This window comes from Dysidea avara, chromosome 2 (assembly GCF_963678975.1).
Source record: "Dysidea avara chromosome 2, odDysAvar1.4, whole genome shotgun sequence".
Lineage (NCBI taxonomy): Eukaryota > Metazoa > Porifera > Demospongiae > Dictyoceratida > Dysideidae > Dysidea > Dysidea avara.
Genome location: NC_089273.1, coordinates 16,126,743 through 16,395,714, shown reverse-complemented (window position 1 = coordinate 16,395,714; position 268,972 = coordinate 16,126,743). Strand labels below are relative to the sequence as shown.

At 37.5% G+C, this 268,972-nt stretch overlaps 5 protein-coding genes and 5 long non-coding RNA genes across 20 annotated transcripts; 4 read left to right on the top strand and 6 right to left on the bottom strand.

Annotated features, from left to right (window-relative positions):
* Positions 1–10,173: 10,173 nt before the first annotated feature.
* On the bottom strand, positions 10,174–18,715 carry LOC136246710 (uncharacterized). The gene is made up of 3 exons (XR_010696766.1): positions 18,589–18,715; positions 10,727–10,775; positions 10,174–10,276 (listed from the first exon to the last, which is right to left on the bottom strand). It is a non-coding gene; the product is annotated as an uncharacterized lncRNA (long non-coding RNA).
* A 272-nt stretch (positions 18,716–18,987) lies between these two features.
* Positions 18,988–20,911, top strand: LOC136246708 (uncharacterized). The gene is made up of 2 exons (XR_010696765.1): positions 18,988–19,342; positions 19,750–20,911. It is a non-coding gene; the product is annotated as an uncharacterized lncRNA (long non-coding RNA).
* Positions 20,805–22,443, bottom strand: LOC136246707 (uncharacterized). Its single transcript, XR_010696764.1, has 2 exons — positions 22,135–22,443; positions 20,805–22,083 (listed from the first exon to the last, which is right to left on the bottom strand). It is a non-coding gene; the product is annotated as an uncharacterized lncRNA (long non-coding RNA).
* Positions 22,444–35,349: 12,906 nt separating this feature from the next.
* Positions 35,350–36,481, bottom strand: LOC136246706 (uncharacterized). Of its 2 annotated transcripts, XR_010696763.1 has the most exons (5): positions 36,327–36,481; positions 35,957–36,283; positions 35,768–35,895; positions 35,630–35,717; positions 35,350–35,571 (listed from the first exon to the last, which is right to left on the bottom strand). It is a non-coding gene; the product is annotated as an uncharacterized lncRNA (long non-coding RNA). The 2 variants fall into 2 exon arrangements; XR_010696762.1 differs by having other exon boundaries at positions 35,957–36,481.
* A 20,878-nt stretch (positions 36,482–57,359) lies between these two features.
* On the top strand, positions 57,360–99,682 carry LOC136246705 (uncharacterized). 8 transcript variants are annotated; one of them, XM_066038254.1, is made up of 10 exons: positions 58,619–59,009; positions 68,860–69,029; positions 70,415–70,549; positions 70,604–70,707; positions 74,751–74,817; positions 98,118–98,246; positions 98,293–98,328; positions 99,322–99,388; positions 99,444–99,486; positions 99,536–99,682. In XM_066038254.1, the coding sequence occupies exons 1-3, from the start codon at positions 58,807–58,809 to the stop codon at positions 70,540–70,542; spliced, it is 501 nt and encodes a 166-aa protein (XP_065894326.1). In that variant the 5' UTR covers positions 58,619–58,806; the 3' UTR covers positions 70,543–70,549; positions 70,604–70,707; positions 74,751–74,817; positions 98,118–98,246; positions 98,293–98,328; positions 99,322–99,388; positions 99,444–99,486; positions 99,536–99,682. The 8 variants fall into 8 exon arrangements, with proteins under 8 accessions (XP_065894329.1, XP_065894326.1, XP_065894328.1 ...); XM_066038256.1 differs by having other exon boundaries at positions 58,754–59,009; positions 68,863–69,029; XM_066038257.1 differs by lacking the exons at positions 68,860–69,029; positions 70,604–70,707 and adding an exon at positions 57,360–57,449 and having other exon boundaries at positions 58,754–59,009.
* A 2,024-nt stretch (positions 99,683–101,706) lies between these two features.
* Positions 101,707–164,693, bottom strand: LOC136246702 (uncharacterized). 2 transcript variants are annotated; one of them, XM_066038252.1, is made up of 9 exons: positions 164,604–164,693; positions 143,294–143,395; positions 133,729–133,795; positions 123,763–125,437; positions 123,038–123,390; positions 119,149–119,205; positions 118,934–118,969; positions 114,532–114,635; positions 101,707–102,080 (listed from the first exon to the last, which is right to left on the bottom strand). In XM_066038252.1, the coding sequence occupies exons 1-9, from the start codon at positions 164,652–164,654 to the stop codon at positions 101,901–101,903; spliced, it is 2,625 nt and encodes an 874-aa protein (XP_065894324.1). In that variant the 5' UTR covers positions 164,655–164,693; the 3' UTR covers positions 101,707–101,900. The 2 variants fall into 2 exon arrangements, with proteins under 2 accessions (XP_065894324.1, XP_065894325.1); XM_066038253.1 differs by having other exon boundaries at positions 119,149–119,202.
* On the bottom strand, positions 153,970–155,669 carry LOC136246704 (uncharacterized). 2 transcript variants are annotated; one of them, XR_010696761.1, is made up of 5 exons: positions 154,611–155,669; positions 154,490–154,566; positions 154,357–154,445; positions 154,210–154,304; positions 153,970–154,156 (listed from the first exon to the last, which is right to left on the bottom strand). It is a non-coding gene; the product is annotated as an uncharacterized lncRNA (long non-coding RNA). The 2 variants fall into 2 exon arrangements; XR_010696760.1 differs by lacking the exon at positions 154,611–155,669 and having other exon boundaries at positions 154,490–154,607.
* A 12,865-nt stretch (positions 164,694–177,558) lies between the features above and the next one.
* LOC136247860 (uncharacterized) lies at positions 177,559–178,989 on the top strand. Its single transcript, XM_066039681.1, has 2 exons — positions 177,559–178,066; positions 178,520–178,989. Exons 1-2 carry the CDS (start codon positions 177,559–177,561, stop codon positions 178,987–178,989), a joined length of 978 nt encoding a protein of 325 aa, XP_065895753.1.
* A 176-nt stretch (positions 178,990–179,165) lies between these two features.
* LOC136247859 (uncharacterized) lies at positions 179,166–180,349 on the top strand. Its single transcript, XM_066039680.1, has 2 exons — positions 179,166–179,350; positions 179,872–180,349. The coding sequence occupies exons 1-2, from the start codon at positions 179,166–179,168 to the stop codon at positions 180,347–180,349; spliced, it is 663 nt and encodes a 220-aa protein (XP_065895752.1).
* An 18,593-nt stretch (positions 180,350–198,942) lies between these two features.
* On the bottom strand, positions 198,943–200,223 carry LOC136247858 (zinc finger BED domain-containing protein 4-like). The gene has a single exon (XM_066039679.1). It carries the CDS (start codon positions 200,221–200,223, stop codon positions 198,943–198,945), a length of 1,281 nt encoding a protein of 426 aa, XP_065895751.1.
* Positions 200,224–268,972: the final 68,749 nt, after the last annotated feature.

The following is a 268,972-nucleotide window of genomic DNA, read 5'->3' as shown; positions in this document are numbered from 1 at the left end:
ATGAAGAGTTTGAGTCAAGATTTGTTCTCACCCCATCACATTTCTTAGAGGGTAATTACAACAATGCAATTCCCTTTGACACTGAGGATAATTTTGAAGATATTGATTATGTTCCCAATTTGGATTTGACACAAAATTTATTGCAGTACTAGAAAAAGAACCAAAATAACTTCAATTGTTCTGGAATGGATGGTCCAAAGGCTATTTACTCAGTTTAAGAGAAAGCTTACCACTATATAGTACATATGGGTCCACAATTACAAGTACATAGACAGCCAGAAGTTGGTGAAATTGTAATTTTAAGAGATAATGGATTACCACGCGGGGAGTGGAAGTTAGCTAAGGTAGTGGAACTGATAAAAGGCAAGGACTCTTGGATTCGTTCAGTGAAGATACAATTGTTTAATAAAACAATCTTGGAAGAGCAGTAAACTATTTACATCTTCTAGAAATCAAGTCAGTGATTGGTAATGAGGATGAACCAGCTAAATGCAGTACCGCAAGTACCTCAACACATGAAGGAATCAAGAAATTAGTCCACAACTAAGTTTTCCACCATTTTAGATAGTTTTTAAACCATGGTTGACTGTATTAGGTGAGCTCCAAAAGGGAAGGAAGGCAGGGGCCCAAAAGGAGGGACAGAGGCTGTTCAACAAAATTTAAAAGGAAAGTGTAGGGATTAATTAGGCCAAGTTGCAAGCCATTCAGGTATCAAAACTGGCTAAAATGAAAGGAAACTCACAGAAGAGGTACTTATTCAACACCACGGAGCTGTACAGCCACATACAGCCATCCTCAGGCTGACCAGAGCTTCACTAAGGCCCCACATCGCATGTACAGATCACCACTGGGCTTAGGAAAAGCAGCCAGCAAAACCAGACCTCTCAAGTCTAGCTGATTTTAATTGTGAAATTAGGTAGTCTATTCATGTAGCTTTGTGGTCTGGGTGAAAAATTCAATCTGCTGATTTGGGCGACAAGACCGGTTTTCCCAGACTGGGTCACAAACATGCTAACATATGGGGTTCATGCAGATTCAGTCACCTAATCCTTTATTGTGTAATAAATGACATGTCATGGTAAAAAGATTGACATACTCTAATAGAACTGTCAAGGACTAACATGATTGTTTTATTAGAGTACGTTAACAATTTTTTAAGGATCATACATTAAATTCAGTGCTATCGCAATATCAAAAACACTATATCATATATCACCAAAGTTTGATATGTACTAGTAATAGCATGGGTAGCAGTGAAATTTGGGATAAGTACCATGAGTGTTGTATTGGAAATTTACCATTTCCAATACAACAAGAGTGGTAATTTCACTGCTATACCCATGCTATTCCCAGTTAATACCATCTAATCCAAAACAGCCAAGCTGTAAAAAAAGTGTGCGGCCCTCAGAAAGGCTATGGTGAAAAAAGATGTGAAATCCAAGGTGGCGGCCAAGAAATGGCTGTGATGGTAGGTTAATGGTAAAAATTTTAATAATGACAATTCAGGTAAATTTTGTGAAGCGGCACAAAAATTCACCTGAATTGTCGTTATTAAAATTTTTACCATTAACCTACCATCACAGCCATTTCTTGGCCGCCACCTTGGATTTCACATCTTTTTTCACCATAGCCTTTCTGAGGGCCGCACACTTTTTTTACAGCTTGGCTGTTTTGGATTAGATTTCATTTCTTTTTGTATTTGTATACCCCAAAGCCGGCCTATGGCCAGCTTTGGGACTTTTTTAACCTATGTTTTTTTTTCTTTACTACAGGAAGAAGTAAAGATGAAGTAGATATACTTTAAATATTTTATCAGTAAATGTACAAATTATATATATATAATACATATGTGACCGGATTTGCAAAAAGGGGCCTTCCACACACATCCAATTTGCCAACTTTGACAATTGATAACTTCAGATTGGAAAGAGCTATTGCCTTGAAATTTGGGCAGTGGTGATTTCTTTGCAGCTGAACTCTCCACATGATGGTTTCTTTGTAGCTGAACTCTCTACAAGGCAATTTCTTCTAGCTGATCTCTCTACAGGGAGATTTGTTTGTAGCTGAACTATCTACAAGGTAACTTCTTCTAGCTGATCTCTCTACAGGGTGATTTGTTCGTAGCTGAATTCTGTACAGGTGATGTGTTTGCAGCTGAGCTCTTTACAAAATGGTTTCTTTGTAGCTGAACTCTCTACAAAGTAACTTCTTCTAACTGATCTTTCTACAGGGTGATTTGTTTGTAGCTGAACTATCTACAAGGTAATTTCTTCTAGCTGATCTCTCTACAGGGTGATTTGTTTGTAGCTGAATTCTGTACAGGTGATTTGTTTGCAGCTGAGCTCTTTACGAAATGGTTTCTTTGTAGCTGAACTCTCTAAAAGGTAACTTCTTCTAACTGATCTTTCTACAGGGTGATTTGTTTGTAGCTGAACTATCTACAAGGTAATATCTTCTAGCTGATCTCTCTACAGGGTGATTTGTTTGTAGCTGAATTCTGTACAGGTGATTTGTTTGCAGCTGAGCTCTTTACAGAATAGTTTCTTTGTAGCTGAACTCTCTACAAGGTAATTTCTTCCAGCTGATCTCTCTACAGGGAGATTTGTTTGTAGCTGAACTATCTACAAGGTAATTTCTTCTAGCTGATCTCTCTACAGGGTGATTTGTTTGTAGCTGAATTCTGTACAGGTGATTTGTTTGCAGCTGAGCTCTTTACGAAATGGTTTCTTTGTAGCTGAACTCTCTAAAAGGTAACTTCTTCTAACTGATCTTTCTACAGGGTGATTTGTTTGTAGCTGAACTATCTACAAGGTAATATCTTCTAGCTGATCTCTCTACAGGGTGATTTGTTTGTAGCTGAATTCTGTACAGGTGATTTGTTTGCAGCTGAGCTCTTTACAGAATGGTTTCTTTGTAGCTGAACTCTCTACAAGGTAATTTCTTCTAGCTGATCTCTCTACAGGGAGATTTGTTTGTAGCTGAACTATCTACAAGGTAATTTCTTCTAGCTGATCTCTCTACAGGGTGATTTGTTTGTAGCTGAATTCTGTACAGGTGATTTGTTTGCAGCTGAGCTCTTTACAGAATGGTTTCTTTGTAGCTGAAATCTCTACAAGGTAACTTTTCTAGCTGATGTCTCTACAAGGTGGCTAGTTTGTAGCTGAACTCTCTACATGGTGGTTTCTTTGTAACTGAACTTTCTACAAGTTGACTTCTTCTAGCTGATCTTTCAATAGGGTGATTTGTTTGTAGCTTCACTCTCTACAAGATAACTTCTTCTAGTTGATCTCTTTACAGGGAGATTTGTTTGTAACTGAACTCTCTACAGGTGATTTGTTTGAAGCTGAACTTTCTAAATGATGGTTTCTTTGTAGCTGAACTCTCTACAAGTTAACTTCTTCTAGCTGATCTCTCTACAGGGTGATTTGTTTGTAGATGAATTCTGTACAGGTGATTTGTTTGCAGCTGAGCTCTTTACAGAATGGTTTCTTTGTAGCTGAACTCTCTGAAAGGTAACTTCTTCTAACTGATCTTTCTACAGGGCAATTTGTTTTTGGCAGAATTTTCTACAGGGTGATTTCTTTGCAGCTGAACTCTCTACATGGTGGTTTCTTTGTAGCTGAACTCTCTACAAGGTAACTTCTTCTAGCTGATCTCTCTACAGGGTGGTTTCTTTGTAGCTGAACTCTCTGAAAGGTAACTTCTTCTAACTGATCTTTCTACAGGGCAATTTGTTTTTGGCAGAATTTTCTACAGGGTGATTTCTTTGCAGCTGAACTCTCTACATGGTGGTTTCTTTGTAGCTGAACTCTCTACAAGGTAACTTCTTCTAGCTGATCTCTCTACAGGGTGATTTGTTTGTAGCTGAACGATCTACAAGGTAACTTCTTCTAGCTGATCTCTCTACAGGGTGGTTTCTTTGTAGCTGAACTCTCTAAAAGGTAACTTCTTCTAACTGATCTTTCTACAGGGCAATTTGTTTGTGGCTGTATTTTCTACAGGGTGATTTGTTTGCAGCTGAACTCTCTACATGGTGGTTTCTTTGTAGCTGAACTCTCTACAAAGTAATTTCTTCTAGCTGATCTCTCTACAGGGTGATTTGTTTGTAGCTAAATTCTGTACAGGTGATTTGTTTGCAGCTGAGCTCTTTACAGAATGGTTTCTTTGTAGCTGAACTCTCTACAAGGTAACTTCTTCTAACTGATCTTTCTACAGGGCAATTTATTCGTGGCAGAATTTTATACAGGGTGATTTCTTTGCAGCTGAACTCTCTACATGGTGGTTTCTTTGTAGCTGAACTCTCTACAAGGTAACTTCTTCTAGCTGATCTCTCTACAGGGTGATTTGTTTGTAGCTGAACGATCTACAAGGTAACTTCTTCTAGCTGATCTCTCTACAGGGAGATTTGTTTGTAGCTGAACTCTCTACAGGTGATTTGTTTGAAGCTGAACTCTCTAAATGATGGTTTCTTTGTAGCTGAACTCTCTACAAGTTAACTTCTTCTAGCTGATCTCTCTACATGGTGATTTGTTTGTAGCTGAATTCTGTATAGGTGATTTGTTTGCAGCTGAGCTCTTTAAATAATGATTTCTTTGTAGCTGAACTCTCTCAAGGTAACTTCTTCTAGCTGATGTCTTTACAGGGTCACTAGTTTGTAGCTGAATTCTCTACATGGTGGTTTCTTTGTAACTGAACTCTCTACAAGGTAACTTTTTCTAGCTCATCTTTCTACAGGGTGATTTATTTGTAGCTGAATTCTTTACAGGTGATTTGTTTGCAGCTGAGCTCTTTAAAGAATGGTTTCTTTGTAGCTGAACTCTCTACAAGGTACCTTCTTCTAGCTGATGTCTCTACAAGGTCACTATTTTGTAGCTGAGCTCTCTACATGGTGTTTTTTTTGTAACTGAACTCTCTACAAGGTGACCTCTTCTAGCTGATCTTTCTACAGTGTGATTTGTTTGAAACCGAACTCTCTACAAGGTAACTTCTTCTAGCTGATCTCTCTACAGGGAGATTTGTTTGTAGCTGAACTCTCTACATGATGGTTTCTTTGTAGCTGAACTCTCTACAAGGTAACTTCTTCTAGCTAATCTCTCTACAGGGAGATTTGTTTGTAGCTGAACTCTCTACATGATGGTTTCTTTGTAGCTGAACTCTTTGCAAGGTAACTTCTTCTATTGATCTCTCCACAGGGCGATTTGTTTGTAGCTGAACTCTCTACATGGTGGTTTCTTTGTAGCTGAACTCTACAAGGTGATTTTTTCTAGCTGAACTATCTCTTTCCATAGTTGCATGAACTCCCTACAAGGTAACTTCTTCTAGCTGATCTCTCTACAGGGTGACTTGTGTGTAGCTGATCTCTATACAGGTTTCTTATTTCTAGCTGATCTCTTGAATTCTCTTCAGGGTGACTGTTCTATTAGGATGACTGCTCTATTAGAGTATCTCGATCTCGCACTTGCCGCACCAAGTTGGATTTCGTGTTATAACTCCGTGGCTTTAAGTCTGATTCTTCTACACCATTGATGAGCCTTTCTAAGATGATTACTCCATCTGTACAACGATTTTCAAAGCATTACTTTAAGCGGTTTATCTGGTAGGCGTGGCAAGCAGTCGTTTTTTATTAGCTGATCTCGATTGCATAATTGTTACACACTGTTGGTTTTTTCGTTGTATCTTCCTGGTTTTTAGCTCGATTTCTTTCAAACCACAAAAGGTTTGAGGTTCAATAGTTAACCTATTCACCCACCAATTTTCAGCTTCTTTCCATACGCGGTTTACCCTGTAGGCGTGACAACATATTGGTGTTATTTTTCGTTAATAATCGCTCATAACTCTTTGCCTGTTTATCGTATTCCAGCCAAAGTTGGTACCGATATGCGCCTTTATATCCCCCTTCTGTGTGCCAAATTTCAAGGCAATCGGATAATGCGTTCGCGTTTTATAGTAGTTTTTGTAAGTGTGCGACAAGAAAAAGAAAAATAAGAAGAAAAAAAAAACGAAGAAACTGAGTCAATTTTTGAAGTCGCATATCTCGGGAACGCGCGAAGCGATTTCGCTCAAATTTGGAATGTGGAGTGCTGCAGTTGGAGGGAATGTCCACAGCAAAAATCGTCTTGTTTCATCAAAGAAGCACAGAGCTACGGAGGTGCGAAAATTGCGTTTTCTTTCTTCCTGTCAATATACTCACGGGTGTTATGCGCCGGCTTCTTGGGCCGCACGACACACTACCGTGTGTCTTGATACTCGCTGCATATATGCATGCTATGTATGCAATTTGTCACTATGTACTAAACACGCAGTAAACACTAATTGGCGGTACATTGTTAACATAAATTCTAGGCAATGAAATTGCAATTACAACTTTTTCACTGCTACCAGTGAAATACGGGATAAATTTCCTGCTACTATTCAGACTTTTGTATGGACAGTAAAACAGGTATGGTATTAAGAACATAACGTTAGTAACTGTAAAATGGTACTATATTTTATTATTGTTATGTGACCATCTTTTTCTTAATTAATTAATTAATTAGCCCTTTCATGGCTGAATTTCCCGGCACACTTTACAAGGCATGCTGTATAAGCCTCACTGTACACTACACCACTTGTTTATTATACCTCTACGTCAACGCTGTGGACTAACAATCTCGACTGGGTTGTTTTTGTTTACGTAAAGAAAACCACAAAGTAATTATAAGACAACAAAACTACAAAATACACTAAATGCAGCTTCGAAAAATAGGAGGCCACTAATAAACTACCTACAAATAAGTGTTCCAGTATCTTATATTGTTTCCTTATTGAGTCATTGTCTTCATGGCTGGATTCTTCAAGTTTTATCACAAATCCAGTGTCACACATGTGTGTATGCACACGATTGAATCACGCCACATGTCTAAAAACCATCCACAGCTACTTGCCAGTTGTCTTAGCCTATCTATAACAATATATCTTTGTTCAAAACGTTACTATCAACTAAAATATAAATGAAATAGCCCTATTTTCCTTTCAAGAGTAAAGTTTTATCAAGTAACATAATAAACCCGCAATAGTGCATGAACTATCTGGTTATCCCAGAAACGGGACCTCTGTGGGTATGCCAACTTGAGGGTTAGCGCATTGTACTATGAAATGCACAATAGGAGAGCTAGTGTGTTGGAATTGTACTCAGCGTGTGTTTTAGACTGTCGTGCCGGAAAAATCCAGTTACAGCCATGAAAGGGTTAACTATAGAGAGCTTAGCTATTAATGCAAGGATACCTTAGGTAAAATTGAACCATCAACACACAACTACTAAATACAGTGTACCAGACACTATGCTACTAGGGTTGAGACAAATAGTTTGAAGCTTCGGAGCTTCGTTCGGTCTCATAACATTCAGATGCTGTTTTACCCTTTGTTACCATGGATACCAACATGTTAAACCAGTTGCACAAGTATTATCACTCCTTGTAGAAGCAGCCATTTACATATTTTTTATGTAATTGTAGTTTAAACAATGGTTATACCGGAGCTATAACAAAGTGTAGGAGTTTGTGCTACAGTGTACACCCTAAGAACCATCAATTGTGGTCATTAATAGTTGATATGACATTTGCAACAAAGCTTTGAAGCTTCAGTAACATTTTGAGAAGAAGCTTTGGAGGAAGTATTTGTACATTCATTCCAACCCTATATGTTACATATTGCCACAATCATACAGTACAATAGTACATAATAGGGACCACAAAGGTGTGGGCATGACCCATGAAACAAATCACCCAAAACCAGCTTCATTTTTCCATGATGACGATGAGGCAGCATTGGTTAGGCAGAACTAAGCCCAAACAAGCCTTCAGATCAACTCGAAATGTTTTCAACAAGTCGCTACGATTTTTAAAAGAAAACACTATTGGATTTTCTAGTGACTGCCTGATTGACTGAGTAACTGACTGATTCCTTCAGACAAGCATAACTTGGTAGTGGTTAAGGCTACGGGCTTGATTTTTCCACTGTTCGATATTGCTTCAGCTGGATACTATTGTTACAAAACAAGACGAAAAACAAAGCTACCTCATAATCTATTTTTAAAAAGAGTTGATTCAAGAGATAGTTACTGGGAACCTGGTTTGTAGAAGTAGCACAGCATTAACTTGTTCCCTCACTTTTTTGTAACATCATAATGTCCACACATACTGCAGTAGAAAGAAGAATAGGACCAGGTTTATTGTTTGTGTCTGAATGAGTGTCCCAACTATTAATTACTGAAATAGTGAAGTGATCATTAACCTTCATTTTCAGCTATGTTTAGCCTGTTACACAGCAAGAACATTATGAGGAGGACTTCTGCAATCAATCCAGTTAAAAAGGAAAACTCAGACAAGTTCCAATACAAATGTAGGGAAGCCATCACATAGTGCTACTGCAAATTGACACATTGTGCTGTCAGCAAAGATAAATGGTATATACACAAAGGAGGACACAGTTACGTAAGTCAATGAAACATGCATTGTACATGTGGAATGCCATAAGACACTGTAGGGCTGAAGCAATTTGAACAGCATAAAAATCATTCATATAGCCTCAGCTGTTATCAAGTTCTCATATCAAGCAGTTGGTCAGTCAGTCACTTGGTAAGTCAGTCAGTCAGTCAGTCAGATAGTAGAAAATTCCACTTACACCCTGAATACACTGCTGGACTCTGACCAATACTGCCAAGGCACCTGTGAGGTTGGTGTATTATTGGCCAGGAAAACCCATTTAATTATATTATGTTCAATATTATTTTGCTATAACTATAATTCAAGATTGTGATGTTCATACCGTATATCAGTGATCATGAAGGTTTGAAAATAGACAAATTGTTTAGTACAACAACATAATCATAACAGGTAATATTAAAATCATAACAGGTTGGGATTGTTAACACTGGAAATAACTAGTGATTATAATTGAATAACATCATGTGATATATCATGTGATCACATCACTACTAATCCATACCATATTTTACCAGTTAATAGTCATGTAAACTAAGGATAGTAACTACATCACAGAATTATAGTCATAAAAGCTGCCTTTAAATAAGAGCCACTATTTGTATCTGAATATTCTGATAAAAGTGTTGTTAGTATTACATGTAACACTTTCACACCTCAGATCAAAGGAGCTGACCGGGCTACATTTCGTATGTAGCACAGCTAGCCAGGCTACATACGAAATGTAGACCGGGCTACAACTGGGCAGTGATTATATAGATGTTGATGCCAAAACCAATTGTGGGGATCGATTAACACTCACATGATCAGGATATACGACTTGAATTTTGCTATAAAACCACTCAAATGGTGAGCGTTTTGTTATCCTCGCCATTCTACAAGTTGAAAAACGTTGGGTTAAGGTAAAATTAGTGCTATAGCTTATTCATCAATCGTTTCAACACATTTTGAAATACGGACATACCCCCATCATGAATTATGCATGGAGTAACCACTCTACAAGAAAGCTTACCTGTCTAGGCCTTTAGTGAACTGTGTAGTTTTTCCATAAACGATTCAGTAGCACTGATTAAAACATTAAACTCACGTAACGGAAATTCTCAGTTATATGTCTAGGATATGTCTGTTTATCATAACCAAATGTAACCAGAACGTTCTAGCTGCTGACCCATAATCGAAAATATTAGGTATGCAAATAAATTAAGTGGGTGCACTCGTATTGGCTTGGGTGATTGATCGCCCTGTACAGGCTATCAGCCTAATAAGTGTTACATATTAGCTGTAACATGGGGCATTAGGGCTTTGCCTGCTATGTATGCCCTCTGCCCTCAGGCAGTTAGGCATACATATCAGGCCTCATGCCCATGTTATAATTATCACATGTAGCTTGAAGTAGAAACCATACAAATGAGTCACTTTAAGCCAGTTGTGTTCTTGAAGTAGTTTATTAGGAACCAAACGGAAAGATGGTTAAATGAGGTCAATCATTAAAATGATTCATATACACACAACTAGCTTACTACTACACAAGCTCATAGTAACTATCCTCAGATAGTAACCACATTCACATAGTAGCTGTATACTATTGTGTTGAATGGTATAGAAGTCACAACTATTAACTGGGAACATACAGGTATGGTTTTTGTATTACACTACCATACCATTATACTGGATTAGTATGTAACAATACTCACTGATATGACAGCATCGATATCAATGTTGTTGTCCACTATAAGACTTCTGAGTGTGGTCTGGTCACTTCTCCCAATAGCATTTATCAGTCTGTCCTTCTCCTCCTACAACAAATATGTGCCATTGCTCACACATGTATCACATGACCTTCACCACACCCACTAATTTCACAAACAATAAACTAGTTTCACAACACCTCTATACCAACCCTACATGTACTTGTATAGTACAATAGGAAATGTATATGGTGTACATGTTGTGATCATTTGTAATTTTGAAACTGGGAAGAGTCCTACACAGGACTACAAGTACATATTGAAGCCTATGATATGTAGGAGTATTAGTAGTGGAATAGTGGAAACGAAGAATTTGGTAGTTGCTACAGTAAATCATTCTTAACTGACACTACAGTAGGTTGTGTCATAACAATTCTGTACTAGTGTATATTACTGTGACAACTGGACTGTCTGTGGATAATAAAATTTCTTCAAAAATTTTCTTCAAACTATTAGACTATCTACAGACATGTACACACAATAAATTATATTACTCACATCAGTTGGTTTCCTTCCTCTCCCACGTTGAGCCATTCCACCACTACTACTATAGTAGTAATAAAACATCTCATAATGTGTGCTCTATACAACATTATAATGTACACACATGTTCAGACCACAACACAATCATTAACAACACAAACTGAATTACTCATACTCAATCATTATTATGACACACATACATACACATCTAATGGTAGGTGTGTGTACACCAGTGGTTCAGGTCACCTGGGTCACATTCAAGTCATCCAGGTCTCACCCACTTTATAGAATATTCAGGTCTGACTCAGATTGGATCACATGTGAAATGTGTTAATTAGTTTGATGATGTGTTAACCCTTTAAGGATCACTGCCGTTATATTACATCCAAGTGTATAGGATGTAAACAAAAGGCTGTAACTCGACAGTAATTAAAGCTATGAGCTTGAAATAAAAGTCATTATTTTCGCCACCAATTCTGTCGTTCATTTCCATTTTCTCAGTGTTTCTGGTTCCATGTATTGTTTCCAATTGCCCCATTCAAGGTCTTCAGGACACACCAGACACTGTCTGTCTGTCTGTCCAGCCAAAGCAAACTAAAATCAATAAACAAACAAATGTGTCAACATAACAAGGGAGTGTCACATATGCTGTAGGTAAGTCTGTTATTGTGGTCAAAGATTGACTGGCCAAAGTATCACTTAGACTTGTGCCTATACCCTGAGTATTACCTGTTACTTGATGACAACTATTAAGTTTTATGTACTTATCAATCATGAGTCAAACTTGTATCTTTGATCACTGACTTGGTATAAATCTAGCAGGATTGACTTGCAAATTTTATAACATTCACAGATCAATCTACATGAATCATACCAACTGGCTTATACCCAGCTTTTAATAAATATACAGTACACATGAGTAATAGGCCTGGCCATAGTTACAGTGTTATTTTGATCGTGGAAACTATGATCAACCAATGATTTGGTAGAGTTTAAACTGCTACCCAGGGATTGGAGACCGGTTGTTGATGACACCTCTAGGTACCATCACAATCCAGTTTGTTTCCATATAGGGAAAGTTATTTGAAGCTGTATACAGAATCGCATGTAGCGACATTACAAGATGGTGGTAGTGTTCCCACTTGAGGGCTGAGCTTTGTACAGAGTACAAGGAGATGTACAATGAGTGAGCCAGCACCAAAGTGTGCACAGTTAGACAATGAAGGGACCCTAAGGCACCATAGAACAAGCCAAGGAAGGAGACTGGCAGTGACGCATGGTGATGGTGAAGTTGGCTGAGTCTTCATTGTGGTCCTTCTCTTCTTTGATGGTGGTGAACTTGTCTCTACCTTGACCTCAATTAGTGTAGCTGGAGCTGTTACATGTTGAATCACACTTGTCAATTACATAACCATTATTTTGTATGACGTTCAGCAGATTTTTGTAATCTTGCCATTTCAAATATGCATGTGTGGATTTTAAAACAGCCATGCGAGCTGTTTGAACAAAGTGATGTATTTCTGGTGAGATGTAAAGTTCTGTTATGATGGTTTTACAATGAAAATCTTCAGCTCTGGATGGCATGAACTCAACCGTGATATTTTAAAAGTACATGTACATATTGAAAATAGCCATTGGGATTGCACACCTAATAAAATTTACTGGTTTTAGCAGAATTCTGCATATCTACCAACATGGTAAGGCCAAAAATGCATGAGAAACCCACTAAACGTTGGATTAGCAAACATGATGTCTGTTTATATAGGCCTACAGAAACTAGAACAAAGTCATTATAAACTAAGTTACTAATGCAGCACTATTCTCGAAGCAGCTCTCCTTAACTTTACTGAATGGCCCGCTCTAGGGCAACAACTCTTCATACAATTCCCTCGAATTACTGAAGTAATATTTAATGTACACAATGTTCCAGACCATTTTTTGTATTTAGACTAATTAGTTTTAAGGTGAATTCCTCTAGTCTTTGTAATGGGTGAATCCCACAATACATTACGCATTGAGAAAAAAGACAAGCCAGGGTCAGAAAATGTGCCGGGCCCACGTATCTCCAACCATGAAAATGAGGTGGAGTGTTCCTTAGAGGTATGTGAGTAATTAGCAGACGTTTTTGGGGGTACCACTATTAATGTTGTGGGCGCTTCAAAAATACATAAAAATCACAGTGTTTTTTATATCATTTTAAGCATTTAACATAATTTTGGGGCGTGTCCCATTTGATATTAATGTATTGATAATCAACCAAATAAATTCAATGTGAAGATTACAAAAAATCACTGAAAAACCACTGTAAAGCTATTTATTTCAAATGCTGTTATGTAATTATGGACTGTCACAGAACTCAGTTCCATGCTCCATCAGCGGCTAATAAGCTCCTGACTAGAGCTACAGAAAAAAAGAAAATCCTAGGTAGAGCACCAGGCCTTAAATTAATGTGCGGTCAGGACAAAATCCACACAAATAGCACAATGTCTGCACATAATGAGATTTGGGCGGACACACATGTCCTTGCTAAACCAATAGTGGTACCATAAAGCTGATGTGTACATGTTTTTTGTAGTGCTAACAATAACTGTCACTTGGTTACTAGGAAATACTACATTTTCCCAACCCAAGGATTTACAGGTAGGCATAAACAGTGGACCAGGGGACCAAGGACCCGGGACCAGGGGAGCCGGGGGACCCACTAAGATCCACCTTTTTTTGGAATTTTATACACTTCACAATATTCTATACTTGTACTAGGTACCTCTGCAAGTAGTCTTGCATGGCCAATCCACTTTTTCCCCATCACAGTGTCTCACATGATGTTTATACCAATTAGAAATTATAAGCACCTCTGATAAAGTGTCTGAAGCTGACTGCATTTATAGGCCACTTGTGAAACTACTTGCCTACTGCACAATAAACATACTAGTCTATTATGTTGTCTAGCAACTAAAGTTTAGAAACATTGTGAAAATGCACTATGCACTATTTTGTATGAGGTCCCGTTGTAGAGTTCACTCCAGGGATGAAACTTGCCAGCTACAAGGCTTTGTTGGAGCATGCATTAAAATGTTTGTCAGAAAAAAATGGGCAATCTTACAGCAAGATCCTGTACTGGTTAAGATGTAAACTGAGATTTTCCCTACTCTCAGCAGCCATCACTTGTTTGAAAGAATCTAGATCTTCCTACCACCCCTTTGGCATCAAAGAGTCTGCAGCTATTGACCTTCTGTGCACAGAGAGTAGGATCAGTTCATTTCATTGAATGTTTATCTTTAAGTATTAGTCTCTTTGTGTGTAATTGTTATTTGTAATTTTTCTTGTTTATTCAGTGGAAAAAACAACAACATTAAAATGTTTGTGGTAGCTAATTGTCTGGGTAGTGTAATAGGGGTCACACTACTACAGGTATCCAGGCAGAGATGTACTTTGTAACAGCACTTTTGTTTTCTCCATACTAAAAATCATATCAGAACACAATAACTAATTGTCACATCACTATAATACACCTGTAGTTTATCGACATTCACTGTGTATACAAATTAATTTGTATACACAGTGAATGTAGAATTGGTACCAACCCTTTAAGGTACAGATAAATAAGATATCGTTACTGTTATGTTGGCTAGTACCAGTCACAGGGGCGGTGGAGCAGGTCAAAGAGTGAGGGGGCCAGGCCAGCTGTAAGTTGAAGACAAAAAAAAAAAGTCACCTGCTGACAATAGGTTCTCTCCACCAATCATATCTCCTTATACATACGTAGCTAAGTAATTTGCTACACTGCTTCTCTGAATGCTGTGACTACTCTATCCAGATCCTGACTGTTCTATTAGAGTATCTCAATCTTTTCTTGCAAACAGTGTCCCAAAAGGTGGGGGGGCTATGGCCCCCCCGTCTCCACCACCTATGACTAGTCATAACATTATAGTATTGTGATACAGTATTGTATACTTCAGTTTGGACCATTCAACAGAGGAGACTTTGTTCTCCTTCAGACCTAAGTTTTAATTAACCCTTTCTTACCAAAGCCATTTCGTAAAACTGCAGAAAAACCTCAGGAAATGAACTTTTATGGCTTGTGTGATCTTTGCCTGATACGTGAGGATCCCAGCCATTAATTAACACGGAACACAATGTACCATATGAAAGCCATCTTTCCCTTCTACACAAGCATCTAAAAATCTTACAAGAAAACACATAACTCACGCGCTTTGAAGTGAAGAAAGGCGTGTTGTTATTCTTCACCATAGCAGTGAAAGATGGGCACCACCACCTTGTTATAACCCCAGATTACATTATACTGTATATTTTTAGAATGTGAGGAACAATTTTATTCTTAGTAGAACAAACCATGATGCTCAGAGCAAAAGTTATCGAAATTTAAACAGGTACAATTGTTTTTTTTATGCATTTTTGTGCATTTATAAGTGTTGGTAGCTCCCCATACTCATTCTTATTGCTTCGCGTTGAACTTTATTAGAAATGCCAGGGCCTACTCAACAAATTAGTGGTTATTTCAACTTTGTAGCCCTCAGGATGAAGGAGTTATGGGTCCATTTATACAGGGCACTCGTAACACATGTTTTTGGCAATATATTACCCATTCGGTAATAAAGGGTTAAACTGGATGAGTAGGCCTCCAGTTATAGTAAAACAGTACCACCTATAACAACCACAGTTTCAGTCTAACTCTTGTGAATGGCGTATTGTCTGTAATTCTCTCACAAGTTATTGTTCAGTAGTTGGACATCATCTCATAGAAACCTCATAGTAACAGGATAATTCACTAGTAAGTTATTCATTGGAATGTGTGAACTGTTTGAACATTGATGACTAAGTGAAATATTACTGTTAGAAAATACGTACCAGTGTTTGAGGAGTGGTAAACCATAGGCTCTACTGTTTCACACACAATTTGCAATGTGCTAGCTGGTATTAGCTATTTCAGTACTCCATATCTCTCAACTGTCAAGTCTCTGGCGTGATTCTCACAATTTGAGGTGCAATCTCAAGCTCAAGGTATTGAATCTCATGTCTACAAACAATGTAGCTTAACTTCCACAAATATATACAGTACATTAAGAACTCCTTGGATATTTATACAGTTTGTGTCACATGATCCTTCTCTGGTGTTTAAATGAGGAAACGATGCTGGATCAGAGTACTGGATTAAGACATGGCTGGCAATGGGGTCAACATGAGATGTAAAATAAAAGTAGCAGAATGTTTCAACTGTCTAGCACCTACAAGTGTTATTTGAGTTATATTATAAGCTGTGCCATGTGTCATAAAATGATCACGTGATACCATGGATACACTGCAAGATGAAATTTGGAGAACAAGTGGTTATGTGTAGCTGAACATTAAGATACATTCCAGTACCTCTTTAAAGTAATATATATAAAAGTGCACTACCAGAATTCAATGAATACGTCAGTATGGACAATTTATTCTATTTAGAAAAATTTATGTAATATTTCCTTTGATATCTGAGGTTATTAAATCCAATAGAAACCTGTGGCGGGGTAAATAAACAGTTAGTAACCTGTGGCCTCACTAGTGGTTGTTTACCACATTGATCAAACAAAAATTGGCAAAGCCGGAAACAAAATGTCCTTACTGATAGCCTACTTTCTGAACAAGACAGGCATCATTAGTGTTCAATACCAATGTCCAGCATGGTGTGGTGCTGACACACCAAACTTGAAGGATAAATCTTTATGCTAGCACTCACAATTTGCTTCTTAATAGCTTACTTTCTGGACAAGACAAGCATCTTTCTAGCCCAGAATTGTAACTATTTGATGTTAATGTCATGCCAGAATTTGAGGGTAGCCTCAGACACATCGTCCTCGGGTTTCTAAATAGTGTAGACACCTTGACATCCCATTCTAACTAATACATAGTGTGTGGCCATAGATATGGTGTGGCAGAATGTATGTACAAATACAATTAATACTCAAATTAATAGCACCTTAGCCTGCATAAACAGGTGGATATAATATTATCAGTCTAAGGGCACATTTTATGTATGTTATGTTTGTTCTCTCCATCAGTAGGTTGCACGGGATGGATGGCAGAACTTGTTGATCTCACTCCTAGCAAAGGCTACAGGTTGAGAGCTATGGTTATCCTTAAAACTTGGTACCCAGAGAGACTGAAGGCTGCTCTGTTGAATAGTCCATGTGTTGCTTAATGAAATGTGTTTTAAAAAGCCAGTTAATGGTGACTTGATTACGCTACATTCGTATGTCATCATTACATTCCTTTATTCGCTGACATTGTCCCAGGGTTAGGGGGCATCTCCAAATTGATATTGGCACGCTTAATGTCATAATGACATTAAAGGGGGAAGGGAGTTCAGCTCATAACATTAATTTTTTAAACCAGGCACATTTCCGAAAAGTGTGTGTGTGTGTGTTTGTATGTATGTATGTATGTATGTATGTATGTATGTATGTATGTATGTATGTATGTATGTATGTATGTATGTATGTATGTATGTATGTATGTATCGATGCATGCATGTTTGTTTCTATATTTGATTGTCTTTCCGCACCCACGTGAGCAAAACCTTGTTCATTAAAAACAGAAATAAAGACCATATAGAGCCTGTATTAAACTTCTGGACAGGTTAGCTTTGGGTTGAGATGGTTAATGCTTGCTGGTTTGAAATACGGGTGAAACGAGTCTATGAGGATGCGGTGAAGGTCTTTCCCAATGGGCTCTACAGATGTCAAACAGCAGAAAAATAACACAGCTGGCCTCCTAGGTTACCGGGTATAATGAATTCATTTGAGTTGAAAAGGGGCGTGCCTATACATACACGAATGAAAATATACAGCAGTTTTGAGACTGCCTTGAGATATTAGAGGAATTATTAAACAGTTAAGAAGATACTTCTGTGCATTTTGTTCAAGGTATGCCTCCTTAGCAGTGCTTAGCAACGTAATTACAGAATTACAAAATATTTCATCAATTACAAAATTATTTATGTAGCAAAACCCAATATCACTATTAGTTTAGTACACTGTTAATTAATTCCAGTTAGGCTTGTTTGCTGCATGGCACCTGGTTTTTAGAAGTAGCACATCAACTTGTTATTAAAGCAGTTATAGCGTAGCTAAACAGCTAGGAATAGAGATTAAGCAGCTATACTGTTTGTAGACTATGTTTTCGGGTAAAGAATATAACGTTTTGTGCTTCTATTGCCAATGTATTGTTTTCATAGTGTGACGTTAAGGACAGGATGGGACGAAGGGGGAGGGGTCTGAAGTTACTCGGTGTCATTATGACGTTATGCACCTATCAATGTATTGCCCCACCACCCCCCTCGGGCATATATGGGGCTACAGTAGGGATTTGACACAGCTGAATGTCAAATGCCCCATAGTAGGGTAAACCTATTGTGCCAAATCCCCACTGTTGGCCCAGTTGTAAAAAGGGGATTTGACATAGTGTAGAAAGTTACAACAAATAAATACTTGAGTGCTTTAATGAACGATCGTCAAATGCCCATAGTGGGGCATCAGTTTCGTGTCAATTCCCCCTGTAAAGCCCCACTTACTCCCGAGGAGGGTGGTGGGGCAACACATTGATAGGTGCATTAAGCGCCGGTAAAAAAATCAGTTTGGAGATGACCCCATACTGATATCCTGTTGCTTTGTTCTACTTCATTAGTTTATCGTTATCAGTTGTTATCGATCAACCTAAAAGCTGTAGCTCGTGTTGCCATAAAGTTCTCGCTCGCCAGACTAACCGATTCAGAAGTCAACTAGCTACCGGTAGTTTATCAGTGTGGCCGGGTCGTCTCGCTACTGATACCATAGCTTAGTTACACACTATGGCGTACATACAGTAATACACTCATGTACCTGTTATGTTCAATCAATCGGCAATCTCCACTGAAGACTCAAACTATATAGTAGTGGGAAGGTACTGCAGAGTACGCCAGTGACTCAGAAGTAATGTGCATTAGTACACTCACAAAAAAATTTAATTTAGGCTCGTTTAATTAGAACTAACTACCGCCTAAATAATTATTTCGAGGAGGAAAATTTTCGCTGATTTCGCGGTTTTGGAGTTTATCAGTGAAAATTTTAGGTTTGAAATATTTGTGCCTCCATATAGCTAGTCTAATCAGGGGAGGATCTAAGGGGTGGGCCTTGGGGGCTGAAGCTCCCCCTCACCCCACCTTCACATTTAGCCTTTACTTGATCAATAGAGCGTTTTCATTTCCATGGTAACGAATGATGACGTATATGGCACACCCACGGTCGCCATATTGTTGAACCGGAACTGGATCGTGATTACGGATATGGCGGCTGATGAATTGCCATTAAGTGACTATGCTCGGGAGTTGTCTATCAGTAATAAGAGGAGGTACCTCGAGAAGCTATTTGGAATTCAAGACCCGTATTTATTCCACCCTCTGAATTGATGAAAGGCGTTTTTCCACCTGTCACGAACACAGATATCTTCAACTACTTGGTTCTGGGACACAGCTTTTGTACTTCACAACGGTTTAAAGCTCATAAAACTCTTGATGCGTACAAGTACTTCCTTTGCGGATTCTTGAACTACCTGGGTTCAAAACGATTTGACAAAAAGTTTGATGCAGTAGCAAAGGTAAATTTTAGCTACACATGCAATGGCGGATCCAGGATGGGGCATTTGGGGCAAATGCCCCCCCCCCCCCCCTCCCCCTCCCCCCTTCAAGAAATTGCATTCAAGATCGAGATACTCTAATAGAGCAGTCAATTACTCTAATAAAGCAGTCACCATGTTCATGAGGCAGTGTAGCTTACCTATGAAGCTATAAATAGGATTTTATTTTACATAACAGACGTGATATAGTTGGTAAGGATAACTAGATATTATTGTCGTGACCTTTTTTTTTTTTTTTTTTTTGGTATTCAACTGGTTTTCAGCAAGTTTTTTTTGGTCTTCAACTGTTTTTCAGAAAGGTGCCCCCCCTCTTTCCAAACTCTGGATCCGCCCCTGACATGCAATCACTTCACTTATATGTACTGTAGTTGAGACACTCCCAGCGTGCTAATGATCCACCAGTGAACACTTAGGTGACATGTCAGCATGATGGCACAGTTGAGGCAGGTCACTGCACCTGCATGGCAGGCCTTGGTGAAGTTTGTTCCCATGTTGCAGCTATTTTATTTTATCTTGAATCGGCATCACGGGTTTCCACAACTTGTACACAGATAGGTTGTGTGTGGAAGGAGCCGCGCTTAGTGGAAACGATACCTTATACTCGAATAATGGACATAACATTTACGAAGCCTAAAGGTTCTATTAGCTGCAATAGGAAAAGGAGAGCACATTTATACAATGACTCATTGCCTGATTTGACAAATTTGTTATCCAGAGATAAATAATTTCTCCTCTAAGGCTACTAAGTGGGGGTGTGAACACGAGACTTCAGCAAGGTCAGCATATGTAGACATCATGAAAGATGTTCACTCTGGCTTTGTTTGCAAGGAAAGTGGGCTTATTATTAGCATCACATATCCCTTCATTGGGGCTAGTCCGGATGGTAATATCCAGTGTGAATGCTGCACTGGAATAGGGATACTGGAAGTCAAGTGCCCTTATTGCGTTCGTGATGTTGAACCATCATCAGCTCCCTACATTCAAGATGATGGTAACATTTTGAAAACACACATGTACTACTATCAAGTACAGACTCAGCTCTTTGTGTGTTCTACTGATTTTGTAGTTGCAACTTTTCGTGATGGTAATGCAAGCATCTCAATCCAGAGAATATTTCAAGATGAACACCTGATCAAAGACATAGTTGACAAAAGTTCTAATTTTTTTGAATTATGTATTCTTCCAGAACCGCTGGCAAAATGGCATTCTCGAGAACAAGTTATGCCAGCACAGACTGCAGCAGCTTCAGCTTTTAGTGATACTTACACTTACTGCTACTGCAAGGAAGACAAGAGCAGAGAGATGGTTGGATGTGACAATGATGATTGAAAATGGTCAATGGTTCCACCTCTCGTGCCTTAATCTGAAGAATCCTCCACGTGCCAACAAGTGGTATTGTGCAAACTGTCGTAAGTTGCTTCAATTTACACGGAAGAAGCAAAAGAAATAATGTTATTATATTAATGTACAGTTACAGTATTTGTCATGTAATGATATTAATTATTAGGAACTACAGATTTACTACATAAATTATTTAATGCTGAACAAATAATTATAATTTTGTCTATAGTAGCTTTTTCTCCATCTTCCTTAGGTTTCACAAAGTCTATGGGGATACAACTCAGAGTATCTCTGCCTCGTAGCACCTATCACCCTCTCAATGTGTATACGGACATTTGCCAGTTGGCGAGTTTTCTCAAGATATTGTGGAGACAACTGCACACATCCATGTGTGAATGCGGGTATTTGTAAAGTTGCCTGCATTCTGGCAACATCCTCATCAATGTCAAAACCACGGTCAGCAAGGACAATATCTCCCGGCAATAATTTTGAAAGAAAGCCACAGTTGACAGTCAAGTGTTTATCACTTATTCTTCCTCCCCAAGCACATGAAACAAAGGTAGTTACTCCTTGTGGACACATTGAGATGAACACTTTAGCAGTGTTAGCATGTTTATATTGCAACCATGTTGCTGACTTAGCTACTAAATGAGATGGTGTTTCAATCTTTATCTCATAACAGTCAACAATTGCCACTACCTTAGTTCCATAGCAGGCAGTTTGGCATAGTTTTCCACAGCTGCTCCTTCTCTGGCCACTTTATAAGCCACAGCAAACGTACCATCATAACATCTAGTGTTGCATGGAATGAACGTGACACAGTAGCTAGTGATACATTCAATCTATATGCGAGGTCTTGCAGTCCCAGATTATGCCTCAACTTTAAACTTTAAAAGAACTATGAGGAATGAACACCAGTAGAATGTTCGTTTCTCTCCATTACAAAAGGGCTTCATCACAAACTCAAATGTTGACAGCAGCAGTGCGCACTTGGTGAGCCCAGTGTAGTAATGTACCTTGGAATCATCTGACAAAAAAACCTTCTCATTGAAAAAATTCCAGTCATCCGTCTGAACCCCAACATCACAAGTCTAAGGTGGAGTTGTTTGCACCGTTTTACTGTGACACAACACTCCTTGATCAGTTTGAGTACCCTCATTAACAAACACACAGCCAGTATCTTCCTCTGATACTTGTGCAACAACACTGGAAGAGGCAACAGAAGATGAGGTTGCAGCTTCCTCCATTCTTTGCCTTCTCTGTTCAGTTCGTATTGCCCTATCACTAGCTGCTTGAAAAGTACTCACATTGACCTTGTCATGCCCTAGGTTAATACGTTTTCATAACATATGCTGGTTTACCTAAATAAAATGAATTAGTACAGCACAACACACCTAGTTTGTAGCACTTACCGCTTTCAAAATGATTACTGCAAACATAAACATTTTCTAAACATTGCAAATCGTCTCTATAACCAAACTCTTCTCCTTTCCGTCGTTATTTCCACCATTTGAGGTCCTTGATTATGGTTGGTAACTTGTGAAACGAGCAATTGTTCCTTCCAGGCTTGCTACTGTCACTAGAACAGCCTACAATAGCACAGTTAACCATTGCATTCACAATACAAACGCTGTAAAAACAACAATCACTACCGCAACGTGGTTCAACAATATGGCGACCGTAGGTGTGCCCTTTACGTCATTATTCGTTACCATGGAAATGAAAACGCTCTATATGTTGAGGATTATAACGAAATTTTGTCTTAGCATAATTATATAATCACTAATAATACAAAAACTCATAAACCCACCTTATATACATCTTTCCAAGGCACACTGATGATTATTAGTGGATTTATGCTAAAGGTTATGCAACAAGGACTCGGATCAGCAGTCACCTAACTACTCTAATAGAACATTTAGTGTGAACATAAAACTTATGGAATTATTCCAAATCTGCCTGCGCCTATACATACAATGAAGTGCATTGATCTGTTTCAGTACACAAAAAGACTTGTTCATCTACATGTGTAGTTATCATTACCAGTACTGGTATACTTAATTCAGGTAGCTAAACAATTTCCATTGAAAATGCTCTCAGATTCAATCTTGTATCATTAAAATTTCTAAATTTTCCAGTTTCAACATAATTATTCCATCATGCATGCAATTGTGGGAGGGTGCATCGTGTATTTTGTTGTCTGAACCTACCCAAACCTTTCTAGCTATTAGCAATGCTGCAGAGAGCCATATATATCTAAAGGCAGTATATAAAATATCTACAGGCAGAAATATGCATTTTATGTGGAAATGTCTCCAAATTGCAGTATTTTAGCATCTATATTTTTGACAAATTTCCTGGAGGGTCATGCCCCCAGACCCCCCTAGTTCCAGCATGCTTCACATGCTGGGAGGTGTGCTTTGCACACCTTCACCCAAGAGATTAGTACCTTGAGTTAGTCCCCCCTTTTATAAATCCTAGATCCACCCCTGCTAATACATTTTGGGAGTGTTTGCAAATCCACAAAAAAATTATTTTTAATATTGCTCAACCTCGAAACATTTGCCCCTCGAAATATATACGGTAGCTCCTCCTCATAAGGCAGTTGTACAAGTAATTTTAGCCGTAACACTGGTAAAAAAGGAAATATGGAGTATTGGGTTGTTGGATAACACTACCCAGGGTTAATCCAATAGAACACACAAGGAAACACCACCTGAATCGTTTTATCCTGCCACAAGCCACCCTTAACACTTATAAGTACAGTTTCTATCCTAGAACAATTAAAGCAAATAGTTAGTGGAATACTTTTGGCAATGTTTTATTGCCCGAATGAAAAATTTGCCTTTTTGTCAGTGGCAGAACTTAGTTGGGATATACTGTACATTTTTTCAGGTATTTCATGCTAATGGGGCGTCTATGTTTTTTTGTGTGTGTTTATTTGCATATGGGGAAAGGTCTTTATTATGGTGGGTATAGAAAGATAGAGGTATGATATGTGGGTATAGTGATATATGTAATTATGGTAGTAACGGCATTTTTTGGAACAATTTATCAATTAATGTGAGTGAATCAATAGACATAGATGAATTTACTTACTTAATTAATTATTATAATATTAGCTAGTTTAATTAGCTAGTTTAATTAGCTATAGGGTTGTAAGCCTTTAAAAAAGACCTTTTGTGCGCTTTTGGATAAAAGTATGAAACTTGGCAATAAGTTTGTGTATATGACAAAGATTATTTTTTCGATAGGGAACCACCTCAGATTTGACCTTTGGTGACCTTTACAAGCAATTTAATGTTCAAAAATTGCCAGTTTTGTTTCTATATTTCATGTTTGCATGATCCAAAATCCACAAACTTCCCCGGGTGTTAAATTGAAGCATTTGCCCTAAAAAATAAGTTGGTTTTTACAGAAAGTCTATAGCTTATTCTGTTCTAAAGTTACAATGATTTTTGTGTTAAAATATGCCACTATTGTCTCCCTCCCACACACAGTTTTGAAATATGTACAGAAAGAATGTTTACTTTTTCATTTTTTTTTATTAAGGCTTTACAGCAAAAGTGCTGAAGGTCTGTAGGACACCTGGTCCTACAGAATGTTGAAATTTGTTGTGTTTGAAAGGAGAAAAAATCCATTACTGGAATGACCTAGGCAGCCTCAAACCTGCAGCCATCCGATTAAAGCTCACACGCTTACAGGAATCTGCCAGGCAGCCAGGATGTTCACTTTCATACATGTATGTATATATGTATATGTATCCATAGGAACTCTAGAGAGTGACTTATTATCTCAAAGTATATATACCCCAGGTGGAACCAAATGAACATTTGTATATTTATTAAGGCACAAGTACTGAAGGTCTGTTGGACACCTAGTCCTACATCCTGTTTAAAGTTGTTACATAAAGTGTACTTATTCTGTATAACAGTTCGACTCCTGGGGTTGGAGGGATTTTTTTTCCTTACTTTGGCCCCTTTTCTGTTACACCTTTTCATCTATAAGTCACTAAGTCTAAGTCCTTGAAATTAGGTTAGGTAATCCTAAGGCTGCAGCACATGTTGCTGCAGACCTTCAGTGCTGGTCACTGTAAAGCATTAATACAATACAATACAATACAATACAATACAATTTGACATGTTAAATAGGCATGATACTTAGGGATAGATCAATTGATTGCCATGGGTTACATGCCCATACAGGTCATTATTCTGAATGGTGAGTTTATGTATGAGGTACCATTTGTGTAAGTTTTGCAAACTCTTGATCCACTAAAGTTTAGCTGCATGTTTTTGTATGAATTCACACATTTCAGCTAAGCTTTCTGGATTCTACTTTTATTGAATTGTCATAGTGAAGACAATTGCTTGTGTTTTGTAGACTAAAGTTTGCAGAAATTTCTGCTGTGGCTTATTTAGATTTATATGAACTCTCAAATATATAGTATTACTCAGGGGGCCAAAGAATGAGGGGGCCAGGTCAGGCCAGCTGTAAGTGAAGACCAAAAGAAAAAAAGGTAATTACCTGCTGACAATATAGTTGCCCTCTACCAACTACATCTTCTTACAAATACGTAGCTAAGTAGCTTGCTTCTCTGAATACTGCGAACTGCTCTATATTATAGAGTATCTAGATCCTGACTGTTCTATCAGTAGAGTATCTTGATCTTTTCTTGCAAATATTATCCCATAACAGTGGGGGGCCGGGGGCATAGCCCCTGGCTTCCCTGTCTCCACCGCCAATGGTATATATCATTAATTTTTAATATCTATCATAGAAGAATATTTGAAACCACCCTATACAATAGCAACTCAGTATATTAGTGCATATCATACTATATAAACATTGTTCTTATTATATTTGTTACAGCTATTACTGTGAAACCTCTCTAATTCAACACCTGTATCTAATCCAGAATATCTCTGTAATCTGACACCGTTTGCTGCACCAATGAAATAAGACTCTGGCTGTTTGATATTTCTTGATAATTCAACATCCCCACACAGGTTTTTGAGCAAAATAATGGGTGATATGGTAACTGATATATAAGAAAATTCTACACAGGCAACTAAACTTAGTAAAATTTATTTATTGCTAATACATACCTTATATAGGTAGGTACTGGTCATGGTGCAGGTTTTAAAATAAAAACATTTGTCCAAAATTAAAGTAGAGTAACTATTTATGCTGTACATTTTAAAATAAATTGTCTGGAATGTGGTAACTTGGTAGTTTTCTTAATTCTTATTTGTACAGTTTACTGTGTAATGTCAATAGGAGTGATCAATACATGTGCAGATATTATAATGCTGTTTGGCTAGTGGTGTTTATGCTGCTATTGTAAATAAACTACCAATTCCTTTACTATCTTATTGCACCCGGATAGTAAGCACTGCTTAATGCTAGTTCCTTGTACTACCAATCACAACACACCAATCACAACACACCAACATATTGCTTGGTATACTGTGTATACAGCTTAAGGATACACATATATATATATATAAAGGGGTATTGTTACAGGGTGACAACTAAACACATACTGCATGCATAAGTGTAGCTACTGGCTATTTTATATTCCATAGGCATTAGTACCATTTTAGCCAAGTGTTCACTGTTAATACGGGGGTGGTCATAGCACACCAGCACAGGTGTGATATCGCTGTCCAAACTGGCACATCTTTTCAAGGGTAGTATGCACACCACATCAATCACACTAATAATAGTGTGACCATAAATTTACAACTGATAAAAAGCACTTATTGCATTTAGGAGTACTTAATGCATTTAGGGGTGGGAGGCATTTCATGACATGCTATTATCAAAGTCAACCACTAATCTCAGTATTATTTGTGAAATGCTGCATCATCTACAGTTTCGCAATTGGTGTTACAATCCTGGAATGTCAGCAATCTACAAACAGTACACAACACTATGCATCAGTCAGCAACTGTCAGCAACTTACCTACTTTAACATCTCTACTTTAACATTGTTTTCAAAATGTATTTAAAACCTATATCACCAAGCCTGGCATTTGATTGTGGGTTTTCATTCAACCAAGGCTTTCATGCTCTACAGTATGATATGTACTGGCCCCACTGATGATTAGTGCACAGTATTGTCTGTTGTTTACATTCTGATGTCTGATGACATAATTGAGTGTATTTTATTTAGCTATGAGCTAATGGAAATTAATTTTGTTGATGCAAACATATATACCAGCTTTGTGCATTGATCTGAACTGTCTGTGTGTAATGGCTTAGCAGAAAATGAATTTATTGTCATAGTTATATTTTAATAACACATATAAATGCAATGAAATTGATACTTTATGATCCTTCTTACAACCCCTCAATGATAAAGGATGCCACAAAATACCACTTTTAAATACTAGAATCATCTATAATGGCAGAGAATAGCTTTTCATGTATAAATATTGGTGTTATACACACCAATGTACAGTCACACTGCTTGTCTTATGTGCTTTACACACCATATCCTGAAAGTGTGACTGCACCCCAAGGGTGTGCTGCTGGTTAAGTGTGCTATGACCACCTGAATTTTAGCAGTGTTCTATCTTATGTAGAAAAGTATGCAGTGCATTTTATTGTACAATGTGCATTCTATGTCTTGGAAGTTAACTTTTATAAAAATGTGGTCTCTTAACACAAGTGGTCACTTTATGACACGTTCCACTTTACAATTGTAAATATGTGACCGGATCTTGGAAAACCTACCTTTTGGGCACAAGCTAACTTTTTGGGAAAACTCAAATGAAAATTTCAACAATACTTTTTAAATTAATTTTTTTGCACATTTGGATAAAGCAACTATTAAACCTTCTTGCTGTGACGTTTCACACCCATACCTTCTTTCTCCTAGGAGATATGGATGATTATATCAGACCATGTAGTAATTTCACATGCATGGGACAACAACAACAACTGTCAACAAGTAACTTACAAATTGGGTGATTTGTTCAGGTGCTGGAATGGCTAAAACTTAGTCTTAGACAATAATGTAAAATTAAGGCATTTAATTGCAGAAAAGTACCAAGAATATTTCATTAAACTATCAGAAATGTCTATTAAAGTATTTTAGATGGTGAGAATGGAATTAATAGTAAACAAAGTGATTTGTCACCATTTGTCACCATTAATCACTCACAAGACTCAATACATTACCATAAAAGTTAGTTTGTAATGTACAGGACAGAAAATTGGCCATATCTCAGGAATGCTTAAAGATATTAAGCTGAAATTTTAACACAAGATAGATGAAAACCCAGTACCTCATTTAAGCTATAAAACAGAAAATTGACCAATGTGCCAAAAAGGTAAGTTTTCCAAGATCAGGTCACATATCACATATCTAACTCTGCATCTAATGATTATGTTGTAAATACAAATCTGCACTATGTATAAGTACCATATCATACTGCATGATGTGTGTGGGTGGGAGAAAATAGGGCTACTTTTTGCTCTTATAAATAAATGGCTATAACTTTGCAATAGTAAAAGCTATGGACTTTTTAAAAATGTTAGTGTGCTTTTCAGAGCAAGAGCATTAATTTAACATGAAGTGTGTGAATTTTGAACCATTTATAGGTGAGATAGATGAAAAACTGACCATTTTTAAGTATTAAATTGGGTGTAAAGGTCTCCAAAGGTCAAATCTGAGGTGACTCCCTATCACAAAATAACCTTTATGATACATACAAACTATGTGGAAAGTTTCATGCTTTTATCCAAAAGTGCACAAAAAAGGTCTTAGCACACTAGCTAAATAGAATGTATGCATGCACTCTAAATACAGTAGTGGTCACAACACACTAACACAGGTGTGATATTGTTGTCCAAACTGGCACATCCTTACAAGAGTAGTATGCACACCATATTAGTCACACTAATAATAGTGTGACCATACATGTACAGCTGCAAAAAAGCACTTGTGCATTCAGGAGTGGAAGGGTAGAATGTGATGGCTTTATTATCAAAGTCAATCACTCATCTTAGTATTGTGAAATATTACATCATCTGCAGTTTCACAATTGGTATAACATTCCTGGAATATCAACGATATACAAACAGTACACAACACTATTAGTCAGTCAGCAACTTACTGCTTTCAAATCTCTACTTACACATTGTTTCAAAATGTATATAAAACCTATATCACCAAGCCTGGAGTTTGATTGTGGGCTTAATTTCACTCAACTGAGACTACCTTAAGATGTGTATGGGCCCCCACTGATCATCAGTATACAAATTTTTCATTTGACTGGATTGATCTAATGGAAATTCTATGATTTAATGTTAATCAAGAGAAATTTACTCTTCGTTAATGCAAATTGGTTACTTTAATGCAAATTGGTTACTTTATTGATGCAAACATACCAGCTTTGTTCATTGATTCGAACTGTCACTATAATAAAATGTGTATTTGTGCATACCACACACACATCACATACTTCGGTGGAGTATGTGATGTGTAGGAGATGATGGTTCACATTTGTTAACTAATGGACAAATGTGAACTATCATCTCCTACACACATCACATACACCACAAGAGTGCATGCTATGTATACAACACATTTAGAGCATACCACATAATTATGCACAAATACACATTTTATTGTAATGTGTCTGCGTAATGGCTTAGCACAAAATGAGTTTATTTATAGCACAGGATTCAATAAAATTGATGCTTTTTTTATACATCCTACTACCTCTAAATGATAAAGGATGCCAAAGAACACCTAATTTTTAACGCTAGCATCATCTATAATAGCAGAAAATAGTTTTTCATTTACAAACCTTAGTGTCATGTATACCAATATACAGTCACACTGCTTGTCCTGTGTGCTTCACACGCTATATCCTAAAAGTGTGCCTGCACCCAAAGGGTGTGCTGCTAGTTAAGTGTGCTATGACCACCTCAGTTTTAACAGTGTGTGATTGTAGCTACCTTTTGGGTTTTTCACCCCTTGGGAAAATGCCCAGTATCTAATCTTAAATTTTAGAGCACATCTGAATTCAGGCTGGGTGAAGGTACCTGCTGAGTGGTAGGTAGAATCTACTCATGATGAAAGTAGACAAGTTTCCTATCTGCATTTCAGAGATGTTTGCACCACAGAAGTTGACACCCACTTTAGTAGTGGAGCGTCAGCATTTCAACCAAGAATAGCTTCTTACTGAACTTTAGCATCCTCAACCATCTCATTACCCATCAGGGGCATCAGAGTAAAGGTGAAAGTGGTAAGGCTAAGTATGGAGGCATGCCCCCAGAAAAATTCTAAATTTGAGCATTTAGAGATGGACTGTAGTAGTACTCTTTGGGCTGTAGTACTGTGTGCAAGGTGCTAGTTAGCTAGCTAGCTACCTGACAGATGCTCAATGATAAAACTGGAGACTGACCAAAAGGCGCATCTGTAATAATTAACCTTTTATCATTCGAGTCTATTAATAAACTGTTTCCAAAACAGCTACAAATTAAGAGAAAACAAAGCCAAAGCTAGTATAACGCTAACTATTTTTAGAGGCGCAAGTTGACATGAAGCTGTTTTGAAACAGAAGCAGGTTAGATAAATTGTTGTTTCTGTCTATTGTTGCCATTAAACTTATGTCAAGTATTGCATGTTAACTACTTTTAGTTTTGGATTCATCAAGTTAACTTTTTTATTTTAGCCCAAAAAGTGGTGAGGCTCTGGCCTCACTGGTCACACCTACTCTGATACTCTTGGTACTCATACAAGTATACAGGGCATTAAAGCAATGAGCTAGTTAGAGACTGTACATTCATGTAACCACATTATTATTGCATGGACTATAGCTAGTATTTAATGACAGCCATACAACAAGTACAAGCTCATACTTGGTCCTAAAGGAATACAGATAACTACAAATTTAATCAACCAGTCTATACTACCACTGGAGACAGATGGACACAATTAGTGAAGCCAGCTGCAGGTAGTGAACAATCTAAGCTACTGCTAGTCTTACAGTTTGTAGGCAGAATCCTTAAGACCTAACATAATTAATGCAGCTTCCCTCATAAAAGTCTTGAGCAAATATAGCTACTGGTCTTCCCCTAGGCCTGAGTCAGATATGTTCAAATTTTGCTTTCAGGAATTTTCCAGCATTTTCACCTGTAATGCTGTTCAATGTTCCAATTATGCATGCATTATGTTCCTAGGTTAGCAACATTTCTTATAAATAATCATTTTGCAACGTTAAATTAGTGACTGGCCCCTATATAGTGGGATAGAACTCATTCACAGAATATATCACGATAAAGTGACTGTTCTATTAGGAGTACCAATTTTTGGAGCCATGTACAATACATTTGAGTGCTCTATTACAGTTTGCACTTCCACTGACTGCTCTATTAGGGAGTGTTGATATATTAAAGCACTAATACAATATACAATATAATACAATTTCCATGTATATTTAAGCTCCATAAATTGATATATCAATGATATAATTAGTGTTGTTTTAGTAACTAAAACTAAAACTAATAGTAGTTTTAGTTAAGGTTTTTACTTTTAGTTATCTGAAACTAAAACTAAAACTTTAGTTTTTTTCTGATTTGTCAGAAGACTAAAACTAAAAGTGCCTCAATCTTTATGTAGAAACTTATACTAAAACTAAATTATCATTTAATGTTTACAAATAACGGAAACTAAAACTAAAAGTACTTGCCAAGTATACAAATAATTAAAACTAAAACTAAAAGCACTTACTACCAACAATTATAAAAGTTGTTAATTGTTTAAAACTAGAACTAAAAGTACCTTGCTATATTGTAGTAACTAATTATCATTATGCACATACTATCTGCCAGTATATATAAAAGTAACTAACAGTGTTTTGCTATAAAGATATTTCATAATCATCACAAGGGTTTAATGCTAAAAAAGCTACTACCGCAATGTTGTCAAGCAGGACATAGCTAACTTAAACTACGTATCACAGAATTTAATAATAAAAGCTCTTTTAAAATTAGTGAAATCATGTGCACTGTATTATACTTGTTCTTTGAAAAAAATCATGCAGGTGAGCTGCTGCATTCATTATTGCATAAAACAAACATGGTGGGTTGCATCAAATAAGGGTGGTATGCACTGACTGCCAAATTGGTCTTCATATTTACTTGTGTAATTTATATCACTCAATAGTCAATAATAACACAAACACTGTTTGCTATGTGGCACTTGTCCACCACTGTCTAGTGATGGTGGTTGTTTTGGTAAACTGTGCAGGGTTCCACAATTCTCCTATAGTTGACACCTCAGGAATTTCTAATGTCATCCTACCAATCCTAATGAAACCTTGCACTATCACGCCTCAAGCTAACCTTTTAGTTGGAGGCAACTCATGAAATGGGGCAAAAGTCTACCCCATGAGACTGCATATCCTCTGCCAGCCTGACATGTATATTTTATTTATTTATTATTTATTTAGCTTATGAATTTTGTTTGCTTTTAAAGTTTATTATTATATATATTTACAATAATATACACACATTTTGAATTTATAGTCTCCAAGATCTAGGGGTGTGCATTGAGTGGGGACAAACTTTTTCCACCTTTCCATGTGGCCATCTGTACATTCTTTTTTGTTGCATGCTTTTGAGAGTTATCCTGATTACAATGCTCATCATTTCCCATCTACTTTGCATTGTGGAACTCATTTACCCTATTGCATCTACCTGACCATCAACTACAAGCTGTCACTAAGCAATATTATTGCATACCTACCAACATTAACCTTGTTTAAACTCCATTTAAATACATCATTGCAACAAACATTTAAACTAACTTACATATTTGCATCTAAATCCAAGTCATGTGGGCATACATGCAGCAGTGATATTTTTGGCCAGGAAAGACTAAATGATCATATTTAGTACCATGGTATTTGTTTCAAATGCTATACCATCCGTGTGGATAGCTGAAACTAAAACTCTTGAAATCTAAGATCTCAAACTACAACTAAATTACTAAAATGTATTGAAGATGGTAAAACTTTAACTAAAACTATAGCATTTAAACTAAAGCTACAACTAAAATGTATTGAAGATGGTAACTATAACTAAAACTTTAACTAAAACTATATAAATCTAACATCTTAAACTAAAACTGTAACTAAAATATATTAATGATGGTAACTAAAACTAAAACTTTAACTAAAACTTTTTCTATCTACAGCTATAACTAAAACTAAAAGTCAAATGCATGCCTTACTAAAACAACACTAGATTCAATGTAATTATTCTTAGCATAGCACTCCAGCCTATTATGCTTTATTCTGCTGGTATATTATGTGATGTAGGCCTACACAACTATTATATGCCACATCATGCTCTATGAGACTTTGCTAGTGGTGACTCTCTCTTCCCATAATATAAGTAGTCTGGCCTTTGTTTCCCTCCTGGCTCGATCTGATTTGCAGATAGATTGGATCCTTAAAAATGGTATATCATTGCAGAAGAAGGTGAAGGCAGGATAGAGTAAAACAGGGTGATAGTTATAGGGCACTTACTGATGACCAGTCTCTATTGGGAGTCCATACATACTGTATATGACTCCTCTTTAGACTCAGCCAAGGCCTTCACTAAAGGTAATTCCAGCTGTGAGTTTATATACTGGGGAAGAGAAGTCTCCATTTCTCTGATTTACCTTCCTTTACTTTCACAATGGTGCCCACTGGGCAAATAGACTACCTATTAGTCAAATCAAGGATTGGTGATGTCCAGGGGACATACAGGATATATTTTCTAAACCACAATTTGGTCTCCTAACAAATTTGCATGAATGAAGTAATACCCAATCTTGCTTATCAACTACAGAACTACTAATTTTAAAGAAAATAGAATAAGTGTGATATTTTCAAAACACTATCATAATAAAGCATTAATACAATACAATACAATACAATTTGACATGTTAAATAGGCATGATACTTAGGGATAGATCAATTGATTGCCATGGGTTACATGCCCATGCAGGTCATTATTCTGAATGGTGAGTTTATGTATGAGGTACAATTTGTGTAAGTTTTGCAAACTCTTGATCCACTAAAGTTTAGCTGCATGTTTTTGTATGAATTCACACATTTCGACTAAGCTTTCTGGATTCTACTTTTATTGAATTGTCATAGTGAAGACAATTGCTTGTGTTTTGTAGACTAAAGTTTGCAGAAATTTCTGCTGTGGCTTATTTAGATTTATATGAACTCTCAAATATATAGTATCACTCAGGGGGCCAAAGAATGAGGGGGCCAGGTCAAGCCAGCTGTAAGTGAAGACCAAAAGAAAAAAAAAAGGTAATTACCTGCTGACAATATAGTTGCCCTCTACCAACTACATCTTCTTACAAATACGTAGCTAAGTAGCTTGCTTCTCTGAATACTGTGAACTGCTCTATATTATAGAGTATCTAGATCCTGACTGTTCTATCAGTAGAGTATCTTGATCTTTTCTTGCAAAGATTATCCCATAACAGTGGGGGGCCGGGGGCATAGCCCCTGGCTCCCCTGTCTCCACCGCCAATGGTATATATCATTAATTTTTAATATCTATCATTGAAGAATATTTGAAACCACCCTATACAATAGCAACTCAGTATATTAGTGCATATCATACTATATAAGCATTATTCTTATTATATTTGTTACAGCTATTACTGTGAAACCTCTCTAATTCAACACCTGCATCTAATCCAGAATATCTCTGTAATCTGACACCGTTTGCTGCACCAATGAAATAAGACTCTGGCTGTTTGATATTTCTTGATAATTCAACATCCCCACACAGGTTTTTGAGCAAAATAATGGGTGATATGGTAACTGATATATAAGAAAATTCTACACAGGCAACTAAACTAAGTAAAATTGATTTATTGCTAATACATACCTTATATACGTAGGTACTGGTCATGGTGCAGGTTTTAAAATCAAAACATTTGTCCAAAATTAAAGTAGTGTAACTATTTATGCCGTACATTTTAAAATAAATTGTCTGGAATGTAGTAACTTGGTAGTTTTCTTAATTCTTATTTGTACAGTTTACTGTGTAATGTCAATAGGAGTGATCAATACATGTGCAGATATTATAATGCTGTTTGGCTAGTGGTGTTTATGCTGCTATTGTAAATAAACTACCAATTCCTTTACTATCTTATTGCACCCGAATAGTAAGCACTGCTTAATGTTAGTTCCTTGTACTACCAATCACAACACACCAACATAATGCTTGGTATACTGTGTATACAGCTTAAGGATACACATATACACAGGGCAAAAAGTTCCATGTCCGCTTGTAGGTAATGAGTATAAAATGTGCATGAAATTTGTCATTTCAGCCACATTTCATACTTAGAACATTAGTAGATTTCAGTAAAGTTTCATACAGAGGATAGAGAAAGATTTACTGCATCTAGAATGGTGCTGGAAATGAGGCAGTGAAGAAATGTACATTTTAACACTATGAAATGCATACAGGATGTAAAAAATCCTGTAGCTGAAATCAACATTTTCTGTATTGTGCATCTGCTTTATACTGCGCTAGTAATATAGCTAGCAATGTGTCGCTCCTGTGTTGTATTTACTACAGACAATATGTATTTCATTAATAAGTAAAAAAGCACATCATTTGTACAGCAACTATAATTTTCAGTTCACAGAATTGAAGTTCTTGACACCTTCAGGATTCTTTTTTCTGAGGGATGTTACATCACTAAAATTAATGTAGATTTGCTCTATTACTTCTGTCCATTGAGTGCAGCTTTCTTCTCATAATCTGTTTCATCACTAGTTATATATAGTTCTTATAGGTAGCATCTATAAAAATGTTGTTACAATAAAAATATTGCTATGGCAATTTTTTTCTGTGACAAACCTTGAATTAATGTATACTATTCCTTGTACAGTGTCATTCATAGCTTTCACAAGATCCAGCCATGATCACAGGTTTCTCCACTGCCTAACTTCAATAGACCACAAAATACTCATTTCGAAGAACTATAGCAGAACTTACTATGTGATTTCATCTACAGTACTACCACAAGACATCATCAGCAGTCCAAGTTTTGAAAGCATCAGTATCTACTTTGTAACTTCCTTTGACAACTTTACGTAGCTAGGTGATGTTGATGACAAATCCCACTGCCATGCAATGATAGGTAACAAATTAATAACGAATCATGTATTAGCCACATCTTCTTACCTCACAATTGCTACAAATGCAGCTCTTCCTATATGTCTTTCTGCAAAGTTCCCTATGTCAGGGTAGCTTGCACTTGCAGCCATCTATAAAGTAGACTTAACCAATTCACTGTGAGGTAGTTGTACTAGAGATGATGAGTGCTTGTGAAATGCACCCAGTTGTCTCTCGACCCAGGGGGTGTTATCCTCTACTCCTTTTTCCAGCAAGCAACATGGGATTTTGTAGCTGCCAAATGTGTGTAGCACTGTACATAGCTAGCTACTGTAGCAAAGGTATACAATTGTGGCGTCGCTAGAAACTGGCGGAAAAGGATGGAAGAGGCAATATCTATGAACGATCATAAATGCTGTGACAGTCTTTATAGCTATACCTTGCAGGTAAGTCTGCCATGGAGCACAAGCACAGTTCTAGTTCTGGATGACAACAAGCTGCATCATTGCTAGAGCCTCGTTATTAACTGCGACTAGAACAATCGGAAGAAACATGCAGCAAAGGTGATTGTGCGCAATCTGTGCATGCATGCATGCTGTTGGTATATCAAGACACACGATAGTGTGTCGTGCGGCCCAAGAAGCCGGCGCGCCACACCGTGAGTATATTAACAGGAAGAAAGACAACGCAATTTTCACACCTATGTAGCTCTGTGATCCCTTATCCGATTGGAACCAAATTTGCTGGAGACGTGCCGCCCAGTTAGGGTAGTCTACATACCAAATGTGAAGAAAATCGCTCTAGCCATTTCCGAGATACGAGCGAACAAAATTTCGTTTTAATTTCTTCGTTTTTTTTCTTCTTCTTCATCTTCTTCATTTCGCACACTTCGCAAAATTCGCCATAAAACACGAATGCGTGCTCGGATTTGGCTGAAATTTGGCACACTTAAAGGGCTCATTAAGGTGGATCTCCGTACCAACTTTGGTAGGAATTCGATGAACATTCACGGAGTTATGACCGATTATTTGCGTAAAATAAGGTCGAAGGTCTGTCACGCCTACAGGGTAAACGCCTTGGAGGAATCAGTTGAAAATTGATATGTAGATGAAGCAACCATCGTAGGAGTGCCTTTTTGTGGTTTGAAAGGAATCGGGATAAAGACCATGGAGATATGACACGAAATCCAACCTGTGTCAAAATTACGCGATCGATTTTTATGAATAAAAAAACTATTAGTTTTCGTATCTACCAGGCAAACCGCTTAGAGCAACGAGCTGAAAATCAGTATGTAGCTGGAATAATCATCATAGAAAGTCCTTGCAGTAGTACAGAAGAATCGGATTACAAATCACTGAGTTATGATTCGAAAGGCAACTAGGTGCAAGTTGGTGCAGCAAATGCGAGATCGAGATACTCTAATAGAACAGTCACCCTAATAAAGCATTCAGCTGCATTTATAATTTACTCTGTTATATTACATTGTAAGTTATTCTGTAGGGAATTCAGCTACAAACAAGTCACCCTGTAGTCAGATCAGCTAGAAGAAGGTACCTAATAGAGAGTTCAGCTACAAATAAGCCATCATGTAGAGAGTTCAGCTCAAATAAATCACCCTGTAGAGAATTCAGCTACAAACAAATTGCCCTGTAGAGAGATCAGCTAGAAGAAGTTACCTTGTAGAGAATTCAGATACAAAGAAACAATCATGAAAAGAGTTTAGCTACAAACAAATCACCCAGTAAAAAGTTCTGCTATGATCAGATCACAATGTAGAGAGTTCAGTTAGAAACAAGTCATCCTGTAGAGAGATCAGCTAGAAGAAGTCACCTTGTAGAGAGTTCAATTACAAAGAAACAATCATGCAAAGAGTTTAGCTGCAAATAAATCACCCAGTAGAAAGTTCCGCTATTAACAGATCACACTGTAGAGAGTTCAGTTAGAAACAAGTCATCCTGTAGATAGATCAGCTAGAAGAAGTCACTTTGTAGAGAGTTCAGCTACAAAGAAACCACCATGTAAAAGAGTTCAGCTGCAAACAAATCACCTGTAGAGAATTCAACTACAAACAAATCACCCTGTAGAAAGATCAGCTAGAAGAAGTTACCTTGTAGAGAGTTCAGCTACAAACAAATCACCCTGTAGAAAGTTCAGTTACAAACAAGTCACCCTGTAGAGAGATCAGCTAGAAACAAGTCATCCTGTAGAGAGTTCAGCTAGAAGAAGTTACGTTGTACAGAGTTCAGCTACAAAGAAACTACCATGTAGAGAGTTCAGCTGCAAATAAATCGCCCTGTAGAGAGTTCAGCTACAAACAAATCACCCTGTAGGAAGATCAGCTAGAAGAAGTTACCTTGTAGAGAGTTCAGCTACAAACAAATCACCCTGTAGAAAGGTCAGCTAGAAGAAGTTACCTTGTAGAGAGTTCAGCTACAAACAAATCACCCTGTAGAGAGTTCAGCTAGAAACAAGTCACCCTGTAGAGAGATCAGCCAGAAACAAGCCACCCATAGAGAGTTCAGCTAGAAGAAGTTACATTGTAGAGAGAAACAAGTCACCATGTAGAGAGTTCAGCTAGAAGAAGTTACCTTGTAGAGAGTTCAGCTACAAACAAATCACCCTGTAGAGAGTTCAGCTACAAACAAGTCACCCTGTAGAGAAATCAGCTAGAAAAAAGTCATCCTGTAGAGAGTTCAGCTAGAAGAAGTTACCTTGTAGAGAGTTCAGCTACAAACAAGTCACCCTGTAGAGAGATCAGCTAGAAACTAGTCATCCTGTAGAGAGTTCAGCTAGAAGAAGTTACATTGTAGAGAGTTCAGCTACAAAGAAACTACCATGTAGAAAATTCAGCTACAAACAAATCACCCTGTAGAAAGGTCAGCTAGAAGAAGTTACCTTGTAGAGAGTTCAGCTACAAACAAATCACCCTGTAGAGAGTTCAGCTAGAAACAAGTCACCCTGTAGAGAGATCAGCTAGAAACAAGCCACCCGTAGAGAGTTCAGCTAGAAGAAGTTACATTGTAGAGAGTTCAGCTACAAAGAAGCTACCTTGTAGAGAGTTCAGCAGCAAACAAATCGCCCTGTAGAGAATTTAGTTACAAACAAATCACCCTGTAGAAAGGTCAGCTAGAAGAAGTTACCTTGTAGAGAGTTCAGCTACAAACAAATCACCCTGTAGAGAGTTCAGCTACAAACAAGTCACCATGTAGAGAGTTCAGCTAGAAGAAGTTACATTGTAGAGAGTTCAGCTACAAAGAAACTACCATGTAGAGAGTTTAGCAGCAAACAAATCGCCCTGTAGAGAATTCAGCTACAAACAAATCACCCTGTATAAAGACCAGCTAGAATAAGTTACCTTGTAGAGAGTTCAGCTACAAACAAATCACCTTGTAGAGAGTTCAGCTACAAACAAGTCACCCTGTAGAGAGATCAGCTAGAAACAAGCCACCCGTAGAGAGTTTAGCTAGAAGAAGTTACATTGTAGAGAGTTCAGCAGTTTAGCTGCAAACAAATCGCCCTGTAGAAAATTTAGCTACAAACAAATCACCCTGTAGAAAGATCAGTTAGAAGAAGTTACCTTGTAGAGAGTTCAGCTACAAACAAATCACCTTGTAGAGAGTTCAGCTACAAACAAGTCACCCTGTAGAGAGATCAGCTAGAAACAAGCCACCCGTAGAGAGTTTAGCTAGAAGAAGTTACATTGTAGAGAGTTCAGCAGTTTAGCTGCAAACAAATTGCCCTGTAGAGAATTCAGCTACAAACAAATCACCCTGTAGAAAGATCAGCTAGAAGAAGCTACCTTGTAGAGAGTTCAGCTACAAACAAATCACCCTGTAGAGAGTTCAGCTACAAACAAGTTATCCAGTAGAGGGATCAGCTAGAAGGATCACCTTGCAGAGAGGTCAGCTACAAAGAAATCACCCTGCTTCATCTTTTCTTCTTCCTGTAGTAAAGAAAAAAATGACAGGTTAAAAGCCCTAAAGCCGGCCATAGGCCGGCTTTGGGGTATACAAATGCGAAAAGAAGTGAAATCTAATCCAAAACAGCCAAGCTGTAAAAAAAGAGTGCGGCCCTGAGAAAGGCTATGTTGAAAAAAGATGTGAAATCCAAGGTGGCGGCCAAGAAATGGCTGTGATGGTAGGTTAATGGTAAAAATTTTAATAACAACAATTCAGTGAATTTGGTGCCGCTTGGTCTTGGCACAAAATTCACTTGAATTGTCGTTATTAAAATTTTTACCATTAACCTACCATCACAGCCATTTCTTGGCCGCCACCTTGGATTTCACATCTTTTTTCAACATAGCCTTTCTCAGGGCCGCACTCTTTTTTTACAGCTTGGCTGTTTTAGATTAGATATATATATGAGCATGATAGAGCAGTGACCTCATACATGCGCAGCCATATAGCTAGTGTGGTGGATGCACTGTGGCTAATTAGATTGTCCACACTGATTAGTAAAAATATTCATGTACTTGGATGCATTCCTGTCAACTTCTTAGTCAGCCTTAGCCTACACTAACAGAGCAAAGCCCAACACACACACACACACACACACACACACACACACACACACACACACACACACATACAAACACACACACAAAAGACAATACCTTCAGCTACCACTTGCCATGTAGGCTGGTGCTAAGAGTCATCGTAAGCATAATCCTTCGAGGGCAGGACTAGTATTATACGTAACTCACAGAAAGGTGTACCATACAGTATCTCATGTGAATGTGTGGGCATGGCAGCCCAATTAAGTATCACCTGTACCTTCACCCACTACATATGTTATATCAGAGCTATGGATGGTCTGCCTCCCCAGTTGTCACCAGGTTGCCACTTAACACCTGGGTAACTGGATGGGGCATCAAACCTGGCTGAAACCTTTCAATTACCAAACTCAGACCACTTATCTTAACTGCCTCATTTACTCTCTCTCTCAAACACACACACACACACACACACACACACACACACACACACACACACACACACACACACACACACACACAAACACACACACACACACAAACACACACACACAGACACACACACACTAGCTACTACACAACATTAAATTTTTCCATGTATCAAAGCACTGATTGTGCCTACCAAAGGTAATGGATTTGATAGTGACAGACTGTTAGCAGCTACAGAATTTTTTGTGATTTATAATGCATGCATGCATGAGTCAAAAGCAATAGCAAAATATAAGTCCTTTCAAACTATTGGCACACAGACTAACAGCTGTTCCTTCAAGCCACTAAAATGAATATAACCATTAACACTAATGAAATAATGCGCTGTGGTGGATTCCCAGTATGCAAGCAAATTCATAGAATTTTTTGCACTACACATCACTGCCTGCTTCGAAGAGCTTTTGCTCAATATGCTTCACACATCACTGTGGCGATTATTGTGAACACTTGGCACTTTTAAGTTAGTTTTAATATAGAAAAAGCTAACTACCACCATTAGCAGGACACATGTGCATAGATGGATTGCATTCCATCTTAAGAGCCTCTGTGATTGAAACTTACTTTGCTACATGCTTAATGCATGTTCCTGACATGTAGATATGTATTATAGTGCACACAATAGTTGCTAACAGGTGACTAGAAATTCATTTACAACAGAACAAAGTAATGTTATAGTTTAATATGTATTCAACTAAAAGCATTTAAAAGTAGGGCTACCAAAAAAGTCACCATTTAAGAAAGGTCCCTATTTAACAACTGGGTAAACCGGAGCAATGTGAGTAACCTTTCTTGTTCAAGGAAGCAACAACAGCAACTGAGCATCAACCCTGGCTGAAACCTTACAATTACCAAACTTTGATTGTGCCTACTATAATTCATGCATTTGATAGTGACAGACCGTTAGCAGCTATAGAAGTTTTTTTGTGATTCAAAATGTCTATAGGCCATGCTTACATGAATGAATAGCAAAGTATATAAGTCCCTTCCAAGCATTGGTGACACAAAGACACAACAGCTGGTACTTCAAGCCACTAAATGGATATAACCACTAATGAAATAACGTTACGTGCTGTGGTGGATGCCCAGTATGGAAATAGATAGAGTAGATTACTAAGCTACACTTCACTGCCTGCTTTGAAGAGCAATGTGTTTCACATATTGCTGTGAAAAAATTGTGAACACTTGACACTTTATAATCTATGCTTTAAACACATAAAGCTGCAGCTACCACCATGCAGGATCAAGTAACACAGTTAAGCAGGACACATGTACATAGATGGATTGCATTCCATCTTACAAGCCTCTGAGATTAAACTCTTACTTGCTGATATGATATAATTTTGTTCACACATTGCTGCTAAGAGGTGACCAGAAACTCATTTACAACAGAACAAAGAAATGGGCAGGTAGCTATAGTTTATGTATTTAACCAAAAGGTCTACCAAAACATTTGAATATAGTTATGTGTAATTCTTCAACTCTATGAATATGACCAATTAGCTGCCACCACCCTTCTCACTCATGCAGTTTCTTAGCAAATAAGCTAATTTTAGGAGAACTTAATTCCTCATGCAAGTCCTTGCACATTACTAGCTACTAGTTACATGTGAATGATGATCACATCTAGTTGGTCTCATAATGTGTTTAAGGCATACAGGTCTCCAAATCTGTATAGTAAATCTGTGAACTAAAAAAATGTAATGTGATACTAGCTATAGACCACCATATGAGAGAGCTGTAATCCAAACATTTTGTTTTCTTACAACATCATAATTCTTGCATGGATAGAAGCCATTTAACTGTAAACCAACATTACAATTAATAAACCATCTAAGTGTCATTAGTGTTTTTTCCTGCAATAAAGTTCTACCAATAACCTCTTGTACCAAGAGTCCATACTATAAGACCTCTTATTATGAACTATTGATAGTACACATATACAATCAAAAATCAGTAATTTATTGTTATACATTACATACACTTGTCAGAAAGTGCCCAGTGGCAGTGACACAAAGACTAACATCTGTTGGTTTGACAACCATCCACTATAGGATTGTGGGAGAGACTATACCACAGTTGGCTGTGGTGCCTCAACAGAGACTAGGGGAGGTCACAACATTACAGTATACTGTGTTAACGTCATCCATGACTGACCAAAGAGTTGAGATTAGCCATATTGTATATTGTCAATGCAGACTTGCGTGCATCATGTATCAGGTAATGTAGACAGTATGATGCAGCTAATGCACACAGAAACTAGCTATACGTAAAATGATGTGATATCATCATAGCTAAGTTGATAGCTTGCTTCAGTTATAAAATTAAGATAAAGCAACATTACAATAATATGTCACCCGAGCGATAACCGGGAATGCTAGGATGGCATCAACTTAGTCACTGCACTGTAGCTATGTTACACATAATCACCCACATAACTGTAAAGGCATAATATATTCCCATTCCTTATATATACACTAGGGGAAATTTTTATGGTGTACATGTATAATATTCATAGCCACTTACATTTCCTTTATTATTTTTATTCACGAAATGCACTATTTCTTTTTTATCTCCTGGCAACCAAGTGCAGGTTATTTTATCGTAGTAATCAGTACCTTTCCACGAATCCAGGTATATCATTGTAGCATACATTAAAGTACATAGCATGAAGATGGTGAACCGCTGAAACAGTAAGTAAAGCCATCGCTAGATATTTACTAAAATAAACACTTTGTCACAACGCCATACTCCCCAGCTGTCTGTCACTATTCATGACAAATTCTAACATCCATATTGTACAAAGAAACAAAGTGTAACACACAATTAAGGCCATAAATTCATGTAATATTTACCTTGGCATACAGTACATAACTATCTAGCTCCATGTGTTGACTGTTTACATTGTCATGTTGAAAGCCCTAAATGGTTGAGTATCATCACTGTATGCCATAGCTTCTTTTTTCTGTAGCACAGTAAGTCACTGAGAAATATGGTGTAGTTAATTTAGATACAATTCTGGCATAACGTAAAGTTAATTTTAAAAATAAAATAGAGCTTCCTTAGTATAACAATTCATATACCACTAAAATGTTATTGCAGCAGCATAATATGGGTTACAGTGTTACACATTGTTGTAGAGACACTCTGTTATATGATGTTGAAAGCCTATGTTGTGTTGAGAACCAAGTTTTGGCTCAGCATTACACTGAGCTAAGCATAAGAAACCTGCAGTATCCATTTGATCAGTTTACAGCTGCATTTGCACTAGTCATGAATGTGGTGAAAATCTTAATACTGATTTTATCTACATTTCTTGTAAATGTTAAAACAATTTACTGCAATGTGACAATAACAGGAAATTGTACAGAAAATGTTCAAAAACATTTCCTGCATGATAACTCAAATAGGAAATTCTAAAGGAAATCATTAAAAAAATTTCCTACATGCTGACACAAGCAGGACATCTTACTTTTTGTGCAGTGATATATAAAGGGGTATTGTTACAGGGTGACAACTAAACACATACTGCATGCATAAGTGTAGCTACTGGCTATTTTATATTCCATAGGCATTAGTACCATTTTATCCAAGTGTTCACTGTTAATACAGAGGTGGTCATAACACACCAGCACAGGTGTGATATCGCTGTCCAAACTGGCACATCTTTTCAAGGGTAGTATGCACACCACATCAATCACACTAATAATAGTGTGACCATAAATTTACAACTGATAAAAAGCACTTATTGTATTTAGGAGTACTTAATGCATTTAGGAGTGGGAGGCATTTCATGACATGCTATTATCAAAGTCAACCACTAATCTCAGTATTAGAATGCTGCATCATCTACAGTTTCGCAATTGGTGTTACAATCCTGGAATGTCAGCAATCTACAAACAGTACACAACACTATGCATCAGTCAGCAACTATCAGCAACTTACCTACTTTAACATCTCTACTTTAACATTGTTTTCAAAATGTATTTAAAACCTATATCACCAAGCCTGGCATTTGATTGTGGGTTTTCACTCCACCAAGGCTTTCATGCTCTACAGTATGATATGTACTGGCCCCACTGATGATTAGTGCACAGTATTGTTATCCCTTTTCTGTTGTTTACATTCTGATGTCTGATGACATAATTGAGTGTATTTTATTTAGCTATGAGCTAATGGAAATTAATTTTGTTGATACAAACATATATACCAGCTTTGTGCATTGATCTGAACTGTCTGTGTGTAATGGCTTAGCAGAAAATGAATTTATTGTCATAGTTATATTTTAATAACACATATAAATGCAATGAAATTGATACTTGTGATCCTTCTTACAACCCCTCAATGATAAAGGATGCCACAAAATACCACTTTTAAATACTAGAATCATCTATAATGGCAGAGAATAGCTTTTCATGTATAAATATTGGTGTTATACACACCAATGTACAGTCACACTGCTTGTCTTATGTGCTTTACACACCATATCCTGAAAGTGTGACTGCACCCCAAGGGTGTGCTGCTGGTTAAGTGTGCTATGACTACCTGAATTTTAACAGTGTTCTATCTTATGTAGAAAAGTATGCAGTGCATTTTATTGTACAATGTGCATTCTATGTCTTGGAAGTTAACTTTTATAGAAATGTGGTCTCTTAACACAGGTGGTCACTATATGACACGTTCCACTTTACAATTGTAAATATCACATATCTAACTCAGCATCTAATGATTATGTTGTAAATACAAATCTGCACTATGTATAAGTACCATATCACACTGCATGATGTGTGTGGGTAGGAGAAAATAGGGCTACTTTTTGCTCTTATAAATAAATGGCTATAACTTTGCAATAGTAAAAGCTATGGACTTTTTAAAAATGTTAGTGTGCTTTTCACAGCAAGAGCATTAATTTGACATGAAGTTTGTGAATTTTGAACCATTTATAGGTGAGATAGATAAAAAACTGAGTATTAAATTGGGTGTAAAGGTCACCAAAGGTCAAATCTGAGGTGGCTCCCTATCACAAAAAACCTTTATGATACATACAAACTATGTGGAAAGTTTCATGCTTTTATGCAAAAGTGCACAAAAAAGGTCTTAGCACACTAGCTAAATAGAATGTATGCATGCATTGTAAATACAGTAGTGATCACAACACACTAACACAGATGTGATATTGTTGTCCAAACTGGCACATCCTTACAAGAGTAGTATGCACACCATATTACTGCAGTGTTGGGAGTAACGCGCTACTTATGTAACGCGTTACGTAATATTATTACTTTTGTGGTAACAAAGTAATATAACGAAATACGCTATAAAAACAGGTAATATAACGCAAGCTACTTTACTTACAAATGTAACGCGTTACTTAAGTAATATAGTTACTGTAACGAATATAATATTACATAATATTATTACTACAAGTAACGAAGTTACTAATCTCGTTAGTTATCCTCTGAGTAATGCCTAGCCACAGCGAAGTAACGAGGCCTACTGAATGAAGCTTATTCACCAGCTTCTTACTTATAACCAAAATTTGCATATTGTCCAACAGCCCAATCATGTCATGTGATAAGGTGGTAGTTTCACACGTGACAGCTTAAGGCTGTGGACACGAAGTAATATAATATGTAATATTATTACAGTTACTTTATTTTATGGGTAATATGTAACTGTAACTAAATAGTTCAGTTGCAAGTAATATGTAATATGTAACTAGTTACTTTTACAAAGTAACTTGCCCAACACTGCATATTAGTCACACTAATAATAGTGTGACCATACATGTACAGCTGCAAAAAAAAGCACTTGTGCATTCAGGAGTGGAAGGGTAGAATGTGATGGCTTTATTATCAAAGTCATTCACTCATCTTAGTATTGTGAAATATTACATCATCTGCAGTTTCACAATTGGTATAACATTCCTGGAATATCAACAATATACAAACAGTACACAACACTATTAGTCAGTCAGCAACTTACTGCTTTCAAATCTCTGCTTAAACATTGTTTCAAAATGTATATAAAACCTATATCACCAAGCCTGGAGTTTGATTGTGGGCTTAATTTCACTAAACTGAGACTACCTTAAGATGTGTATGGGCCCCCACTGATCATCAGTATACAAATTTTTCATCTCTCTACTGTTGACTGGATTGATCTAATGGAAATTCTATTAATCAAGAGTAAATTTACTCTTCGTTAATGCAAATTGGTTACTTTAATGCAAATTGGTTACTTTAATGCAAATTGGTTACTTTATTGATGCAAACATACCAGCTTTGTTCATTGACTCGAACTGTCACTATAATAAAATGTGTATTTGTGCATACCACACACACATCACATACTTCGGTGGAGTATGTGATGTGTAGGAGATGATGGTTCACATTTGTTAACTAATGGACAAATGTGAACTATCATCTCCTACACACATCACATACACCACAGGAGTGCATGCTATTTATACAACACATTTAGAACATACCACATAATTATGCACAAATACACATTTTATTGTAATGTGTCTGCGTAATGGCTTAGCACAAAATGAGTTTATTTATAGCACAGGATTCAATAAAATTGATGCTTTTTTATACATCCTACTACCTCTAAATGATAAAGGATGCCAAAGAACACCTAATTTTTAATGCTAGCATCATCTATAATAGCAGAAAATAGTTTTTCATTTACAAACCTTAGTGTCATGTATACCAATATACAGTCACACTGCTTGTCTTGTGCGCTTCACACGCTATATCCTAAAAGTGTGCCTACACCCAAAGGGTGTGCTGCTAGTTAAGTGTGCTATGACAAAATCAGTTTTAACAGTGTGTGATTGTAGCTACCTTTTGGGGTTTTTCACCCCTCGGGAAAATGCCCAGTATCTAATCTTAAATTTTAGAGCACATCTGAATTCAGGCTAGATGAAGGTACCTGCTGAGTGGTGGGTAGAATCTACTCATGATGAAAGTAGACAAGTTTCCTGTCTGCATTTCAGAGATGTTTGCACCACAGAAGTTGACACCCACTTTAGTAGTGGAGCGTCAGCATTTCAACCAAGAATAGCTTCTTACTGAACTTTAGCCACCTCAACCATCTCATTACCCATCAGGGGCGTCAGAGTAAAAGTGAAAGTGGTAAGGCTAAGTATGGAGGTATGCCCCCAGAAAAATTCTAAATTTGAGCATTTTTCGCGTATTCCACTGTTCATCTTCAGCATTTAGAAGTGGGCTGCAGGTGCCCTAAGGGTGCTTACTAGCAAGACTCCGTAAATCCAACCATATAGAATGTGCAAAAACCAAAAATATGTCAGTCCAGTAGTCCAGTCCAGTGTTCCAGTCCAGTAGTCCAGTCCACTGAATAGTAACCCCCACTATAAATGGAGGTCTAAATATTTTAAGAGGATTTGTCTTCACTAAAGAAATTCACTCAGGTAGCAAAAGCGTATACTTCAGTTTATGAAGGAGTGTCTTGGGTGCTACTACATTCATACTAGACTAACTCATCGCTAGACCAGTGCCACACGACCTTACGAATCCTCTCCTAGCCCTAGTATTCCCGGGGTTTGCAAGTCAAGACCTGGTCGTGGTTAGCACTGCCAGTACATCCCCAATAAATGGAGAAATGTAATTTTCAGTGATGCATATCCCCACCTGAGGTAGTTGGGGATTACATTAATAGGTGCATTTAACATTGGCTAATCAGTTTACTTTAATTTGTCAAACATCTGTAAATGCCCCTAAAAATATTTGTTTAGATGATTGTTGATTTTTTGTCTATCTTTAATTTGTCAATATCGATGAAGTGCAGTCTTCACATAGCCAGACCCTATTTCTTCACACAGTGCTTACCTGCTCATTTCGGAGCAGGCGCTTATAATTTGCAATTGATAAGCGCTGTGCGGAGAAATAGGGTCTGGCTACGTGAGACTAGGTGAATAAAGTGTGGATTCATCATATTTTCCTTCTGCCAAAATTTCCTGTTGTACAGTACTGCATTGAAAACTTCTAAGTGCCACCTAATCCATCCCCACTTTGAACCCTTTATAGTCGTTTGCATTCACTTGAGCCTCATTTCTTGTTAATAACTCTTGTTACTTGGGCCAGCTGTGGACCAACTTTACAACATGAAAACATATAGTGTTCCAGTACAAAGCCATTGGGAATGAGCACAAGCTCATCTCTTTGATATTACTATATTTGGCAGGGGCTCAGGTGAACACATACTCTCTGTAGTACAGTACCAGTAGTAGATTGAATAAACACAAGTGTAGAGTACAGAGGCTTTTAGGTTGGTTATCCCACTACAGGAAAATGTTCTAATTGTGCATAGAGAATATGAGAAATAGCAGCAGAAAGGCAAGTTGATATAAACATCAAAAAGTGTCAAATGGACAAGGATGTATTATTGTTACTCCGTTATCGTCCACCCTTACTCATTTACCTGTCAATTCTATGACTACTAGTGGAAGCACAGTACCTCAACTGAGCACTCAGGTTGTGATTAATTGCATATTGTTGAAAGCAGTGCCAAAAGGAGTAGGAAAAGAAGACATTCACTCTACACAACGTTGACATGAGTACGATATGTGGCTGTGAAGAATTGAAAGGTTTAATTAAGGGTTGGTTCAGTACGGATATTACAACAGAGGATATATTGATGTAAGGTATTTGGATGTTGTATATATATTTTTTAATTCAAACTAAAAATGATTTGTTTGAGATGACTACATTTTTGATATTACCTGACCCTCGATATTTGCAATACGAAACTGAATAACAATGGTGTTTACATGAGATCAACGTATTACTCTTCTCAATAAAATGAATTTTGCATAATTTGTTTTAGTGGCACTCACTTGGCCCAGATACTTTAGAGTTGGTTAGTGCTGTGAACCTGCAGAGTTTACTAAAACCAGTTATTGGAAGGTAAATAATTGGATAATGACCGGTTATTGTCTGATTGTAAATTTGCAGACATTATGGCGGGTAGTGCTAAAGGCCGGAACGGAATGAAACCGATTGGGGCGCGCGCCAAGTAGAAGAATCATTTGAGACAGATTTTGCATGGTTTCCAACTGCCACACAGTGACTAGAATTGCGTTAGAGTTCATTTCCTTCTACTTACATGCAAGCTAGAAATCGCACTCTCGAAGTTTCTATTTAATGCCCGCCACGTAGCATGCTGTGCTCTTACCAATCCATCAAATTCTGTTTAATCCTGATGTAGAATTGCTTCCTTAACATTCTAAAAGGTAAACTACTGTAGTATTTTCATGTTATAGTCGTGTCCAACTCTTCAGTAACAGCGAGGATGGTTTTCTGAAGTCTGCGAGCATGGGCAATAATTTACGAGAGTTAACCACAGTGCATGTTAGTGGCTGTGAATCATATACTTACAGTGCTTACAAAATAATAGTTTAGCAGGTTAAATGATAGTTTTTCAGCGTAGGTAATTGCAAAACGCTTTCGTGCAGTGGACATTAAATAGAAACTCCGAGCGAGCGATTTCTAGCATGCCTACAAGTAGAAGAAAACTAACTTCAGCACAATTCTAGTCACTATGTAATGGTAAGAAACGGCGTACAATGTGCAAAAACGATTTATTAACTTGGTGCGCGCCCCGTTCCGTTCCATTCCGTTCCGGCTTTTAGCACTACCCCATTATGGCACTAATCATGCCTTTTGGAAGCCTTAAGGTGGTACCAAAGTGACCGTCAACATCCTGCCTTACAATAACAGCACCCTCACCATACTATTACCCTTACCACCCACAACACACTAACACTGGGTTGTGTGCCACCAAACGTGGGCTACTGTTTTTCAAACTGTTAACCAACTCTAGAACGGTTGTGCGCCACCAAACGTGGGCTACTGTTTTTCAAACTGTTAACTGCACACTTACAACTGCATACAACAACTACCTATGCATGTACAACTGGAGAGTGGGGGCTTAGTAACAACTAATGATAAGAGAGAAATAATAAATTTGAGACTGCCCACCCCAAAACAGCCTCAGGAAAAATCCTGGCAGGCATTTTTTTTTTTTTTGCCTACCAGGAAAAACCCTAAATTTGCTCTACTCTCATGTATGTGTATGCACCAACAAATCAGTTTAAAATTCCAGCATGTCTCTTGTCCATTATCATCAGCAAATCTATCTAAAGATAGTCAAAGAAAATATATAAAAATCTTTTCATTTTAAACACCATCACACTAGGGAGGGTGGGTGGGTGTACCCCACTAGCCTTAACACGTGGCGTAGAATGAATAATCACACCTAACTTAGCCTTATAAACCTTTACGTCACGTGAGAGAGGCTCACGTGACCACCAATAGTATTCATGCCGGAGCTTATTTTCTGTCTAATTCATTACATTCAACTGACAGAAAATACACTTATTACAAGCACATATTTACACATGCTTTGAGGTTATGTTGTGATGTTAACACTTGTCAGCAGGGTTTACCAAGTGGGTTGGCAAAACCAGTTTAAAGGCTTCTTAGCCAATAATTGGCTTGACCTAGAGAATAACCGGTTTTTCCATACCCGTTCACAACACTAGAGTTGGTACTTATAATCTCTAATTGATAAGTGTTGTGGTAGAGAAACTACATGAGAGTAGTGTAACATGGAACACAATGAGGTGTCACTACAATATCTATTGTACTATGATCTGTGACTGTGGTCAAAACAAAGGTCAACAAACTAGACTGATTTAGCTGTTTCCCAGCATGTTCAAAGCTGTGTGAGTAACTAGTGCATAGAAGTATAGCACAGGAAACAAGTTGATGTTATGTTACTTCTATAAAAACCAGGCACACATGCAATTAAATACTATCCCATTAGGCAACCATGTAGACTATATTAAGTTTATAGTATTATGGATAATTAATTTTGTAAATACTGTGATTTAGTGTATTTCGTAATTCATGAATTATTTTGTAATTGGGGCGAGCCTGAGCGAGCGCCACACTAGCGAGTCAACGGTGTAATGGACCCGTTTACAAAAAATTACGATAAGAAACGGAGTCAATGTGTAATGGACCCGTAATACGACAATAAATTACGATATAAAGTGGATACCTTACACTTGCTCCAGCGTAATGATTCATATCACGATAAATCAACGGCGTAGATTACTACCTTCCCATATTTGGCGATGTGTAATGGACCACATCACGAGAATTACCGGCCTAGATTACTGCTTTCCCATATTTGGCGATGTGTAATGGACCATATAACGGGATTTACTGGCGTAGATTACTGCTTTCCCATATTTGGTGATGTGTAATGGACCATATCACGGGATTTACCGGCCTAGATTACTGCTTTCCCATATTTGGCGATGTGTAATGGACCATATCACGGGATTTACCAGCCTAGATTACTGCTTTCCCATATTTGGCGATGTGTAATGGACCATATCACGGCATTTACCGGCGTAGATCACTGCCCTCGTTACTGCCCTCGTTACTGCCCAGCCACGTGCAATGGATGCAGATGAACGCTTTCGACGCAGGAGAGAGCAGTACAGGTGCAGAAGAGATAGAGAAACCCCTGAAGATGAACTATTCATACAACTCGTAGGGTCTATAGTAGTTTGCACTGCCATCAATACTTCAAAGTCATCAGGCTCGCCCCACGATGCTGTTTGCATCTGTCTAGTTATGTTGCTATGCACTGCTAACTGTAACAAACCACTTTAAACCACAAATTACACATAGAAGTATTTCTCAACTGTTTTATAGTGTGTCTACCATGTTTCATCATGCAAATTATATAGAGAAAGCCTCGAGGCTGCCCTTCATTTTCGTTCATGTAAGTGTGGCTAATGCCTCCCCTTTTAACTTGAAGGATACGCTATCTCTGGTAGTCTAAGAGGCCTTCAGCATTGTTTTAAAGTTTTAAATGTCTATAAAACTGAAAGGAAGAGTGTTCAAGAAGTATGAAGAGTTTCCATACCCGTATTTCTGACCGCCGAGAAGAAACCACCTCTGAGCAAAGTTTATATGTGAGAAAGTTTAATGCAAACTTTTAATTCTTACATCCTGGCTGCTTTACCATATTTAATGCTTTCGCTGACGTGAGTGCGTACCGGACAAATAAACATAGGTAGGTAGGTACACACACATGCATTCTTAAAAAATATAATTTCAGTAAACCAGATGCAAGCTCACAGTCAGCCCTTGGCCAGCTGTCTGGTTTAAAAACCTATAGTCAAAACAAATTCTTTAGTCAATCTATAGTCAAAACAATATCTACGGAATTTTTAAAATAATTTATTTAACAGAATTTTCTACTGACTGAGTAAGTGACTGACTGACTGACTGATGCCTTCAGACAAGAGTAACTCGATAACGGCTAAGGCTACTGCTTTGATTTTTTCACTGTTCGACGTTGCTTCGGCCCGACAGGTGCCTTTTGGCATACCGCAGTACGTACAATGCATTCTTCATGGACTTACCAGTGTCCTCCCATTCATATTTGCTGACAGTGAAAAGTGTCGATTTGGCGATAGCACATGATGGCTTCCCTTTGTAACGGAAATCGTCTGTATTTGTCATTGTGGCTATTTTGATAGCAGAGGTGCTTTTCAAACGGTTCTTGATCCGTACTGCTGTGTAACGGGTTGAACATAGCCGACAACGAAGCATAATGGATACTCCACTTTTCAGATGATAATTGATATAGCCGGCACCATTTCTTTCAGTATGCGTAGATTGCAGAGGTGCTTTTCGAACAGTTCTTGATTCGAAATGCTGCCTAACTGGTTGAACAAAGCTGACAATGAAGCGTATTGGATATTTCACTTTTCAGATGATAATTGGGGTGCACAGTGCCTTTTCAGATGCGTGGGTTCACCAGTCCATAATAATTATTTACAAAAAAAAGTTAACAAACAAGTACACAGAAAAATTTGGAATTTTCAACTAGAGTAGGGACCATATACACTTCTTATTGTTTTACTGTGATTTAATATCGTGCACTACTCCAACTTGTTTCAGTACTTTTTATTGATGTGCTATGGTCCCTATCTACCTATCTAAGTTTGTCTGTACGCACCCACGTGAGCAAAATCGTTAAATAATGGTAAAAGCAGCTTTTATGTAAAAAGTAAAAACAAAATGAAGTGTGTATTAAACTTCTGCATAGGTGAACTAACTTTGCTCTGAGGTGATTTTTTTTCAGTGGACTGAAATACGGGCGTGGCGACTTTCCTCAGACTTTGTAAACTACCTTTCCTTTAAGGTTTTCAGGTGTTTAACAACTGAAAAACAATGGTGCAGGCCTCGTACACTACCAGGAATAGCCTATCACTTCGAGTTGAAAGAGGGCGTATCCCTTATGTACACGAACAAAAATGAAGAGCAGCTTTGAGGCTTTGTCAAGAGAATTTGTGAGAAAATAACATGATAGTCAAACTATAAAACAATTTAGAAAATACTTCTGTGTGTAATATGTTGGTAAAAGTGGTTTGTTTAACAAGCGCTTCCTTAGCAGTGCATAGCAACATAATTGAACAAATTACGAAAATTTCATGAATTACAAAATACGAGAATTAGTTAATATTATTGCACAACCCAAAACTACCCTATTGTAAATTACATAGTTGGTTAATTCATAGTAGCATATACTATCTGTGGTTAATTCCAGTTGAGTTAGCTAGCTGCATGGCGCCGGGTTTTTAGAAGTAGCACAACATCAACTTGTTCTGTGTACCTGTTACCCTTAATTGCATTGTTTTATTTTGTATAACAGCACAACAATGTATAGTAACATAACACTTGCATTCATTTCTCAGGGTACTGTAGGATCCACAGGCCCTCTTGAAAATTTGTAAAAAGATACTCTAATAGAGCAGTGCCTGCTGGTTGCTGCATTCTTGCAGAATTTCTACAAGTTGTTGATTAAATGAATTGATTGGTTTGAAATAACTACTCGGCCAAACTACCACAGTTATATTCAATCAGAGTGAGATTGAACCAAAACTTCGTAATATGCTTTGTTCTGTATTGAGATTGTGTACACTGTTGTCACAGTGACAAACTACAACATTTCTTCAAGAGCTCGTATGTCGAATTGTAACAGTGGTTAAACTTAAATAGTCTTACTGTATATATAGGTCAAGGTCACTATATTTGTGTCAAGTGGTTGTAATTGGAAACCCACAATTGAAATTGTTGGGGTGTCACAGCTCAATAACTGGCAAGACTTTATAGTGGTTGAGTCATACAGTGCAAGTTCTTGAATTAGGAGCTTGTCTGTTATTGTATTAAAGTAACCCTATTACACTGTATGTTTGTATATATACACTGTACACTACTTAGTTTGTTAGTTGGCAGGGGTGTACGTAGGAATTTTGAAAAGGGGTTTCCACTACAGCTAAGTGACCGTTATATTAGAGTAGTTTATATTACCTGACTGTTCTATTAGAGTATATCGATCTCCTCTGTGACATGCAATTTGACAAGCAAGGATTTAGAGCTGTGCTTCAGCAACTTACTGTTTTCCCATAAGGTACTAGAAAAACATGGTAACTGAGGTGTAAATATTGAGCATAATTTGAGCATAATAGGTAAATATTGAGCATTAATTTAAGCATAATAGGCAAAATTTTGAGCAGTGCAGCATAGCATAATAGGTAAAATAATGAGCATAATCGGCGGGTCCCTATGTAGGATCCACAGGCCCTCTTGAAAATTTGTAAAAAGATACTCTAATAGAGCAGTGCCTGCTGGTTGCTGCATTTCTTGCAGAATTTCTACAAGTTGTTGATTAAATGAATTGATTGGTTTGAAATAACTACTCGGCCAAACTACCACAGTTATATTCAGTTGGAGTGAGATTGAACCAAAACTTCGTAATATGCTTTGTTCTGTATTGAGATTGTATACACTGTTGTCACAGTGACAAACTACAACATTTCTTCAAGAGCTCGTATGTCGAATTGTAACAGTGGTTAAACTTAAATAGTCTTACTGTATATATAGGTCAAGGTCACTATATTTGTGTCAAGTGGTTGTAATTGGAAACCCACAATTGAAATTGTTGGGGTGTCACAGCTCAATAACTGGCAAGACTTTATAGTGGTTGAGTCATACAGTGCAAGTTCTTGAATTAGGAGCTTGTGTGTTATTGTATTAAAGTAACCCTATTACACTGTATGTTTGTATATATACACTGTACACTACTCAGTTTGTTAGTTGGCAGGGGAGTACGTAGGAATTTTGAAAAGGGGTTTCCACTACAGCTAAGTGACCGTTATATTAGAGTAGTTTATATTACCTGACTGTTCTATTAGAGTATCTCGATCTTTTCACCAAAATCATAATTCAGAACAATTGCTATAAGCGTTGCTATCATTTTAGAAACTTATTTAACTAAGATGAAAGTTTAAAATGTGTCCTGTTCCATGATAGATTTCAGATTCTGGAAACCTGAAGTTTCAATTTCTTAATGTTTCAAGTAGTGTGTAAAATCCAAAGGGGTTTCCTGAAACCCCTGTAAACCCCCCTCGGTACGCTCCTGAGTTGGTTAAGTCCACGAAATACATTACACCAGACTTACATGCCAGATAATCATTTTTCACCTGTTACAAAAAACCCTGTACCTTTTGGTAATTGATGTGTACAGGTAGTTTAACACATTTGTTGATAGCAATCATAATACAAAAAAAAAGAAGCAAAACAAGTACTTTAAATTAAAAAATTATGTAGGGATCAATGCAACAGAAAGTAGTGAAACAAGAGATGAATGATGGTATTACAGCATAGCTCAGTGGGAAAGTCCCCACTTTGGCACATTAGCTATAACAATTATTTCGTTCAATGCCAAAGTAGGGACTTTCCAGCCACCTGTAAGTGTTTTGTTATATTTAATGCTGTTTTATTATATGGACTAGTACTATTCTGTAAAGGTGGTTTTCATGGTGTAAAATACCCCTAGGATGATTTCAAAGGCAGAAATTTGGGTGTTGTGCAAAATTTTCACTTTGATCACTACTTAAATGGTACTACCATACCATTTGATAAATCATTCTAACATCACTGAGTATGTGCTATAGCGTAAGTGATCGATTGTTGACCACTATTCATTTATACTCCACGAAGCCAATATCATTCAACCCATGGCAAAGCTTATTAGTTCAACATCACTGCAAGTGTAAGAAGAATCTGTGCCTATACTTAACTAACCTTTAATGCATAGCAAAAAGTAGTCGAGACGGTTTTGGTTTCATTCCCTCTGTATCAAAAGTTGACCACGCGTATTTTAACTCGACCATAATAGATTATTCAATATCTTTAAGTCGACCACGCTCGGTTTTTCCCTTTCCCATAGTAACTGCATTTACGGAGTAGATGAGTAATGGATACTATCAGACTCCACATTTCTCAAGATCAATATCCATATATGGTATTCCCTGTAACAACCACATGGTAACGAAGTATTCTATAGTTTTCGTAAAATGAAACACGAAGAAGACCTTGTCTAGTGTTGTAACATGGTTCAAACGGGCGACAGTGCCATTACTGGCTACAATTCATTGTTTATGCATCCAGAGCGTGATTTCAGGTTTGTTCCATAATGTTGTAGCATCTCAATTGCCATTTTCTTTATTTGGATATGATAGAGTTCCTTAGGGCCTGTTTCACTTCTTGGGATTCTTTCTAGAGCTCTTGTCACCAACTATCCTTACCGTAGTGAATATTCAGGCAGCTCCTCATAATTTCAGTATTCGACTTTTAATACACCTGTGGTCGACATAAGATACCAGTCGACATTCGATCGCTTACGGTAATTGTACCTAATTTTCTACTCAAGTAAGTCCTAAAATGTTAATCCCTGCCAGTTGTCACGGTCAGTTGTTCCAAGTGACTGAATGTAAGCAAAAGATGAGAATATTTCAGTCCATTTGCATTGCTTTCATCCCATACTGTACTGTGGCTCAGGCGTTAATACAGAGAGTATGCAACGTACGAGTTACATAGCATACAGTGTTACCCAAGTTACTTTTTAAAAATAATACGTATTACTTGCAACTGAACTATTTAGTTACAGTTACATATTGCCCATAAAATAAAGTAACTATAATATTACTTTGTGTACGTAGCCTTAAGCTGTCACGTGTGAAACTACCACTTTATCACGTGACACGATTGCATTGTTGGACAATGTGCAAATCTTGGTTATAAGCAAGAAGATGGTGAATAAGCTTCATTCAGTTGGCTTCATTACTTTGTTGTGGCTAGACGTTACTCAGTGGATTACTAACGAGATTAGTAACTTCATTACTTGTAGTAATAATATTATGTAATATTAGATTTGTTACAGTGACTATATTACTTAGGTAACGCATTACATTTGTAAGTAAAGTAACTGGAGTTATATTACCTGTTTTTATAGCATATTTCGGTATATTACTTAGTTACCACAAAAGTAATAATATTACGTAACACATTACATAAGTAACACGTTACTCCCAACACTGATAGTATATGACTTTTCTTATATGGTATGACAATCATTAATCCACACTAGTGTAATACTCATCAGCACTGATGAATTAAGTGTTGACCAACAATCACAGATCTATTAACACATATTTTAAGGGCTCTATTATGGGTGTTTGACAAATTAAGATGAATTTACTGATTCATAAACAATTTTTTTGTTATAATTTCCTGTCGCAGCTGTGCCACAGTAATCTCTATTCTATTAAGTGATTTCTACTGTATTTGCTGTTCTGGCCACTGTCTGTTGTTTAGGAGAGTATTTATTTGTCACTGGATGGCGTAATTAAAACTTGCTATAGTTACAAGTGTATGTAGTAGAAGTTATATTCTTTTAGTGATATGTTGTGCTTTTCTTTTGTGTAGAACACGATAGTGAAAGCTCAAGTGTTGATCCAAGCCTAGTACATCACTGATAAATGGCTAGTCAGGAGTCTACCACTCAAATCGGAATTGATGTCAATCTAACCAAGATATTTCTAAGAAAAAGTTTGGAGTCTCTGAGCCTGGTAGAGGTTGAAGCTGACCGATATTTCATCTGTCGCCTCCTCTTGAGACAACCATCTCAGCCTTCATGCTGTGGACACCAATCGTGCCACTCTTGCATTGATGGTAAATACAGGTTAGTGATGATGGTATAATAAATAAATAATTTTGATTCCACACTAGTATTTGTATCCATGTTTCTGCCATATGTGAAGTTATTGCATTACGAGTGAAAATTGGAGAACTTTCAATAAAAGACAATTGGGAGACCTCCCCTTTCCTGTGTTGTAATAACTAACCCAACTGGTTAGCATGTGGTTATTAGCAGGTATAGATTATTGTACATGACTTGTGTAGAGAGTTATGAACAGGTCTTTATGTGGTGATTAACAACTGAGAAACACTAACTAGCCTCATAGACTACATGTCTGGAATAGCACATCATCTCTTTGAGATGAAAGGTCACTGGGACTATACTGTTTTTCATTTTTGAAGTAAATATTTGTTGGACAACTGGCTGTACCTATTCATACCTGTGAATACAGAAAGGTTACCCTTTTATCCCTGTGCTACCTTTCTTCTGTTTAGTCTGGTTGCTTATGGGAATGATCGTTACATGGTGGATCAAAGCACCAAATTTGGTACAGTGATTCCTTAGCATGTACTAAGTGATTTCAGAGAGGGGTGCCACAATGAAATGATCTGGCACCCCCTCTAAAATCAATTAAATGTAATAAACTACGAAAATTAAAATTGTTATATTTTTATATACTATCGACCACTTGTCTTTACTTGTTGTGCTAGTATTACTATTAAATATGTCCATCACATTATAAAGTATAGTACAATGATACATTTTACATTGTTGTTATCCTGATTATAGATTAGCAAAAATAAAACTCGCTAAATTAAAAATCCTATATTCATTAATATTACTTATTATACCAGCTTGTTATTTCTATTATAAAATGTTATGTGCATATTCCACCACACTGGCATAATGCAGTGCAAGGAAGGCCTGCCTCTTGGCACTTACATCTCCTAGAACAAAGAGGCTCAGCCTTGCAGCCACACTTAATCAAATCTTGGCTAGCTTTAACCACCTCAGGGAGTAGCGTCCACATTGGTTCCCAGGAAAGCTCATCGGCTTGTTTCTAGCCATATCCTTGTTTCCAGCCATATCCTTCTGGTGGTGGCTTATCTGCTTGGACTTGCAGGGATGTTGCCCAACCATTTGCTTGATAGAGAGCTCTTAGAAAGCGTTGAAGAAGAGCACACTATTCAGGGCTCGAAATAAGGTTCGACAATCTGCCAATTTGTATTGGCAGGTTAATTTTATTGTTGTCCAGACATTGTGGCTGGATGACTACACAACTGGTGGAGAGCAGCCTTACAAAGGCAGTAGTATTTAATTAACTTGTTTGTTTATGGTTTGTGGCCACAAGCTTTACCTCCAGCTAACTTTGAGATGTGAACACCAGCCCTACTTGTACTTGTCACTATGAAAGGGACATGACTAAAACACGGAACGGACTGGGAAAACGGACTCACAAACGGACTGGAAGGAACTCCCCTGAAAACGTTTTTTTGCCATAGAAACTCCCTAAATCACTGCTACAAAGAATATAACACGTAACAACAGCCTTAAAAAAACCTCTAAACGTGTGCTCGAGCCACCATTACTACCCTGAGATAATTTACAAAGCGACAGTCTGCCAGTTTGAGCGCCTGTGACAGCGAAGTTGTCGGTTAACTACAGTTTAAGCAAACAAAATAACACAGACTGTACTTGTAGTAGCCAGTTTCTTGCCAGCTGATTAAGCCACGAAGCCTACCTGTCACGAGCTGTCACCTGTAAAACTGAAGATCAGCCGTCAAACTAATTGCAGCAATTAACTAGACCATGAATTCCAAGTAACATAGGTCTTAACAAGCTTAAAGCTTGTGTCTTGTCTTGTTTACACATGCGAAACGAAAGTGCGCTTTTAATTAAACACAAAATGAATTTAATTTCAGACTATCTTTAAGCGCAGGGCTTAATATCGGCTTGTGTAAACTTCGACATCGTGTTCAGAGCAGTTCAGAGGTTTGTTTCAGGTCGTTGTTGCGTGTTATATTCTTTCTAGCACCTATACAGTGAATTTCTATGGCCAAAAAACGTTTTCAGGCAAGTTCTTTCCAGTCCATTTGCTAGTCCGTTTTCCCAGTCCGTTCCGTGTTTTAGTCATGTCCCTATGAAAGTGCAAAATGCATTGAAAACCTTGTTACCAGTGTTACCAGTGACTTGTGGGATGCATGAAACTTCATTTTAATAGCTTAAAGCACTGGTTTCCTGTTGCACTTGACTAGAAACAGTGTACATTGTTATACTACTTTTGGCATGACTACATTTTGAGTATTGATAAACTCAAAACTGGTACCAGGACATTTTAAAGTTTTGACAGGACAACATAGAAGTATTGTACTGGCAGTTTGACAGTACACTAAATAAAATTAGTGGGAGCCCTGCTATTGCAAAAAAAATTGATGTGAAGTAAAGAATTTATTAGCTAAAGGAATACCTGTGTTGGTGGAATGGTTTCCATCGTCTTTGATCGCTTGCAAAACAATTCCTTTCATAGCTCATTGATGGAGTAGAGTGAAGTTGTTTTATCATATAAGACACACACACATATCGCTCAATCAGCTTCATTTCAGTAGATCTCAACTGTAGGATGTGAAATGGATGCTCTAGGGGGAAAGAGGAAGGCCTCTGAAACATCTGGATATGCCTTCCATGCTTCCCAGGCTGACTTTTACCCTCTTTTCAGAAACTGCGATGTGGTATCACAGCCTGAAAAAGCATGGAAGAAAGGCAGGCCTTTGGATTTTACTTCTCCAAGATGTTCACAGATAGAATTAATATCATAAAATTTCATATGGTTGCCAGTTCCAAACCTGACCCAAACATTGAATTCTGAGAATTTATCGTTGAGTTGGAAGTAAACGCTGATTAGCAAGACAATGACATCTGTATCAACTGTGCTGACCAGGATATTGCAAGCTCCTCTTTCAAGAGCATTCATTATGCAGATGAGTACATATCCTTGTGTCAGCCTCTTCATGATCACAGTCCTGCATAGGCTGATCACTTCCTTTATAAATGACTGATTTTCCTACAGGACAGCAGGACCAAATGAATACTCTAAATGTGAACAAAATGAATAATTTTAAAGGAACAAATATGTGCATTTAGACTCTATTTAGGCTGTTTTGGGTGGGTAATAAATCTCATATACTCCACCTTGTTTTCTAATATACTCCACGCCTTCAAGCACAATATAACATATGCTCAAAATTGGGTATGTCCAATCGCTATGCGTTGTTCGAACAACATGCAGTGATTTAACAAGCGCGATTATTTAGTCACGTGAGGACGCATAGTTGCCATGGCGCTATTGTTATCGTAAGAAAACCAGCCGCTTTAGCCGAGCCTACAGCAGAAACAGCCGTGGATGAGGTAAGTAATCTGAGTGTAACGTGAAATAGAGTCTAAAACAGTTATACGGGCACAATGTGGAGTCTATGAAATTTATAAACCCTCAGGCCCTTAGTAGCGCCCTCGCTTCGCTCGTGCGCTACAGCCCGGGCCTTCAGGTTTATAAATTTCATAGACTCCACATTGTGCCCGTATAACCATTATTTAAAATATGCTAACAAACTATTCAGCAAAAAATTTTACTAGAACAGGGCTAAAACAAACCATTCAATCAGTAACACATCAGCACAAATACTAGTATGTTCACGTTGAGCTGAATCCTGAAAAACAGCTAAAAATTAAAAGTTGATATTTCTCAACAGAGTTAACATTTCAGCCAACCAGATGATTAATGGTAACAGCAAAAGTGTCAACAACAGACACGTACGGTTTGGCTCCATTACAAGTTTGGGAAAGGGCTGTAATTGACACTGTACTTACATGGCTTCCCCATAGGAAATTTATTTGAAGATTTTGATTGGCCATAAATATTATGGCAAACATTTGAACAAAAAGATTTTGAAATATTTTTAGTGGGTCAAGTAGTACTACAAATGAGCCAAATTTCAATGTAATTGTATCCATGAGTTATTAAATGTTTTTGAGGATTCAACTCAACGTGAACATACTATAGCATGAAAAAGTATAATTTTAAGTGTATGTAAAACCATATAATACATGTAAATTTACTAACCTGAAGTAATGTAAACCTGGGTTATTCATGCGTTGACACCTTTTGTGTTAGAAATTCAAACAATTCTGCTTTGTTTGTGTTGTCTCGAAGAAAGTCAGAAAAATTTGATGGTATCTTAGTCTGGGCTTGTACCTTTCGTCTAATGCCTCTGCCTCTCTTCTCTCTGGTAGAGTCTTTCAGACTGCCAGATACATACTGATCCCACATAATGTCGATCCTGTCACAGAGACAGAGTTGTTGACTAGTCCATGGCAAGAACACTTCATTGGCATATTCCTCAAATGTGCTGACCTTAGTAGGAAGACAGTGGACAACAGCAGGGCCATCAAATATTTTAGCATGGAATGTGATAGGAGCTTCCACAAATGATCCACCAAACAACTCAATAATTCTGCTTTTCTATTGGGCAAGCGAAGCTTTCCATGCTCTGAAATAGAAGGAAGCCAAGGGTGATTTTCATGCGAAAAGAAGTCATCTAAGTTACCATCTCGAAACTTGCTTGCTATGAACAAATGGCCGAACAGATTACAATCTCTTCTAAGGCTTGTTATCTTTTGTACACTTTTGGTAGCAGGCTTGGAGGATTGTCTCTTTAGTAAAGGTAATGAGTTTTTCTTGATGGGCTTATGGATTGAAACAGTTCTAGTTTTAATCACAACATTCACATAATTTTGGTACTCAGTTTCTCCATTGCTTTTGATATTCCTAACTGTTTCAACTACACTCTCTGTAGCACAATTACGGGAATCCAAAGCTAAAAGCTCTAAACAATTGTCTTTGAAAGGATTGCCCATACCTGTCATGGTTTGATACATGCTGTTTGCATGCTTCTGGAATAGGTCTTGAGCAGAAAGACCTTGTTCATGTTGCTTGCACCAACTATTCTCCTCTTCCATAAACTGGCTCCCAAATTCAGTCAGTAATCTAGCCTGCTCTGGTCCTGCAACCATCCATCTTCTAAAAGCTATTGGATTTCTGTAAGTCCAACTGCTCCACCAGACCCCTTTACCAGTTCATTGTTCTGCTCATGACCCTGATCAATTGGAATGCACGAGAATTTGCTATGGGTTTTTCTCAGCACCCAGCACTTTTCAAACTCATTTTTGAAGTTGTCTGAATGTGATTCCATATCTCGAATATGAATTGGAATCCAGCGTGCATAGTTGATATGGTCTAAGGCACGAAACCATGGAGTGAGAGCTTTCAGAGATTCTAGATACAAGTTGAAATCATTTATGCGATGAGCACGGATGAATATCAAAGCAAGAATTTCAAACTCTGAAAAGTGGGACAATTCTTTATCATTGTTTGCTTCCATTCTTCAAACGAAACCTCTTCATTTTCAGCTCTCACACTCTCCCAAGCTTCCTGCTGAAGCTTGCTTAACATCAACGCTGTGATCTGATGGCTACGTCTGGTTCTAGTGAGATGTGACACCTTCAAGAAGGAATCTGCTACTCCAGCAGTAGCTATACCGGCTTCACACAAAGCTGCTGTCCAACCAGAGCAATCTAGAAAATCACCAATAGTATTCCACAGAGCCATTTTGATATGAAGACCTCCAAACACTATAAAACCATCTTCTCCAAGAGATTGTGGCCATGACCACTGAACATATTTTGCTAGAGCAAACAATGGTTGATCGAAAGCCATTACTGGAGTCTGACCTGGTTTGAGGTAAGCTGTAATCTTTCACAGAACATCCATGCCATGTTTGACCATGGCAATGGTCAAACATTTCGAGATTTCATTGACTCCTTTAAAACTTTTGTTAAACCTCCATTGAAACAAGCAAAGAATTTTTTCCATCTGATTGCTCTTGACACTCACCACAAAAATGATCTAGTATCTGTTTCTTCAACCTGGTTTTGTTAACACTCTTGCTGATACCCAAGCATTGCAAACGTTCCACATAAAGACTGTGCAATTGAGTTAACTTAAAAATACACTCATCATTCTCTACACTGTTTTCAATGTAACATACAAGCTCAACAAATGCTCTCGCCAATATTGTCATGTGACTGTTGCAACCACATAATACTTCTGTGCTGATTCCGGTAAGCTATATGACATTTGTTGTGGTATTTGCCTTCAGTTGCTATCAGATCTCCACCCGAAAGCTTTGCAATCAATGTTGTGTCTTGAAGATCTTCTGCCATTTTTTGCAGATCAGAATCAATCTCCATTGTTGCACACTCATGAAGCTTACCAGATGGCAGTGAACAAAATATACAGCACTCTTCATTTACAGTATTTGCCATCGAATGGCGCTTTGACCGCCTTTTGATCATTAATAGAGGCACACTCCTTCTCTCTTTCTCTTTGTGCTCTAATTCTAAGCAATTTAGAAGCAGAGAATTTTAAAGCAATTTAGAAGCAGAGAATTTAAATGACAAGATTTGTGCTATTTAGCTTTGTTTTGATAAAGCACTTCTGCCAAGTTGTCAACTTCAAATTTGACATCAACTGGGGGTGCATCTACCAGGGTTTTCAAGTCCGTTGTCCTATTATAATTGCGCATGCGCTAAAAACCTACTATCCGAAGGGCCATTCACTGGTGATAAAGGAGTCACAACAATACAGTGAGTAATAGTTTTACCACATTTACAATCATCCATCATAATAGGGCACACACAGTTACCTGATTCACTTGAATCTGCCATTTCTTTTGCACTGCTAAGCGCATGCGCCAAAATACATAGGACAACGGACTTGAAAACCCCGGTAAACTGTGAAACTCTTCCACAATTCCCAGAAAATTTCTGTAAACTTCCAAACCATTATACTCATAACTGTCTACTGGACATTTCAAATTTCCAGTGTGTTTACTGCATACAATGCATGAGTCCCAGTCTATGGCTTCCATAGGTGTTAAGTAAGACCTACATAAAGCTATGTGCAGCTAGTTTCAGAAGGCAGCTATAAAAATAGAACATAATTATTGTAAATTATGGTGATCGTTAATTGGAGTGTGATACTTCTTGCTATGCTACAATGTTAAACAATTAATGAATGTTTACCTTACAAACACTGTAAAAGGGCTAAAGTGCTCCTTTTCTTGAACTTCTTGAGCTTCATTCACCACAGAAACCAGAGAAATGAAAAGCACGCTGTGTACAAAGCAGCTGCAACAAGCTTAATAACATGGTTTAGTGATTTGTTTTCATGTAAATGAACAAATTGTCTTGTCTGCACTAGAGATTAAATATGAGGGTATAACTAGGGGTACAGAGGGGTTGGGTGATGGCACCCTCTCTGAAATTTGGTTATACGTGCTGAGGAATAACTGTACCAAGTTTGGTACCAAGTTTGGTGCCTTGATCCGCCATGTAATGATTTTGCCAAAATTTTGACATAAGGGACCAGACTAGTTGTGCTATTCAAATTTGTTTCCATAGCTTTGTTTGAGTTATGCTAATAACATGACAATGTTACTTGAGTACGTGTATAATATCCCAATAAGGAATTTTATAAAATTACTTTTTATAGCACACGGCAGCCATTTTATAAAATTTTGCTTTTTACAGAGTTAGTTGCATGCTTCCTTGCCTATAGGATTTGACGTGCTCCTGGATAGGATGCCACTGTGCAGAATTCCTGTTTACTCAACACATGTACACATGGTAACATTAAAGTTACTTCTTTAGCCTAACACTACAAAATGATCAAAAGTCTATTCACTAGGCTGCTTGGAGAAGTTTAAATATGCAGTGGCGTGCTCGTTCTAAAGCAATGAGCAAGGTGACTCACACTTACCATGTTTCAAACTTCTCACCACGTGTTTCACTTCAGTTATGGGCTTAATCACGTGAGTCTCTCGTATGTGTCCTGATTGGAAATTAAATGGCAAATCTCCGTGGATAGGAACAACTGTTATTGAGTTATGGATCATCTTTAATAGTGTGTAAATGTTTTGTATACTTGTTAAATGTTAACCCAGCATTGGTTTGTGCTATAATGTGAGGGTAAAAACTCTAGGTATTATGTTCAAGTATGCTTTGAAAGCTATAACATTTTGTTACATTCTTAATTTGTAACTTAAAATGATTTGTTTGTGTTTGTATTGTATTATTGATTAATTTGTTATGGGATGGTGTTAAGGATGTACCTGGTTTTTAGAAGTAGCAAATGTAACAGTTATTGTAATTTAAAGTATTTCATAATTCATTAGTAGTTTTGTAATTTATCAAAATATGTTGCTATGCACGTCTAAGGAAGTGTAATCATTTTAAACCACATGTAATGACTGAAATTTTCTGAACTGTTTTATACTGTAGTTGCTCTATCTTTTGTTTTGCAAACATTTTGCAGATTTTTATTTTGTTATGCATAACAACAGAAAAGAATATGCCTCCTTTCCACTCTAATACATTGCTTTTTCAGTCATTCTATTCCCTTAGAGTCTATTCATGAAGGCGGTGAGGTGGAGGATAAATAGTAATTTTCATTTTTACACTTTTCACCATAAAATTTATGTCACCAGTTCTTCAAAGCTCCAAGTCATCGCTGTAACTAGCTACCTTCCACTAAAATAAAAGCAAATTTGGTTAACATGACAAAGTAAGCAATAAATTCATTTCCACTTAACATTATACATACAACTCCATACGTTCTTTTCTGCATCCTTGTCAGTGGCGTAGCCAGGAAAATTTTTTACCGAGGCAAAGTTTATACACTGACCTAATTGAGAGGATGTGCTTCTGACTTGACTGATTCACAAATACCTTCAAGCATGGGTGGTACAGCATTTGCAGGTTGACTCTGGTTGGATGGAAGAAACTGTTTCAGAAGACTCTGAGTGCTTTTCTACATGTCATAAGTAATGATGCAGCTTAGTTAATACTACAGTATACCGTACTCAACACCAAAAACTGACTTGCTCTTGAGTGGTCAGGCCATCCATGGACTGCAGTGGAAGTCACTGACAGTCATGCACACCACTTTTTATTGGTCTGTGGTGTTGAGGGGGCATGTTCCCAGACTCCCTAGCTTGACGTGCTTGGCACATGCAGTTGAGCATCACATGAAAGAGATAATCTCTGACTTACGTATCAAGGAAAATTTTGAAAATATGTTTTAAAATGGCATGTGGAGGCTATTTTTTATTGTAACTGCTAATGTATGATATGCATGATCAATTAACTCAACACAATGCCATGCAGTTGACGCATTGTAACTTTTGATAAAGACAGTTAACATTCAGTGTAATAAAAATAGTGGCTATAATCTATATTGAATGCTCTATTAGAGTATATTACGATGACTGCTCTATTAGAGTATCTCGATCTTTATCAAATTCAAGTGGCTGAAAAGTGTTCCCGTCGATGCCATACCGTGTCACCTTCCATGGGCTCTGGCCCTGCTTAGTATATACACTACAGCCATAGATTCTATTATATGTAGTACAATAATGCTGTCCAGAAACGTTTGAGTATAGAAAATTTAAGATGCCAAAACTCAGGCCTGCTCAGCCTGAATTATTGAGTATTATTTTACCGAGGCAGCTGCCTCGGTTGCCTCAATGGTAGCTATTCCACTGCTTGTGACCTGAGAATGTGTCAATGCATTGCGACTATAGTATTAAGTTCTTAGTTACCTGACTGTTGACAATACTATTGTCAGAGTCTCCTGGAATTCTGAACAATGTCACAGGGTCCATCTACCTTCTTCTCCCTCACCATCTACCTCTAAACACACATCATAATAGTTACCACTAGTTACTACAGTATTTAAATTAAACATTTTATTATTTACATTTTTTCTCTACCACATAAGTAGCATTAATGATGATATGGATAGTAGTCTCCTGGATGTTTCTGCTGATATGATCGGTGAGACCCCCAAAAAGAAGCCAACATCTCAACGGTCATTTGCTAAGGACGTTGTAAAACGCCTTGCCATAGTAACACCTACCTCAGGTAGAGTCATTGCCACAGAATCCTTACGTAAGTTCTAATAATATTATGGTAAGTACTGTATGTATATGTAGTGTGTGGGCAAGTTTGGGTGATTCCACACCAGCAAGTTGGTGTGAGGTAGTATAGGCAAATTCTCCTGTCACATTGCTAGCAACCTGTAGGCATTGCTTAACAACACACACTAGTCTGGGAAGGATTTGGTTATCCAAGAAATGGGACATCTATGGACGTGTCCACTTCAGTTCTAGCACATCTTGGTATGAAACATATTTTACAACTTGTAATGAGCTACTATAGGCTAAAGTTTTTTCTATGAGTGAGTGGTGATGTCATGTTGCCATATGCCGTGGCCATTAATGGGTTAAGGTCCCAAAGTATCTAAACTGACCTTGATAATCAGAACACTAATGGTTGGTCCCAAGGTGTCCATACTCCTGTATTATACTGGTTCCACTCATACATGTACTGTAGTAGTCTTGTGTACAATGTATGAAGTTCACCTCCAACTGGCATATGAGGTGTACACAGTAATTTACAGCCTCAACTGTGTAATGGTAACCGACTGGTATCGATATCAGCCAGTTGTTTTGGTGGGAAAGTCTTAATATTCAAAAGGCAATGCAGCACCCAATAAGTCTTATAAGTGCTGTTTGTGCCTTGTGGCGCTTATGAGCTCCTGGTCTTATTAATGTCACAAGGGAATTAGGCACAACCTTTTATTAAAAATACCAGTATAGACCTGTCTGCCAAAAGAAAATCAGTATGTCTTGTACGTAGATGCAGTACCATAGTGGGATATTTTCAAGGAGGAAATATTTTGCAGATCACTATATTTCTCCCCTCGAAATATTCAGTTTGGTCAAAATGGCATTGTTTAATGTGTTACAGACCCTGAAGAAGTAAAAATTTCCCTTAAAAATTTTGCATAGACTAGAGTCAATCTGTGAAAAGCATGAAAATATTCCCCTTAGAAATTTTCTGCTATGCAGCTAATATTATGATGAAGGTATTTTATCTAGTAAGACATTCTTCTCTGGTGTTTTTTATAAATTTGAAATGTTTGTGGTAAAAGATAATCCGTTAGTTAGCAAGCACTGTGAAAAATTTGGTTAAGTAATGGAATAGTCGGGAATGTTACAAGAGTATTGTTAGCTTACACTAGTCCTCCTAATAATGAACTAAATGTATTTGTTGAAATATGTTGGGTTGCTTGGGTATTGAATTACATGTCCGTAAAAGATTTGGGTTAGTGGCTTCCTATTTATAAACTTGCAATTTCACACATTCACCTCAACCCATAATGTCTGCTAACTCTGTGTTTGTGTGTGTCTTTTTCCATTCTCCAATTGAAAGAGGTTTTGTCACAATTGCCTTTTCAAAACAGTAGTTACACTGTTTCTTATGATACACAGGCTGGGAGTGTGGGTCATTATCTTCTGCAAAGTTACAAGAGGAAGATCAGTTGATAACAGAGTGGCAGCCAGAGCCGTCATACCCAAGGGTTACCCAGGTGATCACAGTGTGGATGATGCCCCCATAGTAACAGGGTGAGTAGTGTAGTGGTCACTGGTGATATGGTGTACTATAGTGCTACCATACAGGGCACCTGGTACTGATATTGTAGTGAATGGAAAGAAATGTCTCAACCTGGAAACATTTAACTTCCTTGGATTTGCTCATTTTGCTGGCAACCAATAATATGAAGGTCAGTAATGTATTGTGCGTATAGTGTGTGTGTAGTGTGTTTGTCAGTGTGTGTGTGTAGTGTGTTTGTCAGTGTGTGTGTGTGTGTGTGTGTCAGTGTCAGGTGTTAACTGAGAAATCAAATGTTGAGTGGTACTTACTTATCTCATACAAGTTAAAGGAAAAATTAAGTTTGATAAGGGATTATAGAAAAAAAAGTAGGGAAACAAGGGAGGTTGCCTACACCTCCAGATATACTAGTGAACATTTAATCCATAATCCAGTCTATACCCAAGACCAAGACTAAATTAGGGATTAAATGTTCACTAGTATATCTGGAGGTGTAGGCAACCTCCCTTGTTTCCCTACTTTTTTCTATGATCCCTAATCGGACTTAAAATTTCCTTTAACTTGTTTGTTTACTTTTTGTTGTAACATTATTATGACTGGTGAACCCATGCATACCGCATCAAAAGAAAGGATGGCGCCAGTATTAATGTTTTCGTCTGAACGTGTGCCCCAGCTATCACAAACTGCTTTGAAAGTACAGTGGCCATTACGCTTCGATTTCAGCTATGTTCAGCCTGTTACACAGCACTACAGACGATCAACAGTAAAAGAAGTGCCTCTGCAACAATCCAGTCACCATGAAAATATAACGATTCGTGTGCCCTCAACTATCAATTACTGCCTCGTATGTGCAGCAGCTATTACGCTTCGCTTTCAGCTATATTCATCCCATTACACAGTGTTACAAACGAAGAACAGTGTTAGAATAATCTCTGCAATCAGTCCAGTCACCATGGAAGATACGGATGACTCCCGTTTACAAACGTACTGTAGGGAAGCCATGCATCGCGCTACCGTGAATTGACACTTTAGGCTGTCAGCAAAAAGAATTGGGGCACTAAGGATGACAAAGGTAAGTCCATGATGCGTGTTGCAGTATGCAAAAAGACACGTCTCAGGACGAAGTAATGCCGAACAGTGAATAAATCAAGTCCGTAGCCTTAGCCGTACTTGCCTGAAAGCATTAGGCAGGCAGGCAGACAGTTAGGCAGTAGAAGATTCCAATTGAATATGTTTTTTTAAATTTCGTAACAATTTATTGGAAGCCTTTAGGATCACACTGAAGGAACTTTTGGGCTTTGTTGTACCTGCCAAGGTGCCAGGATGGAGTTGTGAAGCTGGTTTTTGGATGAATTTTTTGGCTAGGAAAACCGAAATCTATGTACAGTACTACCATACTGTATGATAGTAGCTGTAGTCTAGTGTTTCCTGACGCCCAGAAAATTTAACTAACGCATAAAGGAATACTAGAATTGAGAATTCAAATATTTAATTGCAAATAATTCAAATCTTTATAAATCATTATTTAATTTATTGTATTTAAGGAGTGCAGGTCTACAGGTTGTGTTGTGAGAATTCTACTCACTTACTTGATACACTGCTTGTAACAGACAGTTATGTACGTGAGTGTGAAGTAGAGTTTCATCCTAAACAGCTTAACATCTGACGTGTGCTGTGTCTTGTAGCACTTCCATCTGCGTTTGACAGTGACCTACTTGTAGACATCAGGTGAACCGTAAACTTGAAATAAAATGTTTTGATTTACATCTAAATGCTCTTAAAGTATTGACCTTTGAATTTTGGTACATTCATTTATGCTCTAATTTTAACACAAGACACTGTATGTACATATGAGGCCCTAGAAGACAGATCACCATCAGGAGGTAATGTTGTGTGGAACTCTAAGGCTTCAGTTATTTTCCTTTGCTTTGTGTGTTGTATGTGTAGTGTCTAGTGTACATGTTTGTGTGTTGTATGTGTAGTGTCTAGTGTACATGTTTGTGTGTTGTATGTGTAGTGTCTAGTGTCTAGTGTACATGTGTGTGTGTTGTATGTGTAGTGTCTGGTGTACATGTTTGTGTGTTGTATGTATAGTGTCTAGTGTACATGTTTGTGTGTTGTATGTGTAGTGTCTAGTGTACATGTTTGTGTGTTGTATGTGTAGTGTCTAGTGTACATGTTTGTGTGTTGTATGTGTAGTGTCTTGTGTACATGTTTGTGTGTTGTATGTGTAGTGTCTAGTGTACATGTTTGTGTGTTGTATGTGTAGTGTCTAGTGTACATGTTTGTGTGTTGTATGTGTAGTGTCTAGTGTACATGTTTGTGTGTTGTATGTGTAGTGTCTGGTGTACATGTTTGTGTTTGTATGTGTAGTGTCTAGTGTACATGTTTGTGTGTTGTATGTGTAGTGTCTGGTGTACATGTTTGTGTGTTGTATGTGTAGTGTCTAGTGTACATGTTTGTGTGTTGTATGTGTAGTGTCTAGTGTACATGTTTGTGTGTTGTATGTGTAGTGTCTTGTGTACATGTTTGTGTGTTGTATGTGTAGTGTCTAGTGTACATGTTTGTGTGTTGTATGTGTAGTGTCTTGTGTACATGTTTGTGTGTTGTATGTGTAGTGTCTAGTGTACATGTTTGTGTGTTGTATGTGTAGTGTCTAGTGTACATGTTTGTGTGTTGTATGTGTAGTGTCTAGTGTACATGTGTGTGTGTTGTATGTGTAGTGTATGGTGTACATGTTTGTGTGTTGTATGTGTAGTGTCTAGTGTACATGTTTGTGTGTTGTATGTCTAGTGTCTAGTGTACATGTTTGTATGTTGTATGTGTAGTGTCTTGTGTACATGTTTGTGTGTTGTATGTGTAGTGTCTTGTGTACATGTTTGTGTGTTGTATGTGTAGTGTCTAGTGTACATGTTTGTGTGTTGTATGTGTAGTGTCTAGTGTACATGTTTATGTGTTGTATGTGTAGTGTCTAGTGTACATGTTTGTGTGTTGTATGTGTGGTGTCTAGTGTACATGTTTGTGTCTTGTATGTATAGTGTCTAGTGTACATGTTTGTGTGTTGTATGTCTAGTGTCTAGTGTACATGTTTGTGTCTTGTATGTGTAGTGTCTTGTGTACATGTTTGTGTGTTGTATGTATAGTATCTAGTGTACATGTTTGTGTCTTGTATGTGTAGTGTCTTGTGTACATGTTTGTGTCTTGTATGTGTAGTGTCTAGTGTACATGTTTGTGTGTTGTATGTATAGTGTCTAGTGTACATGTTTGTGTGTTGTATGTGTAGTGTCTAGTGTACATGTTTGTGTGTTGTATGTGTAGTGTCTGGTGTACATGTTTGTGTGTTGTATGTGTAGTGTCTAGTGTACATGTTTGTGTGTTGTATGTGTAGTGTCTAGTGTACATGTTTGTGTGTTGTATGTGTAGTGTCTTGTGTACATGTTTGTGTGTTGTATGTGTAGTGTCTTGTGTACATGTTTGTGTGTTGTATGTGTAGTGTCTAGTGTACATGTGTGTGTGTTGTATGTGTAGTGTCTGGTGTACATGTTTGTGTGTTGTATGTGTAGTGTCTAGTGTACATGTTTGTGTATTGTATGTGTAGTGTCTAGTGTACATGTTTGTGTGTTGTATGTGTAGTGTCTAGTGTACATGTTTGTGTGTTGTATGTGTAGTGTCTAGTGTACATGTTTGTGTGTTGTATGTGTAGTGTCTAGAGTACATGTTTGTGTGTTGTATGTGTAGTGTCTAGTGTACATGTTTGTGTGTTGTATGTATAGTGTCTAGTGTACATGTTTGTGTGTTGTATGTATAGTGTCTAGTGTACATGTTTGTGTGTTGTATGTGTAGTGTCTAGTGTACATGTGTGTGTTAATGGATACCTGGTGCTAACTGGGAAAACAGATGCCAAACTTTCCTTGTTTCACTTAGCGGTGATGGGGGTTGTTGTGGAACTTGGGATTTCCATGGCCTCTCTCTGTGAGACCTGGGCCTCCTGTGGGTTAATAGTCCTTCACCAGGAAGATTTGCCTGCACAAGACATGAGTGCCTAAGTGGGAATCCCAGCGCTCACTGCTGGCACTAGTTTGCTGAATGGTTGTGTTTTGCACAGCTGCCAGAGGCTTTGTTGTTACTTACATGTCTGTGTGTGCGTGTGCTCTAATTGTGTTGTAATCATTCCTTACGTGTTAACATCTTAGTAAATTTTCACATTTCATTTAGGATGCAGCAACCAAGAGTGTCAGGAAATATGGTGTTGGTACTTGTGGTCCCAGATGGTTCACCATTGGTGAGTATAGTATGTGTAGTACACTAGACCATGTGAACACCAATGATGTCAGGTAATGATAAAAGTGTTCAGATAAGTGGATAGCCATTCAGAGGTCCAATAAAATACTCTAATAGAACACACGCTTATCCTACACTGAACAAGTCATGTACAATTTCAAGGGTCTAGTATACTATGACTTATTAGTGAGGATGATACACTCACAGATATTCACTTGGACCTTGAGAAGAAGCTTGCAAGGTCCTCTTGCTTTAACACCTGTATCACTAGGCTGCTTGTGACATGTGCATTCTTATTGAATCTTTATTGTAAATAAGATTGATGTAGCTGGCTATTGTTTGAGATGTTTCTTTAGTTAAACATGTAGCCAAGGTCCTGTCATGGATTTTTCTCCACCTTTTCAACATACTTGTAACGACCTTAAACAGGCTGTAGGATCAGTTGTCTCACAGACTTTCATCACTTGTGCTGTAAAACCTTAATAAAAAAGTGTTGTCAAGTAATGCTGTACATCTAAAAGAATTTTGTCACTGATTAATTGCCTACCAATAATTGGCAATAACTGGTTAATTGGTTGTGTGTAGTAAAGTGATATTTTCAGACATAATATGTACTGAACAAACCTGCTGGAAGGTTTAGGGTGGTACCAAAGTGACCATCAACATCCTGTCTAGCAATAACAGTTATTACAATCACATATTTACACATGCTTTGAGGTTATGTTAATCCTTGTCAGCAGGGGTTATTTATGGTTTACCAAGTGGGTGGACAATAAACCAGTTTAAAGGTTTCTTCACCAGTTATTGGCTGACCTATACAACACTGGTTAACAACTGGTTATTTCCACACAGTGCACAGCACTATTGTCAAGGCAATTGTTGGGATTCAAACTGTACTACCTTCCTACTGAATGACAGAAAGTTATTTTAGGACTGGCCATGAAGGCCATGCAAGATGATAGCCATAGGTGTAGCAACCTGGGGGGGGTGGCAAACCAGAGCCCCTATCTACAAATATCTTGCTACACCTATGATAGCTAAGACTGAGTGTTTATCCAGTGGATTATATACTAGTAACAACATTACATGTTAATTGGGTCAGTGATAGTTAATTTTATCTAAATCATTCAGTAGGCTGTACCATATCTCACAGATAAAGGTGTGGTACCCGAAGTCCTACTTTTACTTGTCATGTGAGTAGGGACGTGTCTATTATGCCAGAATAAATTTGAGAATCCTAGATAGTGGAAGAGAATTGGGGAATATTCTGGAATAATCAAATGAGTTCTAGGAGTGATTACTTAATTTTTCTTCTAGTGTGATGCAAATGTAAATCTGGATACAAGACTGGAACAATGCAAGCATAAAAACAGTTGAAAAGATTGAGATACTCTAATAGAGCAGTCACTTATACTCTAATAGAGCAGTTAACTTCGAGTTCATAATTCTAGTATAGTAGTCACTTATTTAGACCACAGCAAGGTGAAATATTCAAATTTCGTTAGCTACTTACAGGTATCTAAATCCTGTAGATCCCTTGTTCATGTCTCTATCTCTGGGATATACAAAACACGAGCAATTACTCATGGCTGTTAAACTGGATAGCAGTTACAAGTGGACAGGGCTTGTTCTACTCAAGAATGCTACATTTATCATGCCACCAGCAGCTGTGAAGTAGCAGCAAATTTTACTCGTGCACCACAGCATAGGGCCTTTTGGGTTTCTGTAGAACCTGTGTTTGTTTTGATGTCTTAACTATTATGTAAAACTAACTAGTATGCTTGTTTTTTGCACAAATTCCAGGAATAATTTTGTTTGGTAAATTTAAAAAGAACTGCCAGAAAGAATAATTGGAAGATTAAAAAGCATAATACACTCTTGCCTAACTAGGATCTAACTTGCCTGCTGTAGTGATGGAAAGCCAAACAGGATCACTTACAGCAGATACAACATGACCCATCGTAATAGTTCTGCTTGCTAACTTGGGTGCTGTATGTCTCAACAAAACCTCAAAGCTAAGGTAACTTAGCTTGAAGATGAGAGGTTACATCATAAGCTATACTAGATAGAATCAGTGGCTTGTGGGCACATCTGCCAAACATCAGCCCAAATAGTGAGACCCCTGTTGAATATGGACAGCAGTGTGATATGCATAAAGCACAAAAGGAAGATATTTTTCTTAATCATTGTTGACATCAGCAGACAGCATTTGCTGTTAAAGCATTCATCTACGTACTCTTATCACCAACAGGGTGGTAGGCTGCGGTTCGTGATTTGGTACTCCAAAAGCATCAAAAGTCTGACATAAGATGAAAATTTCTGCCCTGATCTGGATGTAAAATATCTGAAACACCATATTAGCAAACCGCTCTGTAAGCTCTTTGGTGAAGGTTGCTGCAGTTTGATGTCATGCAACATTCCAACCCAGTACCCAATTAGACGTTCTCTGGCCATTGTTTTCTCTAGCCCTAACTGAGTAGCAGCTGATATAGCAGAGTGAAGTGGTATGCCTCTGGGATGAGAAAAACCAATACTGTATTGAGGCTAGGTCATGGTGTGTACTGTCCACATACTAACCCATCATCATGCAAGCACAACTGTGACCAAAGTTGCATCAGCTTTGTTAAATTGGCGAATGACCATAAATTTACCCCATCCAAATATTTTACTGGTGAAGAAAATAGCAAACCAAGCCTTGAACTAACCAATTTTCTACTCGACCAAGGGCTACTGGGCCAGGCATCACGCTAGAGCCAAGCCTGCCTCAACTACCTCACTAGGTAGCTAGCTACTGTACACGTGGTATCCTCAAACCTCACCTCGAAATGGGTGTGGCAAGTAGTGAGTCCTACCATATTAAATACAATATTCACTATTCCAGGGGGTGTAGATCTACTGTTAGTTGATAGCTGATTCCGGGCGCCAAAAAGACATGGCACTCACAGTTCTCACTTCAGACACAGCAATTAGTAATCTAATTAATTAAATAGGACGTGCACTTTGCTAACAATTCACCAAATTTTATTTCGCCAACTGATATTTTGCTTGATTCGCCAAATTTTTCCTCCTCCAAGGTTTCCCTCCATATGGTAGCTGCTGAGCAGCTGTTGTCATCATCAACTTAGCTCACTACATCAACTACCCCCAATTATTAATTTCTCTAGCTGCATGCAATAGCTTGCTTACTTGTCCCATATTACCAGCTGTTGACGTGTTGACGCATCAGCTGCTGACATAGTTTGATCTATTGTCCTCTACAGTTTATAGCAAAATACAGAGAGACAACTACCTGCAATGAAAGTTATCCATCAACACACACTACTCTGGCTTCATTCTCTATGAGATGTATTTCATCCCCTGCTCATAAATTCCTTGCTGTTTCATGGTCAACTTTAGCCAGGCCAGGTCAGGTCAATAGCTTTTTAGCTTTCATCTCATTGTTCTAGTCATTCTGCTGCAGCAGATTTCATATCGCTTGAACCATTCAGTCAGGTCATCCTATGAGAAGATGCTTCGAACTTGTTGCAGGTGTACTTGGGTTAGAAATGGCCAATTTTAGAATCCTCTGCTATCAGTGTAGTAATCGGTATAATGACACTCAAGAAATACTTTAACAGACTGAGTGATGTACAACATGGTAGGACTTGTATTGTATGTATTAAGAATTATATATTTAAAAATGAAGTAGGAATCCAAGCGATCAAAAGTAGTGAAACAAGTGATGAACAATGGTAACTATTACAGTATAGCTCAGTGGGAAATCCCTACTTTGGCATGGTATAACAATTATTTTGTATTCAATGCCAAAGTAGGATTTCCCACTGAGCTATACTGTAATAGCTACCATTGTTCATCTCTTGTTTCACTACTTTTTATCGCTTGGATTCCTACTTCATTTTTAAATTTATGCTTTTTAATATACTAGTTTGTTTAGTTTTTTGATAAAACAGCTATAAACATGTGACTGTTCTATTAGGGTGAATGCTGTATTAAAGCATCTTGAGTCAGCCTGCAAAGATGTGTGCTTGCCCAAAAAGGGGTGTGGTCATTGTGGTTTCGATCGATTCATATAGTATGAGATAAGAGAATCTCGAATCTGAGCCTACCAACTTGAAGGTGTGTGGTCACAAATACAGCTAGCGTAAAATAGGCGTGGTAATCGTGGTCTCGATGAATAGATCGATAATATGTAGAATAAAGAATGGGCGTGATGTTGTGACCTATCGTGGAGTACCGGGTGCCTCCGTACAGTAGCGTAGCCTAAGCACCTTAAATAATTTAGTGTGGTGTTTATTATGCTGCTTGAAGAAAGTGTTGATATGGAAAATTAACGCCTTGATATGGTTTTGTTGGATGAAGAAGAAGACAAGCAGCCTGGTTGAAGATAAAAGAAAAGATACCCGCATGGAATTTGATTATTGGTAATTCAGATCGAAATACTCTAATAGAGCAGTCACTTTTACTCTAATAGAGCAATCAGCTATACTCTTGGAAAAATCACTTGTTTAGGAGTAACAGAATTAGCTGAATATTTTTATATGGATTAGTATTAACGTACTTTAGCTATGTAATGCAAGAGTGATCAATGTAGATCTCACAGTTTTTTTTTTGGCAGAACTCTTCATGTTGTGTGTGCTTTTGGAAAATAATGAATAATAACCACCCGCATTAAATTTTCAAAATTCTGAACGAAAAACTGGTAATCACGTTTCATTGGCCTAAGTGTATGTGTTCAAAAATAGCTTTCTCAATATCACCTGAGATCTCAAATTGATGAAGACTGAAATGAATGAGGATGGCACACAAATCATTACTGCATGGTACACTGATCTCTATCTAGTCAGTCATTAAGTGAGGGCTGGCTAGCTGACTGTCGCAGCAGCTACAATTCTAATGGGTTGTAGTTAGTGAGTCTTTCTCTACTGCATGGTGTGGAATGTAATGAGTCTCAGTATACTCACTTGATGTGTCGACTTGCTCAATGAACCCCCCTGGCTTCTTGGTCAGTAATGATTTGGTGGTACAATAGCAATAGCTTAGGATTAGTGGTTAGTGGTTAGTCTCCTTGCTAATTGTCATGTTCTACATTCTGCCACAGTGTAATTACTAGGAAGGGGAGGATGGTGTGTTCTCCAAGGAAATCTAGCTACGTATGTCCCATCAGTGGGTCTTGTGACACATGAGGTGAGGTAATTCTCTGTCATGTTGACTTCAACATCACTTTGTGAAATTCCAATTGATTCCAAAAGTCCAGAAACATTTTAAGTCGAAATCACTTTTGTGTTGAGGTGATAATCATTGAAACATTGGTCGTCATGGAATAAGTGTCCCCTGTTGGGTTGGGCCTGAGATGAGGTATCCTAACTTCGACTTACTGCAGTTGGTCCACTGCCACAAGCAACTTTTATCTTCAACTATGTCCCAGTAGTAATCTGCTCCTACTAAAAGTGAAATTGTAAACTCACTGTCTGAACTAAGGGGATGAGCCAGTTGAAATACTTTGAAGGAATAAAAGTTTTGAAAAATCAAGGCTTGTGCAGTTCTGAAGTGGCACTACAAGGACAGATAATTGTAATTCTTCTCCACTCCTAGTGAGCAATGTGACCCTGCTAACATTAAGATGGTGGCTTGTTGGGTGCTTGGTCCTAAATGATGAAATAGTTATGAGTTCCTTAGAGTAAGGTCAGAGATCTAGAATACTGGCTAGTTCTTTGGTTACTAATGACCTCTTGGACCCTTCATCCAGTAGTATATTGGCTTCAACACATCTTTTTCGACTTGTCACTCTTGCTACAACCATTTTGAGAAGGCAAACATTGTTGTGTTTGGGATGAAGGGTCACAAGAGTGTACACCAGTAGGTTGAACAGAAGGTTAAGAGTTGAACAGAGCTTATAGGATGTACTCCAGTAGATTGAGAGGTCACGGAATGTACACCAGCAGATTGAAGTTTAACAAGGGGTGGAGGGAGAGCTGTGGTATTGCTCTGCTATTTGTACAGTGTGGTGTCCAAGGGCACAAAGGTTCGTATGATGTTTATGGCAGCAGTGGTGACAATGGTGCTTCAAATTACAAGAGGAAATCTTGTGGTATCCTAAACAGTTGAAGCACAATCTGTCCTGACGTTCAATATCGGTACATTGCTTAGAGTCGGTGACAGTACTGCATAATGAGAGAGAATGAGGTCCTTTACAGAAGGGGGCATTGTGCTTTCAATTTAACAATTTGCTTGCCAGCACCAGCAACAAATGCAGCTGTTGGTGACAGTGTGTCTTCTACTTGGGATCAAGGATGATTGAGACAAGCAAGCTGCCATAGGAGTCTTCTTTCTTCCCTAGTGATGCAAGACTACAAATGTGACTTTCTATATCTCACATAAACTAGATTATGATTGACTGATGGTGGGAAAATTAATGAGAGCTTGCATATGTGCATCAATTTGCCTGTACAGCTGTCTGAAGCATTCTTGTAGTAAAGCTACTGAATGAGTATAATTAGCATTGGTGAGTTGATATATAGCAATGATTTTGGATGCTTCCCCCTTGAGTTGAGCGCACAAGTAACTCAGTTTCTAGACTCCTGTTATTGTGTATAGCTACTTTGAAACTGTCCCAAAATGTTTGCCAAAGGAATGAATTACCAGAGAACTGGCAAGTCCAATTTTGAGAAACAGGTGAGAGAGACAGGTTGTTTAGTGTGACGCTCTGGAGATACAGAAGGAGGTGGGATGGTGGGGATATGTCTTGTGTCGAGTTTATAATACTTCAGAAGCAGTAGGAGTAAGGCGATGTGTAATCTTGACCTTAGAAATAGATGTTGATGAAGCAATCTCTTCTGTTTGTAATATTTTAGTCTCTGTGTCTTCATCATTGTCCAGCACTTCAAGAATCTTTATCTCCAGTGAGGTTATAAGACTGTTCTTATGGCTAAATTGCTTGTGCAGGTCCCTCAGAGTAGCTATTTGATCTATAGTGAGAAGTGTGGTAATAGTGAGGCACTCATCTACACTCTGTAGTAGTTTTGTCAGATGTGCGTGATATCCTCTTTGAGAACTTATGGCTTATTTGACTTCTGCCGTGATCCTTTAGTCAAAGCTCACAGCACAAAAGCGGTTGTGATGATATAGTGAAGTTGGCATACCTGTGGTCACAGCACCATAAGTGATGCATGAATTTGTGTAGTAGTTCCAGGTTCCTCTCTGGATCAGCTAGCGAAAGAGAGGTATAAGAAGCTAGAGTAGGGATTAAATGTCCACTAGTATATCTGCAGGTGTAGGTGACCTTCCTTGTTTTCCTACTTTTTTTTCTATGATCCCTTAAAATTTTTAATTTATCCTTATACTGGTAGAGCAGTTACATTACTCTGAACTCTGATAGAACGATCATGCTTCCTTAATTATTTGGCTTAAAGTTACGGTATAGTCACGGGAAATCATTCAAATTTTTGAATACCTATCAATGCTTTTTGAGAAGGCCATAAAACCAGTCTACTGGGTCTAGCATGAAAGGTTTGCAGTGAACACAAAGCCCTTCATATATTAATGTTTTTATGTCACTACAGTGTAGTTTGGGGCAGGTGGAACACTACTATTTGTTGTAGCAAGACAGGTTAGCCAGCCTGCATATCTCAGTTCCAGCTGTCACTACCATGTTTTTCTGCCACCAAATGCAGCAAAAACTATATAGGCTCTATGGGCAGTTGTGGGGCATGGTGATACTGTACGTTAACTTTATTAAGTCCTGTGGAAGCATTTTTGGTGTATTTCTTCGCAGTGACAGAGATACAAGCCTTCAAAGAGCTTGTTTTACTCGAAGAAACTATTGTCTTCACAAACAGTAACTTAAAATATCGCTTCCACAGGACCTAGATATTTTGGTTGCTTAGTTGTGTCAAAATTATAGGGATTCAGATATCTGCTAGTCTGGTTGTTGGCGGCACATTTTTGAAAGACATTGCTCTATCGTGGACCACACACCCAAGAACAGTTGTTGTTCTGCAGTATAAACAAACAAGTACAAATATTTGTATTACTTCCACAACACAGTTGGTAAAATTATTTATCCCTTGCTTGGTTTAGAGCAGGTTCTGCAATTTGTTCCACCCGCACATTTTATAATATACCGTAACCTTAAAGAGGCGCAGCATTGTCTACTGTTGTGCAGCCAATATATCATGTTGGTTCACCTGACATAACCATCAATGTACTAGCCTGGATCTTGCTGTTTCTGATGGACTTCCCATAAAGGTGCATATAATTATGGGTATGACTTCACAGGCTGAATGATTGAATGGCTTGATGCAGTACCCCTTTATACCATATGAGAAGGAATCTGGAAAAGTGAGCAACTTTTTCACTGGTAGCACAGAGCTTGTTGACCATCCAGGGTGTGCTTGGTGCTTGAGATCACTTGTATACAATCAATATTAAATGCGACACACTTGCACAGCATTGGGCTTGGCTGGCTTAAAGTATTGAGGTGTACCTGTATGTCTTGTAGTCATTGTGCAACATGAGCCCGATCACAAAATAATTATGAAAAACTGCAATAACTTGGGGTAAAAATAAATCCTACTGTGGACTATTTCTAGCAGTGTTATGTCATGTCTTGTAGTAGTTGGATGATCACAGCTAAGTATTGTGCACAAGTGTTCTAAATAATGCCTTGCACTATATAAATGTAGCATTACGTGACAATGTGAACAACATTTAGAATGTGGAATTGTAGTCAAAGAGGCAGTGTGCCAAGCCATACAAGTGCAAAATTTATGCATTACGTGATTTGTAAACACACATGCGGGACAAAGTAGGTGGTCTTTACATAGCAACAACAGAAATGGATGTTTCGTCAGAGGAAAGCGACAAGGTCAATAATATTCGGCTGTCGTTATCAGTCGTGCGTATATTTACTTATATAATACGTTTATGTAGGAGGACGAAACTGTGATCGTGACAGACCAAGAACAATGTACTTATTGCAACTGCAAGTCGACTTGCCAACGTAAACAGTTTCCCTACAAAGAAGCAAACTTGCTTTGTGGTACCAATTATCACTGTGGCACTAAGAAAAATCCATGCAAAAACAAAGTAATGTATAAATTTCTTGCTATAATATATTATTATAGTGACTTGTATTTCATATTACAGCAAAATGCCAGCTATGTAAGCATTAGTAGTGCTGGGCGGTATTGAAAAATAGCAAACGGTATACCTTCCATAAAAAGTACCACGGTATTACTAAATATCGCGGTGTTAATGTAAAAGCCATTAGTATTAAAGTAACTGCCATTTACTTCAACAAAAGCACCAAATAAATACCCATGGTAGGTCAGCAAACCTCAGGTACAAATTACCACAAACAAACTTGTATACATAGTTTGGTTAGCTGACTACATCAGCTGTCACATGTCTGGTTGCCTTCTAAATATGGGATGAAACAAGCCCACAGGGAGCCCATAGTGTCCAGACGGTATGGCAGTATTAAAAAAAAAAAAACAGGCGGTATCAAAACCGGTATGACTTAAATATCACAGATTACTGACAATACCGGTATATCGCCCAGCTCTAAGCATTAGTGTTTAGGGGTGTACGGAGAGGGATTTTCAGGGTATTCAGGAAACCCCTTTGGATTTTACACACTACTTGAAACATTAAGAAATTGAAACTTCAGGTTTGGAATCTGTCATGGAACAGGACACATTTAAGACTTTTATCTTAGTTAAATAATGGTTTCTCACATGATAGCAACACTTATTGCATTGATTTTGGTAAAAAGATTGAGATATTCTAATAAAGCAGTCAGGCAATATAACTCTAATATAACAGTCACTTAGCTGTAGTGGAAACCCCTTTTCAAGATTCCTGCATACGCCTCTGGTGTTAATGAGGAGCCAATAGCCATTTCTATAAGAGACTCCAGGATTCGTTCACTAGAGGTGAGTACTATGTATATATACGGTGTATACTGAAGAGATGAACTCAATTCTATACATGTTGGCTTTTGTTTCTACATTGGCACCTGCTCAGTGCAAGCAACTCATTATGCAGGCTTATGGAAATATTGGAGGCATTGAGTTGGCTAAGTCTGTTCTAAACATGGATATTCAGATTCCTATGGCCAATCCACAAATTAAACCAACCTGGTGTATTTGTACCAAGTGCCGTAGTATGGACCAAATGGTCGAGAATATCTGTTGCAGACAGAAGCCTTGTGTAACTACAGCAGAAATTTTTAGCAACATAGTGCTCGACAGAGATGTTTTATCTGTTGCAATTGTTGATCGCCACGATGTGTTGGTTGAAGCTGCTACTTATATCTAATCAAAAACAGCCAAGCTGTAAAAAAAGGTGCGGCTCCCAAAAAGGCCATGGTGAAAAAAGATGTGAAATCCAAGGTGGCGGCCAAGAAATGGCTGTGATGGTAGGTTAATGGTTAAATTTTAATAACGACAATTCAGGTGAATTTGGTGCCAAGACCACCACCTTGGATTTCACATCTTTTTTCACCATGGCCTTTTTGGGGGCCGCACCTTTTTTTACAGCTTGGCTGTTTTTGATTAGATATCACTTCTTTTTGTATTTGTATACTGCAAAGCCGGCCTATGGCTGGCTTTGGGGCTTTTTTAACCCATGTGTTTTTTTCTTTACCACAGGAAGAAGAAAAGAACTTAAAAAAGATTTTTAATACTTCAATTATTTTTGATTTTATTAGTAATTATACAAATTATATACATATATTTATTACATGCCCATTATTCCCCACAGGATATTTTTTTGCAGCTGATCTCTCTACTGGGTGACTTGAAATGTAGCTGAACTATATACAGGATGGTTTCTTTGTAGCTGAACTCTCTACAAAGTGACCTCTTCTAGCTGGTTTATCTACAGGGTGATTTGTTTGCAGCTAAACTCTCTACATGGTGGTTTGTTTGTAGCTGAACTCTCTATAAGGTGACTTCGTCTAGCTGAACTCTCTACAGGGTGATTTGTTTGCAGCTAAACTCTCTACATGGTGGTTTGTTTGTAGCTAAACTCTCTATAAGGTGACTTCGTCTAGCTGAACTCTCTACAGGGTGATTTGTTTCTAGCTGAACTCTCTACAGGGTGATTTGTTTGCAGCTGAACTCTCTACATGATGGTTTCTTTGTAGCTGAACTCTCTACAAGGTGACTTCGTCCAGCTGATCTCTCTACGTGGTGATTTGTTTCTAGCTGAACTCTCTACAGGTGATTTGTTTGCAGCTAAACTCTCTACATGGTGGTTTCTTTGTAGCTGAACTCTCTACAAGGTAACTTCTTCTCTACAGGGTGATTTATTGTAGTTGAATTCTCTACAAGGTGGTTTGTTTGAGGCTGAACTCTCTACATGGCGGTTTCTTTGTAGCTGAACTCTCTACAGAGTGATTTGTTTGCAGCTGAACTCTCTACATGATGGTTTCTTTGTAACTGAACACTCTACAAGGTGACTTCTTCTAGCTGAACTATCTACAAGTTGATTTGTGTGTAGCTGATCTCTCTGCAGGTTGATTAGTTTTAGCTGAACTCTCTACAGGGTGATTTGCTTGTAGCTGAACTCCTTACATTGTGTCTAGTTTCTAGCTGATCTCTCTACAGGGTAATTTGTTTGTAGCTGAACTCTCTATAAGGTGATTTGTTTGTAGCTGATCTCTCTGCAGGTTGATTTGTTTTAGCTTAACTCTCTACAAGGTGATTGCTTGTGGCTGAACTCCTTACATTGTGTCTAGTTTCTGGCTGATGTCTCTACAGGGTGATTTTTTTATAGCTGATCTCTCTACAAGTTGATTTGTGTGTAGCTGATCTCTCTGCAGGTTGATTTGTTTGTAGCCGATCTCTCTACATGGTAATTTGTTTGTAGCTGAACTCTCTATAAGGTGATTTGTTTGTAGCTGATCTCTCTGCAGGTTGATTTGTTTTAGCTGAACTCTCTACAGGGTGTTTTAGCTGAACTCTCTACCTTTTCGTTCTTCTTGTCAATATACTCACGGGTGTGGCACGCCGGCTTCTTGGGCCGCACAACACACTACCGTGTGTCTTGATACCACAAGCATACAGAAAATCAGCATACCATCAATGGATAATGTGGAGGATTCGTTACTTGGGAACTGTGATCGCCTGCGAACCATACTCTTTTCATTTTCCTGAGAATGGAGGGAGTAATGGGTAGACAAGAGTGTGTAGGTTTTCCTGATTTTCTGGCTTCAACCTTCACACTTATTAAGATTTGTAGGCATGTGGTCAATGTGGGATCAGGGAAGTAATATGTAATTTATAATTACCTCACTCCAGATAAGTATGTTTTGATTGTACTATGAGAGAGACCTTGTTGACCTAGACATGCTGTATAATAGCAGAGTATGTTCTCTGATGTTGGTAACGGAGTGATAGCTAGAGAAACTCTTACGAAAGTCTAAATACTATTCTGCAGCCTTGTAAGTTTTCTTTGTAGAAGGAGCTAGGACTGCTGAATAATAATAACGTTGAACTGCTTTGTCCAATCTGTGGATGTTCATGTTAGGTTTTGCGATAGTAGGGATATTAAAGTTGTTGGTATTTTGGACTGGTTTGGTGATACCCTGGGGATCTGTGAGTGGAAGAAATGTAGGTTATTTTGTAATAGAGCATCTGCTAATGAATTATTTTTTCCGTGTATGGAAGAGAACCAGAAGTTGTGATGTGATGCCAGGAATACTAGTAAGCGTATCAGATACATTAGGTGGTTATTGCTGCTGTAAGTACTGTTGAGGACTTGAACTACAGCCAAGTTATCCACTACAAACTGCACAATCTTTCCTCTCCACTGTGGACCATACAATGCTACTACGACCACTACTAGGAAAAGCTCCTTCACTATGATTGACCACTCTTTGAGATGGTCTGGCCATTGGAAGTTAAACCAGTGGAGGTTCCACAAGGCACCACAACCCCAGGAGCCTGAAGCATCTGAGTACACTGTTATATCCACTGAGTATTTCTTCAGATCCCACAACATGGAGATACCATTCCATCTATCAGCAAACAGATGTCATCACAAAAGATCTGCCCGTGCTGGTGCATTCAGCCTTATGTGATGAGAAGGAAGAGATCCCTCATCCTTCAGGGCATACAATCCTCTCAAAAATGGCCTTCCTGGCCGGACAACTTTTGTGGAAAATTACAGCAGACCTTGAGGGATTTAAGTGCCTTCTTTGTTATTGCCCCACATTTAGACACTACCTGTGAGGCTTTTGATAGTTCCTGTTTAAGATTTTCCAGTTTACTTCTGGGTAGGCGTATCTACATGGCCACTGTGTTCACCTCAATTCCTAAAAGGGTTAGGCAGGTGGATGGGCCTTTCAGTTTTGAAAGTTCTAGAGGCACCTCTAATCTTGCACTAGTGGAGACTAGGACCTGTTTTTGGTCCTCTGCCTGCTATTTGCTGTCTGCTACCAAGATGAAGTCATCGAGGTAGTGGAGCAGTCTAGGAATCCCATTATTGATAAGGACCCATTGAAGGGCATCTGCTACTGCTGAGAACATAATGGGTGCAGAACGTAATCCAATTGGCAACATCTTGTCAATGTACACTGTTTTGTCCCATAGAATGCCTAAAAATAGCTGGTCATCTGGGTGTACAGGGACATTCCTATATGCCTCCTGAATGTCTGCCTTTACCAAGTAAGAACTTCTGTCGGCCTCTAACACAAGCAATGACAGGTGATCTATAGAGGGATATTTAAGAGATGAGTACTCTGTGGATATTGCATCATTAACAATCCTTTTCTCAGGTGCTGACAAGTCTGTGATTAGCCTCCATTTTCCTGGCTTATTCTTTTTGGGGATTACCCCTATGGGGCTAATTTGCATCCTTTCTGGTTGGTCCCTCAACTGAAACTGAGCATTCTTCCTAGGTGTACCTCTCTGAGAAGGTACTCGTGGATGATCTGTGGTTGCTGTGAATGTAAGTTGGTTATAGCTGGGCTACAATACAATGACATTGACGATTAATACCCACCCTGAAACCTTGCTCCATGCCATTAGTTATTTCAGTGTTTATTCTAGGATTTCACCTTTGGAGGGGAAATAGAATTTTGGGGGGTTAAAGAAAATACAGGGTGATACAATCAGCTTGTTAATTTTACAAATAGGAACCAATTCTGTATGTTTAATCAGTAAGCACTGATATTTTAAGTACTTAGGTTGTACATATAACTAGCTATATAGTTCATGTGTTTATAAATATTAGAAGAACCAATCACATAGACACAATGCACTGAGTTATTGCTGGTAGTCAGTACACTATTAAACTTGAATCCGACGATGTGGAAATTGGGCATGCCACTTTTTAACTATATCAATGGCTTGTTCATCAGTTAGTACTGTCGGTCCTTCTATTGATACTCTTAAACAGTGGGATAAGTTTTCAGGCAATAATCTTTGTCTTATTCTGTTGCATATTCGTGCCATTGTACTGAAACTGCGTTCCACAGATGCTGTTCCCAGAGGACAGACCAGAATTATTTTAGATACAGTAGACAGCTGTGGAAAGGCATCACCCAGATCACCACTATTAGCTGCTAGCTTTTGCAAAATTTCATTACCGCTTGGACAATTATCTTTACTAGACTGCAACTTGAGGTAGTTATAGAATGTTTTCCATTCATCTTTCAGGTCGGATAAACATAAGCTGTGATGAAGAGATGAAAGAGCTGTCAATTCAGATGTATATGATTTTGAATCAGAAACCTTTTTGGGCTCATAAAGAGATGCCGTGGTACAAGTATTCATGACTTTCCCACTAAATCGAACTTTCATGTTTTCAGAAAGTTGTGTAAGATATGGTGATACTAACTTGCTGTGCATTTGATCATTACTCATTTGTGAATTGTCCAGAAATAACATGCCACTATCTGTGAAAAATTCAGATGCTGCAGTTAAATACTCCTGTTTAGTTTTTACTTCTTATAGTCGTGCTAGAGCTGCCTCAAGCAAGTCTGGAAAATCATATAATGTTGCACTCTGATTTTGTAACTTTGCAGATAATCTACAAATTGGTTCAAGAATATCTTTAACCCCAAATAATAATGTGATAGACTGTTTGTCTTGAAACGTAAGTAAAAGGCCACCTGCTTCACTGGATAAATTACCTGAATCTTGATGGAGATGTTGCAAGGTAGTAATAATACTTCTTAAGCACTTGACAACAGCTTTTACAGAGCGATAATGTGATGTCCATTTTGTATCACCTGCATGCACTAATGACAAACTAGGATCTTGCAGGGCTTCCTGAACTTCCTTAAGAGCATGGGCTCTCTTAGGACTCATTGAAAACAAACGATAAAGGCTATTAATAGCAGAAAAAAGTGACTTGATTAGCTTAAGTTTTTCACAAGCATTTACACAGGCTAGTTGCAATAAATGGCTACGGCAATGCACATATTCTGATTCAGGACATTTTTCTGCTTTCAAACAAGCAAACACACCTGTTTTGTGGCCACACATGTTGTTAGCACCATCAAATGCTATCCACATGATTTTGGAGAAATCTACATGGTGGGATTCTAGAATAGATACAATTTTATCTAATTGTTTCTGCTTTAGCATCACTTATAGGAGCAATTTCTACAAAACTTTCTATTGTGGTACCAGCATCAGTCAAATACGAACACACACTGACAATTCTGTGCGATTTCTTAAATCTGTTGATTCATCACATATCAGTGACAAGGCTGGACTAGACCGAAATTTTTCCGTGTTTTTCTCATCAAAATATTGACCAACAGCTTTTATCATTTCTGCTGATGTTGCTGCAGATGTATAGGTAGCATTGTCAGGTCTTTGCTGTTGCCACCTTGCAAGATTACCACTTTCATTACATTCTGTACATAATTCAATCAAACTTTGATAATAATTATTAGTGGTTTGTGCAATTTCATGTTTTAGTAGCCAATAGACAATTTTTATGTATTTACATAACATCATTAAATTCAACACCTGTCAGAATCTGACGCACCACGACTATATAGTAGAGTATACACTGAGCCTCTGTGTGTCATGTTTTCACACAATTCAGCCTGTGATATGGCTAATTTGTGTGTCTGTGATTCCTGGTGTTTCAAAAGTCTATTGTTTTTCTTAGTAGAACCAGTAGCTTTGAACCATTTTGTAAATGGCTTAGTTATAAACACACCATCTGATCCTTTAGGAAGGCCACGTTCACCACTATAAAATTTTTGACAAAATTTGCAATAATAAGCTCCCTTCTTCTGGGAATCAAAACTCAACCATGGATGCTTAGTTTTGAAGTCTATCGGTGTCTTACTCTTTCGTAGTGGACAACTCTTTCCAAACACAACACTTTTGTTAACTATTGATCTTTTACTCACTTTCGATTTTGGAGGTCTTTCTTCACTGGATGTGTTATCAGCTTCAGCCTCTGTCTCACATAAACTATCACTGCTAGTTTCAGGCTCGGTTTGCCTATCAGAAGTAGTAACACTGGCTGTGCCAGTATTACTGAAAGGATAGCAATCCGAAGATGTAGAAACTACACTTAGTCTACGAAAAACTGTTCTCACTAAGCTCCGTGTTGTTTCCTCCTCACTATGAATAATATCTTCATGTGAACTACACGTAGCCATTGGTTGCTCCACTGCTGTGGCGGCTGTGGTGCCCGCCATGGCTGAAGGAGTGCAGCTACTCGATGTAGTTGAATCTTTTGCTGACTCCAGTAACCCACCTTTACGTTTACTAGTACTGTCATAAAATGAAGTTAATGTTTTCTGCATAACTCATACGAAAATTCAGCTATATTATAAGTTCTATTATAAACACGTGTCCACTGAATTGAGTGCTCAATATTTGGAATCATGATTGTTGCCTGTGTGCGACTAAGTAGCAGGGGAATACAATTCTTCTTTCCAATTGGGAATCTCATAATGGAAAGGTATTAAGTAGTGTATATAGCTTACCAGCCCAAGTTGGGAATCTCATAATGGAAAGGTATTAAGTAGTGTATATAGCTTACCAGTCCAAGTTGGGAATCTCATAATGGAAAGGTATTAAGTAGTGTATATAGCTTACCAGCCAGTTGTCTTGTTTGTGTAGCAATTACTTAGGATTAGGAACTACAGTGGTCCAGGATGCTAGCTACTGTATTCTAATACTTTAGAGCATCTAGGTTTCTCATATCAATGTTTAAGTCCAATATGGCTGATCACAGATGCACAATGGTAAAATTACAGTGTTAATTACTCCTTTGGGGTGGGTGGCTGGGCGAAAGTCTATGATACTGAGCTAGCTACACTTCACAACCTTATAAAACCAGTTGAAATAGTTAGTTGCCAGACTAGCTAGACAAGGCTGTAACATAACATTGTTGTGATTGTGTTATTGTATAGTTGGTAGAGATTGATGCATTACTAGCTTGATTGTTTGGTAGTTGTATATGTATATACGTATATCCCAAGAAATATTTAAGCTTGTGTCATATGTAATTTTTTAACCTGGAAAAAAAATTACATATTGGACTGTATGAGATTGAATCTGAGAGCAATTATTTTAGACAGTTTTGTGTGCCATTTTAAATTAGTATACAGTGTAGTTGTCATTCACAATTTAGGGGGGAGTCTGAAATTTTAGGGGGGAAAGTCCCCCCCCCCTAAAGGATCTAGAATAAACACTGAGTTATTTATTGTGCAAACTGTTTATCAGGGTAGCAACACAATGCCTGATTCCACTCATCTATCTTGAGAGGGCTTCCTGTATATCTCCTGACTTGATGTAGTCTCTGTGTGGGCCTGCAGCTATCCAGAGCCACTAGTTTGTCCATGTATGTGTATTTCCCTCTTTAATCATCCCAGTGCTATGGAGTGTTAAATATAGATCTATGGGAGAGAGAGGTCTATCAATCATGAATCACACCAACTGTGGTGGAGATGACAGAACCTCTGAGGCCTAGTGTACAAAATTGGATTAACCTCTGCTTGTGACCTATGGATATGTGGTCTACCTGTTATGGAGGTGTGGGACGCTCTATACATGTGTTGTGTGTGTGTGCGTGTGTGTGTGCGTGTGGTATGAATAGGGATGAACATATCACATCATATATATATATATGGGTAAATATTAGAGCCTAGTAATAATGTTCCCATATTTTTTTTCAATTACAAATACCTCCAAAAAAAAACAGGAAGAGAATCATATACAAATCATAAAGGCTGCATACAGCCAAATCAAAGTTGAGTAGTCATGTCACTTTGCTATCTTCACCAGCGGGCACTCTGTTGCTCTTTGTCTTTTTCCACAATGCACACAGCAATGACTGAAGAGGCAAGAAGCCTTGTTGCAGTGACCATCAAAGTTCCATTTATAGCAACGTAGGTCTCTTGCTGGTCTTTTTCTTTTTGACCCTTGGTCCACTCCTTGACATGTCTGCTTGATGACAGGAGTTGCAGAAGGTAATCAGCGACCATAAATGGGTAAGTTCAGCTCCCCCATTTTTTGAAACTCCTTGCTGCAGCCCATTCTCTGTACTCCTGGTCATATCATAACCACTAACAGCCTGCCAAGTCATGGTGTAGTTGAAGGATTAGGTGCAGGGGGACTGCAAAGCCAACTGGTTCCTCCTTGGTGGTTGATGAAGCTGACACCAGAGCAGCCATCATTCTGGAGTAGGCCTGCAACCAAGTGCAGAGGTAGGAAATGACTTTTTCGTTTTGTTTGAATACGATCAGTAGGTCCCATGATCAGCAGTTTACCATCGTGTGATACAGAAAAATTTGTCTGCTCCTGCAGGGCTCCATCCAGAAGTATTGGGAGATCAATGTATTCCCAAGGTTGAATTTTTTTCAAGGAGCTTGGTTGGAATGGATGGTAGCCTGTCCATTACGATTGATGTTGGCATTGGTCTTGGTGTAGTTGCAATGGTGTGATCTGGAGTGTCTTCAAGGGTAGGAATCAGTCTGAGTAGATCGGGTCTGAGATTAGGATCCACTGGTAGGACAGGAATTATCGGTGGTAACTGGTGAATCAGTGGCAGAGCCTGAATAGAGCAACACTTGTAACACACTGCACATGAAGTATATAACAAAACATGGTTCGGGTGACTGACTGCCAAGACCACCCATCTATGGCCACACCTGATTGTATAATACACAGCAGCAGTATGCCTGCTACCACTGGACACTGGCCATGACCACCCATCCATGGCTGCCCATGCTTAACGTTAGCCTTTCTACACTCTGTACTCCTGGCCTGCTATCAGGATAGCTGAAATTGCACTTTTTCTTTATACATATTTTAGAGCACATTGGGACCTTAATAACACAAAGAGCAGGTAAACTTTACGCTTCCACTTAGTTCATTAAGCCCAGTAAACAGGTCATTTGACCTTCCTAGTTGTCGCCTGATAAATGCAGTCACCCACCGCTAAATATTGCTTCTTAAAAAAATTATTTTTTTCTATCTATCTGTGGTGACCAGCATGTATGAAACTATGAAAAAAGAACATGCCTGTTCTTGCTTCTACTGTCAAAGGAACTCCAGGGTCAGTAAGAGGGTTGCGGAGTATGTTGGCAACAGCTCCAGCAATCAGATTAATGTCTTAGGGTGCCAGGTGTGTATAGGAATGGCTCGACACTCTCACTAGTACTTGGTCTGCTACCTTCGTCACTGGCCATTCATGTTAGAAACTCAGATGCAACTGAAACTTGGTCAATCTAGTTTGACATTCACAATACTAGAAGAAAATTCTGCTGCAAGCTTGCTGCTCTGCTCAACAAAGACTGTGGTGGCTGTTTTGCTCTGTGATATTTATAGGCCAGCCCTGGAATGCATACTAGAATGTGTTTTTTTGACAAGCTGTCTCTTTGTTAACAAACCTGTATGCTAATTGACATTGCATTGTTGCCCCTGCTAAGATTATGCAGACCTCAACCTGTTAGTTAACCCTGTTTAACCTGTCTTTAAACTTGTGTTATGGCTTCAATGAATCTTAATTCGTGGCTTACTGCTGTTTACACTGTACTATTAATGCTAGTAACTGGATTCTTTCAAAGAATTCATGGCTTGTATCATCTCTTGCTCAACTCCATTTGATGCGCTATGTATGTGGCCATCTTGAAATGAAATTAAATGGCATTGTTTAAAGTATCGGATAATATCGGGCATTTATAGCTTTACTGATTAAAGTCTGATACCGCCAAACTATAGTATGTTCACGTTGAGCTGAATCCTGAAAAACAGTTAAAATTAAAAGGTGGATTTTTTCTCAACAGACTTAACATTCAGCTAACCAGATGATTATATTGATACCAGTAAAGGTGTCAACAACAGACACGTACGGTTTGGCTCCTTTACAAGTTCGGGAAAGGGCTTTAATGGACGCACTCTGTGCTTATATGGCTTCCCCATAGGAAATGTATTGTGTAAATTTTGATTGGCCGTAAATGTTATGTCAAACATTTGAACAACAATTTTGAAAAATTTTTAGCGGGTCAAACAGTACTACAAATGAGCCAAATTTCAAGATCATGTGTAATTGCATCCATGAGTTATTGAATGATTTTAAGGATTCAGCTCAACGTGAACATACTATAGTATTGGTATTGGTGCATCACTACTTGTTTGTCTACTTTTTGTAACATAATCAATTATCAACACCTAGCACTATCCTTGGTTCCCACAACTGCACATTAGAAGGTAATGATGATGCTTGACCAACCTTCTCTGGTTATATAGAAATGGTTTAGAGTTTAATTAAGTATATACACAACATGTATCCTGGGCACTTCTACAAGAGATATTAGGGGTACATAATGCACTCATGTGTGTGAAAGCATCAAGGAGAGTACAATACTGAGTTGATTTGTGAATGCTGGTCACATGATGTGAATGCCAGTCTCATATAGTTGCTAGTCTCATATAGTAACAGATGTATGTAAAACGTTGCAACTGCCCCGGCCATAATTCAAGACAATACAGTATGTGGATATATATAATAGTGTACACACTGACATATGTAGCAACTGAACGTAAAAGCCATATTAAAATGACTTTACCTCCTCTACTTTACTGTTGTAATGCTTTTGCTTCAACTTCTTTGCTACAGTTTGTGTTTGCTGTGTGACACTCTGAAGTGTTGTCTGTAACTACTGCAATACAGCTCTCAACAACTACAGCAACATCATAAATAACACATTTAAATAACTAGTAGCTCACAATGGTACACACAGCACACATGGACACATATTCAGCATGTGGTATGTTCCTCTCAGGAAAGCCACGAAAGCTTTTATTTACAAGTAAACAACTTTAAATTGCTGCGAAACTTGTCTGCTATTCTGGTAGCCTTTGGGCCATAACTGTAATACTATTAAACATGACACACACACACACACACACACACACACACACACACACACACACACACACACACACACACACACACACACACACACACACACACACACACACACACACACACACACACACACACACACACACACAGAAAAGCAGCAGGCCCTTCACATTTAGGCAACATGACTGAAATGGAATTTTAATAGTGAAAGTTTTATTCAGCCAAATACTGGATGGAAGATTAGTTATACTATCACAAAAAGTTTGCTACATACAGTTTGTACCTGGTCAATGTGTAACACCAGTGATGGTGTAGAATCTGTATTGACTACATGTGACCAGATTTTACAAAACCAATCCAAATTGCACATCAGGCAAAATCAAACTAACATCACCTCTGGATGGTGCAGAAAGCTCGAATGGCGATTTATGGTCTTGTGAAGGGTCTGGCTTAAGTGGTTTACTGGTGAATGGCCTGAAAATGTTGGCCAGAGATTTTTCTGTTGATTTTGCTACATATCAGTCACTAAGAAGCCAGCACAGCCCTGTAATCTTGTGTCTGGACTCCAATTGTGGTTTACCTTCATTTTGAAATCTATCCCTTTCCTAGCCTGCCACCCCTACCCTCCACCCTTTGTGAGCACTCGTGATACTAGTTTGCTTGTCCAACTTCTTAGATTTTCTATATTATTTGTAGGAACCTCTACAAGCAGCTACAGGTACTGGAAGTGATCTAAAAGGTAATAATAGATTGATGCATCTTTTCTGTAAATTTCATACCCGTGCAGCCATTGTTAAATATATTAGCATCAACATCCTTTCAATTACAGGCATTTTGTTTCCGCTACCTTTTTATTTCACAACTTTTTCACCCAAGCTATTTGAAGGCTACATGTGCTTGCTATCCTTGGCAAGTTATGCTGACCTGAATTGTTTAAAACCATTTTCTTGAAGCTTCCAATGTGCGATTTGGATCATTTTTCCGAAATCCAGTCACAAATAGGTCTACATCTGAATGACACAAATCCAATATTTGAGTAATATGATTAGCTATAAGAGATGTGTTAGTGCCACAACGTGTCATTGTCACACTCATACAATCTATCATAAACTCTACGTGTTAATGGGGTCAAGCAAAGTACTGTAAAATATACACACATTGTACTATTTGAGGTGAGGCACTGAATTTTGTAAAGGAGTTAGGGGCGTGGCACCTAAAAGTTGTAGCAATAATATCGAAATGCTTTAGCCGCGCACTCTAGTAGATCATACTAACATGTACTTCAAACACCACTGTATAACTTTTACCCTGATCTACGTATGTACCTCCTACTCTCTTTGCTAAATCCTGAAAATGTCCCTACACCAAAAGTGACTTTCCTAATATAGCCACTTGTTTAACAAAAGGACAGGACACACTGAACCTTACGAAGGTAACAGCAGGCAGTATTGTACAAGTACAGTTGCCACTTTTGTACACACTGTAGTTGTACACTACCACTAAAGTGTTGAGAGCTATGTTATGTACACTTGGACAGCATTCTGTGGGGTAGGCAGACTACCATTCCATTATTCTATTATTCTACAATTATTCCACTATTCCATTCCACCATGACCAAAATGATCAGAGTATTTTGTCAATAGGTGTATATATCAAACTGTACAATAGTACTGCTTGGTAGGGTTTTTCTCTAAAACGAATGACGCCTGCCAAAATGTTGCCATTAAAATTACCTACCCTGGGAGTCCATTCATTCATCTGGCCTAAATAAATCATTGGCTATGAAGTGTGCGTGCATTTGTACATGCGTGTGTGCATGGTACATAGTTGAAAATTGCAAAAAAAATTAATTGTGTTAACAGCATACCAGTGGAAGTACATGCTTTTAGGCTTGGATAACTAGTGTGTGTCATTGTGTATCCATGGTAACATTGTTTTCTTCTCCTTCAGACTTTACCCCTGATGAAGACATGACAGCTAATGGGTTCACAAGGAACACTAGAATTACTTACCCCTCAGTTCACCCATCCTATGGTCAAGAAACATGCCATCTGTCAACTGCACCAAGCTAACAATGAGGTATGTAACATTTTTTGTAATTAAGAATTCTATCAATATATTTCAGGGGTTGCTGCTGTATCTACAACAACTGGTGTAAACAGTAAGTGTAGCATTCACCACTGTGTATATCATACCTGTGGTTGACCATCACTGTGTTTTATGTTGACCATCATTATGTATGACTTCATGTGTTATGTATACCATCCATCATGTATATAATGTTTTCTATAACTGTTGTGCACAGAAAACTTAAATGCTTTTGTAAAACAAAGGAAATCATTTGAATCCTTACATGAAGCGTAATAGAAAAAGCTAATGTTCCCCAGTGATTTCCACCATTCACTGGTTATATACTGTGACTATTAGTGTTCATGTGATATTCCAAGCGAAACTATGCATTAATGTAATATTTTCAAGTAGCACCTAAAATGCTTCTGCCTTCCTCTGGTGATAGTGGACAACACACACGCAGTAACAGTGACACAACACAGTGGGCATAACACGTACAAGGACACATAACACACACAGTGACAGTGGACATAACACATACAAGGACATAGTGACATTTGACGTCTCACACATAGTGATGTATAGTCAAACATAACATACAGTGATGGTCCACGTAATACACAGTGATAGTCAGCAACAAAAAAGTTTAGTCCATCCCAAACCAAGGGTTTTTCATAATTAATCTTAAACCGCTTCCACCCTCCTCTGGTCACTGTGTGTTATGTTGACTCACTGATCACTGTGTGTCACTATGTCTACCATGACTGTGTTACATTGACTATATATGGTGATTACCATTAATTTTGTGTATTATGATAACTGTTACTGAATTATCTTGGCTGTCACCTATGTATGTTGATTGTCATTGTGTGTGTTGTGTAAACTGTTACTGTGTTGACCATCACTGTCTGTGACTGTGTTATGTCTACCATGACCATGTTGATTGTCATTGTGTGTATTGTGTAAACTGTTACTGTGTTGTGTTTACCATGACCATGTTGACTGTCACTGTCTGTGTTATGTACGTCTGTGTGTATTATGGTGAATGTCACTGTTATATCAATTATATGACTGTCTCGTGTAGGTCAACTGTCTCGTGTATGTCTAATATTACTATAATGTCAACCATCGTTGTGTGTGTTAGCTATCTGGTAAGTCATTCAGGTGTTGTATAGGTTGTATATTGACCTTTGTTTATCTGACTAGAATCTGGCAGCCACTCAAGCTACTATATTAGATATTCACACAGGTCATTCATTGTACTTATAACTTTAACTTATGTACACTATTTACTGCAGGTTTTTATGGGAGTTTTTCAACAGTTGTATTGAAGATGCTTCACATCAAAAGGGCTAGATCACACTTACCGTAAAACTTATTTGATTGTTAAAATTGCAAAAAAGAATAATGAAATACAATAAAAATATTTTAATGCATAGTTTAAACCCAACCACATTCAATCGGAAATTCATCCTCCAGTTGGCACAGAGTGCAGCAGCAGTGGCTTGTACGTCACCATGGAGAAGCACTGCTAGTAGATCTATTTCCTGTTCACCAAAGTGTCCCATTAACATAGGAGAAACGGACTAAGAGCCACCGCTCAAACATAATGGCGTCCAGTATAATGGGTCACTCTGATATACTGATAATAATCCATGCTGTACCACAGATCTAGTTTTCCTGTAATACATCATCATATTCCTAATTCTGTAAAGGAACAATATTCTCCAGGAACAGGTGGATCTCGGATAAATCATTTAAAACACCTATACCGGTATTTTGCACAGGTTGCAACAAATTTAGCTAAATGACAGACTTTAGCTTAACAGATGCAACAGTATTTCAAATCCTTTAAATATTAAGCTATGCATACCATGAGGTATAGCTAGTGTAGACTTGACTTTGACATAGGCTACTAATCCTACTGATGAACTCAAGTGTATCCATAACAGTACAAGCCATCTAAAACAGTATCTATATAGCTGTGTGTATTATGTATATTGCTGGTTAATTCAGTTATTTGTAGTGCTACATGCATTAAATGTACTTGTACTTCTTCTGAACAGTAAGGGACACTTAGTACTCACCATTAAGTAGAATATTCACCGAACAATGGCATAAATCAGAGAAAGCCAAAAGCTGATGTCCAGAAACAGGATTACCACTTGGATTAGCCTGGAACATTTATTTATAAGGGTTGTACAGCACAATTGCTGAAGGTCTGTATAGAACACCTGGCATGTACAGTCTGTAATAATAATCATTAGTCCAGTATGTACCCTTCGTCACTCTGCTCAGCCTACCTGTTTTAAGTTGTTCCATTGCACTTAATCAAGGAGGATAGCTATTTCAAAAAGGATTTAGCTACCACGTGCACCTTGTTATGAGTTTTATGCTGTTCTTCCTGGCTACCAGCTGTGTTAGTCCCTCAAGTACTATTCCACCTTGTATCACATCTAAGCAGACCTGATCTCGTACTAGTTTCCACAGATTACATCATGCTATTAGAACTCACCGTGGTTACTATTACTCAGCATCACTTTTTGGCAGCAAAGAACCGTAAAGAAGATGGCTGTGGCTCATTACTGCTGGACCTTCAACATGCTGAATTTTTGGCTGATTTTTTGACAGTTAAAATAGACCATTTCATGCCAGTAACCATTACAAAACTTAGCAATGTATGCCATCTACCAAAGAGCACAATACATTGCATACTTCAGTAGGTAGCTTGTGTGCCATTTTCCATTTGTACAGGATATTTTACCCACGGGTTTAGGCATCATCTATTAAGTGCTATTCCACTAGAGACCTGTGAGAAGACTACACCTGTAAAATCATGGAATGTAGTCAATCTGTTGCAGAGATGCCAACCTCTAAACAGTTTTAGGAGTGAGGCCTCAAACACTACCAGCAATGTGGACCAGAACTCAAGTGCAGCTCCAGGATTTTTGGTAGTGAAGACCAAAAAAAAGGTTACTGCACATGCTGCATGCTTAAAAATAAGCACAGGGCTGTCCAATTTTAAGCACAGGAATAATTATGAAGCAAATCAGGCATGAGAACTAAGCTGAAAGAGTGAGAAACAGAGGATTAGGTGTGAAAGTGTGAGATTATTGATCATGTTCTATAGCAAATTTAGCAGTTGGGTTTGGACTAAACTGTGTGCTAGTGTTAGCTTACATCCAGTAAAAAGTACCAAACATTTGCTAAAACAATTTGTAAGTTATAGAACATTAAATTTCATGGGAAGCCATATAAACAAACTGCACAGAGCACGTGCACCCTTAAATGCAAAAACATTTGCTTTATCCTTTTATTTCTGCTAGCACATTGTTGTTTCTGCTACACTATTATTATTGTTTAAATTGTTTATTTTTGTAAAACTATAATTACATAATTTTCACTGTTTAAATGATGAACATATCTAACAACCAAATTTTGCATGACAATTAAATATTATTTGTTTTGTAGTTTTCATTAATGGGGTATTATCACATTATCATATGAAAATTTAATGTCAATTCTGCATTCCACCATAAAGTTCTAAAATACTACTTTTGCAGGAAACAACATAGTCAAAAACCTACTGTAAATTTTATGTCTAGCTAGATAATGTATGCATAAACAGCAGCAGTTGCAGTTACTAAATAGAGCTAACTAGTTTTACTGTCCAAAATCCTTTAGTAGGTTAGCCTTAACCACACCAGCTAAATTGGAATTATTAGATCCTTCCAGAGCATCCAGCACTTTCTGCCATGTTCTCTCTCCACATTCTAAAAACTTCCGAAATAGTGCTAACTTGCAATTATCAATCTGATCTCTCCCATTTTCAATCTTGATTTTCTAAAAAAAGTATAAACATGTCAGACCTTCAGTGCTGGTTATTGTAAAGTGCTAATAACAATAACATTAAAGTATTGAATACAATAAAATGTACAGTTGCTCAGTAGAAACATTACACTGGTAAAAAACAATTTGTATAGGAGTACCATGAAATTCCAGATTTGAAGTACAGTGGAATCCCTCTAAGATGGACACCTTTAGGGAAATGAAATAATTAGGTCCTTTATGGAGGTGTCCTTATTTAAGGGTTTTCTAAAATTTTAAAATAATCAGTTTGAGTGCATGAGGCTAGACTGAGTGGCGGGGCAAGATGGGTTATGGTACCATGTGAACCAGACATGATTAGTTTAATAGCAGCAGAAGTGATGTTATTGAACATGGGTTACCTAATGTGTGTGGCCTCTACTACACTACCAAGACAGTCAGGCACCACAAAAGTTTTATACATGTTCCATAAAGACTTGTCCGGATTACTCTGTATTTGATTAGTTATCAAGATGGTTGGCTATACAGATTATGTAGTTTATCCTGTAGTGCAGCTTATTCTTAAAGTACACCAGCTACTATTTTCAGAAGATCTGGGTAAGAAAATTAACAGCAGTATTTGTATACGTATTCATATGGCTTCTCGTAGCTTCATAGCTTTATCTCACACTAGCTAAGTTTGATTGATTGTTGTAACTGGCAATGAACCTTTGTTACTTGTGTCTGCAATTAGCGAGGTGTTGTACTGTAGTGCTTGCCATGTTTGGGAATTGTGCACTGTCTGGTTTACAGAGTAGAGAGGTGTCCACTATTGAGGGGGCATTAATACACACAAGTATTGGAAGTTGCATTTGGGACTTTATTAATTGTCTGTTATAAAGAGGCTGTCCACCATTCAGGGGTGTCAGTTAAGAGGGGTTCCACTGTACTTGTGAATAGAAATTTAAAATAACAGTTGGTTTTTTCAAGTTAAATGTATTTATGCAAAAGCAGCCCAATAGTATAATAATGTACTAAATAGTTAGCATTAAATTAGTGTACACTTCATGTGGTGGTTAATTATAGTAAAGTATGCATGTTTTAGAACACATACAAGTGTTTTGCCTGTACAGTGGATCCTCGCTTATCCGAACCTCAGTTATCCGAACACCAAATGTGACTGTTCTATTAGAGTATCTTGTCATAAGTGTGCATTCTATTAGAGTAAATGACTGTTCTATTAGAGTAGTTCAATGAAGCTCTGTACATAACTCAATGGGCTTCAGTTATTCGAACAAACAAATTCATTTATCTGAACACCTTTGGCTAACTATAAGAACAAAGTCGTTCAGACAACTGAGGATCCACTGTACTGCCACCCGTAGTAAACAAAATTAATGTTTTGCCTGGTGCATGCCATCTGTAAACAGGGCTAATTCACAGTTTGCTTTATTCATTTATTTACATTGAAAAGAGCTAGGGCTAATAGTGGCTTGTTTTCAAAGTTATTGACAAAACTCTGTGGTTGCTAAGGGTTTCATGCTACACAAAATTGTCTTAATGTTTTACTAAATTCATAGCTGTAATGTCCAATAAAGTAAAGATAATCAAATCTGATTTACAAGGATGTCTGCATTTAAGCCAAGCAGTATAAAATTGGCAACTGTGTTTTCTTTTCCAGGAAGAAACAGCAGAGCCTGAAATTACAGTCAGACATTGGACAATTTCCCATTTTTAGCAAATGTCTGACCAAGTATGACTTTGTGTGGACAGTGTCCGAGCCATTAAAAATGCTAGTTATCCATTGCCAAACAACTTACCATAAGTAATGCTACTGTAATTTTGTGTAAAAATATATGTCAATATACTCACGGGTGTGGAGCGCCGGCTCCTTGGGCCGCACAACACACTACCGTGTGTCTTGATTTACATTAATGATTAGTAGTTTTATCTCATATAAACATTTTCGTGTAAGAAATTTTTGTACAAATTCTGCATGAGAAACTTATTTTACAATAAAAAAAGCAAATTACAGTACTATTTGTTTAAAAAAATTTCCCTGTGGTACCAAAATTGTTTTTGTGCACTGTGTTTCTCTTGCATTATTTTCCTACTTCTTTGTGGAATGAAAGTTGTTTGCATACTATTCTTTGTCTTACTCATTGCATTATTTGTTGAAAACTGGGAAAGTTTGTAAGTTAATGTTAATTCTAGCTTTGTATGCTCACAATACAGGTGTGCGGCTAAGGCTGGATTGCTTAGAGAGCAAGACTAGCTGGTTCACATCTTGTGTACCACTTTAACTATAATCTCTTGTAGGTTAGAAGTCTGCTCTGCAATGTTTTGGTTGGTGGAGCATGCTACATGAATATCCAAGAGAAGTTATAGCAGAAAAGTATGTCAGAATGTGATGTGGTAGAGCCTGATGGTTATGAAAGAAATATGATGCTGGTGATGAAGATGTTGATCAGGAGGATGAGGAACTAGACAAGTTTATACTAGATGACTAGGATGATTGAGTTTTGTGATTTTGTTTTGTATTTTATTAGTTTCATTGTTTGCCACTTGTCTGTCACTTTATAGTTATACTTATTCCAGTACTACAATGAACTTGGCTATGTCAGACCAAAAAGTTGTTATGTCTGAACCCTTTGGCATTATGTTCAGATATATTGTCAGAACAGTTTGAAATTGAAATTGTAATTTTTGGCCCTGAAACAGGTGGTCACCTTCAATGTCCATTTGATGTCAAAGGATTAAAGTATGGACTAATTACCTAGCCACCAATCTATTACAATTTCAAAAATTAAATTCTCTTACATCAAATTTAAACCTTAAGCTGTTGAATGAAGGACCAGGTATAGCTGAAACATTGGTCTCACATTCAGCAATGTACCACAGGTCTTGCTACTTGAAATATAGTAATAGTAAAGCCCAGAGGCTACAGAAAAGAACTGTTTCCACCACACTGGAATGTGATGCTCCTAAAAAGACAAGAAGCCAGTTGGATATTTCATTTTTCCAGCACGTACCTAAGTGGTGTTTTTGTGATGAGTCAAGTGGACAATTGCATAAAGCTAGTAGCTTAGAAATTGACTCCCATGTAAGAGAATGTGTAATTATACTCAATGACAGTGGACTACTAGCAAAGCTAGGAATACCATATATACATGTATTGGATGCACAATTTCACTGAAGATGTTGGTGGCTCTTTAAAATCACGTACAGGACTGCATTAAGAGCAGTAGCACTACAATTAGTGACGATAGTTCTATGACTACACATGCTGTAGCTCTAGTGGAACTGGGTTTATACATTGAGGAATCAGTGCATATAGTGATGCTATGACATCAGTGTTTAAATTGTCTATTTTGACAAAATAATATTGTACACAGAACATTTGAATCAACCTCATCTTAACATTAGCAAAGTCAACTCAACAAGGTTAAAGGAAAGATTTCTTACTGTACTACCAGAATTGAGACCATGTCATCATGGAAGGGATATTTTTTTGCATATGAAAAGGATAGTGATACCTTAATCAATGCTACATGTTAGAAAGGTCATGATTCTGAAATTCTGGTGCTATCATACTGGCAAAAACAGCCAATGTAATTTGTGTACAAATTTTTCATCAGCAACAAAATAAGTTTAATGGATCCCTCATTGACCCTCAATAATAAATGTCAGTACCAGATGAATTGTTAACATTAATAAGAATGAGGCACCAACATAGCAGAACAGCCAAATAACAGTGGTGACTATAGAAACAATGCAGCTAGTGTTATCTTACAACTGATATTATTCAGCATAAGTCCTACAAAGAGTCTACTGCAGCTCAGTCAGTGGTGCGACATAGTAAACACAAAGAAACCCTCATAGCATTGCAATTTCATTAATAGTTGCCCAGGAGTAAAACATGATACCATCAAACTTGATATTACTGCTCAGAGGAAAGCTGTTCCTGAAATTATTACAAACTGTTCAGTTGTTTCACCAGCTTCATTTCATAATCAACACCTGTGTGGTCCAATAACTCCCAGTTGTTACATGCCTACATTAAATTCAGGTTCTCAAGATGCCAACCAAGAAGTACAGCAATGGTTAGCTATAGTAAAATAATTAATAGGGCAGCAGTACTAGCAGCTTTGAGAAGGATATTTATATATCCTGGGAAGCATATCGTGATCCACTTCTATGTGGTCAAAAGCAATTATTGCTTTGTTACCTTTATTTTATGAAAATGCTAATTCTGTAGCTATGACAAAGCATGCCATGACCTGCATTACTAAAGAAGCAATAGAATCCTGGCCAAATTCTGGTTATTACAATAGATTGTTAAGTTTAACACAGCAGATATGGTGGATATGGCCACATTTGAATGAGGATGCTTTGTCATGATGCTAGGTGGTCATAGAATGGCCATACTAAACATGTTAGGAAAATGTTCAATGGAAGTGGTTGATGTAGTGCACTAGTTCAGGAAAGAACTACTACACATCTCAATGTGCAGAAACACTTCTTTCTGCTTTGCATGCGAAGCACTATTGTTATGCTCATGAAGTTAGTGACTGTTTCTTCTTTATATGTGCTTCAGAATACTGCATATCACAGTTATTGCAGTGAAGTAGTAGCATGTAAAGAGCAGCTGTCACTGGAGGTATGCATTAAATCCAAAGTAAATAGCATCCCCAATTTTACTATTAGAAAACTGTGATAGATTTGAAAATACTAACGTTAGAATTCATTATAGGTCATTGTGAGAAAGAAATTTTGACTAGTACATGTATGTAGCTACTTTAAATCTACTTTTTCTATGGCTTTTCTTGTTTTGAACCATGTAAATTATGCATGTTAGCTTCCAGTGCACATACGAGACATGAGCATGCTCAACAGTACTCATCCATCAGTTTACAGTGAATTTCAGAAAGGTAATCTTGTAGTATGATGATCACTTCACCAGTCTTCCTGCATGGCAATGGATCAATCTCTTGAACAATTGAAAAAGAGGATCAAAAGAGATGGTAGTGCTGTTGGACTCGTGGATGATCCTGATGCACTTGATCGATAATAGCTGGTAACCAGGATTTGAGGAAACATTTTGTGACATGAATGCCACTTGTAATAACACCATGAACAAGTATCACACATTCAGATGAATTTTGCTAAAGATGTCAACTCCCTTGTAGCCACATTAATAGGGATGAGCCTATTTTGCTTTTTTTCCCACCTATTTTTCTTTCCAGCAATTCTTATATTTTTCACCTATTTTGCTCAATATATTGCTCGGGCTTTTTCTATTTTGCTGAGCATCAGTAAAAATTAATTGCCGTATCTCAAGTTTGCAAGCATGTGTGACTGCTTTATTAGAATATTTTGTACATAGTGACTGCTCTATTAGAGTATCTCGATCTTTTGTCACCATTAAAATGGGCTAATCTGCCATTCCTTGGTGCCCATTTTTCCAATTTTCCACCTATTTTTCCAGCATTTTGCTCTTTGCTTTTACCAACGTATTTTCCCAAAAAGTTTGCCGGCAAAATTGGTGCTGCATCCCTACACATTAACTTGAAGAACTGAAAACTTCATTTCTTGAGAATACTAAGAACTTGGTGTTCTTAACACAAAAATCGTTATGAATGACAAGGTTACAGAATCTATGATGTCAGCTAACAGCTAGGAATTATACAATATGGGACATTTGTAGCTGGTAGAAGTACTAGCAATAGTGGAGCTATAACTGATAGACAATCAAGGAATAACTTTCCAGACTGGAAGGTTATTTCCTCTCAAGTTATCTCTAAGATAACTGCATTGAAAAAAGATGGTCAGCTATTCTCTGGGCTATACACAGCATGCCAATCAAGGAAAGCAGATTTAGAACAGTTTTTTTTTACACATGAGAACCAACTAGAGCTACCTTCCTTATCCTATAAAGGAAATATTTGACCTGGAACAAAATGTGACATTCTCCAGTGTCTTGAAAAATTGACCCTTAGTGTATCAGGTGAAGTGCACCTTAATGTGACTGCTCATATTATAGATGGTGCAGTTGTAATCAATATGAGAAAGCCTAAAGTTACCAAAACATTTGGATAGTTATGTAGATTTAAATTTAATGTCATATTTTTTAGAACATATAAGCAGATAGGACATTGTTTGGGACATATAAGCAGATTGCGCATTGTTTGGTTTCATTACTGCAAAGATATCTGGTCTCAGTATAAGACCAGAGTTTACAAAACCATTCCAAATCGCACATCAGACAAAATTAAACTAACACCACCAGTGGATAGCTACACTATCATACTACTAGTTTAACCCTCAGTACTACTCAAACTGCTTGAGGCTGGTTTTAACAGACATCTTTTGTTGTGTGGAGAGCTCGAATGGTGTTTATGGCCTTGTGAATGGGCTGGCTTGGCAAGAATCAGTGGATGGCCAGATAATGCTGGCCAGATGATGTTGGCCAAATAATTTTTCTGCTGATTCTGCTACCACTAAGTAGCCAGCGCAGCCCTGTAATCTCATGTCTAGACTTCATGTGGACTGCCTCCATGTTGAAGTCTATCTCTTGCCCACTCTGCCACCCCCTCCCCCTTTTGAGCACTCATGATACTACTTCACTTTCCCATCTGCTAAGGTTTTATATCTTATTTTTCGGGAACTCTACAGGCAGTTACAAGTACTCTGAAAAGTAATAGATTGATGTATCTTTTGTGTAACTTTTATATGCATGCTTGCTATCCTTGGCAAGTTATGGTGAGATGAATTCTTTAAAATCATAATCCAATCACATATAGTATGCAAGGAAATATACACATCCCATCTTGATGTTTTGACAGTCCATGAACCTGATAACAGCATCAATGAAATCAAACCATGCAATCACAAAGAAGCAAACACTCATATGATCCTTCGTACTGTACAAGCAGCTATGTGTGGCCAGAAAGTTGCCATTAGGTCAGTAGATACAGATGTTGTTGTCTTGGCTGTTGCTGATTTTCAGTTCTTACAGTTAACAGAATTGTGGATTGAATTTGGTGTTGGGAAGCATTACTATTTTATACCAGCACACTCAAGTATTGGACCTGAAAAAGCTAATGTTTTGCCATTTTTTCATGCACTCACTGGGTGTGATACAACCTCTGCTTTTTGTGGTGTTGAAAAAATGGCTTTGAGTGTCTGGGAATTGTCTAATAATTTGTCTGAAATCAGTGACACATTTCTTGATAAGCTTGAGAATTTTGCTACTTTGATGTACTGCTTTCCAAACCAGTTAAACCGAAAGAGTCAATTAGCACAACAAGAATTGTTTGCTAAAGGTAGATTAGTTGAAAACATCCCACCTACACAGGGAGCACTGATACAGCACATATTATACAGAGCAACTTTTCAAGCAGGCTATACATATTTGGGGCCAATTACTAGTGCTTCAACAACAGCTTTTTTTCTCCTTCTAACAGGGACTGGGACAGAGTTGAAACTGGGTCGGGCCACCCAGGTCACATTTTGTCCGGGTCATCTGGATCTGACCCACTTTACAAATTATCTTGGTCTGAACAGGATTGGATCACATACGAAGCAACTTAACGGACCTTATCCACAATGACATCATAATTGACAAAATGGTTGTGTTTAGTGTGGCACTTCGTATGTAATCACTAAAATGAGCTTTGTTTGCAGATTTCACGACATGAAACTATTGGATAATAAAGGTAAAAGGCTAGTTAGCATGATTTTGCGATGCAAAATAGTCCCACCAGACGAAACCAGACTTAAGTTTTACTATCAACACAAAACCACACGCATTTGTCTTATGTATGCCTCACCATTCCCTTTGCTGCAGTATGCAAACGTTAACATAGCGAACTGCCATCTCTCCCAATACCCTCTGTACAAAAGTGCCCACACTATCGACCTCCATTTTGTGGTTTGATGTCATTGCAGAATAAGGTCCATTAGTTGGATGATACAGAAGTGTACAAACAATCCCTGATGCAACCCAGCTTATTTTGTGAGCCATACCCACTTATAGTAGGCATTCCAGCCCAATTTTTAAATTTTGGAAAAATGGGCTTTTTATATGCTCAATAGATAGAGTATTGATTGCCGATCTCACAAATATATAGTTTGTTGGGTTGGAATTAGCTACTTTGGCATGCACAGTGCTTAAAAACTGAAAAAAAGTACATTTTTCTCCAGGGCTCCCCATACATTTTAAGGGAAAAATGGCACAATTGAATCAGGAAGCCATCTAGCAATCTGGACTATCTTGAAACTGCAGTTGCTTCTAGCAGCAAGTTCGTACATGTAATGAGAGTAACTTCAGATCATATCGGATCTCAGTGATCTTTGTATGCTTTGTGGTGAGCAATCACTTACTGCACACTTCTCAATACAGTGGTGTATAGCCATAGGCAAGTGGCTATCTCAAGTAAGTAAAAACATCAAGTTAACAACTTGTAAAGGTAAACAACTAAAGTGAAGGTGCCACAATAATGCAATAATACCTAAGGTGGAGTTGTGGTTTCAATTATGGCATTGTTATGCCGACTTTGAAGTGGTTTATACTTTTGAGCTGATGACACAGTCATCAGAAAATTGCTCTGGAGCTGAAAATCGCTAACTCGAGCGAAGTAACTACGCACTTTAAAGTAAGTACCAGTGACTACCTTACACCCAACAGTACGTTTTTAAAAGTTTTCAAGTATTCTACATACATTGCATGGCTTGAAAAGATTATAAAACAACACAAAACTCACTTATATGTAATGCGCACGGTAAAACTAAGATTTTCATGATGATCAGCGTGTGAACAAACCCCACAGCGATTTTCATCCTCATTGAAGCTTGGACGACGGAGTTAAACACGAGTTGTTATTTTGTGCCAGGGTTCTATTGGGGAATATATGGAGAATTTTTTAAGTAAAAAATCTCGGATACTGGAATGCCTACTTATAGGGATGACAGTCTGCACATTTATCGGTTGTATTGCAGACTGTAGGTGTGCATGAATCTGCTGCCTGTAGAGCCACGCCCACTAATCGTATGAGACATGGTCTAGTCTTGCAATAGGCCAGCTTTTTCATGAACCACACCCACTTTGACATAGGAAATGTGTCATACTGTAATTATGATGTGTTAGGTATGCGCAAAACCACCATTTGCAGGAAATGTGTTTTGCTATCCGCAAACTTACGTGGGACCACGCTGTATAATATCTGCTTAGTTTTCATACAGTATAGCTACCTTTGTACATACATAACGTGCTGGTCGAGCACTGCTCTTGGTGCACACTTCAGTTTTGATTAATCTGAGTCACATCCGGGTCAAATCTGGGTCTGACCGAGATTGCTACCTGGGTAAGCGGGTCTTCCGGTTCAGCAGTAGTGACCCGGTTTCAGTGCTGGACAAGGAAGAAACTTGCATTGGGTAGATGCCTCATTGGACTGCACTACCTGAAGCAAGTGCAGTTTGTAATGAACTACTGCACTGTGGTAGCAAAAATCATATCAAGGATTGTTCAAAAGCTTTAAATCATGACTGTAGTATACCATTTTTGTGCTGGTACAGTACATTACAGCAGACAAGACTCTGAATTGTAAATCCAAGGAGTATATTAACTATTATGTAACTAAATGCTGTTAAATAGTGACTGTCTCAGCAAAAACCTGATCTGTTTTCACAAGTATACATATTGAAGTGGTTACAGAATCGAAAGGTTTTTATTTTCACATCTGGTAGTTTCCCCAAGCATTCAACTTTAGGGGACGCAAACAGTAGCATTAGTATTAGGGTTAGAATCGGGTTCAGCTTTGGTTTCTTCTTCACCTTTATTTTTACTACACGTACTGAGACAACTACATGAGTAACATTTATAAGATAGAAAAGTAGGGGTAGTGGGTAACTAGCAGCGGTAGCATAGTGGTTAGCACACTTGCCTAGCCCCCCAGTAGTCCAGGGTTTGAACCTCGGATGAGTTTTGTGATTTTTTTCATTTAGTGACCCTTTTTTGTCTAAGTTTTACTGTTGGCTCAATAGCCAGTACAGCGCATTGAACCGACTTTCAGTTCAGTATCCACTGCTAATTCAAAAATAATTCATAAAATTATGCATGCTACAACAAAAACACTCAGGTTTTTATTGGGGCAGCACTTGAAGAAGAAAAACTTAAATCAATTAAAAATATATACCATCTTATTCACCTGCTCATGGAGAGTTTGAAAATCTTTGTTTTGTTTCTGTAGCTCCAATGGTGTATGTGACATGTGCATTTGTTTACAATGTGGTGAACGTAAATGAGATCATTATCATTTCTGCTACTAAACTGCCTTCATGTCCATACACACAAGTGACTACTGGAATAATGCTATACCTTGGCTGATTTGCTAAACCTTGGCTGATTTGCTAAACCATGGTTAACATTTTAGGCAAAATTGCAAGATTGTAGACTAATCCAAATGGAAGTTATGGCTGCGAATGTAAGCACCTGTAGTTTATTTTCAGTATAGTTGCTGATCATCTTGCTCTTCCTACTGTCTAGCACTATAGTTCCAAAACTACTCACCAAAGAAGGCTGAAACTTTGGTGATTCATTTCTTGGACACTACAGAAAATACAGAGAAAATAAAAAATTCCAAAATTGTGAAAACAAGTCGGGTTTTTGCTGAGACGGTCACAATTATGTATTAACTAATTGACAATTATTGGTCATTGGGATGGTACATTTCTGTTCTGTATGTTGTGTTTATCATTGTATTGACAGGCAATTACAGTTCCTCATGGTAATTAGCATGTATTTGTATGGCATCTAACCTGTAGCATTAATATCCATACAGTATCTAGTAGAGCGGTATAGCACAAAAAAACATTTTAATGCACACTCAGCTCTGAAACTTTCCACACAAATTGCACTCATTATGACGTTTATTTATTTTTGGTGACCATTACAGGAATTGTTGTAATACAATTAGCCATGCAATTAGCTATTTTTGTCTTTATCTCCCTGGGGCATTATTTTACATGGTTAAAACACAGTTTCAAATTAAAGGTCTTATTAAAAGAAACAACTTGGTTTTTATTTGAAGTAAATAGGTTATTCCAAAGTTATTATCATTTCTATTAGTCATAAAAATGAATTTATCTGCCCTTGGGGCGTATATTACAAATAGTCAGGTAACTATATAATTTCATGGCTAATGAAAATGACCATAACTTTGGAATAAAAACACCTATTAACTTCAAATAAAACCAAGTTGTTTATTTTATCAAGACCTTTAATTTAAAATCATGTTTGGACAGTGTAAAAGAATGCCTCAGAAGATAAAGACAAAAATGGTAAATTTTCAGTGCAAAAATGTCTGTAAATGTCATCAAAGGTCAAATATGCAATGGCACTATATCACAAAATAAATGTCATAAGAAGTGCAATTGATGTGCTAAGTTACATGCTTTGTACTATGCCACTCTGCCATCCACAAAGTTCACCTGAGGTGATTATGTGCCATTCTGAAGGTCTCTAATGTAGTGAAGATATATTGTATTATTAATTGTAAACCTCATAAATGAGTATCGTGGATTTGTTCAATAACTGATTTAGACTATGGCTCGTGTGGCTCTGTTAATGGTGGCTTCCTGATCGAATTAGTGCTAAAAAAACTCACTGGTAAGCTTCCTATATGAATACAATCATCTTTATTATTCAGCGATGCTTTTTTATACTCTAGCGATTATTTCTGATGGCTGTTGTGACTGGATCCAGCAAAACATGTGGCACATATAGCTGAGAAAAAGAATCATTCACTTTTTGATAAAACTGAGCACCAAATTTGGTACAATATTTACTTGATTCATATTATTTCATTTTAGATATGGTGCCAATAAAATTACCAATCATCATATTACACTTTACGAGCCTTTTAAGTATGTAAAACAAATAGAAAATGTATTGGAAAGCTATAAAAGTATTTAATAGAGACAAGTAAGACATGGTCTCATCCAAAACTGATCAACGGAGGTGTCCATCCAGGTAATTAGCTTGTAATGTCAATAAGCACAGAAGTTTGAAGTATATGAAGCCATAGATGTGTAATATAGTTGAATTGTGTCTGCACTTTTACACTGAAATATTGGCACCATTAAAAGTTAAAAAAATTGTTCATTTACCACAGTTCAAAAGATTTTCTGATTGCACTTGTAAATTTGAAATTCACTTGCATGGTTTCCTGACAAGTGATCAATTGGCTTATAACCTAGTTTAGAAGTTTCCAAATATGCCCTACAGCAATGATTTTGATGTGGCACCATATCTCAAATGATTTAGTATACCTTACTCAACTTCCACAGAAAATCTGGTGCTTTCATTACAAAGTGAATGATTTCATCAAAATTTGTTTCTTAGCCACTCTACTAACCAATTTTTGAACAGTAGGTCAGGAAAGTCATCCAGACAAATCTAAAGAATTATTAAAAATTATTTACGTACCTCCACCAAATAATTTGCATCATCTTCTGGTAGTAGTAATAAGCCAAACTCTTCCCACTTGTTCAATTTCATCAGATAACGTACCATTTTTGGTATAATAGGTGCTATGAAAAAATAAACAAACAATGGTACTATTACAGTATAGACATTATGTTATAATATATGTATGATGAGGTCAGATATACATGTATAATCAGTATAATGGGTGCACTAGCAAGGCTGAATTCTCAATAAAAATAAAGTAATCAAATAGGAACTGTAGCCAGTTTTTAATTTTTTTGTTGTAAAAATTGATTTTATATGAGAAGTACTATGTGGTTATCAATGTTTATAGCTGTGCTACATTTCTTTATATATAGAGATATTGCTGTAAGCTTCTTTGTAGCCATTGCTATAATATACATTGCTCTGTAGACAGCCTGGCATGCTGGCATAGGCTCATGGCTACTGCTATTATCACACATCTGTGAAGCCTCAAATACATATTTGTCAAGTTTACAAACCAGTACTACGCTATCACACCCCATGGCTTGTCACGACCTGTTGGAAAGCACTTACTGAAATACCTCTCAATAGGAACTCTTAGACTAGGTCACTGCTTTTGCACCATTGTTTAAAACACTGAGAAACTTGTGATGGCATCTTTGAGCATTCAAAACCATTAGTGATGGGTAAATAGAATTTGAGGAAAACGACCAAAAACAGTGGAATGGAATGGCCCACAGAAAATTCCTGATAAAACAATATACAGGCTAGATTTTACAGCACAGTGCTTCTTTGTAACATTGCATCTTTCCGCTATAACAAATGAAACACTCTGATAGAACAGTCACCTGTATTAAATTACTCTAATAGAGCATTCAGAGTCAAGGAAGGTTTACTAACTAGCTATCCCACCATGCAACTAGAGACCTGCATTAGAATCCTGTGAATTGATGGACTATAGTTGTCATAGATTAGGTACAGAGACTAGCTAGTTCTTGGCTAACTCAGTTATACTTCAGTGTCATCCATGACTCATGTATACTACATATAGCTAGCTATGTAGTTGTAACTAGAAAGTATTTGACATGTCTGCAGACTGTGCAGTAGCTACAAATATTTTATTTTACTTACATGTGTATACACATTTAAGATAAACATGACTGAAATTAGCTAGCTATTTCTTTTTTTTTTGCTTACCAACCAACCAACCCAATATGTTGTAAAATCAATCCAAGCAACAACTTTTCAAATAGGTATGGTCTTAGGGATCATAGGAAAAATAGGGAGCAAGGGACGTTACACCAGCAGATATACTAGTGAATATTCAATCTTTAATTCAGTCATGGTTACAGATTGGAGTATAGGTTAAATGTTCATGACAAAATTCTCAGAAATTAGCTATAACTATACCAGGATTTACAACTTTAGCTGTTTTTACATTTTCATACCTACATAGTAACTGGTAATATTGCTCAGGCTTAATGTAGATTGCCCTGCCAGGTAGGAAACGTTGCATGAGATGTACTTCATTAAGGTAAGGGTGTACAAAAAACTCATTAGTTAGTGTGATGCATTAGCTGGCTCCCTCAGTCGCATGACACCATACTGTGTGTCATATGGAGTGTAGTTTTGACCTCGATAATCAAAATGTCAATACCAGCAATAATTCATCCCTGTATCTAATCTATCATATATATATGACCGGATCTGCAAGTAACCCATATGTTCGCACATTATTCGAGTTCCCTTTTATTACATTTTCTTTATCCAGGAAGCTAGCTTCAGCTCTAGAAGCCCAGAACTTTCAAAACTACAGCACTACTAAGTGGTAGCAGCAGCAGAAACATCAATTTGTACAGTGATTATCTGGAAATAAACTACAGATGCTTAAATAAATAGTCATAACTTTTGCATGCAGTCCTGTATCAAGATGCAACTTACACCATTGGATTCTCCAGTAAGAGGTGAATCCATTGCTGGGTAAGCTTTGTCTTCTAGGCCTTTCCTAAAAAAGTGCAAAGGCAAAAACCTGAGAAACAAGTTAATGTTGTGCTATGTACTTTTAAAAACCAGGCGCTAGCTGGAAATATATTTCAACTGAAGCTCCTGTTTTGTAATAGTTCAATTATGCATACAGTTATTGTAATTTTGGATTTTGTAATTGGTGTGTTATTTGTAATTCTCTAATTATATTGCTATATATGCATTTTTAAGGAAATGCATTTCAAACAAACTGCTTTCAACAACTTATTACACACACAACTATCTACTCAACTGTATCATAGTTTGTCTATAGTGTTTTTCCACAGTTCTCTCTACAGACCTCAAGGCTACCTTTCATTTTTTGTTTGCTTGTGTAGGGGCATGCCCCCTTTTGAGTCAAAGATATCAAATTTCCTAGTAGCTTAAGAAGCCTGCTATGTTGTTTATCAGTAGTTAAATTCATGATGCATGAGGTTTGTAGAGAGTCACTACACCCATATTTCATTGAAACCACCTCAGTGCAAACCTTGCCTATGCTGAAGTTTAATACGGGCTTCATTATTAGTGATTAATTTTCATAGGCTGACTGCTTTTACCACTAATAGGATTTTCCCACGTGGATGCATGCGGATAGACATAGGTAGACAGATACAATCTATTTCAGGTTGGTTACCCACATAGGCCAAATGCGAAAATATCACGTGAATAGAAATAACCTATGAAATTTCACACCAGGTGGTCGGTTTATTCGTGCCAGCTTGAAAGATGTGCAAAGCGAATCCCTGAAGACATTATGAATGGCTTCCACAACAGGCTATATGATTAATTCCCTATTTAGTTAGAATGGAATAGTATAAACTGCATGGACTCCTGATTATTAGAAGTTGCATAACATCAAATTGTTATGAAACCAATTTCAGTAAACCAGGTTCAACTGGCTGTGGGTGTGAACCTGGTTTACAAAATGATAACGAACTGTCCATCCAACATAAGCCACTAATGATCATATATATATATATCTTCTTTCTCCTTTAATTGGGAGTATTGACACGAAACAAAGATTTTCAAACTTCTCTTGCTTTGGGGATCATGATGCTATCATAGTTTTTGTTACATTAAATTTGTTGCAGCTCACTTGAACGTTTTCTGCTGAACTGTGCAAGGACCTTGGAAGGCAGATCTTGCTAGTCTTGCACAAGTGGTTTCTCTGGGGCACAACCTCAAAAGATCTAAGGAGATTTGAATTAAGTAATAGATAATGCTACACTTTTACAGAATTTGCTCTCATTATACCTCACTAGACCTACCAGTTAACAGCTTCCAAATCATCAAGTTTTATGGCAGCTTTACTACTGTATGTAGACAAAGAAGAAACAAAGGAAAAATTAAACCAATTGTTGAAAGCTTGCATGTCTGGAATAAGTGAACTAATCATGTTCAAATTAACTATTTGGACTAGTAAAGGTAGAGGATATTTCAAAGCAAAATCCATGTAATTTTGTAAAGGCAAGGCAAGGCATTGCTATGTTTTTATTACAATATTGTTCTTTCTGTTTAACAAACTGATGTGACACACTGCATCACAACACACTAACGTGTGTTTTGATTTTTTGAAAATTCCATAGAAACTTTTAGAAAATGTTTGTGGTTACTCTGTACTGTACATACTTAGCATGGGAGGATCAAAGTGCTGCCGCATATTGTATTTTCCATACAACACTGATCAGCTACATAGCTGTACAGTTTGAGTAATATGGTATAGTTTTGCACATATAGTTTTGCACCCCACAGTGACTCTTCTATCAGAGTATTTTGACTTCACGACTCACAGGTTTGCCTTGTAACTCTGTAGCTGTCAATGCAATTTTTCAACCACTAAAGGTTTGAGCTATGATGGTTAACCTATATGCATTCCTATTTTTAAGTTATTCCCATAAGTGGTTGATCATGTAGGTGTGACAACAAATCGGGATTCTTTAACACAAATAGTAATCGTCCATAGTTCTACGAATATTTGCATAAAACTTGGTATGTGATTGAGCTACAATACATTCTTAAAGTGTACTAAAGCTCAAGACAATTAAGCTACACATTTGTCCCCCTGAGGCCCCTAAAATGAAGAAAAAGAATGAAGAAATTAAGCCAAATTTTGAAGGCTTATATTTCATGATTATGTTAGGCAATCTTGCTCAAATTTGGTATGTGGGGTCCTGAAGGTGGAGAGCATTTGCAGTATAAAAACAATTTCAATTTGAGAAGAGAGCATGGAGCTATGTATGCATGAAAATTGCATTTTGTTTCTTCCTGTAAACATACTCACAGTGTGGCGGACCAGCTTTCTTGGCCACACGGCACACTACCACGTGTCATGATACAATGCAAACACAGCATTTGAACTATCATGTATTAAATATTATGCTTGGTTGCTCTATACCTTTGTTTAGCAAACTTGGTGGCAAGCTTCTATCACCTACAGAAAATGTGTATACAATTTTATAAGCATTATACAAAATACAAAGTTTGATGTGTCAATGCACAACTACATAATAGCACTACAGTAAATAGGTGACCATAGTATAAGCTTGTTTAACAATAACCCAAAGTTTGTAATGCTTAAGTTAAAGCTACAGTGTGTGTATAGGGTCTTACCACAGTCACTTGCTGCAGAACTGGTGCTGAGATCAAGCTTAATTCCTGACTGAGCTAATATGATGAAAATGTAGCATTGTTAGTTTATTTACTTCATAGACAAATGAAATTATTACACCCACAATTGAATAATTGAGTCATCAGCTACACAAGGTATGTAAATAAATATGTATAAACGATAAAGCCAATTCAAACAACAGTGACCAGCTGAGCAAAAATTGGTCGTTGTTTATAGATTCTTTGAATTCCATTTTATTGCTTCTCTGTTATCTACAGTAACAAAGGAGTTGACAACCAAAGTTTCAGCTTTTTGCGATCAATAGTCTTGGAGTTATAGCACTAAACAGTTGGAACAGGAATATACTTGATTTATATAGCAACAGTATGGCAAATAAAACACAGGAGCTTAATTAATCAATGATAACTCATGACTAAAACACATCATGAAGACAGGGCTTGGCTCAATCTGTTCACCGTGAACTGGCACATTGATCAAGGTTTTTGTTCAGTGTACATCTCTGTGTGTAAAAAGAAGGCCATTTCAACAATTAAATGACGACGGTAAACTATTTCTACCGCATCATAAATAAGTACCCATAACTCATGTACTGCAAGCTGTATGAACATGAAATAAAGATTATCATACTCCCAATGAACAGGAGGATCTGGTGGTGTATAGGGTTTAACGATTTGAGCTTTTTTCATTTCATACCAAATCGGTAAAACATACATAAAATTCTTACATAGCATGTGTATTTTTACCTAGGTTATTTCAACGGAGTAAGCCACCGTTTGGCCACAAGGAATTTTTGGATGCTTGTATGCGGAAACCATAAAACAAATTCCCTTGAATTTCTGTATCATTGTTAGCTTAGACCCTCACCAACTAGCACACCAAGTTTTGTAAGATTTCCTCTAGGACTTTGTGTGGCAAGGCATTAAACCTAAGTCCAAACCGCATGCTGTTTTGGCAAAAAGTACCTATTTTCACACCTCACAAAGTACGGCAAATGCAAAGATATAGTTCATGTAGCTAGGGTAGTGCATGTACTCAATCTCTAGCCCACAATGGTGGATGCAGGATGGGGCATTTGGGGCAAATTACCCCCCTCCCCTAGTGGTGGAGCCAGCCATTCTTCTGATTAAAATAGTTAGCTACTAAACTTTATGTCAGTCCAAGATCAGTTTATAAACTCATGAAAATATGCACATTTTGATAGCATTTATTACAAATCCACTTGAAATCAAAGACCAAAGCCAAAATAGCTTTGAAATTGTTACCCAGCACCTTCGTGCGTACTAAGCACCACTAAAAATAATTATCATGTTAAGACATTCAGGGCCTTTAAACAGATTTTAAGACTTCATAACCACCTGAAAAAATCAAAATGGCAAAATTAACAGTGAGACATATACTAAGAGGTGATTATTTGCTGCTTCAAAAATGCAGCAACTAATAAGAGAATCTAGCTCTCCCCAACCATCTACAACTTGGCCTGTTTGTGCCCCTCCCCTGGCCCACCAAGTATCAGCTTATAAATCAATGTTAATCTTCATATATTATTAATTAGAAAATGGTATGCATAAAACCCTTTGAACTTTGGGAGATAATGAGGTCTTTACAAAATCCTCTAAGAGACCTGCTAGCAGGCTCTAAAATGGTTAGTAACCTGCTAGCAGAAAAAACCTCAAGCACCTCAAATCTCACTTTTGATCATTGATTTGCAATGCTCCCTCCAAGCATAATCAGGCTGATAGCCTGCAGTGGGTGACCAGTCACCCAGGCCAACATGTGGTTAACTTCTCTATTCATTTTATAGGCATACCTAAAATAATTTGATTATGGGAGGTACAATCTAATGTTGTATGTATGTTTGTCACGATGAACGGAGAAGTCCAAAATATCACGGAAAATTCTGTTTAGCACCCATCTGTTTCTAGAATGTTTTGTTGTTTTCATCGTCTATTAAACTATGGATGGACATTACCAAGACCTAACTAGGTAAGCTTCTAGAACATTACTTTTTGCTATGTGTAATGTGGGTGTGGTCCATATTAGAAACCGTGCTTGTTCTTCGTGCTACTGTAGCTCCACTGAAGGCACAACTTGTGACAACTCGTTCCCATCATGTAAATCCACACAAGCTGCTTCTTCGACACACGTGTTCTTTACACTACTGTGATACCATAGGTACTGGCTACCGCTATTATCGATCACTGCCATTTCCCAGCTGTGCCAGATCCAATTAGTTTAACTTGCGAAAGGAAGCAATGCGAGCTTCAATTTTTTTCAATACTTCAACAAAAAACATGTTCAGTCTTCCATGATTATTTTAATATTACATGATGATTTCAGTATGACATACAACTCAATCCCACAACAACTCCACGTATATGCCCATATATAATGCATACATTTCCTAAGTTGGTTAGAACTATGCCCTTGGATCTTCATGTATTTTAAAAACCTACGAATATCCTCCGATTAGGTCTCTAACCTACACATATATGAGTACATGTAGGCTAATCAAATTTCAGTCATTGATTGGTACATTTAAATACAACTGCTGATGGAATTTGTGAGCAAATTTAGATGATTTCAGCTGTTTGCGACACCATTAACATCAACGCAAATCATTTTGAGTGTTTAGTATATGTTATGATGATCCATAGCTGGGCTGCTACCAAACTAGCTACACAGCCAGAGTCAGAACACCTGCTACAAAGTCACAAACAAACACCAATTCAGTAAAAAATTTACATGAAATATTCTCAAATGAAGAACAATACAGTAGAAAAGCATTTTACATGGAATTTCATATATGTGACTGTTCTATTAGAGTAGTTGATATATAATCCTGACTGCTTTCATAATTTATTTACTTAAATCTTGATTTCTTGTAACAAATTAGATACTCAGAATTGAATACTATAATAAAAGCAGTCAAAATAATTATTTTAATTACTCTAATAGAACAATCACTGAATTTTCATTTCAAAATGCCTCTGTACTGTATCATTCTTCATGTGAGATTATTCCATGTGAAGATTTTACTGAAACAAGTTTGTTTGTGGCTTTTTAACAAGTATTCTAACTCTTTGCATGCAGCTAGTTTGCGAACAGTCCAGTTACAGATCGTCATAAAACATGCTAAGCACTCTAAATGATATGCTTTGATGTTCATGGCGTCAAACAATTGAAATCTAAATTTTCTCCTAAATTCTATCAGTAATTGTAATTATATGTGTCAATGAATGACTGAAATTTGATTGGCCTATATGTGCTCATACATTTAATAATATCTGAGGTGTAACGTTGATTTATAAGCTAATATTTGGTGGACTAGACCTTGAGTGGTTACCCTAGCTACATGTATTAAATCTTTGCATTTCCTGTGCTTTGCGAGGTGTGGTCTGAAAATAGGTACTTTTGGCCAAAAAGTCATGAGATTTGGACTTAGGCTTAATACCTTGCCAAATACACAGTCCTGGAGGAAATTCTACAAAATTTGGTGTGTTAGTTGGTGACGTTCTAAGCTAACAATGATGCAAAATGCAAAGGAATATGTTTTACAGTTTCGGAGTATGAGCGTCTGAAATTTTCTGGTGGCCAAACATCAGTGGTTTACCCCACATTTCTAAAGCAAAATAGAATTTTGTGAAAATGACTGGTTTTTACTCAACAGGTCACATACAAATATGCAACACATAAAATTTGGATATAAAATTTTATCACAAATTTTTTTATACAAGCATCATTGTGTGCATGACAACTTTGCAAAGCAAAATATGTGACATGATGACAGTTATACACAGTATTGTATACGTAACTTATTATACTGTACTAATACAGTTACACACAATTGTACAATACTCTGTGTGTATGTACCTGGGTATTGCCTCAGACTCTTGTAGTAATCAGACGTCAACCTTCCCCGAGAGCAACGAAGTGGCATTTCATTAGCTCTGGTTTCATCTAATCTTATATGGAGATTTGGACATAAGCTGCAAGGAATGTAACATTCTGGAGGAGCAGAGGCTGGCATAAATGTTGTTGTGATTTCTCTCAGCTTGGCACTAAAGAACTCAATCAAATTCCATCTATTCTGTAGCCCTGCAATGCTGACCACGCCATCTTCATCAGGTGTGATTGCTAATCGTATACTATCATTCTCATCGGAAAGAGTGACATAGTAGTATTGATCAATACCCAGGACTAGCTTGATCATATGTCTCCTCAGCCTGCAATTTAAAGAAGTCATGAAATAAACCTTATTTTTTCATATAGTAAATATGTCATAAACATACACTCCTTAATTTTATAGTGTTATTTCAACAATCATTTATTCTGCCTTTGCAGCTTTTAATGATACTATGGCTTAGCTCCAGTAATGGGAGACTACTATAAACTGTGCTGTGGAAGGATAACACAATACAATAAAGCTTATGGGTACTAACTATGGGAAAGTGGTGTAAAAGACACCTTGGTATGATATAGCTTTGCTTGTGGTGTTTGGTAAGCATGTACGTGTTAAGCCACCATAAATGCAAACATAGGCACACAGGGTTGTATTTTTACATGTATTATAAATGCTGATTACAGACCAAACTTACAGGCATAGATATTCACTTTGCTTGATATTTCTGTTGATGCAAGCAGCAAGCATCTGGTAGAATACCATGAGGGGGATGAAGTGGTCTGGAAATTTGAAATAAACAACACAAACGTTTTCATCATTATCAGCTGGCAAATTGATGCCAGTTTGGGGTAAATTCCAAGGTAACATCGATGGTACAATAAAAACTTTGTCTTCTTGCTTTGGCAGTTGTATTTTTTCTTCTAAAAAGTAAGTGCTGTTGTCGACTTCAGCAATGAACCCAAATAGCCCCACAAATTCAATAGCTTGCTTAGTGGTTAATGGAAAGCCAAATTTCTTTTGGTCTAAGTTAAATTTTTGCACCATGCAAGAGATGAAATCTTCTACCAAAACACCGTGATTTATTAGTCGCTCATATTGTGCATCATGGCGACTAGCATCAAATTTATATGGGTGCGCAACAATGACATAGGCAAAGAATTTTGCCAGCCACTGCGGTGAGAGAACCACTACTTCTCTCAATGACTGTGTGTTTGGAAAGTGTAGGATATTACCTTTATTGTGAAAGTGTGCCAATGCACCTTTGAACTCCTCACTACCAATGGCTGTGAAGAAGCCACAATCATTTGTAATAGTGTGGAATTGAGTGGTAGTGATTACAGCCTGTTCGGTTGCAAAGAGCTCTTTTTCAATATTCAGGTAGACAACTGGGTGCTTTTTACCTAAAATATATTGTGAGGCTTCCATCAGTTCAGCCTTTAAACGATTTAGCTCCTTGTGGTTCCTAACCTTATTGCTTATAAAAAAGCAATACTTCTCCAATGCATTTCTGAGGCCATCCTTAATACCGGCTAAATGCTGGGCATATGGTTTCCCCTTTAGCAACTGAACCAGCCAATCAATAATTAGTTTTTTTCTTTCTTCAATGGCCTTCTCATCTCCTAGAGCATCTATATGAGTAGCAACAAGAAATACTACTGGTACTAGTTTAGATTTAGAGCCATGCTTGGTACCATCTTTGTGGCAAATGGAGTGGATTGCTTTCAGCCAATAGCAAACAGTTTCAGCACCAGTTGTAGTCGGATTTACAGATTTTTCTGTGTATGGATCTCTGACAACATTTCTGCCTTGTGTGTGATCATGGAGGTTTTGAGAGGCATCAAACACCACCATGGCTACATTGTCCTCTTTGAGGAACATTGAGTGCAGCCCATGATAGACAGACTGACCAGCAAAGTCCCAGATAATAGCATTAATGCCATCATCATCAACTAGGACTGCTGCCTTAGCTTGCTCCAGATCAGCTTTAACAGCCGCAGGCAGTTCAGGCAAGCTTTGCTGGAGCTCTTGCATGCTTGAGGCTGTGGACAGGGGCTCAATATGTTCAGCAGAGATTTTAATCTCAGCTGTTACCTTAAGCTTGGTATAAAATAATTTCTGCATTATTTTAGGAATCCCTGGCTTATCAATACGATACCAGTTAGAAGCAAACACAGTGCACACATCCACATCGGCACCACGTGTTGCTATGCGCTCTTCAAACTTGTCTCCTAAGAGGGTGGAAACCAGGCAAGATTTTCCAGCTTTTTCTTGTCCCAAAACATATATGGATACACTAGATGGATTAGCCTCTCCCTTTGCCAATGCCATGGCATAAGCTTTGTTTTCTCTGATGGCTTCTTCACTGTCACCTGTAGTAACAATATAAAAATAACTATGTAAAGTATATATAATTATTATTAAAAACGTGTTACATACAACACACCAACATTTCAATTAGTTTAAGCTACAACAGAGTTTACAAACTGAAAACAATTACATACATATGTGACCAGGCCTGCTAAAGTGAGCACATGAAATGATGAAATTTGACTACCTTTTCAACCTCTCATGACTCATATGTATACCCAGAAAGTTTTATGGTATGTATATTTCACAGTTATGCACTTTTTCAGGATTCTCACATTTTAAACTTTGCATCTTAGATTTCAGAAATGCCTTTTAGCTCAGGTATTTTTTTCATTTTACATTTGATGTAAAATCACAGCTGATAGTTGCTCAATTTAAAGATTTTCGCACAACTATGAGGGATCTGTGGACAGTCTGAATTCTGTAGACAACCTCACTTCTTTTATTAATTGAACTTAATTTTCTTTGTACTTATTGTTGCAGATCTAGATGGTTTTCTGTGGTTTCAACAGAAGCCCCTATTTAATTTAGGTCAGTGGCAGTCTTACTAGCTTCATTATTGCTGTGCTGATAATTTGTCATAGAATTGTGCCATAGAATTTAGAAAACAACTACATACCACTGTATTTCAGTAGCACGCATGCAGTTGCACTTAACTAACACCATTTATAGCTGTCAAACCCTCAGAAACACTTCACTTATCATCTCCCACTGCATTAAAAACGATCGAGATACTCTAATATAACAGTCAAGTAACTACTCTAATTGAGCAATCAAAGCTACAGTTTAGTCACAACTATTTTTTGCCCTATAGTTGGCCAGGTTAAAGCATTAGATTTATTGTGCTTGTTAACTAAAAGCAGCCTACAATCCAATCTCAGTGCTTCTAAAACCTTAAAAATTTACTATGTTCTGTCCATTACATAGCATTACATAATTATAAAACACTATGACAAGTACCTCTGCAATGGAAACTCTGACAATTTCCATTATAAGTGCAGGGAAGCCATCATGTGAAGCTACCACGGATTACATTTGGCAAAGATAAATGGGACAAAGAAAGACACAATGAAGCATACATTGTATGAACTCGGTTATCCCAAAAAGAATTTCTTAGGCTGAAGTGACGTTGAACAGTAAAAGAATTAAGCCCATTTGTCTTAGCCATTATCAGGTTATTTTTGTCTGAAGGTACAAGGTGTATCACTCAGGCAGTGAGTCAGGTAGTCAGCCAGTCAGTAGAAAACTCCACAGGATAATTCAAAAAAAAATTGTAGTATCCTATTGGAAGCATTTTAGGTTGTATTAAAGGAATTTTGGGCTTGGTTATACCTAACTAATACTCCAAGATGCCATGAAGGTATCATGAGGCTGTGATACTTTTAGTAGGACCTCAATTATTCGAATCACAAATATCCAAACAGCATACGTAAGTGACGATGATGATGATGTCATAATTTGACCATTACATGTACAATAGAATTACAAAGGGGACTCAGGGTTACCAATTTATTGAAAAAGTAATAATAACGGCAGCCCTGGTAAGACAAAAAGAAAAAAAAATTGTAGCTACTTATATAAAACTAAACAATTATATCAATGTACATCCCATGATGCTGAAGCCCAAGCATTAAATATCCTGTATGAACAGGAGATGGTAACATGAGCTGCCTGCTGAAGTATGCAATATAATGTACTCTTTGGTAGAGGTATACATTCTATTAGAGCAGTTGAACAGAACTCTGTATATAAATGAATGGGCTTCATTTATCTGAACAAATTCAGTTATCTGAACACTTTTATGATTAAATTGGCAAGCAGGTGTTTGGATAATACTACTGTACTGTATGATTTTAGCAATGCTGTGTCTCAGCACCAGTAGCAAAGTTAGAATCATGTGCTACTATAAATGATTTTACAAAAGTTATACTAGGTACATGACAAATGGCTACACATTGTAAATGAAATGACTATGAGATAGCCATTTCATTTGCAATGTGTAGAAGTTTCAATAGTTGAAAAACTCAGACATGTAAAATGGCAGGATTCATTGTATTGTACAGCACTAAAGTACCTCTTTTGCAATATGAATTAAGTTAATAATGATTAAATAAACAGTTTCTTCAAATCACTTCAACAAAATAAAGCCATATTCATTAGAACTATGGGAGTCTAACTTGTATATACACTTATTATGTTAATGGTAATTAATAATTGCTTAGTAATGAAATATGAAATGTGCAGTCAGAACAGTATCTTCTCAGCTTTGCTATACTTTCTACAGTGTGTTCTGAATTTATGTATTTGGTTAACATCTGTTCAACACAGAGCCTTTAACTGCTTGCACTCACATTTTCAAGCAAAAAAGCATTTCTATATACCATACCAACTTCAAGTATATAGGCACAGTGCAGATGCCTTAATTGATGTGTAATTGTAAACATGCACATCCTCACACAAGCAGCCAGAGTATAATTCAACTTAGTCCAACAGAGACCTAAGACTACATTTCTGACTGGATCTTCAAAATGGGGTCTTATAGCCTTTCCAATTGTATGTACTTGGCAATCCATAACTTGACTTGTGTGTTTGGTACCAACGTGAAACTTGGTCACCTTACACTCCTACCATAGCACTATTCCTGGAAGTAATTTTAAAACAATGGATTTTAAACACATGATGAATTTTAAAACAATGGATTTTAAACACATGATGAGTAATGACCCGTCAAACTTGAAAAGGCTACAATATATATATATATATCTAATCAAAAACAGCCAAGCTGTAAAAAAAGGAGTGCAGCCCTTGAAAAGGCTATGGTGAAAAAAGATGTGAAATCCAAGGTGGCAGCCAAGAAATGGCTGTGATGGTAGGTTAATGGTAAAAATTTTAATAACAACAATTCAGGTAAATTTGGTGCCGCTTGGTCAATTGGCACAAAATTCACCTGAATTGTCGTTATTAAAATTTTTTACCATTAACCTACCATCACAGCCATTTCTTGGCCGCCACCTTGGATTTCACATCTTTTTTCACCATAGCCTTTTCAAGGGCCGCACTCCTTTTTTTACAGCTTGGCTGTTTTTGATTAGATTTCACTTCTTTTTGTATTTGTATACCCCAAAGCCGGCCTATGGCCAGCTTTGGGGCTTTTTAACCTATATATTTTTTATTTACCACAGGAAAAAGAAAAAGATGAAGCAGATTTTATAAATACTTTAACTCATTCTGATTTTATCAGTAAATGTACAAATTATATATATAATGCATATTTCAAGAGTTCACAATATAAAAAGAGAGCATATATTTATTACATGTCAATTAATCCCCACAGGATAATTTGCAGCTGATCTCTCTACTGGGTGACTTGAAACGTAGCTGAACTCTCTACAGGGTGATCTGCTTGTATGTAGATGAACTCTTTACAGAATTCTCTCTACAGGGTAACTTGACTCTAGCTGAACTCTCTGCAGGGTTATCTGTTTGTAGTTGAATTCTCTACAGGGTGATTTGTTTGCAGCTGATGAACTCTCTACAAGGTAACTTCTTCTAGCTGATCTGTCTACAGGGTGACTTGTTTCTAGCTGGTCCCTCTACAGGGCGATTTGTTTGTAGCTGAATTCTCTACAGGGTGATGTGTTTGCAGCTGAACTATCTACATGGTGGTTGCTTTGTAGCTGAACTCTCTAAAAAGTGACTTCTTCTAGCTGAACTCTCTACAGGGTGATCTTTTCATAGCTGAACTCTCTACAGGTTGATTTGTTTGCAGCTGAACTCTCTACATGATGATTTCTTTGTAGCTGAACTCTCTACAGGGTGATTTGTTTGTAGCTGAAATCCCTACAAGGTAACTTCTTCTAGCTGATCTTTCTACAGGGCGATTTTTTTGTAGCTGAGTTCTCTACAGGATGTTTGTTTGCAGCTGAATTCTCTACGTGGTGGTTTCTTTATAGCTGAACTCTCTACAAGGTGACTTCTTCTAGCTGATCTCTCTACAGGGTGATTTGTTTGTAGCTGAACTCTCTACAGGTGATTTGTTTGTAGCTGAACTCTCTACAAGGTGATACTTCTAGGTGATCTCTCTACAGGATTACTTGTTTCTAACTGAACTCTCAACAGGGTGATCTGTTCATATCTGAACTTTCTACTGGGTGATTTGTTTGCAGCTGAACTCTCTACATGGTGGTTTCTTTGTAGCTGAACTCTCTATAAGGTAATTTCTTCTAGCTGAACTCTCTACAGGGTGACTTGTTTCTAGTTGATCTCTCTGCAGGGTGATCTGTTCATAGCTGAACTTTCTACAGGGTGATTTGTTTGCAACTGAACTCTCTACATGGTAGTTTCTTTGTAGCTGGATTCTCTACAATGTGACTTCTTCTAGCTGAACTCTCTACACGGTGACTTGTTTTCTAGCTGATCTCTCTACAGGGTGACTTGTTTCTAGCTGAACTCTCTACAGGTGATTTGTTTGTAGCTGAACTATCTACATGATGGTTTTGTTGTAGCTGAACTCTCTACAAGGTAATTTCTTCTAGCTGATCTTTTTACAGGGCATATTTGTTTGTAGCTGAGTTCTCTACAGGGTGATTTGTTTGCAGCTGAACTCTCTACATGGGAGTTTCATTGTAACTGAACTCTCTACAATGTGACTTCTTCTAGATGAATTCTCTACGGGTGACTTGTTTCTAGCTGATCTCTCTACAGGGTGACTTGTTTTCTAGCTGATCTCTCTACAGGGTGACTTGTTTCTAGCTGATCTCTCTACAGGGTGACTTGTTTCTAGCTGAACTCTCTACAGGTGATTTGTTTGTAGCTGAACTCTCTACATGATGGTTTTGTTGTAGCTGAACTCTCTACAAGGTAATTTCTTCTAGCTGATCTTTTTACAGGGCATATTTGTTTGTAGCTGAGTTCTCTACAGGGTGATTTGTTTGCAGCTGAACTCTCTACATGGGAGTTTCATTGTAACTGAACTCTCTACAATGTGACTTCTTCTAGCTGAACTCTCTACAGGGTGACTTGTTTCTAGCTGATCTCTCTACAGGTGATTTGTTTGCAGCTGAATTCTGGTTTCTTTGTAGCTGAACTCTCTACAAGGTAACTTCTTCTAGCTGATCTTTCTACAGGGTGATTTGTTTGTAGCTGAATTCTCTACAGGGTGATTTATTTGCAGCTGAACTCTCTACAAGGTGACTTCTTCTAGCTGAACTCTCTACAGAGTGATTGATTTTTTTTGCAGCTGAACTCTCTACATGCATGGTGGTAGCTTTGTAGCTGAACTCTCTAAAAGGTGACTTATTCTAGCTGAACTCTCTACAGGGTGATCTTTTCATAGCTGAACTCTCTACAGGATGATTTGTTTGCAGCTGAACTCTCTACATGATGATTTCATTATAGCTGAACTCTCTACAGGGTGATTTGTTTGTAGCTGAACTCCCTACAAGGTAACTTCTTCTAGCTGATCTATCTACAGGGTGATTTGTTTGTAGCTGAGTTCTCTATAGGGTGTTTGTTTGCAGCTGAACTCTCTACATGGTAGTTTCTTTGTAGCTGAACTCTCTACAATGTGACTTTTTCTAGCTGAACTCTCTACAAGGTAACTTCTTCTAGCTGATCTTTCTACAGGGTGATTTGTTTGTAGCTGAATTCTCTACAGGGTGATTTATTTGCAGCTGAACTCTCTACAATGTGACTTTTTCTAGCTGAACTCTCTACAGAGTGATTGATTTTTTGCAGCTGAACTCTCTACATTTTGGTTTCTTTGTAACTGAACTCTCTACAGTGTGATTTGTTTGTAACTGAACTCTCTACAGGGTGATCTGTTCGTAGCTGAACTCCCTACAAGGTAACTTCTTCTAGCTGATCTTTCTACAGGGCGATTTGTTTGTAGCTGAGTTCTCTACAGGGTGATTTGTTTGCAGCCGAACTCTCTACATGGTAGTTTCTTTGTAGCTGAACTCTCTACAATGTGACTTCTTCTAGACGAACTCTCTACGGGTGACTTGTTTCTAGCTGATCTCTCTACAGGGTGACTTGTTTCTTGCTGAACTCTCTACAGGGGATTTGTTTGCAGCTGAACTCTCTACAAGGTAACTTCTTCTAGCTGATCTTTCTACAGGGTGATTTGTTTGTAGCTGAATTCTCTACAGGGTGACTTGTTTCTAGCTGATCTCTGTACAGGGTGACTTGTTCCTGCTGAACTCTCTACAGGTGATTTGTTTGCAGCTGAACTCTCTTACATGGTGGTTTCTTTGTAGCTGAACTCTCTACAAGGTTACTTCTTCTAGCTGATCTCTCTACAACGTGACTTGTTTCTAACTGAACTCTCTACAGTGTGATCTGTTCATAGCGGAACTTTCTACTGGGTGATTTGTTTGTAGCTGAACACTTTGCATGGTTGCTTCTTTGTAACTGAACTTTCTACAAGGTAACTTCTTCTAGCTGATCTCTCTACAGGGCAATTTGTTTGAGCTGAACTCTCTACATGATGGTTTCTTTGTAGCTGAATTCTCTATTAGGTACCTTCTTCTAGCTGATCTGACCACAGGGTGACTTGTTTGTAACTGAATTCCCTACAGAATAATTTGCAATGCAATATAATCGAGTAAATTATAAATGCAGCTGAATGCTTTATTAGGGTGACTGTTCTATTAGAGTATCTCCATCTCGCATTTGCTACACGGAGTTGCCTTTCGAATCATAACTCAGTGGTTTGTAATCCGATTCTTCTGTACTACTGCAAGGACTTTCTATGATGATTATTCCAGCTACATACTGACTTTAAGCTCATTGCTCTAAGCGGTTTGCCTGATAGACACGAAAACTAATAGTTTTTTATTCATAAAAATCGATCACGTAATTTTGACACAGGTCGGGTTTTGTGTCATATCTCCATGGTCTTATCCCAATTCCTTTCAAACCACAAAAAGACACTCCTACGATGGTTGCTCCATCTACATAGCAATTTTCAACTGATTCCTCAAAGGAGTTTACCCTGTAGGCGTGACAGACCTTCGACCTTATTTTACGCAAATAATCAGTCATAACTCTGTTAATGTTCATCGGATTCCTACCAAAGGTGGTACACAGATCCGCCTTAACGAGCCCTTTAAGTGTGCCAAATGTCCGCCCGATCCAAGCACGCATTCGTGTTTTATGGTGGATTTTGTGAAGTGTGCGAAATGAAGAAGTAGAAGAAGAAAAAAACGAAGAAATTAAAAAGAAATTTTGTTCGCTTGTATCTCGGAAATAGCTGGAGCGATTTTCTTCAAATTTGGTGTGTAGACTCCCCTTACTAGCCGGCACCTGTCTAGCAAATTTAGTTCCAATCGGATAAGGGATCACAGAGCTATATAGGTGTAAAAATTGCGTTTTCTTTCTTCCTGTTAATATACTCCCGGGTGGCACGCCGCCTTCTTGGGCCGCACGACACACTACCGTGTGTCTTGATAATATAAGACCCATTTTCACATATCCAGTCACATTATTTTTATGTAGGTCTAGTTAACTTGCAACTCTCACACAAAATTTATAGAGGCTGCTTCTAAACTATTGTAAGTTACAAAAACCATACAATATATTTGTATAAAACTATACTCATTGTTACACACTGTTGGTTTTTGAGATGTATCTTGGTGATTTTAACCTTGATTTCTTTCAGGTTACTAAAAGGCACTCCTATGAAGGTTAATCTAACTAGCTACAGACCATTTTTCAACTGATTTCACAAAGTAGTTTACTGTGTACGCATGGAAAAAGTTTGATCTCATTTTACACAAATAATTGGTCACAATGAAACCTTGAACCAAAATCGGTACTAAGATTTGTATTAATAACTCCATTAAAATGTGCCAAATAAAATTTAAAAAAACCTCGGTTGTTTGTACATATCTTGGAACGGCTAGGGTGATTTCCTTCAAAATTGGTATGTGGACTCCCATACCTGATGGTAGGGGCTTATAAGCACTGAAGCTTATGAGCTTCTGCTGGTGGGCATCCCTACAGTAAAATTAGTTGCATTATGCTATAAGGAATCATAGAGCTACATATCTGTGAAAATTGTGTTTTCTTTCTATCAATATACCCACAGTGTGGTATGCTGGCTTCTTGAGCCTCATGACATACTATACTGTGTGGCTTGGTCTTACTCATTGTAGCATTATTATTGCTATGTAAACAGTGAAGTATTGAAGGGAGCATTGGACAAGCAATTGGTGAGTAGTGACAGTGATGTGAACATTTTACAGGAACTGCAATATTATATTAAGTGATTATGGAGGAGGTTCGATCTTACCTTTTACTACTTCAGGATGAGCTCTCTCATATTCAGCTACCATGTCACTGATTTTGGCTTGGTCTTTCTGTATTAAATATACACCAACAATAATATAGCACACAGGCACTATGACCATTACTAATGTCATACTGTACATATAATTTAAAGTGTAACTTTGTTTGTGACTGAGCCTGAGAAATTAGGGAATGTGGGTACATAAAATTAGAACTTTCATGATTCATAACTTATTATGTCATTATGCTAGGCCATGTAATTTTCATCACTTATTAAACAGTTGATTAGCTATACAATACAAGTTGTAGAATGCAGATATTACCATTCCAGTATTGAGATACTGTATGATCTGTTATGTGATGGAGTGTAGTTCATGTTCACATGCCTTATTTTCGCAGGCCTGGTCACATTTATTAATGCTTTACACAACATTTTATTGCTGACTGTAGGAACAGCTAATGAAAGCTACTTCATCACTAGGTTTAATCTATTATGTATGTTACCATGATTGTCACCAATAATCATTATACTGGAATAATGCTAGCAGATAACAGTCCTAATAAAAAGAATAGTACAAGTTGCTAGCCAAATAAAAAAAATACCACATTAAACTGTATCATGCTTTGTAGGATCATAATAAAGAATTATTGTTGTGATGATCTAAAATTTCAATTATGGGATACAGAGTTATCAAAATTATGGTACTTAGAGTAGGAGTATCAAAGTGCCAAACAGTTATCACATAAACAAATCACATTATTAGGAATCAGTTCCAGTAGTTTATTAATTTTCTTTATAGCTCAAGTTCTAGTTCTATACCTGGAATTACATGTAGAATAAAATTACTGGTACTGGAATTACTTTTATATAGTTCCAGTACTGAGAACTGGAACAACACTACTTGGCACATGTGGTATCCTTGCACATTATTGCAGATGAGATGACACCATCACAAATTTTTTTGGTGGTTGACAATAAGCACTGTAGATGATTTGATTTTGTAGTGATAATGACACTGTACTGAAGAGAAACAATAAGGAGACAGATTATACTGTTATTTTAGAGTGACGTGTTGTTTCTTTTGTACATTTCAAATCAGTAGTGTCAGTGGCGGATCTAGAAATTTTCAGAGGGGGTTTCAGATTCCATTCAACTTCAGCCTACTGTAAGTCGAAGACCAAAAAAAAAAAAGGTCACAACCTGCTGCTCTTCAACGCCATAATTGTGATTTCAAAGGAAAAAGTGAAAGTTTCGGTCCTACTGTAACACACTACGTATAACTCATGGTGATTTTATCACCCACTAATAAATTTGGGGCGCGCACTATTCTCAGAGGGGGTTTCAGCTGAAACCATTGCAACCCCCCTGTATCCGCCACTGAGTGTATATGCAAATGCACGCTTAGTCAAATACCTGAAAACCAGACTTGGAGATAATCATTTCAACTGCTAACAGGTGAGCAATGTTTATTTGTTATTATAAACAATACTAGACTGAACAGCTGTAAAATTTCATAATTATACAGTTTCACATAGGCTGATTTTTGCACTTTAAAATAATGGATTTGTGGTTACAGTTGTGTAAACAACAACTAAATAATCAAATTCCTTGTTCCATAATGAGTATTTGATTTTTGTTTTCCCTTATATTATCTGGGCACCTGTGTTGTCCAGACAGCCCAAAATAGTGACGTTGCTGGTAATCTATTGACAATAATGAAGTTTTGGTTAGATGAAAGCACAAGGAGGAAGCCTAAAGGTGGTGGTTTACCTGTTTGGTGGCTTATTTATTGTACTGATAATTGGTTGCTAGGTGATAAAACATTATTACAGCCAAGGGGAGTGGCCATAAATGCTCTGTAGAGACTTCTACCCAACAAACTGTATAATACAAACTGACAGCAATAATAATAATTTACAACAGTTACTTCAGCATATTAGCAACCACTTATTAGTTACAGATATTTCTGAGATACAGACAGTAGTATCCACCAGACTTCCCAGATAAGAGAGGTTCCACTGTAGGAAGATTAAAGGACATGAAGAATGCCTTTAATTAGCCATAAAGTAGTGAGGGCTCTAATACTCTATAACTAAGAAAGAACAGTTATGTGGTGGATACAGTACAGTAATTACTAGAGTTATAACGATTCCCACTTTTTAGGGAAAACCGATATCCAATATATTTTTACCCCGTTTTACTGATAGTTAACCGATACCCGATTGTAGGTCTCTACAATTATATTTGTGCACACTCCACTAAAAGTAGAGCTAGTAAAGCCAATGCTGTGAAATTGTATACTTATCTCAATCGCAGTTGCTAGTCAGACAAGTGGGCTAGGGCTTGAACCACCACTGTTTACTATTGTGGTCACCACAAAACATAAACAAATTGCCCAAGTACATACCAGAGCCTTTGACACCAGCCCTCCAGTGGTATTGCAGCTGCTGAAGCTGAATAGACTAATAATCTGCGGGCGTCTGGATTCAGTGGAATGGAATGGTGGACTGGAATGGTGGAATGGACTGGAATGGTGGAATGGAATGGAATAGTAGAATGGAACGGTACTTAGGTAATTTCAATTAGTGGTCACCTCTTTTAAAAGACCACATTCTAACAAAGACCACCTCTTTACAAAGACCACTTTACTTTAATATCTGAATTGTTGTTTTAGAGCCATATAAGACAGTCTTATTAATGAATTGTGTGTCACATGTTATGTCCCCTAGAAAAGCCAGTGATATCTGATTTATGATACAATACATGCTATATACCCCATACAAAAAACAGTTTGACTATACAAAAAAATATGTGTCCACGAAACTAAAAGCAACTGGCACCATATCTAGAAATGAATGTCAATATATACTGGCAAGTATAATTTACAATAATCTTGGTCCTTTATCATTGACTTGTGCAGTCTGACTGTATTAATTCCCTGCAAATCTAATTGGCTAGTAAATTGGTACCTTTCTCAATAATCCGGTGTTGTAGAGGAGAAAAAAGGCAGCTAGTTCTAAGTCCCTGAAATTAGGTTAGGTAATCCTAAGGCTGCAGCACATGTTGCTGTCAGACCTTCAGTGCTGGTCACTGTAAAGTGCTGATAATAATAAATTACTAGCCAATTAGAGTTACAGGGAATTAATTAGGAATGCAGCAAGACTGTATGAGTGAATGATGATGGACCAAATTTTTATAAATTATAGCAAGTTATTTGTCAGTATTTCTTGGCCTCACCCAAATAATAGCTCCTTTAGTTGTCAGTTACTTTTAGTTTGATGGGGACATCACTTCATACAGCCAAACTGTTTTTGCATGGGGTATATTGCTATATTACAATCAGATATCACTCTAGGCATGTGGCGCACAACTGATCAATAAGACCATTCTATGGGGATACACTCTAAAACAACAAGATAGCAGCACTTTAAACATTAAAGTAAAACGGTCTTTATAAAGAGGTGACCACCAATTGAAATTACCAAAGTACTGTTCCATTCCACCATTCCATTCCATTCCACCATTCTATTCCAGTCCATTCCAGTCCACCATTCCATTCCGCTGAATCCAGATGCCCATAATCTGCTGGCCTAAGCCCATTACAACCGATTTCCAATTATGGTAATTACAGCTAATTTTATCAGCTTCTACTGATTACCAATCCGATTATCAGTACAACTCTAGTAATTACAGATATATAGCTAGCTTAATCACATACAACACACTTTAAAACATCAAAACTAGCCAAACTAATCTTATTTGCTAGTCCTACAACTAGAAACAACATTATATGAACACTTATTAATGGTCTGAGGAATGATAACTGAAGCAGTTCAAGTATACTTCAGAAAACGCTCCAAAGAAGACAACTCAGAAAGTTCTATATAATGTTTATACTCTACCTATGTATACTTGTTTGTACTAAAATAATAGAGGTGGTGGTTTATTAAACTGTCACAACTTTAATAGGAACTTCTCTAATTTGCTCTAAATTATTAAGAGTACAAAGAACACACATTAACAAAATTCCTTTAATATCTGTACCATAATAACAGTTTATACTGCTTTAATTCAGCTTACAGGAGAAACTGCTTTAGTGGTATTTTATAATAAATTTCTGTGTTATGATGATAAGTATTATAATTAGCATAGCAGGTTGATCTTAGTTCACTGATGGTTAGCAAAATAGACTATCAAGTGTACTCATCCAAAACAGCAAATGGAACTTTTGAACTTAGGTCAACGAAACTTTATTAAAAGATTCTTGTTCATATTTTTGAAAACTGATTAGGTGGGTGATTATTACTCATTATTCTAGTCATGACTAGAAGCAAACACACAGATGTAGTACATTGTATGTTATGGTTTATGGTTCATTAGGGTCATAGAATTAAAAAGTACATAGTGGAAGGTTGTCTACACCTGCAAATGTACTAGTGGACATCTAATCACTATACTTGATTCTGTACCCATGACTGATTATTTCTAATTCCATTAGAAAATTTACATATTATTTCCTTTGATGTCAGAGGTTACTAAATCCAATAGAAACTTGTGGCTGGGTTACTAAATCATTAGTAACCTGTGGTCTCGCTGGTGGTTGCTTACTACATTTATCAAACAAAGCCAAAAACAAAATGTCCTTACTATTAACTTACTTTCTGGATAAGACAGGCATTGTTAGCATTCAGCTAGGTGTCCAGTACCAATGTCTGACATGGTGTGGCACTGACACAAAACACTCGAAGGATAAATCTCAATACTAGCACTCATAACTTGCTTCTTAATAGCTTACTTTCTGGACAGAACGAGCGTCTTTTTAGCTCAACATAGTAACTACTTGATACTGGTACTATAGTCATGCAACAGTTATAAGTGTCATGTCTGTGCAGTGGCACAGACACAGACACAATCAACTCAACTTAAAGATAAATCCCAGTGTTATAGCACACACAGTTTACCACTTTCTCTCCTACTTCCTTAACCTAGAATCAATAGGAAAAAAGGTGAGATTTCTGGACCAAATATCAGTATGGAAATGTACAGGAATTGTCAGTGTTGAATTTTCCAGTCATATTCTTTTTATTGCTACAGCGGAACCTGCCTTAGTGGCCACCTGTAAAGAAAGGCCACCTCTTTTAAAAGACCAGCTTTAAATTACCCTAATGAGAAGTGTATACCCTAATCCACCTGTTAAAGCAGCCACCTGCCTATTAAGGCCAAGAAATCTTGGCCCAAAGGTGACTGGCTTAGATTCCACTGTATATCAGACCTGAAGTAAACCAGTATACTGTAAATAACACATGTTGTGACATTTCCTAACATTTCATGTGTCTGGACATTTCCTCTGCCAAGCTGTTGATTTCCTGGTATTTAGAAGTTTGACATTGTCATGAGATTTCCTACATAAGTCACCACTGGAAATCAATGAGTCAGCAGTAAGTGACTCACAAGAGAAGACTGACACTATCAACAAACACTTTTTATCTGTCTTTACTGAGGAGGATGCCTTTACTCTACCAGACCTAGGGGCATCCCCATACAATACTATTATCACATGGTGAATGGTGTGGTTAAATTGAGCTACAAAGCTATAGAGCCTTTAGATCCCAAATGGACTGCTTATAAGATGGCTTTAAAGTATAACTACATCAACATCATCTTCCCAGTGACTGGAAAACTGCCAGTATCACTCCAATCTTTAAGAAAGGATCACATAAAAATCTTGCTAACTACAGGCTGATATCCCTAACAAGTATACCATGTAAGATCATTGAGTACATAGTATGTACAGTAGTTCAGTGTACAAACACCTTGAGACAAACTCTATCTTATGTGATTCCCAACATGGATTCAGGAAGAATTGCTCATGCAAGACACAGCTCATTAACAACTATACATGACATAGCCATATGTCTCAATTCTGGGGACCAAGGTGATATTCTTTTTCTGGACTCTTCAAAGGCCTTTGACAAAGTACCCCATGTCAGAAACTGGATATTATGGAATTTCTGGAGCATGTTTAGAATGTGACTTTCTCACCAATAGAACTCAACAAGCTAAGTACCTGTAGACAACAAGTTTAGTGTACCATCTCTTGTGCCCTCTAGTCTACCCCAGGGTCTGTGCTGGGCCCCCTTCTATAATTACTTCTATTCATCAATATTAACTCTGTACTGAAGCTTTATGGTGATGATGTATTGATTTATGAAAACATTAACAGCCCAAACCTTGCAAAATGACATTATTAAATTAGCTCTGTGGTCAAACATCTGGTAGTTACCTTTGAATTTTACAAAGCGCGAACATCTAATAGTATAGTTACAAACAAGCCTCCCCCTTCTGAGTATCACTATCTGTTGAAAGGTCAAAAAGTACCATCTACAAAATATCTTGGCTTGATTATTTCTCAGAATTTGTCTTGCTCTACACACATTTCTAAAGTCATTGGTAAAACAAATTCAACTCTGGAATTTTTTCAGAGACATATTGGACAGTATGCACAAGATGTATAACCCAAATACTATTAAACATATACATGCCCCATTCTCAAGTATCCAGCAGTCATTTAGTCCCCTTACACACAATTTAACATACAACAAATGGAGATGGTATAAAGGAAAGCCACTAGATTTGTAATTAGTGATTACTCCGAATACTTCAGTGTTACATCTATGTTATCTCAACTTGATTGGCAAACAATGGAAATCTGATTACATGAATTAACTTTAGCAGTAGTGTTTTATAAAATTATTAATCATCAAGTAGATATATCTTGTAATCACATCCTGGACTCTAGTTGAATCGTTGGAACTGCAGTTAACTAAGCATAAGCTGTTAGGCAAGCATACTTGCTCAATCACAGTTAGAGATATTTTTAGAGGAATTAAGCCTCTCCAGAGTGCTGAGCCCCAAACCCCCTGTACAAAACGTTTTTCAAGTAATTTTTCTGAGTTGGTTAATTGTGACTGGTTTTTGGAAAACCGATCTTATTGCCCATGACTACAGATTTGATTTTCACCAAGAACACAAAGCTACAAAAATAAACTATCAAATTTCATAATCAAAATCAGCTAGACTTGAGTGGTCTGCTTTTGCTGACTACTTTTACCAAGCACAGTGGTGATCTGTACAAGCACTCTGGGGCTCTAATGGAGTTCTGGCCAGCCTGGAGATGGCTGTATGTGGCTGTACAGCTCTGCAGTGTTGAATACAGACCTGTGTTGTAAATGTCCTTCAATTTTAAATCTAATCCATCCATATGCCTTCCACTTTAATTTCTATAAACAGCTACTTGCACTTAGCTGTTTGGTACTTGTACAGTGGATGCTCTGGAAGATGAGGAATATAGCATAAAACATGTGAAAATTTGGTATATGTAGCTTCATCCTTTGGCGAGCTCCATCACACTGAATACTTATAGTTAGCACTTCTTGATACTTTTAAACAGACAATAAGACCAGTTTTCTCAGACTGTGTCACAATTTATCTAAGCAACTTTGGACTCACAAGGCCTTTTCCAAGGAGTTGTTCCAATGATATAATTATATAATTTGCTTTTTTGGTTGACACTATATACCTGGCATGATGTCATTTATAGCACTTGGGTGGTACTTTGGCCATTAGCATTGTATACTAATGGCTAGTAAAGTAAGTACCGCATATGACCGTATTAAAGCCAGGCTCAAATACATGCCGGGTACAGCTAGGGCACTGTCATAATAAATGCCGGGGCTCATTTAAATGCCAGGGTGCTAATGATATGCACTGAAAGGAGTTCTAAACTCGTGTCAGCTGCTAACTATACTCGTCACCAGTCTTATGATGTCTTGTCTTGTTCGACTATACTTTCTCTTCTGGTGATGGCCATAGTGTATTTATCGTGGTCATTGTCATCTTTCCGCCCGACTTCCAATGTTTCACCCAGCAGAGGAGTCCAAATGGGTTTATGTACGTGATGGGCTATGGATTTCGTATTTCGTAGGTACTTGTACTGGCACCTGCCATTCTCAACAACTGGCTAGTAAGAAATAAACGCCCGGGTCCAAATTAACGTCGATCTTGTTTAAACGCCGGGTCAAAAATGATTTATAGGAAATAAACGCCCGAGCTTCTATACGGTCATATACGGTACTTTAGTACACTTAAAACATCATATGAACTTGTGTTTCTGTTTTATATTACTGTTTCATTGATGATAGACACCTGGAGTGATGTCATGTATAGCACTGGGTGTGGCACTTTGATGATTACTTTTGGCTATTAGTGTTGTATTCATTATGTTAGTTTATTCGTGGCTACTTCAGTTACGTCTGCTTTACAATAGTAATTATGCCACAGGAAGCACACACAATTTGTAGCATGTTAATGTACAAATGCCAGACTAGTACTGTATTAGTTTGCTATTGAAGATAGGTATGTAGGTAGCTAACTGTAGCCAGTAGAGTTGCTGCAAAACTCGTCAGGCATTCATAATGTGCAGCAGAGTTTCTACGCAATAATAATTATGTTGCTAAACTATTAATGTACAATGCTTCAGCTTTTCATTTCATCAAGAAATGTTTACAGGGGCACAGCTAAAATATTATGTAGCCACTCACAGTAGCAATACCGCTATTGAAGTTGGGATGCTCATGTGTAGCCAAGCAAGTCATGGACTACTGATCCGGCCTGTTATACTGTACCTATAGTGGACACTATATACATTGTACAAGTTATCTCGCTATTATTCATTTTCTATTTACTGAACACCATGGCTGAGTGTTGTGATCAGAATACTTTGTAAACATTCTACCAGGTAAATATTACATGATAAATAAGCCATAATTCCTAATAAATACCTAAGAAGAACCTTCTACACTATACAACCCACTGTAGCTATACAATACACAAGGTAGTCTCTGGATGAAACATTGAACAGTACAAAACTCAAGCCTGCAGCCTTGCACATTGTTGATTTATGCTTGGCTGAAGGCATCAGTTAGTCAGTAGAAAAAATAGAATTTTTTTTAAAATTTCCATAGAAACTTGTTGGAATGGTGGTGGTTGCTCTGAAGGAATTTTTGGGCTTAGTTATGCTTAACCAATACTGCAAAGCTGTTTTGAAGGTAAATTTAGGATATTTTTCATGCGATTTTGAAAGCCAAGAAGCCCACAGCTACATGATCCCTAATATACAGTACTATGGTACTATATGAATAGTGACATCACTTGCTATGAATGAGCACGTGTGTTTTCCAACACTTTAGATCAGAAACAAACATAACATTTCTGTAGTAATCAAATTTGCATGTAGCTATGATTAACATGAAAGCAAGAAAGGTTAACAAGAAATTGTTTTAATTAAATTATTGACAACTGGCTTCAAACTATTATCTGGATACTGAAGTAATATCAGGATATCAGAGATAATATGAATATTGTTCCAGCCACCAGATTCAACAAGCCTATGGATAATACTACACAATAATTCATTAATGTAGTAACAGTAGTCACACTTATATGCAGCCAAATCTGCTACCTCAGAGACATGTCACAATTGTAACACGTTGCTGTAGACATTCCTTACCTGTGAAAATTGTGAAATGTTTTGTTTACAGCTCCTTATAAAGTAATAGACCACGTCAATGTGGTTTCTCTCTGCAGCCCATTTTAAGGGAGTCTGACCACCCTACAAATGATAAAAGTGGATGATTACACTTGCAAACAGTACAGAATACAAATATCATATTAAAGGGAGAGACATGGAATTTTAAGATTCTTTTTTATTTCATTACTGTATTGATTTGATACCCTTATATGTATGGTTGTACATTTGAAATTTAATTTACTGTATGATTTGTTAATGAAATCTAAACCAACTAGGAGGAGGCAACGCAAATTCACCAGAATTGTCATAATTAAAATTTTTTCCATTAACCTACCATCACAGCGATTTCTTGGCCGCCATCTTGGATTTCACATCTTTTTTCATCCTGGCCTTTTTGGGGCCACACTCTTTTTTTTACAGCTTGGCTGTTTTGGTTTAGATATCACTTCTTTTTGTATTGCAAGCCACAAAGCCAGCCATTAACTGGCTTTGGTGCTTCCTTCTAACTTGTTTTTTTTTTTTCTTTTCTGCAGGAATATTGGAACAAAGGAAGAAGTGTTGTGTGCAGTTTTAAAAATATTTGTATGTTTAACAATGAAAGATGATTTTATTTCCAACACATATTTCTACAGGTTGATTTGTTTATAGCTGATCCCTATAAGGTAACATGTATCCAGCTGATATCTCTACAGTCAAGAGATGATGTTCTACAAACTCAAAGAGTTGTGGTCATTAAACAGAACTAGTCACTACATACAAAACACATTCATCCCATGCAACCTGCTAAGATGATCTTGAGGTACTGGGCCTTTCAGGGCTCGGATGATGATGACAATCCCCTTTTCCCCTAAGTAATAGTTTTCCCCTTGTAGCTAGCTGTAGTTTATGTAGTTGTAATAGTTGTTTGTAATTGTAATGGTATAAAAAATTAAAACAAACAAAAAAACCTGTAGTTACAGGTAATTTCTCTTCGAGAAACAAAGTGATTAAATTACTAATTCTACGTATATACTGAGGATTATTATGCACAAGCAATGTATCACTTTAGGTTAGCAGTTTCAGCTATGCTATGCTTGTTACACGGCCTTACATACCTTAGTTACAGAGAACAGTAGATGAAGTGTGTCTGTAATCCACTTAATTTGGAAGTAGTATGTGCTGTACTAAATTACAGAAAATTATGAAGTATTCTGGTTTAATCACAAAGTAGTTACTAATCACAAAGTAGTTACTAGACGCCAAGTGCAAGAAAACAAAGTGATTTATATAGTAACCTTGAGGGGCCAACCAAGATTGTATTGTCCAGGCACAGGAAGGGTCAATGGCATCTGAACCAGGGGGTGGGAGTACCCACTTTTAAGATCATGTTGAAACTTTCAGCCAAAGCTACACGCACAGAAATACATACCTTCACATGAGAAGCCATGAAACCATCATGCAACAGCAATGTCTCTTGTGAACTGCAACTATCAAACCATTCGTATATGTTAAAGCATAGCCGCGAGTGCTATATGAAAAATAAAGTACGAGGCGCACGGCCGAGTACTTTATTTTTCATATAGCACGAGAAAGGCTATGCTTTAAATGATTTATGGAACTTTCTAGTCGTGTAGCTTCACCATACACTAGGACTCGTAATTAACAAGCGTTGCACGAATTATTAGCAGCCTGAACGCACACAAATTAGTTTAACAAAGTAACTCACGCGTATTTCACCATAGTTTGGCATAGTAGACGTTCATCGCGTCTTTTGGCAGGTTTTGCTCGCAACCCACAATCGATTCTATTGCGAGTCACATGGTTTTTTTCCTTCGAGTCACATGGTGAAGTATTTCCGTGATATCTCCAGGACTTGTCCGTTTACATTAACAAACGTAATAGCAACGTTATCTTCTCCCACCCATCATCGAATCATTTAGGTATGTCTATAAAAGCAATCCAGTGGTGAAACTCGTATCGGCTGGGGTGATTGATCACTCAGCGCGGCGAGGCTATCAGCCTTCACTGGCGAGGCTATCAGCCTTCACCGGCTTGGGTGATTAGCCGTACTGGCGTGAGCCCCGTAGGCTATTAGCCTACACTAAGGCACGTGGGCAACTGTGCTTTATTGCCCACAAAGAGTGCTTTATTGCACCGCAAAGAGTGCTTTATTGAACGAATAAAGCACTCTTTGCGGTGCAATAAAGCACTCTTTGTGGTCGATGAAGCAGTTGGCCGGCTGAGAGTGTACTTTATGACATTTAAACTACACTTTTTCCTTTGATCTCGCCCACGCAAAGTTCTATAAACTGTATTAAACCTAGAAACACCTATAATTTTATTGCTGTTTAGTCCTTGCTAGGCTTATTCTCCAAACTTTGCCTAATATACTTTTAGGAATTTCCCAATTTTCTACCTATTATGCCTGTTTTTGTGATTTTCATAAATGCATTATGCTTTTATTTTATGTGTTTTTTGAATTTTGTGCAGAGAAATTCCTCATAATTATAATAAAATTAATGTGAATGGAGAAGTGTCACTTTAACTGCAGCACACAAAATAATAGCAAAAGCTTGAAAAGGGAATGTATTCCAGAATTAGTAGGCATATTAGAGCAGGAGATCTGTGGGAATATGAGCAGTCCTTCAGAAGCTCTAGGCATATATCATGGTAATTTTGTGTGTAGATATGGATTCTTAATAATTCTGATCAATTTTTTGAGTTGTAGTAATTGGTATTCAAAGAACAGCAAAATTGCTAAGCATAATTTTTATCTAATCCAAAACAGCTAAGCTGTAAAAAAAGAGTGCAGCCCTCAGAAAGGCTAAGGTGAAAAAAGATGTGAAATCCAAGGTGGCGGCCAAGAAATGGCTGTGATGGTAGGTTAATGGTAAAAAATTTAATAACGACAATTCAGGTGAATTTGGTGCTGCACAAAATTCACCTGAATTGTCATTATTAAAATTTTTACCATTAACCTACCATCACAGCCATTTCTTGGCTGCCACCTTGGATTTCACATCTTTTTTCACCATAGCCTTTCTGAGGGTTGCGCTCTTTTTTTACAGCTTGGCTGTTTTGGATTAGATTTCACTTCATTTTGTATTTATATAACCCAAAGCCAGCCTATTGCCAGCTTTAGGGCTTTTTAACCTATCATTTTTTGTTTACCACAGGAAGAAGAAAAGATGAAGCAGGGTGATTTCTTTGTAGCTGAACTCTCTATAAGGCAATCCTTCTAGCTGATCTCTCTACCGGATGACTTGTTTGTAGCTGAACTATCTACAAGGTAACTTCTTCTTGCTGATTTTTCTACAGGGTGATTTGTTTGTAGCTGAATTCTCTACAGGGGGATTTGTTTGCAGCTGAACTCTCTACATGGTAGTTTCTTTGTAGCTGAAGTCTCTACAATGTAATTCTTCTAGCTGAACTCTCTACAGGGTGACTTGTTTCTAGCTGATCTTTCTACAGGGTGACTTCTTTCTAGCTGAACTCTTTACAGGTGATTTGTTTGCAGCTGAACTTACTTACATGGTGGTTTCTTTGTAGCTGAACTCTCTACAAGGTAACTTCTTTTAGCTGATCTCTCTACAGGGCAATTTGTTTGTAGCTGAACTCTCACATGATTGTTTCTTTGAAGCTGAACTCTCTATAAGGTGATTTCTTCTAGCTGATCTTTCTACAGGGTGGTTTGTTTGTAGCTGAACTCTCTACAAGGAATCTTCTTCTAGCTGATCTCTCTACAGGAAGATTTGTTTGTAGCTGAACTCTCTACAGGTGATTTGTTTGCGGCTGAATTCTCTACATGATGGTTTCTTTGTAGCTGAACTCTCTACAAGGTAACTTCTTCTAGCTGATCTCTCTACAGGGCGATTTGTTTGTAGCTGAACTCTCTACATTGTGGTTTCTTTGTAGCTGAACTCTACAAAGTGATTTCTTCTAGCTGAGCTATCTCTTTCCATAGTTGAACTCCCTACAAGGTAACTTCTTCTAGCTGATTTCTCTACAGGGTGAATTGTTTGTAGCTGAACTCTCTACAGGGTGATTTGTTTGTAGCTGATCTCTATACAGGTTACTTGTTTCTAACTGATCTCTTGATTTCTGTTCAGGGTGACTGCTCTATTAGGATGACTGCTCTATTAGAGTATCTCGATCTCTTACTTACTACACCAAGTTGGATTTCGTGTTATAACTCCGTGGCTTTAAGTCTGATTCTTCTACACCATTGAAGAGCCTTTCTAAGATGATTACTCCATCTGTACAGCAAATTTCAAAGTATTATCCCAAGCGGTTTATCTGGTAGACGTGGCAAGTAGTCGTTTTTTTATTAGCTAATCTCGGTTGCGTAATTGTTACGCACTGTTGGTTTTTTCATTGTATCTTCCTGGTTTTTAGCTCGGTTTCTTTCAAACCACAAAAGGTTTGAGGTTCAATAGTTAACCTATTCACCCACCAATTTTCAGCTTCTTCCAATACGCGGTTTACCCTGTAGGCGTGACAACATATTGGTGTTATTTTTCGTGAAACATCGCTCATAACTCTGCCTGTTTATGGTATTCCAGCCAAAGTTGGTACCGAGATGCGCCTTTATACCCCCCTTCTGTGTGCCAAATTTCAAGGCAATTGGATAAGGCGTTTGCGTTTTATAGTAGTTTTCGCAAGTGTGCGACAAGAGGAAGAAAAATAAGAACAAAAAAAACTAAGAAACTAAGCCAATTTATGAAGTTGCATATCTCGGGAACACATGAAGAGATTTTGCTCAAATTTGGAATGTGGAATACTGAAGTTGGAGGGAGCGTCCACAGCAAAAATCGTCTTGTTGCATCGAGGCAGCACAGAGCTACGGAGGTGCGAAAATTACGTTTTCTTTCTTCCTGTCAATATACTCACAGGTGTTGCGCGCCGGCTTCTTGGGCCGCACGACACACTACCGTGTGTCTTGATCTGGCATTTGCAGCACCATGCCAAGAACATATTAGTATCCTGGAATAAATTGTTCTCATTTTATCAGTCATGTATGATAACTATTTCATTACAGTGTTTGACTGTTCTATTAGAGAATCTTGATCTTACTTTGTGATCTAATTTTAGAAAACCATCGATATCTGCACATTTTTCAACATTCAATTTACTTGTTCTTTGTTTTCTATAGGGACAGATAGGTTTCAACTTCATAAGTTGAGCAGTGTGGGAATTACAGCAGTAGACAGCCAGATGAGCAAATAAATCAATATGTACAGAAGCCATCAAGGAAATAATCTACAAGCACTTACATAAATCTACATAACTTACTGACACAATAGCATACAAAGTTGAATCTTGGCTCATTGTGTTTGTCATGAATTTGTCAATCCACCAAGGTATAGTGTTTGCCCAAGATATACTTCTGTATTGAGAAGTAAGGCGAATTCACTGAAGAATGATCGTTGGTAAGTTCTTTCGTACCCACAACATAAACAAACACTTGTAACTTAGAAACCCTTCCTTGTATGGAGATGAAACAAAGATTTTTGAACTCCCTATGAACAGAAAAATATGATGCGCAGGATTTATCCATTGGAGTCTCTCATTCACCAACCAGTGAGGTAATAAAATCTTGCATAATTTTTTTTCTGGAACTTGTTTCAGCCATTGTGTTTAAATGCATTTTATTGCAAAAGTAGTAGTGTGTAGATCGACAGTTTTAAAAAAAATCAGTCACATTTGATAACCTCAGTCTCTAAAAGACTCAATGTCCAGACATTCACTAGATAAGAGCTTCCATCATAACTATTGTCTTCCAATAATCATAATCATCATATCAAAGTTCAGATGGTGTTACATGTTAGATATTACCAAATTCAATGAATGAAGCTCAACTAAATTGAAATGCCATACCTTTGTGCTAGTTGACATATGACTGCATGTGTCCTATAAAACTAAACCCACAATGATAAGCATTCATTCCGTAAAGTGTAAACTTGCAGCAGACTATAGTGCTTTGTTTCTACTAATTGTCAGGAATCATTTCACTATTCAAAACAAATTATCCCTTGTTGAATTTGCGACTATTATAGCAGAAGTTATACTCACTGTGGCAGAAATTTACCTCATATGTTGCAATTATGCTCCATTATGCCACCATTATGCTTTAGGTTTTTCATTCCTTATTATGCTCAAACTTATGCCGGCATAATCGATGCAAGCCTGGTCCTTGCATGTGATATCTGTTGTTCAAATATTTTCTCGGAGCCCATGCAGTGAGAAGTTTAAACAACAAAAAGAATGGGTCATTCCGTGTCAAATCAACAAGGAATTTAGGGTCACCTCTCGGATTTTGACGAAACTTGGTGTGTGTGTACTACCTATGGTGCTTATCACTCATGCAAATTTTTAGCTCCATACATTCCATAGTTTCTGATTTATGACCACAAATATTTTGAATATTTCATGAAAATTTGGTCCATCTCTTGTTACAAAATCAATTGCAACCTTGCACTGTGTAAATATTTGTAAACACACTTTTCAGTGATGGAAGACTGTTGATTGACCTTTCCAGTGATCCCTAAATTATGGGATATCTACTTAATTATGGTTCAAAAGTACTTCATTGAAAACTTTAATCCCTTATATTTTGAAAAATGCTGCTTGAAATTTTTCGAATTCTTTTGTGAATAATGATTGGGTCATAGTCTATGTTTGATAAAATTTTTGTGGTGGAACCACAATGGGCTCAAGAGATATAATGAATTATGTTGTGGTATGCGGTGGAATTTGCCGTCTATTATTGCTGTGTTGGAGTGTACACCTCCAATAATCACTCGCAACAAGGCCATGCCAAGTTTGTCTTACAGAGTGAAGGTGTCTAGGTGCATTGCAATCTGTATTAATGACCACCTGTATTGAAAGGCCATCTATGTGCTGCAGTTAAGTTATACTTCATTAATGTATAGCACCAAAGCATCAACCCTTTCTAGCAAATCCAAAAATGGTCCTTATTAGACAGGTTGACTATAAATGACTGATCTGACCACCATGTGTCCATGAACATCATGTAAATGTACTATCTCTTCACAAATACCTTCTTTATTAAGTTGAATACCACTGTAGTAGACTTAGCCATATTTAAGTTGCGTATGTGGCTACATAGATACATACAACAGAACTCCTCAGAAGGGATACCTGGATATCTTGATAACCAGGACACCTGTTTATACACTGTACTCCCACTCTAGTGGTGCACATACATTTAGACCAAGATACGTCTGTGGCTTCTGTAATATGAGCACTTTATTATGGTCCTAGCAATGGAGGGGTTTTACCATAAATGCATTAATTGTACCTCAATATGTGAAATTAATTACTACATTACTTTACATTCATGACCACTTTGAAGATCAAGTCATAAACTCATGCACATACTCACATAGGACATGCTGACCACATACTTAACATTTGCCTGTACTGATCTTCAAAGCGTCAACCCAAAATACTTTGAAAAACCATTTTAGTTATTACAGTACTATAAATCACATGTTGAGGTGCAAGCAAGTGTTAATAATATAAAAACTCTTGGTACAAGTAATGCATCTACTGTATATAGTGTAACTATTCCCTGGACCATTGATGAAGTGTTCATTTTTGAGAAACCACAGACTTGTCTTGGGTCCAAAATGTACGTACAATTATAAAGTAAGATCATGAGGCTATTAAGGTGCCCAGGTATCCTTTTTGAGGAGGTCTATTGTACCTATGCAGCCATGTACGTAACTTGAATAGTGTAGTGTAGGGATATGTATGTGAGTGCACTACGACAAGATTTTACTTAATAATAAATAAGGTATAACTGAAGAGATGGTACAACATTAATGTGTTTATGGACGCATGATAATCTCATTTATAGTCAACCTGTCTAATAAGGACCATTTTTGGATTTGCTAGAAAGGGTTGATGCTTTGGTGCTATACATTAATATCCAATTAAAGTATAAATTAGCTACAGCTTATAGATGGTCTTTCAATACAGGTGGTCATTAATACAGGTTGCAATGCACCTAGACACCTTCACTCTGTAAGACAAACTTAGCATGGCCTTGTTGTAAGTGGTTATTGGAGGTGTACACTCCAATACAGCAATAATAGACAGCAAATTCCACCGCATACCACAACATAATTCATTATATCTCTTGAGCCCATTGTGGTCCCACCACAAAAATTTTATCAAACATAGACTATGACCCAATCATTATTCACAAAAGAATTCGAAAAATTTCAAGCAGCATTTTTCAAAATATAAGGAATTAAAGTTTTCAATGAAGTACTTTTGAACCATAATTAAGTAGATATCCCATAATTTAGGGATCACTGGAAAGGTCAATCAACAGTCTTCCATCACTGAAAAGTGTGTTTAAAAATATTTACACAGTACAAAGTTGCAGTTGATTTTGTAACTAGAGATGGACCAAATTTTCATGAAATATTCAAAATATTTGTGGTCATAAATCAGAAACTATGGAATGTATGGAGCTAAAAATTTACATGAGTGATAAGCACCATAGGTACTACAAACACTCCAAGTTTCATCAAAATCCGAGAGGTGACCCTAAATTCCTTGTTGATTTGACATGGAATGACCCGAATGTCACATGCATGGCATTACGATGGGAGTTATTCTGTGTTAAATCAACAAAGAATTTAGGGTCACCTCTCGGATTTGATTAAACTTGGTGTGTTTGTAGTACCTGTGGTGCTCATCACCCTTACAAATTTTTAGTCTTATATACCAAATGCAGCCAGGAAGTACAATAAAATACTTAAAGCAGTACCTATGCTTGTGTATTTTAAAAATACAGTACTTGGGGTGTCTCGAGACAAATACAGCACTTGGCTTTGCATTGGACACACGCCCTCACACTATATTTTTCATACACACGTGCACCGGTGCTTTAAATACGTATAACATATTGTATGGTCTACAAGTAATAGCAGTTTAAAAGCAGTATATTGGAGGCTCTACAAATTTGCTGGTGAGATGGTTTTAATTAACATATCTACTATAGTCTGTTCACCTTAACCTAGCCCTTGTTTCTTGTTACTAACTCTTGTTACAAGGGCCAGCTGCCCAAACATTTAGTAGCACTGTGAAGTCTATCAAATGCTGAAACTAAAAAAGTGCTTTGACACAGGCAAGAACAAGTGAGTTGTGAGGCTTTAAAAATTTCCCATACATTTAGTATGTACAATTCAGGTGCACAAACATCTTTAAAACATAAAAACATGCTTGTTACAGTACAAAACTATTGGGAGTGAACACATGTTGACCTCTTTGATACTACTATATTTGGCAGGGTCTCAGGTGAACATGTACCAACTATACTAATTCCTATGCGCCTTTTATCTGGCAGTCATAATTGTGTGCCTGACACACATGTTTGGCTTCACTAAAACTGCATGGCTATTATTGAAAATTACCAAAGAGACTTTTATGACGGCTATTCAATTTACAATCTTGAGTATTAACTCAATATTCTAATTAGTTTACCCTGAAGGCATTACAAACGATCTGTCTTTTGTATGCAAATAATCGATGAAAGCTCTGTGAACATTTATCACATACACACTAAAATTTGTACTGATATTTTGCTTTATGTGCAAAACTTCACCTTACCCAGATAACACATTTGCAAGTTTGTATTTTTTACCAGGACTCCAGTAAATATGTACAATACTTGAATGAAACCTACAACACAAATATTATCTGTCTGTACAAAATCAAGCAAAATTACAAATTACACGCAGATACTAAAACTTAAAATTCAATCAAATGAACTAATCATATCCTCTGCACACACAAAGTCAATAGCTGAAGACTCTTTGAGGCCAAAGCAGTGGTAGAAAGATCTAGATCTTCTCAAACAAATGATGACTGCTCAGAGTAGGGAAAACTCAGTTTACATCTTAGCTAGTACAGGGTCTTGCTGTAAGATTGCCTATTTTTTCTGACAGCAGAGTGGCTATTCTCTTGTACACCACTGTTGTCAAAGGACCCATGCCTTCAGTGCATGAAAATACTAAAGGAGAAAATGTCCCATGTTCTACTTCACGAATCCTCTCTTCATAATTTTCTTCTCTAATTCCGAATGTCTGTAACACTGGGGTAAAGATACTGAACAGTGTGTGGGAGCAAAAGGATTAAATGCCTTGACATCAAAATAAGCTTTCTGACCACGTTTCCAAAAACCATTGGCAACAACATCAAGACGGGCCCCATCCTCAACATTAGCCAATCTATGCTGAAAAGATTCTCCTGATAATGGTTGTAGAGATTCGACACAATGACATAGTTCAGTTACACTGGAAAAAAACACATCTGTGCCTGTAGTGCATATGTAGTGCATATTAAGCAAATATCACATTCACTTATGCGCTCATCATATTTGATCTAGAGTAAATTTGCTGTTTGCTTCACATTTGTTGTTGAGTGTAGGAGAAGATAAACAGGATTTGCAGCACATGTGGACTGTATTTGTACAATTTCACACACATGGACAGATGCAGGATAGATGCCATGAATCTGAAGTGCATGGATAAGACATATGTTGCATACACATGACAAACTTAACTTATAAGCTACGTACTTTGATTCAATAATTAAATTTGATTTGAAAATAAAACATGAAAATAATTATACAACTCCATCAACAGGTTATTTAATCAGTTTCTTTTTTCTGGTGGACAATTAGATGTCTTATCTCTGTCGGTGCATTATCTGCCACCAGAATCTTGGCCGATTAATTCATCGGTTGTTATTAGTCCTCCTTCATACCTTCATTTTGATTCTGTGCCAATAGTTGAAGAATAATGTAGTGCTTTACGCATAATCTTTCTACAAAAACAATATCTGTAACATATTGTAATACAAGCCACTGTAATTCTTACATGTGCCTTCTCTATCTTCTCCTAGAATGGCAGCGCAAGCTGACTGTTGTCATGTTTCTCTCCTGGCATGGATGGCCTTTCTGAAGTCAGTGCTCCTATCACGACATGGATAACTCTACACACAGAACACACATTTTTGGAACATACGTTTAATAGTTATAGTTTCATTTGCCATTTTATCAATAACTGCTTGTATGTTTTCTTGATTACCATCCAATGAAGTCCTTTCACTAAATCTGTTATGGGAGATAAATTAAGTTTCTCAAGTAACATGTCATACTTGAGACTGAAATGCTTGTGTAGTTCTTCTGCAATCTTATCATCAGCAACATCCAATACGATGTCAAGGACAACTTCCTATGATCACTGAATGATCACTTTTAAGCAGAAAATGAACTTACACTATTAACGTATCTCGGTATGTGATCAGTCCTTGTCACATCTTTACCAGTGTTAGTCTTTGATCTATAGTCTGGATACCTTTTGTTGTACTAGATTCAACACAAGTTGGTTATCTTGAGATGAAATATGAGCACTGAAATGTTATCACATATCCCAGTAACTGAATTGGTTACATTGTTAACTTATGACTCCCTGTATGCCTGAATCCATCAGGTAATGGCTTGCCCCAGCTCCAGTGTTGCTCTATCCACTGGGCATCTGTGACTTATCGAACATTACGGCCGCCCTAACGATGAGATCCAACCGGCGACAGTTTTTCTCAGTGGAGTTCCTCTGGAAGTATACTAGAAGTGACAGAGCTTCTGGGTTTCTTCAATGATTTTCACACAGCACCTGCTCGTCACTCACCTGCGCTTTCCTGTGACAAGCAGCACGTGAGCTCTCTTCTTCATGGAGCAGGAGGCCTGGATGGAGGTATACTCTAGCAAAAATTATGCTGAAACCATGAGGTATCGTTTGCTGTTTGGGTTTACAAGAAGAAGGGGGGCCTGTTTGTGATCCTAAAAATTGAAAACAGATTCATCGTAAAAAATCCTGCCGGCCTGGGAGCTGCTTGTCCTGGCAAGCTGTAGGCGAGAACTGAATTATGAAGACGACATGAAGTAATGTTAGAAGAAGCAATGGATTGGCCAAATTCTAAGAATGGTGATTTGGTGAGCATACAAGGCAAAGATGTAAAAAATTGACAGCATGGCCTGCAAAAGCCTGTGATACGGAAGCCTACTGACACTGACTTACAAAATTTGGACAAATTCCACTCAAAATTTCATCTAATTTGCAAGATTAACTGCCAATGAATTGACAAATCGGACCTATTATTCTCACTGTTTATAGTTCATACCGGATTCAGTGGTCTCAGGTGTGTTGGTATTGTTGTGGTTAGTGAATTCTGCCATTCTAAGTGATCAGTGAGTAAACTACTAGCTATACGTACAGTACACCTCACAGGTAACGTCGAGAGTATACACATGTGAGTAATGCTCGCATCTTTTTGCGGGATCATTCTTTTGCAATGTACTGTACAATACTTGTGGAATATTGCGTGGATATGCACTAGCTGCGCGAGAAACTCGCCACACATGAGAACACTCGCTACTGAGTTTAGTAACTTCATACAACACTTAAATCACATAAACATTTGTGAGCGGTCCCATAATTATGTTCGTGCAAGTCTAGCTAGCTAATTATACAGTAGAATGCAATAAACGCACGCTGGGCCCACAGAACACAATGGGTGGAATATTTACGAAAAAGAAAAAAAAATCCGTAAATTCTAAAGCGCTTGTTTCACAATGAAGAAAAGTGATAACACCAAAACCTTGGTAGCATAGTGATCCCAAAAGCAAGAGGAGTTCCAAAATCTTTGTTTCGTGTCAGTACTCTCAAGGAGACAGAAGATATCAGCGTTAGTCTGCCTTGCGTTGGACGAGCGGTTCACTATCACTTTTTCTCACGTTCGTTCGCCTTCGCTGGTCCCCCGTGGACGTAGGAAAGGCCTGGAAGACAAAACTTACCCAGCAATGGATTTGCTTGTTCATGGAGAATTCGATGGTGCAAGTTTCATCTTGGTAGAGGACTGCATCCGTATGTTATGATCGTTTTATTAAACGCCTGTAGTTTATTGTCACTGCACAAATCGATTTTTTGCTGTTAGCACTTCGTAGGGGCGCTGTAACTTCAAAATTTCTTGGCTTCTAGAGTTAAAACTTCGTTGACCATTCCTTTAACTATCTAGATAAAGAAAATGCGAATTAGAAAAATGCACTAACTGGGATTCTGTGGCATTATGTGGCGGCCAATACATCTAGGCTTACGGTAGCTACTGTTAGCTACAGTACTGACTGTAGTTCGTGACAGAGTCGAGGTCAAGTCAGTAGCTAAGTTACCAAGTATTCGATAGCTACAATACAGGCATTGCAATAGGAGACTTCACAGCTGGCGGAACTGAGTTAGTGCCGCCTCCCAAGACCATAGGTGAGACCTGTTATCTGGTCTTGCGTGACGCTCTCGAGTAAAGTTAGGTATCGTGGAGCATTACGGTAGCCTTGCTGCATCCACACGGGTCACTCGAGCACACTTCACGCGCATCATACGTGTACATGCGACGTTACCCGTGAGCTGTACTGTAGTACCCTGGATCTAGTGTATCAGTTTTTTGTTTCTATTGCAATGCTGTATGGGTAGATTCTGTTAATTCAGTTTTTATATGCATCTACACATGAATATCTGTGATATTCTGAGGGACTATATGGATGCTGGTTGTGTAGTTTCAAGAGTTAAGGTGATGGTATTTCCCCATGTGCAAACAAATAATCAAGTTGAAGAATTTGGTTGTTACCTACAACATGTAAACAGTGATATAAACTTATCTTTATTTGATTAAAAAAAATTTTTGTACTTCGTCTAAGACTTTACTAGAGCAAGACACCTATCCTCCAAGCAACTTACCAATATTTTATCTCTATACCATGCAGAGATTTGTGTGATGCAGTATTACGTGTTAAACCTTTACCACTGTATACTCACTACATGGATTTAGCAGTAATAAAGTTTCTTTCCTTAGAACATTTTAAGTTTTTTAAGCATATAAATCATCAAATCCATTCGTTGGTGGTTGGAGAGACAGCATCATGGTAGGAGGTATACACTCAACATGCATTGAAGCGTATTGGATTGGAAATGATGGCCGTATATTGATGTGGCCTGTTCTGTATGTTATATCAGAATCTGCTGATAGAAAATGAATACAAGGAAATTTGTATGACAAAAGTACAATGAATTGAAAATCTGCTGCCTCTACTAGGCCAGGTATGCTACACTGAAAAAGCCATTTAGCCAGCATCATTTCTACTAGTGATTAATATCAAGTGCATTTCCGGCAACTGAACACTGGAACAGAGGCTGTTCTTGCTGTGTATCTGCTGTGTATCTGTCAGTAAAAAAGTTATTTCTGTAATTTTACAGATGACAACTCAACATGTGTTTGGTATAGTTGATTTATATGTAATATAGTGAGTTTTGTAAACAATTGTTCACATGATAGTGAGCTACAGTGCAAAGTGTACTTAGTTTGTTAATGATGTGTAATTCATATTCACTTCATATTTATATCATATTCATATCATGTGTATCATACATAGGCCACACTAGTAAATATAAGGTACATATATATGTGCCATGGGATTGTAGATGAAGTAAATGTGTAGCAAATGTGGTACTATATGCACTGCACAAAACCACTAGCATACACATGTTGCAAATATCACATGTGATCTTTGTAATATTCAAATCATATTCGGGTTGTCTCACATATGATGCACATATAGTTAACTATAATTGCTTCATATGTACTCTGTTGCACATATAGACAAATACATAATTTTTCCAGTGTTAATAATCCAGCAGTGATGTCTCGAAACTCACTGTGATGAATTGTAGGGAGACTACCATGTGGGCAACAAGGGGCATGCTCAACAGAGAATTGCTTGCCACACACACACACAATTGGAAGGCAACAGTGGTGGTCACCAGTTATATTGAAGGCACAAGGCATCACGAAAAGCACCTTTGTGCAAACAAAAACCATGTTCGGTTAGAGGTAGAGCAGTTACCCAATTGGAAGAGCCTTTTTCAGAAGATAACATGATGGACCTATATAATGATGGTGATAGCATAGATAGCAAAGCATCATGGGAGTCTATGATAGACTGGTGATGATTGCCCAAAATTGTTCTTCTTGCCTCAATCTGTGAAGACAACACTTAGGCACAAGATTGCTGTAAAATAAGGTGAATTAAGGGAGCAGTAACTTTAACGAAGGCACCAAACTGGAACAATGAATAACTGATGGGATTAACAACCCCCAGACCTCCCAATCTGGTTGGCAGAGCAAACAAGTTTCGTTCACTGTCACTAAAAGATGGTTGACCAGTCAAGTTAGGTAACAATCTACAATGAAAAGTTTCTTCTAGAGGAGACAAGAATGGTTGAATGTTAGGAATGCATCTCATTAGAAAGTTCCATTTGCCAATAAATCCGTGTGTAAATGCAGCATATGCAGCTTGAGGTTGGGTAACAGGGATGTCTGACAACTGCTGCAATTCTTTGATCCAGGATGTTACTTGCTTTTCTACAAAGAAGACGACAAATGAATGGGAGCCTAATGCAGCACCAAGATGATGCTTTCCATTCGATGCTATAGAGATCCCAGTCCTCTGAAAAGTGGAAACTGCTGCATCATGCATTCCTTCTTTCACAACAATTCATGTTTTAGAAGGATTAGGGAAATAGCCATAATCAGGACCAACAGATGTCAATTTATTCCACCAAGACACAAGTTATTTCAAACCACCACAAGCAGTAGCATCATCAGCACATCATATCTGTTGGACAGAACTTCCACCCAAACAATTAATCAGTGGAATCACTCCTAGTGCATACATTGGCATTGCTAGGGGGTCCCCTTGAGTGGTTCTCTCTTCAGAGTGTAAAACTGACCCTCTCATGTACAAATTAACCTCCTTACAGTAAGTGTTTATTAAGATGGTAGAAAAAGGTGGACATACTGTAGGTGCTGTATGTTTCATAAAGCTGTGTGGCGATTAAGAGAGTTAAACACATTGGTAGCATCCAAAAGTATTACTGCATCCACATCAGGGGAGGAAATATCTCTCTTGTAGAATGAACAGCAGCTTCACACCCTGACAATTGACCAGCACATAGCTGTAACGAACCAGCAGCTGCTTGAATATCATTTCAAATCACAGACAGAACAGCCTTGGTAATCTCACGACATGCAGTTTCTCCGATCCCAATTGAATGAAATAGCTACATGTAGCACATGACGTGCTATTATTGTAGCTTTGTTTCATAACAATACATGCAGTACATTAAAATTGAATATATTCAACAATAATTATTATGTCATAATTCATCAATTACTCTATGTTGTTATACATCAGTAAGGAAGCTTAACTAAAGCAAACCACTTTAAACCACAAATTTCTATTAGAAATATCTTCAAAGCTGTTTTATAGCCTGTCAAAGCCTCACAGCTGCTTTTATGTGTATGTTAGATACCCATTGGAGGTTTTTCAGTAGGTTGATAACCCGAGAGCATGGTTTGGTCACCGAGGCATGAGTGACTAAGGTGTAGCCGAGGTCACTAATTAGTTCCCATCGAGGTGCCAAACCAAGCATGAGGGTTTCAACCTACTAAAAAATTACAGTGTGTATCTAACCTATTTAAAAAGCAGCTCATTACCAACACTGACAAAAGAAGCACAGAGTCACGCTAGGTAAGGTCCTTTTCAGCATGTTTGTGTGTGCCGCCAGCTCTGTGGCCAGTTTAGTGTCGTTTTAGCAGCTGTTATTTAGTTTCAAGGCTTGTTTACTAGCTAATACTAAGAAGCAACAAGCTGGCCACAAAGCGAGAAGCTTTACAACTACTGGCAGCAAAGTGACAAGCTTTATTACAACGCGATAAGTTTTATTACAACCTCGATTACAACCTCGATTACAATACCACAAGCTTTATTACAACTGGCCACAAAGCAACAAGTTCTAATTACAACTGGCCATGAATCAAAGCAACAAGCTATACTACAACTAGCCATGAAGCAACAAGTTTTATAACAACTGGCTACGAAGCGACAAGCTTTACTACAACTGGCCACAAAGCAACAAGTTTTATAACAACTGGCCATGAAGTGACAAGCGTTATTACAACTGGCCATGAAGCAACAAATGTTACAAACAGGTGCAATAGCACAGCTGAAGTGTGTTGATGATCTAATGGTGACAGTGTTGACAAGCACACGAACACAAATGTGCTTGCTGTAAACTCGGCAACACCAGTAGTTTCACTGATAGCTAGCTAGTTGTGAACTGTTGGGGTAGCTGTAATATGCATCGAGCAGCTGGCTTGTTTGGCTTGACAGCTAGCTTGGTCAAGTGCTGGTATGGCTGATGAAGGTATGAACCTAAATCTCACTAACCATACAACCACTAATTAAATCAGTGACATAGAAAACTCTTTGAAGCGTTATTAAATTTACAATAACAGTCTCACGTGACAACAGGTCTCTAAATGAAACTTAGAGCCCTAACCTCAGGTCTCTAAGTGTATAAATAACCTCATTAACTGTGTCAATATCAAAGATAATTATTCATGCTGCTTTCTAAGTTTTGATTGTGTACAAAGGGAACAAGCTCCCTTTCACCAAAACTGGAAAATTTTACAAGGTCTGTTATGTTGTTTACAGTGGGATCTCTCTTATCCAGCTGGTCTGGTACATACTATCATCCATATCTCAGAAATGTCCATAACTAAGAACTGCATACTAATAGTATCCTAAAGTGACTAACTTAAATACAAGTAATGTTGTTATTTCTATCAGTTTGTGCTATGCAGTTTAGTGAGCAGAGGGGGAAGTCACTACAGAGCATTCACGGTCACTCCCCTGGGCTGTAAAAATGCATTATCACCTAGCAACCAAGTGGTAGTTGTCACTAGTAGAATAAACAAGCCACCAAACAGATAAACAATCTTTAGGATCCCACCACTTAGAAAACTGCCTTCTTTATCAAATGTCTGCATTGGCTGTACAGTGCTCATTAAACAAGGAATATCTTAATTATTCTTGGTACTATAGTCTTAAACTATGCACCATTAGAATCTTCATGTGCTACAGATTTCAGTGGTATAGGGCAATTGGAAACAGTGGAAATTGAAACCGGAAGCGGAAAGTGGAAATGGAATATGGAAATGGTCAAATTATCATATAAATGTACCCTAGAGTAAAATCCTTGTTTAGTGACCACCTCTTACAGAACACCTTCTTATAAAGACCACCTCTGTACAAAGACCACATTGTAATTACATCACAAAGATGGCTAAGGACCACTTTGTGGTCACCTTTGATAACTAAGACCACGTGCACCCTCACTACATGGTAATATTTGGTAAGCTTCAAACATGTATTTAATGGCTCAAATCAATGTCATCTCTTTGTCCACACTTCACTCAAGTCATATACCATCATCGCTTAGTTTGTACCAGCATAGATAATACTATGGTACTGAATGTGTCATACAAAAATATTCCATGCAAGTGAAATGTAGTTAGCACACTAAAATCTACTGTATCAACAAAGAGCCTATATAGTCTTTTACCTGTTTTAATAAAGCAGTCTGACATATGATGTTTGGAACCTAGCTATTATTGCAATGTGAAGAGGTGGTCTTTGCAAGGAGGTGATCTTTATAAAAGGTGACCATGAAGTGGTCAGTATGCCATGGAGATCTAATTATAAAGTGGTCTCTGCACAGAGGTGGTCTTTATAAGAAGGTGGTCTTTAAGAAGTGGCCACTAAACAATTGTTTCACTCTAGGATACATTTATATGACGATTTGACCATTTCCGGTTTCCATTTCCACTGTTTCCAATTGCCCAGTGGTATACAACAGATTACATTCCAGTAAAGACGACAGAAAATAAACGTTTATTCAATGAGTAAAGGCTGTTTATTTACTGTACTGAATTTCTATTTTCATTGAGTTTATTGAAGGTGGACTGGCTGATCACTGAAACCATGCGATAAAGTTTAGTAGGAACTAGCCTATGTACAGTAACATGCACGTACAGTGGAATCTTCCTTATCCAAGCCTCTATTATCCAGGCACCTCCATTGTCTGGACAGCACAAATTGATCATGTGACTTGTAGCTTATTGACCATAATGAAGTTTGGATTAGATAAAAGCACAAGGAAAGGGAGCCTAAAGAGGGTAGGTATAAACAGTGGACTCAGGGACTCCAAGGACCTGTGGGGACCCAACATTTTTGTGGAATTTTTAGGAAATTTACATACTTACTTTCTATCCTTGTACTACTGAGATACCTTTATGGCCAGTCTGAAATTGCCTAGACCACTCTTTCTCTGTCCTGTGGACTGCTCTTTGTACATTGCCTAGAAATTATAAGTGCCTTGTATGTAGGCCACTCATTCTTTACGCCTTCAGTAAATGTATTAATCAAGGGCTTATTTCTAAAAGGGGTTATTTCTAACAGGTCATTGCCTTCATGTGCTAGCTACGTTGCACAAAGATTGTTTATCGAGCTGCTGGTGTACCTTGCAGTAATCGCTTCACTGAATCCATTTTCATGTCATTGAACTTTATTAACTGGTGACATGTTAGGCTAGTGTGCTCTTTGTGTAGCACAGTAGCCTATTCAATGTAGGCAATTTTCAGTGGTGCTTGTATGTTATTTGTAATTGAATTAAACACAGTGTGAACAATTGCAACAGACAGAAAGTGGATTGACCATGAGAGATTAGCCACTGTGACTAGCAGAAGTGTCTAGTAAAAGTACAGAATGTATATAAACATTGCAAAATCCCCATGAAAGTTGGGTCTTCACCGGTCCCAGGGTCCTTGGATTCCCGGTCCTGAGTCCACTCTTTATACCCACCTGTGTCTTCCATTCATTGCTTCATTTTAAAAGTAATCTTTAGTGTTGGATATACATACGGTAGGAAATTAGGTTTCATTTCATGTATAAGAATATCCTGTTATATCATACAGTATGGTGGTATTGTATAATAGGGGTCATGCATAACTCGGTTTTTCCAGCAAAAATATTGCCCTAAAACCAGCCTCAATTTGTCTTCAAGACACCTTGGCAGTATAGGTCAGGCACAGCCAAGCCCAAAAATGTCTTTAGACTAACCTCAAACCCTTCCAAAAAATTTCCATGGAATTAAAAAAAAATTTAACAGAATTATTTTTATTCTGACTAACCGATGCCTTCAGCCAAGCATAGCTCGACAATGGATATAACTACAGGCTAGATTTCTTCACTGTTCAATGTCGCTTCATCCCAAGAAGTGCCTTTCACCAACCGCAGTACGTACAGTACAATACACGCATCATGGACTTGCCTTTGTCCTCTTTTACATACCAGTTCTTATTTCTGACAATGCTGGCAAGCAGTCAATTCATGTGGCTTCACTTTGGCTGTGTTGGTATCTCACCCATGTTTTCCATAGCAACTGGATTGATTGCAGAGATGCTTCTCCTAATGTTCTTTATTTGCAACACTGTGTAACAGATTGAAATAAGTGACACTGAAGCATAATGGCCACTGTTTAATCTCGAGTAGTTTAGGGCTCGCGAATTGTCTGTATTTTCATGGTGATTGGATTGATTGCAGAGGTGCTTTTCCTACTGTTCTTCATCTATAATGCTGTATAACGGGGTGAACATAGCTGATAGCAAAGCGTAATGACTATGTCATTTTCAAGTTAGTAATTGATACCTGGGACACATGTTCAGATAAAAACATCAACTCTGAGGCCATCCTTTTTTTTGATGCAGTATGCGTGGGTTTACTATAACGTTAGTAAAAATGTAAACAAACAAGTATGAGGAATTTTAAGTTCAATTAGGGATCATAGAAATAAAAAGTAGGGAAACAAGAGAGATCACTTACACCTGCAGATATACCAGTGGACATTTAATTCCTAATTCAGTCATGAGTATAGGCTGAAATAGTATATCTGCAGGTGTAAATGACCACCTTGTTTTCCTACTTTTTACTTCTATGATCCATAATCAAATAATGTTTCCTTATACTTGTAGTAATATAATAGAAACCTGACACTCTGCCTATAGTTTGCACTTACACATTACTTCATGCTCAAAATTGATTCTGGGTTTGAAGGGTTAAGTTAATGATGATTGGATATAGCAACGAAAAGCACAATAATATAACAAGATGAAAGAAACATAACTGAATAAGACTTGTATGTTTTGTACTAGCAGTTATACAATAATGTACACAATTGAGAATATAGGTTTTGTGATTGTGTTTACACATTGACTAGCACACTTAATATCTACAGTAGTAGTACTAAACACAGTAGTGACTTACATTATCCTTCACTGTTATGTCTGCACCAAGTTCTACAAGTAGCTGTACCATACTCAGTTGGTCGTGATAAACAGCCAAATGTAGTGCTGTCCAGTCCTGTGAGTAACAGATGATTAACATGTTATGAAGAGACTTTTACAATGTATACATACATCAGCACAAATAAATCATTTGCAGGCCAAGCAACTACACTAGCAACATTAAATGTCATTACCCAGGAAATTTAGTGTATCTATATCATTGTGACGTAATGACAATGAATTATATACCATGGGTGAATATTGGAATTCTGAAAAGGAGTTTCCACTAAAAGTAATTAATTGGATATTCTACAGTACTGTTCAAATATAACATCATCTCGTTAGAGTGCGAGTAATTAAAAAACTTGCAAATTAAAAGGCGTGGCACCTGTTTCTCTTGCAAGTATTCATCCCAAATGAAACAGGATGAGTACTTACAAGCTAAAGGGTGCCATGCCCTTTATTTAGCAAGTTTTTAATTGCTCATGCTCTTGCAAAATGATGTTAAATTTAAGCAGTACTGTAGTAAAGTGTTTTATTATAATAACTGACTGCTTCAATAGAGTACCTAGATGATTATAATAACAATGCACTAATATCTGATGTTGCTGTTATAACCATGATTAACTAAGATAAAGGCTATTATTGCATTGTATTTCACGACAAATCCTAGATGTAAGAAAACCTGAAATTTCAAATTTTCCAAGTAGTAATTTGTTAATGGATATGACAAAAACATAAGGACTCACAGACTATCAAACACAATAGCCTAAATTTGGGCTTGCTGTAGTATAACAGCCAAAACAAACATCTTGCACCAACCTCCAAATGTGACAGGAAGTGTAGTTACAAAAACTGGTCAAGCCAATATTAAACCATGAGCTTAAAACAAATCTTTAATAAAGTGCAATTGATATTGAAGCTGTCTCTTTTGGTACTGTACATAAGTGTAAATCAACAAAATGACATAATTGTATTTGTAGTAGCAAGCACCTTACTGGCTGATTAACTACAACATACTGTTAAGCCTACCCATCACTACCTGTCACCTGAAAATGTGCACCAAACTACACTAAGTATTCACAACAATTAACCTGAACACAAAATCCAAGCAACATCACATGCTCAACAGCCTTAATGCTTGTGTATTGTATTCTTCACATGTGTAATGTATAATACAAAGTGTGCACATTTCATTAAACAGAAAAGAAATAAGAAGAGACTAGTTTTAATTGCAGGGCTAATATCAGCCTGGGCTTAATGTAACATTTTTCTCAAAAGTTTACATCAGACGATTGTTGCAATTAGTATTCCCCTAGCAGCTATACAGTGAGTTACTATGGAAAATAAATGCTCTCAGGCAAGTTCCTCTCAGCTTGTTTGCAAGTCTATTTTCCAGTCCTTTCATATTTTAATTGTGTCCATTGTAAAATTCCAAAGGGCTTTCCTGAAACCACTGGTAAACCCTTTGGTGTCCTATCGCATACAGAATAACAATAACAAATGTGACCAAGATTTTTCAAAAAATGGTCCAAATCGCACATAATAGTTGGTAGCTAGCTACATTGTACACTACCACACTATGCCTTAGCATTGCTCAGATTACTCAAGACTGAGTTAAGAGTTGTCTTTTCTGGGATGTGTGGCAAATGTTGGTAAGGATCTGAGAATCAGTGGTGCACTATGGGATGGCTTGATACAATTTGCTAAATACTTTTGGTGCTGATTCTGCTGCATATCAGCCACTAAGAAGCCAGTATTGTCCATTATAACCTTGTGCTCAAGTTTAATCATGGTGCCTCTCCATTTTGAAGTCTTCTCTTGCTACCCAACTTCCCTTTTGAGCAGCTGGGATAGTATTCCACTCATATAATTCATCAATTTCTATATATGGTGAGATAAAAGTAGCTGTTTGTAATGTTCTGTAAGGTAACACACTGAGGCATAAATTTCATATACATACCAAAATCTTGTCACATAGGTGCAGCCGAGGGTGGGCATGAGCATGTATTTGCCAAACCATCACAATTCCTTGTTTGGTCATCTTCAACTTTTACCCAACCACCACAAGTAGTTAGTATAAATAGCAGCATACAAACAATCTTGTGACAGTTATACTATAATAGTGCACACGTCACTTGTTGAGTAATGACTATGAACAAGTTCAACAAAGGCCATAGTCCAGTTGATTGTCATCACATGATCAAATGGTACGGTTGTACTGTTTAAGTAGGGATCCGGGTGATACTTTCGTGTGCCACCAAAAATTCTGCCTTTGAAAACCATTCTAGATTTTTTTTAGAATCTATAAACAAACTATATCATCACAACAAATTAAAATACAATGAATAAAATACAACTACTGGGAAAGGAGAACAACAAAGAAAAACTACAGGGATAGGGGAAGTCATCATCACTACCTTGCAGAGCCCAATACCTTAAAATCATTTGAGCATTATTCACCCATAAACAAACAGAGAGTTGTTGAAGTAGATTTCTTCTGGCCACTTTAGGTGAAATGCCACTACAGGTGGTGGTATGATCAGCAATAGAATTAAGAACTGACAATGCAAAAGGTGTCCATACCCCAAAACTTTCCACATCTAGTGGAATGAAATCACCTCATGCCCTCTCCACAGTAGCAAGGTGCTTCGCATCCTTAGCCACCTCTCCAGCTGTAGCAGCCACCCTACACAGGAAGTGGAGGAAGAAATTTGAGCAGGCTGAGTAATGCTGCAGACAGAGACATCAAAATAGGCAGGGTGACCAAGTTGATAATCAGGATGGAAAATGTCTCCTGGACATGAACTGTCATCAAAAGAGGCACATTGCTCTTTAACAACTCCTGGATGGTCTTGTAATAAGGCATGATGAAGGATGTTAACTAAGGCATCATGGCAGCAGATTCTCATAGGACCATGGGAACAGCCTAAAAGATGGTCACCAAAGCAATCTATGGAAGAGAGGCATGTACACAATGGGGAAATGGGAAGCAGAGAAACTCCAAGCCATAGACACAAACCAACAATAAATTCTGGACCTGGGATAGCTAAACCAAGAGAGGTTGAAGGAATAGCTTTAAGCCAGCCACTACTGGTGCCAGAAGAATGAGAAAGGGCAGTCAACCATCCTAGAGATATTACGAGACGAAAATCACCTTTACGGAATAGTACTAGTCCATAGAATACATAATACAACATTAAATATAACAAAATACTTACAGGTGGCCGGATATAGAATTTTTTTTAAATCGCCAAAACTCAAATTTTAGACTGACTGACTGACTGACTGACTGACCGACCACAGTCGCAAGCCTAGAGGCCAAACGAAGCAGTGTACTGCCACCATTTTATGCCACAATAACAAACTCACCAGTAGGGTGTGCCTTTTGGGGTTCTGACGAGTGTGTGCCCTCTGTGCCTTGTCTTTTCTTTTATCTTCAATTAGGCTGCTTGTCCTCTTCTTCAGTCAACGAAACCATATTGAGGCGTTAATTTTCCGTATCAACACTTTCTTTAAGCAGCATAATAGACACCACAAGATTATTTAAGGCGCTTACACACTACTATATGGTACGGAGATACCGGTACTAGATAGCCACCTGTATCTTCATGATAGGCCACAGGATCACGCCCATTCTTTATTCTACACATTATCAATTAAAACCACAATGACCACACCCCTTTTACGCTAGCTACAGAATAGCTAGTGACCACACACCTTCAAGTTGGTAGGCTGACTCGGGATGTTCTAATAATCAATCGAAACCATGATGACCACACCCTTTTCAAGCGAACATCTTTGCAGGCTAGCTGACTCGAGATACTCTAATACAGCAGTCACCCTAATAGAACAATCACACGTTTATAGCTAGCTGTATGCTTTTAATAACAAAAACTAAACTAACTAGTATATAAATTTAAAAATGAAGTAGTGATCCAAGTGATAAAAGTAGTAAAACAAGAGATGAATGATGGTAGCTATTACAGCATAGTTCAGTGGGAAATCCCTACTTTGGCATTGAACACAGAATAATTGCTATATCATGCCAAAGTAGGAATTTCTCATTGAACTATGCTGTAATAGCTACCATCGTTCATCTCTTGTTTCATACTTTTATCGCTTGGATCCCTTCTTCATTTTTAAATTAATAATTTTTAATATACTATGTATTTAGGGGAATCCTTTGGAAATTCAGTCCTTTGACATCTCAAGTAGATTCATGTGACACATAGTTTATTATTTTTTGAATTTTTTAAAAACAAAGCTGAAGTCTTGTACCATGGTAGAGCACAGATATTAAATGTCTGAGTCCGTCGGATTCTACCAGTAAGATATTTCATTCATAAATTATTAGTTCTGTAGTTTAAGCGTGTTTTAGTTTACTATGGAATGTGCCACACACTCAAGGTGTGAATACTTCCCATGAAGTTGAGTACAAAAGAACAAATGTTGTTCTAGAATAATGATGTATGCCATGGAGGTTGATTGTACTTAGGGTCATAGGATTATCGAATTTTGTAATTCGCGAATTACAGTGAACAAAATCAAACAAATAGGTAATACGCTCTTTGCGTGCACTAAGGATTTCATGCTGCAGGAAAATTTAAGGACCGACCTGATCTTGAAAAACTTAACCTTTTTGGCACATTGGTCAATTTTTTGTTTTGTAGCTTAAACGAGAAACCGGGTGCTCATCTATCTTGTGTTAAAATTTCAGCTTAATATCTTTAAGCATTCCTGAGATATAGTCAATTTTCTGTTCTGCACATTACAAACTAACTTTTATGGTAATGTATTGAGTTCTGTGAGTGATTAATGGTGACAAATGGTGTCAAATCACTTTGTTTACCAATAATTCCATTCTCACCATCTAAAATATTTTAAAAGACATTTCTGATAGTTTAATGAAGTATTCTTGGTACTTTTCTGCAATTAAATGCCTTAATTTTACATTATTGTCTAAGACTAAGTTTTAGTTAATCCAACACCTGAACAAATCACCCAATTTTAAGTAAAGTGTTGTCCCATACATGTGAAATTACTACATGGTCTGATATAATCATCAATATCTCCTAGGAAAAAGAAGCTATGGGTGCGTAAATTCACAAGGATAAATTCATATTAATTTACAGTAAAATCACAAGGATCGGAGTAAAACCACAAATCCCTAAAATCACTCTGCTTATAAAAATTCAACAGTGCATTTTCATAGCAAGAAAATATAACATTGGGATGGGAGATGTGGTAGTATTGTTTTTTCCAAGACTGTAGAGTGTTATGGTTTGTTATGGAAAATTTTAGAAATGGAACTTTGGGAAGATGGCATCCCTGGTGCTTAATTGTGTGATCGTGAGTCTAGCAAATTAAAAATTCCTGAATTGAAGTAATGGTTGGCTTGTAGAGGTATATACTCCATTGAAAAGCAAGAAGGAAGATTTGATAGCCAGGTTTCTTAACGAAGGCATGCCTTTGTGCTAAGTAGTATAAGCAGTAGTTTGATTGTTAAATGTCTTCATACAGTCAAGAGTATACAGTCTATAATCATGCTGTTTGTAAGCATGTAAGCTGTTTCTCTCTGTATGATATCGTTTGATTACATAGGTGTTGAAAATGGGAAATGGCCTCCCTACTCCCTGAAAAATGCTTGGAAGAAAAGATGGAAATACTCTAATAGAGCAGTCACCTTGCATTTATTTTAAAAACATTGTTTGTTTACTTCTTTATAATATACCCCTGTACATTATAGGGTCAAAGTATAGAATGGCTGGGTAGACACACTAGTGGATCCTGATGATGTTTATACTACTAGTGGTGAAGCTTGTGTTGCACCAGTGATCGATGATTGGATGAGTAACCAGATAATGTCTATTGCTGAGATTTTTAGTTGCTTTGTAACATGGCAAGTTTGTGACTCACATCCCTGTGGGATTTTAAGGCTATCAACAGTATAGTTGTACTGATTATTGGATTGGTAATCTGTAGAAGCTGATAATTAGCTGTTATTACCATAATCAGAAATCAATTGTAATGGGCTGTGGCCAGCAGATTATTAGTCTATTCAGCTTCAGCAGCTGCAGTACCACTGGAGGGCTGGTGTCAAAGGCTCTGGTATGTACTTAGGTAATTTGTTTATGTTTTGTGGTAACCACAATAGTAAACAGTGATGGTTGGAGCCTAGCCCACTTGTCTGACTAGCAATTTTGAGTTGAGGTAAGTGTGTAATCTCACAACATTGTCTACTTTTAGTGGAGTTTGCACAAGTGCAACTTGTGAAAATAAGTCAATTCTCAAAATTTTTACTTTACTCAGCATCTGCAGGAATGGATCAAAGAAACTAAATCACAAACCAGTAACTGATTTAAAGGAGAAAAAATAACATTGATGCAGCTTGCTTAAATAGTACAGTATGCCTGCTAAGTTTACCCAAGATAATCACAATTGTATGCTACTGATGTAAAAATAAAGCCCTTGACATTTCGAGAGCAGACTTGTCTGCAGTCAATAACATTATTGTTCCTTTATCTTAGGAGGGCATTGAAGTGTCCCCTTCCATTTTTTACTGTGTATATACACACATACATACATACATGTATAGTATGTATATATGTATGTATAGATTATGTAAAAGTTGTAAAACAATAACTAATACAAGACAGCAGCACGAATAGGATTCCCAGTTAGTTACAATGCCACCTTTAGTATGAAGTCAGACAAAACAGAATAACTGGGAAAAGTGTGGGCATATTTTGGGACAGAAATAAAGGCCCTCTGCCTTATTAAAATCAGTATTGTATAGTAAGACACTCGATCCCCTTCCTGTACTTATAAAACGGAGACAAGACAATGAGACTGCTACTTGTAAAACTTGTCATGTAATTGCATGGCCATCCAACAATAGATGTGATTTCATTGCTCACACACAAGAAGGATGGTCCAGATGGAGTTGTTAATGATACCTCAGACAGTACACACAAGATGCTCCTAGGAGTTAAACGTCCCATACCAAAGTGTGGTATATCTCCAGAGGAAGCATGTAAAGATCCAAATTTCTACTGCTACATACCTTTCATATAGCAGGATTTTCACTTTGAAAAGAGGTCACTTGTATTAGCACCAAATTCAGCCACAACTTTATATATCATCAGATTTCTGTTAATGGTGTGGACCTCTGTATCTATACTACCAAGGGTGTCCTAATAGAAAGAATATATTCTGACTAGAATGTGCTAAAGTACTTTTCCACAACTAACTCATTATTTTGATAATGTAATGTTACCAGAAATAGTGCATCCATTGTACAAACCTTACATGTACTATCCTGTAAATCAAGACTCATAGTAGTGAGTTGTGTTGTCAAGGAAAGTATGGCACATGACCACTGTGTGCCATTCACATGAATGACTAACTCTTACAGAATGCTCACACAAATCCAACTATTCTCTCGTTAAAAAACACCTCACGATACAACACCAACCTCGGGTACATTATTATATAAGCATATTAGTAAGTAGATATTTCATCTCATATTTTAGTAATGCACCATGATATTTTGTACAAAACATCCTATACTTATCTTTCTTCTCCTTTCCATAGTCGCTATTACAGGAGGCCCCATGACATCAACATTTTTATGCTTATATCTTAGACTGTGTTAGTTCCACAACCTTGGATTTACTAACACAAGTTCTTTGGATAGTCAAGTTTCTTCTATGCAAGTCTGTTCTACCTCTCTTGCAAGAGTCACCATAACTGTTTTTGTCTCAAAGCATAGATCTTGGGACAATCTTTGATAAGTAATTAAACATATGGAGTAGCTTCACTTGATTCTGACCTGCTGTTTTTCTGGGGAGCGGTGAGTTAATTTCCATAAGTGCACTTATAACATAATAATTTTGCCTACACTAATAGTTGACTATATTTTATAGTCTTTTTGAACCCTACCTTATATTTAGGACACCTCTTATAATACAGTCAACTACCAGTGAGTAGCATTTATTTGCTGTCAATGCTACGTATTTAGGTGCTATAGATCAATGAACTCAGTGAATATAGTGCTATTTGCTGTACATATCAATGTTAGGTGAATCAGTCTGGTAAAATTGGTGAACTTACTATTCTGTGCTATTCCCGTAAGTGTGGAAGTGTTTGTTCAATTTGTTATTTAATAATGCTGGCTAGGGTCTGAAAGCAATGCAGCACACAAAATACTTACACTGGAACCATTATACGGCTTCTCAGTTAACTGAACTATGGAAATGATTGCTGTAGTGACTGTTCTATTAGGGTAGTTGAAAATACTGATAAGTAGTTTTAAAAATTTTCTTTATGCTATTTTAAGTTATTTATACGCAGTTTCAGAGATATAAATTTTTCAGACTTATGGACCACCCCTGGTCACAAGGGATTCAGATAACTGAGGATCCATTGTACTTTGTTTGTGTGTTTCAAGGGACGATCTGGTATTAATACATTACAAGAAGTTAAGGCACATTCGCTTGCCATCTGTGTGGGAAATGGTGATAAACAAAACTAGTCTTTGCTCAATCTGATGATGATTTGGTACTGCCCAGAAGCCATACCCTAAATAACCGTTGAGGTTTCAACACTACAAGTATGTACCTGCCTACTTGTACCAAACAACCATTCCTTTAGCTTTGACAAAGAGTATTTGGCTCATGTAACAGTTGTATAATGTTATTTCAAACAAGTATACAAAAATTAAATTTTCAGCTAGAGTAGGGATGATAAAAAGTACTGAAAAAAGCTGGAGTAGTGCACGATATTAAATAACAGTAAAACAATAAGAAGTGCTATATCCCTACTGTGCATTTCCATTAAGGTATCCTGAGCACAATAGATATAACACTTCTTATTGGAGTGAAGAATAATAAACTTTACCTAACACTTAAAGTGACAAATAATAAACAGTAACCTTTAATTCAGCAGGCTGAATCTGGAAACTTCCAGAACTGTCCTTAAGATTGGCTATAAAAGGACTGAATTATTGTATCAGTTTGCTGGTGTACATTTTAGTGCTGTAGTGGTTGTATTGTTGTTGTTGCTGCCTTTTTTGCAAAATAAATTTGATTCAATCATAGTTGTGTGTTAGTATAGCCAGGGGTTCAACTAGTATACTGAATCTCCAGTACAATTCTTGGTAGCAGAGGATGGTATATGGAGGAAAATATTGACTTCCCAAGTGTGGTTACTGCTCAGTAAGATGACAAGGAACAACTGGAAGATGCTATAGTGGTCTTAAAGACAAGAAAAGGCAAGGATAAAAACTCTTCACCAAGGCAAGGTGACGGTTTTTATTTTTAATACAAGAGAAAGATGTAACTGCAGAGGCAATTAAGACTGTGAGACATTGGATGGAGCACTAGAGACAGCCATGGACACTATGATGAGTCTAACAGATAAGTATAAAGAAACTAGAGAATGAGAAAGTAAGTTTTGTCAGGAGATAGAAAAACTTGAAACAGAGTATAGCATTGCACAAAGTCAGGCACAAGAAGTTCTAGTTGAATTAATAAGAGTTGCAAACCTTAACAAGTTTGTTAGACATTTGGAAAGTGATGTTCCCAGACCAACAGATACTCCAGAATTGCCACCTGAGTAGGGAAGAATAGTGTAAGGATAGAAGTAAAAGTACACCAGCCCACCGTAATAGTGAAAGAGACTGATTCCGTTAGAAGGAAAGTGCCACTATCTCAGTCAGCAGCAACATTTCTTCACTCGTCTCTCCCAGGTCAAGGAGGATTGCATTTGTTAGATGAGTATACCAGTCAGACCACCAATAACACTACTCTTATTGGTCAAGATTTATGGAAGCAGTTAAAGAGAGTTACTATACCAGTCTTTTCTGGTGATAAAAGAACATATCAAAATTGGAAAGCCGCCTTCATTACTTGTGTGGATCAGGCTCCAGCCACCCCAGAATATAAACTACTTCAGCTATGACAGTGCTTCGCTGGAGAAGCATTAAAATCAATTGAGAGTTTGGGACACTCTGTGACAGCCTACCACACTGCGATGGATAGATTAGAGAGAACGATTGGAGGAGAGAGGTGACAAATAGCCATTTATTTGCAAGAAATAGATAATTTCAGGCCAGTACGTCATGGAAACTCTAGGGACATTAGAGAAGTATGCAGACTTGCTGGACATAGCTGTTGTAAATTTAAAGGAGTCCAACTGATGTGAAGAGTTAAAGGATGATATGCTGTATATAAAATTACAGAAGAAGTTGCCAGCTCCAATGTTGGCTGTTTATCACCGTTCAGTGTTTAAGACCTACAGAGTGGAATGTGTTGAGGTACTTAGTGAATGGGTCATTCAGGAGGCTGAATTCCACTCTAGAGCCTTAGAAACAGTTCAAGGGTTGATAACTCCAAAATTTGGAAAACCAGAAGCAAAACCTGCCAGTTACAGAGAATCACAAAGATAACACGGACTTGAGGTTTTTTGGCAGATCACAGTTTAGGTTAGAACCTACAAATGATTCTCAAGGCCAATGCCAAGGCTACAGGTCTTGTTTGTGGCAGATCACACTGAGTTTAGAACTGTGGAGAGTTTAAGTAGTTGGATGTGTCCAGAAGGTGGGAAAACCCTAAAAAAAACTATTGAACTGTATGCATACACATGCACACACTTAGACTTAATGTATGTATTAGCTTTAAACTATTCATTGTTGTATTAGTTATTCACGCCTTGATTCTTAGCTGCTGTGGTTTTGTATAGGAATTGTAATCTGTGTAATAGGCCACATCTTTTGTTCTATTGTTCTTTGTATTTAGATTTTTTTTGGCTTGTACTTCTACTTTGTAGTTGTTGTGTTACAATGCTAAACTTTGATACTGATTGTTGTGTTACTCTTCATGGTCTTCCCAGCTAAGTAGCAGCATCCGGCAGCTTGGGTGTGAGAACACTCCTGCTAACAAAAACTTAAGACTGTGTTTTCGCTGTTTAGGTGAAGCCACCTTGGTCAATATTGTACGCATACAGGGGTATGTGGTTTGAATGGTTGTAAGGAACTACACTACCACATTATAGTGGAGATAAAGAAATGGCTAGTCAGTGTCCAGGCAAAAACAGTGAATTGGAGCAATCAGCAGCACTGAGGAAGAGGCTAGAGAATGATGAGCAAGTTGTAAAGACAGGTTCTTCCAGGGAGGGGGACCGAGGTACTGGTGAGAAAAAGGTTACTTCACCAACAGAAGCAACACTAGTAATGGGCTTTACAGGGAATATTGCTTTAAGGACAATACCTGTATACTTAAAAAATGGTAACAAAAGGTTAAGGGTTAATGCTCTTTTGGATGACGCCAGTACCAAAACCTACCTCAATTCTGATGTCGCTGCTGAGATGGGATTATAAAAAGTTAATGTGAGTGTTTTAAATGGTCAATTGAAAGTTTTGGAACTACACATGTTGACTGTACAATAGAAAACTTGGATGGAAAGACTTCATTAAAGGTGACTGCCTTTACAACTGGTAAAGTTGCAGGCAATATGAGACCTATGGATTGGACCACTTGTGCTGAAGAGTGGCCACATTTGAGGAGTATAAAGTTTTATAAACTTGGGCCTCGGCCAATTGTTGACATGTTAATAGGGTTAGATTGTGCTGACCTACATTTCTCACTGCAGGATGTTCGAGGTGAACCTGGTCAGCCCATAGCAAGACTTACTCCATTAGGATGGACTTGTGTTGGTCTGGTTGATGAACAACAGGATTGCACTACTAACTTTGATGGGACTTATTTTGCCACTGAGGAGACAGATGTGAGTAACATAAACACAGTGTTACAGAAATTTTGGGAAGTCAACTGCTGTGCTATAGAGGGAAGCCCATTGTCATGTGAGAATAAAAGAATTTTAGAATGCACACAAATTACAATGCAGTTGGTTGATGGTTGGTATAGAGTTTCTATACCTTGGAAAGGTGACAGAATGGTTTTACCTAATAATTATTCAATGGTGCTGCGGCGTTTACAGAACCTTGAGAAAACTTTGGTAAAGAATCCTGAAATTGCTAAGTCTTATCAAGAAACAATTTGTAGATATTTAGAATGGGTTACATCAACAAACAGAAACACCTAAGGCTAGCTGGTATCTACCACATTTTGCTATAACTAAGCCTGGTAGAGCTACAACAAAAACTCGTATTGTATTTTACGCTTCAGCAAAATGTAATGGAGTTTCATTAAATGATGTAATTCATCAAGGGCCTAAACTACAACAGGGATTATTTGATGTTTTGTTAAGGTTTAGAAAGTTACCAGTAGCTGTAGTATGTGACATAGCTGAGATGTACTTACAGATAAAGCTTTATCCAGGTGACAGGTCATTAGTGCTGAGCGATAGTAAAAATTTTACTATCACAATAGTTACTCATTAAATATCGCGATAGTGAATACTATCCCGATAGTTTATAAAACACTTTGCTCTTAACAAAGTCTTAATTGTATAGCTATGATTTGCAGTCATATAGAGAGTTATTTTGCATGCACAGGACATTTGTTAATTAACTGAGTGGGCGACTGATGAATATGAACTTTTGGTAAAGCTTTTACAGGCCACTCCTTTGTAAGAAAGCTGCTGTAAAACAGTATAGAAGGATTGTTAATACCATTTTAATGCAGATCTGAGCTTATCATAACTATCACGATAGTGATATCCCTACTATCGCGATAACGATAGTGATTTACTATCGCAATATATTGCATATCGATACTATTGCTCAGCCCTACAGGTCATGTCACAGAATTTTGTGGAGGAATTTAAATATTGATCAGGAGCCAACAGTATATGAATTTGATAGACTGGTATTTGGTTTGAACTGTTCACCCTTTTTGGCTCAATTGGTAGCACACCATCATTGTAAACAAAGATATAATATGGCTTCTTAAACTATTTTGAACCTGACCTATATGGACAATAGTATGGACTCGGTTAAAAATGATACTCAAGGAATACAGCTTTATCAACAATTGCCTAAACCATGGGAGGAAGCTGGGATGCGTACTCATAAATGGTTATCCAATTCTGAAGTTGTCCTAAATCGAATCACTCCTAGTGACAGAATGCATGAGGTCAATTTAGACCGTGATCCCTTACCTTCAGCTAAGACACTAGGAGTTATGTGGCATGCTTCAGAAGATGCTTTTACCTTTGTCTCTCATATAACAGAGCAAGAGTGTGAGTGGACAAAACGAATCTTTTTGAGTAGAATTGTAACTTTGTTTGACCCACTGGGATTGATGGTTCCATTTTTGATAAGAGCTAAGATTTTAATGCAAGAAGTGTGGTTACATGGCTTGGAGTGGGATGAAAGATTGCCACAAGAACTGTTTGCTATGGTAAATGCATGGTTTGCTGAATTGTCATTGTTGTCAGAGATGAAAATTTCAAGATGTTTACAACTAAAGAAAGTGCCAGGTTACACACATTTAAGCACCAGCCTATTATGCTTTAATTTTACCTATTATGCTATGCTGCAGTGCTAAAAAATTTGGCCTATTATGCTCATAATTATGCTCAAAACTTTGCCGCAGTTCCCATATTTTGTTAATAAATTTTCTCTTTCTAATGGATAATGATAAACTTTGGCATATGAGCAGCTGGTTAAAGGTAAAAAAATGCTTAAGAATAATATTTGTTTACATTGTAAGCTATAATAACAGTCATGTCAAATTACTACTTCTCTGTCATATTAGTGACATCGACTGCTCTATTAGTGTAGGGTGACTTTTTTCAGTGACATGCATTTTTACTTACAGTATGACATAATTATTCTGCCTATTATGTTAGCATCATGCTTGATGCTTTCAGCAACTTATTATGCTTTAAATTATGCCAGCATAACAGACTGGTGCCTACACACATTTGTAGATGCGTCTCAAGAAGCATATGGTGCAGCAGTCTACATGAAAGTTGAATACCAAGATGGGTTTTCATCAGTTTGTTTAGTGGCATCTAAGACAAAGGTTGCACCACTTCAAATTATTAGTACCGCACGCCTGGAATTAATGGGTGCAGTATTGGGTAACAGGTTGGCTAAATCAGTTGCAAATGCTTTATCTATGGAGAAAAAGTCCATAACTTTTTGGACTGACAGTGCTAATGTCCAATGGTGGATAAGAGGATACAGTCATACATTTAAACCATTCGTTGCAAATAGAGTAGGAGAGATTCAAATGTCCTCAAGTCCTGAACATTGGAGACACGTTCCAATAACAATGAATCCTGCTGATTATCTTACACATGGAGTTAAACTTGTGGAAATTTTGAATCTAAAATCATGGTGGGAAGGTCCAGAATACTTGAGGAAAGATGAACAATGTGGCCAAGAAATATTGTAGAGAAAGAGCCTTCTAATGTATTGAAAGAAGCAAAGGTCAAAAATATCTCAAGAAGTTATCCAGGTGTGTAGACATACCAATGAATTCAAAAGTAGATAAAGATACATCAGTTTGGCGATTACAACCTGAGAGGTTTTTGTAACTGGTAAAGCTTAACCAGAATACAAGCCTGGGTTATGAGATTTATATCTAATTGTCACGTTAGTGAGAATGAAAGGTTGTTGGATCAAGAATTACATTCAGAAGAAATAATTGATGTTGAAGGTCATATTGTGAGAACAATGCAGAGAGAAATATTTTATGAAGAATATAGTGCTCTTATTAGAAAAGACAAGTTACCAAAGCATAGCAAGTTACTCAAGTGATGCCCCCAATTAAATGGTGATGGAATAATGAGGTCAGATGGGCGATTAAAGTATGCTAAATTTCTTCCGTACAATACAAGATACCCTATCATATTACCAAGGAAGAGTTGGGTTATGAAACTTATCATAAAATACCATCATGAATTAGGAAACACAGTACAGGAGCCAATTAAACATTATCATCTTTGTCATCAAAGTACTTGATACTGGCTGCTAGAGAAGCAATTATTGAATGGCAGCTAGAGTGTGGAATGTGTAAAAGAAGGACAGCCAAGAATGCTTTACAAATAATGGCTCCCTTACAACTGAATAGATTGAAAACTTCATTGTGAGCCTTTACAAGATCTGCTGTAGATTTCGCTGGGCCGTTTGTTACAGTTCAAGGAAGAGGCAAATGAAGAGAGAAACAATATTTATGTCTTTTCACATGTTTGGAATCACGAACAATTCATTTGGAGATTGCCTTTGGGCTGGATGTTGACTTGTTTCTAAGTGCCTTCTACTGAATGATCAACAGGCGAGGTTTACCTGAGGAAATCTTCTCAGACAATGGGATTAATTTTGCGGCCACAGAAAAGGAGCTGAGGAAACTAACCAATCAGATAGTTAAAGATCCTAACTTTGTTTTAACAATGACCAGCAAAAAGATAAAATGGACTTTTAATCCACCTTATGCCCCACACTATGGTGGTGTTTTTGAAACAATGATTAAAGCAGCGAAGAAAGCCATAGTGGCCATACTGGGAAATTCTGATGTTACCGATGAAGAGTTGATGACTGCCTTTACTGGGGCAGAAGCTTTAGTCAATTCATGGCCTTTAACCTACCAGTGCACTAATCCACAAGATAAAATCCCCCTCACACCTAACCATCTACTTGGACAAATAGGAGGGATGTTTTCCCCAGAAACAACAAAGGAAGAGGCTTGTCATCCATTAAAACGATGGCGTAGAGTCCAAGAACTTACCAGGCATTTTTGGAATTGCTGGCTATGAGAATGGATTCCAAGTCTGAGTCTAAGACAGAAATGGAGTGAAGTAAGAAATAATTTAAAGGTTGGTGATGTGGTTTTAGTGTTGATGCCTGACAGTCTACGAGCTCATTGGCCTTTGGCAAGAATTCTTGAAGTATGTAAAGGAAAAGATGGAAATGTTTGCTCAGGTAGAATTCAAGTTTCTGATAAAAGAGTTATGTTAGACCAATAGTCTAACTATGTCCTTTGGAACTATAGAATCAGATTATCAGTATTTACTATACGTAGAAGACATGTGATTTCATCTTGACCAAGAAGATATGTATCCTATAATAAAGAATTATTTTATTAATTTATCATGTAGAACATGATAAGGAGGGGGGATGTGGAGTGAAGAATAATAAACTTCAACTAAGACTTTAAGTAACAAATAATAAACAGTAACCTTTAATTCAGCGGGCTGAATCTGGAAACTTCTAGAACTGTCCTTAAGATTGGCTATAAAAAGACTGAATTATTGTATCAGTTTGCTGGTGTACATTTTAGTGCTGTAGTGGTTGTATTGTTATTGTTGCTGCCTTTTTTGCAAAATAAATTGATGATTAAATCATAGTTGAGTGTTAGTATAGCCAGGGGTTCAACTAGTACTAAATCTCCAGTACACTTATCGTTTTATTGTGATTTAATATTGTGCACTATTCCAGCTTGTTTCAGTACTTTTATCAATGTGCTATGGTCCCTATTCTAGTTGAAAATTCCAAATTGTTTTGGTGTACTTGTTTGTTGAATTTTTTTGGGAAACAATTATTATGACTTGTGAACACCCACGCATACTGCATCTGAAATGGCGCCACACACCTAAGCTGCGGTATGCCAAAAGATACGTGTCCGGCTGAAGCAATGTCAAACAGTAAAAAATCAAGCCAGTAGTCTTAGCTGTTATTGAGTTACACTTGTCTGAAGAAATTAGTCAGTCAGTCATCAGTAGAAAATTCCATTTAATAGATTTAAAAAAAAAATCTGTATCAACTTGTTGAGAAGCATTTCTGGTCATCTGAAGGCTTGTATGGGTTTAGTTTTACTTGACCAATACTGCCTCATCATCATCAAGGAAAAGTGAGGCTGGTTTGTGGGTGATGTTTTTCCTTGAACCACACCCAAACCATTGCATCTCTATACTATTGAACTGTATCATATATGTGGACTATTCCTACTCCCTGATTATAATTTGTGGTATTACTCTTGCACAGTACTCCCTCAATTATCCTACAGTACTTTTCATTATCTGACCTTCAATCATCCTAACACTTGGTTATCTGAACAGTAGAAATTGTTTTATTAAAGTATTTTGTCTAAGGTGTGCATTCTATTAGAATAATTGAACAGGACTCGGTATATAAAGGATTGGATTTCCATTATCTGAACTTTATGATTATCTAAACACAAATTGGTACAAAGGGGGTCAAAGGGAGAAATGTACTTCAGATTATACAAAACGTTTAAGTAAGGATCATAGAAATAAACAAGGGAAGTCTACACCTGCAGTGGACATTTAATTCCTCTTCTGTATCATACTAGATGAATAATTTTTTAAAAGGAATAGGGATCGTTGAAAAAAGCCATGAAACAAGAAGGGATTGCTGGGATGGTAATGTAAACCACAAATCCCTATTTTGACTCATCTCAGAATGACAGAGCATGTAACTAAAGTTTATGAGACAAAGTCAAAATAGGGATTTGTGGTTTACATTACCACCCCAGCGATCCCTTCTTGTTTCATGGATTTTTTCAGCGATCCCTATTCCCCTTTAAAAATTTTCAATTTTATATTCATCTAGTTTTTTGTAGTTTTTATGAATCCAGTAATGGATTGTTTATTGATAATGATAATTGTTATAGATACGCATAGCAATTTACAGTAGTGACTGTCAAGTTCAGTGTAAGCTTTGTTGTTACCAAACACACTTGACTGCATTATTATAGTATTTACCTGACTGCTCTTGGCTGTGAACATTACACACGTTCCTAATATTGAGCAGTTGTTGTCTAAATTGTCTTATTACCTGTGTCAGGACTCTAGTCGTCACATTAGCATCTTCATGAAGTGTTCATGAATACACACCAGATGTTATGATACTGAGCTAGCTACCTGTCACAAGACATGGAACTCTGACAAGCATATAGACTCATAGTCACCATTCAGTGCAGCTGAGCTCATGAATGCACACCAGATGGTATGATACTGAGCTAGCTACCTGTCACAAGACATGCATGGACTTTGACAAACATATAATTATAAGTAAAAATAGTCATGATCAGTGGTTGTACATTTATTGTCTAGCCAAGACCGTACACAGTAAGAATCACATACAGTTCCTCCAGGGGTGTGGACCACAATATTGTATTGAGCATATTATGATTGGCTCACTGGTGCAGTACTATAAATGATATGTCAGAAAAGAGTAGAGTTTGTTGTTCATGTTAGTATTGTATCCATTACATGGGTATATACCATGATGAAATCTATGCTGTAGACATGTATCAATGCTTATGGCTTCCCACAAACAATATGTGGCATCCACAAACAAATTAATACACACACCACATCATATACAGCTAGTTTGTAGACTGCAGAGTAGCTAATCTTGGATACACACAACAGCAAAGTCACTTCTGTGTAGCTACAATGTCAATCACAGGTTATCAACAACATGAAGCCATGTTGTTTACACTGGCAATGTGGTCAGACAATTATGACACTCACAAATTTTAATTAACAACAACTAACTGACTCCACCCAACTTTAGGCTTTGTGTGGAAAGGAAATGGTTTATAGAAACCATATTCATAACAATGAATAATCTCTGGTAACAGCACTATCACTTCGTTACATCATCTTCCTGAGAGAGTGCTTGTATGGTTGCTCATAAAAAATCGCGATCATGCGCTTACAGGAAGTAGTATACTTACTGTGCAGAGATGCTATGGGCGATCTGCTAAGTGTAAGAAGTGTTGCTACAGCCTTGAGTACTTGACTAACGCTAACAAAGTCCAAACGAGCTCACACTGATAATGGAATTCTGTAACTTTATTGTTATATGGCTTCTTTAGTATATGGAACTGCTGCCAATAGTGTAATGGTGAAGGGAACTTGGAAAATTTTCAAGGTCTAGGGTGGCTCGTGATCCTTGGAATACGAGCTTATTAATAGGTCATGGAGACGCGGAAGGACTCAGTAAGCATGGCTATATAGTTTTTATCTCAAAAAAGTGGATAACTTTTGCTGTACATGAGTGAAACAAAATAAGAATAATAATTTATGAAGATGAACAAAACGGCAAATTTTAATTGTGTCCCAAATACACATACTGTTTCCTTTTTACTTGATACTTACTAGTGGACCAATACTAATTGCAAATAACCACCAGAGGGTGGTTTTGAGGTGGAGGATACTTTCCAAAGTGGTTTTTAGGCGTGCGTCCTATTAGAGCTTTGCAAAAAACATTGGCGATCCCTATTATGAACCCACTATCGTGGTTCACGATAGCCTGGCAATAGTATAGTCACAACTGAAGTAGAGATTAAAGGTCCACTAGCATAGCTGTAGATGTAGATGCTTTCCACTGTGTCATTGTTTTCTATTTCTATGATCCCTATGTATATACACAAATTAAAATTTTCTAATTTTCCTAACACTTACATGCTTACTATTTTGTAATAACATACATACATAGCTAAGTCATTACTGGTGAACCATTACAAAGGAAGGAATACATGGTACCAGACCCATCATAAAAGTTAATTGTGTGACTGAACACATGCCCTGACTATCAATATTATTGAAACACAACATGGCCATTCCATTTCATTTTTAGCTATGTATGTTCCAGCTGTTATACAGTGTAAGAATATTATGAGAAGCACCTCTGTAATCAATTCAGTCACCACTACAGAAATTATGACTGAACACACACCCTGACTATCAATTACAGTAACATGAAGTGGCAATTGCTCTCAGTTTCAGCAATTTTCCACCTGTTATACAGTACTACAAACAAGGAATTAAAATGAAGTTTAATCAATCTCACAAGTCAAGGGTAACAGGATTTAAATGCATTTTGCATATTCATAGCTGACAAGCACAAGTAGAGTGGCATCCAAACCTCAAAGTTTGTTTGAGGTACCTATTGTACACAAACGTCAACAAATACCACTGTTTTTTTATAAGGCTGCTCTCCAGCAGTGGTGTGGTGTTCTGAGTTATTCATACTCAGTACTCATGGCTCAGTATTGGATACTTCAGTATTCATATTCATCACACTCAGTATTCATTCATTACAAAACATCATTGTATAACAACCATTATATCATTACCATATAGCTAGTGATTTTTAGAGCTGGGCGATATACTGGTATTGTTAGTAATCTGTGATATTTAAGTCATACAGGTTTTGATACCGCATGTTTTTTTTAATACCGCCATACCGTCTGGGCACTATGGCCTCCCTGTGGGCTTGTTTCATCCCATATTTAGAAGTTAACCAGACATGTGACAATGTTTTGTAGGCAGGTGCTGATGTAGTCAGCTAACTAAACTATGTAAACAAATTTGTTTGTGGTAATTTGTACCTGAGGTTTGCTGAGCTACACCTGTACCATGGGTATTTGGTACTTTTGTTGAGGTAAATGGCAGTTACTTAAATACCAATGGCTTATACGGTGATATTTAGTAATACCGTGATATTTAGTAACACCGTGATACTTTTTATGGAAGGTATACCATTTGCTGTTTTCCCAGCACTAGTAATTTTCAAAGGGCTTATATTTTTACATGTTGCAAAGATGCCCTTGTCTTTGAAAATAAATTCCCACGTCCGGTTGTTCTTCAAAAATAAATTTCTACAAGCGAGAGCAACTAGCTTCACATGATCCAATTTTTAGCAATTCACTTGTGTATTCCTCAAGTTTTAGCTCAGTATTACTGATGATAATGGGTAAACAGCATCATTACTGTGCCAATAACCAGAATACAGGTGATCCAGAATGGGAATTGATGCCCTCTGCTCTAGAATCTATCGTAGATAGCTGCTATATTTCAAGCCAGTGAATTAATCCACTTGAGATTAACCCAGTCTTCTCTCCAGTACACAGAGATGGGGATTATTTCATTAGTAAATCAATTTTTGGTAAACATTCATGCATCTTCATAATTTGTGCCGCAAATTTTGAAATTCACCTAGACTTTGAAATATGCGCTCTTTGAAATTAAAAACCTTCAAATTTCAGAATTTGCTTTTACTGCAAAATTTTCTGCTTTGAAAATAACCCGCTATACGGTACTCCATTTCACAATACAGTACGTTACATACATCATGTAATTCTGTTGCAAACAAACACAATTATGTACAAATAAATAAAAATGAATATAAATTTAAGGATCATAGGAATAAAAAGTAGTGAAATAAAGGAAATCACCTAAGTGAACATCAATTATTGCATATCCATAAAAATATCTTCAGGTGTTAAGGTGACCTCTCATGTTTCACTACCTTTTTATTTCTATGATCCCTAATCAAACTTAATTCCTAATTTTTCCTTATACATATTTGTTCCTTTACATTTTTACAACATTATTACATATACAAATACTGCAGTAGAAAGAAGAATGGGACAAGGCTAATTGTTTTTATCTGAACACGTATCCCAACTATCTGAAGTGATCATTATGCTTCATTTTCAGCTACAGTATGTTCAGCCCATTACACAACATTACAAATGAAGAACACTATGAGAAAGATCTCAATTCAGTCACAATGGAAAACTCAGATGATTCCCATTACAAACATAGGAAAGTCATCATGCAACACTACTGTGGATCAACACCTTTCACTGTCAGCAAAGATAAATGGTACACAAAGGAGGACACACTAAGTCCACATGTGAACCACACATTGTATGTACTGCGGTATGCCAAAAAGGCACATGTCGCACTGAAGTGATGTTGAACAGTACAACATCAAGCCCATAGCGTTAGCCATTATCAAGCTGTGCTTGACTGAAGTCAAACAGTCAGTTAGTCAATGAAGTCATTAGTAATAGTTATTACCACATTAAAAGGACTAAATACTTCATGGTAGGTCAGCAAACCTCAGGTACAAGCTAACTTGTTCATATAGTTTAATTACCTGTTCCTGCGTACAAACATTGTCACATGTCTATTTACCCTCTAAATATGGGATGCACAGGAAACTCAGATGGTGTGGTGGTATTAAACAAAAAGGCAAAATGTGTCATTGACATTCTAGGAGAAATGAAAGCCATTCAAATGTAATCATAAACAAATCACATCACTTTAAGGAGCACATGTAGTGAAGATTTTTGCACATCTGATGTGCATGTACATGTATGTACAACCATTGTAAGCCAGGTGAGCTAACTTAGAATGACTCCAGCGCTGTCTAACATTGTAACAAAGGTGATACATTATAGTAAGAGATGTGGTTATCCCCCACTCTCCTCCTGAAGTGCTTTGTTTTATACAACATCACTGTTACAGCCCACCTGGTTCTGATACCTGAACACAAGTTGTTGTGTAGTATCTGTTACTCCCCAGCTGTTTGTTATTCCCTTTACAAGGTATGTATGTAGTTGGATAAGGTGGATATGGTCTGACACGGACACGGACATTTTCATAATACACGGACATTTTCATAATACACTTTTACAATTAAACAACAGTTATTTTTCATACCTAACACTGTTCTACATACGGTAGTCTTTGCTTCCAGACACCAAGATCAACTTAGGGTAGTGCTTATCTATTAACGCTTAAACCCACATATGTTGAAGTTTTTTATAAAGCACGAAATATGCACAATTATTATTACTATATAATGGATGAATGCATGATGGCTTCTAAACCAGCAGTGTATGAAGCTTGTCTAACTACATTATTCCAAAAACCATCTATCACTGGAAAGTACATTCACTGGGATACTTAGACAGCGATGAATAACCGTTGTAACAACATTCACTTACTTGCTATGATGAGCTGAAGATCGATGTTTGGTTTGCCCTACCTCATGAATGCATGGTCTGGTAACTATTTTTATGAATACCTTACTCATGTGAGCTTTATATGTCATGATTCTACAATAAACGGCAAAACTACTAGCATTCATTTCAACATGATACAGTGAAATGGGACAGACTTACTGTGTATGACCCATTTTCTGGAGGTATGTATTGGCTTGCATGTTTTAATTGCATACATGTTGTTTCTTGGCGAGTTTTGGCCCCGTACATTTGCTGAAGGGTAAATCCTTAGGTATCATATTATTCCTTATTACATCACAAATATAGTGGCACAAATTGCGTAGCCGTAGAACTATTAGTTCAACAACTACAGCATTCTGTTTGAGGCCAGGGTGTACATTGTTCAAAAATTACATTCAGGATTAAGGGTTAAGCGCATGTCCAAAGGATAGGCTAGCATGCTACAAAGCACCATACACCATACACTGGTGTACACATGGTATAGAAATCTAATGTATACTCACAGAGATTCAGCTGGCATACCCCAACATAGCCTCACAAAGCCAGGACCTTAGTAGGCATAAGTGCCATTTGCCTTATACTGAAATCTGAGAGCTCCTGGATGTGGCCTATGACAGTAAACTAGAGTAGATCACTACAATCATAACTGCATTAGATTTCTAGAGCACTTGTACTATGCAAAGATCATGTCTGGGTCTAGAAGCAAAGACTACTGTACAGTAGTGCTCTGCGATATACCGATAATACTGTTTATCATAATACATTATCATAACCGATTATCATACCGTGACAACCGATACATCGAAATACAGTACTGGTGTATCAACAAATTCCAGTATAGGATTGCTTTTAACTCAACCTTTGGTGTTTAATCACCCAATTTGCTGGTGGTTTAGCAGACACACCCTAAACAAACTCTTGAAGTTGTCACATTACAACACATGCCTACTTGTACTGAACTATATATTTTGGTTTTTGGGATGCATACCACTTCATACTACGCCCAAGAAATGATACAATAATTACAATAACAAGTTAACTATATATCGATATACTGCAATATTTTCCTTTTACTAATACCGTGTATTCAATTTCAATACCGCTGAGCACTACTGTACAGAACAATGTTAGGTATGAAAATTAACTGTTGCATAGATTCTCATAATGCAGACAAGGGACAGCTAAAAACACATGTACCATGAAACCACCTAACCTCAAAGGAAAATTTCAGGGTACATATCTCATAAACCCTGGCTTGTCATGGTACATTTAAGTTAAACCATGGCTGGCCATGGTTTATTTTAATTAAACCATGGCCTCGATATCTAGTGAGGTAACGTTAGTTTGTTTTTATAAGAATCCTGGTAGCATTTGATTGTGGGAGTTTATTATTGCTCACGTGATGAAAACCATGAGGCCGATTTTCCATCCTACAGCACTCAGACGGAGGCGATTCGACTCCCTCACCACCCTATGAATTGACAAACAAAAGTTCAAAGTGAGAACTAGTGTCATGGGTAATTTACAAGCACTTGTCCGCGTGTTTGATTATGTACCATGCCCACTTTTCGTATATCACGAGGTAACCACTCTACAGCGAAGCTTACCCCTCTGGATGTTTAGAAAACTGTGTAAACAGTGTTTAAGTGATGTAGCAACTTTGAAACACTTGTAAAATCGCTAAATTGAGTGTTTCCGTGATATCCGTAGGATTTGCCCGTTTATGTTAACAAACGTAGTCACAACGTTAGTCGTTCCTGTCCCATAATCGAATTTCACAAGTTGGTCTATTATAATGAATTCGGTGGTTGGTCTTGTATTGGTTTGGGTGATTAGTCGCCCGCAGGCTCTCAGCCTACACTGGCATGGTACATATCAGTTGTATCACGTGCCCTCGTGATTTGCCTGATATGTACACCCCCACTCTCGGGCCTAACGGCCCTCGAGCTTGGGTGTACATATCAGGCAAATCACTCGGGTACATGATACAACTATTACCAGTATAATAGCTACCTTTTGTAAACTGGATAGTCAGTAGGTAAGTCAACACTGTATTAGGTTAACCATAATATTATGAAGTTAAGAAACATGAAATTACATAGATCAGATACATTACAAGACCACTTTTTCACATATCCAGTGAACTATTTCATGAAACAACCAAATTTATGAAACTTATCTAGGCTATCATAATACTGTTTATTAAACAGTTTGTAATTACTCACTGGATTACCCATTATGTTGTGTAGCACAAACTACTAATGACTATACTACAAGTCAGCACTGAAACCAGGTTGGGTCAGCCTGTTCATCTGGATGACATTTTGTCCTGATCATCTGGGTCTGACCCACTTTTACAAATTATCTGGTCTGACCTGGATTTGATCACATGGCTACTGTATGCAACCATACATGTAGCCACATCCATTTATCAGTATGGCAGTCTGTAGGTATACACAAAATCCTGTCTACAGATTAGAGCCACACCCACTAATTCATTGTAATCATACAAGACACAACACAGTTGTCTGGTAATACACCAGTTTCTATAGGATGTCACTCCCACTTTAGTATCAAGAATGTGTGATACTTTATATTACCATACGTGGACCCACCCTAAGTTATTAGTACAGTATGTGAAATTTGTAGGTTGCACAAACCCACACCCACTTATAGGAACCATATCTTCTTGTCTGCACACTAACGTACAACCACAGCAAATGATGGTTAATTATAATATAAACCTTAGCTTTATACACCTACCATTGTGCTCGACCTATACGCTAGTCAAGTGTACAAAATGTACGTAGCTATTGGCTTACACCTCAGTTTTAATTAATCCAGGTCTGACACAGATTGTATACAGGTCAGAAGGTCATCTGAGTCAGCAATACTAACCTGGTTTCAATGCTGCTTCAAGTAGTGCATGTAAACAATATGTTTGATTAATAATGCATGTCATTATACAATAAAGGGTGATAATATAATATTATAATACACTGTGACTTACATCGAACTGTGTATCCATTAGATGTGATGGTAGTGTACATGAAAAGTGAAACACACAAATAATAACAACATTTAATACCTGTACCACACATATCATACCCATGTACACTTGTCTACAAGACAATAAAGTGATAAAGCTGATAATGTACAGCCCATGTGTACACAATAACATATTATACAGTCAAGTGTTTGTCATAGTACAACATTTCAATTACTACATACATACACTTCCAGTGTACATACACACAACTATGTATTAGAAAAGTTTAATAAAATGTGTGGATATAAAGGAAGTTGAATAATTAACTACAAAAAGTCGAGAACAACAATATCAACATGATGTTACACACATCTTCACTGGTATATTGTATGACCACATTATGTGAACACACACAATTACAGTGTAATATGTGTTTAGCTAATAGTGGGTTAGGACACCACTTTTCTTCTCCTCACAGTAAACATGTAATCTTGTGTTGATAACAAACACAGATCTTAAAATAGGATCAGATCACTGTGTCACTAAAGTTGTTCTGTTGTATAAGGAAGTATAAAGAGCCACTAATAGTACTGGGTTATTATTAACCCACTCACCAGGTTTCGATATATAAATGCCCATACCATCACATTCTAAATGATCTGTAACTTCAGTGAAGCGTTCTAGTAGCCCCTGCGCTTATCCTGTAACAGGCATTCCCTTAAGTAAACGGGAACAGAGATAACCGGTCTCTCGTGCACTACCGTGCAGTTAGATGGTGCAATTGCGTACTTTCAGAATGTCGATAACAAGCATTGTAGATGATTCTTCGAAGTGATAATGGCACTACTAGTAAAGAGAAACAGTAAGGAGAGGGATTACATAGGTTAGGGTAGTGTGTTTCTACTTTCGTATGCCTTGAAACAGTGATCTCATGCCTGTATGCTCATGCGCACTTGCTCAAATACTGGAAAACCAAACTTAGAGATAATTGCTTCAACTGTTGACAGGTTAGTGATGTTTCTTGTACTATTATAAACAGTGCTAGCTTGTAAAGTTGTGAAATTTTACATTTGGTTTAATTTAGATCAATTTTTGCACTTTAAAGGCTTTGTGGTTGCTCTTGTGTAAACAACAACTCGATAATAGAATTCCTTGTTCTATAGCAAGTTCGTTGGTATATAGTTTATAGGATTATATGTTATGGTGTGTAAGTTACAGCAGTTTAGAAGTGGTAGTTTGGAGCCTCTACGGATTTGGCGGTGAGGGGGTTAATGACTACTTTAGTGTTATTCTTGATTATTATGTTGGATCATACTAGGTTATGCTGGCATAATAGGACACAGAGAAATTAGGAATTTTAAACTAGAGTAGAGACAATGTAGTATTAAAAGTACTGAAACAAGCTGGATTGGAGTATTATGCAATGTCCAATTGCTATAAAACAATAAGAAGTGAATATCCCTACTGTGTGTTTCATCTTCTAATTTTTCTTATACCATATAGCGGGTATAATGTGTGAGAAGCTATTTCTATGAAGAAGCAAATTTTCCTTCCAGCAGTAATATCTGTGATTATAACATCTGCGAACCCTTCCAATCATCAAAACACATGGTCACAATAAAAATCATGGTATGTTACATGTGCAATGGCGCCTGAGCTCGTGCCTTAAGGGGCAACGCTACTAATTCCTATGGCTTCACAAGCAAATCTTGGTTTTCATGGTCTGTGCTTGCTTTTCATTCCCTTTGTGTATCATATGTGTTTGTGGTACCTAAAAATCACCATCTCCAATTAGACGTCTGACTTTAAGACTCAGTTTAGTATTTTAGACCTGAAGAATGGGAATTCTACAAATTTTGGATCGAGTCTCACAGTTTTGGTTCTACACTTCTTAAACGTTGCCATCTGCTACCTAAGCATATTCGCAACAAAAGTATGGAAGTATGAAGTACTTGATCAAATGAGCCATTGAACTCTCTAAAATGAAAAACAGTATTCTCCTCCTTTGAAGCCATACTAGTCATACCTAATAATCTATTTCCATATTCTTTAAGATAATACTATTACAAGCCACTACAAGAATTTTTGGGGAGTTTCACAATTAGCTGCAGGAGGAGAATCAATTTTACTGTTAAAATTACAGTGTTTTGTAACCACATAAATAATATGCACATAGTTCAGGGGATTTCACTCAGATTTGCACTAAACAGAAGTTCAATATCTCAACTAAAACATGTTTTATTCATCAGGTGGAGAACAGTATCTACAGGTGGTGTATGTTGGTTTTACAGCTTCGCAAAAGAAAGTCAGAAATAATTATGATGCTGAGGCTTGTGTATCTGTGGTTTTACTACATCCAGTACTACAGTACTATAAATGATATGTCAGAAAAGAGTAGAGTTTGTTGTTCATGTCAGTATTGTATCAATTACATGGGTATATACCATGATGAAATCTATGCTGTAGACATGTATGAATGCTTATGGCTTCCCACAAACAATATGTGGCATCTACAAACAAATTAATACACATCATATACAGCTAGTTTGTAGACTGCAGAGTAGCTAATCTTGGATATACACAACAGCAGTCACTTCTGTGTATCTACAATGTCAATCACAGGTTATCAACAGCATGAAGCCATGTCGTTTTCACTGGCAAGTGGTCAGACAATTATGACACTCACAAATTTTAATTAACAAGAACTAACTGACTCCACCCAACTTTAGGTTTTGCGCAGAAAGGAAATGGTTTATAGAAACCATATTCATAACAATGAATAATCTCTGGTAACAGCACTATCACTTCGTTACATCATCTTCATGAGAGAGTGCTTGTATGGTCGCTCATAAAAAATCGCGATCGTGCGCTTACAGGAAGTAGTATACTTACCGTGCAGAGATACTATGGGCGATCTGCTAAGTGTAAGAAGTGTTGCTATAGCCTTGAGTACTTGAATAACGTTAACAAAGTCCAAACGAGCTCACACTGACAATGGAATCCTGTAACTTTATTGTTATATGGCTTCTTTAGTATATGGAACTGCTGCCAATAGTGTAATGGTGAAGGGAACTTGGAAAATTTTCAAGGTCTAGGGTGGTTCGCAATCCTTGGAATACGAGCTTATTAATAGGTCATGGACACGCGGAAGGACTCAGTAAGCATGGCTATATAGTTTTTAGCTCGAAAAAGTGGATAACTTTTGCTGTACATGAGTGAAACAAAATAAGAATAATAATTTATGAAGATGAACAAAACGGCAAATTTTAATTGTGTCCTAAATACACATACTGTTTCCTTTTTACTTGATACTTACTAGTGGACCAATACTAATTGCAAATAACCACCAGAGGGTGGTTTTGAGTTGAAGGATGCTTTCCAAAGTAGTTTTTAGGCGTGCGTCCTATTAGAGCTTTGCAAAAAACATTGGCGATCCCTATTATGAACCCACTATCGTGGTTCACGATAGCCTAACAATAGTATAGTCACAACTGAAGTAGAGATTAAAGGTCCACTAGTATAGCTGTAGATGTAGATGCTTTCCACTGTGTCATTGTTTTCTATTTCTATGATCCCTATGTACACAAATGAAAATTTTCTATTAATTTTCCTAACACTTGCATGCTTACTATTTTGTAATAACATACATACATAGCTAAGTCATTACTGGTGAACCATTACAAAGGAAGGAATACATGGTACCAGACCCATCATAAAAGTTAATTGTGTGACTGAACACATGCCCTGACTATCAATATTATTGAAACACACCATGGCCATTCCATTTCGTGTTTAGCTATGTATGTTTAAGCTGTTATACAGTGTAAGACTATTATGAGAAGCACCTCTGTAATCAATTCAGTCACCACTACAGAAATTATGACTGAACACACACCCTGACTATCAATTACAGTAACATGAAGTGGCAATTGCTCTCAGTTTCAGCAATTTTCCACTTGTTATACAGTACTACAAACAAGGAATGGTACAAGAAGTGTTTCTACAATCATTCACACTACAGAAATTAATGCACTACTGTGCACCTACATAGGTGGTAGTGGAGGAACACAAAGGAGGACAAAGGTGAGTCCTGCTGTTGTGTATAAGGGATGTCTTGGGGGTAAAGCAATGTCAAAAAGTGAATAAATCAAGCCCTTAGTCTTAAGTTACGCTTGGCTGGAGGAATCAATCAGTTAAATATTAGAAAATTCAGTGAAATTAACAATTAACAATCCATACAGTCTTGTGGGTTTGGGGCCACTCTGAAGACATTTATGGGGTTGGTTATGGCTAACCAACACAGACACTGCCAAGCTGTCATGAAGTAAAATTGAGGCAGTGAAGTGTCATAAAGCAAACAGTTCCAGAAGTGTTCCAATGCTTCTCGGAACCAGTTAGCCATTTAAAATGAAAGATCAATATAATCTAATAATATAGTTGCAGTATTAATTTTTCTAGGGCAAAGTTTATCACTAAATAGATTACTTATTAGAGCTGAATGAATTAAAGATACCAAATTTAATGGTATACTTTCTGTACAAAAATATAACAGTATTACTAAATATCATTGTATTAAAGTAATAGCTAGCTGTTGTTAAAGTACCTCAATAAAATACTGAATACTCATGGTAGCTCAGCAAGCCTTAGGTAAAAGTTACCACAGACAAACTTGTTTACATAGTTTAGTTAGCTGACTACATCAATACCTGCATACAAATATTATCACATGTCAGGTGGTACTCTAAATATGGGATGCACAGGGAAGCCATTATGTCCAGTCAGTGTGGTGGTATTAAAACAACAGGTAGTATTAAAGCGCATTGGGTCACAAATATTTGTATGTGAAGCCGTTCAATATTCATCAACCAAATTAAAATCATGTTATTGTTAAGGAGCATGTGTGTCATTAAAATGGTGATTTTGTAAATTTGTCCTTGTATTACAATTATAAGCCAGATGAGCTACCTTAGAAAAGTACCTGGACTCTCTAACATTGCAACAAAGACAATACTCTACATTATAGTAGGAGACATGATCATCCCGGAAGCAATTCATTTTATAAAATAACATCACTGTTACAACCCACCTGGTTGTGATACCTGAACACAAGCTGTTATGTAGTGTTAATTACTCTCCAGCCGCTGGTTTATTCCTTTTATAACCACAGAATAAAATAATGTGGTGCTCATAAGTATATGTTAGAACATTGCCATGAGTACTATATGAAAAATAAAGTACAAGGTGTGCAGCCGAGATGCTAATAAAGCACATGGTGAAGCCGAGTGCTTTATTAGCATTAAGGCCAAGCGCCAAGTGGTTTATTTTTTATATAGCACGAGCAAGGCAATGGTTTCAATAATTATGGAACTTTCTAGTCATGTAGCTTCACCATACACTATGACTTGTAATTAACACGAGTTGCACAATCTATTAGCAGCCTGAGTGCACACAAACTAGTTTAGGAAAGTAACTCGTCTGTAGTTCACCATAGTTTGGCATGACAGATGTTCATCGTGTATTTTGGCAGGTTTGGGTCATAACCTACAATCGATTCTATTGTGACACATGGTGAAGTATTTCCATGATATCTCCAGGACTTGTCCGTTTACATTAACAAATGTAACAGCAACGTTACCTTCTCCCAACCATAATCGAAGCATTTGGGTATGTGTATAAAAGCAATCCAGTAGTAGAACTCATATTGACTGGGGTGATTGACCACTCAGCGCGGCAAGGATTATCATCATTCAACGGCTTGGGTGATTAATCATATTGGTGTGACCACCACGGGCTATTAGCCTGCACTAGAGCATGTGGGAAACAGTGCTTTGTTGCTCATAAAGAGTGCTTTATTGCAATAAAGCACTCTTTGCGGTGCAATAAAACATTCTTTGTGGGCAATAAAGCACTGCTTGTCCTAAAGCATACTTTATGAAATGTAAAGTACACTTTTCCTTTGATCTCGCCCATGCAAAGTTCTATAAATGCTGATAAGGGATAGTTGAAAAGAATAGTATAACAAATTTAGTAAGCTAGATAGTCAGTTGGTAAGTCAGAACTACTGACCCACTTTCAACCCTGTAATAAAAACTATTGGGTTACTCATTTCCAATATGAAGCTAAGAATCATGAAATTTGGTAAATCAGGAGTGCATGCCAGATCGGCCCGAATGTATTTCGCGGACTGAACTCACGGACTGGGATTGCAGACTGGACTCATGCACTGATCTGGAAACAGCTTTTAAACGATAATCCAGGCATTATCCATCTCTTGCAACACTGTAGACACTACTTTTGAGCTACAACTGCTGATACTGCTCTTCCTTACAAATCAACCAACTAGTACGCACACTAATTAATTAGAATACACTTACGATACACGAGTACTAGCAGTGATAAAGCGTGATAGAGGCTATTGCTGTAGTACAGATGTTTTCCTTTATTGCTTTAGCAGTGCTAGGGTTGTAGAGATGAGCCAATAATAATTCTTAGCAGGGTAACTATAGGTGGCACCGCCCAGCGGGGGGATGGGGCTATGCACATAAACTGGCTCATCACTACAGACCTAACACTAGTGCTAAGTACTGGAGCAACAAAAGGAAAACATCTAAACTACAACAATAGCCTCTATCACACTTTATCACTGCTAGTGCCTGTGTATCGTAAGGGTATTCTAATTAATTAGTGCATGCAATAGTTTGTTGACTTGTAAGGAAGAGCAGTACCAGCAGTTATAGCTCGATAGTGGTGTCTCCAGTGTTGCAAGAGATGGATAAGGCCTGGATTATTGTTTAAAAGCTGTTTCCAGCTCAGTGCATGAGTCCAGTCCACTAAATACATTATGCCTACAAGATCACTTTTGGCAAATCCAGTGAACTATTTCATGAAGCAGTCAAATTTTATAAAACTTCTATAGGCTACAATAAAATCATATACTATTTATTGAGCGGTTTTGTAAATACTCATTGGGTTAGTTACCCTTAATGGGCCTTATATATGTATGTATGTCAGGGACGGATCTAGGATTTTTAGAAGGGAGTTTCCAGCGGTAGTAAGACTGAGATGTGGGGGTCTGGACTGAGATATGATGCTGACAGGTTTTAGTTTTCCAATGCTTTAAATTATTTTAATGAAATTTGCTGTTTAAAACCTTCTGAAAGTTTCTGATTTATCAATGCTCACTAGCATTTAATATGTCATGTTTTCACCAATAATTATGTAGTTAGTTATGATAGATTGGTCTACTGAATCTTTGTGATTAGCGTCAAGTATTTAGCTAGCTTTATAGCTAGTCAAGGGCATTGAAACCAGGGGGGATGGCCTTACACTACTTTCAAAAGCATGTTTTAGCCCCCCACACTTTTTTGGCAAAGTAGCCAATTAGCAAGAGCTATATACTTACACACACAGAAATACATACCTCCATATGAGAAGCCATACAACCATTATGCAAAAGCACTCTGCCACTCTCTGGGGTATGGAATCACCAGTCCACCGCAACTGTCAAGCCATTCACTGTAGCCTACTGTATTAAACACAAAAGCGCCTGTAATTTTATTTCTGTTACCCGTATGCTTGTACGTGATATCTGTCATTCAAATATTTCCTGGATCCCATTCAGTGAGAAAGTTTAAACAGTAGAAAGAGTGTCACATCCATGGAATTATATGATGTGAGAAAGATTTAACTTGAATTGAGGGTGGTAACAGATCTAAGAGGCCAGTCTCACTGTAGTGCACTAATTTATGGGAGTTGCAGATTAGTGATGTGCGGTATTGGATTTTGGCAGTCGGTATTTTTCCGGTACGATAATTGCTGTTAATCTTCGGTATCGGTATCAACATCAGTATTATTATATTGTAATAATTATATTTAATGTGTGAATTGCTATTAAAATTAATTGTAATCATGTAATAATACAATCATGGCATTGTCAGCTGAAAATTTCAATCAATAACTACAAGTTCTTGTTTAGAAACACAAGCTGGTTAAGGTTTTCTCCACTTAAGCGAGATCTTCGTTGGGAACTAATGTACCCGGCAGCAGAAAAAAGTCTTTCAGATGGAGTTGACATGGCTGGTATTGCCAGGTACTCCCTTGCAATCCTTGCCAAGGTAGGGAAACGGCTCTTGTTTCTAGGCACCGGCCTATTATGCCCAAAATTTTACCTATTATGCTTTTGAGCATTGCTCAAAAATTAAGCCTATTATGCTCAAAATTATGCTTTCAAAATCAACATTATGCTCTAGAACTGACTGTTTTATTAGAGTATATCAGCCTTTTCTGACTGCTGTATTAGAGTAAGTGACTGCTCTATTAGAGTATCTCGATCTTATTTCTGCAAAGTGTGAATAACCAACAAAGAAACGGTTTAATAAGTTATATTATGTGTTTTTAAATATGAAATGCACTAATAATACTATTGGCAGTGAATATTTGCTTTCTTTCAGGCGAGCGTATTGCGCATTTTAATTAAATTTTCAAACATCGTCCCTATTATGCTGGCATTATGCTTGATGCTTTTGGTCACCTATTATGCTTTAAATTATGCTGGCATAATCGGCCGGTGCCTACTTGTTTCCCTTCCACCATGCTAAAGGATCCTCTTTTCTGTAGATGTATTCAGCACTGCAGTATAATGACAATTCTTTTTCGTCTTTGTCTTGATTAGTTGATAAATCAGTAGATTTCTTCTTTTTGAGTTCATCAAAACTGTCCCATAAACATTTCATTTTCTTGATGGGTACATCTTCTTGATCATCATTGACAACACTTGCACTGCTTGTAACTGAATCTCCTTGTGTAAGTGCACGCATAATGGAAAGAAGTAATCTTTTGGCTCTGACTAAAGCAGCACTAGTAAAACAGACTTCCTTAAACCTGGGGTCTAATAAGGTACATATACTGTAAATTCTGTCTTCTTCATAATTTAACCATCTCCGTTTAATTGATGCAATTAAACCTACAACCACTTGCTGGCTTTCCTCAGAGGTAGGAACACTACTTCCTTGGCTTTCTGGGACCTGGGTTTCATCATCATCGGGGACTTGTGTCTCATCATCATCAACTACATTCTTGCGGAGCTCAAACAATAAGGCATTCGGCAAAGGGACTATGTTACTGCAACACACTCTCTGCTCAGCGCTAAGCTCCCGTGTGGCTTCTTCCAGTGGTTGCAGGATTTGAATAAGTTCACTCATCATGCACCATTCAGCAGTAGAAAGACTCACCCTTGGTCCTGCAGATGAAGCACACATTATAGTGATTGCGGGTTTTTGTTCCAAAAGTCCAGTAAGCATGTAATAGGTGCTGTTCCATCTTGTTGGGCAGTCTGAAAGTAATTTGTGTTTTGGCAGGCTCAGATGTTCTTGGAGCTCTGTCAGTCTTTCTGTACCTTTAGTTGAGCGATTGTAAAAGGCTACAATAGCCTTGGTTGATTTAATCATCTCTCGTATTCCTGGGGACATCTTAATACCATCATCAATGGCCAACTGCAGAGTATGACCGAAGCAATGCCTACTATTCCACTCACCAAGGCGTGATGCCAGGTCCATGTTAGAAGCATTATCTGTTATTACAGCAGACACTACAGCTTGGTCGATAGTGAAATCACGTAGAATCTGTTTTAAACAGGAAGCTATATTCACACCAGTATGCCTCCCTGTGAAGGGTTCAACTGCTAGGCACAGTGACACAAGTTCAAAATCTGCTGTCAACAAATGACAGGTTAGTCCAAGATAGGCATCGTTAGCCTCTGACGTCCACATGTCAGTTGTCAGAGCCATCTTGTTCTTGCATTGCAGTACATCACTGAGCTTTGATTCAACTTCTTTCCTTGCCTCCTTGTACATAGAAGGAACAATAGATCTTCAAAATGTTGTCCTGTGGGGAATCTGATAACGAGGTTCTAATTGTTGCATCAGCTCTGAAAATCCTCTATCCTCAACAAATGAATACGGCTGAAAATCATGGATCATCATACCAGCAATTCCATTTGTGATTTCTTGTGTAAGGTACTATTGCTATCCAGCTTGGCTTTTTTTGCAGCCATACCAGGTAAGGATTGCTGCGCGTGTCTCTTCAGCACACTAGACTGACTGCTTGATTGTTTACTTTTGCGCTTTTCATCGGTTTTCCGTCTCACTTCCTCATATATTTTAGAATGCTTTGTCTTCAGGTGGCTTATTAAGTTTGAAGTATTTCCCTTCACAACTTTAATACCTTTTCCGCACTCCTTACAATTGGCCACGCGGTGAGATCCAGTCCTTTCCAGGCATTCCTCCGTCTTTTCAAAGTAAAGCCATACTGCACTCTCCTTACTTATCCCTTTTGCATTCACTGATTCTATAATTATAACATCCCGCCCAACCTCTTCCGTCACATCTTCAACCTCGTCTTCGAGATCCAATTCTGTATTAGACGCTATTTTCAAGCGGCACGTGTCGTGGTGCAATCCAATAATTTAGTGCAACCCGTGAGGATACACTAGCGCAATGGCATTGCATGCAGTGGGCAGTAACTGCAGTAATATACTAACTACCTTACTGAATCGAAGGATCATCGGAATATCGAGAGTCAGCAGTACTATCGGTATTTACCGGATTTGATGATTATATTGATGCAGCGATATTTATCGAAATAAGTATATTTCAATACCGATATCGAGCCAACCACGGTATATCTACAATTACTGAATTATCAATATATTTTTGGTATACCGCACATCACTATTGCAGACTACTGGCGATCTAACCAGAAATTATGAAGACTTTGGTGAAGTTGATTTATCAAGTAGTCTAAAGAGAAACATACAACGACGCTGAAAATAAAATTGGCCAACCATGAATGCAGTGTGGTGATCATGTGATCTACACTCAACACCTGCCAGAGCAAAAATCCTGCTTAAAGGTAATGATGTTTCACTTTGCAGATAACAACTGTTAATGTTGTAATCCTTGCAGTGTGAAGTATACGTAAAGCTAGCATAAAAGAAGACCTTCGCATGACCATGATTTCTCATGTGACATATACATACATCGATCATGTGCAGTAGGTGTAGAGGAGCATAGCAGCCATTAGCAGGATAGGGAGTGAAGAGATATAGCTATGCAGTATAGGTGTAGGGCTATTAGCTAGTGATAACATACTCCACAACACATTTATATAAATGCATGTGTACAGGGGCTGATCTTCTATCTGTATAGGTGTTGGATCAGTTTATGGTTAACTGGTTATAGCTATCTTTGCCCCCCCCCCCATTCTGTATATCGTCCCTACGTCTGTGTAGCTAGCCATGTTCAACTCTTTGCTTCTTCATAGATACTTGGCATTTCTGCTTCAGTATCACAATTACCATCACAATAAATCCTCTTCTGTATGCTCTGTAGTCTTGGAAGGTTTACTGCTATGTCAATAATAGGAGTGGAGAACAGTACTCTAACTTAACCGAACAGTACTCTAGCTAAGTTGTGGGAGGGGGACAAACTCATATGAGGTGGTTAACATTCAGGTAGTATCTAAGAATCACACCTTAGTGCACAAATCACAATATTAGGACATATATGCCTCACAGGAAAAATTTGAAAGTTGTGATTGAATTTGAGAACAATTTCAGTGGTGCATGCACACATAAATACAGTATTCTTCAATGGTTGTCATTAAATACTGTACAAGTAGGTATCAAATGAAAGGCCTTTGAACTACACACACAAATTTGTAGTAAAGATACATCTCTAACTGCAGATAGGTTTGAATAAATTGCATCCTAAAAGTAAATAAATTGCGGAACTACCATATTGTATGTTCTATTAGAGCAGATGACTGTTCTATTAAAGTATCATGCTCTCAAAACCCCTTGAGTTTTATTGCAAGAATAGTCAGTTAACAGATGAGCATAAGTGAGTCAGTTATTATAACAAAACATACAAAGAACAAGTACACAATTACTAAGTTAAGAAAAAGACAGCAACAATAATTACATAGGTAACAGTAAAGAGCACAGCAAAGCACTAGGACACAGTAGAGAGACAAAATAGACCGAGGAATATAGTTCCAAAGGAAAATAGTATTCACAAAAAATGAGAATCTGTAATAATTGAAGATTGAATTCAATGGAATTAAACAGAGTGAATGGCTTATTAAAGCTGAATTCTTAAATTGAACTGATTCCAGTGGCGATAACAACTGATAATAATATATAGTAGGTACAGAGACAGGTAATTATGGCAAGACTAGTAGAAAGGTTTCAAAGCTTCCTAGTTCTGTACTACACTCAGTAGATGATTTCGACAAATTTCTGATGGTAGGGGTCCAATGACTACCACATACTCATTTGTTGCACTTGCTCCAAAAGTAACTGATCATTGGGAGTATGAGGATTCCATATGGTGCATGCATATTCCAGTTGAAGTCATAGCAGTCCAAAGTTGCACCGCGCAGATTAAAATGTTTTAAATAATTTAGTGTCCTAGTAGCCTTAACTACAGAGATTTTGCAGTGATCTGACCATGATAATGATGAAACCACCAAGATATTGGATTAGAAAGGTTTTACGGTATTGCACTTCTTAGAAATCAGCAGCACAACTACATGTTAACACGAAGCTGCCAGCAAACAGCCCACACATGAACACTCTTCAAGTCCTGCACAGTCACTTATACAATAAACCTCTTTATACAGGGCTACATCATCAGCAAAGAGCTAATAGTAGAATGTCACACTACTTCCTGAATGTCATTCACAAACCATACACCAAAGCTGACAGGTAACAACTGAGAATGTGATCTGTTTATTACAACACTCTGAAAACAACATGTTCGGAAAGAACAAACCCACTTAAGCTTACCAGATATGTCAGCCTCTTAAGAAGCACAGAGTCAAATGCCTTAGCAAAGTCCAGGAAAGGCAGTGAACAGACCTACGATCTTCTAAACACACCACAAAGCGAGTAATCTTGAGGAACTTGCTGAAAGTAACGCTGCTTGAACTGTACAACAGTGGACCATATCAACTTGTAGATTGACAGAAACATCTTCCACACGACTAGAGTCCACAGCATTTACAAACCTCAAAGATATCTTTTTCTCTAAAACATTATGTGAATTTACACACTTATGTTTAAACCATTCTAACTTAGTAAAGGAGAACTAGAATTGGTAAAACTTGGACACCATTGTATTCTTTGTGATCGCAGCATTCTGAAAATCTTAATTTTACATCTTTGTGACCTTCCGTATACATGTTACCGATTGATCAATATTGGCAACCACTATAGTAGCTTATGCGGATGTTGTACATGTATTTTGTAAAATTTTATTTGGCATTAAGGGTTGAATACATAGCTCAGATCATCAGAAATCACCTTACTGGAATTATCTACAATGGGAGGCAAAGAAGGTCGATGACACTTCACAGAATTCACCCAAGCCCAAAACTATTTATGATGCAGGGCTGGCTCTGGCCAAATTGGGTTGGGTGTGCCATCCATGGTTGGTGGTAGGTAGTGTGTGAAGCACACTCAGCATGCATAGCATTAATTTATAAAAGATAATGTCATGTGAATCCTGAAGGCATGCTTAGATAGCTACCTGATCGAGAACTGCTCAGGAGGACAAACTAGAAACATACACTGATTTGTGAATTACGAACCTGCGAGTAACCCAAGTGAAAAAGTCTGTGTGCCATGCTTTAATTACAATATTGCTGTCAATTGTGCTATCAAAACAGTTGGAAGTTGCAGTATGCCAAAGAGTAAGTACTCAAAGCAAAAGAAGAAGGGTGAACCATACTCTATACTTCTAAGATTCTGGCCACAAAAGCCAACAACAACCAAAAGGTCACCCCTGGCTCAGATGGAGAAGAAGACCTTTGTGATGTATACAAATGAGATGTCCATCTACTTGTTCACTGTGAGCATTGTCTAGTTTGGCATTGTCTTGACTGGTACAAAACTTTCTGGAGAGGTATACTGGACTTCTTAGAGGGTTACAATAGCCTGCACTGGTTCTGTAATCTGTGCTATTCTACTATGACCAAGCATGCAACCCTTCCTTGGACACAGCAATAGAGACAGAGACTTCAAACTAAAATGAGATTGAAAGTGAGAAAAATGGCTCAAAAAGTACTTTAAATCCCATAACTTTCTACACAAATATAGTCTATACTTTTAACTGTGATATGCTTCTTCTTTACCGTTTAACAGAGAGAACAAGAGAGATTATCAGAGCAGAACAGGACCAGTTGCTGAAAGAAATGGCAAATTATCTTTCATTTTTTCCAAGAGTTTAAAACACCTAGCAGTGCTACACTAGGTTAAAGGGCTGTGTTGGTGACATGCCTAGCTTACTACAGCTCAAGAAAGTTGAATTGGCTATACAAGAAGCGGTCTGGACAACTCATGAAGCCATTATGAGTGAATGCAAAGCTGTGTAAAACTCAAGCTCAATGTGACACCATTTGCTACAAAATTTCAGTTTAAATTACCTCGCCAAAATCTCTCACAAAGCCCTAAATCCTTACTATAGTCTGTTGGATTACCATATACATTGCTTATTACACTAATTTTTTGTACTTGAACACAAACTGTCTTGTCCTTTGAGGCCATGAGTAATGCAAATCAAACTGGAAGTTGTTTGCATTTCCTATCCATTTTATGTACTCTATTATCTATGCCATGATAATGTAGAGTTCATGAAACCTCTAACATATTGGACTACAGGTTTTCAAGAAGCCATTGAGCAAACAGGAAGTTTTCACAGAGTTGCACTTCTTAAAAATCAGCAGAGCCACACATTTTGATAGGTTAAAACAAAACTGCCAGCAAACAGCCCACAGATGAACATAATTCAAGTCCTACACAGTCACTTACAGAATAAACCTCTTTATACAGGGCTACATCATCAGCAAAGAGCTTAAAAGTAGAGTGTTAAACTACTTTTTTCACATATAATGAAAAGTAATGGGCTATAACTAAACCCTAGGGTGCACCCAGAACTGACAGGTAACCACTGAGTATGTGAACCGTTTGTTACAACACTATGAAAATGACATGTTAAGAAACAACAAACCCACGTAGAAGCTTACCAGATATGGCAACCTCTCATAAGGCACAGAGTCGAATGCCTTAGCAAAGTCCTGGAAAAGGCAGTGAACAGAGTTACCATCTTCTAAACACACCAATCATGAACAGCACTGAGAAGAGAGGCAGTAGATCTTTCATTACAAAAACCAAACTGATTATCACAAAAGCAACCAGATTTCTCCCAAATAGCTGTTAGCTTGCAGTGGAAAATCCTTTCCATTATCTTAACAACAAGAGAAGTGAGACTGATAGGTCAGTAAGTTCCTGCTACCTGAAAGATCTTCCAAACTGCAGCCACCTTCCGGGTCTCTGCATTAGTACCTTGGACCTCTCTGCTAGTTGGTTACTTTAAACTCAAGTACAATATTCGCTGTAGTCCAGTCAAGGGGTAGTCTGCCAGTAAACATTGATTGATTAAATAACTTAGTTAAGGGAGCAATGGATTCAGGGTGGGCGTAAATCTGGACCACACACCTTCTTGGTATGCAACACACAAAACTCTTGGTACACGTCTTCAGGGGTAAAATGAACAGTGTTATTAACAGATGGTAATGTTTGTAGTGAGTTCTTCAGTCCAAATTGGAACAATTTTCCTCAGTAAAACAGAAAAAAATGTTTATTTAATAGCTCGGATCATCAGAAATCACCTCACCAGAATTATCCACAATTCGAGGCAAAGGAGTTCGATTATACTTCACAGAATTCATCTAAGCTCAAAACTACTTACGATGAGATGAGATGGGTTGTGATAACATTTGAGCCTTTTTTGGTTTCATGTATACAGGTTCTGGATGTACAGTGATTACATGTAAGAGCAGCTAGAATAAACTCACAAACACAAGAAGGGAATGCAGGAGTAAATTCACAAGGACTGAACAAATCAGTCAGGTCAATGATGTTACTGTATAATTAGAACAGTGGAACATGTCTAAGTCAGTCACTGCTGGGACATGGTCTTAATAAGTAATGGCTGCATTTAAAATATTCACTGAACTTTACTGTACTGGACTATTGGACTGGACTGGACCACTGGACTACTGAACTGAAATATTTCATTTTAATAAGTATATGCCTTCAGGTATGTACATGAATAAGAGCAGTGGAATAAGCAAAAAAAAATAGTTTTCTACATATTTCAATACTGCTCTACAACACTTATACACTCCTTACCCTTGTCTATAGTAGTAATGCTGCAGGGCTGTGATAACAATGGTTAAACTAGCAATAGAGACTGGCAACTCTACACTGCATCTCTATTAAATTTAGACTCAAATATAGCGGGCCATCTAGCACATGCAAGTAGCTATGGCAGGCAGAAACAACTTTATTGTTGTATGACAATTTGTAGTTAATGAACATAGATTGTTCCAGAATGGCTTCCATATGTTAGATTGTATGGCATCCGCAATGGTTGCTCTATATCATTCAAGGACATCATTAGCAGCTTGATACCTGGTTAACCATCACTATCACAGCCCTGTAACATTGCTATACACAAGGGTAAGGAGTGTATAAGTACTAGAGTAGTAGTAGAATCTATAGAAGACAGTTTTTGCTTATTCCATAGCTCGCATTCAGCATTTAGTAATGGCTCCTGAAGGCAAGTACTTAGATAGCAACACTGAGCCAAGAAATGTGTAAAAACCAAAAATATGTCAGTCTAGTAGTCCAATCCAGTGATCCAGTCCAGCAGTCCAGTCTGGTGAATAGTAACAACTGAAGAAAACTGGCTTTATATACAGGTGGCCACTAACACAGTTTCCACTCAGTAGCGTAGGCCATCCAGGCCCAAGATAAAATTTTTATTGTACGATCACGAAGATCAAGATACTCTAGTAGAGTAGTCAATCACTTAAAGCAGTCACAGTATTCAGAGAAGCAGTGTAGTAAGCTACGTATGTAGTTACAAATAAGGAGATATAATTGGTAGAGGGCAGCTATTGTCAGCAGGTAGTTACCATTTTATTTTTTAGATCTTGTGGCATCACGAAAACTCTGGCTATGTCCCCACGTCCCTGTTTTCACTGTAATCACACCTTCCAAGTTGAGTAGTGTAATTACTCACTGGGTTAGCCAATATGCTGTGTAGTACAATTGTATTCACTATACAACATGTAAACAATGTGAATGATTAATAATGCATGTCATTATACAATAAAGTGTGATAATATATTATTATAATACACTGTAACTTACAATCTGTGTATCCATCAGATGTGATGGTAGTATACATGAAAAGTGAAACACATCAAATGATAACAACATTTAATACCTGTACCACACATATCATACACATGTCCATGTACAAGATTGAAAAGTGAGAAGTGGTAGAGTAATATATGTACACATTCATACGTACAACATATCAGTAGTCCATTGAATAGTTACTTGTCATAGGAACATTACAATGTCACATTAACAACTACAACAATAACATCCAAGAAACAGTCCTTTACTAATCAAATTACAACTGTACTGTCCATATTCCAGTTGGTCTGACATATTTCAGATGAAAGCCAATTGAGATGGTGTTATGTTTCTCACCTCCTGTGTTGTTGTAGTTACATTTACTAATGATGGTACAGTAGAAATAAAACAAGCTTGGAGGGACTACTATATACCATATTGTAAACAAGACTTTTGGAAATGGAATTACTGGTGGGCGCCTTGATTCAGTGGAATAAAATAGTGAATTAGATAACTTCATCTAGTGGTCACCTCTTCACAAAGACCACCTACTAAAAGGATCACCTATATAAAGAATGTTTAATTTAATATCTACTTTTCTGCCATCTAATTGCTTAGAGTGTATCACCATAGGATGGTCTTATTGATCAACTAGTTCCCCGGTGTATCACATGGCTAGAAATGTCAGAGTAATCACTGATATATGATACAGTGAATAATACCCTCATACAACAACAGCTTGGCTGTACACAAATGTGTGTCCATGAAAGTAAAAGTAATTGGTGAGTAAAGGAGCTGATGTCTGGTACAGCCAAGAAATGAATATTTATCTGTACAACTTAGTAATGATCCTTTACCATTGACTCATGCAGTCTTGCTGTATTCCTAAATTAGTTTTTAACTCTAATTGGCTAGTTAGTAATTTGGCTGTCTTTTTCTTATAAGGTGGCCAAATTACTAGCCATTAAAAGGAATTAATTAGGAATGCAGCAAGACTGCATGAGTCATTGATAAAAAGCACCAATGGTATTTTTTGCAAAAAAAAATTATAGTATTATGTAACATTCTTTCTTGTCTGCACAAGATATCACCTCCTTTAGTAATCAGTTACTTTTACTGTACTCTCGTGGATATGCCTTTTTGTATAGCCAAGTGTTTTTTTGTATGGAGCATTCATTATTCACTGTGTCATACATCAGTGATTTCTAGGTATGTGGCTCACCGGGCTACTGATTGATTAATAAGACCACCACCCTGTGGGGATACACTCTAAACAACAAGATAGCAGCAATTCAGACATTAAATTTGAATGGTCTCGAGGTCTTTGTTAAATAATGTGGTGTTTATAAAGAGGTGATCATTGTAGGTATTATCCAATACACTGTTCCATTATTCCTTTTATCTTTAATCAGGCTTGTCTTCGTTCTTCTTCATGCTATGAAACCATATTGAGGTGTTAATTTTCCCTATCAAACTTATTTAAGCACTTATGTTCGGCATACACCTGTAACATTTCACAATACGTTCAATACCCCACCCATCTTGGTTGATTAATAATGATCAATTACCGAGACCACGCCTCTTGACAATATAATTACTCGATCACGATATAACACCTTTTTATTATTATTATTGGTCTAGCTGTATTTATGATGCTAGCACAGAGTGTTCTGCGATACAGTGCATCTTGTGTATCACGTATCACCATCAGTAAACTGTTCGATATGATACTGTATCACAATACTATAATGAAGTGGTCATGGCTAGTTATGACTGGCATATTAACCAATAGTTGTAACAATATCCAATTCAACTGTATCTTAAAGAGCTGACACTGATTCTATATTCACTGTATACATCTACAAATTTCTTTATTCAGTGAATGCTGATAAACTACAGTATTATACTGATGTGACAAATAGCTAGTGTGTTCTGATATGATTTTTAGTATGGAAAACAGAGTTGCTGTTAAAAAACACATCCCTACCTGGATACCTGCCTACCCAGACAATTAGCTACCACAAACATTTTAATGCATGCTCCCACAAAGGCTTGTCCGGATTACTCTGCATTTTGATGAGTTGTCAAGATTGCTGCACCACTAAGCCTTAGTGGTGCAGTTCTTTATACTTAAAGTGTAACAGCTACTGTTTTTAGAAGACCCGGTTAAGAATAGTTTAGCCATAACAGCAGCACTTATACATGCATATTTGTATGGCTTCTTGTAACGTTACAATTAATAGCACAGGTAAATAGAGAGACCTTCTATTGAGTATCAGATCAGTGTTAGAGTAATAGAGCAATCAGAGACTCTTCTACTAGAAAACTTTGATATATTAATATTTTCTAAGTACAGTATCGTATTGTGATACTTATATGCTGTATTGATATATTGGCATATCAATATGTATTGCAGATCCCTACTAGTAGCACAATGAAAATATGTAATAGTAACACATCTTCTGGTAGGTAGTTGAAAGGCTTACTCGAGATACTCTAATACAACAGTCACCCTCATAGATCAGTAACACATGTATGGTGTATGCTATAACAAAAAACCAAACAAACAAGTATATCACAAATTATTAATTTCAAAATGAAGTAGGGATACAAGCGATAAAAATAAATGATGATGTTATAGCATAGCTTGGTGGGAAAATCCCTACTTTGGAATTTAAAAAATGATTGTTCTAACATGCTATGTAGGGATTTTCCCACTGAGCTATGCTGTAATACCATCATTGTTATCTCTTGTTTCACTACTTTTTATTGCTTGGATCCCTACTTCATTTTAAAATTACTAATTTTAAATATACTATAGAATATTATTTAAACCCACAATGTAAAGTGCACCATGCTCAGAGGTTTGTAGGTGACCCACTGAGCAAAAATCCAACTAGTTCACATTTTCCTTGAATGCCATTTTATGACTTTTTTGTTGTCTAGTGGAAATTACCAATAGGTTGCTAATTTATTAGTTTCAGCCTTATCTGGTGAGTACTTTAGAGTTATAGTGATAGACAGCAAGAAGAGTAAAACAGTCCATTTGAACAGTGACTATACAAAATATATATGAGAGGTAGCTAGCATTTGCTAGCTACCTCTCATGTACCTCTCTACCTCTCTACCTCTCATGTAACCTCTCTCATAAAAATGTTTCGAGCATTTGCAGTAATTGTTTTATCCCTGTTCTAAATATTTACATATAATCTACATAGTAAAAAGTATTCTCTGGCCTACAGAGTTCAAAAATCTTTATTTCACTGTAGTAGACAATGGATACATAAGTTGTGGCCAGGGTGTTTGTTTACACCTGGTCCAAGCCTTAGTATCTTTCTTCACTGAAATCACCTTTGTATGTAGTGAAGAAAAATGATACACAACAAACTTACCCAACAATCAATTCATGTCGAACATGGTGTAAATTTTAACTCTGTGTAAATTTTAACTCTGTGTAGTACTGTGTAAGTTACAACTGTTTTGTAAGCACCTGTAATTTATTTTCCCTATACTTCCACTACATATCAATCTTTCTGTTGTTGCTACATTTTAGGGTAGCAACTCCAAAAGTTATTGACACATGAGACTGAAACTGTGCAAATAAGATGTTATCCAGGTTTATATTGTTAGACCCTTTCTTCACCAAGAACAAAGTATTCAAAATTTACAAAAGTTCTATTTTTTCAATCGTAACCAATGCATTAATTTTATACTATAAAATTAACGTAGGCAGTTTTTTTGCAGATCCAGTCACACATGCATAGACTTGTATTGAAAACAATGTAGATTGTATGTACAAGTGAATTGACAGTGTAGGCATGGGGAACCCACTTTTTACAACCCATTCACAGCCAAGACCACTGACTGAATTGCTGAATGCCATCATATTAACCAGTCAATACACAGAACTACTTAGTAACCATACTTATACCTACGTAAATGCTCGCTATAAACTAAGGAGGTCAACTATGCTGTTTTTGTTTATATAACAGCTGCAGTGACCGCAACAAAGTTACCAAACAACAAAGTCTAAACTTCAGTAAAAACCAGCCTGAACAAACAACAGAATCCCAACTAACTATTTACTATGAACAGGAACTAGACTTGACACCTTAGCTCACTCAGTTACACAATGTTCTTCAAAACCTTGAGGAAGAGAAGATGGCATTGCTTATGGAGCTAAAGTCAACAAAGGGAGAAGTTGACCGATTGGAGGCTAAGCTTAAAAGTGCAAATGGTAGGGTAGTGGAGCTCTGGCAAGAAAACAGTGAGCAATTGTTGAGGTATGCTGGTATCCTACAGCGTTGAAACCGGGTCGGGTCATCCGGGTCATCCGGGTCAACCGGGTCACATTTTCTCCGGGTCATCCGGGTCTGACCCGGTTTACAAATTATCCGGGTCTGACCCGGATTGGATCACGTGAGAAACGAAATTGATCGTTTGACGACGTGGAACCTATAAACGCTAGTCGCGTAGCTCTTTCGTGAGCCACGCCCACTTATCATGTTACAAACATACGCTCAGCCACGCCCATTTATTAGTAAGTACAGTCTGTAGCATGAAACTGTGTCCGTTTCTGTCTGCAAGCTTACGTGGGGCCACGCCCACTAATCGATTAATGTATGAGTTGTATATAGTCTAGGTCTAGTCTTGCAGCAGGATAAGTACTTTTGTGAGCCACACCCATTTTAATATATTGAGAAATTGCAATACTAAGTATGTACGAAGCCACACCCAATTGCTGTCTGTAAACTCACAGTAGCTACGTGGAACCAAACCCACTGACTGATTTTAAATTATAAACTTACCGGCTTAGTTATCACATAACTACTCGTTTACTCAACACGAATCGAACGCTCAAAACGTAGTCTCGCCGCCTGAGTCGCTCGAGAATACCCGAAACATAGCTCTTATCGTGCGCCTCGGCTTAATTTAATCCGGGTCACATCCGGGTCAAATCCGGGTCTGACCCGGATTGCTATCCGGGTCAGTGAAGAGAAGATGGCAGGAAGAGAAGAGAAGATGGATGACCCACTGACCCGGATTGCTAACCAGGTCAGTGGGTCATCCGGGTCAGCAGTAGTGACCCGGTTTCAATGCTGGTATCCTAGCACAGAAAGAGCAGCAGCTACAACAAGTAAAAAAGATATTGGAATCAAGAGAGCTGAAGCTAGCCAGACTGAAAGCATCTTTTCTGACAGAAGCAGCCATTCCAGGTTTTTGCAAGGATTCCAGAGCTACCAGATAGTTACTACCAACAGATGGTCATGTTGGTGAAGTACCACCCAATCCTGTGGTGAAAGAGTCTGCCAGTATGTATTATTCTTTAGGGAGTAGCAGAACTGGTCTAGCAAGTAGTGGTGGAATAGTTGTTGGGTTTTTCCTTCCAACCTCAATCTCATGGTTACAAGGCCCACAACAACATCAGGGAAGCCATGGAATCACAACAACTACATGTTTGACACCTTTCCTTATCAGGTGACTGCTTAGTTCAACAACAACAACAACACCTACATGGGTCACAACAACAGCACCTAACCTTTTCATCAGGAGAGTACTGTAGCATGTCAACAACAGCTGTAGCAAGAGTTAAACTGAGTGACCCAACTTGGAGCAATGAACTCTTAAGGTATGACAGAGAAGGAGAGAGGTCTCAAGCTCAGCAGGAAACTCGACTGAGTACATGTTTGTCTGACATTGTTTCTGTTGGCAGACCAGTATGTTCTACAGGTACCACTAGTGGTAGTAAGTTGCCTGGTACAAGTCATGTTTACATTTCCCGTCATGGAAAGCCACCCCCAGTATAGATCCTTTTACTGCCGATGATGTCAACACAACCTTTGATGATTGGTTACTAATGTTACAACAAGCAGTCATCTGGAATAATTGGACCCCTGAAGAATCATTGATGCAATTGGCTGGTTATTTAAGAGGGAAAGCAGCACAAGTGTGGAAGTTTTTACTACCAGAAGAGAAGGATAACTCCAAATTGCTACAAAAACATTGAAAGAAAGACTTGATCATGGTAACCAGGCATTAACTGCATTGGATTTCCGTCACACATCACAGCAACCAGATGAGTGTGTGTCAAAGTTTATAGGACAACTTGAAGATGTTTTCCAGACTGGGTTTAGAAGGGAGCATCTGTCAAATGAGACAAGGGAAATGCTGCTATATGGACAGCTACAGGAAGGTTTATTACTAACCTTAATGGAGTCACCTGCTGTTTCTGGGGCTCAGGACTATAAGTAGGGATGTCATACGAATTTTTTAAAGTTTGACAAATGCATGTTTTAGCCACAGCATCTTGTAGAGCACGAAAAATGCTGCAGATTGATATATAGGTTTGCCACATTTGCTTTTGTGGTAGCCAGTAATTGTTAAATAAACAAATACGCGGTACTCCAGACTTCTCTATTGAGCACCATTGGTAGCCATGGCACAAAACAAAAACAAGTGACGTATGGGTGATTACGTCACTTTGTATTGTCAATTGCATAGAATTGCTAGGAAACTAATACAGGCGTTCAAGTTGCATCTTGCATTGACTGAAAACCAACCTATCGATTAACTGGAACGCTGTTGTGCATGGCGATAGACAAAACTAGCCTGCTGTCATCTTCCATACATTTTCTAGGCAGGGAACTAACATTGGGGCTTACACTTACTCCTAGCTACTCTAATCATGAAGAAACTTACCAGAAGAGTACTACCTTGACCAGTTCATCACTATGAAATGAAAAATTCTAGTGCCTAAATAGACTCTTTTCATAAATACGTCACTGTTAAGCAACACCTTTCCGACATTTTGATTGGGGCCACTGTCAATAATCACGATTGCGCTACATAGAAATATGGTGGTGAAAACAGTTCGAGCAGAGTAGTATTGTTAAAGGACAGGCCATAGAAGTCTTCGAGGTTGCAAATTAGTGTTCTAGTTAGAGGCAGGTGGTTATCAGGGCTGAACAAGGTGCAAAACATCGACAACTTTAATTTCTTTGCCTGCCCATACAAGAAGCTGTTATAATAGCATTGTAGTCTGGCTAATCATTAGTACTGTATTGCTGATAGTAACTGTAACAGCGGATGACCTCCCACATCCACACGCTACTAACAGCTTCTTGTACAGGCAGACAAGAAAATTAGTGTTGTCGATGTTTCGCACCATGTTCAGCCCTGATAACCACCTGCCTCTAACCAGAACTCTAATTTGCAGCCTCGAAAACTTCTATGGCCTGTCCTTTAACAATACTACTCTGCTCGAGCTGTTTTCACCGCCGTATTTCTATGTAGCACAATCGTGATGATTGACAGTGGCCCCAATCAAAATATCGGAAAGGTGTTGCTAAACAGTGATGTATTTTTGGAAAGATTCTATTGTCTGAAAGACGCGCAATTCATTGTGCCACTTTTTAATGAATTTTATGGGAGAAGAAATTCCGTAATTTTGCAGGGTTTTGACATCCCTACTATAAGGAAGTATGTATAGCAGCCAAAAGAGAGGAACAAAGACTGGCAGAGCTCAAAAGGAAGCAACAGTACTTGAAGCCATCTGAAATGGGGAAACAGAAGAGTAATAGCAGTCAACTGTCGTCACACTATTGGTCTAGATTTAACAAGAAGAGTACTAACACCACTCAGGTGAAGGATAGCAATAAGATTGAGAAAGAAACCAGTCAGAAGAAGCAACAGAGATGATACATATGTGATAGTCCCACCCACCTATCTTATCAATGACGACAACAGAAGACAGAAAGCTTAACTAAAACTTCAACCCAAAAGACTAGTAAGCCAACTGGTGCTAACATCATGATACAGACTAATTCCCAGACAATGACAGAGAGGAGTGAATCCTATTGTGTTGATGTGAAGATTGAAGGAGTATCTACTACTGGTGTCATCGATACCGGTTCTGACATCACCATCATTAGAGACCTGCTTTATCATATTTGTAGTTGAGAAGACTAATCTCAAGATAGAGGATTTAAAGCTCCTCGGCTGAAAGCTTGCACCTATGATCAGAAACCAATTATTTTGGATGGACAAATGAATATGAAAGTCAGTCTTGATGACAAAACTATTACTACTCTGTTTTTGTCAAGTTGGTAGCACCTCATCAGTTGTTATCAGAATCAGTCTGTAGACTATTGGAAATAGTGGGCTATCATCCTAATGTACAAACTGTAGAAACATTTGTTTCACAGTGAAGGAAGGTGGTAACAGCAAAAACCTTAGTACCATCGTGATCCCCAAAGCAAAAGGAGTTTGTAAATCTTGTTTTGTGTCAGTGTTCCCAAGGAGATGGAAGATATGAACGTTAATCTATCTCGCGTTGGACGAGCGGTTTACTATCGTTTCTTTTCTCACATTTTTGCTTTTGCCCTCGTCGTAGGAAGGGCCTGGATTGAAAAATGTACTCAGCAATGGATTTGTCTGTTCATGGAGAATCCGATTGTATAAATTTCATCTTGATACATGACTGCATTCGTAAGTTACGATCATTTAATTAAGCACTTGTAGTTTATTTTCCATATTGTCACCATACACATCAATTTTCCTGTTGTTGCCACTTTGTAGCACTATCTTTGAAAGTTCTTGGTTTCTAGAGCTGAAACTTTGGTTGACCATTCCATTGGCTATCTAAATAAAGATAATGTAATAAAATGAAATTTAAAAATGCGCTAACATATGGGGTTCTTGTAGATCCGGTCACATATCACATCACCAACTTGTTACATCAATGCTATCAATGTTTCAATGTATTGTGGCAATACTAATCAAATTCTATAAAATGGTAAAACAGTAACTATGTTTCAAATTGACACAAAGGTTTCTTAACATGTAATGCAAAGTTGCTGACCAGACATCAAATTAATCCAATATTTGGTGAATGAGATGAAAAAGTTACATTTGGCATATCTGGTCACCTATTTCACCTACTGTAACAGTTAGATCTCTGTAGCCTAAAATACTATTTATGCTTTAAAGTACTTAATTAAGCTTTTGGAGTCTTTTAAACTTTACTGTGGTGCCTTTGATGTGGCCTGGTAATATATCTTGAGCTTTTAGAGTGGATGAAGAGATTATTATTGTCATAGCACTAGTACTCAGTAAGGGGTCATCCATAATTTTCAGCATTTTCACAAGAGTACAGAGAGTACTCTTTTCCATAACCCCCTCCCCCCCACCTAAAAGCGTACTATTAAAAATGTTGATATCGATCATGAATTGTTGTATGTATGTATGTGTGTATGTCACATATGAAATTGTTTTTAAGAGTTATTGTTGCTGTTTTTACACTGTAGGAAATGCAGACAGATCAATCACACAAGAAGTTATTTACATGTGTGAATTTGTGTGACAGTCATATACTTATTTCTTCTTAGGTCTTCCCCTTCCCATTTTGTAATTTTGCTCAGTCTGGTGTTTCTGAAGCTGGTATTTGGTGGGATAAATTTCACCATAAACAAGACATTTTATCTCAACTTTGGACTTCTTTGACTGTGAAGTAGATTCTGATTCCTCTCGTGACCTAGTTCCACTGTGTATCAGGCATGTGTGGCGCTCCTTGTCAGCTTCACTGGTAAAAACATAACGGAAATGTGCACATCACAGAAATGGCTATCTGTTGGCTGTCTTCAATATAATGCATCAAATTATCATCAGTACTACAGCTTGAAACACCTGTACTAACTTGCTGAGTTACAACACTTTGTACATTATCATGAGCTTCAGCACCACTACTGACGTCGTCTTCTACTGCTACAGTTTCTTCATTCACTGTGCTTGTCTGCAAAGAAAACAAGTTATAGGTAGCTGTCGTTCAATACATTGTGCAAGTCACCTATTTGTAAACACTACTTCTATAAATTAAACCGGCTATTTGGCAAGCTACAATCCTGCATGTATGAAATAGTGCTAAACCTATCAATCTAGCCATTTAGTACTGTACAGCTACGTGCTTTTAGTACAGTGAAAACAGTTTTTTACTGAAAGCGATCCTGGCTATTACCTAACATGGCCTAGTCATGGCTACCTGCATACCTAATGCACAGCTAGCTACGTGGTTAGTTATAGCCTGTTTATATATTGTACCTTGAAAAATGAATCAATACACCTTGTCCTGCTCCACTTCAAGTGTTGCGCAGCTTTTTTCAGTGCTGCCACATAGTGCTCTTTGCTGTAAACAACTCGCTCCTTCCACTTTACTTGCGCGCTTCACAGCATCTGCCCTCTGGCGTTCACGAAATGCTGGTAATGATTAGTTGGTGACTTGTGTACACTATCTGGATGCCTAGCGAGTTCAAGAAGAAACTGTCTTGCCTCGAGCTGCAACTCACATTTCGCCATCTTGATACTGAAATTGTATGCGCATGCTAAATTATTTAGAATTATTTTTATATAGCGCTACTAATATCAACATTATTAAAAAGCGTACGCATTGGATTTACCCCCTCCCCCCCAGCGTACGCTCTGTACGCTTGCGAAAATGCTGAAAATTATGGATGACCCCTAAGTAAAGATTTCAATTTGTATATGTAACCTATATCAACAATAAACAGTTTTGATTGTGGGATTTGGTTGGTCTCAATTAAAAGCCACAGGTTCTCAATAAGCCACAGGAACGCACAATATAAAGCACACCTTGCTAATAAGTTGAAGAGTAAAACAGTTTATTTATTTGTACAGTACTTATACAAAATCAAGACACACGGTAGTGTGTCGTGCGGCCCAAGAAGCTGGCGCACAACACCTGTGAGTATATTGACAGGAAGAAAGAAAACGCAATTGTCGCACCTCTGTAGCTCTGTGATGCCTCGATGAAACAAGATGATTTTTGCTGTGGACATGCCCACCAACTTCAGCACTGCACATACCAAATTTGAGCGAACTCGCTTCAAGTGTTCCCGAGATATGCGATTTCAAAAATTGGCTTAGTTTCTTCATTTTTTTTCTTATTTTTCTGCCTCTTTTCGCACTTACAAAAACTGCTATAAAACGCGAATGCCATATCCGATTGCCTTGAAAATTGGCACAGAGAAGGGGGGTATAAAAGCGCATCTCGGTACCAATGTTGGCTGGAATATGCTAGCCTCTCAAAAGGCACAGAGTCAAATGCCTTAGCAAAGTCCAGGAAAAGGCAGCGAATAGAGCTATGATCTTCTAAACACACCACAAGGCGAGTAATCTTGAGGAACTTGCTGAAAGTAACGCTGCTTGAACCGTGCCACAGTGGATCATATCAACTTGTAGATTGACAGAAACACCTTCCACACAACTAGAGTCCACAGCATTTACAAACCGAAGAAGATATCTTTTTCTCTAAAACATTATGCAAATTTACACCGCTATGTTTAAACCGTTATAACTTGGCGACGGAGAACCAGCATTGGTAAAAACTCGGACACCATTGTAATCTTTGTGATCACAGCATTCTGAAAATCTCAATTTTACAACCTTGTGACCTTCCATATACGTGTTACCGATCAATCAATATTGGCAACCACTATAGTAGCTTATGTGGATGTTGTGCATGTATTTTGTAAAGTTTTATGTGGCTTTAAGGGTTAAATACATAGCTCAGATCATCAGAAATCACCTCACCAGAACTATCCACAATGGGAGGCAAAGGAGGTTGATGACACTTCACAGAATTTACCCAAGCTAAAATACTTATGATGTAGGCCTGGCTCTGGCCAAATTGGGTTGGATGGGCCATCCATGATAGGCAGTAGGTAGCGTATGAAGCACACTCAGCATGTATAACATGCTCCTGCTGGCGGGGTCTGGGAATACTCCTCCAGGAAATTTTTAAAAGTATCACCTAGGAAATGCTATCTAAAAGCATATTACTTTATAAAAGACAATGTCATGTGAATCCTGAAGGCACGCTTAGATAGCTACCTGATTGAGAACAGGGCAGGAGGACAAACTAAAAACATACACTGATTTGTGAATTACGAACCTGTGAGTCACTCAACTGGAAAAGTTGTGTGCCGTGCTTTAATTAGAATATTGCTGTCAATTGTGCTATCAAAACAGTTGGAAGTTGCAGTATGCCAAAGAGTAAGTACTCAAAGCAAAAGAAGAAGAAGGGTGAACCATACTCTATACTTCTAAGATTCTGGCCACAAAAGCCAACAACAACCAAAAGGTCACCCCTGGCTCAGATGGAGAAGAAGACCTTTGTGATGTATACAAATGAGATGTCCATCTACTTGTTCACTGTGAGCATTGTCTAGTTTGGCATTGTCTTGACTGGTGCAAAACTTTCTGGAGAGGTATACTGGACTTCTTAGAGGGTTACAATAGCCTGCACTTGTTCTGTAATCTGTGCTATTCTACTATGACTAAAACTATCCAAGCATGCAACCCTTCCTCGGACACAGCAATAGAGACCGAGACTTCCTCAGAAACTATCCATTCTTTGATGAAGAAAACAGTGGATAGTCTTGTTAATCAACTGAACAGTATGATGGAAGAAGCGAAAGAGCAATTTAACAATCTTTGAAAGAGGTCTCATAGTAATCTCATGTTATGGATTATCAGAAAGCACACCTGAATCTCCACAGGTACCCAACAATGCTCAACACGTTGTTTGGATGGTGGACAATTACTTTGACAGACAACAGAGGAAACCCAGTCTAATTGTCCATAATCTTCCAGAAAATTTAAATGATGAAGAGCTAGTGAAAGACATTATTGAGAAGGAACTTAAAGTTGGTAGATAGGTGTAATATTGTTAAAGTGGTGTGCCTTGGACAAAGCAGGTCTAGACCTAGATTGCTGTTAGTCACATTGGCTTCAGAGAGAATAAAATGGAATGTCTTGAGAGCTGCTTCGCATTTACACTCTAGAATTCATTTTATTAAAATTTATCTCTCTCCTGATTTAACGCCCGAAGAGAGAGAAGTTAATAGGGAGAAACTTGCTAAGCAAAAAAAGAAGGAGAACAGAACCTAGTTATTAGGAAATGAAAAATTGTTTCAAAGAGAGTTTGATGACCTGAATGACCTGAATATCAGAAGTAGTGTGCTTCACACTCAAGTTGAGTCTGTTTTTTATTGTAATTAATTAAGGCTGGCAGAAGTACTTTCTGCTAGACCCTCAGCACATTTGTTTTTGTACCTACTGCACTGTATGTCCATTTAGTCTCTTGTACGTGGTGCTGTAAAGCCTATAATAAATAAATAAATAAATATTTAGCCTACTTTTAGTTGGGCATACGTAGTTATCCAATATTACAATCAATAACTACACTGAATTTGTTCATTAACAGCTGCATGTATAAGCATTCAATCTAAGCTTATTGGCCAGTTGCTAGATGAATAATGACCAGTCGCTCGACCACAGTACTGTTACTCTCCGTGTTTGAGAGACTGGTAGACTTGTAGCACAGTATCTAAGTCATCTAACCTATTTCATGCAGTACAGACTAGTGTTTAATAGAGTTTACAAGAAGTTTTGGTAAGTTCAAGTGTAAGCTTTGCAGACTTGCACGTGCAATTGTATGCCTTCTCGTACTGTTAGTCTACAACTTGGTCTACAACATACTAGTCAAGTAAACTGTAGTTGGGAAAATGTTGGGTGGGCCATGACCTATAGCCAGCCTTGCTGATGAGATGAGATGGGTTGTGATAACATTTGAGCCTTTTCTTTGACTACATGTAAGAGCAGCTAGAATAAACTCACAAACACAAGAAGGGAATGCAGGAGTAAATTCACAAGGATTGAACAAATCAGTCAGGTCAATGATGTTACTATTTCATGTACCATATAATTAGAACAGTGGAACATATCTACTGCTGGGACATGGCCTTAATAAGCAATGGTTGCATTTATAATATTCACTGAACTTGACTGCACTGGACTATTGGACTGGACCACTGTACTACTAAACTGACATATTTTTGGTTTTATCAAGTAAATTCCTTCAGGTACTTAGTACCTGAATAACAGCAGTAAAATAAACAAAATAGTTTTCTACATATTCAATACTACTCTACACTCCTTACCCTTGTCTATAGTAGTAATGCTGCAAGGCTGTGATAGCAATGGTTAAACTTGTGATATAGACTGGCAGTTCAACACTGTGTCTCTAATAAATTTGGAAGTAGCTACAGCAGGTAGAAGCAACTTTATTGGGTGTGTGACAATTTTGTAGTTAATGAACATACATAGATTGTTCCAGAATGGCTTACATATGTCTAATTTATGGCATCCACTCTATATCATTCAAGGACATCATTAGCAGCTTGATTGTTAACCATCACTATCACAGCACTGCAACATTGCTATACACAAGGGTAAGGAGTGTATAAGTACAGGTATTGTAGAGTAGTAGTAGAATCTATAGAATACCGTTTTTGCTTATTCCATAGCTCGCATTCATGTCACAAGTGCGGTAAACTTGGCCATATAAAGAAGTTTTGTAGAAATTACTCTGGTGATAAAAGAGATTACAAGCTCAAGTAAAAGGCTAGTGCTGCTGAAAGTAAACATGTTGAGAGCAGCTCTGACAGTGAGAGTGCTGGGTTAGTTGTACACCATGCCATGACAAGTTGTCTTGGAAGAGCAGCTTGGATTATAGATTCAGGAGCCACATGTTACATGTGTAATGAGTAATCTGATTTTGTCAAGTATCAGAAGTTTAAGACTCCCTTGAAAGTAAAGTTAGGAGATGGGTATGAAGTTGATGGAATTGGGAATGGGATTGTTACTCTCACAAGTCAGGTGCCTAGTGGAAAGCATAGGAAATGTAAGTTACACAATGTTTTGCATATACCCAGCTTGTCTTACAACTTACTGAGTGTGCCAGCTGTAACTGAACATGGAAAAACAGTTCAATTTGAAGGCACTACTTGCCAAATCCTTGATGGATGTAAGCCTATTGGTATTGGTATCAAGTCTGGGGAATATTTTATTTGAACTGTAACATAACTATTGTCAGTACCAATGTGGCAGACACTCAAACAAAACAATCGGTTGAGGATATATGGCACTGTAGATTTGGGCATTTAAGGTCAAGAAATTTAGAGAAACTAGCCCAAAACAAGCTTGTTAATGGCTTGAACTGAATTGTGTTTTTTGTCAACCATGTGTTGATGGTAAAATTCATAAAAAGCAATTTCCAACTACTGGAGGAAGGAGAGCAAACAAGCTACTCGAGCTTATCCACAGTGATGTTTGTGGCAAGGTTAAGACATCATCTCTTGGTGGATGCCATTACTTTCTTACCTCTATTGATGACAATACTCAGCATGTGTGGGTGTACATTTTGAAAAGTAATAAGAGTCAGGTATTACAAAAGTTTGTAGAGTGGAAAACTCTAGTAGAAAATTTGTACGAGAGCAAAATTAAAACCCTGCACACTGACAATGGAGGAGAATACATATCAACTGAATTCAGTACTCACCTTAGGAAAGTATGTCATGAGTTAATGGTTCCAAAAACACTACAACAGAACGGTGTTGCTGAAAGGATGAATAGAACACTTGTCGAAACCGTACATTCCATGTTATCAGGTGCCAAATTACCAAAGAAATTTTGGGCAGAAGCTTTGAACACAGCTGTGTACCTCCAAAATCGCAGTCCTTCAAGGGCTGTACAAGAAGTAACACCTTTTGAGGCATTGGTAAAACAGAAACCAGATGTTAGTCATTTTAGAGTTTTTGGATGTTATGTCATGCACATATTACTAAGCAAGACAGAGAAAAATTTGACTCAAAGGCAAGGAAGTATGTCATGTTGGGATATGGCACTGAGACCAAAGCATATTGGCTTTTTGATCTGGAAAGGAAGAAAGTTTTTTTTAGTTGAGATGTACTGTTTAATCAGTTGAGGAGTGGAATAGATGATGATAGTCAGCCACAGAAGAGTGAATCTAGAACAAAAGTTGTTCAGCTTGATTGCTTGAGTGAAGATGAGGTTACAGAAGAACAATTCCCACAAGTAGAAGAGTCTAACTTACTTTTGAGAAGGTCTACACGACAAAGAAAAGCACCATATTTTTATGGAGAAGTTACAGGGTCACAATAGCAGAAGCAGGCAAAGATCCAACTTCCTTCAAGAGTTCACTAGATAATGAAGATAAAGATCAATGGATAGATGCAATGGATAAAGAAATTGAATTTCTTAAGGCTCATGAAGTTTGGGATCTTGTAGAGCTACCAGTAGGCAGTAAAACAGTACATAGCAAGTGGGTATTTACAATCAAGAAAGATGTCCATGGTGGAATTGAAAGATACAAAGCGTGACTTGTTGCACAAGGATGTTCTCAGAAATTTGGTCAGGATTATGATGAAACATTTTCACCGGTTGTTAGATTTGAGTCTATTAGAGTGCTGTTAGCTCTTGTGGTACAGTATCAATTGAAACTACATCAAACAGATATCAAAACAGCATTTCTAAATGAAGACCTTAAGAAAGACGTTTACATGAAACAACCTGAGGGATATATTGAGAACAGAAAGGAGTACTTGGTTTGTAAGCTAAAAAAGAGTTTATATGGATAAAAGCAAGGTCCCAGGTGTTGGAATTTCACTTTAGATGTTTTTCTAAAGGAACTGGGCTTTGTTCAAGAGACTGGTGATCCCTGCTTGTATTAGCTTTAGAAGGAGTTTAATAGCTGTTTATGTGGATGACATTGTTCTAGCAGCAAGTGATGGCAAAAGAATGGCCAATGTCAAGCAGGAGATTTAGTGAAAATTTCAAGTAAAAGATGTGGGAGTATTACATCATTTCTTAGGAGTCAAAGGTATCCTAGATTATGATACTGACAGTGTTTGGATTGGGCAGCAACAATACACAGACAATATCCTAAGAAAATTTGGCATGAATGATTGTAAAGCTACTTGGACCCCAGTAGATGTGAGTACGAAGCTAGTAAAAGAAATAGACTCTAGCGACGAGGTTGATCAAAAATTGTACCAGTCAGCAGTGGGAAGTTTGTTTTATTTATCACTTTCTACCAGGTAAGATATTGCCTTTGCTAGCTAAGTTTTGTGCTAAACCTAATAACAGTATTGGACAACTGCGAAGTGAATTTTTCGTTATTTAAAAGGAACTCAGCATTATGGATTATTTTACAACACAGCTGTATCTGAAAGTTGTACAGGGTATTCGGATGCTGATTGGAGCGGAGATCTAGATGATCGAAAGTCAACCTCCGGTTATATCTTTCAGATTGGAGGAACAGCCATAAGTTGGAGGAGCAAAAAACAAACTTGTGTCGCCTTATCAACAGCTGAGGCTGAATATGCTGCTTTGTCAAGTGTTGCTCAAGAAGTCAATGTGGTTGCAACAGCTTTTATCTAATTTAACTAAAGAACCAACAAAATCTATGATTATTTATGAGGATAATCAATCAGCAATTGCTATGGCAAAAGATCCTCAATTTCATGGAAAATAAAAACACATTGCTATCAAATACCATTGTATAAGAGAACAAGTTTCTAATGGAAGTTTAGAACTGAAGTATTGTAAAACAAATAACATGATCGCTGACATTATGACCAAAGGACTGACAGGTGAATGTTTTTAAGATCAATGATAGGACTTCGAACAATAGCTGATCATGCTGGATCAAGTTAGAAGGAGTGCTGAAGAAGCCATTTGTCCAGTGTCACTGTTTATTGTTTTATGAATTTATAAAAAAACTGAGATTAACCATGACTGGAATATTCTAGAACGTTCTTTTTAAATTGATTTTGTACAACTATAAAGGATTGTACTGTACATATACTTTGCCCACTTGTCAATACAATTATTCTTGATCAATTGAAGTACTCTGCAACAGATGCTAGAGTCGAGATACATGCAAGGAACATTTGGGATTAGTGGCATAGTGCATTTTTTGATATAAGAGCTTTTCACCTGAATGCAATGGGCTACTGAAATATTTCTATTGCATCCTTGTTTCGCAGACATGAGCTGGAGAAGAAGCTCCGAGTATGGTGATAGAACCTGTTCTGCTGAGTTTGCATGGTTTACTCTAGTAGTATTTTCTACCTTTGTTGGTCTGGGAAGAGAGGCTACTATCTTTCACAGTCGTCTTGCTGATTTGCTTACAACAAAGTGTGCCATTTCCTATAAAAGATGCTATCTTGGATGCACTGTTCCTTGTCTTTTTATTTGCTGCACTCTTCCTTTCATGGGAGCAGATCTACCTACTAAGGGCATCCCACCACCACTGTGCTTGCTGGACATTGCATAATTCATATAAAAATACTGTCTGTATGTACTCCGTCTATGTTTTGGTGTTGGAGCTACTAGTACAAAAATTTTACTTAGGCTCAAACAAAAACAGATCACAGGCCCCAATACTGCATAACATTGCAGTCAATTTTAGATTTGTGGTCCATTTTACTTGTTATAGGCAGTATTTAGAATTAGTTGTTTTAATAGATGGAGTTGGTATAGGTAGTATTGGAACACTATTTTTGCTGTGGGAGAGCCATGTTGATAGTTGGCTTAATTATAATATTTTAATAATTTAATTATAATATTTATTAACAACAAAAAAGTATAGTTATACAGGATGTGCATGATGTAGTGCGTGAAATAATATTTGTAGGCACCACATATTGTTGGTAGGAAGCCATACCTAATCATACATGCCCACAGCATAGATAGTGTATTTTCAAGGGACGAGTCTATTTTGCTTTGTTTCTACCTATTGTTCTTTCCTGCAATTCTTTTATTTTCACCTATTGTGCTCCATATTTTGTTCAAGAATTATATATTTTGTTCAGTATTAATCTTTGTTTATTGACCATTTCCAAGTGCAAATCACAATTTCACTCTAAAGTGACTGTTCTATTAGAGTATCTCGATCTGCATTTGCTCTTACAATGTATAGCAAGTAACTAGCTAACATTGCTTAACGTGTGTGACTGTTCTATTAGGATATCTCGATCGTTCAATTGCTCTCAATTGAACGATCAAGATAATGCTCTCAGTTTCAGCAATTTTCCACCTGTTATACAGTACTACAAACAAGGAATGGTACATGAAGTGTTTCTACAATCATTCACACTAGGGAAATTAATGCACTGAAGCTATTATGCATTACCGTGCACCAACATATGTGGTGGTGGAGAAAGAAATGGAACACAAAGGAGGTCACAAACGTGAGTCCATGATAGGTGCATCGTACATAGCTGCTGTGTATAAGATGTCTTGGGGTGAAGCAGTGTCAAAGAGTGAAATCTCTAGTCTGAAAGGGACAGTGCTTCAGTATTGTTTACATAGCAAAGCCCTTTAAGTTTATGATGCAACATTAATTAACTGCATGACGGAGAATAACGAAAGTAGTGGCCGAAGTTTGTAAAGCGTGCTTTAATCTTGTAAATCTACTGCTACGAAAGCATAGCAAGGCACAGCTGTGTGAAATTAACGCTACACAACAACCTATGTTCATGTATTACAACCAGGTGAATGGTCAGACTGCTACCATCATCACTGTCTAAGTGCTACACAGCGATTGTCACAAGGTGCCTGTTTATTGTCTGTTACAGTGTTGTGCAGCTGGAAAAGCTATATCTCACCTGGCTAACTAGTGATGTACAAATGTGGATCCGGTATATATACTTGGGTATTGTTCTGGTTATGCAAGGATTCACTGGTAGTGAAATGATGCAAAATTTAACGGCTTTTGTACCGACACACTGTCCCTTTAACCATAGTTGAGTTATGCTTGGCTGGAGGCATCAGTTAATTATTAGAAAATTCATTGAAATTAACAATTTATAAATCCATACAGCCTTGTGGGTTTGGGATCACTCTGAAGACATTTATGGGCTTGGTTATGGCTAATCAACAACAACACTGTTTTAAGATGTCATGAAGGAAAATTGAGGCTGAGAAGTGCAGGGGCATCAGAGTAAAAGTGAAAATGGTAAGGCTTAGTCTGGGGGCATGCTCCTAGAAAAATTCTAAATTAAACATTTAGAGATGCTATTTGGAGGCACTCTTTGAGCTCTAGTGCTGTAAGCAAGGTGCTAGTTAGCTAGCTAGCTAGCTACCTGACGGGTAATCAATGATAAAACTGGAGACTGACCAAAAATCACCTCCATAATACTTAACCTTATAATTTGAGTCTATTAATAAATAGTGTGGAATGCTAAAAGAGAAACAAAGAATATAATTAAACAGTGGCAAATGACACTGAACCCTTCCAAATATGTTACTCTAAACTGTACTCAATCTTTATCACCATCCTTGACTTCCTATTTTATCAATACTACACTCTTACAGTCAGTGGAACAAAATAAATACCAGGTGTACTGTTACATAACTCCATGTCATGGTCTAACACATTAAGAAGTAATCAATAAGGCAAGCAAGATATTACATTAATTTTTGGTAAACAAACATTATACCAGTGTGAACCATTTGTTAAAGTTACTACATACACTACATTAGCTGCTCGCCATTGTACCATTTCAATGCTATCAGTTAGGTATTGTTGGTGTGGATCCCATAATGACATTTGTATATTCCAGTATCGGTCTCACTAAGGTGGGTCAAACAAGATTACAGACTAACAAGTAGTGTATCTGAAATGATAAATGATCTATAGTGGTCTACATGAATGCAGAAAGTTTAGCAGATAAAGTTTTTTTTTACAAATTTTTACATCAAGACCCACCTGACTTAAGTATCCCAGAGCATTACTCACATCACTCTTGGTCCCACTTTACACAATTATCACACCATCAATAATTATACCATCTTTAACATCATCAAACTATCATCATAAGTTAGTGCGCACCCACAGCCAGCTGAAGGCTGGCTGTGAGGCACACTATAACATCTTCTAGTTTGTATATCTTTTGGTATATATTTCGAATACCATGATACGTATCTGTAGTATAACATATACATATATACAGAAGGTGTAGCTACACTGGGGCCCATTGGGGCCTGTGCCCCACAGTCAGCTCTCCAGGCCCTATACTGTCAAAATTTCATATTTGGCTAGCATTAAAGCTAGTGAATTACAGAACAAGTCGTGTGACCGTCGATACCAGCTACTTCCGTCTGTTCTACAAGAACGACATGCACTCTTAGTAACCATTGGACTAGATTCCAGCAATCTTGAGTCTCAGTAATGACTACAATAATGGTACCTGGTGCTGATGGTGGTTAATTTTTCCACGCAGTGTTATAGATTTAGGTGCTTGCACTGCAAATTCAGTTCATCATACATGTGCAACCTCATGTTCATGTGCAGGACTGAAACATGTACGCGCCCAATCACGATCCACTACAGATGACACTTTTAACTGTCAATTTAACCGGGAGTCTTCAGCTAGCAAATGCTCTAGGATTGAGCCTGACATTTCTGACATGGATCTGAAGGCATTTCTGTAAGCCCCCAGTCTGATATCATAAGCAATGACAACTACTCCACTGTTCAAGTAAATGAAAGTGCATCTGAGTCTGATTCTGTATATGCTGGAATAATACCTAATTCTCCAATAAGTGTAAGCTCTGGTAGTAATGAAGCTTGTCCCAATCTAAATCTTGGATTGTCTGGTGCAAAAACCTTGGCCAACAGTGGCATAGCAAAATTACCTCAGCTATAGTTTTAGATAATGTCTGTTGTGCTGAATGGCCTCAGCTCGATTACTACCCCTTCGATCTGAAATAGTGGAATCTAACTGGTGGTTTAGATTATACTGGTTCCATGCAACCTGCTTATGACTAGACAATTGGTATAACTGTTAAGAACAGCAAACAAGAGCTTACTTTATGCGGACACAGGGTATCACCTAGTTCAGTGAATATAGGCAATTACTTAGAAGTCATAAGTGTTGTGGCAAAGCATGATACTATAGTTCAAATACGGCTTTCAGAAGGGCCAAAGAATGCTTCATATACATCAGCTGAAATTTAAAATGACATGATAAAAGTGTTGGCCAAAACAGTGACTGAGAAGATTTGTGATAATCTCAGAAAGGCTGGTATTGGGGCTGAGCGATACTATTGTTTTAGCAATATATCGCAATATTTTGAAAGTATCAATATCGCTATATTTTGTTATTAACTATCGTGATACCATGCCTGTACATTATTGTCATTAAAAATCCACTTGTTATGCTGTACTAGACTAAGAACCCTTGTAAGTGATAACCTGGTTACCCCTGCAGAGAGGTGTGAACACCATAACATAACCTCAAAGCATGTGTTACAATAACTGTTACTGTAAACAAGGATGATAGTGGCTAGTTTGATGCACTTCCTGCAGGAATACTGAGCAATACACTATGTAGCACCAGCTATGATTGACTTATTTGTAAGTATCGTGAACTATTCAGTATAATGAATAGTGGCTTCAGTATCCATCGTGATACTAAAATGGCAGTTTTGCTCAGCCCTAGCTAGTATGTATTCAATTTTGACTGATGAAACCAAGGATTGTAGTAAGAAAGAGCGGCTTTCTCTAGTTGTAAGATATGTTGATGTCAACTCTGCAACCATCTTTGAACATTTATTTATCATATACCGATGCAACATCTGTGAATGCTGAAATCTTTTCTTCATATATAATAGGAACATTAGAATCAAAACATTAAAAATATTGAAAAGTCCTTTGCCATTGTCTATGGCTCACTTAGCAAATCAAATTGTACCCCTTTGCGCTTTACTTGTCAATTTCCAGCTTGTTTTGATTCCTATGTTGACAATGGAAAAATCTGACATTGATGATTATCTGGACTCCTATTATTTCCAAAGTGTATTTGAGGTATTTCTTTACCAAGTTTGATGTTGAGCGCAAACTGGCTGTGGCCGGTAAGCACTAGTTGGAGAAGTCGAATAAGAATTGTTGGCCCATTGACATAGATTGGTGCAAGGAGGAATGAATTTGTTGCTATTATGTGATCAGTTGTTAAAGAAGTGGAAGATACCAAGTCATGTCGGTATGTGGTGGGCGTGGAAGGCTTCATCATTCTGACAGTCTTTGTAGTTCCACGTTGTAGTCATGACTACTTCACTCACTAGACTTATGTAATACACACATTCCAACAAATTTTGATGCATAGCTCAGCTACTGGCCATTCAGCCAGTTTCACTTTCACGTGTCATACGAGATGGCACGTGCACAGATGATGCCCGAGCTAGTGATATTGGTGAATTCTACTAGCTGTGGTATAGTTTGCCAATAGTTACTGCATGCTAATCGTGCAATAGTGTTGAATAGTGAACAAGCTGCAGATATGTAACAGCAGAGTGTAGCTAGGTGCAATAATGCACTTTAACTATTTTAAACAATACGAGTCCGTAAAAGACAGGTCTTGCGTTTTATCTAATGCATGGGTAAACTTCATTTGTGAACAGGCTCTACTTGTGCCCCACCATCACAGAAAGTCTGGCTATGCCACTATATATACATGTGTGGTATATGTATCTTCTCTGTTTCCATCCAATTCTTCAAGGTAAGGGATAGCTAGTTGTAAACAAAATAGTTTGTACAAAAACTCAGCCATTTTTTGGTTTTGGAATGTTTGTTAATCACATGTATAAGAACTGGTGTCGTGGTAGTGGTCCAGCCTTGGAATATTCCCAAGTAAATGATCCATATCCACTTCCTCATGATTGGTTCCTCCACCACTATTGACCCTATTTTTGCATTCACTTATGTATCTTGTGAGTTGCAGCAAGTTACAGTAGCAGAATTACTACTCATATACCTTGCTGTATCTCATGGTTTCAACCATAGTTCACTGCTCCCACAGGTGGTCAAGATAACGACAATATGAGACACTACCTACACGAGGAGTCACACAGTACTCACTCACATATTGTGAGAAGATCTCATGAATAGTGGTGTCATGATCATCAGAAGATTAGAAAATTGAGTGACTGTTTCAATATAAACACGAGACTATTCAAATTTAATGTCCGAATTGCTGCTTTCTTGTTGTTTAGAGTGTATACCCACAGGATGGTCTTATTAATCAATCAGTAGCCCGGTGAGCCACATACCTAGAAATCACTGATGTATGACACAGTGAATAATGAATGCTCCATACAAAAAACCACTTGGCTGTACAAAAAGGCATGTCCATGAGAGTACAGTAAAAGTAACTGATTACTAAAGGAGTTGATATCTTGTGCAGACAAGAATGAATGTTACATAATACTATAATTTTTTTTGCAAAAAATACCATTGGTGCTTTTTATCACTTACTCATGCAGTCTTGCTGTATTCCTAAATTAGTTTTTAGCTCTAATTGGCTAGTTAGTAATTTGGCTGTCTTTTTCTTATAAGGTGGCCAAATTACTAGCCATTAAAAGGAATTAATTAGGAATGCAGCAAGACTGCATAAGTCAGTGATAAAAAGCACCAATGGTATTTTTTTGCAAAAAAAATTATAGTATTATGTAACATTCTTTCTTGTCTGCACAAGATATCACCTCCTTTAGTAATCAGTTACTTTTACTGTACTCTCATGGACATGCCTTTTTGTACAGCCAAGTGGTTTTTTGTATGGAGCATTCATTATTCACTGTGTCATACATCAGTGATTTCTAGGTATGTGGCTCACCGGGCTACTGATTGATTAATAAGACCACCACCCTGTGGGGATACACTCTAAACAACAAGATAGCAGCAATTCAGACATTAAATTTGAATGGTCTTGAGGCCTTTGTTAAATAATGTGGTGTTTATAAAGAGGTGATCATTGTAGGTATTATCCAATACACTGTTCCATTATTCCTTTTATCTTTAATCAGGCTTGTCTTCGTTCTTCTTCATGCTATGAAACCATATTGAGGTGTTAATTTTCCCTATCAAATTTTTCCTTGAGCAGCATATTAGATGCCGCAAACTTATTTAAGCACTTGTGTTCAGCATACACCTGTAACATTTCACAATACGTTCAATACCCCACCCATCTTGGTTGATTAATAATGATCAATTACCGAGACCACGCCTCTTAACAATATATTTACTCGATCACGATATAACACCTTTTTATTATTATTATTGGTCTAGCTGTATTTATGATGCTAGCACAGAGTGTTCTGCGATACAGTGCATCTTGTGTATCACGTATCACCATCAGAAACTGTTCGATACGATACTGTATCACAATACTATAATGAAGTGGTCATGGCTAGTTATGACTGGCATATTAACCAATAGTTGTAACAATATCCAATTCAACTGTATCTTAAAGAGCTGACACTGATTGTATATTCACTGGATACATCTACAAATTTCTTTATTCAGTGAATGCTGATAAACTACAGTATTGTACTGATGTGACAAATAGCTAGTGTGTTCTGATATGATTTTTAGTATGGAAAACAGAGTTGCTGTTAAAAAACACATCCCTACCTGGATACCTGCCTACCCAGACAATTAGCTACCACAAACATTTTAATGCATGCTCCCACAAAGGCTTGTCCGGATTACTCTGCATTTTGATGAGTTGTCAAGATTTCTGCACCACTAAGCCTTAGTGGTGCAGTTCTTTATACTTAAAGTGTAACAGCTACTGTTTTTAGAAGACCCGGTAAAGAATAGTTTAGCCATAACAGCAGCACTTATACATGCATATTTGTATGGCTTCTTGTAACATTACAATTAATAGCACACGTAAATAGAGAGACCTTCTATTTGAGTATCTAGATCAGTGTTAGAGTAATAGAGCAATCAGACACTCTTCTACTAGAAAACTTTGATATATTAATATTTTCTAAGTACAGTATCTTATTGTGATACTTATATGCTGTATTGATATATTGCCATATCAATATGTATTGCAGATCCCTACTAGTAACACAATGAAAATATGTAATAGTAACACATCTTCTGGTAGGTAGTTGAAAGGCTTACTCGAGATACTCTAATACAACAGTCACCCTCATAGATCAGTAACACATGTATGGTGTATGCTATAACAAAAAACCAAACAAACAAGTATATTACAAATTATTAATTTCAAAATGAAGTAGGGATACAAGCAATAAAAATTAGTGAAACAAAAGATAAATGATGATATTATAGCATAGCTTGGTGGGAAAATCCCTACTTTGGAATTAAACAAAATGATTGTTCTAACATGCCATGTAAGGATTTTCCCACTGAGCTATGTTGTAATACCATCATTGTTATATCTCGTTTCACTACTTTATATCGATTGGATTGCTTAAAATTACTAATTTTAAATATACTATTGGATATCATTTAAACCCACAATATAAAGCGCACCTTGCTCAGAGGTTTGTATGTGACCCACTGAGCAAAAATCCAACTAGTTCACATTTTCCTTGAATGCCATTTTATGACTTTTTTGTTGTCTAGTGGAAAGCACCAATAGGTTGCTAATTTATAAGTTTCAGCCTTATCTGGTGAGTACTTTAGAGTTATAGTGATAGACAGCAAGAAGAGTAAAACAGTCCATTTATACAGTGACTATACAAAATATAAATGAGAGGTGCATATTTAATTTAATTGATCGTAAGAACAAGTTACAGAGCTGCGACTTGTGGCATTGTGTTCACTGTGAACTGGAGCATTCATTAAGGCTGTTAAAGCTTAGAAATGGTAATGATAACATTAAATTTTACCGCAATGTAAAGAAACACACATAGCTTTGTGGTACCGAAATAAAACAAAGATATTCAAACGCTTCACGAAGAGGTAAATCAAGTGATGTATTGAATATTCTAATTCAAGTCTACTTCCATTGTTTACTTAAGTGATTACAACGTGCGTCAAATTATTTTTGTAGCACGCATTTTTTACCCAACCAAAAGGTATTATACAAATAATGTCCTGACCACAAATAGGATAATATCAGATATGTATACCAAAAATCCTTTGATCTGCCTATGCAAAGTGTTACAAACGTTAGTACTACAGTAGGTGATACATACATTGTACATAATATTTCTTGTGTGTACTATAAATAAGGTGTCTGGATCTGTGAAAACCCCAAATTCTTTATCAGGACTGAAACGATCATGGCTTTTTAGTATTTGAATACTCTCTAGAGTTAATGATCGAGTAGTCATGAACACTAGCTACTTGTAGTCATACCATTGTGATGGTTTTATACTGACTTTAAGTAGTTTACAGCTTCTCCAAGTAACAACAATGATATACACACTGTACCAGAGTATTAATGTTAGTGCTCCTGACAAGAAATTATGCCAATCAAACTCTATAGCCTTCATTGTGTTACTCCCTGATGGCAAATGCATCATGTGAACTGGGTCATGTAATCTTGCTCGAGTACTAATTTTACAATCTGAGTATCAAAATCTTTCGAGCATTTGCAGTAATTGTTTTAGCCCTGTTCTAAATATTTATAATCAAAAGTATTCTCTGGCCTACAGAGTTCAAAAATCTTTATTTCACTGTAGTAGACAATGGATACATAAGTTATGGCCAGGGTGTTTGTTTACAACTGGTCCAAGCCTTAGTATCTTTCTTCACTGAAATCACCTTTGTATGTAGTGAAGAAATATGATACACAACAAACTTACCCAACAATCAATTCATGTCGAACATGGTGTAAATTTTAACTCTGTGTAGTACTGTGCAAGTTACAACTGTTTTGTAAGCACCTGTAATTTATTTTCCCTATACTTCCACTACATATCAATCTTTCTGTTGTTGCTACATTTTAGGGTAGTTACTCCAAAAGTTATTGACACATGAGACTGAAACTGTGCAAATAAGATGTTATCCAGGTTTATATTGTTAGACCCTTTCTTCACCAAGAACAAAGTATTCAAAATTTACAGAAGTTCTATTTTATTTCAATTGTAATCAATGCATTAATTTTATACTGTAAAATTAACATAGGCAGTTTTTTTGCAGATCCAGTCACATGTATAGACTTGTTTTGAAAACAATGTAGATTGTATGTACAAGTGAATTGACAGTGAAGGCATGGGGAACCCACTTTTTACAACCCATTCACAGCCAAGACCACTGACTGAATTGCTGAATGCCATCATATTAACCAGTCAATACACAGAACTACTTAGTAACCATACTTATACCTACGTAACCTACATAAATACTCACTATAAACTAAGGAGGTCAACTACGTATGTTGTTTTTGTTTACATAACAGCTGCAGTGACCGCAACAAAGTTATCAAACAACAAAGTCTAAACTTCAGTAAAAACCAGCCTGAACAAACAACAGAATCCCAACTAACTATTTACTATGAACGGGAATTAGACTTGACACCTTAGCTCATTCAGTTACACAATGTTCTTCAAAACCTTGAGGAAGAGAAGATGGCATTGCTTATGGAGCTAAAGTCAACAAAGGGAGAAGTTGACCGATAGGAGGCTAAGCTTAAAAGTGCACAAGTTAGGGTAGTGGAGTTCTGGCAAGAAAACAGTGAGCAATTGTTGAAGTATGATGGTATCCTAGCATAGAAAGAGCAGCAGCTACAACAAGTAAAAAAGATATTGGAATCAAGAGAGCTGGAGCTAGCCAGACTCAAAGCATCTTTTCTGACAGAAGCAGCCATTCCAGGTTTTTGCAAGGATTCCAGAGCTACCAGATTGTTACTACCAACAGATAGTCATGTTGATGAAGTACCACCCAATCCTGTGGTGAAAGAGTATGCCAGTATGTATTATTCTTTAGGGAGTAGCAGAACTGGTCTAGCAAGTAGTGGTGGAGTAGTTGTTGGGTTTTCCCTTCCAACCTCAACCTCATGATTACAAGGCCCACAACAACATCAGGGAAGCCATGGAATCACAACTACATGGGTGACACCTTTCCTTATCAGGTGACTACTTAGTTCAACAACAACACCTACATGGGTCACAACAACAGCACCTCACCTTTTCATCAGGAGAGTACTGTAGCATGTCAACAACAGCTGCAGCAAGAGTTAAAGTGAGTGACCCAACTTGGAGCAATGAACTGTAAAGGTATGACAGAGAAGGAGAGAGGTCTCAAGCTCAGCAAGTAACTCGACTGAGTACATGTTTGTCTGACATTGTTTCTGTTGGCAGACCAGTATGTTCTACAGGTACCGCTAGTGATAGTAAGTTGCCTGGTACAAGTCATGTTTACATTTCCCATCATGGAAAGGCACCCCCAGTATAGATCCTTTTACTGCCGATGATGTCAACACAACCTTTGATGTTTGGTTACTAATGTTACATCAAGCAGTCATCTGGAATAATTGGACCCCTGAAGAATCATTGATGCAATTGGCTGGTTATTTAAGAGGGAAAGCAGCACAAGTGTGGAAGTTATTACTACCAGAAGAGAAGTTAAACTACCAAATTGCTACAAGAACATTGAAAGAAAGACTTGATCATGGTAACCAGGCATTAACTGCATTGGATTTCGATCACACATCACAGCGACCAGATGAGTGTGTGTCAAATTTTATAGGACAACTTGAAGATGTTTTCCAGACTGGGTTTAGAAGGGAGCATCTGTCAAATGATACAAGGGAAATGCTGCTATATGGACAGCTACAGGAAGGTTTATTACTAACCTTAATGGAGTCACCTGCTGTTTCTGGGGCTCAGGACTATAAGTAGGGATGTCATACGACTTTTTAAAAGTTTGACAAATGCATGTTTTAGCCACAGCATCCTGTAGAGCACAAACAATGCTGCAGATTGATATATATTTTTGCCACATTTGCTTTTGTGGTAGCCAGTAATTGTTAAATAAACAAATAGGCGGTACTCCAGACTTCTCTATTGAGCACCATTGGTAGCCATGGCACAAAACAAAAACAAGTGACGTATGGGTGATTACATCACTTTGTATTGTCAATTGCATAGAATTTCCAGGAAACTAATACAGGCATTCAAGTTGCATCTTGCATTGACTGAAAACCAACCTATCAATTAACTGGAACGCTGTTGTGCATGGCGATAGACAAAACTAGCCTGCTGTCATCTTCCATACATTTTCTAGGCAGGGAACTAACATTGGGGCTTACACTTACTCCTAGCTACTCTAATCATGAAGAAACTTACCAGAAGAGTACTACCTTGAACAGTTCATCACTATGAAATGAAAAATTCTAGTGCCTAAATAGACTCTTTCCTAAAATACGTCACTGTTAAGCAACACCTTTCCGACATTTTGATTGGGGCCACTGTCAATAATCACGATTGCGCTACATAGAAATATGGCGGTGAAAACAGTTCGAGCAGAGTAGTATTGTTAAAGGACAGGCCATAGAAGTCTTCGAGGTTGCAAATTAGTGTTCTGGTTAGAGGCAGGTGGTTATCAGGGCTGAACAAGGTGCAAAACATCGACAACTTTAATTTCCTTGCCTGCCCATACAAGAAGCTGTTATAATAGCATTGTAGTCTGGCTAATCATTAGTACTGTATTGCTGATAGTAACTGTAACAGCAGATGACCTCCCACATCCACACGCTACTAACAGCTTCTTGTACAGGCAGACAAGAAAATTAGTGTTGTCGATGTTTCGCACCTTGTTCAGCCCTGATAACCACCTGCCTCTAACCAGAACTCTAATTTGCAGCCTCGAAAACTTCTATGGCCTGTCCTTTATCAATACTACTCTGCTCGAGCTGTTTTCACCACCGTATTTCTATGTAGCACAATCGTGATTATTGACAGTGGCCCCAATCAAAATATCGGAAAGGTGTTGCTAAACAGTGATGTATTTTTGGAAAGATTCTATTGTCTGAAAGACGTGCAATTCATTGTGCCACTTTTTAATGATTTTTATGGGAGAAGAAATTCCGTAATTTTGCAGGGTTTTGACATCCCTACTATAAGGAAGTATGTATAGCAGCCAAAAGAGAGGAACAAAGACTGGCAGAGCTCAAAGGAATCAACAGTACTTGAAATGGGGAAACAGAAGAGTAATAGCAGTCAACTGTCATCACACTATTGGTCTAGATTTAATAAGAGTGCTAACTCCACTCAGGGGAAGGCTAGTAATAAGATTGAGAAAGAAACCAGTCAGAAGAAGCAACAGAGATGATACACATGTGATAGTCCCACCCACCTATCTTATCAATGACGACAGCAGAAGACAGAAAGCTTAACTAAAACTTCAACCCAAAAGACTAGTAAGCCAACTGGTGCTAACATCATGATACAGACTAATTCCCAGACAATGACAGAGAGGAGTGAATCCTATTGTGTTGATGTGAAGATTGAAGGAGTATCTACTACTGGTGTCATTGATACCGGTTCTGACATCACCTTCATTAGAGACCTGTTTTATCATATTTGTAGTTGAGAAGACTAATCTCAAGATAGAGGATTTAAAGCTCCTCGGCTGAAAGCTTGCACCTATGATCAGAAACCAATTATTTTGGATGGACAAATGAATATGAAAGTCAGTCTTGATGACAAAACTATTACTACTCTGTTTTTGTCAAGTTGGTAGCACTCATCAGTTGTTGTTATCAGAATCAGTCTGTAGACTATTGGAAATAGTGGGCTATCATCCTAATGTACAAACTGTAGAAACATTTGTTTCACAGTGAAGGAAGGTGGTAACAGCAAAAATCTTAGTACCATCGTGATCCCCCAAACAAGAGGAGTTTGTAAATCTTGTTTTGTGTCAGTGCTCCCAAGGAGATGGAAGATATGAACGTTAATCTATCTCGCGTTGGACGAGCGGTTTACTATCATTTCTTTTCTCACATTTTTGCTTTTGCCCTCATCGTAGGAAGGGCCTGGAAGGAAAAATGTACTCAGCAATGGATTCGCCTGTTCATGGAGAATCCGATTGTATAAATTTCGTCTTGATACATGACTGCATTCGTAAGTTACGATCATTTAATTAAGCACTTGTAGTTTATTTTCCATATTGTCACCATACAAATCAATTTTCCTGTTGTTGCCACTTTGTAGCACTATCTTTGAAAGTTCTTGGTTTCTAGAGCTGAAACTTTGGTTGACCATTCCATTGGCTATCTAAATAAAGATAATGTACTAAAATGAAATTAAAAAATGCGCTAACATATGGGGTTCTTGCAGATCCGGTCACATATCACATCACCAACTTGTTACATCAATGCTATCAATGTTTCAATGTACTGTGGCAATACTAATCAAATTCTATAAAATGGTAAAACAGTAACTATGTTTCAAATTGACACAAAGGTTTCTTAACATGTAATGCAAAGTTGCTGACCAGACATCAAATTAATAGTCTTTTCCAATATTTGGTGAATGAGATGAAAAAGTTACATTTGGCATATCTGGTCAACTATTTCACCTACTGTAACAGTTAGATCTCTGTAGCCTAAAATACTATTTATGCTTTAAAGTACTTAATTAAGCTTTTGGAGTCTTTTAAACTTTACTGTGGTGCCTTTGATGTGGCCTGGTAATATATCTTGAGCTTTTAGAGTGGATGAAGAGATTATTATTGTCATAGCACTAGTACTCAGTAAATAAAGATTTCAATTTGTATATGTAACCTATATCAACAATAAACAGTTTTGATTGTGGGATTTGGTTGGTCTCAATTAAAAGCCACAGGTTCTCAATAAGCCACAGGAACGCACAATATAAAGCACACCTTGCTAATAAGTTGAAGAGTAAAAAAGTTTATTTATTTGTACAGTACTTATACAAAATCAAGACACACAGTAGTGTGTCGTGCGGCCCAAGAAGCCGGCGCACAACACGTGTGAGTATATTGACAGGAAGAAAAAAAATGCAATTGTCGCACCTCTGTAGCTCTGTGATGCCTCGATGAAACAAGATGATTTTTGCTGTGGACATGCCCACCAACTTCAGCACTGCACATACCAAATTTGAGCGAACTCGCTTCAAGCGTTCCCGAGATATGCAATTTCAAAAATTGGCTTAGTTTCTTCATTTTTTTTCTTATTTTTCTGCCTCTTTTCGTACTTACAAAAACTGCTATAAAACGCGAATGCCATATCCGATTGCCTTGAAATTTGGCACAGAGAAGGGGGGTATAAAGGCGCATCTCGGTACCAATGTTGGCTGGAATATGCTAGCCTCTCAAAAGGCACAGAGTCAAATGCCTTAGCAAAGTCCAGGAAAAGGCAGCGAATAGAGCTGTGATCTTCTAAACACACCACAAGGCGAGTAATCTTGAGGAACTTGCTGAAAGTAACGCTGCTTGAACCGTGCCACAGTGGATCATATCAACTTGTAGATTGACAGAAACACCTTCCACACAACTAGAGTCCACAGCATTTACAAACCGAAGAAGATATCTTTTTCTCTAAAACATTATGCAAATTTACACCGCTATGTTTAAACCGTTATAACTTGGCGACGGAGAACCAGAATTGGTAAAAACTCGGACACCATTGTAATCTTTGTGATCACAGCATTCTGAAAATCTCAATTTTGCAACCTTGTGACCTTCCATATACGTGTTACCGATCGATCAATATTGGCAACCACTATAGTAGCTTATGTGGATGTTGTGCATGTATTTTGTAAAGTTTTATGTGGCTTTAAGGGTTAAATACATAGCTCAGATCATCAGAAATCACCTCACCAGAACTATCCACAATGGGAGGCAAAGGAGGTTGATGACACTTCACAGAATTTACCCAAGCTAAAATACTTATGATGTAGGCCTGGCTCTGGCCAAATTGGGTTGGATGGGCCATCCATGATAGGCAGTAGGTAGCGTATGAAGCACACTCAGCATGTGTAACATGCTCCTGCTGGTGGGGTCTGGGAATACTCCCCCAGGAAATTTTTAAAAGTATCACCTAGGAAATGCTATCTAGAAGCATATTACTTTATAAAATACAATGTCATGTGAATCCTGAAGGCACGCTTAGATAGCTACCTGATTGAGAACAGGGCAGGAGGACAAACTAAAAACATACACTGATTTGTGAATTACGAACCTGTGAGTCACTCAACTGGAAAAGTTGCGTGCCATGCTTTAATTAGAATATTGCTGTCAATTGTGCTATCAAAACAGTTGGAAGTTGCAGTATGCCAAAGAGTAAGTACTCAAAGCAAAAGAAGAAGAAGGGTGAACCATACTCTATACTTCTAAGATTCTGGCCACAAAAGCCAACAGCAACAAAAAGGTCACCCCTGGCTCAGATGGAGAAGAAGACCTTTGTGATGTATACAAATGAGATGTCCATCTACTTGTTCACTGTGAGCATTGTCTAGTTTGGCATTGTCTTGACTGGTGCAAAACTTTCTGGAGAGGTATACTGGACTTCTTAGAGGGTTACAATAGCCTGCACTTGTTCTGTAATCTGTGCTATTCTACTATGACTAAAACTATCCAAGCATGCAACCCTTCCTCGGACACAGCAATAGAGACTGAGACTTCCTCAGAAACTATCCATTCTTTGATGAAGAAAACAGTGGATAGTCTTGTTAATCAACTGAACAGTATGATGGAAGAAGCGAAAGAGCAATTTAACAATCTTTGAAAGAGGTCTCATAGTAATCTCATGTTACGGATATACCAGAAAGCATACCTGAATCTCCACAAGTACTCAACAATGCTCAACACGTTGTTCGGATGGTGGGTAATTACTTTGACAGACAACAAAGGAAACCCAGTCTAATTGTCCATAATCTTCCAGAAAATTTAAATGATGAAGAGCTAGTGAAAGACATTATTGAGAAGGAACATTGAGTTGGTAGATAGGTGTGATATTGTTAAAGTGGTGTGCCTTGGACAAAGCAGGTCTAGACCTAGATTGCTGTTAGTCACATTGGCTTAAGAGAGAATAAAATGGAATGTCTTGAGAGCTGCTTCGCATTTACACTCTAGCATTCATTTTAGTAAAATTTATCTCTCTCCTGATTTAACGCCCGAAGAGAGAGAAGTTAATAGGGAGAAACTTGCTAAGCAAAAAAAGAAGGGGAACAGAACCTAGTTATTAGGAAATGAAAAATTGTTTCAAAGAGAGTTTGATGACCTGAATGACCTGAATATCAGAAGTAGTGTGCTTCACACTCAAGTTGAGTCTGTTTTTTTATTGTAATTAATTAAGGCCGGCAAAAGTACTTTCTGCCAGACCCTCAGCACATTTGTTTTTGTACCTACTGCACTGTATGTCCATTTAGTCTCTTGTACGTGGTGCTGTAAAGCCTATAATAAATAAATAAACATATATTTAGCCTACTTTCAGTTGGGCATACGTAGTTATCCAATATTACAATCAATAACTACACTGAATTTGTTCATTAACAGCTGCATGTATAAGCATTCAATCTAAGCTTATTGGCCAGTTGCTAGATGAATAATGACCACAGTCGCTCGACCACAGTACTTTTACTGTCCGTGTTTGAGAGAATGGTAGACTTGTAGCACAGTATCTAAGTCATCTAACCTATTTCATGCAGTACAGACTAGTGCTTAATAGAGTTTACAAGAAGTTTTGGTAAGTTCAAGTGTAAGCTTTGCAGACTTGCACGTGTAATTGTATGCCTTCTCATACTGTTAGTCTACAACTTGGTCTACAACATACTAGTCAAGTAAACTGTAGTTGGGAAAATGTTGGGTGGGCCATGACCTATAGCCGGCCTTGCTGATGAGATGAGATGGGTTGTGATAACATTTGAGTCTTTTCTTTGACTACATGTAAGAGCAGCTAGAATAAACTCACAAACACAAGAAGGGAATGCAGGAGTAAATTCACAAGGATTGAACAAATCAGTCAGGTCAATGATGTTACTATTTCATGTACCATATAATTAGAACAGCGGAACATATCTACTGCTGGGACATGGCCTTAATAAGCAATGGTTGCATTTATAATATTCACTGAACTTGACTGCACTGGACTATTGGACTGGACCACTGTACTACTAAACTGACATATTTTTGGTTTTATCAAGTAAATTTCTTCAGGTATTTAGTACCTGAATAACAACAGTAAAATAAGCAAAAATAGTTTTCTACATATTTCAATACTACTCTACACTCCTTACCCTTGTCTATAGTAGTAATGCTGCAAGGCTGTGATAGCAATGGTTAAACTTGTGATATAGACTGGCAATTCAACACTGCGTCTCTAATAAATTTGGAAGTAGCTACAGCAGGTAGAAGCAACTTTATTGGGTGTGTGACAATTTTGTAGTTAATGAACATACATAGATTGTTCCAGAATGGCTTACATATGTCTGATTGTATGGCATCCACTCTATATCATTCAAGGACATCATTAGCAGCTTGATGGTTAACAATCACTATCACAGCACTGCAACATTGCTATACACAAGGGTAAGGAGTGTATACGTACAGGTATTGTAGAGTAGTAGTAGAATCTATAGAAGACCTTTTTTGCTTATTCCATAGCTTGCATTCAGAACTTAGTAATGGTTAAATTTCCTGAAGGCCCTTAGATAGCAAGACTGAGATGTGTAACAAAGATATTCCAGTCCAAGTAGTCCAATCCAGAGTTCCAGTCCAGCAGTCCAGTCTAGTCAATATTGAGTTAGTCTAGTTATTGAGTTGACACTAAAACTATTTGTAAACAACTCTGTTGTAAACAACTCCTGTTCATCTGGATGACATTTTGTCCTGATCATCTGGGTCTGACCTACTTTTACAGATTATCTGGTCTGATCTGGATCGGATCACATGGCTACTGTATGTAACCATTCTTGTAGCCACACCCATTTATCAGTATGGAAGTCTGTAGATATACACAAAATTCTGTCCGCAGATTAGAGCTACACCCACTAATCGATTGCTATTATACAAAACACGGTTGTCTGGTAATACACCAGTTTCTTTATGGAACCACACCCACTTTAGTATTAAAAACGTGTGATACTTTTTATAAGCATATGTGGACTAGTGTTCCACCAATAATAGATCGGTTATCATAATAACCATACACCGGCTGTGTTTTCTTGTATATCAGTATCAGATTGGCACCAAGATGAAAAAAGCAGCAGATACAGATATATGAATTTATTCAGAAATACATGTTCGTGTGCACCAAATGATGTCTACAAATGTACTGAGTTGCATTTTCCTGTATTATAATGTTTTTATTACTGCTTCAGTGCACTGTCAGCTGTTGTTGTAGCAATACTGCCACTATAATCAAGCTAAAGTGGTCCTTTACTAGTAAAAAATTACTACAAACTAGACATGTTGTACTATATCGTATCAGCTACGTATATCAGTTTGATAATATTATCCAATATCGGTTATCAGCAAAATCTCATATCGGTGCAACACTAATGTGTACCCACCCTAATTTATTAGTACATTATGTTGAAATTTGTAGGTTGCACAAAGTCACACCCACTTACAGGAAACACATCTTCTTGTCTACACACTTACGTACAACCACACCAAATGATGGTTAATTATATTATAAACCTTAGCTTTATACACCTACCCTTGTGCTCGACCTATACGCTAGTCAAGTGTACAAAACGTATGTAGCTATTGGCTTACATCTCAGTTTTAATTAATCCATGTCTGACACAGATTGCATACAGGTCAGAAGGTCATCCGAGTCAGCAGTACTAACCTGGTTTCAATGCTGCTTCAAGTAGTGCATGTAAACAATGTGTTTGATTACAGGATTTTGCAATCAAATTCGTCGCCTTTGCAATTGACTTCGTCCTGTTTGCAGTATAATTTGTCCCGTTTGCAATTGAATTTGTCAGTTTTGCAATTGATTTTGTCCCTTTTGTAATTGATTTAGTCACTTTTGCATTAGAATTTGTCACGTTTGAACAAGAATTCATCATAATTACATTGATTGTAAGAAACCAGCCACTCATCACAAGGTGAATTATTTTCACCATGGAGAATACCACTTGAGACACCATAAGGTAACTGGAGCTGGTTTTACACAAAGCCATTAGAGTTAATTAGCTTGTTCGAGAGTGACCACACCCATCGCTAATGGCAAAGCACAGTTGCGAATGTTGTTGAAGAAGCCATAGCTGAAGGATTATTGCCTTATTAAGAGTTGTTTACAACAGTTGTACTTCAACAAGATCATGGAGCAGCTGCTACATCTTGTTTTCATGTTTACTGCAGCTGCCAATCTTGTTACAGACGAATTCTTGTGCAAACGTGACGAATTCTAATGTAAAAGTGACTAAATCAATTGCAAAAGGGACGAAATCAAATGCAAAACTGACGAATCCAATTGCAAACGTGACGAATTCTACTGCAAAGGCGACGAACTCTACTGCAAACGGGACGAAGTCAATACGAATTCAATTGCAAAAACCTGTAATAATGTATACCATTATACAACAAAGGGTGATAATATAGGATTATAATACATTGTAACTTACTCCATACTGTGTATCCATCAGATGTGATGGTAGTGTACATGAAAAGTAAAACACATCAAATAATAACAACATTTAATACCTGTACCACACATATCATACATGTGTACACTTGTCTACAAGACAATAAAGTGATAAAGCTGATAATGTACAGTCAACGTGTACACAGTAACATATTATACAGTCAAGTGGTTTTCATAGTACAACATTTCAATTACCACATTATGAGGCTGAACATTGCAGGATGGTGCACTTGGCTAAGTAGATTATAAATATTCAATAAACGGGAATTCAAAAAATGCATGTTTGTGTCGGGTTTTTGCATATCCAATCATATATAACATCATGTTGTTATTTTTGTACTTAACTTTCATGTTCCTTTATATCCACATGTTTTACTAAAGTTTTCCAATAAATAGTTGTATGTACATTCGTATGCATAACACTTCTTATTGTTTTACTGTGATTTAATATCAGCACTACTCCAGCCTTTTTTAGCACTTTTTATCAATGTGCTATGGTCCCTGGTGTAGTTGAAAATTCCAATCTTTTTGTGTACTTGTTTGGTAACTTTTTTGTTAAATAAAATTATTATGACTGGTGAAAACATGCATTCTGCATCAAAAGAAAGAAATGACGTAGAACTCCCAAGCTATCAATTATCGCCTAAAAAGTAAAATACCTTTACGTTTCGCTGTCTGCTATATTACACAGCATTGTGAATCAAGAATTGTTTAAAAAGCACCACTGAAATCTAAGTAGCCACTATGAAAACTATGGACGGTTTCAGCTGCAAAGGGAAGCCATCATGTGCTACTGCCAAATCAACACCTTTTGTTGTCAGCAAAGATGAAAGGGATACAAAAGAGTACACTGGTAAGTCCATGAGAAAATGCATTGTATGCACTGCGGGATTCCAAAACACACATGTCCCACTGAAGCAATATATAACAGTGAAAAAAATCAAACCCATAGCCTGAGCCGTTATAGAGTTATGCTTGTCTGAAGGCATCAGTCAGTTAGCCAATTACTCAGTAGAAAATTCTGCTAATATATTTAAATTCCATAGCAAATTGTTGAAAGCGGTTTGGATCAATCTGAAGGCTTGTTTGGGCCTAACCAATACTGCCTCATCATTGTCAGGGAGAAGCAAGGTTGGTTTTAGGGTGATGTTTCTTCATGGGTCACAGCCAAACCTTTGTGGTCCCTACTATACAGTACTATTGTACTGTACATATGATAAGGTTACTATTATTATGGAGAATATCAATATATCCTTGTTTAAAGACAAAAGATTTATATACTCTAATAGAACAGTCAAGGACTTATTCCTTCCTCCATATCACAGATGACATGTTTGTCACTGCAGTGGCTAATAAAATACAATTCACTGGACTTCTTTATTAACAGTTTTTCAAGCATGATTACTGCCACCATCCCATTGATTTTGAGAGAAAGAGGTATTACTGAGGAATGGTCTACCCTTCATCATTTATTCCAGCGAAATGTTACTAACTGTTAACTATTGTATATTATGTATTTGTACACAACTGTCATATATGTGTGCACTGTATTTGACACCATAAAAGAGCTGACATGAATGTTTTATTAGAGTAGATTAACAAATTTTAAAGGAATCTTCTGCACACACCAAGTTCAGTGCTGCCACAATAGCAGAAAACACTACCATACATCACCAAGGTTGATATGAACATAAAACATGATACAGAACTAACTATAGCATAAGTTAACATTCCTCAGGTAAGCATACTTAACCACCATTAAATGCCCGACTACACATTACAAACATAGATATAACTGAATGGCTATAAAGTGGAACCTCGATTATCCAAGCTAATTCGGGGATACGGTGTTCATATAATCGAACTGTACGTAAAATTGAACTTCCATACATTTATATACAGAGCTTTGCTCAACTACTCTAATAAACCAAACGCTTTTTGATAAAATACCCTAATTGAGTAGTCGATTTGGTGGCCGGATAATCAAAACATTGTTTGGATAATCAAGGTTCCATTGTATCATAATCATATCGCCAACTTATTATCAAACAGTACGGTAGTACTGTTCAACAGTGTTTCTACCTAAAATGACACCTGCCTGTACCTAAAAACCATCATTGAAATATTATATGGGATGAAATCATCTTTACAGAATAGTCTTGCTCCATTAAACATTAAATACAGCATTAAAAACAAGACAACAATAATACAGGAGGTCGGATATAAAATTCTTTTTACAAAAAAAAGTCAAAACCCATATTGTTGGTCTGCCTGCCCCACCGTTTGCCCCACTGCTTGCCTCACAGATCAGTACAAGGCTAGAGGCCAAATGAAGCAATGTACAGCCACCATTTTACGCCACTACAACAAACTCACTGCCTTTTGTGGTTCCGATGGATGCTCATTACAGCATTAAAACGGTACTACTGTAATGGTGTATGTACAATGCAAACTTTGTAACACTTCCATAAAATTACAACCCAAATTAACCCAAAAAAGGGAGTTAAGCATAGAATATCAAACTGGACAAAACATGTTACACCTTGCTATCTTAAAAGGCTTAAAGCAGACTCCGGACAAGCAAAGCTCACATTGAAGCCCATTCAGTTAGATTCTTCAAATGAATGTAGTTCTTCACAATCACGTCCATTAGACAGTGTATTAGTGAAGAAGGTAGTGTTATGCTTAAATGATAAAATTTCAAAACGGCCTTCACGAAGTGAGTGTACTCAAAGACAGCTTCTTAAAGCAGCCAGCAACCCATGCCAATCACGCATAACGGATTACTTTCAAATACTAAATGATATTGAACAATTGTTAAAAGCCAACTTGAAGTTGTCTGATTTGCTACAACAGTATAGGAAAGAGCAGTCAGAGACAATCATTAGTCATGATGCATCATTTACACCTATTCTAAGACAGCTTATTTTGAATGCAGAAAGGAATTTAGATCAAGCTCCAAACCATCGGAGGCAATCAGAAATTCTAAAAAAAATCTCAACAGCTCTATTAATTTATGCTGGGCCACTGACATATGATTTAATCCAGAAAAACTTACCTGAGGCATTACCATCACTTCGAACTGTTCAGAGAATTATTTGCTCTGATTACAAAACATTTCCTGAAGGTTATTTCAAGTTCGATGAGTTTGCTTTCACATCAAGGAGTTTAAGGCATCTACAGCTCTATCTGTTGGAGAAGATGCCACTCACGTAATATCTCGAGTAGATTATGACTCTGAAACTGATAAATGTGTTTGTTCTTCCATTGAATGATAACGGTCTTCCTCTTGTAGATTCTTTTTTGGCTGTTTCTTTTAATGTTATGGAAGATATGTTAAGGTCTGCTGCAAAAGCGAAGTATGCCTATGTTTATATGGCACAATCACTGTGCCTGACAGCTCCACCATTTTGCTTAGCCTGCATTGGCAGTGATAATAAGTTCACTGCTCAACATGTGATGTTGCTGTGGAAGCACATATATGAGGAATGCACCAAAAGAGGTTTGCTTGTATTAAGTTTTGGTAGTGATGGTGACTCAAGTATAATGGATACTATGAAACAATCTGTGTCTTTGATGAGTGCATCCAAAGAGCCACTTTTACAAAGCATTCCTTCATCTTCTTTGGTCCCAAGAATACCAGCTACTTGGAAGGAATGGTTTTGTGTGCACCCAAGATTAACAGTATCTTATGTACAGGATGTTGTACATGTTGGCGTAAAGTTGAAATCTAGGCTATTGAAACCTTCAATTCTTTTACCAGTTGGCCCAAATTTCTTTGCTAGTGGAAACCACCTTCAAATGGTTCAAATGGCATATGGTAAAGATCAGCACATCTCAGGGAGTGTGATATTAATCATAAAGACAAACAAAAGTTTGATTCTGTTTTGCATATTATGGCTTCAGTCCACTTGTTAAGCACCATTCCTGAGGCTAAGAGTATCTTTGTTTATGTAAAAATAATGGCATCCACAGTTGATAGCTACCTTGATATGAGCCTTAGTCCCCTGGAAAGGGTAGAAAAGGCATGGTATGCTAATTTTTTTTGTCAGGTATTGGAGGGAGTGGATACTGCTAAATGAGAAACATACTTTGAAGCAGAATTTTCTCACCAACAATACATATCTGTGCATTGAACTCAATGCTCATGCTTTGTTAACATTCCTAATGAATACTCGTGACAATGTGAATAAGAATGACATTGTTTTCTTTCCTTGGTTACTAGGATCACTTTCCTGTGAGAAGACGTTTAGGAGTACCCGCAGCATGAGCACTGTATTTTCTTCTGTACTAAATTTCAGTATTTTAGGGTTACTTTGCCGATTGCACCACCTTAACATCCAAGCAACGCTACAAGTGGACGCAGAGAAATCCGGAATTAGGTTTCCTTGTGCAGAGAAGTACATTGAGAGATCTGGCACAAAATCATATGTTGCTCCATCAGTTGCAAGTACAAGAAATTAGCAAAGCAGTTGAGAATGCATTGGGCAGAGTAAAGGAAACTTTGGTAAATCTTGAAATGGATTAATTACTGAAGAAACATTCAAAGTGGGACAATGTGAAGTGGAGTAATGTAGGTGATTGTGATGCTGAGTCAGATGCGGATGACAATAGTGATGATGATAATGATCAAGAAGAAGATACTGAATCTGTGGCTAAGGAAGATGAGGTGGTATCAGCGATAGTACAGGAGGTATGTGAAGATGATCCTGTGGAGGTTGAAAAGGATCTACAATCAATCAGCCATCAAGGTATTGCTGGTACAAAGACTTCTGAAAAGCTTGGAAAGTTTAAGAAATCTCTTACTCAAGTAAAGCTGAATTCAGCAATGCCTTGTTATGCCTTTACTAGTACTGACAGGAAACATGTAGAAATTTTTTTTCTACATTTGTGGAAGTTTCACTGAATGACAGAACATTTTCAATCCAAATGACAACAGCAATATGGCTATAGCAAGAAAGTGAACGAGTCTCGTCTGATCGCTTATTTCGTGACAGAGACAAACAACCCTTTGCAAGCATATCGCATCCTCTGACGTCAATTTCTTGTGCAAACCCTGTAACAGCATCTACACTGACAGTTGAAGATTTATGTATTTATAAATACACCCCTGACTGGGAATTGGGATGCATACTTCAGTTTGCCAAGTACAACACTGACACTAAGAAGTACAGCAAACCTTATAAAGAGCTGAGTGTTAAAGTTTGCACAAAACATGTCAGAGTGTTGTGTACATGGTACAAGCATGTAAAGGATAACACTGACATGTTTCAGCTCACACAAAACAGAGAACTGGAATACAAGTAGGCCTGAGCCTAATATACTCAAACTTTTACCTATTATTCTTTCCAGAATTTCCCAAAAATTTCTCCTATTATATTCTTTTTTTATTCTTTTATCTAGCCTATTGTTCCATAATAATGCTCACTTCGTTTCTGTAGCTATAGTCACTTAGTTCTCAAGATGCTGATATAAGCAGTAGTTTTACCAGAATTAATTAATTAATGGCTAGCCATAAATGAAGCATTCCACTTTACACATAATGGTTATTACAACAGACGTAAAATAGCTATCAGGAGTATAACAAAAGAGTTTTCAAGTATCAGTGTATTAAAGCTGCAGCTATAACTACATGCTAAGTTTAGTGGATAATGATATCAATATGTTTGTTGAAAGACTTAAAGAAGATACACTGGTATAAGATGTACAAGTTTCAGAATTGCAGATAATCATGCAGTTAAATCCCTGATGCTGTCTGCAGGTTGTTAACATGAAACGATCTGACTGCTCTATTAGAGTATTTGAACGTTCTATTAGGGTATATCGATCTTTTAGAGGTTTTTCAGCTCCTTTCAGCCAGCACTCGTATAATACTGCCAGCTATCTATCATTCTTAGTAGTTTAGTACTTTCTTCTAGGCATGCTCCTTAAGGTGGCACTAAAGCAATAACGCGCATTCTTGACAACAATCTGCTGTGTCTCAATGTGGTCTCAATTTAAGACATATTGAAAGTCAGTACTTAATTTTGCATACAAATAAACTATACATACAAGAATCTATCATTCGTAGAGAGTATAAAGTGTAGAACTGCTCTCAAACTAAGAAATTGGTGGTACTTAGTGGACCACAGAAGACGTCTTATCTCTCAATAACCTCAAGTTTAAGCTCCAATATTACTTCACATGATGAAAGCATACTATTACAACAATCATTCTACGTATCAATAAGTGGAAGCGATTTACGGGTCGAAATATATGGCATTTACAAGCAGATGAGAGCCTTGTTCCTCCGTTTGCACCAAGCGAAGATGCCATACAATGGATATATGATTATACCATTCATATGAGGTTCCATAGCTGTTCAACTCATGTCTACAGAGAAAAGATAATGTTTGTAACAGGCTGTAAGGTGAGTCGAAACAAATAATAATTATTAGTGGTGTTTGTTTTCACATTGTTAAGGTTGTCACTTTGTTGTAAAGGTGAGTTACATTCCACCTGAACTGTGTAACAGCAGCTGTTTATTGTTTTTGCTAACAACTCACCTGTTATTCATGGCTGTTTTTACTCTTGGTAAGTATATTGTGACCAGATTTTACAGAACCGAACCAAATCGCACATCAGGCAAAATCAAACTAACACCACCAGTGGATAGCTACACTATCGTACTACAAGTTTTGACCCTCAGCACTACTCAAACTACACGAGGCTGCTTTTAATAGACGTCTTTTCTGGGTGGTGTAGAGTGCCCAAATGGCGGTTTCAGGCCTTGTGAAGGACCTGGCTTGGCAAGAATCAGTGGTTTACTGGTGGACAGCCTTATAATGTTGGCCAGACGTGTTCTCTGTAGATTTTGCTACATATCAGCCACTAAGGAGCCAGCACAGCCCTGTAATCTCGTGTCTGGACTCCAATCGTGGTCTGCCTCCATTTTGAGGCCTATCTTTTGCCCTCCCCGCCACCCCCCAGCCTCCACCCCTTTGTGGGCACTCGTGATACTACTTCGCTCGTCTAACTGCTCAGATTTTCTATCTTATTTGGCGGGAAACTGTACAAGCAGCTACAAGTACTGGAAGTGGCTTGAAAGGTAACAGATTGATGCATCTTTTGTGTAAATTTCATACGCGTGCTTGCTATCCTTGGAGAGTTATGCTGGCTTTAATTCTTTAAAACCGTTTATCTCGAAACTTCTAATGTGCGATTTGGATCGTTTTTCCAAAATCCAGTCACTATTATGGTTTTGTGCCGAATGATATGTATTTGCTATGGCTTCTTGTGCCGTCATTGCTTTATCACCACCTTAATTCCACTGATTATTCCCGTGGACGTCCGATAATTCTAAAATTATGCCTGTAACCATCCTATTATTCCGGAACTATTCTCACGAAATTGGTTACCTATTATTCTCATAATTATGCCGGCAAACAAATAATAATTATAGGCCTAAATACAAGTCACTTGAAAGTTATATTTGCACTCTCCGAGAAGATTGCATTATCATAAAAAATGACAGTAGCAATAATGATTTATTGCCAGCAAGGCAGTTATCATTGACAGCTAAGAAGTTTTCCATCAAAGAGCAATGCATGGAGTCTGTACAAGTGATGGTAGAAGATTACAAAAAATCCAACAGTCATCAGAATACCAGAGAAAGATCAAAAAACAGTGCTACCATGGCCAGTCCAGTATTAATACCTGATGAAAGTGAAGTCGATTTAGCTAAAGCAAAAGACCACTGGGTAAAATGTGGTGGAATTTCTCTAAACAAAAGAGATCTACAGCGGCTTACCAGTGGAAAGGAATTGTCTGATTTACATATTAATGCATTTCAAAACCTTCTTAAGATGCAATTCAGTTCCATTGGTGGATTGTAGAGCACTATTTTGCAGCAGAATCAGTCACCTCTTTCAAATAAAAAAGAAAACAACTTGCAAGCTATTAACATGTCAGTTAGTTCTACTGTTAAACACTGGGCTGTACTAAAAATTAAGAACAAAAGTATTTTTTTGTATGACTCTGCATACACGTCATTGCTGGTGATGGCAAGCAAGTTATTGCTCACCTGATTAACACTAATGAAGACCAACTTACTGTGTATGTGATGAATATCAGCAAACAGTCCAGGACTACAGACTGTGGACTTTATGCAGTAGCCATTATGTCCAGCTTGGCACTAGGCAAAGATCCATGCAGTATAGTATTTAAAAAAGAAGACTTGCAAGCACATTTACAGATCATCATTGAGAAAGAGCAAATAACAGAATTTTCATCTACCCAAAGGTGTTAAGTAAAATCAAGGATACTACGGACAGAAGTTTTTGATGTGCACTGCATATGCAGAATGCCAGATGATGGATTGAAGACTGTGTGTTGTGATACTTACAACAAATGGTTTCATTCCGCTTGTGTTGAATATTCTGATAATAGAAAGAGCTGGTATTGTACTGTGTGTAGTGATGCAAAACAGTAACTGACACTTAACTATATGTAGTAAAGATATTCAGATATTTTTATTGTTGTCATTATTACAGCATAATATGACTACCACATAACAATAAATTATCAGTTTATTTAATTATCAACCAATGTTTGTGACTAAAACATAATCTTTTCAAACATTTGAGCTCAATCAGAATTTTGAGACCATTGTGGTAAATTATTTTTAAGCTATATAATTGTGTCAAGTTTACGCTATTTGTAAAAGGGTACTTTTCGCAAATCCTGTCACATCTTGAATGATAAAGTCAAAATGTTACTGTGCAATTTGATATTATGAGTTTAATAGTGCTACTAGCTAGCTACCTTGCATGCTGTAAAGCGAGCTACACTTAAGAGTAGATATAGCTAAGTAGCAGCCTATGCTACAATTACAGTACAAGCTGAAGCTGATATAGCTAGCTACGTACATAAACAAAACCGCTATATACGTAGCTAGCTAGCTGTTTGAATTTTAAACTGGAATCTTGGTATGGAATCTGGAATCTTTGCCTGAAATCTGGAATCTTTATGAAAAATTGGTGGGATTCGGAATCTTACATGCGATTTTGGGTTGGTGTTGGGCCCCCCAAACTGGCCACAAAGTTACAACTGGTCACGAAGCGACAAAGTTGCAAACAGGTGCAATAGCACAGCTGAAGTGTGTTGATGGTCTAATGGCAACAGTGTTGACAAGCAGACAAATGCTAATATGCTTGCTGTAAACTCAGCAACACCAGTAGTTTCACTGATGGCTAGCTAGTTGTGAATGTGGAACATTGTTGGGGTAGCTGTAATATGCATCAAGCAGCTGGCTCGTTCAGTTTGACGGCTAGCTTGATCAAGTGCTGGTATGGCTGATGAAGGTAAAAACCCAAATCTCACTTAACCATACAACCACTAATTAAATCAGTGACATAGAAAACTCTTTGAAGTGTTGCTGAATTTACCATAACAGTCTCATGTGACAACAGGTCTCTAAATGAAACTTAAAAGCCCTTACCTCAGGTATCTAAGTGGTATTAACCTCATTAACTGTGTCAACATCAAAGAGAATTATTCATGTTGCTTTCTAAGTGTATATTAGTCACTTTAGCATAATAGCATGTTATTCTTAGTTAAGGATATTTCTGAGATACAGACAGTAGTATGTACCAGACTGCCCAGTTAAGAGAGGTTGCACAGCGTTTACTGAAGATGCTATGAAACTATTTGAGAAACTTTACGGACTGCAGTATCTTTGTAGTATCGGGTATCGGGTAACAGCTACATAAGCTGTGCTTATATAATGATGGCAATGGGCCATGTCCACTTAAATGATCAGATACACCTTTAATAATCAGTGTTGCCATTCAATGATCTAGCTGCATAGAAAACATGTTCACAATTTACTGTGTAGTAGTGTAGCAAGATCAAGATATTCAAATACAGTAGTCATAACCACACATGCTTTTTATATGTTCGTAGCTTTGTATGCTCTAACAAAAAGTTAAAAAAACTAGTAAGTAATTTAAAATGAAGTATGGTTCCACGTAGCTATAGAACAAGTGATGATGAAGGAGTATCTCTACTTGGTATTTTAATAGTGTACACTTTGACATTAAAAAGATGGCCAATTTAGGGATTTTCCCACTTTGCTACACAGCCAAGTAGGGATTTTCCATCATAGCTACCATCATTTCATATTTCACTACTTTTTATAGTAGGAACCCTACACAAATAATTCCATAAAATTGTAAAATGTGACTGGATCTGCAAGAATCCCATATGTTAGCACAAGCCTAATTTTATAGTAGAATGCAATAAATGCAATGGGTGGAGTATTTTTAAAATCAAAAAGTGAAGGAAGGTGGTAATGTCAAATATTTTGGTACCAACGTGATCCCCAAAGCAAGAGGAGTTCGGAAATCTTAGCTTCATGTCAATGCTCCCAAGGATATGGAAGATATGAGTATAAGTCTCTGCCTCACATTGGATGATCAGTTTCTCATATTTTCACCTTCGCCCTGGTTGTATGAAGCCAGCAATGCATCCACCTGTTCATGGAGAATCTGATGGTGTGAGTCAAGTTTCATCTCAGTAGAGGACTGCATTTGTAAGTTATGAACATTTATTTAAGTGCCTGTGGTTTATTTTCCGTATTGTCACTGTACAAATCAATTTTCCTGTTCAGTTAAGGCTTCTAGAACTGAAACTTTAGTTGACCAGTCCTTTGGCTATCTAGATAAAGAAAATGTAATAAAATGGAATTCAACAAATGCAATAACATATGGGGTTTTGCAGATCCGGTCACAAATAATACTATGCTTCAAATTAATTTCCCAACACGTTTAGCAATGTGGCTGACCAAATTTCAAATTAAGTTTTTTCCGATAGTTAATAGTCTTTTTCAACATTTGGTAAATCAGATGAAACATGTCAAAAAGTCTAAATATATTTCCAATACAAAGTCCTTCACAGACCACGTCCACAAAATCTTTAGAATTCCGTAAAATGTATTACTCCTGTTGGGCAAACCAAAAAATAATTATTGCACTTTGTTAAATTACGTTCACACTAGAGCCCAAACAAACTTAGGTGAATTCGAAGGTTCGTTCGAACGAACAAACATTCAAATGCGGGTTGAACAGCTCAAACTATTGTTACTAATTAGATAGTGATATAGTTTAGCTATCCATTTTGCTTTGTTCCATAATGATGTGGGGGAGGCCAGACAAATGGTATTAGGCATTTAATTAAGTTATGTGTTGATGGTTTAGTGGTGGTCACAGGCTATGAGGTTTTAAAGTTTCTATGCGGTACCAGTCACTTGTCTCAACTGTATAGCAGTAGTAAAATGTATTTAAAACCTAGTGATCACAAACATTTTTACTTGTGGTATTCAATTTCAAGTTTTCTCAGTAAATCTGTTGAGTCAGTACAACTGCATGTGTGTGTGTGAGAGATGCATTTAACATTTAATATGCTGTGATTATACTTTGTAAACAGGAATCAGCTCCGTTTAAAAATTCGAAAGATCTGTGGACTTTATTTAATGAATGTTCGAATCCTGACAATCCAAGTTCGTTTGGGCCCTAGTTCACACCTTACGGTAAACTGTCTTATATCGGTCAGAAACTAAAAGTACATTATATAACAAACCATTTTTTCAGCCATGCAGTAGTCTGACTAGCCTTCCAATAGCCGCTTTTTGGCAATGAAGTGCGGGTTTCAGTTGAAGCGCCAATACACAATGTATTGTGGGATTCATTCAGAGGGGAAAAGGGTCTTCTGTAGCATAACTGAAACCCACTTTACATAAATATCAGGCAGATATACATTCTACCTTCGTGCCTCACTATATTGCCTCTACAAAAGGACTCAAATAAGTGGCCTAATACACTACCAAAACTACATTTAGAAACAAATGTGGTTTACAAATGGTGATTTACCCTTCTTTACCCTTCTTAGATATTACCAAGTAACAACCTGCCTAGGTTAGTTGTGTACAAATTTGTGGTTTGCAGTATAGAAACCATACATGACTGTTATTAATTACATTACACAGCTAGTATTCTACAAAAATAAATGTAATTGTATTGATACAATATTAGCTTGTAATATAACATTGTTTAGTTACTGCCTGTAGAACATCAGTCACCCCAACAAGTATGGTGTACCACATATAGACCTATCATCTGATGAAATGGACACACTACAAAAGGGCTTAGCTACTGACCAACAATCAGTTGCTAATTGAGAGGGTGATACGCAAAACTTTTTCCCACCAACACCTCAACATTGTCATCACAGATTGTCTTTATTATTCATGAATAAACTATCTGGAATTGGGAAGGCAATACACAAACAGGGCTGGAGAGGATGACAAAACATGCAGGCATGACAAGATCAGAGACAAAGTGGACAATAAGCTTGTATCCCAGTGAAATAGTCTCTAAAATGGAAAACAGAAAATGTGTTTGTTCAGAGCCACGCAACAAAATGCTCAACTAAGGGAGGATGTAGAGACAGTAGCCAACAAACATTAAAAGCTACCAACATGGAACTATAGGGGAGACAAACAACTAGTAGCATCTCAGACCATACAAGCCCAAACACCACAAGTCATGGAGTGGGTATACACACTCGAATTTCAAAGGCAACAGAAATTATCCACCAACATGTAAGATTTATGACAGATCCTTTTTTCAAGCCAGTGAGGGTTGATATGGTTGGTAAAGAATTGATTTCAATTGATCTCAAAGGCTGCTTTACGATATCAAAGTATGGTCCCCCTGAAAATATTATGGAAACACTTAATGTGAAACAGCAATTTGATGTTACTTACAAAGCATACCATGAATTATCCATGATTTACTCATCTCCCGTGATGGTGTACTATTAACAAAGAAGCCAAAAAAACAACTTTTATGTGATGTTTATACTACACCAGGACCATTCTAGGGGTACAGCAGTCACTTCAAGTGTAAAAATTGAAAACTTAATAATACAAAACTAGCCAAACATAAAGAATGATTTGCGTATATGAATCAGAAATAACTGATGATGATACCTAGTTGAACTGTTATAGACCAGCAATACTTTAGAGGGCACAAACACTGTCACGAACTGAACTGATTATTATACTTTAATCTAATGATGTACTCTTACATCATGTAACACTACGTATTATATCTATTACGTCATTACTTAGTATTGTATAAATATGTTGATTTGTTATTAAAATTCACTTGAGAGAAAGTTCAGTTAAGAAGTAGTCGATTTCATTGCTACTTGGCTTCTCTTCTAGAGCTGCGACACAGTTTATTGGCACAGTGAGCAGGATATATCATGTTTTGGGCTACTGAGCAAAGATGTCTGGGCCAATTCGTAAGCTACTTGGACCCGCAAAGGCTCGATTACAAGGATATTTGGAGGATGCGGAGATGTTTCTTGTCTTGCTTATTAATGAAGAAGATGTGGAAGACGAGGAGGCGACAATAGAGGAGTATGTAGAATGTATTAATAATAATGTTACTATTCCTGAAAGGTGTGACTGCGAGTAGGGCATACTACTGAGCAAATTGAAAGCAGAGTAAAAGGTCACGGAGGAAAAGGAGCATACACAAGTAGCAGAAGTTACAGAAGGGTAAAATGACACAATAATGAATGCTGGTAAGTTGTTTTAAAGGAAAATTAAAACACGTAAAGCGTAAACTCAAGCTGAGCCAGCAAAGGGTAATGCTTAACTCACCTGTCCTAAACCCTTCTCCGTTTGACCAGTCTAATGCCCACTCTAATCTCTCAAGTCAAAGTGTTTTAGATGGCAGCCTAAGTCAACGCAATAGTGTTAAGGTCAATTTACCTAAAATACAGCTTCCTTGTTTTGATGGGAACATTCAGCAATGGACTGAATTTTGGAAAATGTTTTACTACATCTGTGGATCAACAAAATTTGTCCAAGGTGTCAAAAGTTTACTCATCTCAAGGGTGTTTTAAGAGGTGCTGCAGCAGCAGCCATTTCTGGTATAGTGATTACAAATGATAATTATGATTTAGCAGTCATCCTGCTAAAGGAAAGGTTTGGAAGAGTGGATGTTATCATTGAATCCTTGTATATTAAGCTGCAAGGTCTTCCAAGGTCGGTTAATAAATTTACATAAATCCATAAAACACAAGAACAAATAGAAAAGATATTGAGGCAATTAGAACTACAAGGGGAGGTTGTTAACAATCAAATAATACTAATCCAACTAGTTTTGTCAAAATTTCCACTTGAAGTGGTTATCAAGCTGGAAGAATCTAAGCATCCCACTGAAAGGTGGAATATGGAGAATCTGAGAAAGGCAATTTTAAAGCACATAAGAGTACAAGAAAATGTTTTTCGTTATACTTATAACACCAAGGGTCAGCTCCAAGTACAAGGTGACAACAATAAAGGTTGGGGTATAGGGCAAAGGTCTGTTTATTGTCCCACTAACAAGGAGACAGGTTACCAATCTCAGACCACTACAGCAGAAGTGTTTGCTAGTTTCAGTGGCAAAGGGAATAGTCAGAGGGTAATGCAACCTTGAATATTTTGTGATGGTGACCATTATAATGATCAGTGTGATAGGTATGCCACAGTTGCGGCTAGGAAAAGGAAATTAAATGAAAAGAAGCGTTGTTTTATCTGCCTGAAACCTGGTCATGTTTTGAAGAGCGGAGTTGATAATTCTACCCAAGGAAATATTACCTACCTCACCATCCTGTGTTGACCCCTTCGAAGGCTACAACAAAGGTCCGTATAGTTTATGATGATTCAGCAAAAATGCAGACTGCTTCAAGTAGTTTGAATGACTGTCTACACCATGGTCCTAAAGAGAGCCTTAAGGAAAGGGATGGGCTGACAAGTGTTGTACTGGGATAAGTTGATGACACTGCTCTCAGAGGTATAGGCTATTGTTAACACTAGTCTGTTAACCGATATTTATGAAGAGTTTGAGTCAAGATTTGTTCTCACCCCATCACATTTCTTAGAGGGTAATTACAACAATGTAATTCTCTTTGACACTGAGGATAATTTTGAAGATATTGATTATGTTCCCAATTTGGATTCGACACAAAATTTATTGCAGTACTAGAAAAAGAACCAAAACAACTTCAATTGTTCTGGAATGGATGGTCCAAAGGCTATTTACTCAGTTTAAGAGAACGCTTACCACTATATAGTACATATGGGTCCACAATTACAAGTACGTAGACAGCCAGAAGTTGGTGAAATTGTAATTTTAAGAGATAATGGATTACCACGCAGGGAGTGGAAATTAGCTAAGGTAGTGGAACTGATAAAAGGCAAGGACTCTTGGATTTGTTCAGTGAAGATACAATTGTTTAATAAAACAATCTTTGAGAGCAGTAAACTATTTACATCCTCTAGGAATCAAGTCAGTGATTGGTAATGAGGATGAACCAGCTAAATCCAGTACCGCAAGTACCTCAACACATGAAGGAATCAAGAAAGTAGCCAACAACTAAGTTTTCCGCCATTTTAGATAGTTTTTAAACCATGGTTGACTGTATTAGGTGAGCTCCAAAAGAGAAGGAAGGCAGGGGCCAAGAAGGAGCTGTTCAAAAAAATTAAAAAGGAAAGTGTAGGGATGCATTTGGCCAAGTTACAAGCCATTCAGGTATCAAAACTGGCTAAAATGAAAGGAAACTCACAGAAGAGGTACTTATTAAACACTACGGAGCTGTACAGCCACATACAGCCATCCTCAGGCTGACCAGAGCTCCACTAAGGCCCCACATCGCATGTACGGATCACCACTGGGCTTAGGAAATGCAGCCAGCAAAACCAGACCACTCAAGTCTAGCTGATTTTGATTGTGAAATTAGGTAGTCTATTCATGTAGCTTTGTGTTCTGGGTGAAAAATTCAATCTGCTGATTTGAGCAACAAGACTGGTTTTCCCACAAATATGCTAACATATGGGGTTCATGCAAATTCAGTCACCTAATCCTATTGTGTATATAAATGACATGTCATGGTAAAAAGATTGACATACTCTAATAGAACTGTCAAGGACTAACATGATTGTTTTATTAGAATATATTAGAAAATTGCTGTCCAAGCGCTACTGTCTGCAATGCAAGTGTTAGGTATGTGGGGCTACAGTTTGTGAGTGCAATTTAGCTCATCTACCTTTACTTTCACTATAGTGTTGTGTTCCCTGTTCTGCTGTAGTAGCTAGAAAGCGTAGAAAAGCTAGAGCAGGATCAGTTTTGGAGTGACCCGTCGTCCACCAGGAGACTGCAAAGCTACATCTCAAGCCGAGTATCAAACAATAGATACACTAAACTACAAAGGTTAGCTCAAGTCGCACTGAATGTATAATATAGGATGTAGCTATAATAAGTTAGTTAACTAGCCTCTTGGTTCACTCTTGGCTAGCTGAATATTCTGCCTCACAGCTACATGTTTGCATAATTACAGTGTTATATTTCTTAATTGAGTAGCTATAACTAATCAGAAAAGCTTTTCAAATGTGCTAAAAGTTTAGTGCAATTTTAATACATTACTTCTATAACCAAAATATTATGTAGAGAATAGAGTTAACAGGCCCTGTGAAGTTCTTGTTGCAATAACAAGAACAAGGCTATTAGAATTGCAGGTATAGGATAAAATGCTCAACAGCAAGTTGTTCATTTGTAGCAGTTAATTACTTCCATACCATTTGTCATGTTGTCATTTAACCTAAAATTTAGTGAGCTAACGTTGTAGCAGCATTAGCTATATGCTCTTCACAATAGACTAATAGGCATAGCTACATGTTCTTGGTAAAACCTCAGTCTGTCCAACTACCAATCAACGGTCCTGTATCAGATGATGACCAGTTGAGGTATTAATTTGATGAAAGGTGAACTTGATACAACAGGCTAAGGCCATTGATTAGTTGTTTCATGGGCAAAAAGCTCAAGAGTATAGGGTTGGTAGGCTGGCATATAAATAAGTAAAATATTAACAGAAATCAGGACAGAAGCAGTGCAGAAATAGTAAAGTATGTGTAAGGGGTGTGGTCTGGATGAAACAGTAGCTCATTTGTAGCTACTAATCTGTATTAGAACTAGGTGTTAAGAAGATATTTATAGGTAAGCAACATTCCAAGAATATCAGGCTTGTACTCAGGTACTGCAGTATTTAGCTTGATTTCTCACTTATGGAAATTTATCTTAAAATTTTCCATCTATGAATAGGTGAGTCGGTCAGGCCCGTGAAACAACTGATCAAGTCTAAACACATTCTCCATATTGAAATAATATTATATGATCTCCTGATACTACAAGTTTAATCGAAGGTTAAACAGTGTTAACTTGAAGGTACCATAGCAACATTAGTCTGTGGACTAAGGTTAAACACTTTGCAAGCGAGGTGTCAGTAAACAACTAACAATAGGATTAGCTTGATCACTATGCATTGTGGTATGCATTAAAAGGTATCAGGTTTGAGGTGGTAGCATATGTAGCATCCTGCCTGTTCTAGATCATTCTATGCTATAGCAGGGTAGCAGTGGCAGCTAAGGAGCAGCAGTATCACTAATTGTTTACAGTGCTGGAAAAGTTTTATCCTACTTAAAGGTCCCTCCCCATTTCTTTCTTTATAGTAGCAAACTATGGCTTGTTAGTGTGACATGGGTTGCGCTGTAGCATATCAGCTAGGAGGGACCATATAGGGCATCTGGTGTGGGTAAGTTGGCATACCACCAAATAAACCAGCCAGAGCCTTATCATAGATGTTGGGGTACATATTTACCATGACCCAATCTTGGAGGGTCACGTGACCTCATGTGACAAATTAAGGGTCAGGTCTTGAGGCTACAGCACTCCAGCCCATTCTCCCAATCTCGATGTCTTATTGTATATGGTCATTGGTACACACTTGTATACAGAGGTACACCTAGGAACAAGTTAATAAGCTCACAGATCTGTGCAAACAAATAACAATTGCTATACTTGTGTGTCATTAAAACTGTTTAGTTTGTTGTAATTTATTGCTTCACTCAGCAATGGCATGTTGTATATTAACAAAATTAGAACCATTGATGGCATTGTTAAGTATATAATACGGTGCTGCAAGTGTGCTTAATATCCGGTGTCTGTATAGCCACATCTCTGGTGTTAGTAGATCAAAGCATGCAGAAGTATTGCTACATATACACACATACTTTTGGAAGTGTGTGTGTAGAGGAGAGTGTCTAAATGGAGTGTACACCAAATGTGCAAAAGTACTAATCCAAGTTGCATCTCAGGCGTTAGTCTTATCTTTACGGAGGAGATTGTCTAACTCCTAGTACAGACCCTGTGTTAAAATTTGCTTTTGATGAAATTTACAATTTTGGTAGGCAATAAAGTCCTGCCTTTATTCTAAAAGATTAACTCTTGATATCTACGTAGATGAGAATAATGCACTATAGAGTCGTATATCATTATCAAAAACACATGTTGTATTAGCACTTATCAGCAACCTGATAGCCAACATAATTTAGATATTTGTCACTGATCAATTTCACATCTTGTCATGTAGTTATAACTGTTCACTTTTAATTAGTACAGGTGGAGCCCCAACAACTTAATTTGTTTACCAGTGGTTTGCACATGGTGTAGATTAATGCACTGTGTTGTCATTTACTAGTAGCAGGTGTAATGGCTAGGAGTAAACAGTAGCGTAATTCTGCCTCATTTATACCCTGTTGGCTTTAGCAAGGAAGTACCTGTGCTTTTGTGCCACTATAGGTGTCCATCTGAATGATCATTAAGACAAAGTTACTCATAAGCATTCCTTGTTAAACCCTGAAATGGTAAACATGTTAACCTTTTACTAATTTATATGCACTATGCTGGATTCACAATGTTGCAGTTTTTATTTACCTTATTTACTCAATTTGTGCTGCACCCTCGAATAGTACCACAGTGCGGTACTATTCGAAGGTCTATGTCCTTGTTTCTGAAAATAATTTTAATTGTACCACACCCTTGAATAGTACCGCACTATACTTTCATAACTACTAGTGCTCTCATACCTTTAGTATTAATCTCCATCTCAATTTAAGGAAGGCACTGTCCTGGCAAAACTTAAACAGCTATCACGTAATCGAAATTCCGGATATTAGTTAGTAAATTGACGATGTAGGACGAGACGTGACATGGTTGTGCTACAAGGACTTGACAGAAACAAAGGTCCTGTATAGAAGGAGTAAGTAGCAACGTGTTGTGTATGCTTTATAGAACTATTGTGTAGAATAGCAATAGCAGTGGCATGTTTAAAATATTAGTAGTGCACCTTTGAATAATACCGCAGTGCGGCACTATTCCAAGGGTTTTATCCTTATATTTGGGCAAAAAATAATAGTACCCCTGGGGCACAAATCGAGTAAATATGGTACATTACACAAAAAATATCAAGTACAAAATTTGAGAAACTTTAGCAACGAATATATAGAATAAAAATGCAATATCACCCAGCACTATTATTGCTTGATCAATATTTCATTTATGTAAATTCAGTGGTCAAGTGAACATTATCCATGGCCAGTATAAAATGTAGGAGTTTGTACCCACTGAGCTTTCATCACAGAGACATTTTTACAACTTTTTTGCTAGTTGCTTTAGTACTGATGCTTCACAGTTTTGAAATAGAACTGTTTTAACTTATGTATAGTGTATACTTAACACACATGCAATATGGCTTACATGTAGATCATACAATCGGTGATTTATCTCAGCCAACTCTGGGAAACTCCATCTGAGAATGTCTACCTCCAGTGATCAGTAGTAAGATAATGAACTTTTATATATGAAATGTTTCATATTTCTGATTATAGTGGTACAGATAACAAGATAAATTGTGATGAAAGCCCAGAGTTACTATCGTTGATCCAACAACAATTGCCTGGGTATATAACAAAGTGTTTTCGTGCATCAGGGTTTGACTCTGAAGAGGTTATTGCTTCTATGGACATGACTAGTGATGGACCAGAAAATGCTATGAAAATAATGGAAGTCTACATAGAGAAGCATTATTCGCATGATCCATCCGTGCATAGTGAATTCTCTGTTGGCCTTGAGGGACTTTTTGAATTTCCTCCAGGTCATAAAGTAAGGATTTGCAATTTTGTAAAAGAAGTAAAACAGAATTACAACAAAAAGATTTCACCTGTTTTTAACTGTGCAGTGAAGCCATCACAGCTAGCTTCTATACCTGATAATGAACAGCAAAATAGAAAAAGGTCAAATGTCACCAAGAATCCTCAATCAGATGGCAATCATAAAAAATGTAAGATGAGTGACCTTAAATGAAACACCTACTGGCTTATCTGTTCAGCCTGAAAGTAAGGAACATAGGCAGGTGCAGAGCTCAATACAGAACTGGATAGAAGGTCACCAGAGTGAATTGCTCAGAAGCCTCAATGAAGATCATTACAGCATTAAAACGGTACTACTGTAATGGTGTATGTACAATGCAAACTTTGTAACACTTCTATAAAATTACAACCTAAATTAACCCAAAAAAGGGAGTTCAGCATAGAATATCAAACTGGACAAAACATGTTACACCTTGCTATCTTAAAAGGCTTAAAGCAGACTCTGGACAAGCAAAGCTCACATTGAAGCCCATTCAGTTAGATTCTTCAAATGAATGTAGTTCTTCACAATCACGTCCATTAGACAGTGTATTAGTGAAGAAGGTAGTGTTATGTTCAAATGATAAAATTTCAAAATAGCCTTCTCGACATGAGTGTGCTCAAAGACAGTTTCTTAAAGCAGCCAGCAACCCATGCCAATCGCGCATAACAGATTACTTTCAAACACTAAAAGATATTGAACAATTGTTAAAAGCCAACTCAAAGTTGTCTGATTTGCTACAACAGTACAGGAAAGAGCAGTCAGAGGCAATCATTAGTCATGATGCATCATTTACACCTATTCTAAGACAGCTTATTTTGAATGCAGAAAGGAATTTAGATCAAGCTCAAAACCATCGGAGGCATTCAGAAATTTAAAAAAATTCTCAACAGCTCTAGTAATTTATGCTGAGCCACTGACATATGATTTAATCCAGAAAAACTTACCTGAGGCATTACCATCACTTCAAACTGTTCAGAGAATTATTTGCTCTGATTACAAAACATTTCCTGAAGGTTATTTCAAGTTTGATGAGTTGGCTTTTCACATCAAGGAGTTTAAGGCATCTACAGCTCTATTTATTGGAGAAGATGCCACTCGTGTAATATCTCGAGTAGATTATGACTCTGAAACTGATAATTGTGTGAGGTTTGTTCTTCCATTGAATGATAACGGTCTTCCTCTTGTAGATTCTTTTTTGGCTGTTTCTTTTAATGCTATGGAAGATATGTTCAGGTCTGCTGCAAAAGCTAAGTATGCCTATGTTTATATGGCACAGTCACTGTGCCTGACAGCTCCACCATTTTGCTTAGCCTGCATTGGCAGTGATAATAAGTTCACTGCTCAACATGTGATGTTGTGGTGGAAGCACATATATGAGGAATGCACCAAAAGAGGTTTGCTTGTATTAAATTTTGGTGGTGATGGTGACTCACATATAATGGGTGCTATGAAACAATCCATGTCTTTGATGAGTGCATCAAAAGAGCCACTTTTACAAAGCATTCCTTCATCTTCCAAGAATACCAGCTACTTGGAAGGAATGGTTTTGTGTGCACCCAAGATTAACAGTATCTTATGTACAGGATGTTATACATGTTGGCATAAAGTTGAAATCTAGGCTATTGAAACCTTCAATTCTTTTACTGGTTGGTCCAAATTTCTTTGCTAGTGGAAACCACCTTCAAATGGTTCGAATGGCATATGGTAAAGATCAGCACAATCTCAGGGAGTGTGATATTAATCATAAAGACAAACAAAATTTTGATTCTGTTTTGCATATTATGGCTTCAGTCCACTTGTTAAGCACCATTCCTGAGGCTAAGGGTACCTTTGTTTATGTAATAATAATGGCATCCACAGTTGATAGCTACCTTGATATGAGCCTTAGTCCCCTGGAAAGGGTAGAAAAGGCATGGTATGCTATTTTTTTTGGCAGGTATTGGAGGGAGTGGATACTGCTAAATGAGAAACATACTTTGAAGCAGAATCTTCTCACCAACAATACATATCTGTGCATTGAACTCAATGCTCATGCTTTGTTAACATTCCTAATGAATGCTCGTGACAATGTGAATAAGAATGACGTTGTTTTCTTTCCTTGGTTACTAGGATCACTTTCCTGTGAGAAGACGTTTAGGAGTGCCCACAGCATGAGCACTGTATTTTCTTCTGTACTAAATTTCAGTATTTTAGGGTTACTTTGCCGATTGCACCACCTTAACATCCAAGCAACGCTACAAGTGGACGCAGAGAAATCCGGAATTAGGTTTCCTTGTGCAGAGAAGTACATTGAGAGATCTGGCACAAAATCATATGTTGCTCCATCAGTTGCAAGTACAAGAAATTAGCAAAGCAGTTGAGAATGCATTGGGCAGAGTAAAGGAAACTTTGGTAAATCTTGAAATGGATTAATTACTGAAGAAACATTCAAAGTGGGACAATGTGAAGTGGAGTAATGTAGGTGATTGTGATGCTGAGTCAGATGCGGATGACAATAGTGATGATGATAATGATCAAGAAGAAGATACTGAATCTGTGGCTAAGGAAGATGAGGTGGTATCAGCGATAGTACAGGAGGTATGTGAAGATGATCCTGTGGAGGTTGAAAAGGATCTACAATCAATCAGCCATCAAGGTATTGCTGGTACAAAGACTTCTGAAAAGCTTGGAAAGTTTAAGAAATCTCTTACTCAAGTAAAGCTGAATTCAGCAATGCCTTGTTATGCCTTTACTAGTACTGACAGGAAACATGTAGAAATTTTTTTTCTACATTTGTGGAAGTTTCACTGAATGACAGAACATTTTCAATCCAAATGACAACAGCAATATGGCTATTGCAAGAAAGTGAACGAGTCTCGTCTTATCGCTTATTTCGTGACAAAGACAAACAACCCTTTGCAAGTACATCGCATCCTCTGATGCCAATTTCTTGTGCAAACCCTGTATTAGC

What these genes read in the sequence shown, in the direction of transcription:
- LOC136247858 (XM_066039679.1), bottom strand. Translation starts at nt 200,223, where the DNA reads ATGTACAAGGAGGCAAGGAAAGAAGTTGAATCAAAGCTCAGTGATGTA.
- LOC136246705 (XM_066038254.1), top strand. Translation starts at nt 58,807, where the DNA reads ATGGCTAGTCAGGAGTCTACCACTCAAATCGGAATTGATGTCAATCTA. An exon ending in TGCATTGATGGTAAATACAG is followed by an intron (nt 59,010 to 68,859) that starts GTTAGTGATGAT and finishes CTACCACATAAG; the next exon opens with TAGCATTAATGATGATATGG. An exon ending in CATTGCCACAGAATCCTTAC is followed by an intron (nt 69,030 to 70,414) that starts GTAAGTTCTAAT and finishes TATGATACACAG; the next exon opens with GCTGGGAGTGTGGGTCATTA.
- LOC136247860 (XM_066039681.1), top strand. Translation starts at nt 177,559, where the DNA reads ATGGACAATAGTATGGACTCGGTTAAAAATGATACTCAAGGAATACAG. An exon ending in ACAACTAAAGAAAGTGCCAG is followed by an intron (nt 178,067 to 178,519) that starts GTTACACACATT and finishes ACACATTTGTAG; the next exon opens with ATGCGTCTCAAGAAGCATAT.
- LOC136247859 (XM_066039680.1), top strand. Translation starts at nt 179,166, where the DNA reads ATGAGATTTATATCTAATTGTCACGTTAGTGAGAATGAAAGGTTGTTG. An exon ending in AAGCATAGCAAGTTACTCAA is followed by an intron (nt 179,351 to 179,871) that starts GTGATGCCCCCA and finishes AATGATCAACAG; the next exon opens with GCGAGGTTTACCTGAGGAAA.
- LOC136246702 (XM_066038252.1), bottom strand. Translation starts at nt 164,654, where the DNA reads ATGGTACAGCTACTTGTAGAACTTGGTGCAGACATAACAGTGAAGGAT. An exon ending in GAGTCTGAGGCAATACCCAG is followed by an intron (nt 119,206 to 123,037) that starts GTACATACACAC and finishes TTTTCATCATAT; the next exon opens with TAGCTCAGTCAGGAATTAAG. An exon ending in TTCTGCAGCAAGTGACTGTG is followed by an intron (nt 118,970 to 119,148) that starts GTAAGACCCTAT and finishes CATTTTCTGTAG; the next exon opens with GTGATAGAAGCTTGCCACCA.